The 274,927-nt window shown below is 45.2% G+C and overlaps 9 protein-coding genes and 1 long non-coding RNA gene across 21 annotated transcripts; 6 read left to right on the forward strand and 4 right to left on the reverse strand.

Annotated features, from left to right (window-relative positions):
• The first annotated feature begins 13,827 nt into the window (after positions 1 to 13,827).
• ABCB9 (ATP binding cassette subfamily B member 9) lies at positions 13,828 to 54,999 on the forward strand. Its single transcript, XM_035099079.3, has 12 exons — positions 13,828 to 13,957; positions 24,885 to 25,625; positions 27,953 to 28,067; positions 29,862 to 29,992; positions 39,087 to 39,292; positions 45,074 to 45,271; positions 48,358 to 48,486; positions 49,551 to 49,739; positions 49,992 to 50,165; positions 50,757 to 50,916; positions 52,266 to 52,402; positions 52,987 to 54,999. The coding sequence occupies exons 2-12, from the start codon at positions 25,004 to 25,006 to the stop codon at positions 53,278 to 53,280; spliced, it is 2,355 nt and encodes a 784-aa protein (XP_034954970.1). The 5' UTR covers positions 13,828 to 13,957; positions 24,885 to 25,003; the 3' UTR covers positions 53,281 to 54,999.
• Positions 55,000 to 60,362: 5,363 nt separating this feature from the next.
• On the forward strand, positions 60,363 to 90,251 carry VPS37B (VPS37B subunit of ESCRT-I). Its single transcript, XM_035098229.3, has 4 exons — positions 60,363 to 60,633; positions 78,892 to 79,063; positions 79,485 to 79,567; positions 83,126 to 90,251. The coding sequence occupies exons 1-4, from the start codon at positions 60,529 to 60,531 to the stop codon at positions 83,618 to 83,620; spliced, it is 855 nt and encodes a 284-aa protein (XP_034954120.1). The 5' UTR covers positions 60,363 to 60,528; the 3' UTR covers positions 83,621 to 90,251.
• Positions 90,252 to 90,799: 548 nt separating this feature from the next.
• Positions 90,800 to 162,049, reverse strand: HIP1R (huntingtin interacting protein 1 related). 2 transcript variants are annotated; one of them, XM_035097656.3, is made up of 32 exons: positions 161,737 to 162,049; positions 134,942 to 135,005; positions 134,066 to 134,208; positions 132,126 to 132,182; positions 131,421 to 131,501; positions 128,836 to 128,912; positions 127,590 to 127,651; positions 124,950 to 125,090; positions 122,916 to 122,973; positions 122,318 to 122,393; positions 121,385 to 121,525; positions 119,499 to 119,557; positions 118,271 to 118,343; positions 117,337 to 117,520; positions 116,048 to 116,136; positions 114,978 to 115,094; positions 114,343 to 114,444; positions 112,844 to 113,038; positions 111,099 to 111,246; positions 110,441 to 110,527; positions 106,037 to 106,144; positions 105,008 to 105,144; positions 103,910 to 104,020; positions 102,711 to 102,769; positions 101,115 to 101,145; positions 100,771 to 100,833; positions 99,562 to 99,662; positions 99,344 to 99,449; positions 97,682 to 97,805; positions 95,655 to 95,716; positions 94,406 to 94,606; positions 90,800 to 93,259 (listed from the first exon to the last, which is right to left on the reverse strand). In XM_035097656.3, exons 1-32 carry the CDS (start codon positions 161,827 to 161,829, stop codon positions 93,221 to 93,223), a joined length of 3,189 nt encoding a protein of 1,062 aa, XP_034953547.1. In that variant the 5' UTR covers positions 161,830 to 162,049; the 3' UTR covers positions 90,800 to 93,220. The 2 variants fall into 2 exon arrangements, with proteins under 2 accessions (XP_034953547.1, XP_034953546.1); XM_035097655.3 differs by having other exon boundaries at positions 119,499 to 119,560; positions 161,737 to 162,044.
• Positions 129,904 to 133,226, forward strand: LOC118075611 (uncharacterized). The gene is made up of 3 exons (XR_004691409.3): positions 129,904 to 131,145; positions 131,599 to 131,652; positions 133,092 to 133,226. It is a non-coding gene; the product is annotated as an uncharacterized LOC118075611 (long non-coding RNA).
• Positions 162,050 to 168,494: 6,445 nt separating the features above from the next.
• LOC148683069 (uncharacterized) lies at positions 168,495 to 171,294 on the reverse strand. Its single transcript, XM_088659888.1, has 8 exons — positions 170,542 to 171,294; positions 170,111 to 170,139; positions 169,871 to 169,987; positions 169,592 to 169,671; positions 169,397 to 169,496; positions 169,221 to 169,304; positions 168,896 to 169,000; positions 168,495 to 168,611 (listed from the first exon to the last, which is right to left on the reverse strand). Exons 1-8 carry the CDS (start codon positions 170,747 to 170,749, stop codon positions 168,495 to 168,497), a joined length of 840 nt encoding a protein of 279 aa, XP_088516014.1. The 5' UTR covers positions 170,750 to 171,294.
• A 9,267-nt stretch (positions 171,295 to 180,561) lies between these two features.
• Positions 180,562 to 199,296, reverse strand: CCDC62 (coiled-coil domain containing 62). Of its 7 annotated transcripts, XM_035098393.3 has the most exons (15): positions 199,165 to 199,253; positions 198,589 to 198,653; positions 197,746 to 197,922; positions 197,001 to 197,193; positions 195,744 to 195,910; positions 194,297 to 194,398; positions 193,166 to 193,337; positions 192,161 to 192,262; positions 191,432 to 191,520; positions 190,450 to 190,550; positions 189,451 to 189,534; positions 185,305 to 185,482; positions 184,039 to 184,167; positions 183,722 to 183,814; positions 180,562 to 181,872 (listed from the first exon to the last, which is right to left on the reverse strand). In XM_035098393.3, the coding sequence occupies exons 3-14, from the start codon at positions 197,779 to 197,781 to the stop codon at positions 183,728 to 183,730; spliced, it is 1,440 nt and encodes a 479-aa protein (XP_034954284.3). In that variant the 5' UTR covers positions 197,782 to 197,922; positions 198,589 to 198,653; positions 199,165 to 199,253; the 3' UTR covers positions 180,562 to 181,872; positions 183,722 to 183,727. The 7 variants fall into 7 exon arrangements, with proteins under 7 accessions (XP_034954284.3, XP_088515610.1, XP_088515611.1 ...); XM_088659484.1 differs by lacking the exon at positions 198,589 to 198,653 and having other exon boundaries at positions 199,165 to 199,296; XM_088659485.1 differs by lacking the exon at positions 189,451 to 189,534.
• A 4,445-nt stretch (positions 199,297 to 203,741) lies between these two features.
• Positions 203,742 to 220,505, reverse strand: DENR (density regulated re-initiation and release factor). Of its 4 annotated transcripts, none has more exons than XM_088659490.1 (9): positions 220,451 to 220,505; positions 215,731 to 215,818; positions 212,030 to 212,144; positions 210,976 to 210,995; positions 209,265 to 209,349; positions 207,115 to 207,198; positions 205,873 to 205,989; positions 205,365 to 205,504; positions 203,742 to 204,059 (listed from the first exon to the last, which is right to left on the reverse strand). In XM_088659490.1, exons 3-9 carry the CDS (start codon positions 212,133 to 212,135, stop codon positions 204,015 to 204,017), a joined length of 597 nt encoding a protein of 198 aa, XP_088515616.1. In that variant the 5' UTR covers positions 212,136 to 212,144; positions 215,731 to 215,818; positions 220,451 to 220,505; the 3' UTR covers positions 203,742 to 204,014. The 4 variants fall into 4 exon arrangements, with proteins under 4 accessions (XP_088515616.1, XP_088515617.1, XP_034954288.1 ...); XM_088659491.1 differs by lacking the exon at positions 220,451 to 220,505 and adding an exon at positions 220,395 to 220,438; XM_035098397.3 differs by lacking the exons at positions 215,731 to 215,818; positions 220,451 to 220,505 and adding an exon at positions 214,852 to 214,953.
• A 66-nt stretch (positions 220,506 to 220,571) lies between these two features.
• Positions 220,572 to 230,042, forward strand: GPN3 (GPN-loop GTPase 3). The gene is made up of 8 exons (XM_035098115.3): positions 220,572 to 220,638; positions 221,777 to 221,885; positions 223,080 to 223,247; positions 223,816 to 223,940; positions 225,442 to 225,557; positions 227,460 to 227,556; positions 228,626 to 228,754; positions 229,716 to 230,042. The coding sequence occupies exons 1-8, from the start codon at positions 220,591 to 220,593 to the stop codon at positions 229,776 to 229,778; spliced, it is 855 nt and encodes a 284-aa protein (XP_034954006.1). The 5' UTR covers positions 220,572 to 220,590; the 3' UTR covers positions 229,779 to 230,042.
• A 3,713-nt stretch (positions 230,043 to 233,755) lies between these two features.
• Positions 233,756 to 243,398, forward strand: ARPC3 (actin related protein 2/3 complex subunit 3). Its single transcript, XM_035098114.3, has 7 exons — positions 233,756 to 233,835; positions 236,619 to 236,718; positions 237,633 to 237,709; positions 238,870 to 238,938; positions 239,772 to 239,898; positions 241,066 to 241,160; positions 243,117 to 243,398. The coding sequence occupies exons 1-7, from the start codon at positions 233,830 to 233,832 to the stop codon at positions 243,177 to 243,179; spliced, it is 537 nt and encodes a 178-aa protein (XP_034954005.1). The 5' UTR covers positions 233,756 to 233,829; the 3' UTR covers positions 243,180 to 243,398.
• Positions 243,399 to 247,666: 4,268 nt separating this feature from the next.
• ANAPC7 (anaphase promoting complex subunit 7) lies at positions 247,667 to 259,314 on the forward strand. Of its 2 annotated transcripts, none has more exons than XM_035098113.3 (11): positions 247,667 to 247,885; positions 251,574 to 251,760; positions 252,199 to 252,318; positions 252,501 to 252,612; positions 253,512 to 253,665; positions 254,335 to 254,477; positions 255,237 to 255,354; positions 256,347 to 256,543; positions 256,761 to 256,985; positions 258,489 to 258,639; positions 258,825 to 259,314. In XM_035098113.3, the coding sequence occupies exons 1-11, from the start codon at positions 247,785 to 247,787 to the stop codon at positions 259,012 to 259,014; spliced, it is 1,698 nt and encodes a 565-aa protein (XP_034954004.1). In that variant the 5' UTR covers positions 247,667 to 247,784; the 3' UTR covers positions 259,015 to 259,314. The 2 variants fall into 2 exon arrangements, with proteins under 2 accessions (XP_034954004.1, XP_088515618.1); XM_088659492.1 differs by lacking the exon at positions 247,667 to 247,885 and adding an exon at positions 247,911 to 248,069.
• Positions 259,315 to 274,927: the final 15,613 nt, after the last annotated feature.

The raw sequence follows: 274,927 nt of genomic DNA on the forward strand, positions 1-274,927 counted from the left end.
GCATTTTGAATGAATAGGAAACAAGTGCCACTGGTACAGAATCTGTGTAATTTCTTTTGAACCAAGAATAACCAATTAGTGGCCTGCTGGAGTACAACTACCATCATCCCCAACCATTGGACATATTGGCAGAGGCTGTTGGGAGTTGTAGTCCAATGAAGTTTTGAGGGCACCATGTTGGGTATCCCTTCAAGCACTTAGCCTGTACAAGTATCTGGGCTCCTACGTTTTGCTGCATTTGAAACTCTTTAAAGGCAGCCCCAGGTGGAGCGCATTATAGTAGTCCAGCTGGTATGTAAGCAGAGCATGAATAATGGAGGCACGATCTGTTGCTTCCAGATAGGTTGTAGATTGTGTACCAGCCTAAGCTGACAAAAGACACACCCATGCTTTTACAGATATTGTAGAGCCAACAACCTATGAACTTGATCTCTCAAAGGGCGTTTGACCCCACCCAGAACCAATTGCATGACCCCATCTGAACTCATAGAATCATAGAGTTGGAAAAGACCACAAGGGTCATCCAGTCCAACCCCCTGCCAAGCAGGAAACACCATCAAAGCTTTCCTGACAGATGGCTGTCAAGCCTCCGCTTAAAGACCTCCAAAGAAGGAGACTCCACCACACTCCTTGGTAGCAAATTCCACTGCCGAACAGCTCCCACTGTCCAGAAGTTCTTCCTAATGCTTAGGTGGAATCTTCTTTCTTGTAGTTTGAATCCATTGCTCCGTGTCCGCTTCTCTGGAGCAGCAAAAAACAACCTTTCTCCCTCCTCTATATGACATCCTTTTATATATCACTCCTTAACCTTCTCTTCTCCAGGCTAAACATGCCCAGCTCCCTAAGCCGTTCCTCATAAAGCATCCTTTCCAGGCCTTTGACCATTTTGGTTGCCCTCCTCTGGACACGTTCCAGCTTGTCAGTATCCTTCTTGAACTGTGGTGCCCAGAACTGGACACAGTACTCCAGATGAGGTCTGGCCAGAGCAGAATACAGTGGTACTATTACTTCCCTTGATCTAGATGCCATTTCCCAATTGCTTCCATATTTACTTGTTTTAAGATTGTCTACCCCAGTTTTCTTAAGGGAAATTCACATTAGTATTTCACGCACAGTATACCTGAAGGAGCGTCTCCACCCCCATCGTTCTGCCCGGACACTGAGGTCCAGCACCAAGGGCCTACTGGCGGTTCCCTCGTTGCGAGAAGCCAAGTTGCAGGGAACCAGGCAGAGGGCCTTCTCGGTGGTGGCACCTGTCCTGTGGAACGCCCTCCCATCAGATGTCAAAGAGAAAAACAGCTACCAGCTTTTAAGAAGACATCTAAAGGCAGTCCTGTTTAGGGAGGCTTTTAATGTTTAATTGTCTTATTTCATTTTTCTGTTGTAAGCCGCCCAGAGTGGCTGGGGAAACCCAGCCAGATGGGCAGGGTATAAATATATTATTATTATTATTATTATTATTATTATTATTATTATTATTATTAGCTTTTGATAAAACCCTAATATAGGCAAGCAATCAGTAGTAGTAACTAAAACAACCCCAACTCCCAAGGATGCACACAGAATCAGCAATAAAAATAGACAACAGGTTTACTTAAATTTTGGAATTATTATTAGTAAAAGTAGTAAATGCAGATTCCATCTACATTGTACAATGTAGGAACTGGGCCTTTGGCCTTTGGCCCAGTGGCACCTAATCTTTGGAGCACCCTGCTGCTCCTATCAGGCAGGGCTTTTCAGTGCCAATTGAAGACCTTCCTTGTTCAACTAGTCTTTTAAATGGAAATCTTTACTGTAGTCAGCATCTGTATTGGAATGGAAATTGTTTTCATGTACAGAATTGGTTTTTTAAAAACTGCTTTAACACATGAAAAGTTGTTCATTGTTCTGTTCGTTAAAAAAAAAGATTTGTAAAACTGTAATTGTTTTTTATTGCTGATGTTATCATTGCAAAGTGACTTTAAGATAGCGTATGGGAAAGCAGTTCATAAATGGAATAAATTAACTAAAAACAGCAGTAGAGGTACTGTTCGTTTTGTAATGTGACTTGTATTTCTTATACTGTACTGATTCCTGTATGTTGCAATCTGTAAACAGCTTAGTAGAGGTTTCTGTCGAAACATGAAGTGGTATATGAATTAAACTAAATGTGGAAATGTTAATGCATTTCAGGGGGTTGGACTAGAGGACCTTCCAACCCTCCACTTCTACCGGTATGATTCTAAACCAGGCGTCCCCAGACTTCAGCCCTCCAGATGTTTTGGACTACAATTCCCATCATCCCCGACCACTGGTCCTGTGAGCTAGGGATCATGGGAGTTGTAGGCCAAAACATCTGGAGGGCTGCAGTTTGGGGATGCCTGTTCTGAACAAATAAAAGGGGAATGAATCAAGCACCAAGCAGATCAGGCAAAGCAGCTAACAGCCATCAGCCTACCCCACAATCTCAATAAAGATATATATAAGGAACACGGCAATAGAGATAGGAAGGCCTCCCTGGCAGGAACATTCTATCATGCTGGTGCCACCACCAAAGAAGGCCCCCCTGCCCGTCATACGCACCCACTGAACCTGTTAGCAGAACTGGATCAGGGAAAAGGCCCACCTATTCCAGCAACTTGCTCTCTCAGTGATCAATCATTATTAGGACATGAGTGCTTCACATGTTTTTGGTTTGCAACTCCCATCCTCCCTGACTACTGGCCAATACTCAGGGGTGATGAAAATCCACAACAGAAGGACTAAGGCAGGCATCCCCAAACTTCGGCCCTCCAGATGTTTTGGACTACAGTTCCCACCATCCCTGACCCCTGGTCCTGTTAGCTAGGGATCATGGGAGTTGTAGGCCAAAACATCTTTGTTTGGGGATGCCTAGACTAGGGTCAACTGACACAGATTTATTTGCCACTGGCTGCTTTCTTTCAAAGCACTCACAATCGTAGCCATATGAAGAGACACAAAATGATTTCTTAGGAGATCTCTAGGGTTCCCTTCAATTCACAGGATTCACTTTCCATCAAAAACAGGTACCCCCAAACTTCTAGGCTTTTCTGTCATCCTCCCACAGGGGGCTGTCTCTATTATGTGGGTCCAAAGAAAGAGGAAAAACGTGAAGTCGTGGTTGATCCAGAGAGGCGGCGGCAGGTCTTCCTTGAAAGCCACTTCTCCGAGATTGGGAACCATCTTGGGCAGAAGAAGACAGTGCACCGGATTCAGAGCAGATACTACTGGCTGGGCATCGTCAAGGACGTAGTGGACTGGGTAAATAATGGTCAGAAAACCTCCCAGAGTTTTCTGCAAGTAAAAGGAGCTGGGCTATATTTGTTTCCTTGTCAGATTTTACCTTCATTTACTGTTCTCGTGCCAGCAAAGTGGTTGGCATGGTCTGGCTGGGAACACCATTACCTCTCCAAAATCCTAGGCGCCTATTGATTTCTTTCCCTCTCTGTCCTCCTCCCCTGCCCCACCCCCAGATCAAGATGTGTGAAACCTGCCAAAACACAGAGCATAACAAGAGTCTGTCGAAAAAACCCCGGCCTGTCAAAGTGGAGTCGCCTTGGGAAGTTCTAGGACTTGATGTCTATGGTATGTGCTTGTGGTGGTGGTGGGGTCTGTATGCACATCTGCACTATGATAGGGTTGCCATATGTCTGGAATTTCCCGGACATATCCAGAATACTGCAGTTGGTAGCAGTGTCCGGGCAGAAATCAGTAAAAATGCCCGGGAAAATCTAGACATATGGCAACCCATGGGGGCAGCGTCATTTTTGTCGAATTGGCTTAAAAATAGCTCAACAACTTTGCCAAAAGAAAAGCTGTCCAGATTTGTCACTCTTTGAAATATGACAACCCTACACTACAGGGCTATGGAAATGCCAATCATGGGACCATATGAAGCTGCCTTTATGCCAGGGATGGAGAACCTGCAGGCCTTCAGACAGTGTTGGATGCCAACTCCCATTGGATGCCAGGCCCAGACAGCCAGGCCAGGGTCGGATGTGGGGCCCCGTCCTACCTAGCCTAGTGGTGGTTGTCCACTCCAACTGATGGCGTGTCTCCATGGTTTCTTCCAGCCTCATACCTGAGGTCCTTTTAGCTAGAGATGTCAGAGACTGAACCAGGGGCCTTCTCAATGCAACACGGCTGCAGCACTGCTCAGCTGTGCCCGTCGCCCTCATATCAGATTCTGGTCCCAGTTTCTCACTCTTAAGTGCCTTCACTGCTAAGTCATCTTTGTTAAAGGCTCTGCTCCTTCTTTCTCAACACTCCCCTGCTCCTGCCCAGCACTCTTATCCTGGATTTTCAGGAAAGAGGTGCAGCCCTGAGTTCTCCTGGATCCTTGGCTGGCTTTGATGGAGGATGTCTATTGAATATAGCATGAACCTTGGGCAAGTGGGGGGTCAGGCAATACGTCTCTCTACAGAGACACATTGCACCCTTCATGGCAGGGGTGGGCAAATGCTTTCAACCTGAGAGCTACATTCCCTCCAAGGCACATGCCAGTGGTGGGTGTGGCCAGAGGCAAGAAGTTGGTGGAGTAACAGATGTTAATTTTACCTTTGTCCAGTATAGGTCATATTCCAGCCATGCACAAGTCAGAGGTTTCTACATCTCTGCACCCTCTATCCAGGCAAGCAAGAGGCTTTAGCACACTTCAAGGACACATTCCAGCCACGCAAAAGAGAAAGATGTGGAGCATAGCCAAGGAAGATGTGGCCTAGGGGAGATTCCTGAGGGCCAGATAAGAGATTCCTAGAGGGCCTGACATTTCCCCACCCCTGAGTCATGGGACCCCTCTCAGCAGATGCCAGTTTATTCAGCATTGGGGCATATTTCCTTCACTGTGATGCTGAGATGTGGTTGCCATTCCAGCTGGCCTCTGTTATCATTCTTATTAGTTTGTGCACAGTCTCTTTGATTGATGCGGTATGTATCTGTGAACTTTATCTGAATGTACAAGGAAAGGAGAGGAGATTGCAACTGTTTGCACTACCTTTGAAGTTTCAGCAAAATGGTGCACATTATAAGCCAAAGGTCATAGCCTTAATTTTGAACCTAAGCCAAGAGTAGTGCAAAGGCGTGGCATAGGCGTGGGGCAAGGCGTGGCATACGTGCAGGGGGAGGAGGCTGGGCTTTTGTCATGGGACCTCCAAAATGATGGTTCCCCCCCTCAGCCACTAACCTCTCTGCAATAGCACCTGCCCTCTGTGATGCCATCATGACAACTGACTGACTGTTTTGGGTTTGATGTTCCTAGGACCTTTCCCAGAGTCTGTCCAGGGCAAGACGCACATCCTCGCCGTAACAGATTACTATACGAAGTGGGTTGAGGCCATCCCTCTGCAGAAGAGGGACGCTCTGTGTGTGGCCAAAGGCCTCGCCTCCTTATTCTACAGGTGTGCTCCATTTGTGCTGATTTTTAGTTTGATGTAGGTGATAAGTGGGTTTAATGGGAGAGTGTTGATCTAGCAAAATACTCACTCACTATTAAGACAGGTAGGAGAGGGCCAGGGTGTTGTAGGATCTCCCCAGGACGTGTGTGTGTGTGTGTGTGTGTGAGAGAGAGAGAGAGAGAGAGAGAGAGAGAGAGAGAGAGAGAAGGAGAGAGAGAAGAATCAGAATCAACCCATTTTCTGCACATGCCTGCTTCAGGCAGGTCAGGGACCCTGTTCTGGGGTTGCTATTTATTTATTATTTGTACAGTTCACACCTTAAAATGCACAGGCCTTTGCCAACTTGCTGCCTTCCAGGTTATTTGGGCTGCAACTCTCATCTTCCTTAGTTGGCATAGCCATGTGATGCCAGGACTGATGAGAATTGTAGTCCAAAACATCTGGAGGGCACCATGCTGGTGACGGCTGAGATATGCCACAAAAGTCAATCAGAAAGCTTAAAACCAGCATGACAAGATACCTTTATGGTCTGTTCAGTATTGTATTTGTGAGTGGTTTTTTATGTTGCTTATCTTCTTGTTATTATTTTCACCCCTTTGTGTGCAAAAGCAGCATCTTAAAGCCTGCTGGATTAGCACAAGAGCAGGGAGTGGGAGTCTGTGCCCCTTTAGATGTTGCTGGACTACAATTCCCATCATCCCTGACCATTGGCCATCCTGGCTGCATTGGCTGATGGAAGTTGTAGTCCAACAACATCTGGAAGACCACAGGTTCCCCATTCCTAGATGAGAGAGTTTCATGGGAAGCAAATGTTTCAATCCTATTTATAGAAACCCCACCCAAGCCTCTGTTGGCGAGTCCAGATTATGCCAATACAAAACTCTGTGTCTTGTATTACTGCTTGTTATTAATGTACTTTATATGCCTTTTATTAATTAGGTTCGGGGCATCCAAGAATATTTTCTGCAGCTTGAGCTGGGACTTCTGTGAAGAGGTAGGTCAGATGCCAGCAGCTGTGTTATGAAGCTGTGAATATGAAGCAGCTGTGAATATGAAGGCCATTCCTGTTTTCAGGAAACCCAAAGTAAAGAAAAAAGTTAAAGGGGATTAAACCCAACCATAAAAAGCTATGTAAGAGCAACTGCTCTCTGATGTTTTAATTTATGTTTTTTTTTAAAAAAAAATTGTATGCTGTTTAATTTTTACTAAGCCGCTCTGAGACATGTGAAAAGCAGGCTGCAATGTTTAAAAAGCAAATATTTGATATAATAATTAAATAAAGTATTTAACACGTTTTCAAGTTCTTATTTTAAAAAAGGATTGTAGCTGCAAAAATTAAAAACAAGCATCTTGATGCATCACTAGAATAAACAGGCATGGAGGGCTTTTGGCCACAATGGTTATTTGTCACCACTGCCAGTTTCACTTGTAACTATTTTGAAAATAAACACCCTGAGCCTCTCAGCCCAATATAGTAAAAAACAACTGTGGTATAACACCATGTCACCACTTCAAAACAATTCTCATACTCATAGCAAGAGCAAAAAATAGAAGCCTTAACACATCCACCTTTAAAGTTGCAAGAGGAGGCACTAGAGCAGGGATGGGAAACCTCTGGCTTTCCAGATGTTTGAGGCTCTTAATTACCATCATCTCCAGCCAGCATGGCAAATAATTAAGAATGAGCCATCAGTATATAGAAACTCAAGTTAAACATTTAAGTTAATCTTAAACCCTTCAAATGTCCAGATAGGCATCCACAGATGAAATACATTCAGCTGCAAGCCAGGACCATGAAGTTCTCCAATCATTGCATAGTGGGTGGTGAGCATTTATCCTTCCAGCTAGAAGTCTAAGTCTCTTAGCAACCAGAAGGGATGGTGGAAGTTGGAGACAAAAATATATGGAGAGCCACAGGTTCCCCACATCTTGACATTCATATGTTATGTCTTATATGTTATGACATTTATATGTTATGTTATATGTTATTTATCTGTTATGTCTCATACCCCCAACTTGGCTGGTGCTCTTTTTCAGGAAACCCACATTCACAGTTTATTTACGCCACTTATATACCACAGAATCATTGGCATTTCTAAGCAACGTCTTTATAATTTCTAAGTGATGAAACTTTTATTAAATTTGATTTGTTTGCAAGCCTCAGAGTGAATACAGGGTTCAAACCTGGGCTGAAATATTTTCTAGGTACAAAAAACTAAAGCAAACCCTGGGCATGTGCACCCAGCTTTTAAGTGGTTTTCATTCTGCCTGCAGGTGACCAGAATTTTATCAGAAAGATGGAACATCTCCCAGATTCTGACCCCAGTCAACTGCACTGTCCTGGACAGTCGGACCAATGAGCTTTTGAAATCCTCCCTCTGCAACGTTGTGAACGAGAAACCAAGCGAGTGGGATGAATCTCTTGACCCGATTCTGTTTGATTTCCGTACGTCTGTCAGCTCTGTGACCAAGTACACCCCCTTTTTCCTCCTGTATAACAGATACGTCTGCCTGTCCTCAGAGGTAACTCTCTGTTTGAAAGTAAAATCCAGAAAAATGCTTCAAAAGAGGTTTAACGGGGGGCAGGGGTCATGGAGGGAATTGGCATTCCTAGATAAGGACCCCTGCTTCATCAGATGTGTGAAATGTGTGCAACAGGATTGATTATTTAATTTCTATACCACTTAATATATTTAAAAATTCTCTTAAGTGGTGTACAGAAATCCTGAAGCAACAACAGAGAACTTACAAAAGTGAAATAATGTCTCTGAAGGAGCTCAGAGCAGCAAACACAAATTGAAGTAACACTTAAAACATCTGAAAACAATTCCAGTACAAATGCAGACTGGGAAAGATCTCCCCTTAAAAGGCTTATTGGAAAGGGAAGGTCTTCAGCAGATGCTGAAATGGTGATGCCAGGCTCGTATGTAATGGGGGGAAATTCCAAAGGGCAAATGCCATGACGCTAAAAGCCTGGTTCTTGTATTGTGCAGAACAAACCTCCTGATAAGGTGGAATTTGCAGAGGGCCTCTCTACTGCAGAACGCAGTGGTGTCAGGTGGGTGTAGCACAGCCAAAATGGATTCCTGGGTCAAATGGGGAGGCCAGGTTAGGCCCCCCACAGGCCAGCAGTTCCCCACCTCTGTGCAGTGAACTTAAGAACGAACCCTGCTGGATCAAGTCAAAGGTTCCTCCAGTCCAACATCCTGTCTTGCGCAGTGGCCAACCAGACTCAACAAATTCAAGTCTGTCCGTGGTTCTTACGTAAGCTGTTAAAACTCCAGGTTCAAAGGCAGCATGACTCTGGGCAAGGGATACCGGGAAGAGGGCTTTTGCCATCCTGTCCTGCTTGTGCATAGTAACCCCCGGATCAGAGTGGCCCTCAAGGCCTTTTTGGGTGGCCCTTGGCAACATTTAATACCCCCAAGCGCTGATGCTGCCTTCCTAAAGCTGGGTAAGCCAGGCACTGCTCTTTGGGAAGAAGGAGTGAGAGCTCTGACAGCAGCAAACAGCGGGTTTTCCCAGGGAAGACAACGAGACAAAAAACAACAACCCTTGCCTAGAAATCATGGGGCAAAGAAGTGTGGATGAGCCCTGTGTCTATAGGAGTCTTTTCAGCCCCTGCTGGAGATGCCAGTGACCTTTCCCAAATGCAGTATGTGTTCCATCATTGAGCACCTAACCAGCTCGTTCTGCTGCACCTCTTAAAGCCAGCCTGACTCTTGCCAACTGATTATAAAAACAATAAATTAGTGATACAAAGCATTCCAAATATTACAGCTCTTGGCCAAAAATCCTCACCGAAGGCCTTTGTTGGTGGGGGGGGGGGGGTTGTATTAGCAGGGGGCTGCCGGCCAGATGCCACAATGTTGAGTCATTTGCCAACTTGGGTTCCAAATCCCCCCTGCCCCCCACATCTCACCTTCGTTGTTCCTAGGCTGAATGCATCAAGGACTCCTCCAAAGAGCAAGGTGCTAGTCCTTTCCAAACCAGTGTCCTCCCGTCATTTACCGCTGCTGTTCAGGAGCAACAGAATGCAGTGAAAGAGATTGTAAGTGCCTTGGCTGCCAGATATTCATTGCATTTGCATGTAAGAGGGGTGCCTAACATTTTCTAGTTCAAATTCACACTAGGCTAATATCAACAGTGGGTGTGGCCGCCACGTAGTCTTGCACACACTTTTGTGCAGTGCATGTAGACACACACACACACACACGTCTTACAAAGCACACAGCCCCTCTCCCTCCTGATCTGTGCAATGATTGTCCCTTCCAACTCTATTATTCTATGATCTGGTGACAGAGGAGGGACAATTTGTATTCCTATCAGGGCACCTTGCTCCAATGTTTACTTTACTTTGCAAAACAAAAATAAAATGCCACCAAAATTGGGGAAGGGGGTGACTTAAGGGGGCAGAAAATTTGCTGGGGGGGCTGATCAGATGTGTTTGTCTCCAGCTCCCATCAACCCTAACCATTGGCTGTGTTAGCTGAAATTGATGGGGGTTGGAGTCCTACAACACCCAATGTGGCATGGTGAGTGGAGATAGTGATATTTTGTTCTGATTCCCACTGCTGGGAATATGAATGTCTATTTCTATTTAAAATACTCCCTTTTAAAATAATTGCAGTCAACATTTTTACGTTCCTGTCTACTCTGTTCTCCCATCCACCATCCCATCCAGCTCTTGGAACTGTTTACTTATCTGTCCTGCTTGAATCATGAACACTTTTTTCAGTGCACTGTCACAGATAATGGTGGGGTGATCTGGGTTCGAATTCCCCACTCAGCTGAATGGCAGTCCTTCAGCAAGTCCTTATTTCCCAGCCTAGCCTACCTCAAAGGATTGTTCTGAGGGTAAAATGTTATCCAGAGATCCATGGAAGAAGTATGTGATAAATGAAGGGGGGGAGTGAATAAAATGAATTTGAAGCTGCTGTTACAGGCCCTGAACCCTCTGGGTAGGGTGGGTTAGTTATCCAAATGAGCACATGAACACTAGGCCCATCCTGTCCTTCGCAGGTTATTGCCAACATGGCTGCCGCATATAAACAGGAACAGAAGAGCATGAAGAGGAAAACAAAAGGTCTCTCATCTCTCACTTACAAAATGGAGGATGGTGTTTTTGAGACTCATGAAGAACAGGCACTGAAAAAGCTGAAGAAGAACCAATTTGTGTCATTTCAAATTGAGACTGTCTTACCCCCGGAACAGAGTATACCCAGCATGAAGAAAACTGACTGAATGCTATTGTGTGACTTTAGTTTTTTATAGATGTATATACTGATATGCCATGAAATATATGCTTTAATCAAGACTTGGAGTCCAGCAGTTTCTTGAAAATGGCCACTCTGATACCAGAGGACACAGTGTCTTGAACTGAGCCATCCATGAGCATCTTCTGCACAGCTCCTGTATATTCTTGAGTGTCGGAAATTTCACTTCAAATTCCACATCACCAACAAAAACAGAATGGCCTTGGCCATCCCAATCCCTCAGCCCCAGTAGTTCCTTATGTACTAGATTCCCATTCGTCCCTGGGCAGGCACAGAAATTCAGATAAATCCAACATCCTGTGAGTTTTATTTTCTATTCAGCTTCTAGGTCCAAAGATTGTGAAGATGAACTTTAAAGTCTATCAGCAATCCTGGGTGTAATCTCAGAAACAGGAGGGGTAGGATTTATTGGGGACTATCCTTCAGTGCCCTGCTTGGCTCTTCACCCCTTTTTCAGAGGTCGGATGCCTCTGAACACCAGCTGCTGGGGACCTCCAGTGGCGCAAGGGGCTGTTACGCTTATGCACTGCTCATAGCTGCCAAGTACCCCGTGTTCTCCGGGAAAACCTCCAATTTTACTTACCTTTTCCCAGTGGTCCCCTGTATCACTTCGTCTCCCGTTTTTCTCCGTTATTTTCTCCTGCCGGCGGCCATTTTTTTTCTTTCCGATTTGCCCTTCTATGGGCACCAAAAATGGCCGCCGCCGGCTTCAAAAGTCGCATCTACGCATGTCCGGAAGTGCATAGACACGACTTCCGGTGTCGGCGGCAGCCATTTTTGGTGCCCATAGATGGGCGGAGCGACACCGGAAGTTGCGTCAACGCACTTCCTGACATGCGTACAAGCGGCTTTCAAAGCCGGCGGCGGCCATTTTTGGTGCCCATAGAAGGGCAAAGCAACACTGGAAGTTACGTCGACGCAACTTCCGGTATCACACGGCTGCCGGTCCCGGATTCTGCAGTCCGGGACTTGGAAGGTAAGGCACTGCTTGTGGTTTCCTGCTTGAGAACAGAATGCAGGGCTAGATGAGCCTTAGTTTAGACTGATCCAAGAGGACTCTTTATTTGATTTGGCACCAGTAAGCTGAATCATGCAAATATATACACACTTAATTTGCATAACATCAGTGTTACATATTTGTTTGTTTGTTTGTTTATCCTATGCTGACCTATACCGATAGATCTCAGGGTGGTTCACAACATAAAATCACAATATAGAAAATGGAAAACACAAGAAAAACAAAAGCAAAGGCAACCCAGTAATTCATCTTTACACAACATTTTTTTAAGGGCATCAGATGTCAAAGGGCTTGGCTCCAGTGGGCTCACTCGCTGGATCATCCCCTTGTTGTGGTGAATGGGCTTGCATGTTCCTATGACCCTTGTGGGTGAAGCCATCAGGAGTCTCATACTCTCAAAGCTAGGCACAGGATTATCTAAGAAGTCCTCAACAGCATAACAGGCAGAAAATAACAAGTGGTATGTTACAACGGCTGTGAGGGTGGGTGAAGGCTGCAGCAGATAAGAATCCATCAGATTAGAGCATGCACTGATCTACACACATAAATTCATGCACAGGCATCTTCCAAAAACCAATCCCAAACACACCCAAAAAGGTTTCATGGCAATTGGCAAATGGTAACGGGCAGTACTGTGAAATCTGGAAGCCCCTAGTTATGAACCGGCACATGGATGGTGGATACAGATTCAGTCATTCTGACTCAAGGAATGAGGCAGTTGAGTAGCTCAGCAGCTGTATCCACAACTGAGCAGTCCTGTTTAGGATCCACTTGGCTCGCCCCAACAAGGGGGAGGGGCTAGAAAAGGTGCCCTAAACATAGTCTGCCTCCCTTTTCCCCTGACTGGGTTACTGGGCCCAATAGGATCACCACCCAGTGGTCATAAAAGACAATAGAACTTTGGAACATGAAATATGCAGACTTTGTTGGATAACACAGATAATGAGCACCCCGAATGCAGGACTGCCACCATTGCAAGAGAGTTGTGACGTTTTAACATCAGTATTGCAGTGCTTCGAGAAACTTAAAAGAGCAGAAAAGGGACAACTGAAGGAAGAAAAAGGAGGCTACACATTCTTCTGGAATGTTTTTGGTCTACCTGAACAAGAACATTGAAGACATGGAGTAGGCTTTGCTATCAAAAACCAGTCTGTGTCAGAAGTCCCTACCACCATTAAAAACCCAACAGGCTACTAGTCTCTAAGCGCTTATGCACTGCATGTCGATGAAGACATTAAAGAAAAATGGTATTCTCAGCTGGATGCCATCCTATCAGAGACGCCTAAAGAGGATAAAATTACCCTCCTGGGTGATTCTAATGCAAGAGTTGGGTGAGATTTCGATTTGTAGCCTGCGACTATTGGGAAAGAAGAAATTGGCAACAACCAGAACAGAATCTTACTTTTTACTTTATGTGCAGCGCACAACCTTGTTATTACCAACACACACTTTCAACAAAAAAATACATTTAAAACATCATGGAGGCACTCTCGGTCAAACCACTGGCACCTCTTAGACTATGTAATTGTCTGAGCAGAGGATCGTGTGATGTGCTCCTTACCAGAGCTATGATGTCGATGACTGCTGGACAGATAACCGATTAATACGTTCCACAATGGCTATCAAGATTATACCTAGGAAGGAAACTAAGGCACAAAATGAACACTCAAGCCCTTCAAGATCCCATTAAGCGGGACTGCTTCCAAACGACTCTTAAGGACCATCTGCTTTCGGAGTTCCCTGCATTGAGGAACACTGGACCAACGTAAAAACTTCCATCATTGCAGCCTGTGAACAAACTATTGGATACCAAACCAAGAAACACCAGGAGTGGTTTGATGAGAATGACAGTGAGACTGAACACATTATTGACAAGAAAAAGGAAGGCCGTTCAGATCTGGAGGTTTTTAAGCAGATGTTGGATGGCCATCTGTCATGGATGCTTTAGCTGAGATTCCTGCATTGCAGGGGGTTGGACGGGATGGCCCTTGGGGTCCCTTCCAACTTTACAATTCTAAGATTCTATGAGATGGAGGCGACTGAAAACAGCTTCAGCATGGACTTGATGATCCTGGGGGATCCCTTCTATGAATTGACAAGATTACCAGCTGCAAAGGTGGGAGGAGGCGTGGCCTGATGATGCAGTCCCAGGAACGCCCCGCCCACTTCCGACCTTGTCCTGGAGAGTCTCGAAGCCGCCGCCGGCCGGTCCCGCTGCTTTCGCTCTCCTCCTTCGCAGCGAGGATCCTGCGCGCTGCTTTGGTCTGCAGGTAAGAGCCGCGCCTTCCTCTCGCTCCCTAGCTCGGCGTTGCAGGCAGGCGTGCAGCGGGTGGCCGGGTCCTTCCTCGCCTCCCTGGGGAGCTTCGGGAGGGGATGTGGCTCCTTTTCCTCCCGGTCCTGATCTCTCTCCCGCACCCAAAGCCCTGGGGTGGTCCCATCCCTGGAAACCTGCTTTCCATTTCATTCCACCCTCCTCTCCCCCTGACGCAAGTGCAAGGCAGCGCTTAATGCTACGCTGCCTTCGCAACCAGATACCAGAAACCGGCCTTTTCCTCCTCCGGGATTCGACTCCGAGCGTAGTCTGAGTAAGCAGAGCCGCAGCTGAGCCCTTCGAGCCCGGGGGCGAAGAGGACAGTTGGCCCAGGAGGACCAGGCAGGCTGGTCCGAGTTCAAGACATGCTGAAAGGTCTGGTGCTGCCTTGTTCCCCTTGTCGGACCATTGCTCCCAGTGATAGAGTTGAGAAATCTCACAGGGCAAGCAAGACCAGCCATGTCTACTCCGAGGAAAGCCCTATCTGAGTGTGTATTGCTTACCTTCCCAAAATGTGGCAAGTCAGCAGCCCGGCTGTGTTCCACGGAGCGGGACCCCAGACACTTGCCCTGAAGTCAGCAACACAGAATATTCCATAGCCTCTTACTCTCGCTGGCAGCAACTGACCCAGGCAGAAAGGGGCTTCTCCCAATGCTTGTTACCTGGGACCCTTAAACAAAATTAACACAGACGTTAGGGATTGAACCTGCCACGTATAGCAGACTCCTATTGTGCCATGGTTCCTTCCCTTAAATTGGATTTATATCTGCTTAAATTGAAGCTCTGTGGACATAATTGTTGTCTCTTGACCTCCCCTGACTTGCATGTTTATTGCGAGGATGAAGACGGGGATACTTTCATGCAGACTACAGTAAGCCCACAATTTAGGAGCATTTAACTCATGCACACCCAGCTTTATATGCATGACTTTTTTTTAAAAAAAGGGGGGAGCGGGGATATGGGGGAAATGACTTTGGCATTCCCACCTGCCATTGAACCCGGTGGGTTTTGACTATACCGGTATGTGATTTTGGCTTCAGGTGCAATCCCTGGAACATAAGTTGCAGGCTGTATGTTAGAGGTGAACATTTTGCTGTATTGCAAAGGTGGGAAAGAAACACCATTGATTTAGAGTCCAAAACTGGAACTTCCAGACGTGTGCAGAGTGATTTCACCTTTGCTGCTGGTACGTCACAGCTGCCCCCAGACATTTGGGAATAGGAATGCCAAAGTGCCTTTCATTTGCAAAATGACTGAGCGTTTGCAAAAAGACACAAGCAATATGAACTTTGGGGTCCCAGGTTTTAATAATCCTCCAGGGCAACCTACTTCACTGTTGGTCAGCTTCTGCCATCAGGAAGCTCTTTCTAATACTGAGTCTAAATCCCTTTTCTATATTTTGAATCCATTGGGTGCTGGTCTTGCCCTCTGCAGCACCAGAAACCAAAGTTGCTCCATCATCTATTCTATGGGACATCTGTGTGATTGAAGATGACCTCAAGTACCCAACCCCTTTCAGCCTTTTATCTGCAAGTCATTCACCACCTTTCTCCTCTAGAAAAGTATTTTTATTTTTCCATGGAGATGCTTACTCTGGCTGAGTTTCTCCCATCCTCTGTTATGTTTTGAATCCTTTTGCAAAGTGTTTGGCCCCTTAGCTGCCAGGGTGCTGCATAAAGGCCACAGGAAACTGCCTTATTAGCAACTCAGGGCAGGTTAATTTCCCATCTCCGCCATTTGACTGTCAGCTCCAATGACTCCCTCCTGGCACAGAGAGGGGTCTTCCACAATACCTGCTATTGGATCCTTTTATCTGGAGAAGCCAGGGATCGATTCTGGGAGTTTCTGCGTGAAAGGCAATGTGTTTTACTGAGCTAAGGACTGTCCCTAGCAGACTGTGGATAATCTTCTATATACGTACAGTATATAAAAATGTAAAGGGTCCATGTTTGGGACTTTCCACTTTTCTCGGAAACCGCTTGACCAATTGCATTCAAATTCGGACACAGTGTCCAGTACCAATACGCAAGTGCCAACATAACCTTAGATTCCACACGTGGCAAACTTTTGGCAGGTAAAAATGGAATTTTCTCAAAAAAACCAAACATAACGCCCTCCAGTGGACGTCAAAGGAACATACACCTCACCTGCTGCCATTGGCTGCATACTATCACAACAGAACATTCCAACCAACTGAATATGGGCGTTTAACAGAAAACAACACCAATGCGGGGGAACTGGCCAGGCCACAGGGGTTTGCGAGGGGGACAGGGTGGGGCCAATCACAGGGATGAGCCAGGGGGTGAGGGCAGGATAGGTCATGGGTTGGGACAGGGTGTGGCCAGTCACAGGGATGACCTGGGGGTGGGGGGGAGAGGGCAGAATAGGGCATAGGTCGGGACAGAGTTGAGGGAGTCACAGGGATGAGCCGGGGGGGAAGGGAACAGAATAGGTCATGGGTCGGGACAGGGTGGGGGGAGTCACAGGGATGAGCCACAGCAATGTGTGGCCGGGACAGCTAGTGCACATATATTTTCCAAACTGAGCAATGCCACAATAAAAATCAGACAACATTTAATTGCCTGTAAGGAGTATATTAAAAGGAGAGCAGCTCTAGCAGATGAGTGTTACCGGCAAATGGAGCTGGTAGAATCATTGGGCTTCATTAGGATTTTCTGCAGGAAGATCGTATTTGACTCTTTTCCCCCTGTAGATTTATCTTCAGTGGGATGACTTGGCAGATTCCTCTGGGTATTTAGCTGAGTTGATCAATGTTTATTATGCTGTTAACAAGCTTAATTGGTTGGACCAGAAGTTTGGTGAAAACATATTCTAGATCTAGTGAGCCTTTCCACCATAATTTGATGACAAACACATACACCCCAAATTTGTGTTTGTGTGTGTATAATCAAAGATTTTAAAACAGCTAAACCGTTTCCTGGTTTTGAAGCTGCAGTGATGGTAAAACATTGAGCAGATTAATAGTTGTCTGTTATGTAGATGTTAACAGCAAAGCAGCTCTGCTTTGGGGTGGGGGTGGCGCCATACTCATTCTTTTGTGTTTGAATAATTAGGATTTTATTCTTTTCAAGAAATTGGTGTAATTTTGATTATTTCATACGGTATGTTCCAAGATATGAGAGTCCAGATTCAGTCCTGGATTATATGATGGCAATAAGGTATTTCTGAGCATGTGTAGGGTTCTGCCCTTTACCACTAAGTAACTCATCCGGCCTTCAGACATTGAGGATAAGATGCTATCAAAGTGGTTATGGTAGGCTTCAAATTCTGAATAAGAGAATTTGCAAAACTGTAAACGTTTTGTGGATTGCACTATTTTTGTAAAATGATGGGTTTCAATAAGCCTTGTTTTTCTCTGTAAAAAGACTAAGGCCAGCAATAATAATAATAATAATAATAATAATAATAATAATAATAATATGCCTGAAATATGTGCCGTGTCATAAATAGCAGTCCTCAAGAGTTTACACTGCTGTGTGCATATGTGAGTGTGTTTTAGAATTCATTTTGTACCCCTTGAAGCATTACCCCCACCCTTCCTCATTTCTCCAGTCCTTGTATTTGACTAAAGAAGTTAAAATATATTGATGAGGGTTCTTGATTCTACAACCTGAGCAAAAAAATGGCAACATGACACCTCAAATATGCTGCCTAAAGGGCAACTGATCTGTTACGCTGAGAGAGACAAAGCTCAAGGGTGTGATGTTGGTAGGTTTTCTTCACTGCAGCTAAAATAAAAACGGATGTTTTTTGCAGGGGTGGAAGAGAGAAAGAAGCCCAGACATTCAGGAAACTTAATGGAGAGTCAAGAGATGGGTAATGGTCAGAGCAGCCTCCCCCAGCCTGGTACTCTCTCCAGGTGTTTTGCACTACAACCCTTATCAGCCTGAGCCAGCGCAGCTAATCAGGGATGGTGGGAGACATGGGCCAAAACATCTGGAGGGCACCAGCCAGGCAGGGGAAGGCTGGGATATAGTGCCAGGCAAATTCAGTCTAATCTCACAGGGGGGTTGTGAGGATAAAATTGGAAGGAGAGGATCATGTGTACCTTTGAATTCTGTGAAGGTAGGGTCAGATGCATATGTAATAAAAATATAACCCCTAGGTGATGCGGCCAACATCACACAGGGTGGGATCCTTCTGCTTACTAGCTGATAAGCAAGAAGAGTCCAATGTAGAAAAGCTGCCTGCAAAGCAGTCTCACACCCCACAGGACTGATCTCTCTGCTCGAAAGCTGTTCCGTGAAGACATTAGTCCTGGGGGGTATCAGGCGGGTGTCAGGAGTATGGGCAGGAGTCAGGCTCTGGGGCCTGTAGTGCTTTGCAGGACTGGGGCCTGCCTCAGCTTGTGCTGGAGAAGCAAGGAGTGGTCACTCAGGTGAGGCCACTTGATACCTCACTGCACCTGGTGGCAGGAGCTGGGAGGGATAAAAGCTCAGCATTTCCCTTCAGCTCTTTGCCACAGCAACGCTAACCCTGCCTGGTTGCCCCTGACCTCTTGCTCCTTGAACCCTTGCTGACGCCTTGCTCCTTGACTCCCAGACCTTCGCCTCTGCCTTGCTCCTTGACCCTGCGACTGCCTGCTGCTGGACCCTCAGCCCTGCACCTGTTCCTGCTTCTACATCACCATCTTGCCTCTGGTCCTGACATCCCCAGTCAGGGCTTCAACCGCCCGCCGACCGGACCGTGACAGTGGGAAGGTGAACCACGGCGCTGATCCTACCTTCACCTTGGAAGAGGCAGTGACCCCGCCTTTCTGCTTAGTTTTTCCACACTGCCTCTCTGTCCTGCCTGATGCCCTGATTGCCACAAGTTGCTCTGGCTCATTCAACCTGACTTGCAGTGACCTGTATCTGTGCATGCGCAAATCGCCTGAGACCTATTCGACTCAGGCCTTGGTCAAATCTGGTCCACAGCCCTAGTGTGTGCTAGTTAATTGATTGCTTAAATTTGCATATGGGTGAAAACAACCAGTCTGAAGTGAGAATCTTGCTCCTCCCCACTCCATTTTTGGATGATCTGTGCAGGTGGCATCTTAGAAGAGGCATTTGTTCCTAAGTGTGAGAGAAAAGAGGAAAGATCTGCTCTTTATTATTTATACCCCGCCCATCTGGCCGAGTTCCCCCAGCCACTCTGGGCTGCTTCCAACAAAATATCAAAATCCAGAAATCCATCAGACATTAAAAGCTTCCCTGAACAGGGCTGCCTTGAGATGCCTTCTAAAGGTCTGGTAGTTGTTGTTCTCTTTGACCTCTGGTGGGAGGGCATTCCACAGGGTGGGTGCCACTACCGAGAAGGCCCTCTGCGTCGTTCCCTGTAACTTGGCTTCTCGTAGCGAGGGAACCACCAGAAGACCCTCGGCGCTGGACCTCAGTGTCCGGGCAGAACGATGGGGGAGGAGATGCTCCTTCAGGTATACTGGACCGAGGCCATCCTTATTGATAAGGAGTTTGTCAACTAGAAAACTGGACAGTTTCATCTGTAATGTGAAGCTGCAAGGAGAGTGATTTGTGCATTTGGGTCATTCTCTTTTCATTGGAACAGCAACAGGCAGCAACATCTCTGTGGCCTGACTCACCCTAGAACATTTTTTAATTTATTGAATTCATTTGTAATTCACCTTTTCTCCAAGAAGTCTGGGTTGTGTGTGTCTAGAGCAGGCATCCCCAAACTTCGGCCTTCCAGATGTTTTGGACTACAATTCCCATCTCCCCTGACTACTGGTCTTGTTAGCTAGGGATCATGGAAGTTGTAGGCCAAAACATCTGGAGGGCCGCAGTTTGGGGGTGCCTGGTCTAGAGCAGTGGTTCTCAAAGAGTGTGGTGCGCCACACTGGTGTGGCAGGAGAGGGTGGCAAGTGTGGTGGGAATATTCAAGCACAATCAAAGAAACATTGAAACATTGCAATACAGTATAGTATAGCATAGCATAGCATTTTTTTTTAAAAAAAAGCAGAATATGGATAGATATCTTTTTCAAAATGAGAGCAAAAGCATCAAGTGGTGCTGAGGACACTCCTAGTTGTGATCCATAATTGCTCTCTGCATATGTGCCCAGAAACAGAGACCTGGAGAATAACTGGCTATTCTTCTAGAGTTCTCCATGACATATTGTTGTGAACAGGGATTTTCAACTCTGACAAATATGAAAGAACAGAAAAGAAAGAGGCTTCTTGGTGTTGATGAGGGGATGAGAGTTTCTTTATATCAAATTAGACCGTGTGTGTGTGTGTGTGTGTGTGTGTGTGTGTGTGTGTGCATGTATGAGAGAGAGATTACCCGGCAAAAACAAGTTCATACCTTTCATTATGTTTGTATACATAAAGTACATAGGTAAGAGGCTTGTTTATAATTGTATTTGGGGAATGATTCATGTTCTAATATAGCTACATTTTTCTATACTTTCTAGATGCCCCATGATCATATTATAAAGTTGATGTGTTCCACGTTATAAATCAAGTGCTTTTTGTTTTCCAGAGTATTTCTTATCAATAAAAAAATCGGTGCGGTGTGAGCTAATAGATTGGGCTGTGAAATGGTGCCTGGGCTAAGTCACCCAGAGATCCTGGATCTCCCCAGTCCTAGTCCAGCCCCCTAACCCAGAGATGGGGAGCCTATAGCCTTCCAGATGTTGTTGAACAACAACTTCCATCATACCTGATCATTGGCCACACTGGCTGGGACTGATGGGAGTTGGAGTCTAACAACATTCAGAGGGGCATCCTTGTTATGACCACTACAGCAGCATATCCCAGAATCCGGTGTGATGACACATATGGAGAGATTCTTCAGCACACTGGTCTTAAGTAGGAAGGAGTCCTTGAAGGTAGGATACTTGAGCGGGAAAGAATACTGCATCCATGTGTGCATTTTACCAGCAGGGGACACTGTTACATGCAGAAAATCCTCTGCCCACCCCCCTTTAGCACAACTGTGCTAAAATGTTGTGATTTAGGTGGGAGGAGGGTGTGTAGTGGCTGTTGTTTTGGAGACAAAAATGTCTAATTCAAAAGAGCTTAAGGAGGTTTTTTTGTGGGGTGAGTAGCATATTTTTTTGCAGGCCTTTAAAAAGGATGTTTAAAAAGGATGCAGCAAACACCAGGTGTATTATTGTTAGTATTATTGTTAGCCTCTTGGGCTTGCCAATCAGAAGGTCAGCGGTTCGAATCCATGCAACGGGGTGAGCTCCTGTTACTCTGTCTCGGCTTCTGATAATCTAGCAGTTTGAAACCACACTAGTGCAAGTAGATAAATAGGTACCACTGTGGCAGGAAGGTAAACGGCATTTCCATGCGCTCTGGCTTCTGTCATGGTGTCCCATTGCGCCAGAAGTGGTTTAGTCCTGCTGGCCACATGACCCGGAAAGCTGTCTATGGACAAACACTGGCTCCCTCAGCCTGAAAGTGAAATGAGTGCCGCAACCCCATAGTCAGGTTTGACTGGACTTAACCATCTAGGGGTCCTTTACCTTTACCTTACCTTAGCATGTATGTGGGTTTAGAGGAGGAGGGAGTGTAAAAGAGGGAGCCCCAATAAGCATGAATGAAAGAGAGAGGTGCAGTCTGACATTTCTGCTCTTATGATGCAGACTATACTTCTTTGTAGTCTTTTGGCCCCCTCCATACATAAAATCACATAATCCTTAAAAACACATAACCAATGACTAAAGAACAGCTGCCAATAGCTGCTGAAGAATATGTTGTTGTTTAGTCATTTAGTCGTGTCCGACTCTTCGTGACCCCATGGACCAGAGCACGCCAAGCACTCCTGTCTTCCACTGCCTCCCACAGTTTGGTCAAACTCATGTTGGTGGCTTCGAGAACACTGTCCAACCATCTCGTCCTCTGTCGTCCCCTTCTCCTTGTGCCCTCCATCTTTCCCAACATCAGGGTCTTTTCCAGGGAGTCTTAAGAATATACCGTACGTCTTAACCAGCTACCTAAAACTACAAAGAGATGGGGCCAGAGGCATGCCAGAGAAAAGGACCTTTCCTGCCCTCACCCCCTACTGTATATACTTTGTATACTTCTAAATACTTTGTTAAAACCACTTAGAAGCCTATTTGGGCATTCAGCAGCATGCAAATAAATATATACAGTAACTTAAATGCCTCTACCAGCTGAGGAGAACCTTTCATTAATCTGACAGAAGCATCCTGCTGTTTGTCCGCAAAAGCCCCTGCTGCCTTTTCAAAAATTGCCTTTTTCTGCAGCAGATTAGCACAGCTGCTCCCCCAAGAGTTATTCCAGCTGCCCACCGCCTCTCTCTTCTGTGCTCCTTCCTTCCATGCTGGAGTGTGGTTTCTAGTCTCTCTTATGCTAGTGATGAGGAGCCTGTGGCGGCCTTCCAGCAGGGCCAATGGGAGTTGTGAGTCCCAACAAGATCTGGAGGACCACTGGTTCCCTGTCGCTGTTGTATCGAAGGGGGACCCGTTTCAGGACAGGTGTTGCCACATTTTCCAGCAAAACGGCTCTCCATCTTGTTTAGTTTTTTAAATCTGCTCAGGAAGGAACCAACCCACTTTCCCGGTTCTATCTCCATGGCAACAGTCAGGAGGCCTGGAAGGGGAAAAGGTCTGTTATCCTGAGTTCTCCTCTCTTCAGTGTTCAAAAGTTTTAGGGTTTCTTGTAAGTAGATGGAAATGGCAGGACTTGGTCGCCAGGCAGGCATTTCAGCACATTTTGGCATTAAAAGTCTACCCAACTAGCACCCCCTGAAAGATAAGGGGAGCATCAGGTAACCTGGGTGAAGTGTTTGTTTCCGTTTAAAAAATTGAAAATGTTGACACCTAGCATTGATAAGAGAAGTTATTCACACCTGGTCTTTTACTGGCAGGTCCGGAGCAATGGCAGGGCCAGTGAGGGGTGGTCCCCTCCCCTGTTGATTTTCGCAATAGGTGGGAGCCTTGTCAAATCTCACCTGGCCAGAGTTGCTGCTTGCTTCTCTTCCACCGCTGGGGAAACGGCACCTGTGCCAGCCAAACTTAACAGAGCAGGATATTTTAGTGGGGTGGTGATGATTGGGATATTGAGTTATGCGGATATCTGCAATCCTTTTGAAAAAATGCTTATACAGTATGACTTTAAAAACCATAACTACCCCAGAGAGGAACTGTACCATTCCACATGTACTACTACTACTGATGATGATGATAATAATAATAATAATAAATAATAATAATAATAATAATAAAATTTTATTTATACCCTGCCCTTCCCAGTCAAAACCGGGCTCAGTGCGGCTGCCACAATAAAATTACAATAAGACATAAAAGAAAAAAAACTAATTAATTAAATACAGGTTAAGATACAATTTAAGATTTTCATTTTTTAAAATGCAGCCTCATTTTAAAATAGCCCAAATCAAAACCACAGGGAGGAAAACATAGGGGTCAGACTGGGTCCAGCCCAAAGGCCAGGCAGAACAGCTCCGTCTTGCAGGCCCTGCGGAAAGATGTCAAATCCCTCAGGGCCCTGGTTATTTTTATTGTGGACTGGAATGCTTTATCTGCTACAGAATTAATTGTTATTGGCAATAAAGGGGATGTTTATGATCTTTAATCCTTTTTTAAAATCTGTGCCCCTTCACTTATTACCGTAACATAGCCTGCTAACCATGAATTTATGCATCCCTGAAGAATTGTGAGGCAGCTGTACTAGGACAGGATAGTGAATCATGGGGAATGGGACGCAGGGGGTATTATTTTTGTGATTTGAAAACATTTACCTTGGTGTTTAAAAAACAACAACAACATTTAGCTTGGTAAGTCTCTGTTAGATGAAGAAGCACATAAACTACTTTCGGAAAAGCAACAAATTTTTATTTTACCTTTGAAAATGTCAGATAATGCTAAATAATAATAATAATAATAATAATAATAATAATAATAATAATAATAAGTAATATTAATAAATAATATAACTGCAAGTACTTGGCAATCATTTTTATGTAATTTTACACACACTTCACTTACCAAGCAAAACTAAATTATATTAATTTAACCAAAATATATTTCAAATTCCCAAGTCATGTAAAAACTTTTTAGAACCCCTCATTTTTGGAATTTGAAAGTTGAAAAATTCAGCATATCTTACTGTAACAGAACCTCTGCACACAGCCTGATCCCAAAGCATAACCTCTACTTCAGAGGATTGCAGAGATTGGTTTTCTGAGCCTCCCTTTTCTGGGAAGCCACTTTACTCTACCAGCAACTTGTGGAAAATGTGGACCTCCATCTGCTGTGTGTGTTGTGAGAAGAAACACAAAGCTCTTTTTCTTTTCTTTTTTCTTTTTAAATTCATCTTTATTCATTTTATACACATGAAAAAACAATACATTAACAAAATACAAAAAAGGGAAAAAAGAAAAAAACACAGGAAAAGAAAAAGACAAAAAAGAGGAATATATATATATATCTAATAATCTTGTAAAATCTTCATAACATTATAGACTTCCCCGGTTCCCCCCTCATTGACTCCCTATTTCAATTAATCATAAAGCAGTTTTCACATTAATTAAAATTTATTCTCTAATTATCACCATTCAATTTTATCTATAACCTCAATTTTTAAAAAAATATCCTTATATTCTATAAAACACGAAGCTCTTTTTCAGCCATGGAGTGGAATCCAAAGCATGTTTACTCAGATACAACTCATGTTGAGTCGATAAACTCACAGCGCAGTCCTAACCATGTCTCCTTAGAAATAAGGCCTATTGAACTCAAATAGGTTGTAGACATTTCCTAATCCACCACATTGCCATAAAGCAGTATCTTCTTCCCACAGTGGCTGGAGAGGGTGATACAGCCTGAAATCCCCCTGTGCCACCTTCCATTGTGCCTGCATGTTGTTTTCTCTCTTTCAGAAAGGGCTGGTCAAACATGTTTGCTTTGACCCTCGACTAGGAGGCTTTCTGTTCTTCCTTCCCCTTCCCAGCGGTCTCCAGCTGTTTCTCTGCCTCTACCTCACGCCAGGACCATCCGAATGATGCACGCCTGGAAAGCAGTGGTCGGCACTCTGGCCTTCACAGGCCTGGATGTGACGGTGACCACCTTGCTGTACAAACACAGCCGCAGTGGTGGCAGCCTCCTTCAGGATCTGAAGCACTTCAACATATTCAACTCCATGCTGGACATCTGGGGGGCCTGCCTGTACCGGAGTTGTGTGCTTTTGGGTGCTGCCATTGGGGTCGCGAGAAACACCAACTATGGTCCCAAGCGCTTGAAAGGATCCCGGATCTTTATCACACTTGTCTGCCTTGCGGTGGGGATTTACACCCTGGTCAAGCTGCTGCTCTACTCGGAGGTGAGGAAGACCATCAAAGACCCCTGGTTTTGGGGTTTGTTTGCCTGGACATACTTATCCCTTGCAGCCACCTTCTCCTTGTGGCAGATGCTTTCTTTGGTGAGACCTGCCAGGGAGACTCTGGGAGTAAATTCTGAATCTAGGACTGAAGCAGAAGAAATTGGGGATCCAAGTTTGCCTGGTGCCCAGGAAAAGAAAGAGGAGGCATCAGCAGCCACCATTTGTAAGCTGTTGTCTTACACCAAACCAGATGTTCACTTCCTTATAGTGGCCTTTTTCTTCCTCTTAGTGGCTGCTTTAGGTGAGTACATCCCTTGGTGAGACTATAGAAAGCTGTCTTATACGGAGTTGGATCATTGGCCCATCTACTTCATTGTTCAGGACACAGGTGGCGCTGTGGTTAAACCACATAGCCTAGGGCTCGCCAATCAGCAGGTCGGCGGTTCGAATCCCTGCGACAGGGTGAGCTCCCGTTGTTCAGTCCCAGCTCCTGCCAACCTAGCAGTTCAAAAGCACGTAGTGCCAGTAGAAAAATAGGTACCGCTTCGGCGGGAAGGTAAACGGTGTTTCCGTGCGCTGCTCTGGTTCGCCAGAAGCAGCTTAGTCATGCTGGGCACATGACCCGGAAGCTGTATGCCGGCTCCCTTGGCCAGTAAAGCGAGATGAGCGCCACGACCCCAGAGTCGTCCGCGACTGGACCTAATGGTCAAGGGTCCCTTTACCTTTACTTCATTGTTGTCTACACCATTGTTGTCTACATTGTTGTCTACATTCAGACTTCCACTTGTCCTGCCATTTTCCCCTCAGGAAACCCAATTTTACCGCTGAATTGTAGCAAATGCCAATTGGGTTTTCCATGGATTGAGGTTTACTCCGATTCAACCCGTTTGCTAAAGGGTGGGTTTTCCCAGGGAAAGTGGCGAAGCAAACAGAAGACTGCTTGTGCCCTTGCTTAGCAAGCGCAGGACAAGCGGAAAACCTCTCAGCCCCTTGCTTTCTAGGCATGGGACGAGCAGAAGTATGGATGAGCTCCAGGGGTGGGGAGCCTGAGGGCCGCATTCCCTCAGGGACAGACTTACAGAGGCAATGGACAGACTGCTAACTTTGTACAGTTGGCTATAGTTCAGCCACGTAAAAGTGAGAGATTCTGGTCCATACATTTTTCCAGTCCAGCAAGCAAGAGGCACTTTTGCAGTTCAAGAATAAATCCCAGCCAGGGAAAACAACCAGAGGAGGGAGTGTGGCCTGGGAGGAGTCCAAGGGCCAAATAGGGAGGTCTGGACTGGCAAAGGTTCTCCAGTGTTACTGACAGGGGACATGGCCATCTCTGCCTAGAGGTGCCAGGGATGCCAAGTGGTTTCTCTATCACTGAGTTATGGCCCTTCCCCTAATAATACTTTCCAGTTGTATATCCACTGCAGGCAGGTGGCTTCTTACTGTGTTTATATCCTCCTCCTCCAACGAGCTCAAGATACCGTGTGAAGCTGTTCCTGTTTTATCCTCCTAAGCCACACTGTGAGGATGAGGTTGGGCTGAGAGATTGTGACAGGCAGGCCCATGGGCACCCAGTGAGCTTCATGTCTTAGTTGAGGTCTGAACGCTTCTCTACCAGGTCCCCTGTCCAATGCTCTTGGCCAGGCATCCCCAAACTGCGGCCCTCCAGATGTTTTTGCCTACAGCTCCCATGATCCCTAGCAAACAGGACCAGTGGTCAGGGATGATGGGAACTGTAGTCCAAAACATCTGGAGGGCCGAAGTTTGGGGGTGCCTGCTCTTGGCCACAACATCACCCTGGCAGGTGCAAGTAAATGTCAGGGTTGTGGCAGCTCAGACCCAAAGCCCTTAGGGCTTTGCCCATCCTGTGTCCCTCTTGCAGGCCACATCCCTCACTGGCCTCATGATTGCATCCTCAAGTGTCGCTCTGTGTGGCTAGAAGGTGCCCTTGAACCACAATAATGCAATTTGCTTGCCTGGACAGTGGTTTGTGTGAACGTAAATCTCTGCTTTTTGTACAGTTGGAATTTTATATTTATAGTCTAAGGGTTTAATCATTATGTGTATACTGTTTAATTGCGAGCAAGACCCCTAAGCTGTTTACAAAGTAAACTTACAAAATAATCAGTACAAATAAAAGGGTGGGCTTCAACTGAATCCTGTTAGCGGAAGCACTGCTTCCACCTCTCCTCCCCCAGCACACCCTCTGTGCCCCCAAATTTGACTTTGGGGGGTTGGGAGAACCCCAACAAAAGCATGCAGGAGGAGGAGAGGGGGGGGGTTGCTCCGTCTTGCAAAGCGAAATGCTTGCCCTGATGGAATCACCTTAGCAAAACACTGAATTCCTCCCCAAGTTAAAACATTTTTTAAAAATATTAGCCTGCTATACAGAGGTAAGATTCAAATGTGCCACCCTTCCCACTTTTACCTTTGGTCGGACGCATCACAAGAATGCAGCCCCTCAAACGTTGCCTCTGTTTTAATGTGGCCCTTGGGCCCCTGCTGCTCTTCCTTTTCAGGGCTTGGGAAAGACAGCAAGGGGCCAAATGTGTTTGAAGATAACAACAGGGATTCTTGTCTTTAAATCCTTCTTGGGTTTTTGCCTTTAATCTGCCTTGTCATCCCCTCCAACAGGAGAGACATTCCTTCCATACTACACTGGCCGGGCCATTGATGGAATAGTTATCCAGAAGAGTATGGAGCAGTTCTCCACAGCGGTGGTCATCATGGCCCTTCTGGCCATAGGAAGGTAGCCTTACTTGAGTAGTTGGACCAAACTGGCATAACTGATCCACAGGCGGGCTGGGAAATCTTGCCATGTTTCAATGCTGCATAATGTGACGTAGTGGGGTTATCTTCCATATAGTTGGGGCCTGAGTATAGGAATCCATTCCCTGCTTCTTCTTCATCTTTTTAACTTGCAGAGAGGATCCTATTCCATTTAGTCCCATAATTCTTCTTCTTAAAAAGGAAATTCCTTTCTTAGCTGTGGTAACCATTTTGGTGCCCTGCAGATATTGTTGGGCTGCAACTTCCACCAACCCCAGTGGCAATGGCCAGTGGCCAAGGATGATGGAGGAAGTGACCCAATGGCACGTTGAGAGCATTGACTACGTTTGGTGTAGAGACTGAGGCACCCTGGGAAAGATGTTCACATAAGCCAGCAGCTCAGAAGACACTGATTTGCGTACCTTTAAAAATAAGGGTCCATATTCCACTTCCCTTTTCATTTTAACTCCTCTCACACACTCTGGATAGGAATCGCATGTTGCATGCATGTCTCTCAATGACTTTTTTTGCTGCCCATGGCTGCCATTTTGTGATCACACCCACAAAACATTTATCAATATATGAGTACCGGCACTTCATTTTTTAAAAAACCAAAATAATTCTACTGCACTGACCAGACTGGCTGGGGCTGAAGTCCAACAACATCTGTGAGCAAAATAAAAAAATTCCTTCAGTAGCACCTTAAAGCAGCGTTTCTCAACTGCTGTTCCGCGGCACACTAGTGTGCCGCGAGACGCTGGCTGACGTGCGGCGACGAGAAGGGCGATTTGCATTGTCACGTGCCTGGCGGCCGCCAATAACCAGCACTAACCCACCGGAAAGGAAGCCGGCCGGGTCACGACGCGGGGCGAGCGCAGCTCTCAACAGCCACCACCACGGGAGGGTGGTTAGACAAACTTAAAGAAGCTGGCTGGATGAGCTCAACCTGAAACTTGCTGAGCAAAGGATTGTGCTGGCAGAGAAATCAGCGGCTTGTGAAGCCTTATTACAGGAGATTGCAACCAACACAGCAATTGGCAAGTGTTTCTTACAGTCATAATTATATAGTCAATATAGGGCGGCACAGAGTTAAATTTTTTAACTTTTTTAATGGTGGTGTGCCTCGTGATTTTTTTCATGGAACAAGTGTGCCTTGGCCCAAAAAAGGTTGAGAAACACTGCCTTAAAGACCAACTAAGTTTTTATTTTGGTATGAGCTCATACCAAAATAAAAACTTAGTTGGTCTTTAAGGTGCTACTGAATGAATTTTTTTATTTTGCTTTGACTCAGACCAACATGGCTACCTACCGGTAACATCTGTAAGGACACAGCTGCCCTTCTCCTTCACAACTTGAAAGCTTTTATAACGAAACATCCACCATCTCTTGACCAAAATTTCATAGGGATTCCAGAAGGCAGAGGAAGCGGCTTCTAGGCCAGATCTAGACTGCTGGCTCACTCTAGATATTGAGCAAGTACAATGAAATGTTACTCTCGGGGTGGCCGTCAGAGTCTCTGAAGCACTTGGTGCTCCTGTGTCCCATGACAAGAGTGGCCAACGTGCCGCCCTCCAGATGTCGCTGGACCATGGCTGCCATCAGTCCCAGGTCAGGGTTGATGGGAATTGGAGCCAGCAACATCTGGAGGGCACCCACATTGGCTGGGCCTGTCCTCAGGTTCTGCCTTGGCTCCTTCCTCTTGCATGGTAGGACTGGGCTGAGGGTTCGTGTGTCGGTGTCTGTCTGTCCTATAACGTCTCTTATCTGCAATCAGTTCATTTGCCGCAGGTATCCGGGGCGGAGTCTTCACCCTCGTGTTTGCTAGGCTGAACATTCGGCTACGCAACAGTCTGTTCCGGTCGCTGGTCTCTCAGGAAATGAGTTTCTTTGATGAAAACCTTACCGGTGGGTTTCTTTTATCTGTGCTGTGAGATCTTTTCATGTCAGGAAATGGAGACATGTAGAATTACACAGCAGGGAATATCTCCAGTATAACTATTGGGGTGGGGGAGGCTTTAAACTGGGGGTCTGAAGGACGACCTCCCCCTGTGTCAGCTGTGAGGGAGATGGATGGAGGATTAAATCTGTAAATTTAAATTTAAACCTCCTGCCCCATGTATGTGGGAGAAATATGAGAGTAAACAGGCTATGGGAACCACTTGTGCACTTTTGCAGCTTATTGGAACTAGGAATTAGGCAATTACACATTTTATCCCTGTTTATTTGTAGTCTGCTGACCTCTCCTCTCCTTGTCCCCATTGCTGAGAATGAAAACACATATTTTAGTAAAAACAAAAAGGTTTACTTACATTTCAGTGCAGGCAGGAAATACACCACAGTAGTATGCAGGTTAAAACACTTCTTAGTTACAAAATACAAAATTACTTTTCTAAATGGAGTCTGGGTTCTGAGCAGAGCCAAGGCATGTATGTCTGCTCATATTGCTGGCTTGAAAGAAAGAGAGAGAGAGAGAGCGCACTCAGGCAAAAAAGACGTACGAAATATCTCCTTTGTTAGAAATTCCCACAAAAACATTAAGGAAGTGATCTCATACAGTCTTTTCTATATTGATTTAAGAACTCTATGACTGTCAGCCCCTCATGTGCCTGTCTGGTGGTAACAACAACAACAACAACAACAACAATTTATTATTTATACGCCGCCCGTCTGGCTGAGTTTCCCCAGCCACTCTGGGCGGCTTCCAACAGAACATTAAAATGCAATAATCTATTAAACATTGAAAGCTTCCCTAAACAGGGCTGCCTTCAGATGTCTTCTAAAAGTCTGGTAGTTGATTTTCTCTTTGACATCTGGTGGGAGGGTGTTCCACAGGGCATGTGCCACTACCGAGAAGGCCCTCTGTCTGGTTCCCTGTAGCTTGGCTTCTCGTAGTGAGATAATCATGCATTTGTGTTTTTTACTGGTAATCCCACAAGTTTGTGGGCATTATGCTCAGATGATCAAGCCTCCACTCCATATGGCCTCACTGGAGAGATTTTGACTGTGATAGCTGTGACTTAAAGGGAAGCAAGGCCTTTGTTTTGGAGTGACCAGAAACAAACACCTTCTCACTTCACTCTGAAACTATTTTAAGGCAGCAGCGCAAAACAGCATGGCCAGTGGTTAGGGATTATGGGAAATGTAGTTCAGCAACACCTGGAGGGCCACAAGCTCCACACCTTTCCCCTTTTACTTCAGCAGGCACTGGTTGAATTTAATAGGCTTTGGCATCTTTTAAAAATCATTCTTTTCTCTTTTGTACTGCAATTGTTTTTAAGTATTTTCCCCCCACACACACTTTGAACACCGGAAAAAAACAAATTATAAGTGTTTTATATAATCCACAAGGAAACAGCAATATTGATTGCTTATCAGTGCCACTTAATTGTGTCCAGAACAGACATTTAGTACTTGCAGCAACTCATTATTCCCATTTTACAGCCATCATTTTATCTGTACACCTCCTTTCCGTAGTTCAAACCATGCTCAGATTTACAACATGAAGGAAATGACATATTTGCAAACATCAAAAGTACCGGTAGTCATAATAAATGAATTAAAAAGCACACAAGCAAACTGAACAATTTTCACAGGAATCATTATAATAAGATCTAAAATAAAGATACAAAAATTAGAATCATAGAGTTGGAAGAGACCACAAGGGCCATCTAGTCCAACCCCCTGCCAAGCAGGAAACACCATCAAAGCATTCTTGGCATATGCCTGTCAAGCCTCTGCTTAAAGACCTCCAAAGAAGGAGACTCCAACACACTCCTTGGTAGCAATTAATTAATATTATTAATAACAACAACAACAAGACCTCCTATAAAATACCCCCAGCCCAAGAGTCTGTTTGGTGGCTCTGAGAATAGCAGCTACTTCCTGTTGATGTGAGGTTCCACAAATCTATACAATACCAGTGCAAAATTTTTGTTTCCCTCTCATCCTTGCAGAACTGTGGCTTAAGGAAGCTTCTCAGGCTGTTGAATAGAATTATAGAGTTGGAAGAGACCCTGAGGGTCATCTAGGCCAACAACCTGCAGTGCAGGAATCCTGCCCACAGCAGTCCCTAGGTGGCCTCAAACCACCAACCTTCTGGTTAACAGCCAGGCACACTGACTCATTGCATCACTGTTTCTCAATCAACCCCCTAGAGGAGGACCAGGGAACCTCAGCCCCTCTTGGAATCCACCCCCCCCCCCAAGGCTACTCCCCTCCCAGACCCCCGCTTTGTAATCTGAGTGTTTTTGCCTGGCTGGGATCTAACATTGAACTCTGAAAATGCTCCTTGCTTGCCTGCATGAAATTAATGTGTGCATGCATAAAAACTAGCCTGCCATAAAGGTAAAGTTTACATTCAGGGGGGGGGGGGACTTCCTTTTTTAGAGCTCCAGGAACAAGAAAAAAGGGAGGGTATCTATTTTTATGTACACATGTGTTCCTAGCTCTCCTACTCTATGGTAGTCCACAGCGTAAATAGAGCAGCTGGCCTCACTCTAAAAGTTAAGAAGATGCAAGGGAACTGAGGCTGATAGGAATGTGCTCAAAGACCCGTTGCTCAAGTGCTCAAGAATTTGAAATGCGTATTAATTTGAATGTTTTTCCAAAGAACCATAAGCCCCGCCCCCTCGCTGCGTTGAGAAGCTCATGATCTAAATCGAGGTGGTCCAACACGAGGCCTGACCCTGAGGCCTTTTCAGAAATCCTTGGCAACATTTGATGTCCACACACACCCTTGCACTGCCTTTCCAAAACCAGATAAGGCACTACTAGGCTTCTGGAAGGAGGCGCGAGGGCTCTGACAGGTCCTAGAGTTCTCTTTCCTCCTTCCCAAAGCCTATTTAGTGTTTTCCCAGCTTTGGGAAGGAGAGCTCCCAGACCCTGCCAGAGCTCGGTGCCTCCTTTCCCAAGCCTGCACCTTGCTTAGCCAGCTTAGGAAGGCAATGTGAGGGCTGGTGGGGATGTCAAATTTTGGGCTCGCTCACCCCTCCCAGTGCATAGGCAAGGCAGTGTGTGGCCCACGGATTCCGAGTCGAAGTATTCTTGCGGCCTACTTGGTATCAGAAGTTGAACCGCCCTGAACTAGGCGATGACGGTGTGAGAGAACAATGAAGAGAAGGAAGGAGCGGGATACGCATTGCTAATGGCACTGGCATGTGGAAATGCAGGTACACATGGCTAGGTTCCACTCTGGCTGAGGGTGGGGCCCAAGGGCTTCACGGCAGAACTGAGCTTCAAGTAGGATTTGATGGATGAAAGAAACATGACGCAACATGTAGGGATTGGGGAGAGGGCAGGTGGTAACAAGCGGGGTGAGCAGAGCCACTTAAGGAAGCCTGGAGAGCCCACTATGTATTTTTCCTGCTGCAGGCATCATGCTCTGCCGTATCTGGTGCTTTTTTCTGGGGGTACGCAGGGGTATGCATACCCCTAAACATTTTGTGAATCTTTGCAGTTTTGTCCATTTACTGTGTTTATTTTTCCTGATTTGAACTATAAAATGGTGATTTTCTTGAGTCACCCCTAAACAATTTTTTATGCATCACTTTTTTATGGATCAATTCCTTCATGGATCACTGCCTTGTTGTGGCGAAGGGGCTTGAATAACTAAGAGAAGCTATGAGCTATGCCGTGCAGGGCCACCCAAGACGGACAAGATCATAGCTGAGAGTTTAGACTAAATGTGATCCACCTGGAGAAGGAACTGGCAAGCCACTCCAGTATTTGGCCAAGAAAACTCCATGGACAAAGACAATAGGCATATAAAAGTTATGACGCTGGAAGATGAGCCCCTCAGGTCGGAAGGCGTCCAACATGCTACTGAGGAAGAGTGGAGGACGAGTACAAGTAGATTCAGAGCTGATGAAGCATCAGGGCCAAAGCCGAAAGGTCGCTCAGTTGTGGATATGCCTGGAAGCGAAAGGAAAGTCCAACGCTGTAAAGAAAAATATTGCATAGGAATCTGGAATGTAAGATCCATGTATAATGGTAAGCTGGATGTGGTCAAAAATGAGATGGCAAGAATAAATATTGACATCCTGGGCATCAGTGAACTAAAATGGACGGGAATAGGCGAATTCAGTTCGGATGACCATCATATCTACTACTGTGGGCAAGAATCCCATAGAAGAAATGGAGTGGCCCTCATAGTCAACAAAAGAGTGGCGAAAGCTGTACTGGGATGCAATCTCAAAAATGATAGAATGATCTTGATAACATCACAGTAATCCAAGTTTATGCACAAACTACCGGTGCTGAAGAAAGTGAAATTGATCAATTCTATGAAGACTTACAACACCTTCTGGAAATGACACCAAAGAACAGTGTTTCCCAACCAGTGTGCCTCCAGATGTTTTGGGACTACAACTCCCATCATCCCTAGCTAGCAAGACCAGTGGTCAGGAATGATGGGAGTTGTAGTCCCAAAACATCTGGAGGCACACTGGTTGGGAAACACTGCCAAAGAAGGATGTTCTTCTCATTATAGGGGATTGGAATGCTAAAGTAGGGAATCAAGAGATAGAAGGAAAGAACAACTGGCAAGTTTGGCCTTGGAGTTCAAAACGAAGCAGGGCAAAGGCTAATAGAGTTCTGTCAAGAGAACAAGCTGGTCATCACAAACACTCTTTTCCAACAACACAAGAGACGACTCTACACATGGACATCACCAGATGGGCAGCATCGAAATCAGATTGATTATATTCTCTGCAGCCAAAGATGGAGAAGCTCTATACAGTCAGCAAAAACAAGACCTGGAGCTGACTGTGGCTCAGATCACCAGCTTCTTATAGCAAAATTCCAGCTTAAACTGAAGAAAGTAGGAAAATCCACTGGGCTAGTAAGACACAATCTAAATCAAATCCCTTATGAATACACAGTGGAAGTGAGGAACAGGTTTAAGGATTTAGATTTGGTGGACAGAGTGCCTGAAGAACTATGGATGGAGGCTCGTAACATTATACAGGAGGCAACAACAAAAACCATCCAATGAAAAGGAAATCCGAGAAAGCAAAGTGGATGTCCAATGAGGCCTTACAAATAGCAGGGGAGAGAAGGCAAGCAAAATGTGAGGGAGATAGTGAAAGATACAGGAAATTGAATGCAGATTTCCAAAAAATAGCAAGGAGAGACAAGAGGGCCTTCTTAAATGAGCAATGCAAAGAAATAGAGGAAAACAACAGAATGGGAAAAACTAGAGATCTGTTCAAGAAAATTGGAGGTATGAAAGGAACATTTCGTACAAAGATTACCATAATAAAGGACAAAAGTGGAAAAGACCTAACAGAAGCAGGAGACAAAGAAGAGGTGGCAAGAATACACAGAGAAATTATACCAGAAAGATTTGGAGGTCTCGTACAACCCAGGTAGTGTGGTTGCTGACATTGAGCCAGACATCCTGGAGAGTGAAGTCAAATGGGCCTTAGAAAGCACTGCAAATAATAACGCCAGTGGAAGTGATGATATTCCAGCTGAACTATTTAAAATTTTAAAAGATGGTGCTGTTAAGGTGCTACACTCAATATGCCAGCAAGTTTGGAAAGCTCAGCTGTGGCCAGAGGATTGGAGAAGATCAGTCTACATCCCAATCCCAAAGAAGGGCAGTGTCAAAGAATGCTCCAACTACCACACAATTGTGCTCATTTCACACGCTAGCAAGGTTATGCTTAAAATTCTACAATGCAGACTTAAGCAGTATGTGGACCAAGAACTCCCAGAAGTGCAAGCTGGATTTCGAAGGGGCAGAGGAACCAGAGTCCAAATTGCAAACATGTGCTGGATTATGGAGAAAGCTAGAGAGTTCCAGAAAAACATCTACTTCTGCTTCATTGACTACGCAAAAGCATTTGACTGTGTCGACCACAGCAAACTATGGCAAGTTCTTAAAGAAATGGGAGTGCCTGATCATCTCATCTGTCTCCTGAGAAATCTCTATGTGGGACAAGAAGCTACCGTTAGAACTGGATATGAAATACCTGATTGGTTCAAAATTGGGAAAGGAGTATGAAAAGGCTGTATATTGTCTCCCTGCTTATTTAACTTATATGCAGAATTCATCATGCGAAAGGCTGGACTGGATGAATCCTAAGCCGGAATCAAGATTGCTGGAAGAAATATCAACAACTTTAGATATGCTGATGACACAACCTTGATAGCAGAAAGTGAGGAGGAATTAAATAACCTTTTAATGAGGGTGAAAGAAGAGAGAGCAAAATATGGTCTGAAGCTCAACATCAAAAAAAACCAAGATCATGGCCACTGGTCCCGTCACCTCCTGGCAAATATGAGAAGAAATGGAGGCAGTGAGAGATTTTACTTTCTTGGGTTCCATGATCACTGCAGATGGTGACAGCAGTCACGAAATTAAAAGATGCCTGCTTGTTGGGAGAAAAGCAATGACAAACCTAGACAGCATCTTAAAAAGCAGAGACATCACCTTGCCAACAAAGGTCCGTATAGTTAAAGCTATGGTTTTCCTAGTAGTGATGTATGGAAGTGAGATCATAAAGAAGGCCGATTGCTGAAGAATTGATGCTTTTGAATTATGGTGCTGGAGGAGACTCTTGAGAGTCCCATGGACTGCAAGAAGATCAAGCCTATCCATTCTGAAGGAAATCTGCCCTGAGTGCTCACTGGAAGGACAGATCCTGAAGCTGAGGCTCCAATACTTTGGCCACCTCATGAGAAGAGAAGACTCCCTGGAAAAGACCCTGATGCTGGGAAAGATTGAGGGCACAAGGAGAAGGGGACGACAGATGACGAGATGGTTGGACAATGTTCTCGAAGCTACAAACATGAGTTTGACCAAACTGTGGGAGGCAGTGCAAGACAGGAGTGCCTGGCGTGCTCTGGTCCATGTTGTCACGAAGAGTAAGACACGACTAAACAATAACAAACAATTTTTTAGAAGAAAAAAACACTGGCCGTATCAATGGATCAATGTATTGATCCAGCCAAATGCATCTTACAGCATTATAGCAGTCTGTAGAGGTACTCCAGTTGTGGTGGAGCACTTCCTTTGCATGCAAAAGGCTGCAGGTGGAATCCCCAGCAACTCCAGGTTAGGGCTGGAAGTCCCTGTCTGAAAACCTGGAGAGCCACTGCCAGTCTGTATTGACAATATATGCTGCATTGACAATAAACGAACTGATGTTCCTGCTTGAAGAGCTTCATATGTTCCTTGAAGCAATCTGAACATTGGCCTCTGGATGTAAATGCTCAAGGTGCAAATATGGGTTTGGAACAAACTCTTCTTTGCGATTTTGTCTAGGATCTAGCCACTCCCTCCTGCACACTATGCTGTATCAAAAACTACTTTTGGATCTCCTCTTGGTTTAAAAGGGATTTGCCTCATGACATAGAGGGGAGGTCACTGTTAAAGAAACACACACACTCACACACCACTTGCATAGATGCAACTAGCTGCACAGTTTTTTTGGATCCTGGCCTAAAGGGTTTTTGAGTTAAGGGTGTGTTTCAGCCTCTCTGTGGTCTGCCCTCTGTGTTGAGGGTTCTGGCAGCAAGCTTTTCTCTGACCAGACAGCACCACAATATTCTTGGCTCCTTGCCTTCCGGAGAAAGAGAGAGAGAGCGCTTGCTGAATTTCTCAGATCTGCAGCAGGAAGCAAATGATGAACTGGGGCTCAGTTAAAGGGCACAGAGGCCCTGTGTGTAACCATATTCATAGCACCTCTGCAAGTCAAAGAACCATTTAGGGAAGGGTTTATTGTAATCTTTGGTTGTACTTCTGTGTTGCAGATGCAGAAAAATGATTAGCACTTCCCAGTGAATCAGGGTATATTGAGAAACTGCACAATCACACACCTAGAATTATGCACTATGTCCCTTCCTCTTTGGTAGACACTCATCTCTCAACGGCGTAGGTTTCCTTCTTGGGAGTGGAGGTGGCCAGAACCTGACTTTAGCCCAATTAGTCAAGCACATCCCACTTTGGATGATCCATTTTTTTCCAAGTAAAGTAGGAATGCCCAGCCATTTTGGGGTCCAAGAGCCACATTCATCATTGGCCCGACTTCTGGGGGCCACATGCTAGAACCATACTCTTACACACACACACTCTTATATACTCACATGTACAGGACACACATGCGGGGTGTGAATGGGACAATTTGCATTCATACTGAATTCCCCCCCCCCACCTTTTTTGCTGCTGCCAAAATCAGTGTGAGAGCCAGAAATATTTCCTTGAGGGGCCAGATCAGTCAGCCTTTGTGAAAACAGTTTGGAGTGGGAGAAACCATTGGGTTTATTTTGTGAGAAACCCCCAGCTTGTAACTCTTGGTAGATTGCCTGAGAAGTGGTCCTATCCTAGCTAGACCACTGGCCCACTAGCTCAGTAATCTCCACTCTGACTGGCAGCAGCTCTCCAGAGTTTCAGACAAGGAAGTCTGTGCCTGGAGATGTCAGGGACTGAACTTGGGTCCTTCTGCATGCAAAGCAGATCCTCTAACACTGAACTACGGCCCCTTCCTCTGTGACCTTCATATGTGGCAATTTGTGGTCGTTGGCCCTGTACAAGGATGGCAGACCAGCTGGAACAGGCTCTGGTTTGGATTTCAGTCCAGACTGTAAGTGGGGTCAAGTTCTGTTTTCTGTTTCTTCTTTTAAAGAAAATGTAATTGATTGGCTGGGTTTTTATTGTTGTTGTTACAGCTATTGCTATTTGCTAATTTTATTGCTGTATTTCATAATTATTTATTGCATTTTGATTTGATCTTTTTTAAAAAAAAGAAAAGAAAATTGCTTTGCATGCTTGATACCCATAGAACATTTTTCAAATATTTCCCAGAATTGCACATTAGGACCTTAAACTGTAGCACTTTATTTTTTTTAATAATAATAATTAATAGAGAATGTGCATATTTCAACAAATAGGCAGAGTTCTCTCTGTGAGCAGAGAAACCCTATTTTGCCCCCTGCCCAGCACCCTCCAGCTCTACACACATTGCTTCTGTTCTCATTCTCTTTCTTTCTCTCTCAGGTGACATTATTTCCCGGCTGACGTCGGACACGACGATTGTGAGTGACCTGGTCTCGCAGAACATCAACATCTTCCTGCGCAATATGGTCAAGGCCACGGGGGTGATAGTTTTCATGTTCAGCCTCTCATGGCAGCTCTCCCTGGTAACCTTCATGGGATTCCCCATAATCATGCTCATGTCAGATCTTTACGGGAAGTACTACAAGGTTAGTGTTATCTGTAGCTTTTAAGCCTGACCCCAGAGCTCATTCTCAAAGCTTGTCTGTCTGTTTGCCTGTGGGAGTTCTGCTTTGGGGACACAGGCACATACTGTAGGAAGCTGCCCTTCTACCAAGTCAGGTCATTGCTCCGTCTACCTCAGGACACTGACTGGCATTGGCTCTCCAGGATTTCAGACAGGGGACATTGCCAGCCCCACCTAGAGATGCTAGGGATTGAACCTCAGACCTTTGGCATGCAAAGCAGATACTTTAACCACTGAGCTAACATCCTTTCCCACAGCAAATCTGGTGGGTCCTTAGCAATCTCCTGGCAGAGACTGTTCTGAGCAGTTTCTGAGAACTCTCCTACAGTGGTACCTCTACTTACGAATTTAATGCGTTCTGAATGCACATTCCTAAGTTGAAAAAACTTGTAAGTCGAATCCCATAGGAATGCATTGGGAGAAAAAATTCGTAAGTAGAAGCAACCCTATCTAAAAATTCGTAAGTAGGAAAAATCCTATCTAAACCACATCCAAGATGGCGGACGGAGCTCCATTCGTAAGTAGAAACATTCGTAAGTAGAGGTACCACTGTATTTTCACACACCATCTCTTGAGTGTCTCTCTCTCTCATATACTTTTTCTTCCATTTTTAACCACAAAAACTAATCATCAAAAGAAAAGAAAACATTAAAAAAAATAAATCTTCATGCTCATGCATTTTATCTTCTGAATTCAAAAAGGCTGATAGTGCACGGATTTCTGATTTTCTTCTCCAATATTGCACGTACAATTTCGGTCCTATATAGTCCAAGCCATGCACCTTGTTTTCATGGCTTCTGTAATACCAATGTAAAAAGGAGCTGCAGAGAAGCAACAGAGATGTACAGTGCTGCTGTTCATAAAATTCTGAAGGAGGAAGGCCTTGCAGAGGTCCCGTGGGGGTTTTTATTTTATTTCTTGGCCTTGGCAGTGCTGTTGTCCAGCTGCCTGCCTTGTCCTCGCTGTGGAACGGAATTGCAATCTCTCTTGCCAAAGCAAGTGGGGAAGAGGCATAAGGCAGCTGCAGGTCGTCTTACCTTCTCAGATGACTTGAAAAGAAATTAGAGCTGTCTCTAGAGAGGAAGTCCTAGGGCTGTGTCTTTGGGGCAGGGAGACTCACTTCCAAAGACTATACTGTACATACGTTATCTCTGTAGTAATGCTGTTGCATTTTCATGGCAGGCTCTCTCCCCCAGCCATCTCCTTTTAAAAGGAGGGCATAACAGCTAATACTTTGGCCACCTCATGAGAAGAGAAGAATCCTTGGAAAAGACCCTGATGTTGGGAAAGATTGAGGGCACTAGGAGAAGGGGATGACAGAGGACAAGATGGTTGGACAGTGTTCTTGAAGCTACGAACATGAGTTTGACCAAACTGCGGGAGGCAGTGCAAGACAGGAGTGCCTGGCGTGCTATGGTCCATGGGGTCACGAAGAGTCGGACACGACTAAACGACTAAACAACAACAACAACAGCTAAGTGTGTGTTGTAAGGTGATGATAACAATACTGGCCAACCCTCTCTAGGGTCCTCCATCCCCAATTCTCTGAGCTTCTCCCAGGACAGTAAGGATTCAAGAGACTGTGTATTGTTGTTGTTGTTGTTGTTGTTGTTGTTGTTGTTGTTGTTGTTGTTGTTGTTGTTGTTATATCCCAGCCACTCAGGGCAGCCTCCAGCACACATGCATGTGAAGTACTGTACACTGAACTTTAAATAAACAAACATTGCGTGAATCCTAAAGGTTGCTGTTTAAAGATAGATTGTAAGCTCTCTAGAAAGCCACCCAACTTTTGATGCTGCCATCATCACTATTACTATTTCCCGCAAAAGCACATTCCCTATTTGTGGAAAACCTTTTGTATGCTTTCTTTTAAATCCGGGGCCATCTGTTTCATGGCAAGTTTCCACCCCTCCCCTCCTGCCTTGCCTGCAGGAGCTAGGATTGAGGGGGATTGTTCCCTTTCTCTTTTTTGCCAATTTGTTTTTATTGATTTTTGAAATTTTACCAAATCAGCCACAACTTAGTTAAAACAATTTTATACATTTCCCCCCAAAACTTGGTTTATTGCCACTCCATTTTGATGTGTCCTCTTGTTGCTGCTTTATTTTCCTAGTTGTTTCTGGTATAGGGGGATTGTTCTCTTCTTGCGTGTGATTTGTTCATTCTGCCTCTCCTCTCGCTGCCATAACTTGTAATACCAGTTGGGACATCTGTGCACCTGGCTAATCTTTTGTCCTTTGTGAGCTGGCTGACCTTGCCTGCTTACCTCTGTGTGAAGCCTTTGCTGCCTGAGGTCATCGGCTGCTGGATGGAGTGCTTAAGTCTGCAAATGTGCGTTTCCTGTTCTGCCTTGTCCTTCATGCTTCCCCAGCTTGGCTCCCACTGCAAATGGCCTGTCCCATGGAGCGCTACACAATCTCAGTGAGGCTCTGCAACACTGGAATCACTGAATGCCTGGCTCCCAGCCAACAGAAGCTTCTTGGCTCTCGTGCTGCAATATTAATACTACTCAGCGCTGAGGGGAAGAGGGGAGGGAGGGTGTGTTTTTGCTATATCCTGGTCTGTGGGATATGCATAGTTTATTGGCCTTTTGTTTTGGGGGGGGCTGTTAGGGATGGGGGAGAAATTTGCTTGCGGTTCAAGGACCTGCCCCCCGCGAGAAATAAAGACACAGTGACACATGGTATTAGAGTTAATGGGTAGAATAAGGCCACAACTTTATTGGTTAGAGCAGGGGTTCCCAACAAAATTTTCTCGAGGACCCCTCATTGAGCCGCTATTGTGACAAGGACTCCCATTAATTCCTAATCCTAAAATTAAAAAGTGAGAGCCAAATTAAGAGTCTTTTTATATTTTATATTTATACGTTTTTTACAGTTCTTCCTCTTCATCTGTAGGCCTTTGTCGTTTTAACGAACCACTTTTTAACCAACGGTCCATTTTTAACTACGCGAACTGTAGCTTCCGCGAAAAACAACGCTTTGTTTACAAACACTACTGTTTTGCAAAGAGGCAGCGCGCGCCAGGGAGGAGGGAGGGGAATGGAGAAGACAGGGTACCTGCGCAGTAGCGCACAAATGAAGCCGACGCGCGCAAAGCATCTTGGGCAGGTGAGCGTTAGTGGAATGCGCGCGCTGCCTCTTTGCAAAACAGTAGTGTTTGTAAAGCGCCACCTAACGGCATACAGCAGAACTACTGCCTCTATCTAATTCTAGTTTTGCGCTAGACTCTGCTCATGCAGGAAGCGGCCAAAACAAAAAATCTGTTATCATACGAAATATATTTAATATATTTTTTATTCTAATAGCATCTTGCGGACCCCTCTGGCATAGCTCGCAGACCCCTGGGGGTCCCCGGACCACCTGTTGGGAACCACTGGGTTGGAGCAAGTGAGAGGTATTGGCTTAGGCATTGGACTCGCTAGCAAGTGTGACTCCACCCCGCTCAGCGGGGGGGTCATATCAGGTTAACACCCCGAGGAAGGAGCCTGTTGATGCAAATACAACTGAAAGCTCCCCCTGGTGTCACCGGGGGTCGTGCCATGGCCCTAGCTACCAGCCGGGCGTCGGACGGGATCCACGACCGCCGGATCCCTTAAGGGGATACCCCTATAAGAGGAGGGTTGGATGATGGCCACAGCCAGTCCTCGAACACACCAGACAACTCCATATTCCAATGCGCCTACCGCCAAATACCGAAGAAGTTGTGACGAATTGCTATGCTTCGATGAGGAGCAGCAGCGAAAAGGGGCGATCTGGAGGCTGCCGCGCTCATTTGAAGCAGGTAACCCCGCCCACAGGCTGGCCCTATTGGCCAGCCAGGGCTCTGAGTGCGGCAGCAGGTATAGGTAGAGCAGGTATAGGTAGAGCCCCCCTGCTTGGTGCGTAGAGCGGGTCCCGCCTGCAAATTCCCCCCTCCCTGAAGAGGAGGGATCTTGTCTTTGTATCTTAATGAGAAACTACCTAATCTGCACTTCTCAAACCAATTCTAGTACCAGAACACAGCTAGCCTTTGGAATTTGCAGTTTCCACAATTTGGAGGTGCCTTAGTCCAACCAAACAATGTGCACAGAGATGCCTATGCATGGGGAAAGGGTGCATAAAAGTAAAAATAACCTAGAAAAAAATTCATTATCTTTGGGGAAATTGCTTGCCAAAATGTGTTTATTAGTCAAAACTGTATACAAAAATGTGTTTGTTAGGAGAAATTAGCACTAATCTGTCAATTTTCATGAGATTTCCCCCCCCCCCAATATCTGCTCCAAAAACAATTGCCAAAGAAATGGGGAGAACTCAATTTAAGCCTAGAAAAAATATAATCAAAAATAGAATTCATCCATCCATTCTGTGTGTGTGAATACAGATATATCAACATGTATTCATTCTCTCTCTCTCTCTCTCTCTCTCTCTCTCTCTCTCTCTCTCTCTCTATATATATATATATATATATATACTTTTTGTTCCATTTTTAACCACAAAACTAATCATTAAAAATAAAATATTAAAAAATCTAAACACTTTATAGTGTCTTCATGCTCATGAATTTTATCATCTGAATTCAAAAAGGCAGGTGGTGTGTGGATTCCTGATTTTGTTCTCTAGCATTGCATGTGCAATACCAACCCAAAAAGGAGCTGCAGAGAAGCGACAGAGATGTACAGTGCTGCTGCTCATACAATTCTGAAGGAGGAAGGCCTTGCAGAGGTCCCGTGGGGATTTTTATTTTATTTCTCGGCCTTGGTTGATTTACCTGCTGAGCAGATAACAACAGGGATGGGAAACCTGTGGCCTTCCAGATGTTTCTGGACTATACAACCTCTCATCCCTAACCATTGGCTACACTTGCTGATGGGTGTTTAAAATCTGGAGAGTACAAGGTTAGGAAAGATTGTCTTAAGATATGCTCTGCAGGCCCTGCTCTGGGTGCCTCTTTGTGACCCCGTGGACCAGAGCACGCCAGATGCTCCTGTCTTCCACTGCCTCCCGCAGTTTCGTCAGACTCATGTTGGTGGCTTCGAGACCACTGTCCAACCATCTCATCCTCTGTTGTCCCCTTCTCCTTGTGCCCTCCATCTTTCCCAGCATCAGGGTCTTTTCCAGGGAGTCTTCTCTTCTCATGAGGTGGCCAAAATACTGTAGCCTCAGCTTCAGGATCTGTCCTTCCAGTGAGCACTCAGGGCTGATTTCCTTCAGAATGGATAGGTTTGATCTTCTTGCAGTCCATGGGACTCTCAAGAGTCTCCTGCAGCAGCATAATTCAAAAGCATCAATTCTTTGGTGATCAGCCTTCTTTATGGTCCAGCTCTCACTTCCATACATCACTACTGGGAAAACCATAGCTTTAACTATACGGACCTTTGCCGGCAAGGTGAATCCTAAACCAGGATATTAACCTGTATAATTTGGTGTGTTCTTGTTGTTATGCCTGAATTCACTAGCCATGACTATGGTTGGTGCCAAACCTCAATATGGATTTATTGGTTTTCATTCTGATATTGTATTACCGTAGTTTTTTACGGTTTATATTAATAGGGTTGTAAGCGTCCTTGGAGGTTTTTTTTAGTAACCTGATGATGATGATGATGAGAAGAAGAAGAAAAAGAAAAAGAAGTAGTTTAGTTGCTGGGACTTGTTGGGGTCTCCCAAATTCTGAAAGTCTGGGAAACCCTGAAGTATGATCGTTCCATTTCTTGGTTATGGGACAGCCTGCCTCTCTTCCCTCCTTCTCTGTGCCCACCATTTAGAAACTCTCCAAAGAGGTCCAGAATGCTTTGGCAAAAGCAAACAACACTGCTGAGGAAACCATATCAGCCATGAAGACCGTCCGCAGCTTTGCCAATGAGGAAGTGGAGGCGAACGTCTATTCAGACAAACTGCAGCAAGTCTACAAACTCAACAAGAAAGAAGCCATGGCTTACACCTACTATGTGTGGTCCAGTGGGGTAGGTGGAAACTCTTTCCCACTGCTGCTTTGTAGCTCACTGTCTTCACCTTCATTGTCGTCATGTTTACCTGTCCCCTTATCATGGGTAGGTTCTGAGCAAACACCAAGAGCCTTATGGCATCTTAAAGACTGACAAATGTATCATGGCAGAAACTTTCAGCCACATCAGCAGATGCATGGTGATGATAATTGTTTCTGTTAAAAGTGTGTGTGTGAAGTTGCATGAGTCCCTGTCAGGGACAAAGGTGGGGTGCATATATCTATATGTATATCTATATCTATATCTATATCTATAATGATTATACAGTAATTCAGGCACGTCCAACAGGTAGATCGTGATCTACCAGTAGATCACTGGATGTCTGTGGTAGATCACTGGTAGATCACTGGCTCCCTCCAAAGAAGCTCAACAACTTTGTTTCCCCTAAAAATACTCAACATTTTAGCCCTTCACCCCCCCCCCCAACAGGGCGTTCTTCCCACCTCAGAAAAGCTCAACAACTCTGACTTGAACCCCTAAAAAATGGGCCTTCCTCCTTCCTAAAAAATCTCAACAACTTTGACCTGAACCCCTAAAAACAGGGCTTTCCTCCTCCCTAAACAACTTTGACCTGAACACCCCAAAAGGGGGTAGATCACTGCCAGTGTTTAACTCTGTGAGTAGATCGCAGTCTCTTTGGAGTTGGCCACCCCTGCAGTAATTGTTTCATACAGAGAGAGTAGGGCTGGGCGATGTTAGATTTTCAACAGCGTGATGTATCACCAGCCAGACATTGCAGATTGGCAATATACCGTGATGTTGAAACAAGCTGCGTTGGCCCCAGCTGGCTAGACACAGGGTGAAGCTGTCGCAGCTCTCACCACCAGAACTGGAGCCCTTGAAGGCTAGGGCCAATGCAGCTGGCCCAGGCCACTGCTCAGCTGGGGGGGGGGCGGGAGGGCTCCCCCCACACCAGCTGAGCGATCCGATGCTGCTGAGGTGTCAGGGGTGCTCAGATGGGTGGGGCAGAGCCCCTACCTCACTGTTAGCTTGAGAAGCCAGCACTGGACTGGGGGCTCTGTTAAATGCTTGGCTGAAGGGAGTGGCAACCGGGCGCCCCCCCCCAGCCGAGCAGTTTAAAGATGCGGAGGGAGGAACAAGTCGTATCAGCACCTCGATGATGCAGGCTTGTTTCTCCTTCTGTGCCATATGGGGGCAGACCACGAAGTCGGTTTCACTCAGCGGTATATCGCTGGTGAAACTGCCGTGCTTGCAACTCCCTCTGCTAGCAGCACCCCCTGGATGAAGTTGCGCTGCTAGCAGAGGGACTCAGGCACGTGGCGGTTTCATCAGCGATGTACCACTGAGTGAAACCAACATTGTGGTCTTCTCCTCATACCAGTCCTGGGAAATATATCAATATATTGCCCAGGCCTAATATATATATAGAGAGAGAGTGTGTGTTACACGCCACCCCAATCCCCTTTCAGCAGTGCCAGAGGCTTCAGGGGTTCCAGGCCTGTGTTTCCTTTGGAAATAAGGCACAGCACAGTGTGTGGTATCTTCATGTTATTTGGTTTATTTACACACATATACAACCTGAAGCTAGATGAAGGGATTGTAGAGCATCCACACATTGTGTCCAGCCCGCCCTTCTCTGCTTGTCAAACCTCCCCAGAAATCCTAACTACTTTGGTCTCTGCCCACCAACACACAGCTGAGAAAGGGGCCCCTCTCCTTTTTGTCTGGCAGTCTTTGCTTTCTCTTTATGGTTTCCTTGATGGGCTGTCATGGGCACTGGTGGACAAAGGTGTGGGCGGGGGGCGGTTCGCCCCAGGTGCCATCCCGCGGGGTGACATTGCGGCTGCTCCTGCTCCCCGGGATGCTTGCCGCACACACGCGGGATGCTCAGCACTCACTGCGCACGCTGCTTGCCGCACCCCCTGACATGCGCCATGCCCCCGTGGACAGCGCACTACACCGCGCTCCCTGGGACATACGCCACTTGCTGCGTACTTCCCCCAACGCATGACATGCCCCCTGGGTCGCACGCCAGCCATGCCCCCGGATGTGGACAGCACCACTGGTCACGGCTGTTTGTATCTTAATGGCTTATTACACTCGGCTAGACCTGACAGGCTGGTTCATTAGCATAAACTACATCCAGCAGTGTTTGGCAGTTTAATCAAACTTAATTTTAACTTTTACTAAACCCAAGAATTATTGGTGCCTTACACCCACAAAACTCTGGCACAACACATAACAATATATATTTGTTGCATGATTATGACAATTAAGTGTTTATAAATATTTATATTTATGTTAGCAGATAATCTTGTGTGTGTGCATAAACGCCCCCTTGCTAACATAGGATAACATTTCATGCATCTGATAAGGTGGATTCTGGTCCATGAAATTTATTATTTTTATACTACTTCATTTATGAATCTCTTCTGATGAGGTGACTTACAATACAGTAAAATCATATACAGAACAGCTGCATATATAAAAGTGTGTGTGTGCGTGTGTATGAAAATTAGAACAATACCATACATAAAATCAATTCAAGTCCAGTGCAACTGAGAGTTAGGTATCAGTCTTGCTATATTTAAAAGGAAGACCAAACTCTGCTCTAGGGAGGAGGGAAATGCTGTTTTGTGATTTTGCAAGCACCAGGCTACAACTGCTGTGCGCAGCTGGTTCCTGCTACAAACTAGCCTGTCCCTGAGTTTGATCCTGGCCTGGATATTTATATATAGCACAGTGGATGTCTTCCTGCGATACTGTTGTACTCCCTGCATGTTTTGTTGCCAAAAGACCACTCATCCAGTCCCTATTCCTGCATTTAGCTGTTAATGAATCTGAATGTTTTACACGCTATCAGTTGTATACCAAACACATCACTAACTTCTCCTCTTCCTGGTACAGTGCATTTCTGCTCAGACCAATGCTGTGCCCACCGCCCTCTATCCCCTCACTGATTCAGTTTGTTCCTTGCCTTCATCTTCCCTACACCAGCCCAAACATGGTTGCCATTTAAGGTGAACCTCAGGAGATACTCTCTGTCTCCTGTTTTTGAATCTGGATTCTGTGCTCGGTTTCAGCTAACACTCCTCATTGTTCAAGTCAGCATTTTGTACTACGGAGGCCACCTGGTGATCACTGACCAGATGACCAGTGGGAACCTGATATCCTTCATTATTTATGAATTTGTCCTTGGAGACTGCATGGAGGTAAGTTTCACCCGTCTGAAAGCATCTGTGTCCCAGTCTTAAGAGAGCTAAAGTAACTGATCTCTGTGGAGTTTCTTTCTTATCAGGGTCTTCAGCAATCTCCCACAAACTGTGCTTGTTTTCCAGTCTTATGTGGGGCTCCAGCCTAGCCTGAGCTTCGGGTATATAGTTATATCTTCATAAATGTACTAGCAGATTTTCTATTCTACCACTGCTGTCAGAGGCAGTATGCCTCTCTGAATGCCAGTTGCTGCCAATTGAAAGTGGGGACAGTGCTGTTGAGATCAGGTCCTGCTTTCGAGCTTGCCGTAGGCATCTGGCTGGCTACTGTGAGAACAGGATGCTGAATTAGATGGGCCATATGTGCATTTGATGAAGAAGGATGCAACCAAATTTATTTATTTAATTTAAATTACAATTTAAAATGGATACTCTTGACCCACAACTCTTAGCATCCTCGACCATTGGCCATGGTGACTGGGGCTGATAAGATCTGAAGCCCAGCAACTACTTAGCTAGCTTCAAACATACACAAAATAATCATTTTTTAAAAGCACTATTGATTAAACATGACGGCTTAAGTACGTAAAAATAGCCCTGCTGAAGATCCTTAATAGTCCTGCTTCTCACAGTGGCTTCCATTGTGGAGGAGAGGGCGAGTGCCTCTCCATTGGTCTGCTAAAAGACCATCTCGTAAAACTTCCAAGTTAGATAAAAGGCGAAAGAAGGGAAGAAGGGTCCAGCACGAAAGTCCCAATGTTCAGGTGCCCTGAGCCACACATATCCTGGGCTGTCTTCACCCCCTAACAATGCCCATTAGTGAAGGCATGTCCAAAACTGAGTGAGGCAACTTGAGTAAATGCCAGCATTGGCCATGCCTTCCTGGCTTAACCACTTGGCACAGCTTTCTTTTAATTCTGAACGAACCTTCTTACAGCATGACGACTTATTTGCAAAACATATTTTCAAAAGCAGGAAATGTTCCCGATTTGTTCCTTCCTTGTTGTAAATTGAGAGGTTCTTAGAATTGTAATGTCCTCTACTTCTTTTATTTTTTATTTTAGTCTATTGGTTCAGTCTACAGTGGGCTGATGCAGGGTGTTGGAGCTGCCGAGAAAGTATTCGAGTTTATAGACCGCACGCCGACCATGGTACACGATGGCACTCTGGCCCCCGACCAGCTAGAAGGCAAAGTGGAGTTCAGGAATGTCACCTTTGCTTACCGCACTCGACCTGCAACCCAGGTCTTGCAGGTAAGCGTCTTGCGCCTGCCTTGTTGCTGCACATTTGGCTTTGGTGGCCATGGATAGCCAGTTTCTAATAGTTACTGTAAAGACTTTGGCAGTGGGAAGGGAAGATAAAATACACATATTATAAACAAATCAAAGAACTGCCATGGTCAGGGATGATGGGAGTTGTAGTCCAAAACATATGGCGAGCGGCAGGTTGGGGAAAGGCTGAAATAGCCCCTATTGGTCATGCAGAGACATCCTTTTGCTTTACAGAATGTCTCGTTCACGCTTCATCCTGGGAAAGTGACTGCGCTGGTGGGGCCCTCAGGCAGCGGGAAGAGTTCCTGTGTCAGCATCATGGAAAACTTCTACCCACTTGAAGATGGGGAGGTCCTGCTGGATGGACAGCCTATTAACATGTACGAGCACAAGTACCTGCACTCAGTGGTACGACTCGCTGGTAACCATATTCTAGCCCTTAAATGGCCCTGGGCAAGGCTGAGCCAATTCTGTTGAAGTGCAGGCTTGAGCTTCCTGAAAATATTACTTTGCTTTCAATAAGAGCAAGAAGGAGAGTTTCTAGTCCTTATGACTGTGAAAATAGGTTTGAAACCGCAGAAACCGAACAAGCTTTTGGAGGTAGTGTCCTTGCCTCTTCCCTACATTTTGCAAAACCGGAAGACATTATGAAAAATAAGATAATTTATATAGGTTGCAGAACTGATTAAATTGAATGAACCTGCTCAGAATCTCTCCCTCTTACCTTTCAAACATGAAAGGAATGTGTAGCTATTAGCCATTGAGCATCCCACTCTACAGTACCGTAGTGTTTGGTGAGAAAGTGCAGTGCAGGGGCTAATGACAGATATTTGCAAAAGGAAGTTATAAGAGGCTGTATTACTCACACAGGACAATGAAGCCATGTAATTAATGCTTGGAATTCACTCTGCTTAACAACGGATGCCTTCACAAGCAAGGATAGTCATTTAAGCTGACTCTCCTTCCTCCCTTCCCTCCCTCCTCCCTTTCTCTATGCAGATATCTCTGGTGAGCCAAGAGCCGGTCCTTTTCGCTCGATCTATTGCAGAAAATATCTCCTACGGCTTGGCCTCTGTCCCTTATGAGTCAGTCATTCATGCTGCCCAAAAGGCCAACGCCCACACGTTTATCACGGAATTACAGGATGGCTACCATACAGGTATTGAAATTCTGCTTATCTGTGTCTTCAAGAAATCAGCAGCTGAGCCCAGATTCATACTTACTTGGAAGTGGTGGTGATCTTGTGGGATGGAGGAGGAGATAAGTTCTCCTCTGCTTCTTGTGTGCACAGCTCCTAGACACCCTAAAACAAGTGTGTGCTCATGTATTTCCCCCCTCTCAAACTGTGTCATACACACATATACATATATTGGTCTTATATTTAAGCACTTGTTTAAAAACACTTACCTTTATTTAATCAAAAGCATAATTACATAGCATATTAATATAAAGAAACAATATAGTACAGTATAGAGGAAACAAGACATTCACACGAAAACTGAAATTACACACACAAAACAAATGAAAAAGGTTCAGGTTATATTTAAGCAGATTATATTTAAGCAAGGATATGCTGGAGAATCCTTGTGATTACTGACAAAGGGAATCAGTACTGATACAAGGCCTTCCCACTACCACAGTCATAAGAGTAGTGGGTAAGGGTTTGGTGTGTGTTTTTTTAATCCATCCCCTCACAGCAGATTAATATGTCCTGGTAAGGACAGAGATAGGGAAAGTCCAGCCCAATCTTGGCCCACCAGGGGTTCACGTTGACCTGTGAGGCCATTTCCCCTTAACCACACCACTTGTGACATCATGTGATAGGTGGGAGGACGAGGTTAAATCCTGCACTGGCTGTGCACCCTTGGTTTCAGCTGGAAACCGGCACACAGCCACAACAGTAGTATTTAGTGCACACGCATTGACGGATTAGTGGGGGTTAAACCCCACTCAAATTGGCAGGATTCCATGCAGACCCTTTTCTGAATGACTTGCCCTCACAATGATGTCAGATGCAAGGTGTTTTGAAATCCGAAAGTTGGAACTTTGAAGCACCTTGCAACAAAGAGTTTCCCCCTTCATTTAACAGGGGATTTGCAATGGAATCCCCTGTTAAATTAAGGGAAAAAACTTTATTTTAGCAATGCCTTGCAAGGTGCTTTGAAGTTCCAATTTTGGGACTTCAAACCTCTTGCACCTGATGTCACTGAGAGGGCAGCTGTACCCACCTGTCAAATTTGACCCACAAGGCTGATCCTGATAAGCATGTGGCTCATGAAGCAAAAAAAGTTCCCCACTCCTGCCTCACAGGAAGCCTATGAGGTCTGTCAGTTTTATTTTCACATTGCAGATGATGGAGGGGTGGGCTGAGAGTGAGAAAATGTGGCTTGCATAAGACCTCCCTGCTGACTTCTCAGCACATTTTAACCTAGGACTTCCTTGTCTGTCTTAGCCCTCCCTGCTACTTTAGATTTAATGCTGATTCCTCCCTTTCCTTTGAATCAACAGAAGCTGGTGAAAAGGGAACCCAGCTTTCTGGTGGTCAGAAGCAGAGAGTGGCTATTGCGAGAGCTTTAATCAGAAACCCACCAATCCTGATATTGGATGAAGCCACAAGTGCCCTGGATGCAGAGAGTGAACATGCGGTGAGCCTGATTGTTTGGAGGGAGTGTTCTTGTTCAGGCATAGCATTAGGGTGCCAATTATACAGTTGTAAGGGCTTGCCATACTGTGCTACCATGATGGACCCATGTTGCCCACTGTGGACTGGCAGCAGCTGTCCAGTAATTCAAGCTGAGGTCTTTCTCAGCCCTGCCTGATAATGCCAAGGACTGACCCTCAGGCCTTCTGTGCAACATCTGGTGGTTTGCTATTGAGCTATGGCCCCCCTCCTTAGAGGGAGGGAGGAATCAGGCTGCAAACATTGAGCCAGGGCAAATTCAAAGCAAAAAATACAGAGATATGGGAACCCGAGTATTGATGTGGTCTTCAGAGGCTTCAGTTTAAACTGGTTTTTTTAGATCGGCTTCCCTGCCTTGTCAACTGCAGGCTGCTGTTACTTGCCCCTGGCTGGCTATTTTCAAACCTGGTTTGTGTGTGTGTTGAGAGGGAGGAGTTTGGCGGTATTTTTGCTCTTTGTTTTAATTTACCTGTCATAAACCTCTGGGGCAGGTCTGTCTGGACATGTGCACAAGGAAATTGACACTTAAGAACCTCTTTCTATTGGCAGATCCAGCAAGCCATTTATGGGGATGTCCAGGGCCACACAGTGCTTGTCATAGCCCACAGACTGAGCACTGTGGAGAAGGCGCACAATATAATTGTTCTCGACAAGGGCTGTGTGGTACAGCAAGGGACACACAAGCAGCTCATGGAAGAAGGCGGCCTTTATTACAAGCTAGTGCAAAGACAGATTCTCGGCCATGAATCCGGCACGGGGGACAGCTGTCAGGATGGCAGCAGCTTGCCTGGCATCCGGAGAGAGTCTTCAAAGATGGGACTGGCTGAAGAGTTCAGAGTTTGATGTCATGTGTGCCGGGCTTGAAAATTTTGAACTGCACAGATGGGCTGTCACAGCTGAGCTCAGAGGTTGAAGCACTAAGGAATCCAATTGGCACCCCACTGGAAGATTCCACCTCTCCTCTTTAGCACAGCTTCACCAATGTTTTCTGTCCATTTACAGTGTTATGCACTAAATGTCCGGTGCACATGACTCCCAGCAGCCTGCTGATCTGAGAGGAGAACCAGTGGGCCAACAATTCCCACCACAGCCCCTGTATTTTCTTTCCCCACTGATACGCGTGCAAAATGTGCTGTTATTTATAAGCGGGTGTTTCTCTTAGGTGCATGTAATTGTATGGGAAGAAGGATGACCAGCGGAGGATCTCTGAGGGTGATTGTGTGGACTGGGAAGGGAAATGCTGCCTTGGGGCTAAGTCAGCAGTTGCTCTTTGGGATCACCCCAGTGCCTGTAGACACCCTTGCTAATGCCATGCCTCAAGTATGGCACCCTCATTAAAACAGACATTTTCTAGGGCCCTTGGCTCAGGTTTTGACCAGCTTACACCCAAAATTTGCAAACATGACTAGTGGTTCTAGATACCTCTGAGCTGAAGTGTGCAACTTAATATGGTGCCATATTCACATAGTGAATAATATGCATGGTGGCTTTTTAGAAGGAAGCATCCAGAATCATTCCTTTGAAAAGCCATGCTTTCAGTCCCCTAAGTGGCACTGCAGCAGGTGGGGATAAATGGTGAATTGTGTCCCTGGCCTATAAACAATTGCATATATGATAATAAACCCTGAGAGAGATTCTTCTTCCCTTGGTTAGCTTTTGATATTTGGAGGTGCACACTTTTAAAACACAAACAACTTAAATGGTTTAAATTTATGTTGGCACTTATCAGTTGTTGCATACTGTCAGTCTGTGCACCAACATTTGCAGCGAATAAGACAATCCTGTTTTCAAAACTTTGTTTTTGTGAGGGCAGTCAAGGCTTTTTCATTTGGTTTCAATGCATAAAGTCAGGCAGGAAACACACACAAAAAATTCCACTGGGAAAATTTCATATGTGAGTAAGAGCAGTGTACAATTCTTCTCCATTTGTTTCAGTGAGGTTTGCAGAAGAGACTTTCCCAATGGCTTGTCACCAGTTTTGTTTGGGGAATCCCAACAAGATCTTGTTCAAGGTGTGGGTTCTGCCAGCAATTCCAAATAACTGCTGGGGGCTGGGAACCATTTTTTACATTATTTAATTGTCAGTCATTGGCTGCCTGAATTATTCTGTTCACTTTGTTGTTTGGTGTTGTGTTTTGTTGTTGTTGTAGCAAAGCAAGGGGGCAAGGAGGAAATATGTTCTAGCTCCACTTTGCACTGCCTAATTTGACCAGGTCATTTTAAAGTTTCATAAATGATTTGGAAGAGCGCACAGGCATCCAAAAGTGTGCTTAAAGGGTCAGGTGGCAGGGTGGGAAATTACCAAAATAACTAGACTATGAATTGAGGATTGAGCAATTTTAAAAATCTTTCTCTTTCTCTCTCAAGTCTCTCCAGTTGCACTCAGTTGCAAAATAAGCTCAAGCACTTTAGCTCATTTAAATTCCTTTCTGATATTTTGATGCTGCTGTGTTTTTGGCAGGTTTTTTTGCTGTTGGCAAATTATATATAGTGATGTTTTACAAACACTTTACAAAATAAATAAAGACTACCTCTGACACTCAGCTTATTGAGAATCTTGAAGGATTGCTGTTTGCTGTGTTTTATTGGCATGGTTACCTCCACATGGGCAAGAGACTGGGCATTTGCCAAGCACACAAGACCAGCTATTCTCATTTTGCATGGAGCACTCACAAAGCTCAGTGAAACAGTGGGATAGAATTCCTGCATATTCTGCCTCAGGGAAAGGGAATCCCAGGGAGGGCCAGATGCTTGAGAGAACCCCTCTTCTCAATATATTAGAACCAGTATTCAGTGGCACACTTAGGTTATGCTAGTCTTTGGAATTAATCGTCTTATGGCAGACCTCCTTTTTCAATAGCAATTTGTATTTTACTTCAGAATGTGGTAAGCCTGCTATGATGCATTTGAGAGCCCTCCTCACTTTGCTTGGTGAGACCCTGGACCTCTGCCTCCAAAGTCCTGCAGTCTACCACTACCACTGATGGCAATTCTCACTCATGCTTTTCCAGTCACTCAAATAACAAAAGGGGACATTGTTCTTGATGGTGAAAAGTTCACCATATGTTTGGCTGCTTGGTGTGCATTTGGTCCATAGCTGCCAAGTCTCCCGTTTTTCGCGGGAAACCCCCGTATTTTAAACCGTTTCCCGCTGGCAGCCCGGATTGGAAAAAAATCCCATAAATCCCCCAGATTTCCTACCTGCCAGGGAGGCTCCATTTTGGGCGCTAGCGCCACCCAATTTCCGGTGCCCAGACCTGGGTAGCGCGGCACCGGAAGTCGCTTATATGCATGTCCGGACATGCGTAGAAGTTACTTCTGGTGCCACGCTACCCATGTCTGGGCACCAGAAATCGGGCGGCGCCGGCACCGGAAGTTGCTTCTATGCATGTCCTGGTTTAGGTTTTGCACATCTTGAGTTATGAGGGATGTTCTGTTTTTGTTTTTTGTACAGTAGCTTTCTTTTGCAAAGCAGAAAGCAAATGTACTCTAGGGCAACTTGAGCAGACTGTGTGGATTTAGCAACCCGCCTCAGGAGAGGGTTAAAAAGTTCCAAAGATTAGACTTGCAAATTAAATTCCCTCTGAATTTTCCAGTACAAACAGACTGTTGTGAAAGTGACTCATAGATCACAGATATACCCAACAAGTATGCTGAAGTCAACCTTGAAAGGATACCAGGTCAAGGGTGTGGGTGAGCATGCAGAGAGCACATTTACAAATAAATCAGGTCACATCACAGTTAAATACAAGTTGGCTGGATGCCAATTCTCCCTAATGAACAAATATCCTGTAATTATAATGGGTGGGGTATGTACTGCAAGGATGCTGTGTTTGCATACACGCAATGCACTTCTTGTAAGCGAAGATACGTATCAGCTTACGGATTCAACAGATAATGCCATAGGAATCCAAACTGCAAAAGGGAGAAAGATACAACTCAATTTTACTAAACAACAAATCAATCACAAGTTCCAGCTATATTTATCACCTTCAGTAAAGGAGGATGGTCAGTCCTTCTGATCTTCAGGTGGAAGAGAGACCTTCAGGTGGAAGGCTCCACTGATGAAACAGAAAGTCTGTCCTGAAATTGACCAATCAGGCAATATTTGTTGTAGGCCTTTGAGCCACATTGTCTTAATGAACACAAACAGAACTAACTGTGATAGTTCTTGCTTAGAAGTGTCCTTCTGCTAGCTGTGCCTCTTGTGCCATTTTCAGCAAACCCAGCAATCATTGTCCATGTGGTCCTGTAGTACTGAAGCCACATTGACCTAGTTTGCGTGCCACAGTATGTCACAGTAAATAGTTTGCCATGTTGAATGCACCCATTAGGGTTTTTCCACTTCTCCTCACTGATGCAGGAAAAAACCATAATGTCTGGCTTTAAATTACTTCTAAAACCAGAAGTCATGGTTTGTTTCATTTCCAACAAACCACAAGCTGTTCTTGGCTTACTGATTGTGTTTTACTGGGATGAAACAAACTATGATCCCTGGTTTTGGATGTAATGTGAAATCGGGATGTGATTTTGTTTCCTCAAGAAACGCAGGGAGAATGAAAGAGGTGAGATTGCATTAAACAATACACTTTGATTTACTGCGATGTGCAAATGGGGCTGCTCTGCACTTTAAGAGCTTTTGCTAAGCATTATGTGCAGTCAGACCCCATTTTCATGTTGTGTACATGCAGAGAGTGATGCCCAAACTAGACATGCAAAGTTTTACAAAGCAAGGGTTTGGAGATGACTGCTAAAGCAACAGAGGTGTGGGGAGCTAAACATTTATTCTCCCCATGCTCCTTTTCCACCCAAACCAATTTAAACTATTTCCCTCTCAATAGGACTCAATAACCAGAAAAAAGCACCCCATTAAAAATCAGCTACAAGAAAGCGGCATCAGAGGAAGAGTTGGTTAAAGAAGGGCTCAATTTTGGAGAAGGGCTGTAGCTCAGTGGGAGAGCATCTGATGCAGGAGGTCTCTGGTTTAATCCCAAGCATCTCCAGGTACAGCTAGGATATACTCCCTGTTTGAAACTCTGGAGAGCTGCTGCCAGACAGTAAAGAAAATACTGAGCTAGATGGACTGATGGGTCTCATTCTGTATAAGACAACTTCCTATGTTCCTTTCTTGTAGCTCTGCTGTGCTTTAAAGTTTATCCTCTCACCTATGCCCCAAATTATAACCAGTTTTCTGTGTCCCATAAACCTTAACTGGGGGAACTACTTGGAATCAAATCATATTTGCATGGATGCATCCTGGATTCTGTTTCTTGTTCACACTAAAGTGTTATATAGCATTTGGAAGTAGTTTCTATATTGGTATGAAGAACTTAGCATTTTTTTTGTCTGCTATGCATAGAATTTTTTTTAATTGAATAGCAATTCTCTTGTTTACCTTGTGTTGGTTTTTCCTCCGTCTCTAAATGCAACCCTCTTCCATGGTTTTTTTGTGTGTGTGTGTGAGCCAAGCATATTTAGTTATACAACTTATTTAGTTATACAACCAGGAAACCCTGGCTAAAATTGATCAGCTGTTCAATTGTTGACATATCTACAAGTGAATGCTCTCATAATCCTGTCCACACACAAATGATTCCCAGACAAACAAGAAACCACACCTTGCTTAAATAACACACAACATTTTCCACTCAAAGCCTGGTTCTTTAAGTTGTTCTGCAAACTGCTACTGGTAATATGAGATGAGAAATGTGTATGATACAGTTACGTTTCCTAAAGTAATAAATTTGAAGGCAAATATGCTCTTAGAAAGTCCATGTGTTTGCTGCAGCATGTACAATTTTACAAGCGCTATTCCCTCCTGTGTGAAGAGGGAATGCCTCTTCCAAGATGGCATCTGCTATATGCAGATTTCATTAGTTGCCTCCCCCTTACTGATGAATTTAAATTAACAAAATTAATGTGATGCCTTTTTAGTTCATTAAAAATGTTTAAAACCAATTCATCTGATAGATGGAAGTTTGCAGCCCTAAATTAGAATATAGCTGATCTAATAATCACTGGCCCCAATCCAACTAACGCTAGCTGTGACTACATCCTGTTGATTTTACCATGAAATTTACCGCTCCTGCTTTGCTCCTTTCTGCTAATGAGCAGGAGCAAAAATCTGCAACCTTTGGCTTAGGGTAGCATCCAAAACAGAGACTGTGATTTATTTTGTTCAAACAAGCCACAATTGGCAGGCTGAGAACAAACCTTGGCTTTGGATCCTAAAAGAAAAACAAATATTGCCTTCAGACTTGAATACATTGCATTGAATAATGTACAGAGGTCAAGGTGCAAGGCTGGCTTTACCACTAGGCAGGCAGTGTGAGCAAGCTGCTGGGCAAGGGGCAGGAAGGAGTGTTGGAGTATTGGAGAAAAGGTCCCGGTGTTCTCGTCCCTAAACTAGCCTGCTGCCTGCTCAGGTGCGCTGGAGGAAGCTGTTCCACCACCAGTACTGAAGTAAAATTAGATTGTGTACACACTATACATGTAAAGCACATTTGAAGCACATTCCCCCCCCCAAAGAACTCTTATCACAATAAAAGAAAGTCCACTATTATATTTTATTATAGAGGCACTTTAATTCTTCACATTGAGTTCCTTTGGTGTGATTAAAAGTAATTTTAATTTGGCTGCATTTCCATTCCTTTTTTTAACTAGAACTGGCACATGCAAGGGTGCTAAGTGATGCTCATGTTGTCATAGCAACAATGTGCTTTAAAAAAACCCATAATAAAGTCTGTGTGGTAGCAGCAGCAGCAGCGAAGATTTAATGCCAATCACTCATCAGCCCACACAAAGAAGGCGGGGGGGGGGGGGGAGAAAAGCTTTTGATGGAGTTTGCCACAGGAAGTTCAGTTTATGTCATTGAACAGGTGGTTTCCCAGAGTTATGTAACTAAAATTAATGGCATATATCCAGATTTTACCCCACCCCACACTGATCATATGTAACAAAAGGTAAAAGAAGGGAGGCAAATTCTTATTGGTTGCAAACAGCTCTTATAAAAATGGGAGACGCAACAGGTCCTCTTTTTAGAGCTAGTCCCTTCTGAGTCATGTCTGATGCCCCCAACCCCTAGTTTAAAACAGCAATGAAAGATCAGCACAAGGTGGGAATTTAAGCAGCTGATCAGCAAGAAGTTGAGAGAAATAGCTGAAACAGCTGATCAGTAAGGTGTTGAAAAGCCACTGAAAGAGAAACCTTCAAGTTGTATGAAAAACAGATATATTATAAAGCTAATGAGAAAAACAAGTTTTATTTCAGATGGCATTCTATATTTTTACACTTTTCCTGCACGTTTGATTTCATTGAGAGTATTCATATAATTCCCAACTTTTCCTCAGCCACAAATGCAGATTGACCCCATTTTGTACAGCATAATACAGTATAGGCCTACATACAGTAATATTCCCTACTATGATAAACTAACAAAAACGATTCTTTCCGGAAACTTTCATTTTTAAATTTCAATAACGTTGCGTTTATAATTTGTTTATTTTTCAATCTGTTTCTCACTTTCGTTAGTCACCTGAAGCATCTTCAGATGGAAAAGAGGTAACTAAGATATATATAAAGAGCGAGGGGTTATATTTATATGCATAAATATAACATAATAATAAAAAACAGAAACACTCATAAATTTAAATATTGAATTGCAAACAAGGTTAAAAGAAAAGCGGTGCTACGGTAAAAGTTCTCTTCAGAGTGAGCGCCCGCGCACTTTTCCCGCCTCTTTTCCCTTTCCCCTCCCCCCCGCCACTCACGTGCCGCAACTCTGGCGACCGAGGCGGTGGGGGAGAGGAAAGGAGAAGGGAGTGACAGGTGACGTCACACTCCTCCCCCTCCCTCTGGCGTTGAGAGAAACCCGGAGGGAGGAGAGGAGACGAGGGAAGAGCGGCTGCAGCACTTCCGGTGGAGCGCCAGGCGGCGGCGGGAGGGGCAGGAACAGCCTCCGCCGCAGGAGTCGGGCGGGCGGGCAAGCGGAGTGGAGCGGAGATTTGGACTGAGGGAGGCGAGCGGCGAGGAGCGGAGTCCGGGCGAGTGCTGGCTTCGTCGCCTTCCTCTGCCCTCTCCTTCTCTCCCGCCATGGCGGTGGACGTGAGGCGGCTGGAGGGCCTGAGCCTTCACCAGCTGAACGAGCTGCTGGACGATGAGGAGCAGCTCCAGAGCATGGCCAGAGAGATGGAAGAGGTAGGGTGGTTTGCGGGGGGGGAGAGGGGGTGCCAGCCTTGTCACGTTGCCTTGGAAACCGGGTTAGGGGTGTCTGTCTCCCTTCCCTCGCCAGTAGATTAATTTAATTTAATTTAAAATTTACTCCCCCCCCTTCAACACCGGCGTTAAAATCTTAGGTGTTTACTTTAAGGGTGCGGTTGGTTTTCATTTCTGCTGGATCCCTGTAACTTCAGGCTTTAAGGTTTTACTCTGAATAAGTTTTTTTTTAGTTCTTTTTTAATAATATAAAAAACACACAACTTAGTGCAAAGTCGTCCAGAAAACTTTGTGATAGCGGGGCGGTGTGTAAATTCTGTAAGCAAATAATATAAGTTTGCAATATTGACGCGGAATGCTTACTATATTAGCCACGAGTTTGTTGGCACTTTAATATTTAGTGCTGGCGGTTGCTGCTGTTTACTATCCTTGTGATGTAAAGGTCCTAGTTGCTTCTCTGCTCAGAAGCCACTTAGGAAGTTCATTAAACAAAACCATACCAAGCAATCCTTGATGTTCTTCTGGGCTGTAGGCGTTTTTCGTTTGCTTTTGTTAACAGGAGGGGGAAGAAGGTATGTTTAATGTCGATAAAGCATAAACCTGTTTACAAAGCGAACAACGGAGTCCAAATGCTATTTAATATGCTTGCAGTTTGATCATGTATGTGTTTACTTGGAAACATACATGTTGGCTATGGGATTGACTCCCAAGGAAGGATCCATAGGCTTGCTGCTATGCTAGGCTAAGGTCCCCCCAACAACATAATCCAACAATAAATATATTGAGTTGCTCAGTGTTCTGTTTGTATTGACTCTGGTTGAGTCGCATCAAATTAAGTGGGGCTTACTCCCCTGTGTGTATTGTTCATACTAGTTTAGCCCAATGAAAAATTGATGGGGAGAGAAGGAAGATTATGCATATATGGCATCTGCAGTCACCTGCTCTTCATGTAGGTGGTGAAGGGACCTTAGTCTTAATTGTCCCCATTTCATAGAATCATAGAATTGTATGAAATCCCTTGCAATCTTTTGCTCAACGTGGGGCTTGAACCCATGACTGAGATTAAGAGTTTTATGTTCTACAACTGAACTTTTTTGTCTTTGTTGAAATCAGTGCTTAGGTGTTCTTTTTCCTGTCCAGCCCCATTGTGTTGTATGGTTTTAAGGATTGAGGTTAGGGGCAGATTGGGTAGAGACAAAGACAGATTAGGGCACCCTTCTCCATTTTAGATCTGCCTTTTCCCCTCTCAAACTATTTGCTGTTTTGCCATTGGGATGTGGGGGTGGTCATGAAACGTACAGGTAGCTAGCCTTCCTCATTGTCTTTCTCCAACCTTTAATGCTGAATTAATACTCCTCCTTTCCTGTTATTGAAATGTTTGGGACTGTGTGTTAAGATCTGGGCAATTTTTCTTTTAGGGGTTTCTTCAACTGTGTTGAGCTTTTCTCCCACCCCATTGCAAGATACAGTACTGTACTGCAAACTGTAAGGGACAGGTGTGTCCCTGTTTAGTGAATTCCATTTTCAGAATGACCCTTCCGCTTTAAGTATGACTAATCTCCTCACATGAGTTGGATCAGGCCTTGGAGCTGTCTTGCTAGTGCAAGATTAGAATCTATGGTATGTTTGATGGGTGAGAGGTGTCTGTCTATGAGTGACTGGTAGTGTCTATGAGTGACCGTGTTGGTCTGACGTAGTCGAAACATAATAAAAAAATTCCTTCCAGTAGCACCTTAGAGACCAACTAAGTTTCAAACTTAGTTGGTCTCTAAGGTGCTACTGGAAGGATTTTTTAAAATTTTTGTCTTTGAGTGATTAGGGAGCAGAGGAGAGAGTGGTTTAGAATTATGTGGTGTTGTGGAGGTAGGTGAGAGAGAAGCTGAGACTTTGCAGCTGCCTAGGCAACTGACTTCTGATACACGGAAATAAAATGGGAATTAAAACATACATGGAAGCTTGCCCTCCTCCACTGCCTGACACTGCCTTTAAACTCCTCATTTAGCTAATGAATTGACAAAGAAGTGTTCTCTCCTTCCTTCCCCTTTGTGGGTCTAATAAAAACTTTATAATGAGAGCTACCCCCCCCCCCGTCTGTGTTTTCCCCGTCTGTGTTTTCTTGTCTTGTAGAACCTGATTGGTTCTGAAAAAATAAAAGCACCCATTATGGCCTTCTGGAGTTGTAATGTATTTGAGATAAAGGGCACTATCTGAAAAGGAAGTACATATGGTAATTTTACCCTATGGGGTAGGCTTGAATTCATTGTTAATGTCAGCTAGCTTCAGTGACAGATAATAGTTCTCTCTTCTCTGCCCCCTCTTCTCCAGGAAGATTGAGAGAAAGGTAGAGAGAAGGTAAGATTCACAAGCCTCTTCCTTTTGACTCTTTCAATTCTGGCTAAATCATACCACCACACTCCAGTAATAATTGTAACTAAGGGGAACATCATGAGCCCTCTTTGATTCTCTATGAATTGAGTGCTAGACCCTCCCCATTTTGTCTAGGAACAAAAGCAGTTGTTCTTCATTGCTTTTTGAGTTGACTACATAACCAGCGTCCTGGACTTCCAAATTCAAGGAAATGCATTGAAGACATTTCTTCAGTTTAAGTTAATCTAGCTATTTGTCCTTTGTAAAAGCAAACTCCCTCGGAGATTAGAAAAACAGTTTATCTCTTTTCTCTTCCTATTAAATTTAGCAAATATAAGCTTTGCTAATTAACCAGATTCCACACCTTTCAGACACAAGTCTTCTCACTTTCTTTCCATTTGTTTTGCAGTTTTGAGGCTCATAAATGTAGTGTCAACTTTTTCCTCCCTCCCACCCACCCATTCCTCACTTAATTTGGTTTCTGGGATCTGGGTAATGTAGTCATTTGTCAAATAAAGGGCTTTTGAATCCTCAGAAATCTTTGCTGCTTCTCTCTGTGCTCTTTTGTTGTCTGGAATTTATAAATGGAGGGAGGATCTCTAGTTTCCAGTCACTCCTTGGTAACCACTAGTACAGAACCCAAAAGCCAGCCTATTGGGGGGGGGGGTGAGTGGGGAGGCCACAGGTCTGAAAAGTCATTGTGCTAAGCTATAGAAGTGCTCACTGTAACTAAGATTGTATCCAGCTTTTTGATAATACTCCTCTTGTTTTCAAGGCTATAAGGGAACTTGCAGTGGAATGAAACTAAGATCTGTTCGTAGTTCTCAGTTAAGGCAAACATGAAAAAAGCAAAGTGCCCAAGTGTTAAGAAGGTCTGCATAAGTTATGTATAAATTTATTTATCTGCTACCTCTTTAGGAGTAGCCACTACAAGGAGGCTTACATTTCATAAAGTCAGTAAAATATAAATAAAACAGCCATGTAGATTTCAGGAACAAAGAACCCCCTATACATTGTAAAGTTTAGATCTCTGCAGAGACTGAACTGGGTGAAGCAAACCTAGTTTTCAGAGGGCTGTGCCTTTGTACTGTAGCTTGATTACTCTACAATATTTTTGCATGACTGTTTTTGCATTGGTGGCGGAAGAAAATGATGCTTACAAAGTGTGGCAGAGGTGTAAGGTCCACCTGCAAATCAAGGCATCACTTCCTGCTCTGCAGATGCAGAGACTCCTGGGGTTAATATCATTTATCAAAATGAGAACCAAAGAGCCCCAGAATAAATGAAGGGTTGTGAAGAAAGTTGACTGTCAAATCAGACCCAGATATGAATTTTGCATTAACTCTTTATTGCCTATTGCTTTTATTTTATAAAAGTCTGAAATAAAAGTGTCGTAATTGCAAACTTGCTCTTCCTTTTGCACGTTGTGTCTATTCCTCATAGAATAGATGTAAATTATCCTCCGTTGCATGAGCTGTCTTCTTTAGTGAATCTGCTTGGGCTAATCCTCTTCCGTGTGTAACTTGTAATGTAACTTGTATGTTACATGTAACTTGATGTTTCTATGTGTTCTGGTCAAAAGAACCTTCCAAAATAGGTCCAGCACCAGTGTGATGTTCCCTAACCATGCTTAAGTGATCAGGCATGTTCTGCAAGTTCCCACCTCCCTTCCCTGCTGATTTATCCACTGTCCTTTTCTGCTTTCTGCAGTGTGAAGGCATATATCTGCCACAATGGTTTATTGATGCTTGTTTTTAATTTATTTTTGTTTGTCACTTGCTTGTAACTTTTTATGATTTTAGTGGTTTTGTTTTTATATTATTGTAAATGCTGATATATTTTAATGATAGAGAGGTATATAAGTGGTTTTTAAATAAATAAATAAAAGCAAATCGTAATAGAAATGGGAGTGAAATGCCTTAAGAAGCAAGTAGTGAAAAATCATAAGGAAATGCAAGCACTCAGGTGCTTCTTGTCTTGTATTGTCTGACATCTTAAAAAGATAATTTATTTTTTGGGGGAAGCAGGTAGTAGCTTTAGACAGAGTGGGCTAAAGTTTATTCAATAACTTGTTTATTTTCAAAGGCTAGCTTAATATAAGCTTGACTGTGTTCGCTTAGAAGTGAGCCCTACTGAGTTCAAGTAGGACTCACTCTCAAGTAAGTGTGCCTTAGCTAAGTGAGAAGTCATATGTGTTGCCTGATGCTCTTGCTTTGTATTGTAAGCTGGTAATGGTATTCTTCGATATACTAATGGTAAGCTGGTATTCCTCTATATACAGCAAAAGCATTCATTCTCTGAGTGTGGATCTTTGTACAGCCAAAACAGCACCATCCATGCACAGACGGAAGGGATTGGCAGGCTTTGGGCTATCTCAAGGTTTTCAGAACCACAAAATTTATTTAAGGGGGGAACTTAAAAAGAATATAGTGAGCACGTTCAGTGGTTATAGAATGCAGATGCCTGTCAGAGGGAGGAGGGAAACTAGAGGGCATTGTTGAAACAATAAACCCCCCAAAAGGGCATGGCTAACGAGTCCTGAGTAGAGGTGCCCTGTTTCCCCTATTTTAAGACATAGTCATAAAATAAGCCATAGCAGTATTTTTAAGCATTCAAGGAATATAATAAGCCATACCCCGAAAATAAGATATAGTGATAGGAGCAGCAGCAATGCTGGCCGCGGCAGGAGGAAAAGGAAAAAAATAAGACATCCCCTGAAAATAAGCCATAGTGTGTGTTTTTTGAGGAAAAATAAATATAAGACGGTGTCTTATTTTTGGAGAAACATGGTACTCTACAGTGCAACCTTTTCTTGCAAATCTCATTGGTTGTAACTTTCTTAACAGTCATTTTATGAATACCATTCACTCAGTGTTTAAGACTGGGCATGGAAAATATTTGATTAGTTTGCCTAGGAACCAACTTGAAATATTATGAATGTCAACCTTGCCTAGGTAGAGTAAATATAGATATTCTGAATTCCTAGATGCTAGCATTAGATTTTTAGGGGCATGAAAAGTGAAGCATCTGAGAAATGTCCAGCCTTGGGCAATACATCAGATGAAGCACAACTTTAATTTCCAGACCTTCTAACTTCTGAGGGAAAGCATTTCTGCAACCAAAGATGATAGTCAATTGTCCTTTGCACCATTGTAGTGGGAAATGTCCAGAACTAGTTACCATGGTTATCGTGGAACGTCTTCAGTACATTCATACCTCGGTTTAAGTACGCCTCGGTTTGAGTGTTTTCAGTTTAAGTACTCCGGGGACCTGTCTGGAATGGATTAATCCACTTTCCATTACTTTCAATGGGAAAGTTCACTTCAGGTTAAGTAGGCTTCAGGTTAAGTACAGACTTCTGGAACCAATTACACTCATACCTCGGGTTAAGTACGCTTCAGGTTGAGTACTCCATGGACCCGTCTGGAACAGATTAATCCACTTTCCATTACTTTCAATGGGAAAGTTTGCTTCAGGTTAAGTACGCTTCAGGTGAAGTACAGAGTTCCGGAACCAATTGTGTTTGTAAACCAAGGTATCACTGTAATAATTTTGTGTTAAAACAGCTTGTACCTCTTTTGATTTGCTGTTCTAAAGTGTGTGTCCAAAATGTCTCCTATTATGTCTTTTGCATAATAGGGCTGTAATGTGGTTGCATCCTCAGGGAGGGCTGTGAAAGACTCTTGTCTGGAAGGTCGTTGCCTGTCTGCGTAGAAACTTTGGAGCTAGATGGACCAATTATTTGGCTCTGTATAAGGCAGGTTCCTTGTGGGGCACAGCTGAATATCTTTTTTAATTCTGTGAGCTGAATAAACTTGATGGGTTTTTTTGCTTTGTTGCTTAGCAAGCATCAGAGGTGCCATTTGGAGTGTTTGTGGGGTTGTGTGAGTTCTCAGCAAATGAATATGTGCATGTGAAATGAAATCAGTAGGTGTACTTCATGTGCAGCCTCTTTCTCAAGCTATACTAGTGGTAATGGAATTCAGAGTTTTGTGTGGAGGCGTTTGGATGATGTGGCTTTCTGTTGCTGAATTTTCCCTGTTCTCAGCAGCATCCAAGCTTTCCTCCGTTCCTTTGGTACAGTACTTCCACACTGATCTTGAGCTGTCATTCTTACTACTATCTTAAGATATTTAGACCTATGCTTAGCCGTTGAATCTGGAATGACTAGTCGTCCCCCCCACACGAGTACTCTGTGCTTACTAGTAGCTGTATTGTCACTATATTATTTTAGGTGACTAGTGAAAAAATGGATGCTTAAGAAGGTTTTTATCTGATGGGTGTTTTTTTTACTGGTATATCCTTGACTTAGTTTCATTGGATTTTGTTCTGGATTTTGTTAAGGGAGTTTGACTGTGGTCAATATTTGTTCATCATTCTTCCAATATTTTAATTATAATTGCTATATATTATTGTGTTCTTGACTGAATCCCTGAAAGATTTAGGGATGGTAAATTTGGTAGGGCACAAGGACAGTCCCTTGTATACTTGCAGACAGATGTCAAAAGAAGAAGAAACAAGTTAATGCCTGAAGTTCTTGACTCCATAGTACTGTTCCTCATCTCAACTATGAATGTGGTCATGTTCTCTTTTGCCAACATTAAATTAGGTTTTAAGGCTACTAATTAAACATGCCTATAACTACAGGCTTTCTCTTCTCTCTTGTGGTCACCAATTAGGAAAAGCCTATGTCTACAAGATATAAACTTATGTCACCCTGGCATAATAATACAGTCTCATTGCACAGTTTTAGTGAGATTATCCAGAATAGGACATTAGGGGCAGTTTGGGGTGATACTGCAAAGGCTTAGTTTTGTACCAGCACAAGGCAGTAATTGGGGGGGGGGAGCAATAAAACTGGGCATATGAAAGCATGCCCTTTGGCATCTTATTGTGGCGCAAGCTTTTGTGGTCTTGAACTAAATTTGCCAACTGATTTTTAAAATGTGTGCAGACGGGGTAATCTTTTGTGTATGTGTGTAATATCTCTTCAGGCATCAGAAGGAGTTGGCATTAGTCTATGAAAATTTAGGAAACAATCTGATGATCTTTGAGGGCACCACAAGGGTGGTAATAATAATAATTTTATTTATATCCCGCCCATCTGGCCGGGCCTCCCCAGCCAATCTGGGCGGCTTCCAACAGAAATATTAAAATATAATAATTATGTGTGTACCTGCAAACTTACGCAACAAACTCTCTGAAACGGGAGAGAATTCAGAGGAGGACCTGGGTAAAAAGTTTGCTAGGTGGCCCAAATGGAAGCTGCTGGATCTGTATTAAGCTTGAATGCTGGGAAAAGGGCAGAACAATTTGAAACCATATCCTGTTGTGGAGGGACGGGGGGGGGGGATGTTAATCTGCTGCATCTGATGAAGTGGACTGTACTCTGTGAAAGCTTATAACTTTCTAGGCTTAAAGGTTTCCAGAGGATTCTTTGCTGTATATCTAATGATCAGTTGCATAAGTGTGAAACATTAGTGTACTCAGTGAAAAAATCCACTTCTCTTCTGTTAGATATACAGTGCAATCCTATGCTTAACCTACTCAGAATCAAGACCCACATGAGTGTTGGATTGCAATGATGCAGATATATATTTTGCTTTCTACTTTATCCTGGATTTTTCCAGCCAAGTGTTCTGAATATTGCTTTGAATTTCAGTTTTTTGCTGGGTTTGCCACTAATTTGAAGCTGTGTAATACATGTAAAATTGATTCCACATTTAAGTTTATGATGCGCTATTTATTCCTCAAGGTGAATATTTGTGTCTCAGAATCTTGCAAATGGGTTGGACTTTTGACAAACAATAGTCATGGTATTGATTGGATTCCTGCAGTTACATGAACCTACTCCAAATGATTCAAGTTAGGGGACAGGTGGAATTCCTGTGGAAGAATTCCTACTCCATATTTCTAGGAAGCTTTCTGGACTGACAGAGTGCTGTTTCAAACGGGCTTTTAGATAAAAACATACACCACCTTAAAATAACTTGGTACAATAGAATCTGAGCCGCCTGTCTTACGTAATAGGGCTTCTCCCTCTGCACTTTGTAAACAGAGGTCCCTTCCGTGTTATATAGAGAACAAAAAAATGACTGGGTTAGGGAGGGAAGAGGGATACCAGGATGTGCTCTGTTTGCAGTCAAGGCAAGGACACTATGGGTCATTAAATAGCAGCATTGCAGAAAATTGTCTTTTGATTCTTATGCAGTCCTGTTAGATCTCCAACCTTTACTGACTAGAAAACCTTTCAATGCTTTACCCACTAATTTTTAATTATATTTGTCCTGTTGAGGGCTGCATTCCCCCTAGGTTGATCTGGATCACATGTAGGCAGTGGGAGGGACCACCCCTTTATCTCTCTAAGGTTGCACTGTGGGGACAGTAGATTCTTCTTTGACTTAATTTCATGCAGGTAGAAGAAACCAGGGGGGGGGAACTCCCCTTGCAAGTAATAATTTCAGAGATCTGAAATTATTACTTGCAAGGGGAGTCCCCCCCTGGTTTCTTCTACCTGCATGAAATTAGGTCAAAGACTGCAGGTTCCGCACTCCTCTTGTGTGACCAGATGAAAAGGAAATGTACTCATAAGTAGTTCTTATGCAGTCAAGGAACTGTACCTACTGAAATTCCATCTTCTACCCAACTCCTGGATGTACAAAAACAGAACATGAAATGTTATTGACCCACCTTAGGTCAGGCATACCAGCAGAAGGTAAATGCACATACTGCGCACATACAAGCCCATCTGCTGCTCTCTATATACGTACACACCCAAATATGAGAATGGAAATGGGATTAGTGTCAGTACCTCAGCTGGACTTTACACTCTGGCTCTCTAAGTGCTTTGCTCCCATCCACAGTGATACAGGCAGGGCATCAGCAACCATTGCAAAACAGTAAGAGCCAACTGGGGTTTTCATGGCCCATATGCACCTGCAGTTTGAGTCTCTGTTGTGCCTGTGTTAACCTGTCTTGTCCACTTCAGCCTTCTTTCTGAACCAGTAGTTCAGTTTAAAAATTGAGCTTGTTGGATTTTGCACACTGCACCTTCCTATCTTTGATCCAAAGTAGTGTTTATATAATTAGAATCCAGTCTGCTTTGAAATCTGGTCTTGTTCTTATCTCAGGAGTTTGTTCTGTTTTCCTGCCTTGTTGGCAGGTTACAAGGAACTATTATTAGTACAAGGCTAGTTTGTTTCTGTTGGGCTGGCTTGCTTCCTTGACAGAAAGGTGTGCTTTTGAAGAATTTTACCTTTCCACCAAATACAGTCAAACCTCGGTTCTCGAACGGCTCCGTTTTCGAACGTTTCGGCTCCTGAACGCCAAAAATCCGAAAGTAAATGCTCGGGTTTTCAAACGTTTTTTGGAACCCAAATGTCCGACACGGCTTCCGCTTGAGTACAAGAAGCTCTTCCAACCAATTGGAAGACGTTCCTCGGTTGTCGAACATTTCAGAAGTTGAATGGTTTTCCAGAACAGATTACATTTGATAACCGAGGTTTGACTGTATTCCCTTTCTTATTGAATTACCCCTTTTCTTGTGCATGTGATGTTGCCTGTAGTTAGTTTCCAATTTGGCTTGAATCCAGATTGTTGCTTCTGGTGTGCTTAATCTTTCCCTCAGCTGTGATGTTATATGAATACAGTTATCAGAGTTCCAGCATAAAATTAATGGGACCATAAATGAGGAGAGTGTTCCCTCTTCTGTCTGGAAAGGTCCAGAGGGAATTTGCTTATGATACCATTTGGAAGTTTGATTTTGAATCCGTTGCATTGCTAATATTCCAAGGAGTCTTATCGATTCCCTTAACTTTCACTTCCATTTGCAAAGCAGGTGGTAAGTATTCTTAGCTAATCTGTGTAAATTGAACAATGTCAGCCTCTTTTTAAAAAACTGAATTTGAAATAGTTCCATTTCATTCCTTTTTTTTTGTCTTCACATTTTTAGTTGAATGTAAAGAAGTCCCCAGCCAACATTTTGTTGTAATTCCTTGAATCTCATCTATATATATATATAAATGTAAAAATCGTGAAAGTGCGTGTTCCACTTTTCTCCGTAACCGCTTGACCGATCGTCCTGAAATTTTGACACAACGATCCAGGCCACTCCCCGAGCGTTGTTGGAAAAGAAAATCCCTTAAATCTCACACCTAGGCAGATATAAACCTGGTTTTCCACCAAGTCAAACAGTGCCCTCAAGTGGCGTTATTCCCTCAGCTCCTCCTCCTAATCCCCTCCCTCACCATGGAGTCTACGCCACACCCACAAAATAATGATGTCATCAACCAAGCAACTGGAACCACCAAGGCGGCCATTACCAGACAACCCACAGAGTCAGGCCAGGGCCAAGGAATGGAGAGACAGGGCAGAGGCCTCGGGTCACATTTAAATACTAGCCCAAGCCAAGGCCTCGCCTCTACTATCCCAAATGGAGCCCTGGGTGGGAGGTGGGGGGAGGAGGAGCCCAAATAGGTCATGGGCTGACATAGGGTGGGGGGAGCAACTTCCAACAACCACCAAAACGGCAGCTGCATTAATAAATGCCTGGCAGCATTAGGCAGTCGTTCATCATTTCTCCTAACATGCACTTGGGGGCACAGCGAGGGGTTTTCGCTTTATAATTTAGTGGATGTTGTGTCACATGCGAGGCTCCAGCTGCCATTTTAAGTAAGGGCTTTATATACTACAACTGATTGCAAGCCTCTGCGTCTTTTTTTAAAAAAACAACCATGCACTTTCTCTCCCCAGTTTAAGTCCTCAGATATTTGCAGTGCCCAACTCCCCCCCCCCAATTTACAACCCCCTACCTTCCCCATGCCACTTCCTGGGTTTTTTTATGGAACTGAACAACTCGGGTTCTTCAGGCCTTTTTGCAGGGCCAGACAGAGGCCCGGGCCAGGTAGATAATGTGGCCCTGTTTTTAACCTTTTTTTTACTTTTTTCATTTTACTGATTGTGAATATGCTGACCGAGGCCCCCTTTGGATTTGGAGGCCCACGCCAAGTGACCCATATGACTCCCTCTCCTTCTGTCTGGGCCTGTCTGTTGCTACGGGGCTGTGGGGCTTCGCTATTTGGACCCCCCCGGTCGGGATTTTTAAAGTAGTTCTCTGGGTCCCAGGGCACATCATCACCCCCGATCCTTAATCTAAATATATAGAAATGTTCACGATGCGTGCGTAGGGGCCAATGTATGGAGATACAGGGGGGAGGGGACAACAGAGGGCTCAGACAAAAGTAAATACTGGGAAATGGAACCCAGAAACTGACAGTTCCTTCTCCAAGGGTGGGGGCCAATGTAGGAAGATACCGGGGTAGGGGCCGACACTCCCCAGGGGACAACCAAAACACAGGGATGAGCCAGGGAGGAGGGGCAGGATACGTCATGGATCGGGACAGGGGGGGTGATCACAGGAAAGAACCACAGCAACGCGTGGCCGGGTCAGCTAGTTCTTTATAAAAATGGATTTTGCTTCCTTTTATATACCATGTTAGACAATGAAATAGTCAGGTTTCCTTCTGTTAACATCTGAGGATGTGGACAGGCTGCTTGGATGAGTGAAACTGACCACCTGTCTCTTTGATCCTTGCCCATCCTGGCTCATAAAAGTGAGCTGGGAATGGCTGGGCAATGGGCTCCGTGGGGTAGTGAATGCCTCCCTCTGTGTGGGAGTCTTCCCACACCTGCTGAAAGAGGCAGTTATTAAACCACTTCTTAAAAAACCATCTTTGGACCCAGTCAATATGGCCAACTATCGCCCAGTCTCAAATCTTAAATTCTTGGACACTGTGATTGAGCAGGTGGTCACTGAACAACTCCAGGCATACCAATTGTGATTCAGGCCTCATCATGGGACTGAAACTGCCTTGGTCGCACTGGTTGATGATTTCTGGCGGGCCACACACCGAGGTGAAAGCTGTTTCCTGGTCCTGCTGGATCTCTCAGTGGCCTTGACACAATTAATCATGGCATCCTTATGGACCGTCTAGAGCAGGGGTCCCCAAACCTACCTGGCTTTGGGCCGGATGCCCACTGTGCCGATTGTGTGGTGGGCCGGAGGGTGGGGAAGCGCGCGGCTCTGCCTGCGCATGTGCAAATGCTATTTCTGGCACACTCCCGACCTGGAAAGCATCAGAAGTAGCGTGTGCGCATGTGCAGAAGCCACCTCCGACCCAGAAGTACACCGGAAATGACGTGTCTGCACAAGCTATTTCTGTTGCTTTTCCGGGTCGGAAGTCTGCAGCCGTGCCGCGCTGGTAAGAGCGGGCAGCGGGCGACAGGGGTCCCCGGGGGCTGCATAAAAGAGCCTCAGAGGCCGTATGTGGCACCTGGGCCGTAGTCTGGGGACCCCTGGGAGGAATTGGGGGCACTGTTATTTAGTGGTTCCACTCCTTCCTCCTAGACAGCATCTTAAAAAGCAGAGACATCACGTTGCCCACAAAGGTCCGTATAGTTAAAGCTATGGTTTTCCCAGTAGTGATGTATGGAAGTGAGAGCTGGACCATCAAGAAGGCTGATCACCGAAGAATTGATGCTTTTGAATTATGGTGCTGGAGACTATTGAGTCCCATGGACTGCAAGAAGATCAAACCTATCCATTCTTAAGGAAATCAGCCCTGAGTGCTCACTGGAAGGACAAATCATGAAGCTGAGGCTCCAGTCCTTTGGCCACCTCATGAGAAGAGAAGACTCCCTGGAAAAGACCCTGATGTTGGGAAAGATTGAGGGTACAAGGAGAAGGGGACAGCAGAGGACGAGATGGTTGGACAGTGTTCTCGAAGCTACCAACATGAGTCTGACCAAACTGCGGGAGGCAGTGCAAGACAGGAGTGCCTGGCGTGCTCTGGTCCATGGGGTCACGAAGAGTCGGACATGACTAAACAATAACAGAACTGGAGGCCCCGCGATTGTCTTTGAGTCCAGTATTGAACCACTTTGATCGGATACTTCCTGCCGATGTAGACAGATTCCTTCGAGCTGGAAGGCCCACCACTTACTCCCTTGACCCGTGCCTGTCCTGGTTGATTAGAGCATGTCCAGATGAGGTACGGGCCCCCCTGGGTGAGATCATCAACTTGTCCCTTGGCACAGGGACTTTCCCAGAGGAGTTGACGGAAGCAGTGGTGCGCCCGCTCTTGAAGAAAGCATCTCTAGATCCTTTAGATCTATCCAATTTTTGCCCGGGTTCGAATCTTCCGTACCTGGGTAAGATAATTGAGAGAGTGGTTGCCGAACAGCTTGGTAGGTTTCTGGATGAAACATCAGCTCTAGATCCATTTCAGTCTGGCTTTCGCCCTGGTCATGGGACCGAGTCGGCTCTGGTCGCCTTAACAGATGATCTCCGTAGACAGCTAGATCAAGGTGGGTCGGGACTGCTAATTCTTTTAGATTTGTCAGCAGCCTTCGATATGGTCAATCACGAACTTTTAGACCACCGCCTTGCCGACATGGATAGGGCACAGTCCAACGATGGCTGCACTCCTTTATCTCAGGTCGGGGACAGAGGGTGGCGCTAGGGAGGGAGTTGTCGCTGCGGCACTCCTTGGTGTGTGGAGTCCCGCAAGGTGCAATCCTTTCCCCGATGCTTTTTAATATCTTTATGCGCCCCCTGCCGGCGTTTTGGGCTGGGTTGTCATCAATATGCTGATGACACCCAGATCTATCTGTTGATGGGCCTTAGGTTGCCTACCCCTGGTCTTGAGTTTTCCAGACAGCTTAAGGCAAACACTTTGTACTTACAGGTTGTTTAAAATAAAATAAGACACAGGCACATTCTGCTAAAACTGGCTACTTGCTAGCTAGCTGCCTCCTAAAATGGAGCTGAGGCACTGTAAAATGGCAGGTAATGTCTCATTAATCAGATTCATCACATAACTTACTTTGTGTCCTTAAGTTGTTAAGCTGAGCATTTTTTCCTGCAAGCAGCAGCTAGTGATGTTGACAGGAGCTGGAAACTGCATAAATATAACGAGATTGGCTGGGACATGCAGGGATTGGGGCTATAAATTGCTGGGTTGGAGAGGAGCAGAGCTGGCATGGGGCAGATCTGCTTTTTTGACATGCTGTTCCACCACACTGTGTCTGAACTTGTAGGACGTGCTTGAAGTTGAGGATACAAAAAGTCTTTTAACTAGTATGAATTGCTTCCCCTGTTGCAGGTAGGAAAGGCTCATGAACTAAGCAACCCAATTGCTTTTTCATAATTGACTCTTATTTAGAATCTAGTAATGTAATAAAAAGGACAATTACATAATTCCCCTCTCCTTGCCTAACATCAGTCATTAGCTTGGTGGAGCTTATGGTAGTCATTAATGCATCACCTCTTTTTGGGGAGTGTATTCCTTGCTCATCAGTTTGAGGTCCCATCTGCACCATACATTCAAAGCAATATTTCACCACTTTCAAACAGTCATGGCATCCCTTAAAGAATCCTGGGAACTGTAGTTTGTTAAGAGTGCTGAGAGTTACTAGGAGACCCCTGTTCCCCTCACAATACTACAGTTTACCGAATTCCCTGGAAAGAGGGATTGATTGCTAAACCACTCTGGAACTACCAGTATCTTATGAGGGGAACAGGGAATCTCATAGCAACTCTTCTTTGCAGGAAGTCATGAACTGCCCCGAGGGTGGTATATAAACCCAGTGCTTTTTTTCCCCTTAAAAAATGTTTAGGGGTATTCTTATTTTGACTCAAGAAAATCACTATTTTATAGTTCAAATCGGAAGAAATAAATACAGTAAATGGATAAAAGTACAAAGATTCACAAAATGTTTATGGGTATCCGTCCCCCTGTGTCCCCCCCCCCAGAAAAAAGCACTGTATAAATCTAATAAATGTGTGGCTGCCTCTCATGTGAGGCCCTCTGGTGTCCTTGATAATTTTTTTACTTTGGCTGTGAGCCACTGTTGGTGTATTTGACACTCAGTGCACACTAACTGTTTTATTGTCTTAATTATTTTAAAATAATTTTTTTATATTTAATTTAATTATTAATTTAATTATTCTTAAAAAATAATTTTGGGAAATGTTATTTTTACTGTCTTGGAAAGCATTTTCTACCCTTCTTGATGTAACTGTGTTGGAGAAACCTAGTAAGCTTTAGTTACTGCTCCCATGTGACAGGAACACTCAGCTTTGTTAATTTATGGGGTGGAAAAGTAGTCCTATATTTGCTACATTTGCAAACCCATGTGTGCTACCAGTTGGGAGCACAGAGTTATTTATTGCTTCTAACAGAAATATTTAAGGTGATAATGCTAAGTTATACACGGGCTTCTGAAAGCTAAATGTCCAGAGTCAGCAGACATTAGCTTGGGTTTTTTGTATAATATAAAAGTTTTAGTTGGGAGTGAGTGAGTTAGTGTGTATAATGTCCTCTAGATATAAAAATAGATGGGAGAGATAGTAGGCAGATGAATTGGAAAGAATTATTAAGAGCAAGCCACATAAGAAGACTTAGTGAAGGGAATTGTGCAGTGAGCCATGTGAGAATAAACAATTTATATAAAGAAGAAATCCACTCTCTAAATCATGCACTTTCCATTTTTTTCTTAGCTTAAGTCAGAGGTTGGCAACCTAAGGTCCATGGGCCAAAAGCGGCCCATGAGGGTCACTTAACCGGCCCATGAGCTGCCCCTGAACTGAGCCGCCCGCTCGGCGAGTCCCTGCGCGCTGCGCTAAACTGGCACAGCGTGGTGTGGGGGCTCTCTTCTGCACCTCCAGAAATCGCTTCTTCGCAGGCGCCATTTTCGGCATCTGGGCATGTGCAGAAGCGATTTCAGGTGCCACGGACATGCAGAGACGCGATTTCCGGCCCATGGAGGATCTCTGCGGGAGCGATCCGGCCCCTGGCTTAAGTGGATCTTAAACTTCGGGTTTAAGGGATGTTGGTGGACTAGGCTTAATTAAACTCGGAATATCCCCCCCAAAAAACCCATTCAGGAGTGTCATCCGAAGAGTCTGGCTTGATGAGACCAATGGCCCACCTGACTAAGCATCTATTTCCCACAGTGCCTAAATAGCTGCTGTCCAGGACTTCCCAAGTCACCATCATGTGTCTTTCAGCAGCTATTAGCCCTTTCCTCTAGGAGGCCTATTAACAGGATAGGATTAGAAGGGTGTTTGGTATGATTCATTATGTGATTTAACATCTTGGGTGGTGTTGCAATTTGGTGTGTGATTAAAGGAGGCATGATTCAGCAGAGCACTGAGTGTACTGTTGCCACACACCCACCCCAGTCCTGTTCATATTAGTGACACAATTTTTAAATATGCATCATTTTGTGACACAGTAATTCAGTTTTACTAGCAAACCTGAGGTTAAACTAACCGCTTTCCAGCCCAGGGAGGAGCGCGGGAGCTTTTGTGAGACACATTTACACACTGCAGCTGACACGCTTACATGTTGCGACACCATTTGAAAAGATCTGAGGTACAGTAGATCACCAGGACAAGAAAGTAAAATCTGTGTGTAACACTGGGTTGTATCCAATGCTGGTGATTGGAATTGATGGATGTGACTAGCAGGCCCCATTAATTCCAGTGAGTTTACTATGAGTAAACTTAATTGGATGCAGTCCATTTTGTGCAAGGCTTGGTGGTACCTGACTTACTTAATGTTCTCCTTCCCTTCCCATATTTGTGTTACCTATCAGATTGTAATTCGTTGTTGTTGTTGTTTAGTCGTTTAGTCGTGTTCGACTCTTCGTGACCCCATGGTCCAGAGCACGCCAGGCACTCCTGTCTTGCACTGCCTCCCGCAGTTTGGTCAAACTCATGTTCGTAGCTTCGAGAACACTGTCCAACCATCTCGTCATCAGTTGTCCCCTTCTTCTTGTGCCCTCAATCTTTCCCAGCATCAGGGTCTTTTCCAGGGAGTCTTCTCTTCTCATGAGGTGGCCAAAGTATTGGAGCCTCAGCTTCACGATCTGTCCTTCCAGTGAGCACCCAGGGTTGATTTCCTTCAGAATGGAGAGGTTTGATCTTCTTCCAGTTCATGGGACTCTCAAGAGTCTCCTCCAGCACCATAATTCAGATTGTAATACAGTTTTTTTTAATTTTATGCTGCCTTGAATGACTGACAGAAATTGTGTGGGTGTGAGTGTACATTAAAATGTAGGAAGCATATATAGGCATTAGGCAACAAATGAAGATATCCAGTCTTTTTTGAGAGTAGCTTATGTGCATGCTAACTCCTGAATGCAATAAAGAGCTCTTTATCAGATTTGTATAATCAAGGAAACAGGACTTTGTCCTCCCTATCCCATTAGAAGAAACAGTATCCTGCTGTTCACTTCTGCTGAATGACCAAGTTCAGATCTTACAATTTCCCCTTTGATCTACAAATCTTATTAGAGATCTCATGGGAGATTCTGCCAAGCCAACTTTCCATGTAATGTTTGGTTTTCCAAGCCCCTCTCTTGTAAACCTATCTTCTCTCTCTGCCCTCCCTCATCCACTAGATTGAAATGGCAGGTTTATTTTTAGAGAGTTAGCATTTCTTGCTAGTCTGATTTGAGGCTGTACATGCAGGCTTTTTCAAGTGAGGCAGAAAATCCGATAGCAACACATCCTTTCCTCCTGCTAATTAACACCAGTTCTGTGTGCTTGCACTGGGCCCCCTCATTTTAATGCCTAATGCTGCCTAGGTCATAACCGCCTTTTGTAGCATCCAAATCCTGCCATCTCTTCTCCCTCCTTCCCTCACCGGAAGGGGAGGAACCAATGTTAGCTGGTCCCATATTTTCCTTTGCTGCAACTAGATAGTATACCTGCTAGTAGACAACTAGCATGTGGTGTTGACTACTATGTTTAGTCAGTAATAGAATCCTTAGAAATGTTGCCCATTTAACACTTTCTCTCTTTTGCAGGCGCAAAATGTCCAGCTTAGCAAGGACATGACTCTCGCCAGCAACCGCAGCCTGGCAGAAGGCAATCTCTTATATCAGCCCAAGCTGGATGCCCTGAAGGCTGCATTGACACAAAAATATCAAGAACTGCAGGTTATCTTTGAAGCATATCAAATAAAGAAAACAAAGTTAGGTAATGAACCCTTCTTTCTGCATATTCCTGTTTGAAGTGTCTGGCAGAATGGGCATGCAGTAGAACTCTCTGTGGCAAATCATATTTATCATTTCTAAGTTGGTTGGTGTAAATGCATACAGGGTGTTGCTGTCTAAGGGCCAGTAGAAATGTAAGTAGCTAAAGCTGCCACATTTATTCAGTTAGATCCAGGATGGCTGACTGGTGATTTCCCAGATGTTTTTGAACTGCAACTCCCATTAGGCTCAGCCAGCATGGCCAACATCTGGAGAACGGCACAATAGCCACCCCTGAGTTAGAGCACCCATTATTAGGGATATTTTTTATTTTTAGAATTGCTTTACTAAAATGTCTGAAGTTCAATATTTCATTTAGCAATTTTGCTTTGATTAATATCTCTTATCTCTTTTGTTCTGTTTAGACCGACAATCCAGCAATGCTTCCTTGGAGACCCTTCTAGCACTGCTTCAAACAGAAGGGGCTAAAATTGAAGAAGACACTGAGGTAAGTGAAAAGAGCCTAGGAGATCAAGTTGCCAACATGCCTCTGGCATTGGAGGACCTCTTGTCCCCTCTGGGTTCTCAATGCAATCTTGCAAGTTTACCACTTCTCCTAAAAGAGCTTGCAGAAAAATACAGATTACTTTAACAGCCCACCGATTTAAAGATTTCCCTGAGTATGACTGTTTTCACAGGACCGCTTGAGCAGTGGCTCAACTGGGAAGCAGGATTGGTGTCTCCATGATAGAGAGTTTTGCTGGAGCCCTTCTGAACCCAGCATTCAGTGCTGCAGCTTGACCTTGTAGAACTGGGCATGTGACATTATTCCTTCTCAGATTAAACCAGGGAAATGGGCATGAAAATCTAGCTGGGAGGACAGAGCAGCTTGTCAGGGCACTCACAGAAATTGTGTTACTGGCTCTGTTGGTGAGTTGAATTTTGGGCCCTGCTGGACAGTTCCTTCCACCTTCTTGGTCCACCACCAGCCTGTGTCTCAACAGCCTGTGATCTTAATGTAGTTCAGGAGGCCACATGCACTGCAGATCAGTGGTGTGGGGCACAACATTTGCCCCCCAAAAAAATTCACAGAAGATTTTCTGTTCCATAAATTCATTACTTACTATAAGTGGGTACTAATTGAAAATACTGTATTAAGTGAGCTTGATAGTTTCAAAGTTTTTAGCTTTGTTTTATTAAATGATAGTTAAATCATTCTGTAGGGTAGCAAAATTTTACTGGAAAAAAATGAATTGGAAAAATTTCCAGAGCCTACAGAACTACCACAGATGGCAGCCTCCTTGCTTTAAACTCCATCCTTGCTTTAAGCTGCTTAGGGTTGAAAACAAGCAAATTCCTTGGTCACTGCACTACAGAGTTAGTGCAGAGAGCCTGGCTGTATCAGTCACATTGTGCAAAGAAATAGCTGCATGTTTTCAAGGCTCTGTGTGTGGTGCACGTAACACAATTATGTAAGTTGGTCTAAATGCCAGGTTCTTGGCAGAAAAACAGTGCGGAATTTCTTCAGCAAATCATCTTGAGAATCTTATATTAAAAACAAAAAAGTACCGTGCTCTGGTAGTCATGGTTGCAAACATATGGACAGTGTCTAGAGGTTCAGATCAGAGAGGGAGTGGAGGAGGTGAGGGGCAGAAGCTAATTACCTTGTTCAATCCCAGGCTGTTTCCAATGCCTCCAAGTGCATCAGAAACCTTAAGAAAAGCTAGTACAGTGGTACCTCGCAAGACTTAATTTAATTCGTTCCACAGGTCAGTTCGTTTTACGAAAAATTCGTCTTGCGAATCGCGGTTTCCCATAGGAATGCATTGAAAATTAATGCGTTCCTATGGTCAAAAAAGCACAAAAATGCTGCCGACTCACCTGCCACGGCCGCTCCGGAAGTTTTTAAGGCTCTGGCGCCGCCGCTTTTGCCACCAAGGGCCGCCTGGCAAGCCCCGCTGCTGCTCCTGCCGGATCGCCAATGACTCCGAACTGGTGAGATACGGCGGGCAGCAGGTACGGCGGGAGGCAGGGAGGGAGGGCGCTTTCCCGGGAGGCTTGGTGGCGGCGCTCGCCCTCGGGCCGACCCGGGATCGGCCCCCCTCAATGCCGCAGCCGCCGCACACTTTCTCCTGCTCGCCCCCATGCGCTGCACTCGTCCTCGGGCCGACCCGGGATTGGCTGTTTCAGCGCCGCCGCCGAGGCGAGTAGGAGAAAGCGGGGCTGCCGCCTGTCTTCCCCGAGCCAAGGAGAAGGCAGGTGGCGAAAAGCTCCAGCAAGCAGCGCCCGCCACGCTTCGGCACCGGGGGACAGAGCCAAAGCGTGGCGGTGCGGGGGCTGTTGCCTCCTGCCTTCCCCTTGGCTCGGGGAAGGCAGGCTGTGAAAAGCCCTGGCAAGCAGCGCCCGCCGCACTTCGGCTCCGGGGGACGCTGCTTGCCGGGGCTTGTCGCCGCCTGCTTGGCAAGCCCCGGGGAACCAGCTGTAGTGCGGAAAGAAGGCAAAGGAAGATCAGCTGTCAGCTTCCCGCGCTGAAAGCTGATCTTCCTTTGCCCCCTTCCCACACTACATTCTATGGCCGCGCTTCACAAGACGAAGCGGCGGTCATAGAAAAGCTTGTCGTCTTGCGAGTCCCTTGTGCAACGCAAAACGCTTTCATCTTGTGAGTTTTGTGTTGTGCGAGGCATTTGTCTTGCGAGGTACCACTGTAGTAACTTCTGCAGGAAAGAAAATCACCTGAACATGAAAGAGGAGTGGGAGGAAAATAGTCGGCTTCAGACTATGCACTGATAGTCCACTGTCACTCATGGCTGTTCTCCTTTCTTCTAGCTCTTCACTGGGGAAAACATTCTCCTTTATTACTTTTATCGTTATTTATTAAATTTATATAATAAATTTCCACCTGAGAATCACAGGGAGATTTACAGTATCAACAGTAAGCATATACTCTCACAATATTCACACCGTCTGTGTAACTTGTTTCATGTGTCCAGTTTGGAGTAGGGAAAAGACACACAGAGTATTCTCTGGCATAATTCAGTGGGAGAACACCTGCCTTGCATGAAGAAGGTCCTAGGTTCAATCTCCCTGGTACCTCCAGGTGAGGCTGGGAGTCAATGTAGGGAGTATTGAGCTAGGTGAACTATTTGGCCGGCTATAAAGCAGCTTCATATGTGCCTGTATGCTTAAAATATCCATATTCCTATTAATATGTTCCCAGTTAGCATACCCCATGGCCTTTGCACAACTTGGCTGGCCATTTGGAAAATTATGTCACGGTACATTCCTGTCTCTAACAGACAGGGAAACACCAACTTAACCCCCCTAGCAAAAGGAACAGGGAGGTGATTATTGGATTTATAATGCTGCTTGGATGCAGACCTGTACTTTACTGCCTCTTAGCCTAACCTACCTCACAGGGTGGTTGTGGAGATAAATGAGGAAGAGGAGAACCATGCACACCACCTTAAGCTCCATGGAGGAAAAATGCTGGGATATAAGTGCAGTAAATGTTTTTAAAAGAACTGCTCAATGTTTCAGAGGCCTTGCTGATCTGTGGCAGAGCATCATGTTTTGCAGGTAATTGGTAGCAAGTTCAGTCCTGGTATCTGCAGTTAAGAATCTGGTATAGTGGGGCTGAGAGCAATTTCTGTCTTGAGACCTTGGGAAGTTCCTGCCAGTTACTGTGTAACAGTAGACCCTATCGAGCCACTGTCTGGCTTCCCAGGTAAAGGATCGAGCCTTGGCAGCACAGCTCATTGGTTGTGCTGCTGCAAGCTGAGAAAATTATATTCTCTCTCACTTTACATAGGGATGGGTCACCCGTGGACCTCCATATGACTATGGACTACAATTTCCATCATCCTTGACATTGGCCATACTAGCTGCAGCTGATAGGAGTTGGAGTCCAACCACATCTGGAGGCCCACAGGTTCTCCTTTCCTGTTTAGCACAAAGAGATGCAGTGATGAATGGAGCCTGATGTTTTTTGATTAGGGAAAATATTTCCACAGTATGTGCCTCCCCTAATGGTTTGTTTGTTTGTTTGTTTGTTTGTTGTTTGCAACAGAACATGGCTGAGAAATTTCTGGATGGTGAAGTTCCATTGGACACCTTCATTGATGAATATCAGAGCCAAAGGAAACTGGCTCATTTGCGACGTGTAAAGATAGAAAAACTCCAAGAGATGGTGCTGAAGGGACCAAGACTTCCCCTGGTGCCACCACAGCCAAGAGCCACTGAAACACCACCAGCAATTCAGACTTCAGAGGCAAATGCTACTCCCTCTGTTGTGCCTCGCCGCAATCCTCCACCGCCACCCCTGGCGCCCGGAGTCCTGGCAGGACGCTTCCCGACTCCGTTTACAGCAGCAATGAATGCGGGACCAACCCTCCCCTATTCAGGTGTCCCATACCCTCCACTCCCCCCTCGAACAGGAATTCCATCTACTACTCAAATGCTCCCTCCAGGCTATTCAGCTCCGTTTACCGCACAGTACCCACCAGCGTTGCCCCAAAGACCACCGCCTCGCCTCCCACCAAACCCTGGCTTTATCCTACAGTGAAGATGCCATCGTGCCCTGACTCTTGTGTTTGGTGCTGGACTTTTTACTCTTTATCTCCCAACAACTAAACCTAAGTAGTGGAAATCTCCAGACTTTGCACACAAGAAATCATAGCTGACAACCTGTGCATCAGTGCATCCTGCAAAACATCACCATGTTTTGTTTTGTTTTGTTTTAAATCAACAACTGCATAAAACACTTGCTTAGAAGGGTGGTGGGGCAGCCAAGCTGTAAATTTGATTGTTTGCATATTAAGTGGGAACTTGCATAGCTCTTAAAAGAGATTTCAAGTCAGTGTGGAATGACTGTGACTTCCCAAGGGATCATGTTTCTTTCTCTACTTGATTTGCGCATGAAGAACTTCAATCTATTTCTGCAAAACAAGCAAAACAAAAAACTCTGTTCTGATAATTTGAATGGTAGCTGTTGCATATACATTCTGACTATGAAAACACAGTAAAATGGACCAGCCAGCACCCCTGGTGACTCGGTGCTTGTGCTACACAAACTCTTTCTGAAAATAATTTTGTAGTTTGATGTTTGCTAACTGGGGCTTTAGCACCTAATGCAGGACAAGGTGCTTCTCGTGCTGAACTAATCCCATTCATTTCAGTGAGCTGATGCCAGTGTAAGTAGGTCCCTAAATTGCCTTTTTAAAATGTGTGGTAGGGATCAACTTTTTTTAAACATGATGACCTCCAGAAAGTCTCAGGATTAAAAAATTAAAAATAAGTAGTGAATGGACACGTTTTTCCTCTTGTTGGATCTTTGGACCAGATCCAAAATTTTATTTTTTGTTCCATTGGATACCTTCTGCAACCTCCCCATTCTGCTTGCTGTAACCCTTCTCTCTTCATCAGTCTGTCTCCCAAATTCCTTCATTGTGGCATGTAGGGTAGGGGGTCATCTTTAAAAGGCTTTTGGGCCTGTATTGTCTTTTTGCATTGTGGAGAGCAAATTCTGTCAAACACACTTTTGTGTGTCATGACTTCTGACTAATCTGATGGGCAGTTAGTTCTATCAGTTTATATTTTCATCACATCTTGGTCTTAAGCTAAAACTCCCACCTCAGTGGAGAACCTTAAATCTGTTTCGTATTGAGCCAGGAGAGAATTTTCTCTTCCCTCCACGCCCCTCTACTCTTCCAAACCTTTTGTTTCTGAAAATTGAAGACCTGCTTCCATTTACAAACTTTTCTAGACTGACTGCTGCTCTTGAATGAATCTTGGCTGTTAGTTTTTTGTATTTAATTAACTTTTGCAGTCATGTGACAGCTTCAGTGTATTGGAATTTCAGTCTTGCTTTAGTCCTTCTGGGGGGCTCACTCTTGCTATTAGATGGGTCTGACAGAACTCTGAATAACAGCTAAATATGCTAAATGCAGAGGGTGAAAGATCATAGAGGGATTAGCACACCAATTTCACATCATTGCTCATTGGTGTGTTTGATTGATCTCTCATTTTAATAAGTGTGGGTAGCTCTAAAATGAATAATGTTTCAAGAGGGATTGGAGAGGGACAATTGTTGTTGAGTTCAGTAGGAAATGGTTCTGAGCCTTAATTTTTGCAGGGGAATCATCCACATTCCAGGTCAAGATAACCTTGTTGATGACTGTCTTTGTATGCTCTTGCATTCTTCAGCATAAAACTAGCAGAAGCTTAGTAAGAAGCTGATGGAGAGGAAAAAAGAAAAATCTTTTGAGGTGTGATAGAGGTATAGGGTTGAATACACAGACAGTAGTAGTTAAGGCACAATGTAGTTAGAGCAGAGTAGCTACTTCCACTCTCAAATGTTTCTGTTACCAGTTTCTTGCAGGAGTAGTTTGTTCTATACGAGGCTGTGAAATTAGTTGAAGCAAAATGCAGATTAAATTGCTGCTGCTCTTTCTTTGTAGTCAGCAGGATTGCCTTGTATGCTATTGAATGGTCTATCTCAAGGTAGTTGGAATAAGTGTGATTTTCATAAAGGAAGCTCCTCCTCCAGTCTTGCTGCAGGTGTCCTGCCATAAGCATGAGCCATGGTTGAGTTTGTGTTGCATTCAGACCTGGGCTTAGAGCTTGCCAGGAGCAAGATTTGTAGCCAAGGCTTGTTCTCTGGTTTACTGCTTGTGGTTTGTCTGGGCAAAATAAACCACGAGCCCAGATTCAGATGCAGTGCAAAGTCATAGCATTATACCATCTTCCTCCATTTCCTCCCTCTTAACCGAGCTAGGAAAATAGACCGTGAGAATACTAGCTATGAACGCTGTTGAAGTGGATGAGCAAGACCCCCAAACTTGTGTGTGCAGTGTCCATGCACTAAAGAAAATTATATAGGCTGTAGAAGTAAGAAGAAACTTGACATTTACAGCTACAGCTACTTTAATTCCAAATTAAGTAAAGTGTGTGTGTGTGTGTGTGTGTGAGAGAGAGAGAGAGAGAGAGAGAGAGAGAAAATCTGCATTGGACTTCAATAATTTGTGGCAGGAAAACATGCTTCAAACTAATTTGGGGCATTGTGCATCTTGACTGTGAAGAACATGGAAGCGAAACAGTTGCCTTCCTTAAAGCTACTGCAGCGACACTGTTCATTTCTATCAGCTTTTCACAAAGCATGTATTTCTCACAGCTCAAGAGTGCAAGGAGGAAAGTGTGCACATCAATTAGCAACCTGCCTTAACTGTTTTACTGTGGAAGTCTCAAGCAGGCCTGCTGCTATTGCGTAATGCCCTTTAAAACATACTTTAAAAAACCCAAACCAAGCTGCAGTTGCCAATCTAGACCTCCTTATGCACCCTCCAGCTTTCTTTCTGCCACTCCCCCCCCCCGGTATGTCATCCTAGTCTGCAACTGGTGCCCTTTTTGTTAGGACAGGAGCTAATTTTTTGTCAGCTTTGCAAAACATAAAATGGCCATAAGAAACTTTATATTGTATCATATTTACATTCTTCTGATCTCTGCCCCTTTTGGGTAAGCTGGCTAAAAGAGCAAAATGCAAAAACTTTTCAGCCTGGAAGCCTCTTTCTTCAAGCCATAATCTTCTGTTGGAAGATAAAAGATGAAACATGGGAAATCCGTGTGCATTTGTGCCCGTCCTTGAACTGCCATTTTTTCTGTTAGAGGCCATTCACACTTGCCTTGGAACAGGATATCCTCTTCCCATCTGGCTGTGGGACTCTGAGGCTAATTCTGCCAGGACCAAGATTTTGGTAAATCTTGGGGAATTGTGAAATTCTAGCTTGATGTAGTAAAAATGGTTTCTAGGGTCTAATCAGATATGGGCTTTTAGTATTCCATGGATGACACAAGATCTCTTTTTTAAAAAAATGGTGACAAAAGTATACCTGTATTTGCTGAATTCTGTATCTATTATAATTTTATTTGGGCATGGTAACTTGAGTTTTGCCTTTTTCATTTTCATTTTCTGTGCTGCTTATTGTGTGTGGAATATGAACCTTCAGAGGTTGGTGAATTTGAAAAGTTGGTTCCTTTAATCATCTGTTCATAATTTTTCTTGTAAAGGATGCTTCTTGTGCACTCAGAATGCGCATGGGGGACTCCTGTGAGTCACTTCTGTGTCCTAAAAAATTAAGGGGACTGAATGAGTAAGACGCATGACTTAATCCTAGACAGAGCCATGAACTGAAACTTCTGAAACAGCCTTTGAATAATTGGTCTGTGTTTCAAATAAGTTGTCTGTTACTTGTTCAGATGAGTAATTTGAATGCCTTTTGGGGTGCCAGAGTGGCTTGTGAAGGCCATTCCATGGTTGTAACGCTACTTAAATTTGAAGATCTGATTAAAAATTCTCCCAGAAGTTCAGTCTTGGGTGAGTCTTTGAGCCAATCGTGTTACTCATTCAGCATGATGATAAGTCGTCCTTTTTCCAGCAACCAGAATACAAACACTGGAGCTAATATAGCCATCTTTTTCCTGCTGCTTCTGAGCTCATATTCGAGTGCCTAAGTGACAGGCAGACCTCTGTTTGCTGCTATAACTCTGTCAGTTGCCCCTCGAATTAGACACAATGTAAGTACCAATTATGTCTGCCCACCCCTTCAAAAATAGGTTTTGTTTAACAATAGAAATTGGTTGTTGGTATACTGTTGGCTATCTTTATTCCACCACCATCCTCAGCATTACATACTCAAAAGAAAAAACTTGAGGCAAATGTCTAAATTGAGGTAGAGATGTTGATCAATTGAGGCAGAGGCATCTTACGTTTAGATAGCGTGTGCTGGGCTGGTGGTAGAATTACTGGCATTCTCACAGATTCTCCAGGGTTAAACTGGTTGGTGTGACCTTAGCTGATAGCTTCAAATGTGAGCCATCAGTTAATAGTCTGGATGCTGCAAGAGCATCCTTTGTGCGCAACAGAGGAGGCCACAAGCCCACGTACAAATTTCACAAAACATATTTATATACTTTTTGACGTGTTTTTAGACAATGATTGTCCCTATCAAGAAAGAACCCCAAAGCCTGTTACTAGTTTTTAAAGAAATTTTGCCTTTTAAAGCAGCAACAATGTATTTTGCAATTGCTGGGCCGTTCAGGGTTTCCTCATGGAGAAGACAACCACACTACCAGCAACAAAAGTGGACTCTCTCCGTCTCCAGCAGCAGTGCATCATGGCTGATGTGTGCCTTAGGATCACGGTTTGTGACTTGCTGATAGAAGATACCTGCATCTCTTTCAGTTCAGTGGCCATTCAATTGTCTTTTTCTAAGGGCTCCTTTTTATGATGCAGGACTTTGAAAGTAAACACAAGGCAGTATCTGCAGTTTGCTTGTGGCGAGAAGTGTAGATTTGTGGTTGGCAACCGTTGTTACTAAACTGCTGCAATCGAGGAAAAGGTGGGAAGGGCTGATCCAGTATGATGATTCAAGCCTGCCAGAAGAACTTCTGTTTGTCTTAGATGTGGCAGTTAAAGGAGGATGCTGCAGGCAGCAGCCACCTGGGGCTGTGCAGGGGGAGGAGGGTGTTGCAGTTGTGGCTTAGGGGTTATTGGTTGGCTGGTGCTACAGTGGAACACTTGTCATTGTGTTCAAAATGGTGGTAGCAGGAAATGCAGTTGTTTATTGTGCAAGACATACTTTCAAATGTTTGTATCTGCATGAATTCTGGAGCGCAATATCTCTCGTTCCCTCTTGCTTGGTGGAAGTCCAAATGTTGTTCAGCAAAATGTTGGGGGATGAGCACAGAAAGGAAGCTGTCCTGTGAGGTCCTGTGAATGCAGTGCCTCGTACCAGACAACACTGTTGGACATTTCTTCTGATTAAGTGGGACCTGAGTGGAGATGAAACCAAAGGAGTCGGGTGCAAATGGATGAATGGTTTCTTCCCCAATACTTCATGAACCTCCTGCTTGCACCCTGAACCTGCACCCCACTTCCTTCTACTCTGTATTCATACAGAAGGAAGTATTGCATGTGGGGCTTGGCCACCAGCAACCAGTTGTGGGGCGACAAAGGTGAGAATGGCATTTGAATGGGAGGCACCCCACTGTGGGTGGGGCTTGTTGATCTGCAGGCCACCTTGTGAACAAGTGTTAAGAAAGCATTCCCCCTTTATAGACTTGATTCCAGTACAGTAGTGGCAAAAGATTTAGGAGCAGTCTGGTTATAACCTTGTTCAAAACACTTCGACATATGACTTCAAAATGCCTGCAAGTGGCAAATGTTCCCTGAAAACTTTACAAGCTTTTTTTTTTATAAACAAAAGCATTTGAAGCTCAGAAGTTTAAATAGTGTTAGAATATAAACTGTTTTAGTGTTCCATTTCAGATATTATTTTGCTGACCTTTGTGTAAAAAATTGCAAATGTGTTTTTGTTCATTATACCTGTATTGTGCAGCTAGTGATGTTTTTAAAACAAAAACAAAAAACCACCCATTGAACATACACTTTTGTGAGCTGAAGAAAGCCATACTCCCTTGGCAGGGTTGTGTGTGTGTGTTTTGGAGAGGGGATAGCCACTTTTTTATACACAACTGTCTTAATTGCCCTTTCTATAAGAGTATACACATGGAGGGATGTCTGCTGTAAAGGGGAATTTCACAGTGTACTTGCTTGACATTAGCCCATCCCTATTTCGAAATTTGTATATATTGTGGGGAAAGTATAAGTGGATTTTGCTGGATTAGCTTCATACATACAGTGGTAGCAGAATGCAGAAGGGTTGGGGGGGGTTAGTACGTAAGAAGAGTCAAACTTAGGATAGGTAACTAGTTTTACTAAGGGAGGCTGGCAGTGTATTTAAGTCAAATAAAGAAGCAGATGTGTCAGATGCTGCCAATTTGGTAATCCTCTGTAGTAGGCTATATTCTTGTTGCTTGTGCTTCAGAGGGAGGCTACTTGACACTTCTCCCAGAGTAAGCTAGTGTTAGGAAGAAGTGCAGCGTGTTACCTCTAACCCCTAAAGAAGCTACTGGATACTTTTAACTAAGCCCCTAGCAGAATCTCACTTCTGGAAGTAGGACTGTTCCTAATGTAACAAGTCTGTAAAAGTTTCCTTTGTGCTATACAACTGATGAGGATGTGGTCTCAAAACGAGTTTCAGTGTTGAAAACCGTTTGTTTTTCTTGTAGAATTTGCTGTTAACAATTTCAGGATTGCAGTGATTACCGAATAAAAAAAATGCTAGATTTCGTACAAATGTGTGTCACTGGCTTATGGGTATGTGTGTTCTCAAAATTACCTTTTTCAACTCTTACAGTCACGGGGGGGGGGAGTACACCCTTTTTGAATTCTGTTGGTTTATATATGAGGACATAATAATTTTCCTTAGCAAGTTTTAATGGTAAAGGGACCCCTGACCATTAGGTCCAGTCGTGACCGACTCTGGGGTTGCGCGCTCATCTCGCGTTATTGGCTGAGGGAGCCGGCGTACAGCTTCCAGGTCATGTGGCCAGCATGACAAAGCTGCTTCTGGCAAACCAGACAGGCACAAGGAAACGCCGTTTACCTTCCCGCTGTAGCGGTACCTATTTATCTACTTGCACTTTGACGTGCTTTCAAACTGCTAGGTTGGCAGGAGCTGGGACCAAGCAACAGGAGCTCACCCCGTCGCAGGGATTAGAACCGCCAACCTTCTGATCGGCAAGCTCTAGGCTCTGCGGTTTAACCCACAGCGCCACCAGCATCCCTTAGCAAGTTTTAAGATTAAGTAAATACAATCTCAGATGAACAACAACACATGACACATTACACTGTTCCAATGATTTATTTAACAGAAATAAAGCCAAGTACACCTTAGGATTCAGTAGCTTGTAGAACCACCTTTAGCAGCAATAACCTGAACTAATCTTTTTCTGTATGACTTTTCAATCTCCCACATCATTGTGGAGTAATTTTGGCCCACTCTTCTTTACAATGTTGTTTCAGTTCTTTGAGGTTTGTTGGCATTTGTTTATGCACAGCTCTCTTAAGGTCCTGCCACAGCATTTCATTTGATTTGAGGTCTGGACTTCAACTGGGCCAATGCAACACCTTGATATGTAAAACCAGAGGATTCAAAGAGGGTGTACTTTCTTTTCCCCCATGAGTGTACATTGTGCAATTGCTGCTCAGTAAAGTACCACTTTGCTGCTTTGTTTTCCTCTCCCATTGACAAAGATTGAAAGAAGTGACTGAGCCACCTAGTTGACTGTCAAAAGGGAAATATATTACCTTGAAATATGTTAACTATGCAGATAACTGCTTCTGTGCTGAGGCTGGTTTGACTTTGTAAAAGAATACTGCACCACTTAATTTTGACAGCTACTACTGTTGGAACGTCAAGGCAAGAAATAACCCATTTGTTTTCTCAGACATTCACACAGCAATTTCAGTATCCTAACACACCACTTGTCTTATTTTATTGCTTATGTACAAGAATACCAGAAACCACTTGCTATTCAAAGTGTAAACAAATCAAGGCAGACTTCCAGCTATTTGCTTAAAATGTCGTTGTTTTTGCTAGTAGAAACAATTATTTTGTGGTACTAAAGTCATTTGCAGTTTGCATGTACAACGAGCACCCAAAATAATGGCCATGGTTCAGTTCCAATAGCAGAACTCTTGCTCTGGCTACAATTCTACTAGACATACTTGGCAAGAGCAATGTCCCAGTGAAGATACCTTTATATAGGGTCAGCCTGCAAGAACTGAACTTGGCAATTGTAAAGTACCTGCTCAGCAATATCATTATTGGTTTAAATGGAGAAGCCAAGCTGGACAACTTGGTAGAGAAGAGGCCGTATGTTGAAGCCACCCAGCTTCAAGGAGGTGGTACTGATTAATAGTTGTAAAAAAAAAAAAATGATCTAGAACAGGGGTCAGCAACCTTTTTCAGCCGTGGGCCGGTCCGCCGTCCCTCAGACCATGTGGTGGGCCGGAGTATATGGGGGAGGGGGGGGATGAACGAATTCCTATGCCCCACAAATAACCCAGAGATGCATTTTAAATAAAAGGACATATTCTGCTCATGTAAAAACACGCTGATTCACGGACTGTCTGCGGGCCGGATTGAGAAGGTGATTGGGCCACATCCGGCCCACGGCCTTAGGTTGCCTACCCCTGATCTAGAAAAATGTCAGGAAAAAGAACACTGAACAACGTTTCAGGCAATTAATCCATTTTAATAAGCTAAAGAGTCCTATTAAAATTTAGCATTTGGTTCAGTTCCCACCCCCTTAGCTTTCCTATAAGTTGCAAATCTTCCTGCTCCCCAACCCTATTAAATGTCAAACTCTACAACTGTTTCCATCAATAATTGTGAAAGGAGTTGGGTGGTTGTCATTTTTTACATTTTATTCCCTTAAACCAGTGTAGACTTTTTCTCTGCTTGTAGTGCCTATAGAAGTTGTACAGTAAATAAATCCTATTCCTTTTTAATACGTATACAAAAACTGACAGTCTAAAAAGATTATCCTTTTCAGAGTTTTCAACCTGGGGAGAACATTTTTCAGCCTGTAGCATAAACACTACAAAGAAATCCAAACAGCCGACTTAAAAGGGGGGGGGGATCACATTTCTTTAAAAAGGCTCCTGTAGTGCAGTTATAGGTACACCAACGTTTACTCAAAACAGCACAATATTCCTATTGCTTATAAATAACTGATGTCCACAAAGTAAACTTTCTCCCCTCGCCCTCCTCTTTCTTCCCATTTAGGATCTGTGTTCCACATAGGTAACTGGCAGCTTACCGTTGCTTTAAGAAAGCAGTCGTTCTAATACTACAGATCAGGTCAATCTATACAATTCAAAGGTACCTTTGCTTCTTTCTTAGTCAAGGAAGTAAGTTTTCAGTGTAAAGGCAATGCCAGACACAAGGCAACTGAGGATTTATCCAATCTGTATCTGTTTAAAACACAGACATTTTTAAATGGTGTTGGAATGTCTATAGTTCAGGGCCTTCCTGAGCAGCCCCCTCTCTGTTGAAAGGCAAACAGTCTTTGAGTCTTCCGCCCAGAAATCTGTTGCTTGGAGCCTGCAGGGAAACAGCAGGCAAGGCACAGTGCCTGAACCCCTCCAGGCAGCAGGAAGAAGAATCAAGCTGACTAGAAGCTGAATCCCACATGCCCTTTGCTCTGTTCCTGCTGTTGTTTTCTTCCTTCCCACGTTGAGTCGTTTGCCATTTACACCTTAGAAGTTGACAGCATGTGCATGGAACACACCATCCTCCTGAACCAGGTACAGAAAATGATAAAGATACGGATCATTACTACCTAACTAAAAGAAATTTTAATGCAATGAGATCTAATCAATACATTTGTGGCAACTGTTTTAAGACACACTCTGTTTTTAGATGATGCATGTCAGTTCTATGCTTGGGACTAGAGGGGATGCTTTTAAGATGGCATCTGCAAGATTATAAATGCTTTTAAGGCAAAATCTTGTGTCCAATTAAGTTAGGGATGTCTCAGTTAATAGAAAACAGTTCTGTTACCAGCCCTTAAGCTGATGCCCTCCAACAATCCAAAGGGCAGGAGTGATAGAGGTTGGAAAGGGTGTCCTATAAATGAAAACGAAGAAGCTCCCTCTAGCTTGTGACCCTTTCAGTAAGAGTAGCCCAGAGGATCATTCCAAAAGTCCAGCCTCTTGCCTCTTCCACCCCAGGAGGTTCACAGCCTTCTAATGCTTCTCTGTTGCCTCTAAACATGGAGGCACTATAGCCCAGGGGCATGAGGAATCTCTGGTGGTCTCCCAGCCTAAATGACTAGTGGAATGGCCAGGGATGGTGAGACCTGCAGTGCCACAAGTTGCCCACCCTTGCTGCAGCTTGTGAACGGCTGTGTTTTCTCATTCAGCAAATGGCAGTTATCTTGGGGCAGCAGATCGCAGAGATTAGGTGTGTGAAGAAATACTTTCCTGTATTGCTGATTTCGGTTTCACCGGAGTGACTCCAAATTTCTAGTATTACGGGAGAGGCAAGGCAGTTTTGTTTTAATCTACTACTGCAGCTTTGGTTGCCATTCTACAGACACTATTACGTGCTCCAGCATGTTCCTCAATGGGAAGATGCTCCAGTCTCCCATTAGCCACTGCAGTCCTCTTCTGCACCCTCCACAGTATTATGCCCACTGCCTGGGAATCACCATTTTTGTGGCAGGCAGAGTCTCCAAAGGATTCCTCAGAGGGGGAAGTCTCAATTTGGCTTCCCCATGTGAATCCCGTACAGCTGTGACAAACATGCACTTATCCTGGTAATGAATGATTCGCATAAGCTTGCTAGCCTCATAATGTTTTCTGGGCCTGACTGCTGTGAAAAGGCCATTGCTTTCTCCAACCATGCACACCCCTTGTTCTGCTGTTTAAAGTATACCGTACCTCACAGGCTGGCTTCAGGGACTGGAAAGGCTTCTGAGCAACTGGAGGCTTCTTTAAGGTACCTGGCTTGCGGGCAACTGTTGGTTTTCCCCCCTCTGCGGTCTCATAGTCAATACCAGCCAAGGCATAATGCTGCCTTCTCAGCTCGCCGAGACGAAGCCTCTCATTCTCCAGGGTCTTTTCCAATTCTAGCACTTTCACCTGCAACAAGCAACATTCTCTGTTGAGAAATATCAGAGACAACCCACTTCTTATGCAGCTGTTGAACATAGTCACTGTTGCTTAGTTCACATGTTATCCATGGATCACAGCTACTCCCATGGAACAGAGTGCGAGAATATTTCTAACTTGGCATCTCTACTCCCAGGTGGCCAAAGGGTCTCCCACTGCTGCCTTTTCTCCTCCTTATGCCTGGAAATGCATCCATGCAGCCCCACACCTCATTTTCTCAACTGCCTTGTCTTCCGTGGCATAACTGCTTAGGTTTGGAGAATAGGGCCTGGGGACCAAGTACCGTATTTTTCAGTCTATAAGATGCCCCCATGTATATTTTTGGGGTACTCAGATTTAAGAAAATGGGGGTATGCCCATGTATAAGACACCCCCTAATTTTTGACATTTTAAAGGAAAATTTTTAGTCTTATACACGGAAAAATATGGTATGTGTAGCCGATTGAAGACACACTGTTCTCATTTACCTCTACTGCTCCGTTGTCTGCCCTGTGATATTCACAGAGTCCACCCCTTGCTCAGCTTGTTCAACTGGTTTGGACCATGCGAAACTCTCATCACCCTCAGCCATGCTGGTTGCGGCTGATGGGAGTTGTAGTGCAAAACAGCTGGAGGACACCAGCTTTTGAAAGGCTAGTTGTGTCTCCAAGCTGTGCCAGCTGTAACTGACATGCTGAAGTCAAGCCACTGTGTTGTGGGGAAAGGTAAGGATTAGAGTAGACAGACAGACCCAAATAAGGGCTACTGGGCAAGGAGAGTCAGGTTCATTCTTAAAGGCTTGCTTTCAACTCACTCTCAGCCAACAAATCATGGCTTACATAACACCAGTATGAAACCTCAGTCTGCATGGCCTATTTAAAGACATCCCAATGACGACATCTCATCCCTCAGATGCTCAAGGGGCAGTTGGCTCTTGTGTGAGAGTCACTTTGGGAACTATTAACCCAGCTTCTATTTTATACTTCCCCAGGAATCTTCTCAACACTTCCCCTGTTTTTCCAAAGAACCCAAACAGCACCTGTGTCTCCATTTCCTCCATCTTAAGTTTGATTAAGGACATTCCAGAGAAGTCCATGGTCTCTGAAAGGAAGAGAAAAGCAAGTTTGTTGTAGAAACTACGTATGTTTTCAGCAGGGTGCATTTTTTAAAATTGAAAAGTTGCCACTTTCTGCTACCCTAAACCCAGCCCCTCACCAGTGTGTTTTTGCTGCAGTAGGAGTGTTGAGCAACTTAGTAAGTAGCAGGAAAGACTGGAAACATTCACCATTTTGAGCAATAAGAGCATTTGGGGGAAAGCCTTCTGCACTATTGCACCTTTTAGAAAAGCCTCTTTGCTGTTCAATAGAACATATTTGCCACCGACACTTCTAGTCCGATACATGAGGCAGTTCAATTAAGTTCTGCCTCCGGTCTTTTTACTAAGTATAACCTTTCAAAAAGATATTCCCATACAGGCAAAAGAACTCCTTCTATATTCATTAGCAGCGGCTCGTATTGTTATTGCCAAAGGATGGAAAGAAAAAGAAGCTCCAAAAATTATAGATTGGCAAAATAAACTTCAAGAGTTTGCCGAAATGGCACAGTTAACAAACAGTTTGAGAGGAAAGGTTAAAGAAGAATTTCTTTAAAAATGGGACAGGTACAAGAAATATGTTAGAAAATATACTGAGAACAAAATTTCTATGATAGCGTTTGAGTAAAAAAGGGAAAAAATCTGTCTGGATTTGCAGAAATTTGTTTCCTTAAGAAATAGGAGTGTCAAACGATATGTAAAAACAGAGATAGCATGGATTGAATATACACTCTGCGACAAAAAGAGGAGAGTATGCTGATGGAGATAACAGGAAGTCCAAAGATAAAATTTCTTTTCTTTTCTTTTCTTTTTCTCCTTTCCCTTTTTTTCTCTGGGAAAGGAGGATTAGAAATACGATACGAAAAATTGTAACAAACAAACATAAATGTATATGTATATGTATGTATATGTATACAAGCATGAAGAACAATGTTCAGGTTTGGTGGTGGGAAAAAATGAATAAATATCATTCAAAAAAACAACAACAATTAAGTTCTGCCTCCATCTCCCTGGAAGTTGCACATGGCACCGAGCATAAAACTTCACAGCTAGGCTAGGCAGGGGGGAACCCTCTCCTGATTAGCTTAGTACCGGTAGTTTCTTTTTGAGAACCACAGAAGACAAGATGGGCCACAGCAGAGGCCAACCAGATGCCTCTAGAGGAGAAGCCCACAAGCAGGTCAGGAGCACAGTCACCCTCTCCCACCTGTGTTCCCCAGGAACTCAAGAGGCACAAGGCCAGCCCCATATAGCCAGCATGACTAGTCTCTATGTACAGCCGCCTCCTCCTCCTTGGAATTGCCTAATCCCCTTTCGAAGCTACCTAGGTTGGTGGCCATCACCACATTTTGTAGAAGCAAATTCCACAGTTTGTTACACAAGTGTGCTGTGTAACATAACGCAACAAAAAACAAAGCCCCTATTAACTGCCCATGGAGTCAGTGTAGTTGAGCGATTAAAGCACTGGTCTCACTCCAGGGACACCCTCTTCTTACAGAGGTCATCCAGATACCTTTGGGAAGCCTGCAGGCAGGACCTGAAAGCTACAGCACCCTCCCCACTTGTGCTTCCCTGCTCCTATTTCTGAGAAGAGAGTCTCACTGTTCAATGGTGCCTTACTTCCTGGTAACTGCATTTTAAGACTGCAGCCTGAACGGGCCCAGGATAGTCAGTTGCTCAGCTTAACCTTAACAACTTAACAGAGTTGTTGTGTAGATAAATGAAGAGCAGCATGTACACCACCCTGAGTATGGGGTAATAATAATAGTAATAAATAATACAGTAATGGTGCTACTCTGTTAGCCTTTCATATTAGCCCTGTTCTCCTCATGTCACACTTTCCTTCTCATAATTTTGCAAGCACCAGAAAGGCTTTAAAAAAGCATTTTCAAGAACGCAAGCCTGCCGTTTTGCGCTTCGTTTCCCACCTCCATGCCCAGCTCCACTGCCATGCCCAGACCCCAGCAGCTCACCTTTGTCTTCAACCTGCTCTTGGCCCGACTTTGTGGAAGCCACGACGTTGGCGGCCATTTCATTGACTGTGCGCGAGCATTCCTGGAGCTTTCCCAGGTTTCTGCTGTGCTTCTCGGCTTTCACCTGCCATCATCAAGAATATTGCTTCTTTCAAATCTTTCGTCAAGTGTAGGGAAAACACGAGCAAAAAAAGTTCTGCTACTCCAACCTAAAGCTTTGAGCAGCAGCAGCTTGAAGCCAGTTCATTTCAAAACCAGGGCTGTGTACAGACTTGTTACAGTAAACCACTTGGAGGCAGAGCTCAGGATGCTGAAAAATCTCTGCTGTTTTATTTCCTAGTCTGCAGGTGAAGGACATAAGCCTTGTCCTGCTGCATCAGAGCAAAGGGCCATCTAGTCCCGCATCCTGGATGGAAATCCTTCAAGAGAAGTGAGCAAAGGCACTCCCTCAAAGTAGAGGTATTTAGCTGAGCACCGCCAGAGAGACAGGAAAGGAGCATGCCATTCCACAGTTGCTTTGAAATGGGGACGTCTCATAAGAAGAGTCTTGCTCAGGCGTTGGCAACGTTTTCCGGCCATGGGGCGGAGCATTCCCATGGACTATTGTCTGTGGGCCGGACATGCACAGAAGCAATTTCCGGCGCCATGCTTCCCATGTTCGGGGTGCCGGAAATGGCTTCTGTGCATGTCCGCAGCGTCGGAAATCACTTCTGTGGCTGCACAGACGCAATTTCCAGCATCCGCGCAGGCGCAGGCATTTCCGACGCCGCTCGGTGAGTCCCCACACCGTGCTGTGCCAGTTTAGCACAGCACACGGGGGACTTGCCGAGTGGGTGGCTCGGTGACCAGGCGGCTCGTGGGCCGCAGGTTGCCGATGTATGGTCTTGCTGGATCAGACCAAAGGCCCATTTTGTCCAGCATCTTATTCTCACAGCAGACAAGCAGGTGTCCATGGGAAGCCCACAGGACCTGAGTACAACAACTTTCCCCAGTTGCAATTCCTAGCACCTCAGATAGCCTTGTCCTCCTCTGTGAATCTGTTGAAACCAGTGAGGAGTGAAGGTGGGGGAGAGAACTCCCAGGGCCAACCTCTGATAACTGCAACCACTTTACAAAAGTAAAGAGGTGAAATAAGAGGATTGGCAGTGTGCTTTTCTCTGGGTTCAGGTTTGGGGCCTTGAGAATGAACCTAGGAAATGCAAAAAGCTTCAAATGAAGATGGTAGCAGAGGAAAATGGTCCCCTGAGGGAACCACGGTTGGGGAAGCTTGCAGCTTCCCACAGGCATCTGGCTGGCTGCTGTGAGAACAGGATGCGACATCAGATGGGCCATTGGCCTGATCCAGCAGGGGTCTTACGGTGTTCTTATGAGTTATAGCCGTTCAGCATATTTGTACCTGCAGCATGTAGTTGCTTCTGCAAGGGGCTCTGGAGCACACTAGAGCCTACTTTGGCAACAGAACCCTCACTCTACTCTCCTTTTCTCACTTGAGATTTCATTTGATGTTTTTGGTACAGTCCTAAGAGCAAAAAAGGTCTCCAGAATTCCCAGCCCAAGGCAAAGCATGTTGGTTCTGAGATGGGGCTGTAAGCATGTGAAATGCACCCAGTTCTGCAGAGTTAAGAGAGGAGTGCAGACTATTTTCCCTTCTGGGATGATTACCTTGGAGGCAGCTACAAGCTGAGCTGTGCTGGCTGCGATTTCGTGCGAACAGACAATCAGTTCCTCGTATTTGCCTGTGTGTAGGACAACTTTGTCCGCAGACTCTCTGAAGTGGGGAGCAAAAAGACACAGGATTAGCGAAGCTCTGCATTCCCTTGTGTTTCAATCAACAAAGCAAGTGGCTTGGAAAAGGAAACCCAAGCAGTTGAGATACGTACACAAGCTGTGTTGCTCCCCATCCCACGGCTTTAGAAGCAGAGATGAGTCCCTCGGTCCAACGGGAGTTCTTGGCATAAAACTCCTGCGTTGTTGCTGCCCCCTAGTGTTCAATGAGAGATAGGACACTGAGCTTTCACAACAAAGGCTGAGCTTCATTTGGTAAGCAAAACATGCTTCAAAATGGAAAAGGTGATGCAACTCTGCCTGGAAAACACACCCTCTGGTAGCTTCTGGGGTGGCAGGTGTGCTTACTGAAAGGACACAAATGGGTAAACAAAGCCACCTTATACTGGGGGCAAATGCAAGTGGTGGCAGGATGAAGTCCATCTAGCTCAGGGATTAGGAGGAACATGGTCTAGAACTCCCATCAGTCCCAGCCAGCACAGCCAATGGCCAGGGATGGTGGGAGTTGTAGTCCAGCAATGTCTGGAGAGCCACAGGCTCACAATTCCTGATGGAAATGGTTCCCCAAGCAGAGGCCCTGGTGGGATGCTTAATACAGGTCTGCAGCAAGAGTTGTTTTACTAACTCAAGAGAAGAGAAGGAAGACGTGGGGTCAGGGGAGTTTCTTCTCAGCATTCTTTATTCCAGAGCAGCCTTTTTCCAACCTTGGGTTCCCAAATGTTGTTGGACTACAATTCCCATCATCCCTGACCACTGGTGCTCCTAGTTAGGTATGATGGGAGTTGTAGTCCAACAACACCTGGGGACCCAAAGTTTGGGAAACCCTGCTCTACAGCAGGCATCCCCAAACTGCGGCCCTCCAGATGTTTTGGCCTGCAACTCCCATGATCCCTAGCTAACAGGACCAGTGGTTGGGGAAGATGGGAATTGTAGTCCAAAACATCTAGAGGGCCGAAGTTTGGGGATGCCTGCTCTAGAGCACGGATGGGGAACCTCTGGACCTCCAGGGATTGCTAGATTCCAACTTTTATCAGCCCCAGCCAACATAGCCAATGGTCAGGGATGCAATAAAAACAGGTTCTCTTTTAGAGAAGGAAGAGGCATTATCTGAATAGCATTTGATATAACTTTAAATGCTTCATAGAGGCCCCCCTTTACTTGGGAGTCTTCAATCTTAAGTAATGATGTGACACAAGGAGCTGGTACAGCCTACATTTCCAGGCTCCTCCCTGACAGATGTTCAGTGCTCCCCCCATACTTTTCATGCAAAGGAAGAATGTAAGGTTCGATTTGAACAGCCTCACCCTTCCACTTTCTACTATCTCCTTCTGTAAATGTGTAGATGTCATCACAAGAAGCCGGATTGCCTGAAAGAGACAAAAACAACAAACCACTCTGTTTAATAGAAGGATTTCCCTACGGCTTTAGGAATTCCAGTATAACAATAAAGACCCTCCCCTCCAGACACAGTACAATACTTCTGAAACGTCTCTTAGTGGCAATGCTAACCTGAAATAAAAGGTCATGCCGAATATCTAGAGATCTCGTTAACCATGCAGTGTTGAATACCCTCCCATGTATTCAGCTGGTAACAGCTGGGTTTTTCAACTACTTAACTGGGGCTTTAATTAATTACAAAGGCACTCACCTTCATCAAGTCTGTGCAAGAGTTCAAGATTCTGTGGGGATAAAAAGAAGATGCTTAACTCTCCCAAAGGATTAAGCCCGAAAATTTGAAAATAACATTTAAAATAATATTAAAAAATCTTTCAGTAGCACCTTAAAGACCAACTAAGTTTTTATTTTGGTATGAGCTTTCGTGTGCATGCACACTTCATCAGATGCAGTGTGCCTGCACACGAAAGCTCATGCCAAAATAAAAACTTAGTTGGTCTTTAAGGTGCTACTGAAGGAATTTTTTTATTTTGTTTCGACTCAGACCAACATGGCTACCTACCTGTAATTTTAAATAATGATAATTGCATTGTTGTTTGCATCTACACTACCAAGGGAAAACAGTTTTCCTTGTGTGGTTTCTCCCAAGAAACCTTGAAATTGATTCTCCGAGGGTGCACAATAAAAAGCATGGGGGTGGTTATTTCACTCTTCTCTTTGTTGGTGAATTGCTTCAATTCTTTCACCAGGCATCTTTACAATGCTGTTTGTGTTATTATATAAAAAGAGGTAAACAGCCAGTACTGCAGCACCATCTACTAGCAGAAGCTGGAACAGAGCAATGGCAGTTCACCCCATTACGCGGATTAGAACTGCTGACCTTACGATTGGCAAGCCCATGAGGCTCAGTGGTTTAGACCGCAGCACCACCTGCGTCCCTTTACCATCTAGTGACAAGAACACAACATTAGGACCCAAGAACACATTGAAGGGGAAAATAATCATGCACACCAACAGCGTCTCCTTCCTTAGTTATCTATGGCAAAGCCTCTTCAGTTCTCTGGAACTACACTATACTTATTACACACAAACAAAACAAAAGACAGGTGAGCTGAAGCATGGGAGAAGAGACCCTTCAGAAAAGTGGAATCGCCTCTACAGCACAGCAAGAGGATATTCAGTAGCAAAACAATCAGGAAAACTCATGCTTCAATTCAAACGCTGAGTGCTGGGGGTTCAGTCTGTGCCAACAATATTATGCAAATCCACATGCTCAAGGCAACAAACAGTGGATTATTGCTTTTTATCCTCACAACAACCCTGCAAGATTAGCAGCTTAGATCAGGAGAGATAACTACTTTCCCAAATATACCTTCCATATATACCTTCAGGGTGAGCTTCATGGCTGAAAAGTGATTTGAAATGTGATTGTATTGAAAACTCTTCGAAGAAATAAATACAGGTAGCAGATAAGAATGTAAGAACAGTCCTGCAGGATCAGGCCAAATGCCCATCATAGTCTTCCAGGCTTACAATATTGTTTTTGAGGCGAGATGACCATAACTGTATGTATGTATGTATGTATGTATGTATGTATGTATGTATGTATGTATGATGATTATTATTACACTTAATATTTTCAAAATCTCCAAGTGGTATTCCAAGTGTGCTCTCTCCAGGTCCCTAGCAAAAGTCCCTTGTGGTCTCTTCCAACTCTATGATTCTATGAAAAGTCTTTCCTGTCTGCGTTACCAGAAATTATTTTTTACCTTGAAGTGTTTCAAATGAATAAGAAACGTAGCCCAAGTATAAACTACATCCTTGTGGATCTTTGATCCTGCCGACTCACCTTTCATTTACTTCTAATTTCACACCAGAACTCTCTATTCTGGCCTGATTCATCATTTCCTGCAGAAAAATCAAACAGAGCTTCATTCAGTCGGGCATCACCACAGGTCCGTAGTGAGTGTCTAATTGACAGAGGTCCTCCTGGTCCTTATAGCAGCCAGCAAGATGCTTCAAAGAAGCCGTTAAGCAGGACAATGATTCCGCCCTCCCCACCCCCACCCCTGCTGCCCTCCATTTAGCTATTGGGACTAATAGCCACTGGCAAGCTTCTTTCTTCACAAACATGCCCAATCACCTTTTAAAGCCACCGACCAACCACTACATGTTGTGGCAGCGAAGTCCACCTATTAATCCTTTATCTGGGTAGTTTACATTTATTTGTTTCATTTAGGTAGATTATATACTGCTTGACATGTCAAAGAAAATTGCTAAGCAGTTTACAGCATCCTAAAAATATCACAAATAACAAGTCAAACAGTTGTGTATTGAGTGGAGTTGGACTCTCCTTTTGCCACTCAAGTACTTCTTCACCCATATGATACCTGCCCATTTGATTAAGTTCAACCAGTGCTATTTTTCTAGAAAAAGAGGTTCTGAACTGAGTTCCGTCTGAAAAAAAGCCCTGAGTTCAACTTAACAGAGAGAGGCTCTAACTTGACTGCCCACAAGTGTTGTCAATTAGGGTGGTGGGGAGAAAGGACAGGGTCTTCTTGGTGCAGCGGAACTCCCTTCGGATCTACAAAAGGCCTTGAAGACATATTTGTTCAGTCTGCCTTCCTTTAATGTTTTTGTGCCACTGATTCTTGAATCTTGGTAGCTGCTTACTACAGTGGAACCTCGGGTTGCGGGCGTAATCTGTGACGGAGGCATGTCCGCAACCCACAGCATTCGTAACCGGCAGCGCTGCGTCTGCGCACACACGTGACACGATTTGATACTTCTGCGCATAGTGTGATTTAGCGTGTCTGCGCATGCGTGAGTGGTGAAACCCGGAAGTAACCCGTTCCGGTACTTCCGGGTTTCCTGTGATCCGCAAGCTGAAAACACGTAACCCGAAGCGTTTGTAACCCAAGGTACCACTGTTTTCTCTCTTTTTTTTACTACTCAAATGTATTTCAAGTGGATCTGCTTTAGTTGCACACTGCCTTCCCTAAAAGGTTGACTATTAATAAAACAACCAACCAAACCGGTTCATCTCACCTCTATTCTCCTGACCGCGTCTTCGATTGCAGCAGAGGTGGAGGCCATCTCTTTGTCAACCATGTCGCCAAGTTCTTCTTGCCGGATGTCTATGCTTTGGGGCCTCAATTCCTGGTCAAAAGAGAAAGAGAGTCCAGGAAGAAGTGTCTGGGCTGAACGATGGGGGTGGAGACGTTCCTTCAGGCTTATAGGGCTGAAGCTGTGTAGGGCTTGAAAGGTCAACACCAACACTTTGAATTGTGAAGAACCTGCAGCCCTCCAAGTTTTTTTGGATTCCAACTCCCCTTAGCCCCAGCCAGTATGGCCTATGGCCAAGGACAATGTAGTTGAACAACATATGGAGCGCTGCAGTTTCCCCACCCCAAGATTACACAGTTAGCTGCTCTTTTACTGAAAGAAACCATTAGTCAATGGATACAAATGATAAGGAAGGAGGTTCCAACTAAACATTAGGAATAAGTTCCAGACAGTGAGAGTCATTCAACAATGGAATGGACTCCCTTGGAAGGTGGTGGACTCTCCTTCACTGCAGGTTTTAAAGAGAGGTTGGGTGGCAATCTGCCAGAGATTCTTGTGATTCCTGCATTGCATGGGGTTGGACTAGGTGATCCCTGGGGACCCTTCCAACTGCCATGGCCAAGTTAAAGGTAAAGGGACCCCTGACCATTAGGTCCAGTCGTGACTGACTCTGGGGTTGCGCGCTCATCTCGCATTATTGGCCGAGGGAGCCAGCGTACAGCTTCCAGGTCATGTGACCAGCATGACAAAGCCGCTTCTGGCAAACCAGAGCAGCACATGGAAACGCCGTTTACCTTCCCGCTATAGCGGTTCCTATTTATCTACTTGCATTTTGACGTGCTTTCGAACTGCTAGGTTGGCAGGAGCTGGGACCAAGCAACGGGAGCTCACCCCATCACAGGGATTCGAACCGCCGACCTTCTGATCAGCAAGCCCTAGGCTCAGTGGTTTAACCACAGCGCCACCTGGGTCCCTATATGGCCAAGTTAGGGAAGTGTAAAAGTACACTAATAAGCATAAACTGTGAGATTACAGTGTTCCCCAATGGATTTCCCCACTCCATTCCTCATCTTTGTCTACCTGTCCCAGCTGAAGAAGTCCCTGCAGTATCTTCCTCACATCTGCCAGATCTGCTTGTCGGAGAGACTGTTTGTCTTTCAGCTTGCTCAGATAGTCCAGACTCTGCTGTCCACAGTCCCTGCAGGTTTCAGTCAATTCTGGCAAGAAGAAGAAAACAAAATAAAAATTACACACACACACACACACACACACACACACACACACACACACACACGGGAAACTAGCAAAGACTGTGGGAAGCTCAGGAATAGGCTCATTTTTTAGCTTTCACTGGAGAAGCTACAAGAGAAGCATTTCAGAACAAATACGTGGAAGTCCTGAGGCTCAGGGAATGCTTTGGGAGTAACAGATATTGCAGGATTATGAGAGCTATGAGGATGTTGGCCTGATCTGTAATCTGGATAAGAGACCACTGCAAGCCCCAAGGAAGAGCAGAGTTCATTACACACATTTTTTAAGGGAATCCCTCAGAAATATGGATGTTATTCTTGCACAATGACCATGCTTGTGTCCCCTTATCCCCATAGTATTTCTAGGATTGTCACCCAATTACAGAAGCCTTCAGTGCTAAATTTATGAGTTTAGAGACTGATGAACATGCTCAAGTTTGCACACAGTAAACGCACCTCCTCTGTTTCCAGGGGCCACATGCCAGCAGTCGGCAAAAGTGGGCAAAGGAACAATGTGGGTTTTTTCCTTTGTATGGCAGGCTTGTTTCTACACATTCATGCCTCTCTTCATCCTCCCATCCAGGTATGCAAGAGGCATTCTCAAGGGCAAATTCCAGCCAAGCAAAAGTTGCCCCTCCCCTTTCAGAGGATTCATGAATGGATTGCAACATGTCTGGCTAACTCAAGAAGAAAAAGACCAGACAGCAAAGAGGCGCTTGAAGTCTCCTAGTCCTTACACACTGGGCTCCAACCATTTCTAAAAGCCTGGTTTCGCATTGAGGAAAATCGTGTGAAAAGAGTTGCATCGCTTCTGACTGCAGGGGTGAGGGGAAAAAGAACTTTTGCAAAATTTACTCACTGTCTGCATGATCTGTGGGCGCCAGGTGGGAAGTGGCACTGCCATTGACAATGGTGTCTGCAGTCAGGTGGGCAAACTGGGCCAGAGCACCAACCAATCCAGTGACATCTAAGGAACGAAGAGAAATAGCAGGGTGGAAATCCAGAAGTGGATCACAGGGATAACCCGTCTCATTTGAGATAAGCCAAGCAGTAAGTAAGTAAAACCTTTATTGGCATCAAACAAACTCGCATACAAAATAATAACAGATTAAAACTGTCACTGTGGCAAACGCTGTGCCAAGAGAGGGAAGGGAATAATCCGCCATCCGCTTTCACGACAATGGGGCTTCCGGCGACTCAGACGACTGCAGAGTACAACGCCGAGAAAATAGTAAATTAAGATATTGAGCCACCATCTCGGTGAGGACCGGGTCCTTCCCCAGCAAGAGGAACCGCAAGATTTCCCGCTCTGGTCTCCCTCTGGGAAGGCAGAGCCGGTCCAGGAACCGTTGACGAAGGTCGACGTAAAGGTTACAATGAAAAACCATATGTGGAAGGCTTTCCACCTGAGGGTCATGACACGGACAGATCCTCTCATCCTTCGCCCTGCCCGAGAATCTTCCCCACAGGAGGTTCGATGGATTTGCATTGAACCTGGCCAACGAAAATGCCCTTCTTTCTTGTGGGTTCAGTAGGAAGTCAAGATAGTTAGGTTTTGTTTCATGAGCCCACGGGAGGTGGAAAAGAAGGGGGGAACATGTTGTGCCTGCTGCCGCTATAAGATCCTGTCTCTCAATGTCCCACAACCTAGTAATGACTGTGGCTTTGGCAGATTGTAAGGACATTGAGCGGAGGAGTTCTATTGAAAGCCCCAGTTGCAGTACCTTCCTATTGAAGTGTTGCAGCCCTGGGGGGAGGAAGGTGTCCGAAAGCATTACCTGGAGGAAGGGATCTCTGTCAGAGTTGAGGCAGATTTTTAGCCAGAATATAAGGAATCTTGCCCAGGCGACAGATTCCACCTTGTGTTGAGCTCCCTCTAGACATAAAACTGCATATGGGACGCATCTTGGAACAGAGAAAATCTTGTAGAGAAAGGTTGATTGCACTTGCTCTACTGTCTGGGTGAACCCCGGGATCCAGATTGGAATGCCGTAGAGCAGTTGTGAAATGGTCTTGGCAATGAAGATCTTGAGCGCAGAAGGGATATGTGAGTTGCCCCTTGTTGTAAAAAATCGCGTAATTGCCTGCGTGGATATCTTACTGGCGTTCACCACCACGCCTCGATGTGGAGACCAGAGGAGCCTATGGTGATAGGTGATTCCTAGATAATTGAATTTAAAGACCTGCTGGATGGGTTTACCTCCAAAAACCCAGCTATAACTCGTGCGTGAGTTACCAAACACCAGGATTTTGCTTTTTTCAAAGTTCAAGCATAAGTTCATTTTGGCCATGTACTCAATGCAGGCAATTACCAGACGCTTTAGACCTATTCTGGTCCGCGAGAGCAAAACCATATCGTCCGCGTACAGGAGGATGGGAATGTTTATGGCCTGGAGTTTTGGAGTGTGGGCATCCACCTGCTTTAGTAATGGGGCTAGATCGTTGAGAAAAAGATTGAAAAGCGTAGGAGCAAGTACGCAGCCCTGTTTAACTCCTCTGTTGATACTGACTGGTGTTGTGATTTCATTCCCAGAATGGATTTTTATGCAGCAGGTGTTATTGGTATAAAGCTTTTTGATCAGGTAAAGAAGTCTGGGTTCTAAGCCCATAGCCTCCAATTTGGCCCAAAGCAACCTCCTGTCAATGGTATCAAATGCCGCTTGAATGTCCAGGAAGGCCACATGTAGATGTTCTTTATAGAATCGTGTGGATTTGGCGACTAGGTGAGACAGCACCATGCAGTTTCGTAGGGTCGATTTTCCTGGTCTGAACCCAGCCTGTTCAGGGCCTAAGATGTTATTGTCATCGAGCCAGGTAGTTAATCTGTTTAACAGATGCTTAGCATATAATTTCCCAATGTTAGAGAGAAGACTTATTGGCCGATAATTTGCTGGCAGCTTTTTGTCACCTTTTTTGAAAATAGGGATAATTATGGATTGTTGCCAGGAGCTGGGCATAATTCCTGAGCTATCGACCAACGTGAACAAATCAGCCAATATTGGAGCCCACCACTCCGGTTTAGTTTTAATCAGTTTAGATGGAATGGCGTCCGGGCCAGGGGCCTTCCCTACTTTCATCTGATCAATTAAATTTATGATTTCTGACATGGATACTGGAGGCCACTCATCTAGGAAAGAGAGAGTGTTCTGATCTTGCCTGTCCGGTGGGATGCAGTTGTCGAAAAATACTGACTTGAAATGATCTATCCATGTGCCCGATGGAATTGAGGTTAGCTGCTCATTCTGTGGCAGTGGGGGATCTGCTACGGCCTTCCAAAATTTTTTGTGATCTCTAGATTGTATGGCTGAGAGTAAAATTTCCCAGCTTTTCTGGATATGTCTTAACCGGCCGAGCTGGATGGACTCCCTTAGTTGTTGAGTTCTAGAAAAATAGATGTCAGGTAGGCGGGAACTGCCCGATTCTCTGGATTCTCTGTACAGTTTCCTGATTTCGGCTTTCATAGCTAAAGTCTCTTTGTCGGTCCAATCACCTGGGCTCCTTTTCTTAGGAGGCCTATGTGAGTGCGTGTGGGACAGTTCTGTTATTAAGATGTTAAGATGTCCCCAGAGTGACAGCATTCAACTAAGCACCACAAGAGGCGGCCAAGGAGCAGAGACCCTGAAGCTTTGTCCAGGTTAAATAAATGTAGGTTAACCTCAGTCCAGCTCTTCCCCCAGTTCTTCTTCTCCCTTCTAACCCCACTGTAGCTCTGAACTGTGGCCATCCCACAAGAACACCAGAAGAGTTCAGGGGCCAAAGTGCTCAAGATCACGATCTTTGTCAGTTGGTCCCATTTCATTTTATACACAAATACAGCAGCTCAGGAATATCAGGTTAAACAGGGCTATGCAAGTGTCTGGGTTCAATGTATTTTAATCTTCTGTTTTGAAATAACGATTTGTAATTGTTTCAATTCAGACCATGGGACCTGTAAGGGGGTGGGCTTACAGGGGACAGCCACCCCTCATCAAATCCAGCTCTTTGAATGGCTCTGACAACAGCGGAGGGACAGGAGACAGGAAGGAGGAAGTGAGCGGTGCGGGGCAGGGCTCAGGCAACACCCTGCCTACAGCAGGCATCCCCAAACTTTGGCCCTCCAGATGTTTTGGACTACAATTCCCATCTTCCCCGACCACTGGTCCTGTTAGCTAGGGATCATGGGAGTTGTAGGCCAAAACATCTGGAGGGCCGCAGTTTGGGGATGCCTGGCCTACAGCCTGTGATACCAGCAAGGAAGGAGGGGCCAGCAGAGAGTTCTAGCGGGAAAACAGCAGAGGGGCGTCCTTTCAAATTCACCCCGGAACTGAGGCGATCAGCGGCTCGCAAACGCAGGGGGAGGAGATTTGGGGTCCCCAAACTACTCTGCTGGGGGAGGAGCCGAAAAGCACCATTGGGAGAATCTGATAGTACTGAGTAGCCATGTTTTCATGAAGCTCTTGCACTGTAAACAACTTTCACAATAAAAGTATTAAAGACAAGATAGTTTGGAGTGTCATTGCTCCAGGGTAGCCAGCAACCTCCCTGACAGAACCCTTTGCAATTATAGACTACACATCCTCTTCCTCTTGATATGTTTTATTTTTTCACTCCGCAAATCACACAGCTGTTTCCTATACTTTACTGGCAATTGTGACAACTTAATGTTGTTGTTTTTAAAAAACTATTTTTCTCCCCTATGTAACTTGCTTGTTGTTATTAAAATTCAATGCAAAACATTTGAGAAGAAAAAAAGAATCAGAAGAACCTGGCAGCTAGTTCAGGCCAAAGGTCCAGCAACCTGGTTCTCACAGCGGCCAGCCAGGTGTCTCTGGGGAGCTCACCAAAAGGACTTGCGCACAACAGCACTTTCCCCACCTGCATTCCCCACCAACGGAATGCACAGGCTTAACACCTCCAAGACTGGATAACTCGTGAGCAGCAGGGCTTTGCAGCTGCAACTTTTGTTGACTCCATCCAAACCCATCCCACAGACCTACCCCACCACACACCCACAGGCTTCCTGCTGAGAACTTCTACCTAAAAGTGCAAGGATTAAAAATCAACCTGAAGCTTTACCACTTGGCAAAATGGTCCATGCAGTCACCAGGCATTTAGCTTTTCTTTTTTGATGAGGGGGTCAGTAGGGGGGGGGGGAGAGAAGCATTTGAAGAAAAAACATTTGTGATGGCAGGAGAGGCACAATCTGCCTTTCCCAGCAACACCAGGCACCTACACTCCCACCCTGCCCCGCAAGAACTGCAGCGGCAAACCCAGCAACGTTTACCTGCTGGGTTGGACAGGTAGCGCCCATGTCCACTTTCCACAGCGTTCGCTGACTCCAGTGCTGCTTGTGCGCGGCTGACGAGGTAATCTGCAGAGAGAAAAGCAAGGTCAGAGAAGGAGACCTATGGGAAAACAAGATAAAATGGAATCTCGTGCAGGTGCCTTTTGTGCCTTGGAAGCAGGGCCAGCTCCAGGCTGCAGAAGCCTCAGCTGCCCAGGTTTCCTCTGTTAGGCTCCCTCTTACATCTCTGGATGGGGTTGGGAGGCTCAGCCCTGGTGGGATTCCTTGGCAGCGGCAGTGCTCCAAGACAGGCAGACAACCACGTCTGGGGCAGCTGCCATTTAAATGTTTCACAATGGCCTCAATGCAGCATCACTTGGGACATTGTGGGACATTGAAAAGGCAGCTCTCTCAGGCCTGGTTGCTAATTGGAGCATGGGGTGGGGGATGGATTTGAGGGGAGGGGGCTAGGACAGGCATCCCTGGGAGGCCCCTGTCCACTGCCTCAGGATTCTGCTTGAGAGGTTTACTTGAGGATTCCTGGGCTGTTACAAGGGACAGGAACTTGCTCTTCTTAAAAAATAGGTTAAGAAAAACAAAACAAAGCCAAGCCAAGCCACTGTCAGATTCATCCATGCCCTTGGACCTTTAGACCTACCTGGCGAACTGGTGCATCGGATGTGCAAAGGATCGTCCAGCTTGCCAACGGCGTCCTGAATGATGCTCTCGGCCTCCTTCACTGTCCCTTGCAGGATGCTGAACTGCTCCTCCAGGAGTTTCTGCTGCAGGTTCTGTTCCTGACCTTTCTGTGGGATTGGCCCAAAGTGTTTAAGTTAACAGTGCCCTCCTGGGACCCACATACTCACTGTTCTGTCATGATCCAGACTGGGCAAAGGAGAGGCCTACAGTGCTGCTAACTGGCTCCCTCTCTCCATTGCTCAGCCCGCTGTTTCCCTTGTCTTCCCACCCCAACCAGACAAAAGCTTTCCAAGGCTCAGTTGTGCCCAGTGCCTCTTGGGGTCTGGCAAGGAGGCTGAGGGCAGGTAGAGCCAGAGCCAATGGCGAGCAGAGCCAACGCATTCTAGTGTTGCCCCCGTCCTCATATTGACTTCTGAAATGGCAGTACTGGCCCTTCCAGACATCCTTGTTGCGCATTCATGATGGTTTGTGCTCATGATAATATAAGGGTGGTTATACACGACCACCCCATTTTCAATACTGTTCACACCTACAAAAGTTTCAGGGCAGACATCCTGCTTCATTTCCAATCAGTGCATGTCTTGTAACCTTCTGCAGAAATTCCTGTAACTTTTCATGCCACAAATGTTCCAGGGGTCCTTTTGCCTCACTTTTGTTGCCCTACAGTGCAGGAGTGCCCCTCAAGACAACAGTAATGCAGCCCCAAAGTAAAAGACTTCTGGGATAAGATTTATAATGAATTGAAGAAAATGTTTAAAAATACTTTTATTAAAAAACCAGAGGCCTTTTTGCTGGGAATTGTGGGGGAAGAAATACCAAAGAAAGATGTTACTGTTTTTTTGTATGCCACAACAGCAGCGAGAATGTTGATAGCACAGAAATGGAAGACCCAGGATACACCATCAGTGGAAGAATGGCAGGCGAAAATGTTGGACTATATGGAACTGGCTGATCTGACTGGGAGACTCCGTGACCAGGGGGAGAAGGCGGCGGAAGAAGAATGGTCGAGTTTTAAAGTCTATTTGAAGAAATATAGTATATTGATTGATTAATAAGATATGGATTTTGAATCACAGAAGAAGTTGTAGCGTAGATTAGGAATAAGGGAGAAAAGATAAGATGATAAATGTAAATAATGAATTAAGAATCAAGAATTAAGAATTTGAGAAATTACAGAAATGGTTTATGAGATAGAATTGCTAAACAGGATTAATAGTGAATCGCAGAAAATAAGGAGTTGAGGAAGCCATAGCACAATGATTAGGACAAATGTTAGGAATTGTGAAAGTTTGTGCGATTTTTATTTGTGTGTTTTTATTTGCATCTTTGTTGTTATTGTTTTGATTGTGTTAAATGTGTTGGAAAAAGAATAAAAAAATTCGGGGGGAAAAAGAGACAACAGTAATGCAGGAACACTGGGGAAGCACCACAGAATGGCTAATAAAGTGGAATGAAGTGTGGATGGTCCGGTATAAATTCACCACTAATGCTCTATTATTGTGTCAATGACATGTTTCAGAATACACTAGCAAAAAGCACCATTCTGGAGGAGCCCGGGGAGGAGGAAGCTGATAGCCAGGATAATCTCTGGGCTGGTGGGAGGTAAGCAGGCAGGAGAGGTCTGGCCAAGCACAGACTGAGTTGTCAGGGCAGCGTCCCACACACCCGATGGACCAGCCTCCACTTCGTTTCTCCCTTGAGTACCTTTTCCAAGAGCTTCCCTTGCAGCTCCTGAACTTCCTTTACTCTCTTCTCTGCTTCTTGGCTCAAGAGCAGCTCCTTCTCTTGGATCAGGCCCTTTGTCGAGATGAGCTCACAGTCCTTCTCAGTGACCACTTTCCTCAGCGTCTCCTTCTCGGCCTGGAGGGCTTCCAGTTGGGTATTGAGGTCTGAACCGGCCTGCATGGAGGACAAGGGACCTTTCTGGCTCACAGCTTCATCACCCAGCTCTCCCACCTCAGCTTGGCCCACCCTCTCAATCACCTCCCCCTGCTAATGTGGTTTTTCACATGCTCATTGTCCTCTTCATGAGGTAATTTAACCTAAGAGGCTCAAATAACTTGGGTGGGAAGGCTTAAGAAGAGTGTCCTCCACCTAAACCACATGACACTGCCAAGAGGCTTCACAGGAGAAGGATTTGAGTTACAAACCTCAACTTTTGGCGAGTTTGGGACTGTTTTAATCCCAGCTGCTGGTTATTATAAGAACCTTCCAACAATCTGGTGCTCCAAACAAACACCAGTTTGAGTTCCTCTTCCATCCCCACCCCTTTTTCTTTCTACATCATGGCTTTTTAGATTGTAAGCTTGTGTTATTTCCAGTGATTTCTAAGCTGCTCCATGAGCCTTTGCAGCTAAAGAGCAGCATATAAATGCTGTGAATAAAATGGGGAAAAAAACAATGAGCAATAAACAGTCTAGTATATGGGCACATCCAAAGCATGAGATGAGCTTCTCCAGAGAGTAGTGGAGAGGCTTCTTAGGGGAGGCACAACCGAAGCACCCTTAACATTGGGACAGGGCAAGATGGGCCACCTAAGGCAAAGGACTGTGCACAGCAGGGCAGCCAAGTGGAGAAAGATGCCTCATCACTTTTTGCAAGACAACCCACAGGAATACTCCCACTGCTCTTTTATGAGAGCTCCCAACTATTTTTTTTTTAATGCTGGCTTTTATTTTGCGTGGATGCTGTTTTAATCCGATTTATTTCAGGATTGAAATCCTACTTGACTATACCTACATGTGCTCAAGGCGGCATACAAAGATACAAAAGATACATGCAGTTAAACAAGCTAAAATAGAACCTTGAAACAGCAACAAACAAAAGCAATACTGTACACACTATATATAATTAATTTAATATTGTTGTCAGCTGACTTCAAAGTTTTCTAAAATGAAAGGTGTCTTATACATAAATCTAACTCACAATGCATGGAGTTCTTTTGAACTAAATCATACTCGGAGAGCAGACCCACTGAAATTCATGGATCCAAGTTAGTCATGCCCATTAACACCAATGGATCTACTCTGAGTATAGCTAACATGGGGTATAACCAATAAGGAGCTGTCCTGTATTAAAAAAAAGGTACCTCTCAGTGGCTGATACATCAGAGAACTCCTCAGTAGAGCCAAGCATCATGTGGGAAGGGGGCCCCACTGCAAGATTTTAACCCCCAGCCCCACAAACAACCCCAGCCTGCATACCTGCTTGGAACGGCTGAGCGACTGCTGAAGCTGAGCCAATTCCTCTTTCTTAGATTCCAGTTCTCTCTTCACCTGCTCCATCTGCAACATGTGATCTTCTAACTACACAGAGGGAATCAAAGAGAAAGTGCATCCTTGTAAACATGTGCAAACTTTTCAGATGCCTCTGGGCAAATCAAGGTGGTGTGTGGCTGGGTTCTTAACACCACTGCATTTTGCAATGCACCTAACTATGCCCTCCAATATCTTTTTTTAATGTTAACAAGGGGGGAGGAGCAGGAATCAGGGGCCTGGCACTATAAACCTGGGACTCAAGCTTGCTGAGCCATCCCTCAACGATGTCCCGAGCTGCACCAAGGCACCATACCATTAAAGCACATTCAACACACCCTGCTTCTCCCCAAAGACTCCTGAGACCTGTAGTTTACCTCTCACAGGCCTACAATCTCAGCACCCTTAACAAACTACAGTTCCCAGGATTCTTTGGGGGAAAGTCAGGTGCTTTAGATGTTTACTACCAAACATTATCTCAGGGGACATCTCAGCCCACCCATAGATCAAAACAGCTACTCAACAGTTTCTGAAAAGGGAGAGCCCTGCCCTGTTACAGGAGAAGAGAGATCAAAGCAGCAAACCTTCATTTCTGACTCCCGTTTGACTTGGTCCATCTGGAAGGCCAGCTGCTCCTTGACTAGGGCAACCTCCTCTTGGCTTTGTTGGGTAACTGTCAGCTGCTTGGCCGTGTCTGCATTCTTGGTATTAAAAAAACATCAAACATAACTTAAGTATCATTTTGAGATTGCAGGGGTAGTCTGTATGGTGCCGCCTGGGTCCCTTCTAATTCCTAGGGCCCTGGATCCAGCGAGTACCATTGTTAGTACAGTCATACCTTGGGGTTAAGTACGCTTCAGGTTGAGTACTTTCAATTTAAGTACTCCGTGGACCCGTCTGGAACGGATTAATCCACTTTCCATTACTTTCAATGGGAAAGTTCACTTCAGGTTAAGTACGCTTCAGGTTAAGTACAGACTTCCAGAACCAATTAAGTATTTAACCTGAGGTACCACTGTATAGGGACCCAGGTGGCGCTGTGGGTTAAACCACTGAGCCTAGGGCTTGCTGATCAGAAGGTCGGCGGTTCGAATCCCTGTGACGGGGTGAGCTCCCGTTGCTCGGTCCCAGCTCCTGCTCACCTAGCAGTTCGAAAGCACGTCAAAATGCAAGTAGATAAATAGGAACCACTACAGCAGGAAGGTAAACGGCGTTTCCATGTGCTGCTCTGGTTTGCCAGAAGTGGCTTTGTCATGCTGGCCACATGACCTGGAAGCTATACACCGGCTCCCTTGGCCAATAACACGAGATGAGTGCCACAACCCCAGAGTCGGTCACGACTGGACCTAATGGTCAGAGGTCCCTTTACCTTTACCTTTACCACTGTATAGCAAAATAAGTTGCTCTGAGAACAAATGGGTGGGCCACAGGATGGTAGTGAGAAAGACAAAGTTGTGTGTGAGAGCTGGGCTAGAAGCAGGCAGAAGCCAGAGACTTAGAGCCGTGCTTGACTACTGCTAGAACTGAAGGCTGTGACTAAGAGAGAAGCCAGCCCTTGTGGGTTGTGAATGCGGAGGTGCCCCTCCCATCTTCTCTTGCATGGCAAATACCCAATGGAACAGTGTGGGAAGTCGGCAGCCAGCCCTGTCATTACCTTTCTCAGGAGCTCTGCATGTGTGTTGATCAACTCGTTGTGCTTCTCCTTCAGCTTGGTGTAGCGGGTTTCTGTGGCGCTGGCCTTCTCTGGGGGAAAAAGGAAGGAGATTGTCATGAGCTGCATTCTCAGTCCAGCTACTGAACCTTGGAAGCCATGGTGGGCAACTAGCTGCCTAGAAGAGACTGTTCCAAGGAACAAGCATGACAGCAAATGAGTTGTGGGTCCTGCCTTACAGATGACTGCCAACAGCCATTCTTGCTTCCACAGGCTGCAGGACCATGAAGAAGTAATTTGTGTCATCAAAAACTGCTTCCCGCTGGTGTTGTGCTCGGGGTGGGTGCTTTTTATGCAGATAAGCAGTCAGCAACATTTTCCAGTTAAAGGGACACATTCCCTTCTGGGCAGCCTTCCAGTGGTGGCTGGGGCCACAGACAGCAGCAGGCAGAGGAACATATGTGAATCGCTACTTCTGTACAGTAGGCTAGCTTCTGCACACACTTGGACACCCCTCTCTATCCTCCATCCAGAGAAGGAAGAGGCAACATCAGAGTACAAGGTCCCATTCCATAACCTGGTAGAAACACTCAGGGTTTGAAGCAGGGCCAGTGAGGGGCATGGCCTGGGAAGAGAGGGCATGTGTGGGCCTTGGGGTAGTTCCAGGGGCCAGGCAGAGAAAATTGGAAGGCCATATATGGACCCCAGGCTTGAGGCTCCCCATCCCTGAGGTCTTACCTTCCAAGCCCCGGACTGCAGAATCCGGGACCGGAAGCCGTGTGACACTGGAAGTTGCGTCGACGTAACTTCCAGTGTCGCTTCGCCCTTCTATGGGTACCAAAAATGGCCGCCGCCGGCTTCGAAAGTCGCTTGTACGCATGTCAGGAAATGCGTCGACGCAACTTCCGGTGTTGCTCCGCCCATCTATGGGCACCAAAAATGGCCGCCGCCTCACGTCTATGCACTTCCGGACATGCGTAGATGCGACTTTTGAAGCCGGTGGCGACCATTTTTGGTGCCCATAGAAGGGCAAATCGGAAAGAAAAAAAATGGCCGCCAGCAGGAGAAAATAGCAGAGAAAAAATGGGAGACGAAGTGATACGGGGGACCACCGGGAAAAGGTAAGTAAAATCGGGGTTTTCCCGGAGAAAACGGGGTACTTGGCAGCTATGCCCTGAGGGAGACAGTGCCAAGTTCACATTCCTTAGCAGAATATATAGGGTTTACTTATTATTGCTGTTTGAAAAGCACAGGTCAACACACACAACCTGCTTTCCAAAGGCACCACCTACTTTCTGCTTCCAGGTAGAGCCCTCGACTCTTGTCTCCCTCCATCTTTGCCTTCTGCAGTCTTTCCAGCTCATCCCGGAGCTGCTCGTTGTCCACCAGGGCCTTCTGCTTCTGCTTCCGCTGCTCTTCCACCTCTGCCTCCAGGCTGTTAATCTGGGCCTTCAGCTGAGTGATGTATCTCTGAGCCTGAGGATTGCAGCAAAACACATACAAAGCAATGGCTATAATTATGACAGCTCCTGCAGGATCAGAAGCAGGATGCTCTTGTGCTCTTTGCTTTTGGGCTTCCCACATAGGCACCTTGCTGACCACTGTGGGAAGCAGCAAGAGTCAATGGGGTGCAATGGTAAGAATGTCGGCCTGGGACCAAATCCTTACATGGCCATAAAGCTCACTGGGTGCCAGTCACCAACTCTCTGCCGTATTATTCAAGGCAAGCAATGCTCATTTAGCACTTGACACACAAAATCTCACAAGTGCCTCTCCCTACTCCCTAGCAGTAAAAATATAAATAACTAGGTGGTTTTGCCATGTGTTGCTGTGGCTCAGTCTGTTAAATGGAGTCTCAGAGTCCCCCTTCAGACTCCCCTCACCTGTACTCCCAGGATGCACTTTCCTATGATTTGTGAGTCCTGGAACACATGGTTTTGGGGTTTTTACCTGGCCCAGGTGCAACACCTGTCCACGCAAATGGTATGGGCTTGCTTTCGTAGTCACATCTGACTTTGTGTCCAAATTTGAACGCAATCGGTCAAGCGGTTTCGTTGATCATTGGAGACACATCCCCAGTTTACATTTTTTTATATATAGATTATCAGTTTACTTCCTTTTCGTAGCACCCAAAGTAAGACATCTCACTTTGCCTAAACACACACACAAACAAACAAACAAACACAAACACACACACAAACAAACACACAGAGTACCCCATGTTACCTCAAGCTTAATCCTCTCCAGCTCTGCTCGAAGAAGATCAACTTCTTTCTTCAGGTTTTCAATTTGGAGATCCCTGAGGGTTAAAAGGTTTTAAAAACACAAGAATGCTCTGAGTTGATGTTGTACAGTGATGAAAAGCTATGAGCTTGAGGCCTCCGGGGCAAATCTCTCCTCTGCTGCAAAGGCTTCAGGGTCACATCAGAGCCTCTCCTTTTCTTTGTCTCAGCCTCAAACCACCCACCTCCTGCCAGCAATACTGGGATAACGAGTCTGTAACCAAAAAGTTGCAGTATGTAGTACCCCCATACTACAGTGAGGGGGGAAAGTATTTGATCCCCTGCTAAATTTGCCCACTTGCCCTCTGACGAAGAAATGACCAGTCCATAATTTTAATGGTAGGTTTATTGTAGCTGTGAGAGACAGGATAACAACAGGAAAACACCCAGAAACCCACAAGACAAAAGTCAGAGAGGCATGGAACATGTGGGCCACTCATTGCCTTGTCACAAGGGGGACGAGTGGGTGGGTAAGGCCAAAATCTGATGCCCCCCACCCCCGCCATCCTTGTGCTGTCTTCCCAAAGCTGGCTAAGTGAGGCACTGGGCTTTGGGGTCCCTCCCACCTCCTTCCCAAAGCTGGGAAAGTGCCAACTAGGCTTTGGGAAGGAGGAGGAAGGACTCTAGGACCCTGTCGGAACCCTCGTGCCTCCTCCCCTAAGTCCAGAGCCTCACGAGGGCTGGGGCTGGGGGCATCCACTGTTGCCAAGCACTGCCAAAACAGGCCTTGAGGGCCAGCTGCACATTGGACCACCCTGTTCTGAGGTACTCCATTTCATCTCGCCACCAACCTCCAACAGTCATTTTGCACCCACTGGCCAGGTTCAGTGGACTGCTCTGCCCCACATGCTGCCTAAAATTCCACAAACGTCTGCAAACCTCGGGTGCAAACCATCAAGGAAATATCTCTTCCTTGGGCAATGGGTTTTACTCTTTCGCTACATAAACAACAGCGCTGAGAGATACTAGTATATATATGATAATACTGATCTACTTTACAGGACTGTTAATGCACATACAACTTTTTCTGTTAAATAGTCTGAATGCTGCATAAATGCTAAACCTCATTATTAAGATGCCAGCTTAAACACACACACACACAGAGAGAGAGAGAGAGAGAGAGAGAGAGAGAGAGAGAGAGAGAGAGAGATTTTGCTGATAAACACCCTTACCTATCATCTCTTATTCCATTGGGTGGTCCAAAAGTCTGTTCAAATATATCAGACACATTCTGCTGAAACAAATATTAAAGAAGAGAAGAAGAAGAGTTTGGATTTGATATCCCGCTTTATCACTACCCGAAGGAGTCTCAAAGCGGCTAACATTCTCCTTTCCCTTCCTCCCCCACAACAAACACTCTGTGAGGTGAGTGAGGCTGAGAGACTTCAGAGAAGTGTGACTAGCCCAAGGTCACCCAACAGCTGCATGTGGAGGAGCGGAGACGCGAACCCGGTTCCCCAGATTACGAGTCTACCGCTCTTAACCACTACACCACACTGGCTCTCAAAAGACTGACAATGAAGGGGATGCTTCATGTTTATGGCTATATGGTATAAATGCTTTGAATTCCTAGGGAGATACAGTATTACATCATTTTATTTATCATGTATCTACAACTAAATAAAATGCACTATTGCACTTGGAACTGTTTCTGCAGCATGCCTGAGATCAATTTTGCTTCTGAATGCTCCCCTGTGTGGACGTCCTGAGATGTACTCGGGGCTGTCATACTGGATTCCAGCTCCACAGCTCTTACTGGGAAGCCCACATGACTATGCATTGCCTTCCATGAAAAGATGGCAAGCTGAAACACTCCTGGCCCGTGCGCAGCCCTCTGGGTTCTGCAGGGTTCCCAGACCTGCACCTCCTAGACTGGCCCTGGCAGCCCTTCCGGTTTGGCCTCCACATGTCATCACATAGTGAGCAAACATCAGCAACCAGGAAACAACTTACGAAAGCAAAGCTCCATTTGGAATACATTGCAATCACTGCCAAGAGTTTTATGTGTCCAATTTTTACAGCTTTGTAAATGAATTGCCCAAGCACAGTGGCCAAGTCTGTTTCCTGGCTTTATTCTCTTTCTTTCTTCTTTTTAAGCTTAGCCATCCTTTCAGTTTTGTAAGGCATTTACAAGTCAGCTAAGAATAGCATCTTAAAACCATTTAAAAACAAAACAAAACGAATAACTGCTATTTATAGGGAAGGGATGCCGCATGGTGGGAGGTTGAGCATCTTTTTTTCCCTATGCCCACAACACTTCATCCAATTCCTACTCTTTTTCAGATAATTTTTTTCTTAAAGCAAAATGGTGTGCTCCCACCCAACAAATGCACTAAAGGGGGGGGGGAGAGAATGGTCTTTTTCAGTTCCTACGGCCACATTCCCTCATAAGCAACTTCTAGTGGGGGCAGGGGCATTCTTTGGTAATCCTATATAATAAAGTCCCTGTGACTCTATGTCCAGTCCCTGTGTCCGCGCTAATGCGCATGTGCCCCACGGACACAGGGACTGGACGAAGAGGCGGGACGTACGCACACACACGCTCTCTCTCCCCCCCTCAACCCTCTGCCTCCCATTCCCCTGCGGCGGCGGATCAAGATGGTGGCATCGGGCTCCGAGGCCGCCGCGGCGGGAGCCCGGTCCGGCTTCCCCCGCTGCCGTGGGCTGCAGCCCCGGAGCCCAATGCCGCCATCTTGGTCCGCCTCCTCCTCCTCCTGACAACCCTACCTGGCCCGTGGGAGGAGCGGCGGGGCCGCGGCCTTCCCTCCCTTTCTGCGCTCGGCCGCGGGACACGACGGGAGAGCGCTTTGTTTAATTGCCCCTAGCGCCCGTTTTCTTAATGGGCTGAATGAGACTAGTCTTTCATAATATGGCTTCCTTGTACAATGAAAATTGTAGCGCCCCCCCCCAATGGATCTTCTCAATGTTGTACTCCCTTAGCTCAGCACCTTGTGTGGGGGGACCACCTGCACAGCCCTAAATCCAGTGCTAGTGGGGGTGCACCTAAAAGTGGTGGGTAGAGCTCACCACTCCAGAGACCCCCCTTAGCATTTCTCACCTGTTGCTCCACAGTTGGGGCTGTGCTGATCTCAATCAGGTTCTCTGGCTCTTCGTCCTCGGGGGCTTCTTCTTCTGGGATCACCACAACAGGCTTCACGTGCTCGGCCAGGGCTGATGCCCGCAGAAAGTTAGGTGGATTCTAATGGGAGGAGGAACAAAAGGAGTCAAGGCACATTTACAGTGCAGGTGAAACTAGATGGCACTGCAGACTACTTACTGCGGCTAGACTGAATGCCCTTGATTCGGCGGTTTTGAGGGGAAGATTTGGAGGAGTCCCATACGGTCAGAGAATGTGCCATTGTGCCTTGGGTGAGGTAAAATCCACAGAACATATTCTACTGAGTTGTCCCTTTTATAATGATTTAAGGCAATATCTTATAGCCCCGTATTTATCTCAGTTTAGTTCCCGACCAAGAGAACGGCAGGCAGCATATTTGCTAAACAAGCCCACTGAGAAAATAACCTTCTCGGTGGCTAAATTCCTCTTCCTGGCGCTCAAGTGTCGGAAACGTATAATCGAATGTCTTGATGTGGGTTATCTGTAGGAGGTTTAGTAGCGCGGTCATACCCCATTTATGTACCGTATCCCTCTGATGCCTGCAGTTTTATATTTTTATCTTTGTATTGAGAAATGTTTTTTGTTTCTGACTATCGGTCGAATAAAGTATATTGAATTGAAAATTGATGGCACCCTCATAAATGCAGCCTCACAAATACACACCCAGGGATTGGATTAGGCAGACAAGTGCTTTCTCCCTCTCCCTTTCTCCCTCTCTGCCCCCCTCTCACACACAGTGTATTTCTAGGGAAAACTGGCCAAATTTCAGGAAAAGCTTTACAAACTGTAGCAGGCAGGGGCATTGGCAGTGGGTGGCCTAGCCCCAGATTGTCAGGGTTGGGGAGCGGGAGGAGAAGGCAGAAGAGAGACTACCTCAGGCAGCCGTGGGATCTGGATGAGGCGCTTGAAATACAGCATGTCCGATGCTCTTTTGAAAAAGCTTTTGAGGCTACAGAGAGGAGAAAGGAAACAGAATTGTCAATACTGAGACCAACAGCAAGGTGGTCTGACTCTTAAGAATGCAAGAGGAATCCTGGTGGATGACACAGGGGACCATCTACTCCAGCTTGGTGGTTTCCACGACGGCCAACCAGAAGCTGTGTGCCCAAAAAACCCACAAGTAGGGGCGATATTTTCTGAAAATCTCAATGATGAGCTTAACCACAAAGATTTCCATTCCATCATATGTGATGTAGTTCAGCCCAGGCACAGATTGAAAAGCAGGCCACAAGTCATTACCTGGTTTTCACCAGAGAAGGATGTATATACGCTTCTTTTAAACTTACTTTTCCCTCCTATCTCTAAAATACCGGTAATGTTTTACAGGGCAGTCCCATGCATATTTATTTGTTTTTTTTAATTATTGCTTTTAAAATATGCTTTTAGCTGTAAGCTGCCTTGAGTCCTGTCAGGGGAAAAGGCGGATTACAGCTAAATACAAAAATAAATATAATTCTAATTATTCTATTACCTGCGGAACTGCTCGTGGAAACGGTCACGATGCCCTTGCAGTGTATCAGCTGGGAGACCTGAGGAAGACAAAAGAAAGGAACTTTGGTGTATGTCCAAGACTTCAATGGATCATTTGCCAAGAAAGCACACACAGGGGTTTGAGACCGAGAAAAGCACACCTGGCACCCAAGCAAGGCTTTCACAATCTGCTAGGAACATAGACCTTATGCATTGGTCTATCTAGCTCAGTACTGTCCACACTGACTGGCAGCAGCTCTCCAGGGTTTCAGTCAATGAATGTTCCCAGTTCTATGTGGATGTGCTGGAGTTTGGTCAAACTCATGTCCGTAGCTTCAAGAACACTGTCCAACCATCTTGTCCTCCGTCGTCCCCTTCTCCTTGTGCCCTCCATCTTTCCCAACATCAGGGTCTTTTCCAGGGAGTCTTCTCTTCTCATGAGGGGGCCAAAGTATTGGAGCCTCAGCTTCAGGATCTGTCCTTCCAGTGAGCGCTCAGGGCTGATTTCCTTCAGAATGGATAGGTTTGATCTTCTTGCAGTCCATGGGACTCTCAAGAGTCTCCTCCAGCACCATAATTGGAGATACCAGGGATTGAATCTGGGACCTTTTGCATGCAAAGCAAGCAATACTACTAAGCTTTGGTCCTTCTGTTTTCATCTTTAAACACATACAGTGAGTTGGATTCTATGATTCCCAGAAAGGAATGTGACCTTCTGGCTGCAAATCTTTTATTGCCTTTACTTTTTTATCTTTTCTAAAATGCTTTGAGAGTATTTTTAAACAATCAAGCAGTGTATAAATTTTATGAAATAAATAATATGGCTGCCCCCACCTGACTCAGAATAAGGCAGCGTCATATAAGCACTTAATGTCTGGCTGTTGGAACTCTTAAGGATGCAAATCCTTCACACAATCAAAATAAGCAGGTCTTCCCAGGCTTCAGTTTCTCCCTTGCTTGCCCTCTCTCTCTATGGCTTCAGCAAAATGAATGCAAATCTGGCCAAGTGTACACAAATATGCTTAAGAATCCCCCGGCTTTCCTTAACATAGGACTTGTGCAAAACTTATGACTATAGCTGTCCCACCAAAAAACCCATTTACTGCATAGGTAAAGGTACCCCTGACTATCAGGTCCAGTCGCAGACGACTCTGGGGTTGCGGCACTCATCTTGCTTTGCTGGCCAAGGGAGCCGGCATACAGCTTCCGGGTCATGTGGCCAGCATGACTAAGCCGCTTCTGGTGAACCAGAGCTGCGCATGGAAACGCTGTTTACCTCCTGCTGGAGCGGTACCTATTTATCTACTTGCATTTGACGTGCTTTCTACATGGACAGGAGCTGGGATCGAGCAATGAGAGCTCACCCAGTCACGGGGATTCGAACCGCCGACATTCTGATCGGCAAGCCCTAGGATTGTTCTTCCATAAACACGATTTTAACAATGGGTCCGTAAGTGACTGTTATTACACCATATGCTTTCATGAACTAGAGTCTATCTCATCGAATGCATGAAGTGTAATCCTTGGTTGCATTCACACATGCACACACAGTGATAAGGGATGAGGAGAGTCGTAAGGAGGTAAGGTCAGAGAAAAAAAATACAAAAATTACAGCGAGTGAGAATTCAATGAGAGGTAGAATGCAGTGGCAAGTGATAAAACAATCAAACTGGCAATGGGGAGTTAATTAACATCTGTAATGGAAAATGAAACCACTGTCTCTACTCAGCCGCAAATGAGTAAGAGTTTAACTTCTTTACAAATTGCAGTTTACCAGTTTTCTTGTTCAAGTATGGCCACCTTAAGAGCAGTGGCAACATCTTCTGGTAGACTGACACCTCCTCTAACTGGCTGGTGAATTTCTGAAGTCAGCCTCTTTCCCATCACCTGAGATTCTTTCTTTAACTGGGAGACACCAGAGACAGAACCAGAGAGAACAAACCTACATGCAACTGAGCCATGAACCCTTCCCCAAATGTCCCAGAACTGCACCTGAACCATGGTATGCTTCCATGCCCACACAAGAGCGACTTACAGGAATGGAGCTTGAACATCAGTTTCACAGTGTAATGGTAGAGGTGGCTGCAGTCTTGGATCACTTGAATGAGAGGAGCCAGCCGGCACTGAACTGCTGACATCTGGGAGACAGCCATGGAGGTGTTCAGCTGTCTGAAAACTGAAAGGAGGAAAGGAAAGTTCAAATACAGTCATACCTCGGTTTAAGTACGCTTCGGTTTGAGTACTTTAAGTACTCCACGGACCCGTCTGGAACGGATTAATCCACTTTCCATTACTTTCAATGGGAAAGTACGCTTCAGGTTAAGTGCAGACTTCCGGAACCAATTGTGTACTTAAACCGAGGTAAGACTGAGACGGTGCCTTTAATAACAACAAATACAGCTGCTGCTGCTGCTGCTGCTGCTGCTGCTGCTGGATTATTGGAAGGTCTCTGGATACCCGAGCATCTATGTGCATGTTCTTAGAATCATAGAATTGTATGTGTGCATGCTTATTTGTAAGTAGGTTTAAAAATTAAAATAGAGATTTAAAATACTATTTAGATGAACATTTTGGTTTCGACCTTCCTCAGCTGAACATCTCTTCGTCTGCTGTTTGGCTGTGCTGTTCTGTATCTCCAATCAATTACAGTAGTCCTAAACACAACTAAACAGCACAACAAACAAGTTGATAGTATATATACCTCTGTATGTGTGTGCCTGTGCATATTTAAATAAAACCAATGGCACATACACATGCTTATGTGCATAATATATAAAAATCAAACGGTAAGCTTAACTGAACTTTGCAGCTTATATAAAATGGTGCATGCTTCCACAACTGCTGTAACCAAGTCTAGAAAAACAGAGATGTAAATCTTCTAAATAAATAACCCTCCTTGTTCTGGGGCCGTATGCCTCCAATCGCCAGATGCCAGGGACAAAATACAGCAGTTGGCATCCTCCTTCGCACCCTGCAGCATGGTTGGATAACGTATTTGGCCAGTGGAGGCTGGTCTGTTACGGCAAAAAGAGCCCTATCAACATCAATCTGCACTTAGTCAGTGCTCACCTGCCTGCCTTCTTAGTTGCAAGCAGCTCAGGGGGTGACCTTGATAATATCAGCTTCCTCTTTAGTCTCGGTATTGCCCATGTAGAACTTGGCAGGGAGAAGGGTGGGGACCAAACTAGAATTTGTTGGCTCTGGTTCCTCCTGCTCCTGGCCTTCTGCTCCATCAGTCCCAAAGAGCACCAGTCACCACTTTATTTGGCAGATGGGGAGGGAAATTCATTGGGGGCTTTTGTTTGGAATCCAGCAGGGAGATTCCTAGTTTCTGAAATTGTTAACATCTGAGGTTATAAAAGGCATAGGACAACTGGCCTGTTAAAGGAACCAGTGTGCACCAGAGGACTGTGACTTCCCCGTGACTGAACTGGCAGCTTCAGCTCCTATCACCTTTGTTTACTCAGGTTGCTGCTGGGTAGGACCAAGCACAATCTTCCTAGAAAGCTTTATCATTAACTAGGAGCACACACAGCCTTGCCTGGCAACAGAAATAATATCAAACGACTGAGAGCAGCACAGTCATGACCTGCAACACCCCAAGGTAAGGCCCATTCAATGCTCTGCATTGAAACTCTGTGCTCAGAAATGCCACATGTGGAAGTCTGGAATGAGAGCATCAATGAGAACATCACTGACTTGGTTCCTGCGGAAGAAAGGCTTCATTATCATAGCTAATAGGTAGAAATAATGTGCCCTGATGGCTAGGAGGAGAGTAGTTTCTGAACCTGTGTGAACATAAATACTGTAGCTTCTGGGCCAACAGAGGGCACATCCACTCTTACCTTTGCTCTTTCCAGGCATGGTTCATTATTTAAAACTCCATGTCCAGGCACCTCCCCCCCCCCCCGAGCTTTCCCTATGAAAACCCACTTTTTAAAACTCAATTGGAGCAAACGTTAAGCTGCGAAAACCTGAATTGACATTTGCTCCAATTCAACTTTAAAGAATGTTTTTTTGTGGGCAAAAAGAACATACACACACTTGGACACAAAGCGCTAAAGTCCAGACCTCTATCTAGAAAGAGCAAAGCAAAATGTTAGTGTGGGTAAGTCCTAAGTTGTACTTTGAGTGATAATAAATAATAATAATAATTTCTAAAGGAGTATTAACACGTTTGTTGGCTGGTCGCCACAAAGCAGCAAAGCCAAGGTGGGGCAGAGACCAGCGCTCTGCCTTTGTTTATTGAATAATTGAAGCGAAGCTGACAATGAAAGACGTCTGAGGGGTTTTGTAGGAGAGGGAGGGCTCCAAGAGTATGCATAATTTACACAGATTGCTGAATTCAGACTTTCTTTGTGCAGAATATGTAACTTTGGAATTACCTTGGCATCCACTAAAATATGCTAAGGGCTGCCAACCTATCAAAACAAAAATTACTAGTCTGTCTTGCTCCTCTACTTTTAGCAGCAGTTTGATCCACAAATAACACCTATGGCTGTGTTGTGGAAAGCTCTGACTCCCACTTTCTGCAGCTGCTGCTGCTGTTACAATCATAGGAGTAAGCCAGAACTTTTGAGTGGGGCCATTGTTGACAATCCTGGAGCACATGCAATTCTTTGAGCAGAGAGAGAAAGAAAGATGTAAACAAAGGAAGGAACTGAAGTCAGCTTACCTGATTCTGCCAGTTTGAGTTCGCAATCCATGTAATCAAACATCTCAACTGTGAGCTGAAAGCTACAAAGATTTTTTTTTAATAAGAGACATAAAACAAGGACCATCAACTGTCAAAATATCCTGCCATTAGCCTGCCTTTTCAGAAATTTTGTCTCCTCCAGGTGATTATAGAATCATAGTTGGAAGAGACCACAAGGGCCATCCAGTCCAAGCCCCTGCCAAGCAGGAAACACCATCAAAGCATTCCTGACAGATGGCTGTCAAGCCTCTGCTTAAAGACCTCCAAAGAAGGAGACTCCACCACACTCCTTGGGAGCAAATTCCACTGCAGAACAGCTCTTACTGTCAGGAAGTTCTTCCTAATGTTTAGGTGGAATCTTCTTTCTTGTAGTTTGAATCCATTGCTCCGTGTCCGCTTCTCTGGAGCAGCAGAAAACAACCTTTCACCCTCCTCTATATGACATCCTTTAATATATTTGAACATGGCTATCATATCACCCCTTAACCTTCTCATCTCCAGGCTAAACATACCCAGTTCCCTAAGCTGTTCCTCATAAGGCATTGTTTCCTCATAAGGCATTGTTTCCATAAGGCATTGTTTGATGATGGACTCCCATCAGCCTCAGCCAGCATGGCTGAGACACACAAACCTGACAATCCATGGTTTGCCTGTGCATTGGGGAAGACACAAAGTCACAGCTTGGAGTCTACACAATGGATAGAGCAAGCCATGGTTTGGCATTACATCTGAATCAACCCAGAGTGATCCCTGGATGTTGCCTACATTTCAGCTGGTAGGCATGGGGGAATCTCTGAAGCATCCCATGGCCAAGAAAACACAGTCCCATTCCTGGGCACCTAGACTAAAAGGGGAGTGTGAAATTCCAAGAGATAATATTAACTGGGCTGTCCCACAGCTGCAAGAAAGAGGCTTGCTCAACATTCTGGAAGCTGATTGAGAACATAGACAGATCTTGTTGAGTGCAAGACCAAAACTGTGCCTCTAGTTTTAATCCAGAAGAATGAGAATAACACAAAATTGTAATCTAGGTTTTGGAAGTTTAGGGAACACTGCTCTGGCAGGATCAGTTAATATCAGAACTAGGCAGCCAAGGAACTACTTGGGCTCCTATCCAAAGCATCTCTAATGAGGTACATTCACACTTGGGACACTCCATTTGTAACAAAGGCAGCCATTATGCTTTGTGGGAAGGTGGGGGACTGGGTGGGCCGGGGAAACTTACATGTTATTCACATCTGTTCCTGCAGCCTTTTCTAGCACTTCATCAGTCACTTCCAGGCCTGGGGGGAATTCGGGGTGCTTTGGGGGAGAAAAATAAGAATTGGCATTCATTCACTAGGAGATGGCTGCCTTGCCATAACCAAACCCAAAGAGAGACAGAGAGACACAGAAAGAGTGGTAGAGCATCTGCCTTGCATGCAGAGAGTCCCAGATTTAATCCCCGGCATCTCCAGGTGGGCCTGGAAGACGACACTGTCTGAAACCTTCAAGAGTCACAGCCAGTCGCTGTAGACCACGGGTGTCAAACACAAGGCCCGGGGGCCTAATCCGGCCCGCCAGACCTCGTCATGTGGCCTGCGTAGCCGCCGCCGACATTAACCGCTGACAGTAGTTCTGGAGCCTGCAATTGGCCGAGGGTCAAAACCGGGGGCGGGGCTGCAGGCGGAGGCCGGGGCGCTGGAGCCGCGCTGACGGCCTTGGCCAGGGAATTTCAATTTCGAATGAGGCTGAGGGAGACGGTGGCACAGCGGCCAGACGGGGAAGTGAGATGCAGGAGGAGGAGGAGGAAGCCCGCTGAGGAGGTAGGAAAGCCCTACAGGCGCCGCCAGCAAAGTTGGTGCCGGGACGGAGCAGGGCTGGATTTTTTTTTGGCAGGCTTTGCTGTTGTCTCCGAGAGCGAGTGACCAAACTTTGAGGGTGACCAAACTGCTGATGCGGCCCCCGATGAATTTGAGTTTGACACCCCTGCTGTAGACAATACTGTGCTAGATGAACCAAATGGTATGACTCACACACTTCTCTTTTATCCTGTTCTTTCCAGGCACGTTAGTGCCTTAAAGCGCCGTGTCTGAGCACCCTTTTCTCTTTTTCCGGAGCTTTCCCTTCAAAAGCCCATTCTTTAAAGCTGAGGTGCAACAAACAGCAATTCAAGTTTTCCCCAGATTGCCATTTGCTTCAATTCAATTTAAAGAGCAGGTTACTGCGCGGAAACCTCCAGAGTAAACGAAAAAGGCACTCAGACACAGCGCTTTAAAACGCACAGAGGAAAGGTAAGTGTAGACTATAAACCCTTAGTATAAGGCAGCTTTCCTTGTTTTGCCCACATGTCCCCAGTGCATTCACACGTTAGATTAATTCTCATGCCCAGAAAAATATTTTTTCTTGGCTATCTTAGATAGGATGAGGTTGTAAGAGTGGATAGTTCAGGGCTACATATTTAATTAAATTTTAAAAAATTATATACCACTTGATTGTAGTAAAACATCTATGCAGTTTACAATAAATATTTAAATTATAAATAAAAAGATGTTGAAATCAATTAAGAACATTTTACATTTTAAATTAATTACGGTAACATTAAAATAGATTAAAGCATGTTGACATCTACATGTCTGGATAGGATTAGGATAGGGTTCCTAAGCAAAAATAGTGAAAAAAATACAGCAAAGGCACCTGCCTGGTGTCAACAGGCAGGGAGTTCCAAAGTGCAGGTGCAGTCTTACTAAAATATTTTCTTACAACTGTGGAATATTATGTAGTTACCTGTAACATGAACTAAACAATGTGATTCAGCCAAAACTTTGAAAACACTGCATCTCTCCAGAAAGGTAATGGGATGGAGGCCAGAGCTAAGGTGCCATCTGGCAGGGCAATGGCTAGAAACTTTAAGTGGAATGCTGAGCAGAGCTAGGCTGCAGGATCTCAAGTTTACCAGATTTTCCGTACAGTCATACCTCGGGTTACAGACGCTTCAGGTTGCGTCTTTTCAGGTTGCGTCCCGTGCCGAACCCGGAAGTATGCAAACGGGTTACTTCCAGGTTTTGGTGCTCGCGCATGCGCAGAAGTGCTAAATCGCACTTTGGGCATGCGCAGAAGCGCTGAATTGCGACCCGCGTGTGTGCAGACGCGGCGCTGCGGGTTGTGAACACTGGGTTGCGAACGTGCCTCCTGCACGGATCACGTTTGCAACCTGAGCATCCACTGTACTAGTTACCTAACCCAACACAGTTTAGAGCCTCTCCAGACATCCTTTTCATTGAGCATTCAAGATGCACCTGAAGAAAAGATGCTTCATTTCTAAAGAACCGCATATCCTGTAATTTCCTGCTAAAGTTGTGCTACAGCCCCTCTGAACAGCAATAATGTGGTAGCATTGGGGAAGCATCACAGAACTACTAACAAAGCAAAATAAATCTGCTACTAATGCACTATTGTTCTGTCAATAACATGTTTGCCGAGTATGTCCACAATGAAACACCAGTCTGGAGGGACCCTAAGCACAATCCCAGCTGGGAGACAACCACAGTTTAAGGTAGGTTGGCATGCCTTTCAACCCTCGTAAGTCATTTCCTTGTGGAGGTCCACTGCAGACAGCTACAATAATCTTTCCTGCTTGACGAGAAGGAAAAACAGGCAGTGGGAGGGAACTCTCATAAGGCCCATGCTGGGATGCAGCTCTCGGGGTTGAAACTACAGTAGATGAGCCCCTACCCCTAAGTTGTCTTCCCACAAACTGGAGAGTAGCAACCCTACAGAAAAGACCACTGAGAAGAGAAGGTGTGCAGGAGCTGCATAAACAGAAATTACCTTTAGATGGAAGGAGATTTTGGTGAGCAAAAGTTTGGTATAAATGTTTACGAGCTGGCCGTATCGATCATGTAGGTGGCCCTAACAAAGAAAAATATATGTTTCATTAAAAGGGTGGGGGGCGGGGTTCCAGGTTTATTTGTTTATTTTTACATTTATATCCCATCTTTTCTCCAAGGTGCTCAAGGTTACTGCTGTCACAGTTCTCCCCACCCAACAACCACCTTGTGAGGTAGGTGAAGCTGAAAGATGGTGACTGGCCAAAGGTGACCCAGTGAGCTTTGTTGCTGTGTGACAACTTTGAACCCTGGTCTCCCAAGTTCTAATTCCAGCAATCCTAACCAAAACACCACATTGGCTCTCTAACTCCACTGGCTTAGATCAGCAATTGATAGCCTCAAGACAAAATCTTGGGATATGACATTTACCCCGCTCCCCTTGGAAACTTTAAAAGCCATGATAAGACTATAGATCAGCAGCATCTGGTCTTTGGAGAAAGATGGAAGGTAGCCTTGTGCCGCCCCACCCCCGCCAATTTCACACTTCCAGCTCAATATGACCCCCAACAGGGCAGACCAGGCATAGTTAGTTGCTGACCAGGGACCTTTGTTCTATATCCAGGATGACATTTGAAGAAAGTGTTCTCAATCCATTATAAAATTCAAAGTTGGAGCATCCAGCTGGAAGCACATTTCTGGAACTCACCCAGAGGTCTCCAGTTTCTCGGATGTTACTTCGATATCGCTGACAATCTTGAAGAACCTACAGAAGACAGTATGTGAAGAAAACTTAGGAGCACAAGAAAATTGGGCCACATCAGAAATTCAGGACTTGTTTTCCAAAGGGTATTATACTGACCCCTGTCTGTCCTTCCGCAGAAGGTCAACCAGGCTTAGTTAATTTATTTTTATTTTCTACAAGATTTATAGGACACTTAATAAAAAAATCTAAGCAGTTTACATGAAATGGAATATTCATTAAAAAAAATAGCAAAACAGTCTTTAAAATGGTAGATTTAATATTATCATCAAAATATAGGTAAAAATAAACAGATTTTGAAAATGAATGTACATGATAAAATTACATGTCTGAGTAGGCTAAACAAAAGCAAAAAGGTTTTAGCAGGCATTGGAAACACTACAGCAAAGGCACCTGCCTAATACCAATAGCCAACTGATAGGGTTAGAAAGATGTGGAATAGGAATTAGACTGTATAATACAACCTGGAGCAGGCATCCCCAAACTTCGGCCCTCCAGATGTTTTGGACTACAATTCCCATCATCCCTGACCACTGGTCCTGTTAGCTAGGGATCATGGGAGTTGTAGGCCAAAACATCTGGAGGGCCACAGTTTGGGGATGCCTGACCTAGAGGATGGAAAACTGCTTTAGGAACCACAAAGAATGTTTCTTTAGGTTTGAAACTGAGATTGACGCAGCAAAAATTAATGTTTCATGTATACTGAACTCTACAATCTCTTTGTAAGAAGGCAACACCTCATACAGATAGATGTTGGAGGTATAATGCAGAAAAGGTCTAACTGAGGCACATGATATGGACTTCTCCAATGACCTAGTCTTTAGCATCTAAAGTTGTTGTGTGTATCTATTTAGTGCTGGCAATATTCTTGATATTTGCAGATGCAAGTACTTTTAAATTATATTCCCAAAGTACAGGGACTAACAGCAGAACAACAAAAGAGGATTTTGTGAGCCTTTATGGACTTAAACTTTGAGCCTGAAGGATAAACACCCACTGTCTATTATGCATTGGTCTGGCTGCATCTGAACATATTGCCTAAAAGCACCCGCCTCATGTGGAATCCTGTTTGGACATCTGGAGGGCTGATCGTGACATACACAACTAAAGGTATATGTACTGATGGCTTGTGTGTGTGTGTGTGTGTGTGTGTGTGTGTGTGTGTGTGTGTGTGTGTTGTACTTTTCTCCCCTTCTCTTATTCTTTTGGCTTTTTTAAAACCTTTTTTGTTAAACTCGCTAAAAAAATTATTTAAACTAATTGCAATAAGGAACACATGATTAAATCTAGAAGCCAACAGGGGTGCAAGAGCTGCATAGTTTGATCAAAGCAACATATGAAAATATTTGCCACTGACATCTAGGCCTTTGACAACTTTAAGGGCAGTGACAAGTCAAAATAATTGACAGAGGTTGCAAAATCCAGCTTTGCTTGTCACACCATTGAGCTATTGGGGTGAATAATTTCTGGACATAGTTTCTGTTGTTTTCTCAATCACAGTGTACACACTGTCCCACCTAGAATGTCAGCTACATGTGCAGTTTCAAGAACAGTGGTACCTCGACTTACGAACAACTCGACAACCGAATTTTTCGACTTACGAATGGGGCAAATGGCCACACACTTAAGAATTTCTCAACATCCGAACGGAAACCACAGGTTTTTAGATGGGGTTGCTTCGACTTACGAATTTTTCCATTTCCAATGCATTCCTATGGGAAATCGCGTTTCCAATGGCGCTTTTCGACTTACGAATTTTCCGACCAACGAAGGTGCCTTCGGAACGGATTAAATTCGTAAGTCGAGGCACCACTGTACATTGCCTCTTCTCTTCTGTCAAAGGTCTTTTTCACACTGGCTGAATTGAAGGAGGCCAGCAAACTTACATTTGGATGCCCATCGCGGAGGACTTTGTGGAGAACGTGGCAAAACTTCCAACTGAGGATGGCGCTGCTGGGCAAAGGGAGACCAATTGCGTATGACCAAAAAGTAAATGCTCCTTTCTCATGATGAGTCCCCAGAATAATTCCTTCATGGGAGTCAAGGGCAGTTTGAAATTCAAGGTGTTTAAGGGGGCAGGGAGGAAGGACAACGAAACATGGCCTAAGAGACTTTCCCATCACCAACAATGGAAAAACAGCCGCAGAAGCACTTAGAAACATTTAAGCGTTGAAGGAAAGGTGGGGTATAAATGTAATAAATAAGTAGTATTTATCTTAATTTCTACCACAGCTTTTGAGTCACTGCTCTGAACATCACCAAATCAACAAAGGATTGTCTTCTAAATAAAGAACATCATAAGTAATCCTGTATGAAGCATATCACCAGTATTCACCAAACTTGTGATAGAAATGTGTTTGTTTTCAACACTTTTTATGGCGTAAAAAGGATAAAGGATTTGATTTTTAGCATTGTTGAGTTTTCCTCTTGCGATACACTCTTTGGTTTACCTTATCTTCTGATAAGTAAGTGGGGGGAAACTCACAGCAAATGGCAGCCAGAACACGAGGCATGACATATTATAGAGGAAGAGGAGGAAATGAGACACTGGTCTATTGTTTTTGGAAGTTACTCTGTAAACCACCAGACAGTATATTTGTTACTGAATGTGTACTTTATTAAATGTCTGCTTTAGTAAATTTGTACTTAAGTGTACTTAATGAAATTTAATACTTTATTAGTGTTATTATTAAATAGCACTAATAAAAAATTTAACTTAAGGAAGCCAAGCGAACAGGTGACATGGTAGGACAAAAGGATACTGCGGGCATGTTTCTCTTTGACTGGCGCTTCCAGAGTGTTGATTGCTTTGCTGATGCTCATAGCCTGGGAAGGGGAGAGAAAGCCAGTATTAAGAATAGCATTGATGTTTACATTTCTAGCTAATACAATAATAAGTTATATGGAATCTAATTATCAACTAGTAACAATGACAACAACATTATGACTAAGTGCACAACCCCACAGGATTCCTACATTTAAAATAGGTAAAGGTAAAGGGACCCCTGACCATTAGGTCCAGTCGTGACCGACTCTGGGGTTGCGCACTCATCTCGCATTATTGGCCGAGGGAGCCGGCGTATAGCTTCCAGGTCATGTGGCCAGCATGACAAAGACGCTTCTGGCAAACCAGAGCAGCACATGGAAATGCCGTTTACCTTCCCGCTGTAGCGGTTCCTATTTATCTACTTGCATTTTGATGTGCTTTCGAACTGCTAGGTTGGCAGGAGCTGGGACCGAGCAACGGGAGCTCACCCCGTCACAGGGATTCGAACCGCTGACCAGCAAGCCCTAGGCTCAGTGGTTTAACCACAGCGCCACCTGGGTCCCTTACATTTAAAATACAAATGTATAAATGGCTTTTTGGTGACTGTACTCACTGGTACAGAGTCCTGGCACCTTTCTTCGGCTGCGCATGCCAGCCATTTTGTGCTAGTACACAAGCCTCTTATCGATATACAAGTACAGTGGTACCTCTACTTACGAATTTAATGCGTTCCGAACACACATTTGTAAGTCGAAAAAAAATGTAAGTCGAATCCCATAGGAATGCATTGGGAGAAAAAATTCGTAAGTAGAAGCAACCCTATCTAAAAATTCGTAAGTAGAAAAAATCCTATCTAAACCGCATCCAAGATGGCGGACGGAGCTCCATTCATAAGTAGAGTTATTCGTAAGTAGAGGTACCACTGTACCGGGAGCTCATTTTTTACCACAAAAAGCACTGAATATATCAAAATTGTCAGTAAGCCACCCCAATAAATCAGGGGTGGGAAATGTAAGGTGTTTCCTGACTCCAACTCCTGTCAGCTCCAGGATAGCCAATATGCAAGGATGATGGGAGAGGTAGTCCAACAACATCAGAAATGAATTTTATGGCAATACTGTCACAGCTAGATGGGTAGGGATGGCCAATCTTCGAGTGAGGCTTATCTGCTGTTACTGATCATCCACCTGAGGTACGCCCAAGAATGTTCTGGGGAACCGAGTATTCCCCAAATGAGAGTGTGAAGCCCACTGACCTTGATAATCACACCACACTTCCCAGCATCCTGTTTCCAGCACTAGGCAGCAACTTATTGTACTTCTGTAAGCCCCTGAGCAAGGTTTGGAGACCAAAAGGTCCTTCTCCAGCTCTTGGATGACAACTTTCAACTGTAGCCCACTGATGAAAGAGAACACCCATACACACTATTTTCTGCTCTTCACTCTCACACTGTACCAATCTTAGTTTCTCATGTCAATGTTTCAAACAGTGCATTTTGAATCGAAATATTTATCCCGGCTGAACTGGAAAATCAGGCAACAGGCATGTTTGAGAAATCAACCCAAGGAATTACAAGAACAGATGGAGCTTTTTGATAAGACTTGGGGTGGGGGGGAGGCAGCACCATTCAGAATAGTTAAGCATGAATTCAATGGTCCTGTGCTCAAAATATTCCCATTTCTGAATTAGAAGGAAAAAATACACCCAAGCATATTTGCCATTCTGTCATAATGGTTAGCATGTTGGACTTGGACCCAAATTCAAATCTTAGCTCCATCACAAATCTCAATTTAAGTGACATTAGAGCCACTCACTCTCCTCCTTCTAAATTAATCCCACAGGGTTGCCAAAATAAAATGAGATATTCCCACATACATTGGTTATATCTCCCTGGGGGAAAGGGCAGGATACACAGGGCACACAAAAATAATTCTTCACACTGCAAAGGTTAACATAGGACTTTTTAAAAAAAAAACCTTATTTCAGTAAATTACATCCAGGGAAAATACCTCAGAGAAGAACAAATGTAATTCTTCCCTCTATTTTTTAAAAAAATAACCTTCTAGGCCTCATGCTTGCAGAGAAAAGTGTAATGCTCAAATTATACATGGACACAGAATCAAGGAGATGCATTGACTCTCAAAGGGTTGCAGTCTATATGAAACATTTGCATTTACAAGAATGAAAGCTGGCATCTACTCCTGGGTACTATTCACCCCCCAGCCTAAGATGCCTTTTGAGGGGGGAAAGGCAGGCAAGCTCATGTCCTGCTTGGCCACAGTAGAAAATGGGGTGCTGGACTCTAGATGCGCCTTTACGTCTGATCCAGCAGAGCTCCTTCTGTATTCTATTGTTGAGCAACACCAGAACATCTCTTTTAAAAATAAAAAAGGTTCTACTAGTCTCAAAACCCAGGGATCCAGGTGGCGCTGTGGGTTAAACCACTGAGCCTAGGGCTTGCTGATCAGAAGGTCGGCGGTTTGAATCCCTGTGACGGGGTGAGCTCCCATTGCTTGGTCCCAGCTCCTGCCAACCTAGCAGTTCGAAAGCACGTCAAAATGCAAGTAGATAAATAGGAACCGCTACAGTGGGAAGGTAAACGGCATTTCCGTGTGCTGCTCTGGTTTGCCAGAAGCGGCTTTGTCATGCTGGCCACATGACCTGGAAGCTATACGCCGGCTCCCTCGGCCAATAATGCGAGATGAGTGCGCAACCCCAGAGTCGGTCACGACTGGACCTAATGGTCAGGGGTCCCTTTACCTTTACCTTAGTCTCAAAACCACACACTTGGTGACAAGAGATGTGGCCACAATTCAGGAAACATTTCTAACAAAAGTCTGTGTACCAAAAATAATATTTCAAGCTGGTCTCATGGGGTGCATCCCCCAGTGAGACAGAATTAACACCCTAGCCATGTTCATCAGGGCAGATTTTTTTACCTAAACTGTCATTAAAACATCTACAGAAATCCCCTGCCTCTGGGAGTGGGGTGGGGATAAAACACTGAAAGGTAGCGCAAGCTATGTTCTCACAGCAAAATGAGATCTATGCCTGCACATTTTGCTTCTACATCTCTGGTTCTACAAATGCTATAAACTTTGGTTAAATGAAAGCAGAGGATTTTGAGATTATGTTCATCTGACATGTGGGACTGCTGCCCCCCCCCCACACCCGGACACACAAAATGTCTCACTCCATTCTAAGCACCACTCCAATTGACATTTTATTTATTCATGAAAACACTGAGATGAATTGAGAGATCATCCACAGGTGCCCTTTCTTTCTACCCCTTCAGGTATTAACAGGGTGACAATGAGCCAGGAAGCCTTTTCTGGGCTGGCACCCTCCACCTAAGGAACTCCCTACCTGAGAGATTCATATGGCTCTATCACCGCTTGAGTTTAGACCAAGAGAAGGTGACTGTTCCAACGTCACCCAGAAAGATAGCTAGCTGGGTGAGGATTTAAACCCAGATTTCTATGGACCACGTCCAAAACATTATCCCTGCATTAGGATAGTTTCCTATTAAGCTCTTTTTATTAAAAAAAAATGCAAAATCCTATTTTCTGCCTTAAGGACAGGACTCTGACAATGTTGTTGCAAAAACTCGAAGCAGCTGCAGCAGCCATCTTAAAACATTCATGAACCAATAACAAGACTGGAGTAACTGATACTACGGTAGAATATTCCTCCCCAGGGTCACTGTAACCTTAAAATTCAGTGTCAACAGTAGGACTACAGGAAAGACTAAAATGTTTGCAGTGGTGGTGTTAGTTTCGAAAAATGGTGCTAAGTAACAATGGGCCATGAAAGAGGTTTATACAGTAGAATTTATGCATGCTTTGGGTGGAAAGAATTTATTCTTTTTCTCTCTCATTACACTACAACTTGAGGTCATCTAAAGAAGCTGAATGGCATGGGATTTGGGGCAGCCATCTTCACGCAGCACGTGATTAATTTACAGAATTCACTGTCGGCACACATCCTTAGATATTTAAAAGGTGCAATTCAGCCATCAGATTTTGGATGAGCATTTATCTGAAAGCTCTCCAAAAACGATTGCCTTCTGTGGACGTTTCTCCGTCACTGGCAGGACTAGGCAGAGGGGCTCCCTTTCAATCGCTCCAGGCCTGACCTCGTTTCATACAGAAGTCCATTGTCGCACCAATTCATTTAGATTCCAAGAACTAGCCCTGCAGCTGAACTGTATAAATGAATGAAGATGTCTCTTTGGAGAGCTATATATGATTAATTGTCCTGTCTTCTTAACCTGCAACATTTCCACAGGTCAGTAGCAAAAAAAGCATTTATATATCCAATTCCTGACAGTCATCTTAGACATGGTCTTACACATTGTTAGTGCAAACTGCTATTCGTTGCTCTGGTTGTCAAGGCAGAGCGAGGGAGAGTGAATTCTTGGCTTGACTTGACATAAACTTCTGTCATGGCGCTCATTATTAATATCTTGTCTCTTAAGCAGAGTTAGAACAAGGTTTATGGGAAAACTTCTAGAACACTCTGTTTCCACATTCAGATGGAATTTGAATTCTTAGAAGTTTTACATACAATTATTTCCTGCGCCCGGGACCCAGGTGGCGCTGTGGGTTAAACCACTGAGCATAGGGCTTGCTGATCAGAAGGTCGGCGGTTCGAATCCCTGTGCCAGGGTGAGCTCCCGTTGCTCGGTCCCAGCTCCTGCCAACCTAGCAGTTCGAAAGCACGTCAAAATGCAAGTAGATAAATAGGAACTGCTACAGCGGGAAGGTAAACGGTGTTTACGTGTGCTGCTCTGGTTCGCCAGAAGTGGCTTTGTCATGCTGGCCACATGACCTGGAAGCTATACGCCGGCTCCCTCGGCCAATAATGCGAGATGAGCTCCGCAACCCCAGAGTCAGTCACGACTGGACCTAATGGTCAGGGGTCCCTTTACCCTTTTTATTTCCTGCGCCAGGTTGGTACTTCAACATTATTTATTGCCTTATGCCAGGGGTCCCCAGACTTACCGGCGTTTGGGCCGGTTCCCACCGCGCCGATCGCGCGGCGGGCCGGAGGACGGGGGAGCGCGCGCCTGTGCGGGCCGGCGGGCGGGGGAGTGCGGCACGCTTCCAGGGTGGAAAAAGCGCCGAAAATCCGTTGTGCGCATGCGTATGGGCCTCCCCCGACCAGGAAGTGCACCAGAAATGACCTCTTCCGGGTCGGGAGAGGCCCATACGCATGCGCACAAAGGATTTTCGGCGCTTTTTTCCCGACCCGGAAGAGTGCTGCCGCGCTGCGCGCCGTAAGAGCAGGCGGCGGGGGTCGTCGCGGGCCGGATTGGCAGGCCAATTGGGCCGCATCCGGCCCCCGGGCCGTAGTTTGGGACCCCTGCCTTATGCATCAATAATGATGAAAAGGTAAACAACTGTGAAGTGCAAATATTTAAATGTATATGCACCAACAACCTTTACATATACAGAGAGATTCAAAAATGTGTACAAAATGTGTACAAAATCTCATGCTTGAAGTCTTAAAAGTCCAGTATAAGAACGCATGGGAAGAGATAAGAACGCATGATACATCGTAGCACTTTATTATCGGACTTTATTATTGGACTTTATACTGTACTTTTAAGACTTCAAGCATGAGCTTTTGTACACATTTTTGAATCTCTTTGTATATGTGAAGGTTGTTGGTGCATATACATTTAAATATTTGCACTTCACGGTTGTTTACCTTTTCATTGTTTTGCTAACATTACCGTGTTGTCTGTTTGTTGCAGCTACTTTATGCATCAATAAGGCTGAACGCCAATGTTCACCCTTTCATACATTCAATAAATGTGATAGGGGACTTGTAGCAGCACCCCAACCGCCGCCACCTCTCTGCACCCATCTTTATCGTAAGGCTCTCCACATGATCAGAAATCCTGGAAAGGGAGGTTCCCCAATTGTGTGGAGAAAGCCCTGCAGTACACTCCTTCTCACAGGAATCCTGTTCATACCAGGCATGGGGAACCAGAACCAACTGTAGCCCCCAAAGTATCTTTATCTGGCCCCTTGGACTCTTCCCCCACTTCTCTGGCCATGCCTCTCACCAGCCCTGCTTCACACCCTCCATGACTGTTTCTGCCTGACTGGAATGTGTCCTTGAACAACAATAATGTCTCTTGCTTGCTTGGGTGGGTGGAGGACAAAGGGCGAGGAGGTCTTGTGTATGAACTGGCTGACTGAACAAAAGGCAAAATTCACACGGGCTGCTCTGCTCACTTTCGCCTCTGCCCCTCCCATCACTGGCAGGTGGCCCCTCAGAAGGTTGTCTAGAAGGGAATGTGGCCCTCAGGCTGAAAATATTGTCCCCCAATAGTTGCAAACCCAGACGTGTTCACCAAATGTAAGAATGGGGCAATGGGTGTAACATCAGCAGAGCCATCTGCGACATCAGCCTTTGCCCCAGCTGGGCCAGAATCCCTCTTCCACCATCTTAGGCCTAGAAAGGGCCAGCTACTTACGGAAATTTAAAAGGTAAAAGGACCCCTGACAGTTAAGTCCAGTCGCGAACAACTCTGGGGTTGTGGCGCTCATCTCGCTTTACTGGCCGAGGGAGCCGACCGTTTGTCCGCAAACAGTTTTTCCAGGTCATGTGGCCAGCATGACTAAGCTGCTCCTGGAAAAACCAGAGTAGCGCACAGAAACGCTGTTTACCTTCCCACCGGAGCGGTCCCTATTTATCTACTTGCAATTTGATGTGCTTTCAAACTGCTAGGTGGGCAGGAGCTGGGACCGAGCAACGGAAGCTCACCCCGTCGTGGGGATTCGAACTGCCGACCTTCTGATTGGCAAGCCCTAGGCTCAGTGGTTTAACCCACAGCACCACCCACGCCCCTGGGGAATTATAGTGACTGCGTATTTGTTTTATAAGGTACCCTTCTAGATTTGAGGTAGAAAATATGTAGAAAGCATTGCAAAACTTTGAACAATACTTGGAAAAGTTAACCATTTGTTTTCAAAACTTATATCATGCTTCCTTAATAATAAAAAATGCAAATAATAATAATAATAGTAAAACTCAGAAGAAAATCAAAGGCATGTAACACTGTAAAAACAAGAAGCAATTCATAAGCCAAACTACTGGCATAAAAATAAAGACCAACAATGGTTACAGGCATCTGAATTAAAACATCAACATACCAGGAATATTAAATCAATAAACTGGAATCTCCTCAAAGATTTGTGCAAGAGCGGGGAGGTAGAGATTAGTTTGACCATGTTAAATGACAGTGTTTTAACTGAGCCTCTTTAAAAAAAAAAATTATGCAAATTGAAGATAGGTTAGTCTCAGCCAACACAATGAAAAACCGAAACAGTATTTACACAGCCTATGATAAAAAAACACCTACAAGGGCAACTCCCCACCTCCAGATTTAGGGCAAAGTTATGATGGTTAATTTAAGCAAGCTCCTTCCGCCTTTGATCTCTGGCACCTTCTCATTAAGCTGTCATTTTACCAGGAACCCGATTCCAGAATCCAAAGTATTTCCTCAGCTAACCACTCCTCTACAATGTCACCACCACATCCTGCCTGTGACAGAGTTTTACCTAAGCAAGGTGGGCCTAGCACACATAAAACTCTCTCTCTCTCTCATTTCTATGTGATATTAAATTCTTAACAAGGCACTCTGCTAAGAAATTACGCTTTAAAGAGGCTAGCGAGGTTGCCATCTTTGTGCAACTCAAAGCAGTTGGCACAACCTCTTAAGCAGGGTCAACTTCAATGGGCCCTTAAAAAAATAACAACAGAGTAACAGAATTTAATAGGACATGGTAACCACCTGCCAATCTCAAGGGCTCATCCACACTTCCACATGTCCCGTGAGTGATTTTCTGCTTGTCCCATTCTTTCTTGGCATGGGTCCCCTGGGGAAACACACTCTGCAACACTGAATCTTCAGTAAACCTGGTTGGCCTTTGCTCTGAGAGGTAAGGAGCGGGGCAAGTGGAAGTCTGGATGAGCCCTCAAGCACTGGCAGAGAAATCTGCTGGTCTACCAACAACCATCCCAACCCAGGCAAGTCTAGAGGAAGCAAGCAATGGGTGCCAGTCCCTTGAAGATTGCACACTCTGCCAAATTGGCATCTTCTGGGTTGAAGCGCCACACCTGTGTGTTATGGTCCTCACAAGGTGCCCAGTATTCAAGCAGCTGGACAATATTTTTAAAATATTGTTTCAGTTGTTCTGAAGCATGGGTGAACCTTTTTGGCATGGAAAGCCAGGTCATTATCTGGCCCCACCCCACACAGGTAAACTCTGACAGGTGGGTGAATCGACCCACCTTCAATCACCTGGCATCATTAAGCTGCCAGATGGTTGGCAGGTAGGTTATCCTGCCCACCTATCAAAGTCCCTTAGTTGGGTCTTTCCAAGCAGAGCACTGGGCCATAACTGTCAAGTTCTCCCTTTTTTTAAGGTAAATTCCCTTATGCTGAATAGGCTTCCTTGCGAGAAAAGGGAAAACTTGACAGCTATGCACTGGGCACAGGGCTAGCAAAACTGCTTTCTTCAGGGATCAGCTACATGATGAAGTTCCCCATGCAGAACTGGGTCACGCAGGCAACCCGGTAGGGTTAGCTCACTGCCTATCAGCCAATAAATAAAACATAAACTCTGCTGTGGCTGAGTTTCTTCTGCTCCTCTCTTTCAAAATTGTATATTCATATTCTTTCATATCCTGTTACACTGATTATAAATTGGGTTTGTTTGTTTTTAAAATATTACCCACCCTGGACTTTGCGGTGAAGAGCATGTCAGAAATACCTTAAATAAAATTTTATCCATTTATTTTTGGAGCTTTTTATAAGGTTAGGTTTTTCATTTTAATACTCTGGTGAGCCACTCTGGGAATGGTCGCACTCTGGGAAAGGTGGGATATAAATCTTTAAAATAAATAAAACAAAACAGGGATAACATTGCTGATAGGATAGGGCAGCTGTAAATGTTTGCAGAGCACTTTGAAGAATGAGAGAGTGCTGTAGAAATGCTATTTTTAAAATGAATTTTCAGTATCAAGTTCTCTTTCATGGACTTCCCAGTTCACCCAGGCAGGACACCTGACCTTCACTCCTTTTCAGCAATATATGTAAATATGTCACTCACAGATACCAGCAGAGTGAAATTGGGTGACTGAAGGAGATGACCCAAGATGGTGTTAATTAGCATTCACCGCCCACAGAAACTGAAATTATAGAACACTGAAATTCAATCCAGGACAAATCCACCAGACCATTTAGTCATTAGTCACTTTCCTCATAAATGTGACCCAAAGCAACTTACACAATAAAGCATGAAAACCAGCTGCAACAAACACAACCAATAAAACTTTAAAGATCTATACAAGCTACAGCAACTAACAAAAACCCCGAAATTCAGGGTCAGTTCACCCCTGTTGCAATGCAGCCATAAAACTCACTGGGGGGACTAGTCATGGTCTCTCAGCCATGTGGGGGCTGAGTGGGGAGAACCATGCACACAATCTTGAGCAGGCATTCCCAAACTGCGGCCCTCCAGATGTTTTGGCCTACAACTCCCATGATCCCTAGCTAAGAGGACAAGTGGTCAGGGATGATGGGAATTGTAGTCCAAAACATCTGGAGGGCCAAAGTTTGGGGATGCCCAATCTTGAGAGAAAGGTAGGATATAAATGTAGGAATTATAACAGGAAACTATCACAGTCTGCCTTCATAAAGATTCTGGAGACATCAAGATGGCCGACATCTGGACACAGAAGTTCTGGATTCAACAAATATTTGGAACCCTTTTAGCAGCATATACTGTGTGTGGAAGAGTGACCTGGTTAATTTTGGGGGAGGAACCACACAGCTCATTTGTAGGACACATGCAGTGACAACCCTGCCCTGTGGAACTCCCTGCCAATAGAGGTTCAATAGGAACTGTTTCTGCCTTCTTTCAGGCGCCTTCTGAAAACTGCACTGTTTAGGCAGGCCTTCACAATGTGAATTTTTCTTTAAATCAAGCAGTATCTATTGGTATTTTTATGTTTTATATTTACCGTACAGTATTTAATCGTATTTTATATACGTATTGTAAGCCATCTTGTAATACAAGTATTTTATGAAAGAGAGAATTATAAATTTTCAAATAAGTACATAATTCAATCAATCTCTTTGTTACAGTCAATTATCAGTGTTAAAAATAAATATAATAAATATAATAAAAAATACTGTATAATAAATAAAAAATAAATACTGTATATAAGTACCATGCTTGGCACTGGAGGAAGTAAATGCTAATTTATTTATTTTTTAACAGCCCACTAAAAATCTATATAAAATAGGAAGCAAAGAATCCTATGCATTGCAGTTTTGTCATTCTGTTAGGGACCTCTCAATACCTTCAGAATCCTACAGTTGGCAGTGCTCTGCATTGTGATCCAAGCTGCAAGTCAGTTATAGGGCACACAAATGCAAGCAGATAGCCTTGGAAAAATAAGAACCGTCCACACCTGTGATCTTTTCCCACCTCGGAGAAAGATGTACCAGATTTGTTGCCTAGTGAGTGGCAGCTGTTGAACCACACAGCAGCAGGTGACATAATGCAAGCCAGGGGAAGTAGATGACCCAAAAACACAAGGCGAGTCTGGACCGCACTCCCTCTTAATTGATCCAGCAGCATGCTTGCCATTCCACCACTTGCAAACCTATGGACCTATATACTATATTCTATATTCTCAGGTCAATCTTCAGCATTTCCAGGTAGGGATGGAAATCTCCATGGCCTCTCTACTGCATCAGTTGGGGAACCGCAGCACAGACCCTCCAAGTGCCCCTATTTTCCAGGGGTGTCCCTGACTCAGAGAATCTGTCCTGGTTTCTGATTTGATCCCAGAATGTCCCACTTTTTCTTAGTGTGTCGCTATTTTCATTGGATAGGATAGATCAAACCTATCCATTCTAAAGGAAATCAGCCCTGAGTGCTCACTGGAAGGACAGATCGTGAAGCTGAGGCTCCAATACTTTGGCCACCTCATGAGAAGAGAAGACTCCCTGGAAAGGACCCTGATGTTGGGAAAGATTGAGGGCACAAGGAGAAGGGGACGACAGAGGATGAGATGGTTGGACAGTGTTCTCGAAGCTACGAACATGAGTTTGACCAAACTGCGGGAGGCAGTGCAAGACAGGAGTGCCTGGCGTGCTATGGTCCATGGGGTCACGAAGAGTCGGACACGACTAAACAACAACAACATTTTCATTGGAGAAATGTTGGAGGGGATAACAGCATAAACAAGTACTGAACTAGATGGACCAGTGGGCAAAAGGCAGCTTTCTCTGCTCCTGTGCATCTATGCTCCCAAAATACAGCTGCATTGCCTGCCCTCCATAGCACTTGACTCTGTCTGTTCATAGAAGGCCATAAGCTAAGGCTTACTGTGCAGAAATGAATTGCACCCACTTCATTCCTCCCTGCTTGTGTTGGGACAAAACCAACCATAATCACTGGCCTTGTGTTCCCTTGAAATCAGGGGTTGTGGTTTGTTTTACTCCCCCCAAAACATTATCTATAGCCACCTGCTGTTTGTTTGAGAACAAGCAAACAGGTTCAAGGTTCTTGTGATATCCATCTTGTGGCCCACATTCTTCCAGTGAAGATTCAGGAGGCAAAGCCTGCTTTTGACTTTCAGCTGCTCTTGAAGACCTCTTTACACCAACAGGTCTTTGTAGCCATTTAATTTTCAATTTATTAAATTAGCTACTCAGTTTATTGTCTGCATTGTTTTTAATGGTGTCTTATGTTTTAATGTTGCACACCACTCTACTTTATGGTATGGTTGCAGTACAAAAATACTTTTATAAATAAAAGGACACTCCCTGGTTGGGACAGAACACAACACCAGGGATAAGGATTTCAGTTTGCAATGTAAAGTGCGATCCAATGCAATTTGCATTTTTCAAAACAAATGAGAGAACTGGAACACAACCATGCTTCAAAATTTTCAAACTTCAGCAAGGCTATTCCTCAGCCAAGCGATGTGCACAGAAGTGCATATTACTGAGGCGAAGTGTGGAAAAAAAATGCATATATTTGTTTAAAAAGCATACAAAACTGCATTACATTGGGGAAATTTGCTCTGCAAAAATGTGATTTTAGGAGAAATTCACCCTAAAACGCTGGTGAATACTTCTTTCTCTTTTTTTATGGCAAACTGACGTGGAAATGTGGAGAACTGAACTTAATATTGGAAAAATGACGAAGCGAAAGAAGCCAAAATAGAGAGATTTGCCCATCCTAGCAGGCATCATCACGGCTTGTTTCCTCCCAGTGTGAGTGCAGAAAAGACACAGTCCACTTTAGGTGTGTTCACAGCAAACCATTAATGTGTGAACTGGGCCATTAAGAAGGCAACACCCTAGGTATATAGGCTATGCAGAGACACACCAGTAAACTTCCTCGCTGAGTGGGTAATTCTTAAAAAAACACTCCCAGCACAGAGACTAGATAGACTAATGTAGATGCTTCTGTGGAAGGTCCTGCAGTCAGCTGAGGGGGTGTAAGGCAACGTCCCTCTGCAAAGACACACACATGCATGATCCATCATGTTCTCTGTGTAATAAGCAGCATCTGGCAAGCATTTATATTGACCCCTTAAGCTATAGGAGTGAACAGTTTGAAGCTTGATTTAGCACCAAAGAAAAACAGCCCACCCCACCCACATCTTTCCAGACAGATTACAGCATCAGTTTAAAAACCCCACCACCATGTGGCTGGTGACTCAGTTAAAACTAGGCCCTCAGCCACTAACTACCAAGATAGGTCATCGGCCCAGAACAAGGATCTTGAATGGAGATGCTGTCCCCTTATGCACGCACCGTCACCTTTAAAATTGGACCCCACATGCATCTCTACTTTCGTTCACGATTGTTAAAGCGCACACACAAACTGCCTTGCGCATTACAGTGGAACCTCGGTTTATGAAAACCTCGGTTTACGAATTTTCGGTTTACGAACGCCGCGGACCCATCTGGAACGGATTAATTCACTTTCCATTACTTTCAATGGGAAAGTTCGCTTAAGTTTATGAACGCTTCAGTTTATGAACAGACTTCCGGAACCAATTACACCCATGCTTCGGGTTAAGTACGCTTCAGGTTGAGTACTCCGCGGACCCGTCTGGAACAGATTAATCCACTTTCCATTACTTTCAATGGGAAAGTTTGCTTCAGTTTATGAACGCTTCAGTTTATGAACAGACTTCCGGAACCAATTGTGTTCATAAACCGAGGTACCACTGTATTTTCTTTGACCCTTCCCTTCTTCACATCTATCTTGTCCAGACAATAAATATTCCTGGAGGAGTTTGATCTGCAGCTATTCTGTAGTAAATTTTGAAATTAAACTTACACCAGTGTTTTGCTTTTTTTAAAAAAGTAAACTTAAGATCCGTTAACAAACACGTCCTGCTTCAACAACTAGGCCAGGATAGGCTCCCACAAAGTAAATATGAAAGTATCAAGAGCACCTCACCCCATAGACACCTACTAATATGAGGTAGACACAGAGAAAACTGAAAATCAAGGACATTTTTAGCCTCTCGCTCTGTCCATCAGCAGGAGCATGTGACTCCTCCATAGACCCCCCCTCCCTGGATTGTGGCCTCTAAGAGGGGGGGAAAGGTGCCAGACCCCTTTTACAATATGGTGTGATCCTGAAAAGGCCTCAGTTTTGTGTTAAATTCCATTACATTGAGTAAATGTGCCAGGAGTGTAACTAAGGTGGTTCAACTGCGACACAACCTAGACTGGGCACAAATTGTGCACAGAGTATGCAAATACACTGATCGTTATTACAATAAAGTTACGCTTTGTTTGCTGCTTAGTATCTTTAATGACACAGGTGGCGCTGCGGGTTAAACCACTGAGCCTAGGACTTGCTGATCAGAAGGTCGGCGGCTCGAATCCCTGTGACAGGGTGAGCTCCCGTTGCTCGGTCCCAGCTCCTGCCAACCTAGCAGTTCGAAAGCACGTCAAAATGCAAGTAGATAAATAGGAACCGCTACAGCGGGAAGGTAAACGGCGTTTCCATGTACTGCTCTGGTTTGCCAGAAGCGGCTTTGTCATGCTGGCCACATGACCTGGAAGCTATACGTCGGCTCCCTCGGCCAATAATGCGAGATGAGCGCGCAACCCCAGAGTCGGTCACGACTGGACCTAATGGTCAGGGGTCCCTTTACCTTTACCTTTATCTTTAATGAACAGGTTTCCATGACAGCTAGACCAGAGGCTCAGCAAGGGCAGCATGCAAGGCAGAGTAGCATTGTGCTTATTGTCCCTGCCACCTAACACAGCCAGGCCTTTCCAGCCTTTGAAATACTATTTGGAGAAGCGATGAAAATTAGAGGCACACACCTCTGGATAGTAGGAGGTAATGGTTTTTCATTTGTACAACATCTGAAAAGGAGCACCCTCAAATTTTTAAACTGGCTCCGCATGCTAGGTTTCTCAGTGAGGGAGGAGTGGAAGGAATACAGTAGGGAAAGATATACAAAGAGCCCTGGTGGATCAGATCACAATTAAGCACTTCTTCACGCAGCACATAGTTAATCTACGGAACTACCTCCCACAGGAGGTAGTAGTGGCCACCACCCTAGATGGCTTTAAAAGAATAAGGGACACAGTTACAGCTATGGTTTTCTATTCTTCTTTTATTTATCTGTACATCTTTTTACAGCTGTATTTTCAAAAACCAATAAAAAAATATATTATAAAAGAAGATTAGGCAAATTCAGGGCTATTGATTGCTAACAGCCAAGGTGGCTATGTTCCGCAATTGGAGGCTGAACTGCTTCTGAAAACCAGTTGCTCAAAATCACAGGAGGATTCTTATGCTTGAATCCTGCTTACAGGTTTCCTACAGGCATCTGGTGGGCCACTGGCCTGATCCAGCAGGCTCTCCTTATGTAGGTTTAGCTAGCTCCATCCCTGTTTTCCTACAGTCACCAATCAGATGCTGCCTGGGAGCCCGTAAGCAGGGCACAAAATCACAGCCCTCTCCTGCTGTGGCTTCTTGGCAACTGGCATTCCCTGGCATACAGCCTCCAAAAACAAACAGAGCAGGCAACCCTTCCCTGTGTAGACAAATTGCTCCTTACAGCACCGCAGGTCACCCCAAAAGCTCACTTCGAAAGCCCCCGGCTGAAGGCATACAAGGCAAGTAGAAAACACAAAAGGGGCACTTATATCCAACTCAAATAAAATCCAAATGAAGGGAGCCAGCATGGTGCAGTGGAGGAGTGTTGGATTAGGACAGGCATGCCCAAACTTTGGTCCTCCAGATGTTTTGGACTACAATTCCCATCTTCCCCGACTACTAGTCCTGTTAGCTAGGGATCATGGGAGTTGTAGGCCAAAACATCTGGAGGGCCACAGTTTGGGGATGTCTGGATTAGGACCTGGGGGGGCCAGGGTTCAAATTGCCACTCAGACAAGCCATGGAGCTCACAGGGTGACACTCTCCCTCTCTCCCTCTCTCTCTCCCTCTCACGCGCTCTCTCTGTGTGTGTGTGTATATATATACACCTAAATTACCTTTCAGTGTTGTTGTGAGAATACAATGCTGAGGGGAAGAACCATGTACCGTATATAGCTCCTTGGAGGAGAGGTGGGATATAAATGTGAAACCAAAAAAAGTATTTGCTGGAGAATGTAAATATGACATCGAATCTAATGTGCACCTTAATTTTCGCAACGTAATTTGGCAAAAAAGAAAGAAAGAAAGAAAGAAAGGTGAGCATTAGATTCAAGTAAATACGGTAAATAGGATCTGGGCATTAGCTTCCTCATTTGGATAACGATTTGTCCCTTCTTAAGCTTTGCATTATCAAAGCTAACAGACGCTTCTTCCTCCAAGAACACAATCCAGACCAGGGGTCAGCAACCTTTTTCAGCCGTCCCTGACGTGGTGGGCTGGAATATATTTTGAAAAATATATACGGTATGAACGAATTCCTATGCCCCACAGAGATGCATTTTAATAAAATAAAAGGACACATTCTACTCATGTAAAAACATGCTGATTCCCGGACCGTTTGTGGGCCGGATTGAGAAGGCGATTGGGCCGCATCCGGCCCACGGGCCTTAGGTTGCCTACCCCTGATCCAGACGCTTGGCCAGTTCTTTAGCAATGTGTTACCCAGGTCTCAGCATCTTGTGCCAGCCCCACTCTCCTTGCCAACCGGCAACAGCTTCCGGGATGCCAATGTGTCCACCCACCCTGCTCTCCCAAGCCAACCCAGGGAAAGGAAGTGACTCAGAAACAGCTCGGAACCACAGTGGTGATGCAGTCACGAAGCAAGGATGTAATTGCTTTGTTTTCAAAACTAAACTGGTATTTCTGGTTCGCAGGTGGCAAACGCATTTAGCCTTCCTGATTGCAAATAAAAGAAAACGATACTTCCTTCAACGTGACCTCATTTCCCTTCTGATCACCAACTCAAAGTTCAACAGAAAGAATGAGGGTGTAATAATAAGTCTGTTTTGGTTTGCTGTTTTAAAAAATTTTCCCCAAGTGCCATTCAAACTTTTCCAAGCAGATCCACACCATACCTTTAAAGCCTGGACAGCTCAGTTGGTTAGAGCACAGTGCCAATAATGCCAAGATTGCAGGTTCGATCCCCGTCTGGGACAGCTGTATATTCCTGCATTGCAGGGGGTTGGACTAGAATCAGGCATAGGCAACCTTGGCTCTCCAGATGTTTTGGAACCACAACTCCCATGATCCCTAGCTAACAGGGTCAGTGGTCATGGATCATGGGAGTTGTAGTTCCTCAGGGTCCTTTCCAACTCTACAATTCTATGATTCTAACTCTATAATCCTGGGATCTGTCATTTGCTAAGGGTGCTGAGAACTGTATCTGTGAGGTGGTAAACTATAGTTCCCATATCTTGGGGTGTGCTGCCTTTAAATGTATGGTGTGGATCTGCCCAAAGCCAGACCAGGCCTCATCACAGCTATCTGCCAGCCTGAGCTTCTACAAGTTGCCTAATGCTAGTTCTGGTCGCTTGTCCATCTAGTTGCCTGCTGTCTAATTCTCATGCCAATGGCTCTCCCAAGAGGGACCCTTTCTCAGAACTGGATATCCTTTTACCTAGAGACAGCAGGGATGGAACAGGGACCTTTCCATGCAATGCTTGTCCTCAGCAGCTGAGCTGCAGCCCCAAACGCAGGAGGGGGAACGCGAGACACTCCAGCTCTTGTTGAACTTAAACTTGGCTCAGCAATCTTGCAAGGCTACCCACAAGAGTTGGCAAGGCTCTCCCTGGTGCTCCCTTTTGCGAATCTATCTGCTGAAGAGAAATCTGATTGTTGTAGTTCTCACTTTCATCAGCTTTATGGCTACTGGGGGGTGTATTAACTGGCCTGTTGGTGTGTTTAAGGTTTCATTTTTCTGGATGCATTTTAACTGAATCAACAATAATTGGTCATTACTGAACTGTTCATTTGGTGTTGTAAATTGTATTATAATTTTAATTGTGTGTATTGTGGTTGTTGTGGCATTCTTTTGTTCTGTTATTCCATTGTAAACTGCTCCGAGTGTAAACTTGTAGAAAATGTGGTCAACTTTAGCCAGCATGGCCAATGGTCAGCATCTGGATCCCCACTTCTGGTTTAAAAAGTCAATTTGTGTCTCCCCCCCACCCACCGAACACTTAGCCTTCCTGCCCTTAAAACAGGTGCAATTAAGACCGACTCGACCTGCAATTATGGAAAACCTAGTTGTGTATGCACACTAAGCGACAGGGGCCGGGGGTTAGGGGAACCAATGAGCAATGCTTAGCTCATACCGTAGGTACCATTTCCAAATAACAAAACATTGCGCAACGTTTGCGGAGTGAGGAGCTTGCAAAGAGTACAGAGGTTAACTCACGTGCTGAGTTACATTCTTCAGCAGCTGCGAGTTCTAGTCTTCAGCAGGTTGTACTAGTTACAAGCACCGGAAGCTGCCTCAAACTGAGTCAGACCATTAGTCCATTGGGGCCCAATACTGTCTGCTGTGACTGGCAGAGTCTCCACGGTGACTCTGGCACACAGCAGCCACCCCATCTAGGCTGAATTTGTGGTTTTTTAAATTATTATTATAACTTTTCTGCAGGTTTGCCATTCCAACACTAAACCAGCTAACGTAAAAACCACGAGAATCCCAGATTTCAGTATGAATCAATGAAAGGCTATAGTCCTCATGGTCACAAAGGGGAGAAACAGCAACAGAGATGCATAAGGGAGCAAACAGGTTTGTTTCTAGCTTAGGCTTTCCAAATAATGTTACTGGTGTGACAAAAATAATTGCTTGGGCCAGTTTTGGTTTGAGTTGAAAGCTATGGAACCAGCCAGAGGACCTTCTTGGTCGTGGTGCCCTCCCTGTGGAACGCCCTCACACTAGATGTCGAGGAGATAAGTAACTATACAACTTTTAGAAGACATCTGAAGGCAACCCTTTATCCGGAAATTTTTAATGTTTGATGTTTTATTATGTTTTTATATGTGTTGGAAGCTGTGTTGGGAAACCCAGCCAGGTGGGCAGGGTAGTATTAGTATTATTACAGACCCAACAGGCTCCCCCAAAATGGGTGCACCCACAGCAGCCACAGTAATTATTGAAAGGTTGTCAGTGGCCAACAAGAGGAAATGCAGCTTCACGATGTGCTTGGTCACCATTTCCTGCGCTTGCTGCAGTTCACCTCTGAATTTGGCATAAAGATATAAGGAGAGAGTTCCTCCACCTGTCTAGAATACACTCCTGTCATCAAAATGGCAGCTTTCAAATGGGAATAGGAAGTGAGAGCTGTCCCTCTCTACTCACTTGTCCGCTGTCTGCTGAAGAGGCAGTGGATCATAGAATGTCAGATTAGGACCCGGCAGACCAGGGTTCAAATCCCTGCTTAAGACGTGACACAAACTAGGTAAAATTGTGCCAGACACTAGCTCTCAGCCTAACCCACCTCACAGGGTTGTTGTGAGGATGACATTGGGAGAGGAGGATGAAATGTACACCACCTTGAGCTTGGGAAAAAGGTAGGATATAAATGGAATGAAAAATGGGCCACATACCAAAACAATGTATTAAACGTGTTTCTGTGCGACTGACCACAGCAAAGACTTGTGGGGGTGTTCTTAAGAATTTAAACTAGGACTGTTTAATTTGACTTTGTGCCATATGCCAACCTACCTATTTTGGAAAGATTTCCTTTATCTTTTGGAGCAGAAAAAAATGGATTCTATGAATTATTTAAAACATTTTTAAAAACCAAACTTTTACAAGGGTGAGAATAGAATGATTCAGTCATGGACTTAGAAATGAGTATTGGTCAGAGAGCTGACAAATCCCTTTTGTTCACAAGATACACTATGCTGGTGGTGGTTGACTGGAGGAGGGCAAATGTTGTCCCTATTTTCAAAAAGGGGGAAAGAGAGGACCCAAACAATTACCGCCCAGTCAGCCTGACATCAATACCAGGAAAGATTCTAGAGCAGATCATTAAGCAAACGGTCATGGTCTGTGACCACCTAGAAAGGAACGCTGTGATCACTAAAAGTCAGCATGGGTTTCTGAAAAATAAGTCATGTCAGACTAATCTGATCTCATTTTTTGACAGAATTACAAGCCTGGTAGATGAAGGGAACGCTGTGGATGTAGCCTATCTTGATTTCAGCAAGACCTTTGACAAGGTGCCCCATGATATTCTTGTAAAGAAGATGGTAAAATGCGGGCTGGACAATGCTACCATTCAGTGGATTTGTAACTGGCTTACTGACCGAACCCAAAGGGTGCTCATCAATGGCTCCTCCTCATCCTGGAGAGTAGTGACTAGTGGGGTGCCACAGGGTTCTGTCTTGGGCCCAGTCTTATTCAACATCTTTATAAACGACTTGGATGATGGGCTTGAGGGCATCCTGAGCAAGTTTGCAGACGACACCAAATTGGGAGGGGTGGCTAATACCCCAGAGGACAGGATCACACTTCAAAATGACCTTAATAGATTAGACAACTGGGCCAAAGCAAACAAGATGAATTTTAACAAGGAGAAATGTAAGGTAATACACTTGGGCAAAAAAAATGAAAGGCACAAATACAGGATGGGTGACACCTGGCTTGAGAGCAGTACATGTGAAAAGGACCTAGGAGTCTTGGTAGACCACAGACTTGACATGAGTCAGCAGTGTGATGCAGCAGCTAAAAAAGCCAATGCAATTCTGGGCTGCATCAATAGGAGTATAGCATCTAGATCTAGGGAAGTAATAGTACCACTGTATTCTGCTCTGGTCAGACCTCACCTGGAGTACTGTGTCCAGTTCTGGGCACCACAGTTCAAGAAGGATACTGACAAGCTGGAACGTGTCCAGAAGAGGGCAACCAAAATGGTCAAAGGCCTGGAAACGATGCCTTATGAGGAATGGCTTAGGGAGCTGGGTATGTTTAGCCTGGAGAAGAGAAGGTTAAGGGGTGATATGATAGCCCTGTTCAAATATATGAAAGGATGTCATATGGAGGAGGAAGAAAGATTGTTTTCTGCTGCTCCAGAGAAGCGGACACGGAGCAATGGATTCAAACTTCAAGAAAGAAGATTCCACCTAAACATTAGGAAGAACTTCCTGACAGTAAGAGCTGTTCGGCAGTGGAATTTGCTACCAAGGAGTGTGGTGGAGTCTCCTTCTTTGGAGGTCTTTAAGCAGAGGCTTGACAGGCATATGTCAAGAATGCTTTGATGGTGTTTCCTGCTTGGCAGGGGGTTGGACTGGATGGCCCTTGTGGTCTCTTCCAACTCTATGATTCTATGATTCTATGGTTAGACCACGTCCCCTCAAATTTGCCAGTAACTTGTGCTCCACCTCTGATGTTGCCACCAGCTTCTCCTCTCTCAGGAACTAAGAGACTGGCAAGCTGTCCCTGTTCCATGGCAGGTATTTTGCTAGCCATGGAGGATGAGCTCACAGGTAAGGGATCTTACATGTAAACCCTACTAGCCAAAGCAGCCTACCAGTTCAGTCATCAGTTTTCTCCACACTTCTTCTGGCCCTGGAATGAGAGGCAGCAGCACTCATAGGAACAAATCTGCTCCTGGGATTCCCAGTGCTTGCATGCTCCGTTTTAAGTTATTTGCTCAGTTTATATCCTGCTCCATCTCAAAAGCTGGAGTGCATTTAAGAAATTGTGCATTTTGCCGGGGAGGCCAAGGTCAGCAGCAGAGTACATACTCTGCATGCAAAAGACCCAGGTTCAACCTGTGGCATCTCTAAATATGGCCGGGAAAGATTCTCCTCTTATGACCTAGAGAACGGATCAGATCTTTATCTCCTCCCCTCTCAGGCTAACTTTGACAGGTGTACAGGACCAATCATCTATCAGTCTTCTGATCTCATAAAGGCATCAAATGACTATCCTGTTACCCAAGGTGGCCCATGGAGAGTAGGGGGGATAGTGACCGAGAAGGATTGACCTCTCTGCCCATAAGATGACAATGAGCAGAAAGTTCAATCCTGCTTTCTGCTCAGTTTGAGTACACAGGAAACTTCAAACAGGATTGAAATACAGTGGTACCTCGGGTTACAAACGCTTCAGGTTACAGACTCTGCTAACCCAGAAATAGTACCTCGGGTTAAGAACTTTGCTTCAGGATGAGAACAGAAATCATGCTCCAGCGGCGTGGCGGCAGCAGGAGGCCCCATTAGCTAAAGTGGTGCTTCAGGTTAAGAACAGTTTCAGGTTAAGAACGGACCTCCAGAATGAATTAAGTTCTTAACCTGAGGTGACACTGTACCTGTGCATTGGCTGGTGCACAGGGAGCTGTTGTTATTATACTGTACATTTATTTATACTCTAGCTTTTTCAACATGGCTTATGGATAAAAGTCCATCAGGAAGCCACCATTCATTTTAATAGGACCTTATCCAGGAATGCTTCCAGCCAGATTGTGCCTGAAGCTTATAAACTGCCGATTACTCTTACATCCATAAAATCCACACAACATCTTTTAATATGCTGCTGGGACAAAAGCAGCTGAGACTTCCTCATCTCTAGCCAGGGTTATGAACTGCAATAGCAGTCAGGTCAGTGGGAGGGCTGGGATTTGCCTGAGTTGTGCTTTGGGTGTGTGGCAAACAAACCGCCATCTCAGCATTCTTTGCAGCCAGGGCTGCTGTTTCTGTAACCTTCAGAGAGGGCTTTCTCTGCCGGGAGAGATTCCACTTCTTTTCTCCCTTCTTAGCACATTGCCATAAAACTTTCTAATCCCTTCTCCGCAAACACTGGAGGCATGTTTGTAGTAGGAGATAAACTGGGTTGGGATGAAAGAGATTGTCCACTCTATCACAACTCCCAAATCTTCTCCTCTCTTCAAAACTGGAGGGGATCAGGCAGACAAGGCTGGGTAGTTATTCCAAGGGAGACAAGGAGGGTGGGACAATCTCTCCATTTAGATTTCTCTAAATTTCTCATGCTTCCTGTCTTGAGATTCAGTTCTCCACATTTTTACATCAGTTTGCAAACATACATATTTTTAAATCCTCAGGAGAAAATTGCTGATGAATTTTCATAACATGCACGTTTTGGTATGCCTTTTCTCCTAATACAGTATACTGCATGCTTGTACAGTAAGTTATTATCAGTGATTTATGTTTGTTGGTGAAATTGTGTCCTAGTATATGCATTTTGGTACACATTCTTTGGGTGCAGAGCAGCACTGAAAAATTCAGAGAAGAGCAGATTTTGAAAGGTGCCTGCATTTCAGCTCCGGTATCGTTTTGAAAACAGCATATAAGGTAGGTTCACGTTTAAATGAGAAGTGAATCAGATCCCTCTTCCCTACTTCCAAGTGAAGGTATTTAAGGAAACAGTTATCAATTGGCAACACATATCCCCCTCTGCCCACTGCTTCCATTACTCAAATCTAGCAACTACCTTGGACCTCAGTTAATAAACCCCACAGGCAGAAGATCTTCCTAGAGGACCCTAACCTTCCACACTCACAAGGGTATTTTAAAATGCTAATTGTAACAGATGAATAAATCCAGATTTGCTCAGCAGGGATGGATTTGTTTTAAGAAGCAATTAAGCACAGAATACTTGATCCTCATGACCAGGCGTCCCCAAACTGCGGCCCTCCAGATGTTTTGGCCTACAACTCCCATCATCCCTAGCTAACAGGACCAGTGGTCGGGGAAGATGGAAATTGTAGTCCAAAACATCTGGAGGGCTGCAGTTTGGGGATGCCTGGTGTACCTACTTGTGCAAAATGCACAATTTCTTAAATGCACTTGAGCAGGCATCCCCAAACTGCGGCCCTCCAGATGTTTTGGCCTACAACTCCCATGATCCCTAGCTAACAGGACCAGTGGTCGGGAAAGATGGGAATTGTAGTCCAAAACATCTGGAGGGGCGAAGTTTGGGGATGCCTGCTCATGACCCTCTGCAGGCCGTTCCCCTTGCACAGCCCCCTATATTCATTTTTGACAACTAAAGATGGGAGTTTCAAGGAAGATTTCACACACACACACTTCCTGACATTTGCCCACACTATTTCTCCTCGAGACCCAGAAACACACACTGAATTCCCCCCCTCCCACAAACACACACATGTACAGGCACAGAGTCAACACAGGCTGTTCACGGAGTACCTGTGGCGTACAGGTGCGCTGCAGTGAAAAATTGCTGGGCTGTCAAAGCACCCTCCCCGTCCTTCCCAGGTTTTCCAAAATACCTTGAGGCAAAAAACACAGCATATTTCACACCCAGAAAGCACTGGTTTTCCCTGCCTGGAAATGGACGTAAATTACTTTCCTCGAAGGTCAGTCGCTGTAAGTTTAAGAAGACACATTGGAGCATCACAGAAAGCTGCAGAATGGCTCTGGAGACCCTATAACCCTCCAGACATTGTTAGACTCCAGTTCCCATCAGCCTCTGCCAGGCCCAGCAGGGCCAATATAGCAAGGAATGATGGGAGTTGGAGTCCCTACCTCCTGCTTCCAAAAGTTTCTAAGGAGGAAATAAAAGTGTTTCGACTCTGCTGTGAGAAAAGGTGGGGCAGAGCTCAACAGCCCCTCAGCCTTTGCTTTCTGCACCCTCAAAACTGCTTCCAGTCCCAGATGCTTGTCCTGCTGCCAGGGCTGAAACAACGGTCCATTTCTGTACATGGAACTGAGAGTTCAAGAGGGGGAGAGAGAAAGTATCGCCATCTTGCCTAGTGCCTTGAGCCTGTTGCTTTGAGATGTGTGCCGTCCGCCTCAAAGGGTCCCTCCTTCATTCTACGTGTTTGGGGAAAGGCTGTCTTGGGTGAAGGCAAGGGACTCTGCACATGATCAGAGGCACTCCACTGTACTTTTATTTCACACCTGTTTCCTTAAAGTTGGGGCATGGGGAAAGATCTAGACCAGCAGAAAAGGCTCCAGATGGGTAAGCAGGCTCATTGTGGCATGGTAATACGGAAAAGATATGGCATGTTGGAAGCTTTTGTGGAGTACGGGTCATTTCATCAGGCTGCACAAACTTCTGCCTCAATAAATACATTCCTCTTCAAGACTGCACAGCTAACTAATGAAACATTATTGATTTGTTTGTTTTTCAAAAAAACTAAGCAACTTCTGCCTGTGATAGAAACAGGACCAGATGTTTGTCTCTGGGAAAAGCCACACACACAAAAGTGTACACAGGATAAGCACAGGATCAGCCCTACAAACCCTGAAACAATAGACAAATTCTCGTTACCCAAACCATATATAAATGCATATTATTTATCCCGGTAGGATATATGTAAGAACATACACACGTCCACAAACACATGCAAAATTCAGTTACAGGGTAAAAGAGAGAGTGCACATTTCGGATCTATACATGCACAGAACATCAAAACGGCCATACAGGGCAATGGAAGAAGCCACACAGACAGGGATTCAGGCCCCAGATATTATTTTCATTGTCAGGCTCTGTCAGAAGAAACACCAGCATTTCTGAACATGTGCAGAGTGCCTTGTTTCCCACTGAAACAAACACTAGTCACACACCCAGTCAGAATCAGGTGAAGGGAATTCTGGTTCACGGGGTGTAGCTTGTAGGAACCCCAGAACGTCCCCTAAAGTTGAGAAGCTACAGTCCGGCCTCAAACATGATAGCCCAGGAATGTCAAAGACAAATGTACAGGCTGAAGCTATTGGCAATATCCCCAGACACACACAAAAACAGGCCAGGCCAGAGGCAAAGTACTACAAATGGAGGGAAAGTCACAACTCAAGTTTGTGTTTGTTCCACTCACCATCCCCCTTTAAAAAAGAAAAAGTGTCGTTCTTGGAAATTATAAATCTAGCCTCCCACCTCAAACCATCAGGGTTGCATGTCCTGGATGATACACACACAGATAAGACAAACGCAGAACCGATTAACACATTTCTGCGCAAGGGGACACCCCAGTCCTCAGCAGAGGAAGACACACACCAGTGCTTTTCTGCCACAAGAGACTCAATCTCAGGGTCATGGGTTCAAGCCCCACGTTGGGCAAAAGACTCCTGCATCGCAACGGGTTGGACTAGATGACCCTTGTGGTTCCTTCCAACTCCAAGGTTCTACGATTGAACTATTCTATGTTTCAAAAAGCAGGCGCGCTGAGGTGGATGACAATCACAAACCTACATTTGGGGATCATGATAGACAGCCTCTTGCTCCCTCTCCGAAACTCCTGTCTGCAAATATCATTCAATCCCCAATACATTCTTTAGAGAGCACCCTTTATGTATACCCAAAACACATGCTGTTCCAACTATTACCTCCTCAGTCTTTTTTTAATGTGTGTGTTTGTTAATTTTAAAGTTTCAAAAACTCACAGTCATGCAGAACAACAATGAATGCCCCTCAATTTTTATTTTGCCTCCTCAGAAGCACATCAAAGACATGTGAAAATTGCTCTCCTTTCTCCTCCTTGTAACCATGAGGGCTACAGCATTATTGTTATTAATTATCTTTGTATGTTTCAATGAATAGCCTCTCAATTTTCCTTTTGCCACATCAGAAGAAAAAATAATTTTCTTGCCATCCTCCCAGGATGTGGGACAGTTGTTTCTCTTTCCTCTATCACGAGAACCGCAACCTTATTAATAATTTTAAATGAAATCTGGGATTCTGGTAATTCTTAGGATTACCTCCCTGCTCCCTTCCTTCTCTCTTACCGAGTTCTGATCAAGGTGATTCCCCCCACCCCCACCCCGCACGCGATGCCTTTCTCTTGCCCCCTCCCTTCCCAGCTTCTGTGCATGTTTCAAATCCTGGACATAGTCGTATCAAATCGACCTCAAATTCTATAGAGACACCCTCCGCAGTGCACTGATCTTCTCCACTCTCCCCCCCACACACACACACAACCATACAGGGTCTGTTCAATATTTGAGAAGCAGGGGTGTTTCCTATTGACAAGACCCCACCCCACCCCCGCTAAGGAAGAAGTCGTGTGTGTCAAGTGAAAGGATTCATTTCACTGGGTGGCGGCGGGAGGGGGGCAGCCGCGCAGGAACCAGGATCCTACACAGGGTCAAGTGGGGGAGGGGAGAGAGAGAGATGCATGCAGCGGGGGGTGTCTCTCGCTCTTTTCTCGCCCCCCACTAAAATAGCATGCATGCGCTGTCTCTCTCACACACAAACACACGCTCCAGCACCTCGTTTTCAATGCAACCTCCAGGTCTGCCATGCAGTTACACCCCCCCAGTACATAAACACGACCCCCACCCGGCCACCCACCCACCCAAAAAACAGCCCCCGGAAATCCCTTGCCTGGTTCTTGTCAAACTGCTCCCTCTCCGCCTCCAGGCTGTGCCCCCCTCGGCGGCTGAGCACCCGCGCGGGCACGTTCTTGATGGTGTTCATGTTGCAAGGCGGACGCGCCCGGCAGGAAGCGCGACCCTCGTCGGCCCGGGGCTGGCAGCTGCTCTCCGCGGCTCCGCTCCGCTTCCTTCCTTCCTTGCTTGCTCGCTTCGCCCGCGAGAGCAGCAGCAGCAGCAGCAGCAACCCCGGATCCGCCTGCGAGACTCAGCAGGATTATTCCCGGGGTCGGGAATGCCAAGGCGCACTCGCACCAGGGCGCCCCCAGCGGGCGTGCCGGAGAACTGCCGCCGCCGCTGCTCCGCCTCTTCCCTTCCTCCCTCCTCTAGGCGCTCCTTCTGGCCCAAGAGCAGCAGCTGGCCATTCACAAGGCGAAGCGGGCCACGCCCCCGTGCCAAGCGGCAGCCAATCCGCGCCCTCCCCTCGCTTCCGCGCCCCCCTGGGTTGCGATGCGTGCAGGAGGCTCGTTCGTCCCTGGGCCGGCGCAGCAGCGCCTCGTAGGAAGCTGCCTCATTGCAAAGGAAGCTGGCCAAACCTGGTTCGCAGGTTTCTTCGTTGAGGCAAGGTGGGGCGGCTGCCTCTGGCGGCAGGATCCTGGGGCAATAGATCCGGCCCGGGCTGCAAGGAACGCGGTGCATGTAGATCTTTATACCCACCCGCTCCTGTTCTCGTGGTTTTTGAAAGTTTATATACCGGTATATATACAGTATATTCATTAAAGTTTATGTATATATTCATTAAAGTTGTGACCATTTCTAACCCAGATCATTGTCTGCTTGAGATTAGTTACAGGTAGGTAGCCGTGTTGGTCTGAGTCGAAACAAAATTAAAAAAATTCCTTCAGTAGCATTTTGGTATGAGCTTTCGTGTGCATGCACACTTCATCAGATTCAGTATCTGATGAAGTGTGTATGCACACGAAAGCTCATACCAAAATAAAAACTTAGTTGGTCTTTAAGGTGCTACTGAAGGAATTTTTTTTTATTTTGATGAGCAGAGTTCTGGAGATTATTAATACATTTTACATTTAGCCACTGCCTGGGTCAGGATGGGAGGGGGGTGCATAGCTGCCAAGTTTTCCCTTTTCTCGCGAGGAAGCCTATTCAGCATAATGGAATTTCCCTTGAAAAAAGGGAGAACTTGGCAGCTATGGGGGTGGCGGCACTGCAACTGGGCCTGCAATAAACTACCTACGGTAACTAACTAACTTTGTGCTGAGTTCCCCCAGCTTTTTTTTCCAGGGGGGAAAAACACCGCCTGTTCCCAATGTAGATCCTCAATCCCCCTACTTTTCAGGTGGGGTAGGGTGGAGGTGTCATGTTGTGGTTTGCCTCAGGTGTCAAAATTCTAGCCCTTATGGATCTGAGTAAAGGCAATAAGCAAACACGGAAGTAGGAACATGCCTTCTACCAAAAATCTTAACTTTGAACCTTTTGGTCCACACTGACTGGCAACAAGGTTCTAGATGCAACTCAAATAAAATATACATTTGCAATGAGTTTTAACTGTAAGCCACAGCTTTGGTCCACAGTTGAGCTACAACATTGTTACATTTTGGCTTTTTTCTTTGAGGGGCCAACCTCTTTGAGGGGCCAACCTTTTTTCTTTGAGGGGAGGTGAAGTGTGTGCATGTGTGCTTTGTTTGGTCTGAATCACCCTCAAGTCAGTTTAATGGGGTGATCTGAGGAAAGGGGGATTTTCTCCATTCACTTTCAATATCTCTCCCTCTCCCCCCTCCCCCATCTCTAATATATATGCCAATAAGTATAATTAACACAAAGAAAAAAGTTCTACAGTAGTTACAAGTAGGTAGCCGTGTTGGTCTGCCGTAGTCGAAACAAAATAAAAAAAATCCTTCCATTAGCACCTTAGAGACCAACTAAGTTTGTCATTGGTATGAGCTTTCGTGTGCATGCACACTTGGTATCTGAAGAAGTGTGCATGCACACGAAAGCTCATACCAGTGACAAACTTAGTTGGTCTCTAAGGTGCTACTGGAAGGAATATTTTGTTTTGACAAAGAAAGAGTGGATCAAATGAATGAAAAACCAAATACAACTCAAATTTTCCATACCATTCATGGGCGTAGGCAGGGGGGCAGGAGGGGGCAGCTGCCCCCCCCCCGAAGCAAAAAATAATAATGTATTTTACAGACCATAACCAGCACTTTTCCCCTCCAAAAACTGAAGTGGAAAGGGCTTTGCTTTAGCAAGAACAGCTCAGTCTCCGCTTGCTGGGGGACGGGACGAGAACACAGCTGTAACAAAAACACATCAAATAAATAAAGCAAAGTGGCTGCCGGTAGTTAAGCAGTTAAGACAATGGAGAGGATGTCCCCAGGCAAGATGTGATAGCTCACCACTTCACCCTATTGTTCTTCAGTGGGAGTTGTTAATGAGCATTCAGGGATCGCATTAAGAGTTCTATTGGCAATTTAATGAGGGTGCAGAGGTTTCAATTTGACTAAGGTGGCTCTGCAAGGCTAAAAGGAAGTGAATAAGAAAAGGGGGGCTGTAGCTTTGATAGACACAGTGATGTTTATAAAAGCAGTGGTGTTCCAGTCTGCCCCTCCTCCTGCATCTGTATACTGTAAATCAGGGGTGGCCACCTCCCAAGAGACTCTGATCTACTCACAGAGTTAAAAACTGGGAGTGATCTACCCCCTTTGGGGGGGTTCAGGTCAAAGCTGTTGAGTTTTTTTTAAGGAAGGGAAGCCCTGTTTTGGGGGGTTTATGTCAAACTTGTTGAGCTTCTTTTAGGAGGGAGGGAGGCCCATTTTTGTTTAGGGCTTCAGGTCATACTTCAGCTTTTTTTAGGGAGGAGGAAAATTTTGGGTGAGGTTTTTTTAGGGGTGCCAGTGACCTACCAGTGATCTACCACAGACATCTAGTGATCTACTGGTAGATCACAATCTACCTGTTGGACGTGCCTGCTGTAAATCAAGCAGAGAGAAAGCTGCTTACAAGGCTCCTGTACAGGCGTACCGGTGTCTTCCTCTTGCTGCAGAGTTCCAGCGTCACCCAGAGGCACCCACAAATATGAGTTATCCCTCTCTCTACTTCTTCCTTCCTTCCCCCCCTCTTCCATCCTCAATAAAATACGGGGGGGGCAGATAAGCCCCACATAGAAAGCCCATCAACATGGGGGGGTGACTCTTTCAAATACTGTACGGTATTTACCAGTAATTTTTTTTGGGGGGGGAGAGAGGCACCTAGGCCTCTAGGAGTTGGCTGCTATGCCTAGGAGTAGGACAATTCAAGAAAGCAGAATGATGCATATGCTATGGTAATATATCAATAGAATCATAGAATTGTAGTCGGAAGGGACTACAACCCCCTGCAATGCAGGAATTTTTTCCTAAGGTGGGGCTTGAACCCACGACATGGTTGAAATATTATCCTGATATGCAGCAACGCCTCGGAGCCATCGTGACTGCGGCCGTGCCTTGCCTCGCCCTCGCCCGCCCTGCCACCCCCTCTCGCCTGCCCGACCCTCTCGTCCTCTCCAGCCAAGCAGGGTAGCCGCCGGCGCTGCCAGTCCCAGAAGCACAAGGTGGCCGCCGCCACCGCTGCCACGATGTGGCCGGCCCGCTGGCCCTGTAGCCCCGCCCACATTCCCACTTCGTGGCCCCTCCCCTCCCATGCCTTGGCCCCGCCCCTGAACGACCATGGCTCCCCCCCCCCAGTTTTGATCCTGGGTATGGATATGGCCCTTAGGGATTCTTATTCTGAACAATCTTTGCCAGATGAGAGGGAAAATCCAGCCAAGGGGGAAATGTATCACACACACACACACACACACACACACACACACACACACACACACACGCCTATACAAGTGGTGGTTGTTACGGTTCTTCTTCTCCGGCCATCGCTTGTAGCTCACATCATGTTTACATGTTCGATGTTCCAAGTAGCACGTTGAAATGATTGTTAATGATGAAGGCTTGATGTTGTTGGAGTTTGCTAAGGCCAGTGCTAGCTTGGAAGATTTTATTTCTACCCTTACAGAATTTAGGCTTGCATGGGGAATCTTACGAAGCCAAAAGGGATATATTCTCTGGTAGTTCTGATATAGAATCTGGTAAGGATTCTAAAGTTACTTCTGTAGTGCTGGGATGTGGAATCTGTGCCCTCTGCATCTTGTTCTACTCCCAATCCATTATGCTTCATAGAAAGCGATTCACAAATGAAATGAATTAATACAGGGGTCAGCAAACATTTGCAGCTGGGGGCCGGTCCACTGTCCCTCAGACCTTGTGGGGGGGCCGGACTATATTTTGAAAAAAATTATATGAATGAATTCCTATGCCCCACAAATAACCCAGAGATGCATTGTAAATAAAAGGACACATTCTACTCATGTAAAAACATGCTGATTCCCGAACTGTCCACGGGCCGGATTTAGAAGGCGATTGGGCCGCATCCGGCCCCCGGGCCTTAGTTTGGGGACCCCTGAATTAATAAATAATAGCACCCACCCCTGGAATCTGACCTGGAAAGGATCAGGGGAAGATTGGGTCAGGTAGGACCAAGGAAGGAAGGAAGGGACTCCTCCCCATGGGGTCAAGAGCTTCAAAGCAGACCAGCCCCCTTCAGAAAGAAAGGCTCTCAGGGATTATTCTGCATCCCTTCCCTTTTTATAGGAAGAGACCCTACTGGGTCCCCACATTTAAATTCTTGTCTGGTCTCCTTGCTGGCCTAACTTGGCCAGTTAGAACTGGCGTTGCTACATGTATGTTGTATTTTATGCTGTTTTTAAGTCGTTTTTAATCAATGTTTTACATTTGTTGTTAGCCACCCTGAGTCCAGTTTCTAAATCCAGAAGGGTGGAGTACATAGCTGCCAAGTTATCCCTTTTTTACAGGGATTTTCCCTTATGCTGAATAGGCTTCCTCGCGAGAAAAGTGAAAACTTGGCAGCTATGGTGGAGTATAAATGAATATTATTATTATTATTATTATTATTATTATTATTATTATTATTATTATTATCCTTGTGGGCAGTGTTTTATTTCTAAAAATAAGTAGAGGGGTACTCTCATTTTCCTACTCATATTGAAATATGGCCCCTCAATGAGGCCAAACCTAGATTCACAAAATGCTTAGGGGTATATGTGTCCCGCCCAGGGAAAGAAAAAAAAAACACTGCTTGTTGAACAATGACAGTATTCCCCTTCACTTTTTCCTGGCAAATCGGACTGAACTGGGGAGACAGGCTACCTTTTCAAAGAAAAATGAGAAATTCCTGGCTAGAGAGAAAGGGGTGGGTGGTGGGTGGGAATGCTTGTGCCCCTTCCTTTGCCTTCTCCCACCAACCCTGTGATCACTGTGTGTTTGTGTGTGTGCACGCACACACACACTCATGCACAACCTCAATAAAGCCAGGCAGTCCCCAATCAATAAAGTGCATTTATTGTGCATTTATTCAAAATCCATTTAAAAATATTTGTTTTTATTCCATGCTATTCCAGTTCTCTTTCTTCTTTTCACCAATCGGCGAAATCCTGCCTCTGCCTTCAATCAGCTCGAGACCGAGGCACGTGGAGTTACACAGGAGTAGATCATATATCCTAAGGAACGGGAAAACCCAAAATTCCATGAGATCCCTTGAGGCAAAATAATGTTAACAATTTTCAGATCTCTCTCTGTCCCCTGCCCTGCCCTGTCTTTTGCCAAAACAAAGGTAGCCACCCTGTGCCCAGACAGCAAGACCCCCCTCTCTCTCGGCCTCCCTGAGGTGGTCCAAAGGAAACAAGAGCAAGGCATAAGGCCCCAGCTTGGCTGCAGAAGGAGGTCTACAAAATGCCATCCAACCATCTTAGGGACTCCACTCTGCATCTGTGTAGAGTTTACTCTGGAGCCTTTTCTTCTCCTGAAGCCATCCCATGAGGCAGCAGAGGTTTAGAATCAGAGTTCTCCTCCATGGGCTCCCATCTGGGGGGATGAGCCCCATCACGCCCTCACTTCCCTCTACAGCTTCCTCTGGATCTCATCCGCTCAATCTGCCGGAGTCTGTCTTCTGACACAGGGGAAAGTCCCTCACTCACTGAGGGTTTGAGACCCATTGGTTACCCTCCCCTGGTCCCCTGGCCTCTTCTCCCTCTGACTGCTCATCCTTCTGCCCCCACTGCTCCCTGGGCTCTGAGACGTCTTCCCTTCCTGGTTCTCCAACTGCTTCCTCCCACCATTCCTCTGTGCCCAACCAGTCCATGACATCGTTCCACCCATTGACCTCTGTCCCCAGAAGGCAGCTTCCCCCTACCTGATCTGGTCCCACAGCCACTGCTTCCCTTCTGCCCCCATGAAAGTATGGAAAAGGAGGTCCTGCCGCCATCTTTCTGTCACCTGCAAGAGAAAAAAGGTAAGCAGGATGCCAGGAGTGCCTGCTTCTCTCACAGATGAAACAGGGCATCTCTAACTACAGGTGGGCTTTTGAGAAAGTCTTACCTGCTGAGTTCATTTGTATGTTGGCCTCTCTCTGGTGTCCGCACTGCCTATAAATCTTCAATTATTATATCATCTGGATGGAAGAGAATGAAAATGAAAATGAGATTTTCCCACAGGCCTTTCCCCCCCCCCCCCCATCCTTCAGTCAGGGGCCCAGGTTGGAAAAGTAGCTGGAGTCAGTCCGGACGCTGTCCTCCCAGGCCAGGTGGGAAAGACCTGCCAGGCAGGGAGCAGGTCCTGCCAGACTCCCAGCAGGAAGACCTCAGAGGTGGGTCTTGGGCAAATAAGGGACAAGGTAGTTTGCTGTCTCCAAGGTGTGGGGCTCACCTTCTTCCGGCTTCTGTCGGAAACAGGCCAGGTCCGGCCGAACTACCGTCATCTGCAGAGGAAAGAAAAATCAGGATCAGTTGGGAGCAAGAGAGCACAGAAGCAGCGCCAAGCCAGGAAGGACGGGTCTCCCTCTGTCTTGGGCCCAATCCCTTGTTCCAGAGGACCTCCCTGGGCCCTGCAGCCTCCTGGGCAGAGGTGGAAGGGCAGCCTCTGGCCTCACCCTGGCCCCCAGGGACACACACCACATCATCTGCATTAAAGGTCACTCAGGGATGTGCTATTGGAGAGATGGAAGCAAACACAGGAAGGAATAGAAGAAGGCGAGCTACTTACTCGGAGGTGGGGAAATTTTCGGGCAACGGCCAGCAGCAATGAAATGCTGCTGGCCGCTAGTTTTTGAGCCTCCCCACTTTCCCCCAGGGCGTATCCTCGCAGGTCCTGCAGGAGGGAAGAGCGTCTCAGAGTCAGGGGCCAGTCTGGGCCAAAGCGGCCCTCACTGCCCCCACCACAGAGTCCCTGGCACTTCTGGACCATGAGAGTTTGCCAGCTTTGGTCTTGGACCAAATTGAGGGCCAAACAGGCTCTGTGCCCCAGAAATGGGTAAGGGATGGGGGGGGGACAACCCTAAAACCACCCCTGATGCCATCGGGACACTTACGCTTAAAAGTTGCAGGAGGGTGCCCGCATTGGGGGCTTCCATTAGGAGACTTCCTAGGAGGAGACGGAAGTGGCGCTTCAGCTCCTGCGGGAAAAGAGAGAAGAGAGTTTGAATTTTGGTGAAATATGATGAAGAAGAAAGAGCCATGCAAAGGGAATTTGAGACAAAGGACATACCTCTCTTTCCTCCTCCTTTTCTGGGCCCTGAATAACTGCCTCCATGGTCCTATGGAGGATCGCACTGATCATGTCACAGCTGAATTTGGGCCTCATGGTACTGCAGAGATGAAAGCGAGAGGGTTAGACGCTTCCTCTGAGTCTCCCTTGGAGTTCTGCCCCCCACCCACCCTCCATCCCAAAGACCCCACTCACCTGAGCTGGAGGAGGGCCTCCAAGGCAAGGGCCAGGGTCAGGGGGCGATCCCTGAAGTGCTCCAAGGGCCCCAAGATGTCCTGGAAGAGAACAGAGGAGGAAAATCAGCTCTTTCCGGGGCCTCCAGAGGACAGCTCCCACCCCAAACACCAGGCTTGGCTTTCCAGCGGACCCTAAGCCGGCAGGGTCCTCCTCTCCGCAGATGCACAACCCCTTCCCTAAAGGCCCTCCTTCCCCCCCACCTCCCCGCGGGGGTCCCTCACACCACCCCTCACTCACCAAAATGGCTTTGGCCGTCTCCTGCTTGGAGCACTTCAGGGTTCGCAGCCCCCTGAGCTCAGCTGCCTGGCAGCTCTGGATGACCCCGAGGATGTAGAATTGCTCATCCTCGAGCAGCTGAAATGCAAAAGTCAGACTGTCAGTTCCTTGTGAGGGGAGGGCTTCTCTGCATCTGAAAGTGCAGAGTGGGGGGCAGGTCTGAGGGATCCAGTCCCTGTACTTCTTTTCTGCAATACTCACCCCTGGGGAAGGGATGTGGAACCGCAGAACTGCAAAAAGAAGGACATGCGAACAGGTGAGTCTGTCCCTCAGCCCCTGGCAGGGCTATTCCAAGAGTTTTCTCCTGGATTCCAAGTCCTACTACAGAGGTGGGACATCCCCAGGCCTTGGGGGCCAATCCTGGCCTCTTTTCCCCAGAATGTGGCTCCCCAGGGAAGGTGCCCCTCCTGCTGGCAATTGCCCCCCAGCCATGCCCCCCAGCCCAGCCCCCTGCTTCATTCATTGGACTCCACAAAATGGGTTGGCCTCTGGCGGGAGGGGGTTCCAGCCACTGGCCCAATGGACCTTGGGTCGGATTCAGCCACCTGGCTCTTTCCATCTTTTGACTAGCTCCCCCCCCCAATGCCGATTCCTGCCCTCCTCTGTCCAAAAAAGGAGGGCCACTTGCTCACCTGGCGCCACGGGCTGCTCTGGGCCTTGCTGGGGGGCCACCCTGCGGCAGCGCCGAAACAGGCGCCTTAAGCACCTGATCCTAGAAGAGATGAGCAGAGAGAGAGACTCAGACGCCGGCAGCCCTAATTCTTGGGGGGTGTTTGTGTGTGAGGAGGGGTGTCTGGAGAAGACAGGGAACCACCACCGAATGGGCAGAACAGGCACCATATCCCCCTCCAACTGCAGCCCAAATCAACACCTTCACTTCTGCAAATGTCCCCACAAAACACATCATCCTGACACAGTCCTTTCCTTTTTCCATTCCAAAGGCTCCCGTAAATAAGGGTAGAGCATTTGCCCTAACGAAGGCTGAGCCTTTTGCTCACAAGGCGCTCAACCAATCTGCTCAGCCTATCCAAGTAACTGTCCAATAGCGACCAAGGAGCGCCGCCAAACAGCGCCCCCAGCACAAAGCACACAGGCACTGCAACTGCCGACCAGCCGTGGCCTCTGCTCTACAAATAGGAATTCCCACTGGGAAAAGGGAAAAGCCAGAACCAGCCATGAAAACCGTTCTTGGTCCATTGAAACTAGTCTTTGGCGTTTCAGTCTAGGCTCTTGTACTACCAATCCAGCTGTAGGCTTCTGAAACATGAACCACTTATAAACGCCATCTCCAACGCCTTGAAAGATTCCATCAATGGTGTCTCTGAAAAATGTGACATATCTCTTGGGAAGGCAGGCAAACTAATACTAGTTTCCTGGAAGAAGCAAAGATCCCCAGTATTGAAGCAATGTTTCTTCAACACCAACTTCGTTGGACTGGTCATGTGGTTCAGATGCCTGATTATCATCTTCCCAAGCAACTACTCTATTCCAAACTTAAAAATGGAAAGCGTAATGCTGGTGGTCAACAAAAGAGGTTCAAAGACACTCTCAAGGCCAATCTAAAAAATGTTGCATAAACACCAATGGCTGTGAAACACTGGCCTGCGAGGGCTCCAGTAGGAGAACAGCTTTTACCAAAGGTGTTATGGGCTTTGAAGACGCATGAACTCAGAATGCAAGGGAGAAACGAGCGAAGAGGAAGGCACGCTTGGCAAACCCTCACTGTGATCAACTCCCGCCCAGAAAACTATGTCCCCACTGTGGAAGGACATGTGGATCCAGAATTGGCCTCCACAGTCACTTACAGACTCACGGTTCAAACTCACTGTTCATGGAAGTCAATCTTACCCAGCTATGAGTGACAAGAAGAAGAAGAAGAAGAAGAAGAAGAAGAAGAAGAAGAAGAAGAAGAAGAAGAAGAAGAAGAAGAAGAAGAAGAAGAAGAAGAAGAAGAAGAAGAAGAAGAAGAAGAAGAAGAAGAAGAAATCTTGCCTACTCTTGCAGCGGGAAAACCTTCAAATATTCATATAAAAGCAATCACACATCGGATTGACACTGTTCCAATGCTGTTCTGCTCAGAAGGAAGATGGCTACCAGAGGAGGCACTTGGGATATGGCTAGGAGCAGCCACCATCCCTGAAGCATGAGACCACGTACACAGCAACCCTTCTGCCTGGGTGATAATCACTGCCCTCCTGGTCTCTGAGTGCCAGACAGGTAGCCATCTGAAAGACAAGAGTGGATCCAACCTCCATGGAATGGGGACTTGGCCAGGACAATAGTGGGTATTCAACTTGTCTAGGAAACAGGAACATATCTATATCTATCTATCTATCTATCTATCTATCTATCTATCTATCTATCTATCTTCCTTTGTTTTACTTAATGGGTGTAAGGTAGAGGTCAAGGGAGGGACAGGGACAAAACTGATACCCAGGTATCCGCCAGAAAAAATGTGATGTATGTAGGATGTTTTATTAAAAGGTGGTGTGGGTAAAATGGGCTTCTTTCTGCTTCTTCCATGTTGAAAGTCCTGTTGCAACAGTTCATTGAATAAAGACCAGGCCTCACCAGAGAGCCAAGGCTGTGCAGGGGACCCCACGACACATCCCCACCCCCCGGAGATTAAGAGAAAGGAAAGGAATGCTACTTACAGCCTGCCCATTTCGTCGACGAAAAGATCCCACCCTCCTCACTAAAGTAACTAACTATCTAAAATGCCCACCCAAGCCTAAATCTGACCCCTACCCCAACCCCTGCCCTAAGTCTACACCTAACCCCCGTCCTAACCCTACACTTAGCCCTAACTACTCTATGTACAAAATATATACAAACTCTGCACAGATGTGCAGAAAAGACAAAAAACAAAGAACAAAAATAATATAATAAAGAACAAAATAAAATAAAATAAAATAAAAGTGTTAAAAGAAAAGAAAAGAAAAATAAATGAAATAAAAGTAAGAAATAAAATAACAGTAAAAAATAAAATCAAAATTAAAATAAGAAACCGGAAAAATAACAACAAACCAAACTCCTCTCCTCTCCTATTCGCCACCAATCACCACCAACTGCCACTAACTCCTCTCTCTCTACTCGCCTCACTACAAACCCACAATGGCCGCCTGCAAGTCAGTGGCTTTTAAAGGAGAAGCAAGAGAGTCACAAAGGAGGGCGGGTCCTTGTCACCATGGCAACCCCCCCCCCAGGAACTGGCCCCTCCTGAGTGGTGATGCTCCTCTGTCAGAATTCGGAGGCACCTGCTGTTCCGCCTGAGCTGGGCTGCATCTTCATTTCACATCCAGAGGGCCTTCTCGGTGGTGGCGCCTGCCCTGTGGAACGCCCTCCCATCAGATGTCAAAGAGAAAAACAGCTACCAGATTTTTAGAAGACATCTGAAGGCAACCCTGTTTAGGGAGGCTTTTAATGTTTAATTGCTTTATTTCATTTTTTTGTTGTAAGCCGCCCAAAGTGGCTGGGGAAACCCAGCCAGGTGGGCGGGGTATAAATAATAAATTATTATTATTATTGTTATTATTATTATTATTATCCTTCTTCCTGCAGCCCCATTCCCCAAGGGAATGGCCCCTCCCCTCCCATGCCTTGGCCCCACCCCTGAACGACCATGGCTTGCCCCCCCCCCAGTTTTGATCCTGGCTACGCCCCTGATACCATTTAACTTTTTTTAAACGTTTGCTTTTCAGTCATCAATGGTTTTAAAATATTTTTGATTAATAGCTTTTTTAAAATTTCTTTTCTTTTTTTACTTTCTTTTTTTAATAGTTTACAGGTGTTTTATTTCTTTCTTGTTAACATTAATGAGGCTCCACCAAATACATTCAATGCAAATAGAAAGAACAGGGGGATGAAACATCTCTGCCAAAAGAGACAACACAGAGACTTGAGGCATCTTAAAGCCTCAGCAGCCGACCATGATGGTTAAAAGGAAATTTCAAACTGAGGCAGTGTCCTTTCCTCTCTTTCCATTAAAGAGGCTCTGCATACCAATGCTTCTTTCTTTTTCTTATATCCAAACTTTTCCTCCAAGGAGCTCAAGGTGGCATATATAGTTTTCCCTGTCCCCATCTTATCTGCACAGAAACGTGAGGTGTGTTAGGCTGAGAGACAGTAACAGGCCTCCTGAGCTTCATGGCTCCCAGGTCCCATGTCCAACACTCTAACCACTACACCCTACTGCTTCTCATCGGCAACAGCACCAATGCACAAAAGGGAGGTATCAGTAGACTTGGAAGACCCCCAATATTTGCAGTAGCCACCTGCAAAATGGAAACATTACTTGAGCAAGAAAAATTGGGTATGTATAATTTTTCTTATCTATTTTATTTCATATTGCTGTGGGTGCTGATGTTCTGGTTCTTATATTTAATTTTTAAGGGTTGTATCTGATGGAGTCTTTGCCTATACACAGGGGTGGAAAATCCATGACGCTTTATATCAGTGATGGCGAACCTATGACACACGTGTCAGACGTGACACGCAGAGCCCTCACTGCTGGCACGCATTCACGCTGTTGTTGTTGTTTCACACACACACCCATTTGTTCTCCCACTCTTCCTCACACTACAGCTTGTCTCCGCTGTTAAAACCCGGATCCTTTGTTGTTGTTGCTGGTAGCCAGAGATTGGTTTTTTAACCCTTTCTGTGCTGTTTTTCTGGTGCTTTGGCAGACTATGATTGGGTGTAACAGCCTTCTTTTTTAACCCGCTCTGTGCTGGGTTAGTTCCAGCGAAGGTATTATTCATCATTTATTCCTGTTCTCTTTCCCCCCAAAAAGTGCAGCAGCTTTGGGGCATCCCCCCCCCAAAAGCAACTTTTGCACCCCCCAAAAAACCTCCAAAACTTTGGTCAGCAGCTCCCCCAAAAAAGCTCAACAACTTTGTGATAAATAAGGGTTTTTTGGTTAGGTTAGGTTAAATAATTAGTTTTTGGTTTATTAAATACAGTTATATATTACAATTATACATTTTTATTATTTAAACTATAAATATCACAAAATTATGGGTTTTTTCTCTCTCGAAGTGACACACCACCCGGGTTATGCTCGGTTTTTTGGCGAATTTTGACACACCAAGCACAAAAGGTTGCCCATCACTCCTTTATATGCTGAACTATATCTCTCATAATCCCAGAATGTTGGTCATTGGGGCCAGGACTTGGAATGAAGAGTTTGGCTGAACCAAAGTTCTCTAAACTAGTTCAAACATCTCTGAACTACACCTGAAATTAGTTCCCATAATTTCCAAGTAAACTAATGGTAAATTAAGTTCAGTCTGGGGTAGAACTTGGAACATTTTTTAATTCATCTTCAGGGGACCTGGACTCTTGGCTTTCATTTAAGAAAAAGTAAAGTAAACTGGACATCTATAAAGAAAGTAACACAGCAAAACAAGGATGCAATGTCTTACAATCTGCATAAAATAGGTATCTCAATGGCTATTTGCTAGAATGACAAACCCAAACCTCCATGTTCAGGGGTAATATATCTCTGAATATCTGGTGCTGGGGGCAAACAAGCGAAGACTGTTGTCTTTATCTGTGGACTTCCACCATGGGGAACAAGGTGCTGGACAAAATGAAACTTTATAGGAACCGCTACAGCGGGAAGGTAAACGGCATTTCCATGTGCTGCTCTGGTTTGCCAGAAGCGGCTTTGTCATGCTGGCCACATGACCTGGAAGCTATATGCCGGCTCCCTCGGCCAATAATGCGAGATGAGCGCGCAACCCGAGTCGGTCACGACTGGACCTAATGGTCAGGGGTCCCTTTACCTTTACCTTTAAAGTAAACTGGACATCTATAAAGAAAGTAACACAGCAAAACAAGGATGCAATGTCTTACAATCTGCATAAAATAGGTATCTCAATGGCTATTTGCTAGAATGACAAACCCAAACCTCCATGTTCAGGGGTAATATATCTCTGAATATCTGGTGCTGGGGGCAAACAAGCGAAGACTGTTGTCTTTATCTGTGGACTTCCACCATGGGGAACAAGGTGCTGGACAAAATGAAACTTTAATCATTTGATAGTATCTGCTTATGTTAAAGACTGGTACAACTCTGTGGGTGTATTAATTTTAGAAAACCAGTTTACATGCCTACAGGTGTCAGTTTAATTTACCGTAATTGAATGTAGTTAATGACCTAAAGTTTTTTTTTTCCATTCCAGTTGAAGAAGAGCCTAGTGATATTCAGAAGCTTGCAATGTGCATGCACTAAGAAGATATTATTTGATTTAATGGCTCTATCAGACCTCCAGCGCATGAGGCCAGAAGGCAAAATTAATAGCCTGCATTGTTATTTTAAAAGTTAGTCTGCCTGCCACCCGTTAATGGCACTAAAAAACCGCTTAAGTGACTTTTTAAATACAGCCAAATTCTCTTACTTGGACCTTACTGGTTAAGCTCCTTGACCATTTTAATGTGGGGCTTGCAAACTGTAGCTTGACAGTCACAGTCAAAATATTAATTAATTAAACAATGTTAAAAACCACCTAGAACTTAAATCATTACCAAATCAAACAAGTTTAGGATTTGGCTGCAAATAGATATCACATAATTTACCTGCCTGGCCCTGCCCTTCCTAAAGGTGGGTTGCACACACACAAATGTTGGTTGCTCGACAATATTAGAGGCAGAACTTTATTATCCAATCAAGCTCAATGGACTCTCATTCAACACATTCATAGAATCATAGAGTTGGAAGAGACCACAAGGGCCATCCAGTCCAACCCCATGCGAAGCAGGAAACACCATCAAAGCATTCCTGACATATGGCTGTCAAGCATCTGCTTAAAGACCTCCAAAGAAGGAGACTCTATCAACTCTTTGGCAGCAAATTCCACTGTCAAACAGCTCTTACTGTCAGGAAGTTCTTCCTAATGTTTAGGTGGAATCTTCTTTCTTGTAGCTTGAATCCATTGCTCCGTGTCCGCTTCTCTGGAGCAGCAGAAAACAACATTTCACCCCTCTTCCATATGACATCCTTTTATATATTTGAACATAGCTATCATATCACCCCTTAACCTTCTCTTCTCCAGACTAAACATACCCAGCTCCCTAAGCCGTTCCTCATAAGGCATTGTTTCCAGGCCTTTGACCATTTTGATTGCCCTCCTCTGGACACGTTCCAGCTTGTCAGTATCCTTCTTGAACTGTGGTGCCCAGAACTGGACACAGTACTCCAGGTGAGGTCTGACCAGAGCAGAATACAGTGGTATTTTTTTTTAATACCATTCAGCTGCAGCTGCCAATTAATGAGAGTGTGTACACTTGTGAAGGTGAAGTTTGCCTTTGTCAGAATACCCATGTAGAACCTTTGTGCCTTGTGTGTTTTCGCCTGCTGTAAATGTGTCCTTGAATTCTGATAATGACTCTCATTTGTCTGCACGGGAGGCTGGAGAAGGGTGTAGGACTGTGCAGACACTAGCCTAGTGTACAAAGGTAAAAAAAATTGCATTTGTTGCCCCACCCACTTTTACCTCTGGCCCCACCCATCACTGGAATGCAACTCCTTCTGGATGGAAGCCAAGGGGACGGGTGTCCTCAAGGATTTTTATGGGGGTGGGGAAGAGCAGGCAAATTTCTGACAACAATGTCACACAGAACATGGACGCAAGGTTGTTTTCCGCTGCTCCAGAGGGCAGGACTTGAACCAATCAGGCCCGGCCCACTCATGAGACAAGGTGGGGCAATTGCCTCGGGCAGCAGGATCCACCTGGGATCCCAATCTCAATCTCCCCCCGCCCCTTGTTCCTGATGCAGACCTTTCTTCACCCTTTCTTCCCTAGCAGCGAGTGGGTACCCAAATGCCTTGGGCTGCTGGCCCTGAAACCAATGGATTCCAATTGTAAAAAAAGGATATTCCAACTAAACATTAGGAATCACTTTCTGAGCGCAGGAGCTGTTTGACCATGGAACACATAACTTCAGGTGGTGGACTCTCCTTTCTTTGAGGCAGGGGTCAGCAAACGTTTTCAGCAGGGGGCCAGTCCACTATCCCTCAGACCTTGTGGGGGGCCGGACTATATTTTGAAAAAAATATATGAATGAATTCCTATGCCCCACAAATAACCCAGAGATGCATTTTAAATAAAAGGACACATTCTACTCATGTAAAAACACGCTGATTCCTGGACCGTCCACAGGCCGGATTTAGAAAGTGACTGGGCCTGATCCGGCTCCTGGGCCATAGTTTGCCTACCCATGCTTTGAGGTTTCCACACACTAGAATGTGGCTGCCTCAATAAAAGAAAAAAGCAGCAAATCTGGGGGTTGTGGTTCATTTGGGGTAGGGGCGGCTCCCCCCCCCCCATGAACGCCTACAGGCCTAAGAGCTACCGGTAGTACTGGCACTATCGCTCCTTTCTTGTTCTCTCCTCTGCTCCCTGCACCACACTGCCAATTTAAAGAAAATTAATAAGAGATACAAACACACACAACTTGATGGTATGTTTGTGAACTTTAACAGATGCCATAGGATGAAATGCAAATGAAAAATTCACCTGCTGCTGAAGGTGTTCCCTTGTTGATCTCCATTTGTAGATGGGGAGGGTGCAGCTTTTAAGATTTCATTAATTACATTCTCACCTCACTTTTGTGACCTGTAAGAGGTCCTGAAATCATTATAATAAACTGTTAAAAGTGTTTGATCATGTCACTGCCCAGCTATTTCTGGCCAAAAGAACAGCAGTAATTCCAGACATAATCCCACCTACGGTAACTACACTTTCTCCATCAAGCTTTCCAAGATGGGGGTGGGAAACCAGTCCCAAATATTCCAGCAAAGTACTGTATTTCTCATCGAGAATGAATGCTAGAATGGTAGTTAGTGGCCTTTCAAGTTTGAATTTACCTTGTAAGACTGTCTGCCCCTACAGAGATCTGTAGGATCACTTAGCTAATCCAGTGAAATTGTACTCATGGCACTGCAAACCTACAGAATACTATAGGGCGGTGTTATGGAAATCACTGGGGGGGGGGCACATCTTTATTATAAATATTATGCATAAATGTATCCTTTCGACTTGACAGCTCAGGGAAGTTACCTAGTTTTAAAAATCATATAAAATCAACTCCAGTTTTCCCCATTCCAACACTATTTTGTCCTTGAAAAGGGACTCCAGGAAGTGCCCAGAGGCACTTTGCTGAGCTGATTTTTGGCCTTACCTAATCCATAATCAGGTCCACCCAGGTGATAAACAATGCAAAGCCAGGACCTTATTGTTCTTTTTCTCTGGATACTCAAGAAGTTCCTCCTGGTACATATCACACATTTACTTTTGCCCTGAACCATTGTTGTTGTTTAGTCGTTTAGTCGTGTCCGACTCTTCGTGACCCCATGGACCATAGCATGGTGCTGGATAAATAGTAGCAGTGACAGCAAAGCCCATTTCAACAGGCTGTACATTTTGCCCAAATCTTGATATTATGACTGTTTATTACTTTTTGCTTAGCTGTTAAAAGAAAAGGCTATTCTGCTTTTCCTTACAGGTAGGTAGCCGTGTTGGTCTGAGTCGAAGCAAAATAAAAAATTCCTTCAGTAGCACCTTAGTTGGTCTTTAAGGTGCTACTGAAGCAATTTTTTTATTCTGCTTTTCCTTGCTTCCCTTTGCTAATGCAATTGCTAACACTGGAGCTTTAATCACCAGCTTCGGTCTGCTGCAGAAACGATTGAATATATTTGATCCAGCTCTGTTCTACCACTCTATTCCACCGCCTTCTTGTGTCTTGACCCTCTAATTAAACACAAGACAGGGAGCAGAGGAAGCCTACACACCCAAGCTGAAGGCAGGCAGGAATTAATGGGAGCTTTGTTTTCCTCGAATAACAGTAGAGAATGTGAACACAAGGCAGGCAGTCTTACCCTCATTTACTGCCTTTCCCAAAACCCGCCCTCATTCTAAGCCAGCTGAAGCCATCGCAGGACACATTTGAGACACCTCTGACAAATGTTTGAAAGCAAACTCACGCAAAGTCCACACAAAAATGACAGTGTGAGCCGCAGGTAGGGACGAAGTCGAAGAGTTTTTGTTTTTCTCAGTCTCTTAATTCTCCAGTCTTTTCAGTACTCAACATTTCTATTATCAGTTTGCAAAAAAAAGAGGCCCTCTTGAAAATTTACCAGCCTTTCAGTGCATATTTTTTTCTAATATACACATTTCTGCAAGCAGTTTCCCCTAATAAAATGTTCTTTTGTGTTCTTTTCGTGAATGTAGACATTCCCCTACCATAAATGTGATTCACAGATGGTATTTAACTCCGAGTAGGCTTGCTAAGATTTACAAGACAGAATCAGATAAGTGCTGGAAGTATAAAGAGGTGGAGGGAACATTCATTCATATGTGGTGGACATGTAAAAAGGTAAGAGTATTGGGAAATGATTATTAATTGAAAAAAATGTTTAAAACTACTTCCCCCAAAAAATCAAGTCCTTTCTGTTGGGGATAATTCAGTCTGAAATTCCCAAGTGTCAGAAAAGGTTATTTATGTATGCAACAACTGCGGCCCATGTTTTATTAGCCCAAAAATGGAAAATGAGCAAGGTCCCAACCAAAGAAGATTGGCAACTTAAGTTGACAGAATATGCACAACTTGCAGACTTAACATATAGAACAAGAGAACAAGAAGAACATATGTTTAAAGAAGACTGGAAAACGTTTATTGAATACTGTATATGGAAAATAATTGTGTACAGCTGAAAGCGCTGGCAGCATTAAGATAAATTCAACAGTGTAAATAATTTTGATGGATGTAATAATGGAAAACCAATTGGTATAGTTTTTGTAAAATATGCAGGGATATAAGATATGCAAAGTGAACCATGGAAAGAGAAGAAGGGAAGTCACTAATATCGTATGTAAAATGTTTATCTGAAATAGTAATACAGGAAATTTAATAAAAATCATATTAAAAGAAGCAGCAGCAAACATGCATAATCCGGCAAGAGGTTCCCTTGAGCAAAACCCATTGAAGTCTACAGGTCAGTCATGTCGGTTTCAGTGGAGCTTTGTGTAGGGTTGCCATATTTCAAAAAGCTTTTTTTTTTAGGAAACCCCCTAAATTGCTGTTGAACCTTTTACAAAAACACAATTTTTTCAATTGACTTGCCTAAGATCCAGGACAAAGTACTGCCTTTTGGAAATTCCCCCCAGACGTCAATGCCGCCTTTGAAATCCCAGCAATGTCCAGGAAAATCTGGATATACGGCAGCCCTAGCTTTGTGTCAGAGAACTTCCTCCTGGATTGTGGCTAAAATATTTCCTCCACATTGTGGATGACATACTGTACATATAAAATGTATTCCAACAACTTTATAAAGCGTTCCTTTGTTACTATTTAATTGTTACACCCACACCAAACACTTAAAACACAACGAAGGACCTGTAGTTTCACATTCCCTGAGCTATAATTCCAGGCACCCTCAACATACTATAGTTCCTGGGATTCTTTGAGAGAAGCTATGTGTGTTAAATGTCCTTTAAATGTATGATGTGGATGTGACCTTAGTTAGAAATACTTCATATAAGGGAGGAAAGATTTTGGCGTTAAAAACACTGAGCATAAATGAACGCTTTAGTCATACGGTAAATGGAAAATTTCTGTACAAAAACAAGGAAAAGCCACAAACACATATTTATTTCTTTTCTTAAAATCACCTATTAATGACCAGTTACATATTTAAATAACCTTCCAAAAATATACTAGCAGTTAATCTGAGCATATGAAGTCGTTTTTATTCATTCAGCATAATTCTAGTTTTTTAAAATAAAAATTAGGGAATGAATCCCAGCGTTTTGTCACAGGTCTTTGGCACTTGAGAGGTTTTCAGAGATTTAAATGAACTGAGGTGTAGTGACTGTCCACTGAGTTTAACACACCATGATTATCTTTGTCTTCGAAAGAAAGGGTGCCTTTCTTTGCTCTTGTGGACAAAACATGGGAGACACCTGCTTTGAAAAGAGAAGGAAAATTTTGAAGAAGCAAAACACGCTGAAACTCCACACTGTAATTCAGTTGCAGGTTATGCAGTTTTATGACAGCAAATGGAAAAACACAGCTAGTTAGACCCTCAGTGATGCCTGGAGGTTTTTGTTGTTTGCTTTAAAGGTGTATTTACTTCGTGGCATGAACTCTGTGCCACAAAGCTGCCTTTGTGTCACTGCCGGAAACTTTCATTTCCAGTGCTCCGCAAACAGCTGGCAGATCAGGAGTTTCCATGTTGACAAAGATATTTTTCCTTCACGGCCGACATCAGGTTCATCTGCATTTACAAGCCATGAGGCATGCCAGGGATGCCAAGGGCTCCAATGTAACATATTTCTAATTTCTTTCACATTTGTCTAAACTCCTTTCCAACACATTTACATTTGCACATTTATAAAATGGTTCACAACCAAAAGCTGCTTAAACAGTGTACGATAAGAATAAATAAAATAAAAAGACAAAAGATTACTGACTCAATAAACTAAAAGCAATAGAACCATTGGCAGACCTACTTGCAGTGACCGCTCCTCAGGGAGCAAGGCCAAACCTAAGAACAGTGAACAAACTGGACAAGACAATGTTCAGGGGTTTTTAAAAACTGGCCACATCTTTATTGATTCCCAATGTAGGTAGGATTTGGCTTAGGCATTGGGTGTATAGCGCTCTCAGACCCTGGTGGAGAACTGAGGAATGACAGGGTCGAGCCTAAGATTAATGAGTCAACTGCAAGACTCTACGGGTGGCACTCCCAAGCCGCTGAAGGCCCATCAGCTGTACGCCTCGGCTTTTCGACAGAGACTTCCAACTAGACCCCTCTAACAGGGTACCCAGTGAACACACCTCTTTTGAGGTTGGAGTGACGCACCACCCGCTGCCTGATGTTAGACTAAAGGATTCCACCCAATGCCTTATCTGGTCTTCAACTGACTACAGTCCCGAGGTCAGGTGCAGTAGACATTTATCAGCTGGGGGCAGACCAGACCAAAGCCTGCTCCACACTAGTCTGCTCTTAAGCTCGGCCCACCTGTCCTGGCCAGATTTTAGTCGGTAAGTGATTCCAGAGGGCTGCAACTGCATCACTAAAAGTCTGTTTTCTAGTGCACACTAGGTGGACCCTGGAGGCATGCAGTACTCTTGGTAGTGCTCCATTGGAGAAGTGCAGTTAGGTTAATATGGCTAAAATTACTTAAATCTTGGGCGCAAGTGCTGTATGCACACTGGAACCTGATTCCCAATCTCTGCTGAAAGGAAATCCTGCCACTGTCATGACATTTAAGTGCCCACAGATCACACTAATAAAATTCAGAGGGTTTGGCAGCCCAGGAGCAACATAATACTGCTGCTGCTGTGGTTTTGGGCAACCTAAGGGCAAACTCCCACAACATACATTGAAAGCACACCTAATGCACATGACTTTCCCCAAAGCATCCTGGGGTTGTTAATGGTGCAGAAAATTGTGGCTCTGTGCAGAGGAGACTTCAGTTCAGGAACTCTTAGTGCTTTAGATGTGTGCTAGATGTGCCCTAAATGTATGCTGTGGCAACCAACACGCATTACTCTCTGCATATCACATCTTCACCTGCAAATACTCAAAAAACAAATAACTTGTTATGAGTAGGGAACGTATGTATAAAACATAAAAGGCAATTTAGAGATAACTTTGACACAACAGTTTTTCACACAAAATGTGCTGCTTTGCAATTGCACTTGGAACTTTATACCAGCAGGTGTTCATATACATTTTTACTGTGCTCTTCAGCTCTGTGTTGCGCAAAGTCAACAAATATGGAGAGGAAATGCAGAACGACTGACCTGAGGTCATAAAGAAAAAAGGGAGAGCTTCATCTCGCTTTCCTCTGCGGTTGGCAATCGCCCTTTGCAAAGGGATTCGCTATACTCCCCCGCCTGTCAAAGGACATTAACAGATCTGTATTACATCCTTAAGAAAATAACTATGAAAAAGAAATGTGTGGTTGCAGGGCATAAGGAAGGTTAGAAACTACTCATAAATACCTTTGTTTTGCAATGTGCAATTGGAGAGAGAGAGAGAGAGAGAGAGAGAGAGAGAGAGAGAGAGAGAGAGAGAGATCTGTTCTAAGTTAATTCTCTTGTGGAAAGCCAGAAATTACCATATGAAGGCTGTTGTTGGGACTGCAGCCAGGGCTGGCACCAAGCAGGTTGCTGAGCTCCAGGTCTGCTACCATCTGGCGGGACTCTGCCAGCAGCCGCTGCAACTTGCTGGTGGGTGAGCAAGAATCCTAGGATGAACCAGAACAAAATGTGTTAAGGAAGACCTGGAACCAGAGACACAAGGTGGGTTTGAACACAGATCATTGGGAAGGAATGCACTGAGACAGCCTAACTTTGGAATATCTCTACATGCCTCCAGGGCTGCCGGCAGATACTCTGGAAGCAGGCAGCAATGGGAAGCAGCATTAAGATGATCAAGAACCTTGTGGCAGGCTTGGACCTTCCTTTTCTTTGGCAATCACTCATAGCCGAGCAAGATTGTCTTATTCTACCTTTGCTCCTGACGTAGATCTTCACTCACCTCTTATTCCCTGGTTGAGGAGGTGCTGTTTTGTGGTTCACCTCAGGTGCCCAGATGACTTGGGCCAGCCCTGGACCAAGCTTAGCAATGCAGCGGCGTAGCCTGGCTGCCCAGGGTGGCAAATGCGAAGGCACCCGCATTTGTGAAGATCTACGCACAGGAGGCATGCGCCGTGGCGGCACGGCAAACCCCACGAGGAAGCCGCAGAGTGAGGCAGTCTCGCTTGCATCGGGGCTTCTTCTCCATGGCGGCGGCCGCATCACGTGGCAGCGGCGGCCGTCGAAGGTGGTCAGCCCCGCCCAGCCTGCTGCCCCCCCCCAGCCTGCTGCCTGGGGCGGCCCCCCCTCCACTCACTCCTATTACTATGCCACTGTAGCAATGAAACCTAAGGTTCCGAGTTCCAGATTCAGGGCAAGATGGGGACTGTAACCCAAAAATTATTAATTGCATTGTAGATGGTGTAGCTCAGGCATCCCCAAACTGCGGCCCTCCAGATGTTATGGCCTACAACTCCCATGATCCCTAGCTAACAGGACCAGTGGTTGGGGAAGATGGGAATTGTAGTCCAAAACATCTGGAGGGCTGCAGTTTGGGGATGCCTGGTGTAGCTACTTAGTAGTCACATGCCCACATCCTTGTGCCCCAGACCCAGGAAAATGCCCGAGGATGGAGCTCTGGCAAAGGTTAGTGAGGAGCTAGAGGTGGGAATGGGCAGCTGTGAGACTTCTGCACATGTGATAAATGGGATAATTGTGGCCACCAACAGATGGCTGCAGATCAAGAGTGCTACAATAGCCAGGGATGACGCAACAAAATATGCTGCCTTACAAAACCAGACACTCACTTTGTGGATGGTGAGATGGCAGCATCCGTTGGCTGCCTGGATGTCTGTTAAGCTCATGAACTCCGAAGGCAGCTCTCCTTCTAACAACTTATTGTCTCCCTTGCTCCCGCTTGTCCTTTGGGTGGATGTCAGACAGGGAGCACCCAAGTCCGAAAAATGCAGGTCCACATCATGGTCACTGTGAATATTAAAAATAATACTTTTAAAAAGTCATCTTCAGCACACAATGTAAGGAAAATGTATAAATATGAGAGTTTAAAAGGCCACAGATTGTGTAGTTAGCCAAAGGCCTGGGAGCAAATAAATGTAACAGAGCCTTCGTCTTGCCAGGATTCAAGCTCAGCTTATTTTCCTTCATCCCTCCCAGCACTGTGTCCTGGTCCCACACAGCCTCTCCTGATTCAGATGTTATGCAGAAACAAAGCTGAGTGTCATCAGCATACTGATAGCACCTTGTCCCAAATTCCCAGTGACTGCCCCTGGCAGTTTCATACAGTCCAGGCACATCCAACTCCCAAGAGACTGTGATCTACTCCCAATATTTTAAAAAATGGCAATGATCTACCCATTGTCATTGGAGAGTGTGGGGGGCGGGGCGGGTGGATTGCCCAGAGTTATTGAGCTTTTTTGGGGGTAGGATTGTCCAGGGCTCTTCAGCTTTTGTTAATTTTCGGTAAATTTTATTTAATCCTACAATCGATAAGGGTCCCACGATATACCAGGATCAGCCGAGGATCTACCAGGAGATCACAATCTACTGGTTGGACATGCCTGATATAGTCTAATTCAGGTGTCGGCAAGGTTATCTGGCCATGGGCCGGATTATTCCCACAGACTGGGCCGGCAGGGCGCAGAGAGACGCCGGAAATGGCGTCTGCGCATGTCCGCAGCGCCGGAAATCGCTTCTGCAGCTGTGCAAAGACCAGAAATCACGCCTGCGCAGAAGCGAGTTCCGGCGTCTGGGCATGCGCAGACGTGATTTCCGGCATCTGCGCAGGCGCAATTTCCGGCACCGCTCTGCAAGTCCCCGCGCCACGCTGTGCTGGTTTAGCGCAACGCAGGGGGGACTTGCCGAGCAGGCGGCTCGGTTCACGGGTGGCCCGTGGGCCGGATAAACAGCCGAGTACCAGAACAGCTTGGCCACAATAAGGAAATTTTGCCCATGGTATGACTATTCTCCAGTTTCCCATTTTGGCGCTCTGGCACCCTATCTGCATAACCTAGCAATTCTAAAACATAGACGTGCTTTTACTCTCGCAAGATTGAATGTATTGCCCTCGGTTGTACTTGAGGGACGATTCCAACAGATTCCACAGGAAAAACAATTATGTCCCTGTGGAGATGGCAGTACCGAATTGATGACGCATGTCTTTCTGGCTTGCACTCTTTATAAGTACATGAGGAATTAGATTATCACCCCTCTTTTATTGTCCATTCCAGGTTGCCAAGCCACTGCCACACTGTCCTTTCTCTTGGCAGTTCAAGATGAGCAGGTGACAGCAAAGGTTGCAAGGTTTTTAGCTGGGGCAATTAGAATAAGACCCACTACTTGACTATTGATTCAAAACCCTAAAATATATTTTATATAATTGACTTTTTATTTGTATTTCTATTCTTTGTATACCGTATTGTTGTTTGATTGCTATGGCCGATGGCTGACGGAAATAAACATTCATTCATTCAGCTTCATATAGACATTGAATAGCACTGAGGATAAAACAGTGCCCTGTGGCACCCCATTGCATAACCCTGAGGGGGCCAGAAAGGGACAAGATGCCTGCTTCTCTCTCTCTCTCTCTCTCTCTCTCTCTCTCTCTCTCTCTCTCTCTCTCTCTCTCTCACACACACACACACACACACACTTGGTGAGCGAGCTGAAACATGAAGAATGGCAGTAGTTGCAGGATATGGGTGCTATTCAACTAAGTTTTACTCAGAGCAGATCCACTGAAATAAAGGAACCTAACTCAGGCATGCTGATTTAATTCACAACATTTATATACCGCTTGACTGTAATAAAACCTTGAAGCAGTTTACAAAAAGAACAAAATCAGTAAAAAACAACAACAGTTCATTATTTCAATGGGCCTACTCTGAGTAACACTTAGTGGACCTTGTTTCAAATAATGGCCAATGGGGTCCCTGCCCCCAAGATGTTGCTTGACTGCAACTTCCAGTCCCTGACCTTTATCCATGCTGGTGGAGCTGCTGGGTGCTGGGGCCTAACAGCATTCAGTGGGACCCAGGTCTGCCCCTGCAACTGTGCAAGGGGAATGGCCAGACTCACCCATGTGTACAAACCAGTTCTGCTGTTGGGTCATGTGGTGAAAGGCGATTACAAGCAATGTGAAGTCTCAGGTCTTTTTATGGGCTTTGGGAGAAAGTGAAGAGATTTATTTACAGCTGGTGTACTAAGCTAGAGGGGACTGTGTACAAATTCCAAGGTGAGCTAGATGGGGCTGCTCCAGATCCACATTCCATTTTTTAAGGCATGCGCCCTTGAAAGCAGCTGTGTGGCTGATGCTGCTCTGGCCAGCCCCAGGCCCTTTGCACAGCCTGATTCTCTCCCCCACCCCCGCAAAAAGGTAGCCAGCAGAAGCTCACACATATCAAAAGTGCAAACTGAACTGTGTGAAGGTTAAAATTACAGGCCATGTTTGCAATGGGTTTGTTATAAGATTGCTCAAATCACAGGGTGGTGATTTTGCCCCTTTAGTTTCTGGTCAAGGGTGGCAGGAGTTGAGTAAAACAGGGGGAGGGGGGGAGGTCCCAGAATGAGGCTTGTGGATTTCATCTAGGACTCTCTCCCCTCCACCCAGTCCCCCAGTAATTAGAGTAACGCTTTATAACAGAGAGGACCAGAGGAGCTGGGGACTTTAGCTGGAGGCACTATTCTGCTGAGCAAGCAGGGACAAAGACTCAGGCAGCTCAGATACAGACCAAGATTGGCTGAACGGAAGCTTTGTGCTGCCTGTCAAGTTTAATATGATTAAAACAGCCTTTGTCCATGTCTAGCAGACTAGCCAGGTAGCCACCTGCCTGCCTGTTTGTTTCCTTTTCTTTTTTGCTCTAAGACATGGGTAGGCAAACTAAGGCCCGGGGGCCAGATCCGGCGCAATCGCCTTCTCAATCCGGCCCACGGACAGTCCGGGAATCAGTGTGTTTTTACATGAGTAGAATGTGCCCTTCTATTTAAAATGCATCTCTGGGTTATTTGTGGGGCCTGCCTGGTGTTCTTACATGAGTAGAATGTGTGGTTTTATTTAAAATGCATCTCTGGGTTATTTGTGGGCATAGGAATTTGTTCACCCCCCCAATATAGTCTGCCCCCCCACCATAGTCTGAGGGACAGTGGACCGGCCCCCTGCTGGAAAAGTTTGCTGACCCCCTGCTCTAAACAGTCTGATGAAGACTAGCGGGCTGGTTTATTAAAAGATTGTTCATAGGTTTTTCATTTAGAGTAGGGACAATCATAGCTAACAAGAGAATGGACTAATTTTGTAGGCAATTAGCAAAATACTGAACCTTTTCGACTTGCCGCTTCTAATCGCAGCCTGAGGACCGTTGGGAAAAGCTCCATGCCATGAACCTGCTTCTCCCTTCACAGGCTTGAAAATCTGCATCCACCGCTGGTCACTTACAGGCTGGTACAGTGTGACTTTGTTTATGGAGCTGCGGGAGCAGTACCCTGATTCCAGTCCTTTAAATGGACTAGGAGACTTGCTAGGACTCAGCCCACCTGTGCCCATCTCCTTATCCTTACAATCCTCACTGGATTTGTCTGACAGCTTCAACACATGACTCTGGCAGTTTGCGGGATCGGTGTGGCAATTTAGTTCAAGCCAATGCTCATGAATTGGTAAAGATGACACATAGCTTTGCTCTGGTGCCCGGGCCACTTCCCTGCCTTCTGCCTTCCACATGCTGTCTGACTGGGAGGTAGGTCTGCTGTCTGTCTCCCCAGAACTCAAGGAACCACTCTGATCCAGCTCTTCCCTATGCATAGTTCTTTGCCCATAAAACAGCCCTTCCTGAAACTGATCCAAGCTTGCTGGCTGTCTCTCCTCAGGGCCCTTTTGCTGCCTATTCTCGGCTCTGTGTGCTTCGCAGATATTTTTTGAACTACAGCTGGGAGAATGCACGAACCGGGTGTGTATCTTCTGATGGGCTTCGCTACACACTGTGTCTTTGTTGCCGCTGCTTCCAGGATCTGACAAAACTATCTCTGTGCTATAAAGGGCACAATAAGGAACTCGCATTATCAAGACTGCATTTAGCAACTCAAGCCTATACATTATCTGATCTGTACACACTACGTCCACCCAAGGGTGTGTCATTCCTGTTTCAGACATCCAGGATCTTCCAGCCCTTTAGGATTTGCCCCATTTGGCTTCTACTGTTGCTTTACAATCAATTTAAAGGGAACTGGGAGTTGCGGTTACTGCTAAATACATAATCAAATAACTGCTTTATTTTGGATCTGTAAAGGGACAACCTCTATCTGTTTCTCTGCTGTGGCATGCCTATTTAGCCTGCAAGAGTTTCCTCTTCAGATTGACATCAACTCTACAGGACTTAGCAGAAACATCTGTCCCCATCTTTTAGTTTAAACTGAGCCCAAGGGAAAATCCTTGTAATGTCATCAGTTAGCCCTAATTAAAGTTGTTATTTTACTGTCCTGAACTACATGCTGTGAGACAGCTTAGCAACCTGGTGGCTCTCAATACAGGCAATTTAGGAGAACAGAGTCTTTCTAACATGGCACAGCTGGGGAACCCCGATTTAGACTTTTGGCTGTGCAGCTTCCATTGCTGGTCTTTTCAAGGCTGCTCCAAGTTGTGTGTCGAACCAAGAGCAGGAGCATAGTCAGCTGTCAAGTGATCACGCTCCAAGAATGGAGCAGAAGGCAGCATTTCAACAAATACTCCCACCCCTGTTAGCTGTACAGTACTATGGTTGGTATGGTGCATTTCTAGGGGTTTCCTCTTAACGAGTGTCGATGAATTAGTGTTTAAATAGGCTCTATGCAGGGCTGGAAGAACCAGGGTTGGGATTTTGAAATGTTTTCCTAACCCTGCCTCTGTGCAACATGCAAGTCCCCTTTAAAAGCAACCTTCTCTCCAGAAAGCCATTTGCCACTTTTACCTGGCCTCGTGTGCCTGTGTCTTATGTTTCTGCTTTGTTTCCTGGGAACTCTCCAAGTTGAAATTCAGAAACTGCAGATCTCGTTGCTGCTTCACATAGATCTGAAGGCAGACAACCAAACAACCAACAAACCTCAGAAGAGCAAGCAGTTCACTTTGATACATTATTTTTGCCCTGTTTTTCTCTTCACAGACACCCAAAGCAAGAAATTTAAAATAAAAACAATAATAATGAGGGCGTTCCAGATAGCGTTCGTAGAAATTTTAAATGGTTTGTTTTTAAGATTTCAGAGAACTGTATCGGAAATACCTCCCACTCCAATTTTTCCATATTCAGTACATGCTCCTATAACAATAGTAAAGATTTGTGTAAAAAATAAAAGAGAAATTTCTTTTTGTTTTCATAGAGAATACAAGACTAAAAGAAAAGAAAACAAAATTCCTCTGTACATGTAAAAAGTAGTGCTCCAATTTTAGTTATTTAAGTATCCCACTCTGTTTCGAGGATCTCCGGAATGGTTCTGGCCATTCTTAGCCTCCATCAGGTCAGGCTGAAGCATGGTGACTGGACCACAGTTTCCCAATAAGATTCATAGCTATACCATGGCCTGGACTATCTAGCTACTTTATTGTTCTCTCAGAGCAGCATACAGATCATTAACACCATGTACAAATTAACTATACCAAGCTGTCTCTCTCCATTTTTATTTAACCACAAGCATTTGGAAATATCCTCCAGTGCATTTGAATTTAAAATATTTTAATATATTTCACTGGAGATGCTTTAGAGACATTCATAATCTCTGTTTAGTTCACATATTCCAAGACTGAGCCCCAGTATCAAAAACAGGTTCTTCAAACAAGTTATTGCAACAGCCAATTCTGTTCACCTTTGATTTTGTTATGTTCCTCGTTGCGACATAAAAGGACAAAAACAAGTGCAATCCCCTCCCCCACCCACCACCCAGAAACTGGAGTCAAACCTGTCGCAAACTGCTAAGTTCTGTATCAGTTCGCAGTTGTTTAGATTTAGCAGAATGAAGCAGCTGGTCTTTTCTGTTTGCTCTCTCAGCTGTTAGGAGAGAGGGGTTGAAGGGTTGGTTATTTTCCACAACAAAGAATTGCACAGAGAAACTATAAATAAGCAATAGTCATAAAGAAAATGAACGCTAATTTAGCTAACATTCTCATTTTTTATATACAGGGATTGCTTTAGAATCAGTTACTTAGGGCAGTGTTTCCCAACCTTGTGCCTCCAGATGTTTTGGGACTACAACTCCCATCATCCCTAGCTAGCAAGACCAGTGGTCAGGAATGATGGGAATTGTAGTCCAAAAACAGCTGGAGGCACAAGGTTGGGAAATACTGACTTAGGGGAGTGATTTCCCCTCTTGTGAAGCAGGGATGGGGACTCTGTGGCTCTCCAGATGTTGTTGTACTACAACTCCCATCATTCCTGACCCCTGGTCATGCAGGTTGAAGGGAGTTGGAGTCCACCCGCATCCGATCAAAGGTTGGAGGGAATGGTTCCACTCCATATGGGAACAAAGCAACTAGTCCTGATTTCTGGATGGGTAATTTTGATCAACAGCTGATACCTAAAAAAAGAATACAGGCAAAGTATCCAACACCATAATTGCTAAATCAGAGGCAGATGGACTGTAGGCTCTCTTCAAAAGCTAAGGTCCAAACATTAATTTTTGTCTACTCACCAATAAGCATCAATTCATTGTTCAAATAACTGTTTTCTTGTTTGAGGCGTATGATTTCCTCCCTCTGCTCATTGTTTTCTTTTGTTTTCTCACTGAGGTCACCTATAAACCAAAAAGAGAGAGTGTTGCTGAGATGAAATATCTTCTAAAGACAGTTCACATCTATTTAAATTATCATAAGCATGAGGTGATAAACACTAAAATTTTGTACATTATTACCACCAAAATTGTACATTAACTATAACTGGCTCATTCATTGCAGGGTATCTGAAGGACAGCAGGCTACCATAATAGCTTGTACACACATTAAGGTTTTCTGCTCTGGCTACCCCACCGTCAGAAGTGAGGGGGTCGTGACCAGACTCTGGGCCTTTTCTGTGGTCAAACACTCATTGGGAACATCTGTCAAGAACCCATGATATTATCATTCAGGACACCAAAATAATAATAATAAATGCCTGAACTTTGGATGGCACTCAAATTTCCAGCTAATCTGCTGTCTTATTTTGCTTCTACATCTATTGTTTCTTTTGTTGTGATGGATTGTATGTATACAATTAGCTATTTGCAAAAGGCTTGTTGAAAGCTGCCCTGGGGACAACATTGGTGGAAAGATGGGGTACAAATTTTAAATAAAATAAATGTATGTTAACTTGCAGTCTGATTATAGAAAATAGCATATACTTTTTTTGGAGGGGGTCTTTTGCTTCTGATGCATTCCAACAAGAAGGAATGGGGGAAAGTTATTAAATGCTTCCCTTTCCTTTTCTGCTCTTTAAATTCTAAGTTCCCATATATTCAATATCTGAAAAAGGCACCTACATATTGAGTTTAGGGGAAAACTGCAAATTTACTTAAATCTGAAGGCAGGCGATAAATGAACAGAAAATTCTCTGATTGATGGATAGCCTGCTTCATTTGGCTGGAGCAAATGCAAACGGGAACACTGTCCTTCTCCAACTCAAGATTTTAGATTATGAATATCAAATTCTAACCATGGTTTACCTTTTAATTTGCTTGTTTCCAACATAAGTTCCTTCAGCCTGAGTTTAAAATCCTGCTTTTCCCTATTGACGCTTGACTCCTCCATCTTTGCTGCACGCAGAGCATTTTCTAATTTTTTAAATTTACATGTAAATTCAGTAATATGATTCGTTGCTTCAAGTATGTCATTATCCTAACCAAAACAAAAACAAAAACAATTTGGTCCATTGTTTTGCCTTGTTTGCTGCCATCTGTGCCTCTTTCATTTTATATGTTGAATGCTGAAAGTCATTAGTCTCATTTCAAAAACTAGCTCAGAGCTTGGTAGTGTTCATCTGATTGAATGAACTCTATCACATTTTATTTATTTAACAGATTTGTAACCTGCTTTTTGGCCAGAGTCCCCAAAATTGGCTCATAACCTTCACAAAACAGAACTGTTCCATTAAAAATCTTTTGCTTCTAAAATTAAAACAATGGAAGAAATAGATCTATGAATGAAGATATTAGGGGAGGAATGGGGAGACCAGAAGAGAACAGGTTGGGGGGGGGGGGACACAATTTAAAATACTGGACTCAAAAACAAAACAAAGAATTAAAAAAACTCCCAAAGGAGAACATTTACAGCACAAATTGCTGGTTTCCCCCCAAGCTCAGTGGAAGAACATTGCTTTGCATGCCGAAGGTCCCAGGTTGGAACCCCAGCATTTGCATGTAGGGCCAGGAGAGACTTCCGTCTGAAATCCCCGAAGATAGCAGACCTGTGAGCAGAACCAAGCCTTTCACCAAATCCCTACAAAGAAACTTAAAATCTTGTATTGGGAGTGGGGATTTCATGTCGTTCCGCTGAACACCTCCCTCTCCTCCAGGGTGTTCTTACCTCCCTTTTCTCCATGTAGAGCCCCATAATTGAAAGTAACCTCCTACTAGCAGGGGTGGGAAACCAGCTTAAAAATCAGTTTGGATAGAGAACTGCAGACAGTGGGTGGCGATGGGACAGGTTCTACTCCCTGCTACTGGTGCTGCATTTTAAATCCCAGTCGTCTTCCCCTGCTCTATAAGGAAATCAGCAGCATCTGGTTTGGGCCCTGTCCTTGTCTTATTTAAGTGTACCCAGAAACAGGGGTGCTCCTAACATACAGGTAAAATTACCTTTAACTTTAACATAGTAAGCAGTTCCTGCTCTCTGGCTTGCAGCTGTCCTACTTTATTGGACAGCTCCATCACTGAGCAATTGAGGGTTTGATTTTTCTCCTAGGAAACAGAAAAGAAAGGGGAAAGTGTTGACAGTGAAATCTAAACCCTGTGCCCTGTGTGGCCTTCCCAGCCCTATTGCACCACAAGCAGAAAGCTACCCTAGCAGTCCACATCCTTGATCAGCCCGTGTATGGATGACTTAAGAAGAGCCACCTTACTGCAAATTCAGCACACTGGTGTGAGCACAGCATCTTGGCTCACAACATCTGATGGGAGAAAAACAAATACATTTCCTTCTTTTGAGTTTGTACCATAGTTAATGCATGTGTTACTTTAGACCACACAAGGGCACTCTTTGTCTAGTGATCTAGCCACCACGTTTGTAGCTTCTTTGTCAAAGATCACTCCTAAAAGTTAAGCCATTTTGTTCTCCCTCCCAACCTGTTTAGATGACGCCTGCTGTTTCTCTCTCTCATCATTATTCATCCTGCAAATAGTTTCTGCATAAATAAAGCCTTTGAACTCCAGAAACTGTAAGTGATTATTACAATCAAATTCACCCAAGCTGCAAGGTCTGCTAACAACAACTCCAAACTGTTCAATGTGAACTAGTTCTTAATTCTCCCCCTCACTTCCCATTCTTCCTATCCACCTACTGTAACCTGTATCTGCTCTTCCCATTTCACCTTATTAGCACACTAACCTAGAACTGAAATGGAATATCCTTGGCCAGATCTCCCAAAGTATTGTCCTTTAGCTAAAAGCAGCCGCAGGGCCCGAGAGTTTGGAAATCTACTCCCCTCCTCCCTAAAGCTGGCATGAGCCACAAAGGAGAAAACATCTGTCTTCAGCCAAATATATAAACTGAGATATGTCAGCCATAGAAAATGTCAGGCCTAGTCAGGGCCAGCAGTGGGAACTTCTGGACACCTTCCAAGGCCTAAGATCATGTATGGGGTGCACTGCTGATCTCTGGAGCCTCCTGGTCCTCCTCCTCCTCCTATCTGCTGATCTACCTTCTTCAAACATCTTGAGCAAGAAGGAACAGTACCACTATAGACTTTATCCCAGACATCCCCAAACTCGGCCCTCCAGATGTTTAGGACTACAATTCCCATCATCCCTGACCACTGACCTGCTAGCTAGGGATGATGGGAGTTGTAGTCCCAAAACATCTGGAGGGCCAAGTTTGGGGGTGCCTGCTTTATCCTCTCCTATGGGAGCTGGGGTGGTGCAATGATAGTGAGGGTGAGGAAGGGAGGCATGCTGAGATCATCTTGCTGAATGAAGGGACCACCCACAAAACACCTGGGAGCAGCACTAGGCCAAGTTTGTCCCTTACTCAGAGTTACATTCAAATGTACCCAAAGCATTCAGAATCTAGCCACAAACTAAAGCTTACCTCAAGGGCCTGGCATTGAAGTGATGTGTCAGAGGCTTTCCGAGAGAGTTCCTGGAGCTTCTGCTGAGTATTCTCAAGTGTTATCTTGCGGTCGTTTTGCTGGGATTCAAGGTACTTTAGCCTTCTAGTAAGTGTGCTAATCATCTCATTTCTCTTGTGCAGCTCATCTGAGGAATAAATGACAGGTACTGTTTCTGGGAAAGCAACTGAGGGCAACAATGCAAACACAAACCTTCCTTAAACTAAGCTGAGGTTTAAAATGTTAAAAAAAGGCAGAGAGAGGTACAGATATTTTAATTCAATAAAGAAATGTCTACCTAGGAGTCATCCTAAAACGTTTTTCGTTCTCCTAGATCTTTTTACCTGCCATGTTTTTCCCCTTTTAAATTCCACAATTTGGGAGTTTGGATGGAATTCTTAGCACATCTTTGGGATTTTATTTGAAGGTTTTACATACAGGTGTTAGGCATATAAAAATTAATACAACACAAAAACATGAAGCTCTTTTTGAACAGCATCCATCTTATGTGATCTCGGTCCTTTTAGGAAACTACTGGCATTTTGCTATTGTTACAGCATCACTTACGAAAGGTTCTACATGTTTCCTGCCATTCACAACATTCTAGCATTTCCATGGTGCTTCAGTTCAAATAAAATCTCCATTCTGTAGCCAGCCAGCACCTGTGGGGCCAGCCAAATAGATTCTCCAAGCTCCTGGCCTGCAGCATCTTTAAAGTTCCAACAAACATCTTAGGGCGTATATGAGAAGAGGTGCGCATCATATGCTTTAATTGGGTTATTACCTTTTATTTACAGTAATGTCTTTTGTCTTTAACCTAGAGCACAATCATAATGTAACAGCTAAGGGACTGAATTTATCAAGCTGCCTTATAGAGATCCAGGCAATTAATCCCATCTTCTCTACTGCTTTCTACTTTGGACCGGCAGTGGCCAAGCAGATGATCAGGTACAGGCAGACATTTCCCCTCTTCTGGGATATTATTTGATCCTTTCAACTGGAGATGCCAGTGACTGAACCTGGGGATTTCTACGTGTGAAATGTGCTCTGCCACTGAGCCATGCCCACTGCCATGAAGCTGAGGACAGAGCTGTAAACCAGGAAATCACAGTTCAAAAAAACCTAACCAGTGCCCTCAAGTTGCTGTCAGGCTCAGTTCTCCCATCTGCAAAATGGGCACAATACTCTTACTACTGCACAGGCTGAATTCCTCAGCCTGTGGTCTGCATGGCACTCACTCTCCAATTTGCTGCACCGTTCTGCCAGCGTCAGTATTTTTTGACGATCATCATCCCAAGCCAGCAGCTGCCTCTGGTGCACTGCAACCATATCATTGAGCTCCTTATCACGATCTTTCAGCTCCACAATTAGCAGCTGAAGTTCTTTCCTCTGCTTCTGAATGGTACTGCTCTCCAGCTCAGAGGTTGTATTCTACAAGAGGAAGGGGGGAGGAAACAGTCCCACCTACATCACATCACAAATTAGGTAGCTGTTACAGAAGTATGCAGTCCGAAATACGAAGCATTTATTAAGAGTGCTGAGGCTTTTTTCTATTCCATTAAAAGCTTGCCACTGTTTCATTGAAAACTCAGACATGTGCACTCCGATGAGATGCCTATCAAATTGAGTGTTTTTAAAAAGGATTTAAAGTAGTTCATGGAAAATAAATCTATCAATAGTGACTAACCACAGTAGCTACGTTCTACGTCTACTGGAAGCTGCAGGAGGGGAGAGTTATGTTGCACTCAGGTCCTGCTTGTGGTCTTCTCACAAGCACCTGTTTGGTCACTGCAAAAACAGGATGCTGACCAGATGGGCCAGTGGCCTAATACAGCAAGCAGTTACGAACATATAAGCACCACAGACCTTTCCTAAACTCTAGAAACAAAAAAAGATAATACACATCTAGGTCCATCAGTCTTTGGTGCTTAGTGAAATGTGAGGTATTAAATACTGCTTTCAGATTTAACTTGGTTTTGTTACCTGCTGTGGAGTGGAGAGAGGCAAAGATGATTCCATAAGGACTGTGCTGGGGTCAGGACTGTAACAGGTACAATTGTTGCAGAAGTGGTGTGGACAATTTCTAACTGTAGTTCAGCTCTCCCAGAACAATGAAGAACCCTATTCTTGTGCACTGCAATTCAGCAATTCAGAGCGTAACTGCCATAACAGAGATTGAGTGGGGATACATCAAAAAGTGTTGTTGAAACAACTTATAGTAAGTTTATAGTAAGAGGCCACCTCACATTACGGAAAATTTAAATTACTCAGGAGGAAGGAGACACTGAATTGTATTGAATGTTTGCTGAAATTGTTTGTTGTTGCCTTATTATACACTAATTTGTTTTAATATAGTTATATCAATTTTAACATTTGCTCATTTTAATGTGTGTTTTTTTGTTATAGGCCACATCCAAAATTCAGACATGAAACACCTAATTAGCATTCTAAAACACAGTTAAAAGTGTATAAAAGCAGGTTACAGTGAAAGACATTCTGAATGCAGTGTGTGTGTATGTATAACCAAATTCATGCACATAATACATATATTCCCACCTAAACAGTGTGCACCACCCTGAGTTTTTATCTGAAGGGGCATAGCAGAAATTTTCAAGTAAATCGATTATATACAGGGACATGTGAGATGAAAAGTGGGAGGTGGCTTAAAAAGATAGACAGGCACACCACTCAACTACTCTGTAAAGAATGAAAGCATACTCTCTCTCTCACTCTCCTCCTTCTTTCTTTCTTTCTTTCTTCTTTCCTCCTCCCACTCCCCCACATTGCCTACAACAACAAAATGTCTCAAATGGGACTGTAACTGACCTGTATGGAAGATTCTACGATTTGAAAGCAGAGACACTGAATGTACTTTTGTTACTTATGGAAATCTTTTGATAAAAAGACGTATTTTAAAAAGACAGGCAGGAGCAGAGGAAATATTAAGTACACGCTTTTGTCTCCTGAGGATTTCAGGAAGGCCCCGGGAGATTTAAAGTATCCCCCCCCCAGCCAACGAATCCTGGGCAATGCGGTTTGCTGAGGGTGCTGGGAATTGCAGCACCGTGAGGGGGATGAATTACCGATCCCAGGATACGGGGGGGGGGAGAGAGAGAGAGGAGGAGGAAGGAATAACGTGCTCTAAAGGTGCGCGCGAAACAGTGCGCGGCCTCTGGATACCGGGGGGGGGGGCGCAGAGAGTTCAGAGCACCCAAGGGAGTCGGGGTCATCCCAGAAAGTGGGTGCGGAGCGGGGGAGGGAGTCAGGCCGGGGTGGGGTTGCGGGAGACCGACCCCACCCCCACCCCAACTTTAGAAAACTAAGGGGGCGAGCGTGGGGGGGGCGTCTCTCTCTCTCTCATTGAGGGAAAGGGAAATGGCGGCGGGCGAAGTTGCCGCTTACCCGCCTCCGGCGTCCCCCGCCAGGGGGGAAAGAAAGGGGGACGGAGCTGCCTCGGAGCTTCCCTTTCTCCTCCTCGCTCCGCCTCCAACGGCTGCTTTGCCCACAGACCCGCAACAGCCGCACTTTAATCCGCCTTCCAGGGTGGCTTTTTGCTGCTTTTTTTCTTTTTAAATAATATTTATTCATTTTATAAAACTGGAAAAATGCACAGTACAAAAACATAAAACACAGAATATAACACACATAAAACACATAACACATAAAACACAGAAACATAACACAGAATACAAAATATCAAAAAAGAAAAAAAGAATTCATATTCATCATTCCTCTATTTTAACATTTTTTACTTCCTCGTATCCCCCCTGGGATTCCTTGTATCTCATCCTTAGTAATTTCTATATCATAATTCCAATCATTTTATCTTAACAATCATTTCGTTTCTTACTTAACGCTACTTAAATTCCATTATACAATAATATCTTAACCCATCCTTCCTCTACAACCTCTATATACTTCTAAAACTATATTAAACATTTCCAATATTACAATTATTTCTTATATACGCTTTAATTTTCTTCTACCGACTCTTCTCCCTGATCACAGTGTCTCCCGGTCAGCTCGGCCAGTTCCATAAATTCAATCATCTTCATTTGCCATCCATCCACTGTTGGTAGGGTCTTCTCTCTTCCAGTTTTTAGCTAGTAAAATTCTTGCTGCTGTTGTGGCATACAGAAAAAATGTAGTATCCTTTTTGGGGATTTCCTCTCTGACTATTCCAAGTAAAAAGGCTTCTAGTTTTTTTAACAAAAGTGTTTTTCAGCCCTTTTTTCATTTCATTATAAATCTTATCCCAGTGCTTTGCTTCTGTTTCCTTACTCCGGTTTCTTTAATGCTGAGTGGTCACCGCCGCACAGACGATTATTATCATTACGATTATCGTCGATAAAAATTGTGTGCTGCCCTGTATCCAAAGATCACAGGGCGGTCCGCAACATCAAGATACCAAAATAGAAGAAAAACAAACCCACAACCCCCTTCCAGCAAACACATTCCTTCATAAGCCTGAGACCTGGTGGGAGAGAAACATGCCACCAACGGGGAGCCACCACAGGAAAGGATGGCTCACCCTCCAGACCCCTCATAGAGGAGGCACAGCAAGAAAAGCCCCATTGTAGGGTTTCCCAAACTTGGGTTCCCAGCTGTTCTTGGACTACAACTCCCATCATCCCTAGCTAGCAGGAGCCATGGGCAGCGATGATGGGAATTGTAGTCCAACAGCAGCTGGAGACCCCAAGTTTGGGAAATGATTGCAGGGTCTACGTTGGATCATATGGGGAGAGACAGTCCTGGAGACCCAGATCTTCTTATTTGCCACTGAATGCCAGGTGCTGAGCCACATAGCTTGGGATAGTCATGCCCTGCTTGCTGACTTCTTGTAACTGGTCGGCCACTATAACAACAGGATGGCCTGGCCTGATCCAGCTGCAGAGCTCTTATTATGTTTGTTTCCCACAGTTTTATCCTGGACTAGAATCTCCTCTTCCGCCACAGCTGTTTTAGCACCAGAGCACATTGGATTGCATTGTACTCCTGTTTAATTAGTACGGTAAGAACAAAACAAAGCCCTGGCGGATGCAGTCAAGAGCCCATCTAGGCCAGCAGACTGTTCTTGCAGTGGCCAACCACAGGCCCATGGGAAGCCCACTTTGGAGTCCCAGTAACTAGTATTCAGAGCATGCTTATGAATACCAGTTGCTGTAAAACACAGAAGTGGAGCATCCTGTCACACTCAGGCCCTGCTTCCCATGGGCATCTAGTTGGGCACTGTGAGGAAAGGATGCTGGCATAGATGGGCTCTTGGCTGCATCTGCCAGGGCTCTTGTTTTCAGAGGCAGGCTGCCTCCGCAAGCAGAGGTAGAACATAATCTGGAGTGACTATTGCAAACTAGAATTTTGCTTCCTCCTCCCCCAAAATATGCTTTAGCTGTTTACAGAGAATCAGATTTTATCCCTAACAGCCAAGCCCTTGAATGTTAAAACATGCATTTATTCCATATTTTTTCTCCAAATTAAATCAAAATGACTGCTACAGGTCAGAATCCACACTTTGTCCATAAGCACAAATACAAATTCACACCAGATTCTACATATTTTTAAACAGGAGTGGGAAACCTGTGGCCCATCAGATGATGCTAGAATCAAACTTCCATCAGGCTTGGCTAACATGGCCAACGGTCAAGAATGATTGGAACTGTAGCCTAACATCCAGAGGACCACAGTTTTCCTATCCCTGTGTTAAAATCATCCCAGGTAGAGCACACCCCTTTCCACTATACAGGCCTACTTCTTTCCTAACAAACATGTCTTAACCAAACGGATTTATCCCACTTTTGTTTAGAACTGCATTCTTTAAACAGGTAATGGTAGCATAGCAGCTCTCTTCCCAAATAGCTCAAGACAGAGAGCAAATAGCTACATTTTTCACCAGACTGGTGGAAAGTGTGATAATAGAACTGATCTGTGAATTGTGCTTGTCCAAGGCAATACACAGTTCAGGTATTACTGTACTATTATGAGAATGAAATGAAACATAAGAGATTAACAACATCTATATATTAAAATGTTGTTTCCAACATAATCCTTTGTTTGACCAGCTTTTGGTCACAGCGTAGGATACGAACTTTCAGTTCATACACAACTCTTTATCAGACCAAATGTACGGAGAATTCTCTGCAGGGTGGGTAAATATGGCATACTGAAAGACTGCAGCTGTACGCTTTAAGCAGCTGTAAACACAATCATTAAGCACATCCATGTATTATAGTAAACAACAACACCAGAAAGCACCCAAAAGTTCCACTGCAAGAAAAATCCAAAATGAAAGACACCAAAAACATATAGTGTGGTACCTCAGTTTTCAGACATCTCCTTTGCCAAATGTTTCGGTTTTGGACTGCCGAAAACCCGGAAGTAAATGCTTCCGTTTTCGACAGTGCCTCAGAAGTCAAAGGGTTTCCCAGGGGGGGCTTCTGGGGTGGGGGGGACGGGGAGGGGGGAGGGATCAAATTGGAAAAAGAATCACTTCCCTGCCTCTTTCCATCCTCTGGGACTCTTCTTGGCAGGAGGGGTTCTGGGGGACGGGGGAGGGAGGGGGTGAGAAATGGGAATAAAGGAGAAATTATTAAAGAATATGGATAGTATATTAATATAAGATTGGAAAGATTAAAAATAGAATGAGGAATATGATAAGAAAACTGTTAAATATGATTCAAAAATGAAAATCAGATAGAGGGGAGATCGGGGAAGCCCACATAAAAACAATGTTTATGAAAAATGATTAGCTAATAATATTTTTTTTTCCTTTTTCCTTTTTCTTCCTATTTTTTCCTTTTTCTTTTTTTCTCTCGTTTTTTTTCTTTTTTGCTCTTCTTTTTTGAGTGCGTATTAAGATTGGATAGATGGTTGGATGGATACCCACTTGCGTCTCTCCTGCAAACCTGGAGCCTCTTTGTGGCGGGGTGGGGGGGTTCCTGGGGTGGGAGGGAGGAGTGGGGAGAAATTTAATCATAAAATGAACTACTGTCGACTGCCCGTTTTTCAGGGGATCCTCTTGTGGGAGGAGAGGGCTCTTGGAGGGTGGACAAAAGTAGGTGGAAAATATGTTATGTTTGCTTATGTATGTTCTTTTTACTATGCAAAAATCAATAAAATATTATTTAAAAAAAGAAGTCAAAGGGTTTCCATTGCGTGTATCTGTTGTTTTTCACAATTTTCTCTATTGAATTGGCAGGCTGCCCTTTGCATCTCGGTTTTTGAATGTTTCAGAAGTTGAACTGTCTTCCGGAATGGATTACAGTACGTTCGAAAACCAAGAACAGGGATGCAATAGTGCTTATTTGGCATAATTCATTTTCCTTCTACTAGCTGTGGACAGAAATGAAGGGGTAAGCATGGTTGTTGTGGTTGTTGTTGTTGTTTAGTCATTTAGTCGTGTCCGACTCTTCGTGACCCCATGGACCAGCATGGTACGAAACCCCAATTCATATACTGCTGGAAGCCCTCCTCAGGTCTGCAAACCTCTCAAAATTACCTATTTTCAAAAGCCATGGGATGTCAATAGTTATGGAGAACTCCAAATCTTGCTCAATATCCTGTGGCAGGATAGATGGTCTAAAGGTATTACCCTACTGTGGCATGGATTTTTGATTTGCTAGCCAATGTAGTAAGTCCTCACCACTACCCATTCCCTAAACCAACACAGATCTGTCAAGATGATTTTTGAACCTATGTTCAAAAGTTCCTCTCCATAGCCATGAAGGCCAGAATGTTTCTGGTGACGGTGCAGATGCAAAACGCCAAGGACCTTGAAGGCAAACTCTGCACCTACAAATCCCAGAAGGAACTGGGTTAGCCTCTTGCAGCACAGACACAAAAAGAGAGTGCTTTGCAGCATCTCAAAGACAAAAACCAGATTTAAAATCTACTTTAAATACCTAGTAGATTGAGCCTTGAGAGAATACGTCAGTATTTCTGAGGGACTGAGAATTGTGTTAGGGAAAAAAGGAAACGCTTACTTGGTGAGGAACAATAACTTCTTTATTTAAGTCTCTACTTCATGCGGAGGCATGAGTGTCTCACTTCCCCCAGGTTTAAACTTTGGCAAAAATCACAAACAGAAAATAAGCAGCCAATACAGAACAGTGAAAATGCCAACAGTAATAAGGGTGCCCCTTTAACAGTTCTGCTGTCAGGCGAACACACGTAGAAGCCTTGCTTTGGCTACGTTGACTAGAACTCGGTGTTTGTTAGAAGGCAGTGTTTTTTTTTATTCTTTTAAAAAAACAGCATCACTTCTTTACTTCTCCTAGATCTTCAATGCTATCATCATCAACCTGCAAGATACAAAATTCTGTTATCAAAAACACAAAAAGCAACTAAAATCAGTATAAAAAAGGTAAAGGGGACCCCTGACCATTAGGTCCAGTCGTGACCGACTCTGGGGCTGCGCGCTTAGCTCGCATTATTGGCCGAGGGAGCCAGCGTATAGCTTCCAGGTCATGTGGCCAGCCTGACAAAGCTGCTTCTGGCAAACCAGAGCAGCACATGGAAAAGCCATTTACCTTCCCGCTGTAGCGGATCCTATTTATCTACTTGCATTTTGACGTGCTTTCGCACTGCTAGGTTGGCAGGAGCTGGGACCAAGCAACGGGAGCTCACCCCGTTGCGGGGATTCGAACCGCCGACCTTCTGATCAGGAAGCCCTAGGCTCTGTGGTTTAACCCACAGTGCCACCCGTGTCCCTATAAAATCAGTATAAAACCCAACAAATGAGAAATTGGTGCAAATGCTAAAGCACCCAATGGATTGTAATTAAAAAGGCCTAAGGTAAGAAGGTCAGCTGGTGCTCAAAAGACCACAGTGGAGGCACCTGGCAAGCCTCTCTGGGGCCATACACAAAGAAGTTGCAGCACCTTGCTTTTGAGCCGGGGTGGGAAGCCTCTTCAGCCCAGCAGGCTGGAAACAGAGCTCCCTCACCATTGCTTTATCCCCTGTCGTCATTTTCCCATTGCGGCACAGCTTGAGTTCCAAGCACCACTGACTGGAAGTGACTTCCAAGCCCTGCTTGGATTGGCTACACAGCAGAGCTTCCTGTCAGAAACTCTGGAGTGTTGCCCATCTAGGAACATGCATGGCCACAACTATGCTGCAAAAAATTATGGTGGTTCCACACCCAAAGAATCCTGAAAGTAGGATTTCCATATGTCTGGAATTTCCCGGACATAGCCAGAATACTGCAGTCAGAAGCCGTGCCTGGGCGAAAACCGCTTAAAATGTTTGGGGAAATCTGGTCGTATGGCAACCCATGTCAGCAGCGCTGTTTTTGGTGATTTCCCTTTAAACAAGCTCAAAAACGTGAACCTTTTTTTTTGCAACTTTTTGTGTCTGGATTTTCACTTTTTGAAATATGGCAACCCTGCTGAAAGTGTCATGCATAGTTATTAGTCCTCATGAGCTCTAAATCTGTAGTTAGCCACCAACTCCTCTCACCAACTCTTACTCTTTTTCCTCTCACAGATACCTGACAATGTTGCCTGAAGTGTCAAGGTGGTGCAAAACTTAAAAGTTCACAACAACCAGAAGTTCAATAGGATGCAACTGGATAAGGAAGGAAATACATGGGGAGAGAAATTATTTACCTCAGGCCACTTTTCCTGGATGACATCAATGATGTCGTCTGTAAAGTCCCCCTGAATGATTATTTCATCCTCTCCTGTTACTGAGGCACCGCAGGAGAATTTCTGAGCAAAGAACCTTTGTGCTTCCTTAAGGTCTATTTCTGTTTGGAGTAGAAAAGAACACAAATAAAACAATGCTGATTTCATCTTTGTTTCTTCTAAGAACAGAAAAACAGTCTGCTGTATCAGGACAGTGGTCCATCTAGTCCAGCATCCTGTCCTCCCAGTGGCCAAACAAACAAATCCCTCTTCTGGGAAACCCACAAGCAAGACCACCTCTCTGCTCCTGCTGTTGCCAGCAACATAGCTCACTGACTGCGTTATCCTCCATTATTTTGTCTAATCCTCTTCTAAAGCCATCACTACCTCCTGGGGTAGCAAGTTCCATTGTTTAACTATGCTCTGCATGAAAAAAGTTGTTTAAATGTCACAGATACCTCCATGCGAACAAGGCCCTTTCTTGACTCACCAAAGGTTGCAAGACCACACACTCTTGTGACGTATTTCTTCTTTGCTCTAGGAATTTTCGCTATCGTAACTTTTTGTGGTACCGTCTTCTTCTTCTGTTTTATCTGACCTCTTCCACCTAGGAACAGAATTGAACATCATTGATAATCACCGCAGAACTCACACTTTGCTCTTCAGACTACAGAAACACAAGCGTCAGGGATTGGTTGGGTTTTTTAGTTTCCTATCCCTCCACCAGCACTGCTGTTCACCACCCCAACACAAAATAGCCGAGACCCAGCTACTCTTTTAATAAATCATCACCTAGTTAGACCAAGAATTCCTAAGATGAACCTCAGGCCTTTGGGGTGGGGGGAGGTGAATGCAGCCCTCCAGATCTCTTCATCTGACCCTCGGAAATATCACAGAATTGGAGAGATGGAAGGGACCCCAAGGGTCCAAACCCCTGAAATGCAGGAATCTCAATTACCAAATCCTTGACAGATGGGCATCCAAGAGCTGTTTAAAAATCTCCATTGATGGAGAGTCCCACCACCTTCCCAGGTAGACTGTTCCACTGCTGAACAGCCCTTACCATCAGGAAGTTCTTCAGAATGCTTGGTCAGAATCTCTTTGCTTGTAACCTGGTCACTGGTTCGTGTCCTACCCTCCAGAGCAGCAGAAAACAAACTTGCTCTATTTCCCATGTGACAGCCCTTCAGACATTTGAAGGCAGCTATCTTCTCCAGGCTAAACACACCAAAACTTATTTTCCCCCAGGCCACTCACTCTTTCCCCAGGCATGTCTCTTTAAAGTTGTGATAATTTGACTTTCATGTGGCTTGAATGTAGCCTACCCTAAGGAGGTTAAGAGCCACACCTTTTGCACGACCCCCACTTGCCTCTAGCCCCACCCATTTCTGCCCCCCCTCCACCCTGCCCACTATTAGCATGCAGACCCTGGAAGGTTATTTATTTATTGTATTTATATCCCACCTTTCCCCCCCAAGGAGTTGAAGGTGGTGTACATAGGTCTCCTCCCCCACATTTTATTCTCACAACAACCCTGTGAGGTAGGTTAGGCCAGGAGTGATTGACTACCCCAAGGTCACCCGATGAGTTTCTTAGCCAAGTGGATATTCAAACCCTGGTCTCACAGGTGCTAGTCTGACACTCTTAACAACTACACCACCCTGGCTGTGTCCATGAGGGAAATGATGCTCTCAGGCTGAAAAATATTCCCTGCCCCTGGTTTAGACCTTGCCTCTCTTTTGCTTTTTTTTCTCTTCCTCTTCACCCACTGTTCCTTGTCCTTCTCCAACACCAGATTCTTGTCTAGGAGAATTTTCTGTATTAAGATAAAATGGCATTATTAATTAATTGAGCTTGGGGGAGAAAAGAAACTGAGTGCAAAGTGACTTTGCAAATAATGGTTACTTCAGCAAAACACACACACACACATACACATTCCCACAACAGTGGAACATCAACAGTGACCATCTTGGCTGTGAGTCCTGGACGACCTGCTCCTTCCCTTACAGGCCTTTTCCCGCCTGGCCTGGGAAGGCAGGTCCCTGACTGACTCCAGCTATAAAAGCTGAGGTGGCTGAACAGAATCTTGGGCTGGGGTGTTGTTTAGTGGGGGAAGAGTTGCTGCCGTTAATTTTTTGTAACTTTATCTTGTATCTTATTATTTATGTGAACATTCTTCAGTTTGATCATGTTCTTTTTGATGACTTGTTTATTGCTTATGACTACTTTTGTTATGTTTGTAGCTATGAAGTTTTTACATACAGGCAACTCCCATTCTGTGTGTGTTCAAAGAATGTGCAACTGTGCACATGCACACTGTCGCAAACCCAGAAGTTGCAGGAAAAGTGGGTATAATGGGGTGGAATGGGTTACGCACGCTCTGCAGACACAACTGTGACCCGGAATGTAACCCCCATGTAAAACGGGGGTTGCCTATATGTTGTAAACTGCCTTCCATTTTAACTTTGGAAAGGTGGCATACAAATAAAATGATGAATTTACTCCCCAGTAAGCATCTGCCATAATAATAATAATAATAATTTATTATTTATACCCCGCCCATCTGGCCGGGTTCCCCCAGCCACTCTGGGCGGCTTCCAACAAAACAGAAATTCTAAAATACAGAAATCCATCAAACATTAAAATACAGAAATCCATCAAACATTAAAAGCTTCCCTAAACAGGGCTGCCTTGAGATGCCTTCTAAAGGTCTGGTAATTGTTGTTCTCTTTGACCTCTAGTGGGAGGGCATTCCACAGGGTGGGTGCCACTACCGAGAAGGCCCTCTGCCTGGTTCCCTGTAACTTGGCTTCTCGTAGTGAGGGAACCGCCAGAAGGCCCTCGGAGCTGGACCTCAGTGTCCGGGCAGAACGATGGGGGTGGAGACGCTCCTTCAGGTATACCGGACCATAGAGAGGAAGACTACCTCTTCTCGAGAAATTGAAGAGAAATTTGGGATAGTGTAACACAGCTTTCATGGAACACATTCCAGATTCATGCTGACCTGTTGTAGCAAAAACAAGAGTCCTGGGCTACCTTCAAAACTAAATAATTAAGTAAGACACGAGCTCTTGTAGATAATCTGTTTAAGCCTTGGTCCAGGTTAGTTGTGCTTAGCAGACCTTCTGTGTCTGCCGCTAATCCAGGCAGAGGGTTGTATCAGCAAATCCAGGAGTAATAACAGTTATGTCCAGAGTGAAAGGGAATATGAAGTTTGGGAATAAGCTGTTAGTTACTACTAATGAGATGTAGCCCACTGAGGGTTTCTGACTCCCAATGTTGTATCAATAGCCAAAATAAAATAGCCATCCTACTGGTGGGTGGGGGTGGAATCATACCATGAAATGTGGAATGCTGGAAGGGAAGTGGGGCAAGCCTTGACCAACCTGGCACCCTTCAGATATTGTTGGACTACAACTCCCATCAGCCTTGCTCAGCATGCAGTAGTCCACCAACATCCGAAGAGCACCTGGTTGGCAAAGGTTCCATCACTGAATGATTGTGTGGAAGGGCTGGATTCAGCTCAGTTCTGGTATTCAGAACATATTCCTGTGGTCATAATTCTTCAGCCCCAAGTATACATATTTTCCACCTGGTTCTGCTTGGCGGATCCTCAGAGTTCTAGTAAAAGAAAGCATAGACCCCACAAGCCCCCCCCCACACACACACACTAGGGATACTATCCTGGAAGAATTTTGTGCAGTTATGCTCAGTTCTAATTACAGGTAGTATAATTACAGAGAGTTTACACGTAAAGACGCAAATCCTGCTCCTTTTTATAGCTCTAGCAAAATTTCCCTTGATTTTATCCTCTCTTGAGCATCTGAACCTTTTTCATTGCCCTATAATATCACACTGAAAACAGTACAGAGATCTTCTTACCTACAGTAAGTTTTGCAAACTCATTTGGAAAATTTTTCTCTAGCCATTGCCTACATTTTGCCACATCTGGCATGTATTCGCAATACTGGGGGAAAAGCACAGAGAATAAGTTTGTTAGTTGAGGGAACCCCTCCACAGACACACACACACATTTTCACAAGGTATAATAGTAGTGTTCATGACAGTGTCCCTGTACAATAAGGGCTGACCAATACCCTGGGTCCAGCATATATTAATAATAATAATAAAATTATAATAAATTTTTATTTATACCCCACCCTCCCCAATCAGGGCGGCTCACACCAATAAAATTACAATAAAACATAAAAAGCAATTAATTAAACTACAGATTAAAATACACTATTAAAATTTAAAATGCAGCCTCATTTTGAGTAGTCAAATTCAAGCCATGAGGGAGGAAAAACGCAGGGGTCAGACTAAGTCCAATCCTGAGGCCAAGCGGAACAGCTCTGTCTTGCAGGCCCTGCAGAAAGATGACAAATCCCGCAGGGCCCTGGTCTCCTGTGAAAGAGCGTTCCACCAAGTTGAGGCCAATACTGAAAAGGCCCTGGCCCTAGTGGAGGCCAATCTAGCCACCTTATGGCTCGGGATCTCCAGAGTATTGTTGTTTGTGGACCTTAAGGTCCTCCGCGGGGCATACCAGGAGAGGCGGTCCCGTAGGTACAAGGAATTAAGGAATGCCTCTCCCCCTCCTGAGCACCATCAAAGAAGTTCTGCTCCTGATGCCAATTCCCCACCCCACCAGCAGGGGTAAGAGCCTTTACAGCATGCGTGGTGAACCTTTGGTCCTCCAGATGTTGCTGAACTACAACTCCCATGGACCATAGCAAGCATGGCCAATGGCCAGGGATGGTAAGGGTTGTAGTTAGACTACATCTGGGGGACTAGAAGGTTCCCCACACCTGCTTTACAGTAATGCCCGCAGCTCTGTGGAATTCCCTACCTGGCATAACTCAAACTCGCTCAACCTTGATATATGATATGTTATCCTTGTAAAATTCAATATATATATATAGTTAAAAGGCTTTCGTGCAGGGAGGGAAAGATAAAAAACAGGGGTGGGGAACCTCCAGGAGCAGGTCTAATTAAGTCCAGCAAAACATGCCCACCTCTCCTTGCACCTGACATCACTGACAGCACTGTGTCTACAGTCATACCTTGGGTTGTGTCCGCGGCGGGTTGCGTTTTTCCATGTTACAAACGTCATGGACCCAGAAGTGTTTACTTCTGGGTTTCACCGCGCGCGCATGCACAGAAACGTTCTGAGTGCTTCACATGGACTTTTGGGGGGGGGGCGAATGGCACCCCGGAACGGATGAGGTCTGCAACCCAAGGTACCACTGTATTGTAATTATTCCCTTTCTTTTTGCCACTGCTTACTACCAAAATCAGTAAAGTCTTGGACCGCCCAGAATATCTAAAGGGGGGTGGGGAAGCTGTGGCCCACTACATATTTGTTAGACTCCAACTCCCATCAGCCACAGCAAGCATGGCCAGTGGTCAAGGATGATAGGAGTTGTATTCCAGCAACCACTTAAGGGTGTCATGTTGAAGAATGCTGAAAGACGCAAGGGGCTGATATACTGTCAAGAACATCAGACGAGCCTGGCACATACTGCAGGCAATTGCCTCATTCCACTGCTCGCATAGGTAGACCAGGCCTAAATTAATCAAAAACAAGGCAACTCACCTCTGTTGGCAATGAGCAGACTGTGGAAAGAAAAGAGAAGGGAGTTTTTTTCTCTTCATTTTCTCTGCAGTTTTCATATTTAAAAAAATAACATTTAAGACAAACACTTCTAAATACTATTGATTCCTACTAAGAGGAATTATCCAATGAAAAATGGAGGAGGGGCTGCAGCTTAGCAGAAGAACACCTGCTATGCATGTAGAAGGTCCCAAGTTCAATCCACAGCATCTGCAGGTAGGGCTAGCAGGGTCTCCTCTTGTCTGAATGCCTAGAGAGCTGCTTCCAGGAAGTGTAAACTAGATGGGCCAATGGACTGACTTGGTATATTACAGCTTCCTATGTTACTCATTTTACACTGCAGGTTAAGTTGACAAAATGATGCCACGGACTTCTTCCAAAGCTACAGCAAAGGACCAAAGAAATAAGAGAGTCCAGGGCAGCAAACAACAAAGCAGTAAAAACAATAACCATTAAAATAAAATAGATACTTGTTTAAAACAATCAGCAGCATACCCACCCTCACACAACTACTAACTTCAAGGTTGCAGGGAAGAGGATATTTCAGTGATCAAATGCCTGGGTGAACAGGAATGTTTTAAAATTCCTCTTGAAAGTTCATAATGAGGAAGATAGAAGCACCTCATTCCACAAATTCTATTCTTTTATCTCCCCCCCCCCTTGTTGGTTTGTGTTTTTACGTAATTCGTTTATTGGGTATTTGATATTAATCTTTGTAGATCTTTTCTCATGCTTTAATAAAATATATATTTTGGGGGGGGGGAGAGAGATGGGAGAGGATAATCCCAAGGCTTTGGTGCAGCCAGTCCTCACTATGCTAAATCACAATTTTGTCAAATGTGCAAAGTTCATAATTGAGTACAAATCAGGGAGTACAAATCGCTGATCAAATGTACAGAAGCCACAGTGAAAAAATAGCTAGGCTCTCAAGTGTCAAAAGACTCCTTTCTGTTTTTTAAATAAACAACAACTTGCCCTCTTTTGTAAACTATCCTGGGCTGTTATTATTTACAGTAACAATTTGGTTAGCACTTGCCTCCACAGTAGAGAACTCGGAGAGGATAGTCTGCGTCTGGCCTTGCGTTGCACCTTTGGTCTCCTTTACAATCAAGAAGTGCAGACTCGGGTGCATCCATTGCCATATCACAAGTCTAGGAATCACACAAGCAGAGGAGCTCAGCACATATTTCAACCTTAGAAACCAACGCAAAGCATGGCCAGCAACTGGCATGGCACTGCCATCCTGGCCTCCCTCGAGAGGAAGGGCAGGATATAAATTTAATTAATGTAATAGCCAACAACAGGCTGCTCAAAACCAAAGGTGTGGTAAGAGACGGCTGCTTTACTCTGCAATCCTATATACAGGATTTGGGCCTGAAAAGAGAAGGTGAAGGGAGAAGGTATTGAGCAATGACAGCATAGATGTAAGTGTGTGAGACAAAGTGACTGCTACTACCATAGATCACCAGGAAGCAAAGCACAGATGTGGGAATGGGGAGATGGATCTGAATTTTTGGGGGCAGATACAGTAGAGAAAGCCAAAGGACTCACATTTGTGTCTAAGGCAGGGGTCAGCAACCTTTTTCAGCTGTGGGCCAGTCCACTGTCCCTCAGACCTTGTGGTGGGCCAGACTATATTGGGGGGGGGGGAATGAATGAATTCCTATGCCTCATAAATAACCCAGAGATGCATTTTAAATAAAATTACACATTCTACTCATGTAAAAACACGCTGATTCCCGGACCGTCTGTGGGCCACGGGTGTGGGGTTGTTACAGTATGAGGGAGCTCGGGCCAGGATCTAGGTCAGGAGCCAGCAAACTTTTTCAGCAGGGGGCCGATCCACTGTCCCTCAGACCTTGTGGAGGTCCGGACTATATTTTTTTGGGGGGAGGAGAATGAACGAATTCCTATGCCCCACAAATAACCCAGAGGTGCATTTTAAATAAAAAACACATTCTACTCATGTAAAAACATGCTGATTCTCGGACCGTCCGCGGACCAGATTTAGAAGGCAATTGGGCTGGATCTGGCCTCTGGGCTTAGTTTGCCTACCCATGATCTGGGGTGTGTGTTTGCTAGGTTTTTAATTTGTTTATTTATAAAAAGTTTTATATACCACTTTTCACAGCGTACTAAAGCAGAATAGAGTATGATAACAATTTTCCAAACTGCATTACAACAAATCAAGTCATAGAAGAAAGAAATCACACAATAAACACAGTGAACAGAGCAAATGTGCCACAATGGGGCGCAGGAGGGAGAATTAGCAGTATATAAACTTTCTATAAGTAAATACATATGATACAACTATGATACTTTTCCTCTTTCCTCTCCATTCCTTTTTCTTTTTGCATTATGTCTTTTAGGGATTCCCTCAGAAAGGAAAAGCAGGATATCTGTATAAGCAAGCAATGAACACTGTGGGCCTGCAAACAGGGACTGTTTTGTCTTTTACTATCCCTACAGGAAGCTTACGACTCTTAAATTAAAGTCTAAATCTAGGCAAACAACTGGCTGAGCCAGAGTAAGGCTGCAGTCCTAAATCCTTACCTGGGAGTAAGCCCCATTGAATTCAACAGGATTCACTTCTGAGCAGATGCCACAAGGCTTACAGCATTAAGTCGTTCTGTAAGGTCATTTGTTTGTTTGTTTGTTTGTTTGTTTGTTTGTTTGTTTGTTTAATAAAATTTATACAGGGTCACAAAGAGTCGGACACGACTAAATGACTAAACAACAACAACAATACATGGCTTGATTGTTAAACACCACAAAGTGGTTTACAGAAAGATGAAACAACAAAAATGTGAAAATTTCACAACCATATTTTAAAACATACGAAGGTTAAAAATACAGACCAAAATCACCTCAACTTTCTATAAATCTGGGTAAAGGTAAAGGTAAAGGGACCCCTGACCATTAGGTCCAGTCGTGACCGACTCTGGGGTTGCGGCGCTCATCTCGTGTTATTGGCCGAGGGAGCCAGCGTACAGCTTCCAGGTCATGTGGCCAGCATGACAAAGCCACTTCTGGCAAACCAGAGCAGCACATGGAAACGCCATTTACCTTCCCACTGTAGTGGTACCTATTTATCTACTTGCACTTTGACATGCTTTTGAACTGCTAGGTTGGCAGGAGCAGGGACTGAGCAATGGGAGCTCACCCTGTTGCGGGGATTCAAACCGCCGACCTTCTGATCGGCAAGCCCTAGGCTCTGTGGTTTAACCCACAGCGCCACCCGCATCCCACATCTGGGTAGGCTTGTCTAAAGAAGAATTTTTTCAGCAGATACCAAAAAGAGTACACTGAGCACCTGCTTGATCTCAATAGGCATGGAGTTCCAAAGTTCTTACAAAAGTGGAAGAGGTATTATTGGCACCTTCAGTGATGCCAATTCCACCAAGCAAAGCGGTTTTAATTTAAGATTCTTGTTGACTGGTGTTTTTTTTATGCTAGGTTCCATTTCATTCCTCTATCGCTTCTGCCCACCTCCCCTCTCTCACACTGAGCTCATCAGGAATTGATTGGGGTTGGGGCCAATTCTCAACAGCCACCTGCTGGGGTTTGGGAGGCTGGCACTGGAACAGTTGGCCAGGGTGGGTGGGGGGGCGCACCCAGCACCCAGCCCTGAATGCTAGGCACCAGCAGAACCATTTTTGCGGGTGGGGGGTCACGATTCAGGCAGGGCTGCAAGTGCCAACTTTTGGGGGGGGGGTGGAGAAGAGGAAGGAAGATGCCAGGGAGGGGCTGGGCAGGGCATGGTGGGAAGGAGCCGTGCCAGCCTCAGGGCTGGGCAGCAGCAGAAGTTTGCCCACCAAGTGCCAAGGAGGAGCCAGCGGGGTGGGGTGCGTCTCTTACCCGAGGGGGGATCCTCAGCCGGGGTCTGGGGGGAGGAAGGGGGCGGTGGTTCCTCCTCCTGCCGTTCCCACCCTCCTGAGTGGCACATGCAGCAGCAACAGCAGCAAGCAGCAGAATCAGGTAGGGGCAGGGAGATATCGCGAGAGCCGCCCGCTTCTCGCGAGGTTCCTTCCGGAGAGTCGCCCGGGCTGGCGATGACTCTCGTTCTAGGAGCGGCTCCGCCTTCGCTGCGACTGCGCGAAATGGGCCGACCCGACCGCCGTACTCACGCGGAGCCTTCCCTCCCCCCGCCCACCTTCGGCGGCGCTGCGGTGGTTCAAACCTCGCATTGTCTTAATGGGCTTTATTTTATCTATTGTGGGTAAAATGTTCTCTGTTGAAAGGAACTTTAACTTTGGTTAAAATGTTTTATGTTGCAGGGAACGATATTATTGGTTTATGATATTTCATGTTGAAAGGAACTTTAAGTTTGGTTTAAAATGTTATACAGTATGTTGAAATTAACTTCTATTATTTTTGGTTAGTATTATATTATTATTATTTAATGAATTTATATACCGCCCTATACCCGCAGGTTTCAGGGCGGTTCAAAATCAGTGTATAAAAACCACAAAATACATACAAAATAAAAACAACCCAACATCCACCCCCCCATTTTAAAAGGGTATAGGATGTCAGTCAAATCAACCAAAGGCCTGGTTGAAAAGGAACGTTTAACATGTTACATGGTTAACACGTTTTATGTTGAAATGAACCTTAATTATTATTATTTATTAAATTTCTTTATGACCCTCCATCTGAAAACTGTGGAGCAGTTTACAATATAAAAACAAAAACACAACAAACAAAAACAGTAACAGACACACACCCCATTAATACCTTTTCCTGGCCTTATCTTCTTTGTCTCCCACTTGTAGCTAAGAGTTTTGCTGAAAATGTTCTGGAGGATGCACTGTTGGGTAGGTTGCTAACAAACAAAACAAAAAAATATTTTATCTTTTGTTGGGCGCTAAAATATTATTTGTTCCATTGCTTACTTGATGTACTGCTTTCCTATTACTGACTCAAAAATGACAAATATCTGCACTGCTGCAGACATTTTTTTATTCTGCACCTACATATTATTTATATATATATATATATATATATATTCAAATAATCTTTAATTTTATAGGGTTTCTTTTAATTATGCTAAAGGTTTTAACCCGTTTTTTTTAACCAATAATGTTATATTTATTGAAAGCCGCTTGCAAGGTTTTATCACACTCAGGAAAATACGTAAAATAAATAATTTAGTTTTTTAATATATACATATAATTGTGGGCAGATCGTGAAGCTGAGGCTCCAATACTTTGGCCACCTCATGAGAAGAGAAGAATCCTTGGAAAAGACCCTGATGTTGGGAAAGATTGAGGGCACTAGGAGAAGGGGACGACAGAGGACGAGATGGTTGGACAGTGTTCTCGAAGCTACGAACATGAGTTTGACCAAACTGCAGGAGGCAGTGCAAGACAGGAGTGCCTGGCGTGCTATGGTCCATGGGGTCACGAAGAGTCGGACACGACTAAACGACTAAACAACAACAATAATTGTGGGCACCTTAAAAAGCCTATGGATTCATTTGAGGTTGAATCCTGACAATACAGAAGTAGTGCTTTTGGGGGATAGGAGGCGGGTTGGTGTGGAGGATTCCCTGGTCCTGAATGGGGTAAAAGTGCCCCCGAAGGACCAGGTGCGCAGCCTGGGAGTCATTTTGGACTCACAGATGTCCATGGAGACACAGGTCAATTCTGTGTCCAGGGCAGCTGTCTACCAGCTCCATCTGGTGTGCCAACTGAGACCCTACCTGCCTGCAGACTGTCGCCCCATGCTCTAGTTATCTCTTGCTTGGATTACTGCAATGCACTCTATGTGGGGCTACCTTTGAAGGTGACCCAGAAACTACAACTAATCCAGAATGCGGCAGCTAGGCTGGTGAGTGGGAGCGGCCGCCGAGACCACATAACACTGCTCTTGAAAGACCTACATTGGCTCCCAGTACGTTTCCGAGCACAATTCAAAGTGTTGGTGCTGACCTTTAAAGCCCTAAATGGCCTCAATCCAGTATATCTGAAGGAACGTCCCACCTCCATCATTCTACCCAGACACTGAGGTCCAGCGCCAAGGGCCTTCTGGCGGTTCCCTCGTTGCGAGAAGCCAAGTTGCAGGGAACTAGGCAGAGGGCCTTCTCGGTGGTGGCGCCTGCCCTGTGGAACGCCCTCCCATCAGATGTCAAAGAGAAAAACATCTACCAGACTTTTACAAGACATCTGAAGGCAGCTCTGTTTAGAAAAGCTTTTAATGTTTAACAGACCATTGTATTTTAATATTTTGTTGGAAGCCGCCCAGAGTGGCTGGGGAACATAGCTGCCAAGTTATCCCTTTTTTTAAAGGGATTTTCCCTTATGCTGAATAGGCTTCCTCGCAAGAAAAGGGAAAACTTGGCAGCTATGCTGGGGAAACCCAGCCAAATGGGCGGGGGGAAAGAATTTTTTTTTAACCCTGTGGCATTTGGATTTCTGTGCTCTGTATATGCCCTGCTGAACACGTTCATACATATGTATCTAATTCAACTCTAAATATGTGTCAAGTTCGATGAAACTTAGTTCCAGGTAAGTGGATGCAGGATTGCAGCCCAATATAGCAATCCTATACAGTCAGCAAAAACAAGACCTGGAGCTGACTGTAACTCAGATCATCAGCTTCTTATAGCAAAATTCCAGCTTAAACTGAAGAAAGTAGGAAAAACCACTGGGCCAGTAAGATACAATCTGAATCAAATCCCTTATGAATACACAGTGGAAGTGAGGAACAGGTTTAAGGATTTAGATTTGGTGGACAGAGTGCCTGAAGAACTATGGATGGAGGCTCGTAACATTATACAGGAGGCAGCAATGAAAACCATCCCAAGGAAAAGGAAATGCAAGAAAGCAAAATGGCTGTCCAACGAGGCCTTACAAATAGCGGAGGAGAGGAGGCAAGCAAAATGCAAGGGAGATAGGGAAAGATACAGGAAACTGAATGCAGATTTCCAAAAAACAGCAAGGAGAGACAAGAGGGTCTTCTTAAATGAGCAATGCAAAGAAATAGAGGAAAACAATAGAATGGGGAAAACCAGAGATCTGTTCAAGAAAATTGGAGATATGAAAGGAACATTTCGTACAAAGATTACCATAATCAAGGACAAAAGTGGTAAGGACCTAACAGAAGCAGAAGACATCAAGAAGAGGTGGCAAGAATACACAGAGGAATTATACCAGAAAGACATGGAGGTTTCGTACACCCCAGGTAGTGTGGTTGCTGACCTTGAGCCAGACATCTTGGAGAGTGAAGTCAAATGGGCCTTAGAAAGCACTGCTAATAACAAGGCCAGTGGAAGTGATGATATTCCAGCTGAACTATTTAAAATTTTAAAAGATGATGCTGTTAAGGTGCTACACCCAATATGCCAACAAGTTTGGAAAACTCAGCAATGGCCAGAGGATTGGAGAAGATCAGTCTACATCCCAATTCCAAAGAAGGGCAGTGCCAAAGAATGCTCCAACTACCGCACAATTGCGCTCATTTCACACGCTAGCAAGGTTATGCTTAAAATTCTACAAGGCAGGCTTAGGCAGTATGTGGACCGAGAACTCCCAGAAGTGCAAGCTGGATTTCGAAAGGGCAGAGGAACCAGAGACCAAATAGCAAACATGCGCTGGATTATGTAGAAAGCTAGAGAGTTCCAGAAAAACGTCTACTTCTGCTTCATTGACTATGCAAAAGCCTTTGACTGTGTCGACCACAGCAAACTATGGCAAGTTCTTAATGAAATGGGAGTGCCTGATCACCTCATCTGTCTCCTGAGAAATCTCTATGTGGGACAAGAAGCTACAGTTAGAACTGGATATGGAACAACTGAGTGGTTCAAAATTGGGAAAGGAGTACGACAAGGTTGTATATTGTCTCCCTGCTTATTTAACTTATATGCAGAATTCATCATGCGAAAGGCTGGACTAGATGAATCCCAAGCCGGAATTAAGATTGCCGGAAGAAATATCAACAACCTCAGATATGCAGATGACACAACCTTGATGGCAGAAAGCGAGGAGGAATTAAAGAACCTTTTAATGAGGGTGAAAGAGGAGAGCGCAAATTATGGTCTGAAGCTCAACATCAAAAAAACCAAGATCATGGCCACTGGTCCCATCACCTCCTGGCAAATAGAAGGGGAAGAAATGGAGGCAGTGAGAGATTTTACCTTCTTGGGCTCCTTGATCACTGCAGATGGTGACAGCAGTCACGAAATTAAAAGACGCCTGCTTCTTGGGAGAAAAGCAATGACAAACCTAGACAGCATCTTAAAAAGCAGAGACATCACCTTGCCGACAAAGGTCCGTATAGTTAAATCTATGGTTTTCCCAGTAGTGATGTATGGAAGTGAGAGCTGGACCATAAAGAAGGCTGATCGCCGAAGAATTGATGCTTTTGAATTATGGTGCTGGAGGAGACTCTTGAGAGTCCCATGGACTGCAAGAAGATCAAACCTATCCATTCTTAGGGAAATCAGCCCTGAGTGCTCCCTGGAAGGACAGATCGTGAAGCTGAGGCTCCAATACTTTGGCCACCTCATGAGAAGAGAAGAATCCTTGGAAAAGACCCTGATGTTGGGAAAGATTGAGGGCACTAGGAGAAGGGGACGTCAGAGGACAAGATGGTTGGACAGTGTTCTCGAAGCTACCAACATGAGTTTGACCAAACTGCGGGAGGCAGTGGAAGACAGGAGTGCCTGGCGTGCTATGGTCCATGGGGTCACGAAGAGTCGGACACGACTAAACAACAACATAGCAATCCTATGATGTACCCTATGAGGGACACGGGTGGTGCTGTGGGTTAAACCACAGAGCCCTAGGACTTGCCAATCAGAGGGTCGGCGGTTCGAATCCCCGAGACAGGGTGAGTTCCTGTTGCTTGGTCCCTGCTCCTGCCAACCTAGCAGTTCGAAAGCACGAAAGCGGGGAAGGTAAACGGCGTTTCCATGTGCTTTGGTTCGCCAGAAGCGGCTTTGTCACGCTGGCCACATGACCTGGAAGCTGTACGTCGGCTCCCTCAGCCAATAATGCGAGATGAGCGCCGCAACCCCTGAGTTGGTCATGACTGGACCTAATGGTCAGGGGTCCCTTTACCCTTTACCTTTATGATGTGCCCTGACCCTAGGAGTAAGTGCAGATGAACTCTGTGGGGCTTTACAGGACTTTTTTTTTAAAAAAAAAAGTTAAGATACACGTGTGTGTGTGTATTTCTAAAACCATCATGAGTTTGGTTTTATCACAGAAAGTAAAAAAATATATTTTACTTAATCAGAAAGCCCTATTAAGGACTGGAGCCTCATTTGCCCACAAAAAACAATAACCCCAAAAAAACCACCACATTTCCAACCCTCCGGGGCCAAGGCATGGAAATAAAACCCAGCCCCGTCCCCTCTTCAACACTCCAGAAGAGTGGCGGCTCTTCAGTTACTAAACCTGCCGAAAGGCTCCAAGTTTGACTTGCTGCGGTTGGGCCTTGGGGCCTGCCGTACCTGCGGAAGTGACGTTGGGACCATAGAGCCGGGTGACGCGAGGATAGGACGTTGAAGTGCGTGCGCGCTACGGATGGCCCGTTGGGACAAAGTAGTGGCGCTCGGTCTTTTCCTGGAGCTGAGCTCGGAAGGAGGCAGAGATGCCTCGCTATGCGCAGCTGGTTATGGGTCCTGCGGGGAGTGGGAAGGTGAGTGCGGGCGGAGGCGTTGTGAATACTCTGGCCTTGACTCGAGCGCTGCAAAGGGGCTTCTGAAAGAGATGCTGCAGCATTAAATTATTCTCTCCAGCTACCAAAAATTGCCGTCCTAACTATGCACACCAACGCAGTTTATAACTGATGTCTTCCTTCTTAAAAGCTTATTCTTCTTTTTCTGCTCGTTTTACCCCTCGTTAATCGATTTTTGAATTGTTAATTAAATAACAATATTGAAGCTAACGAGAAGCTAACAAAACAGCCGCCGAAAAGGGAATACAGAGCTTGGCAAATAAAGTCTGTGTTGGCTCACCCAATCTAATAAAGTCACCGTTCCAAAAAGTTGCATGTACAATATTGATGGCAGACAAATACTACTTTCAATCGATTTTACCAAAGTAAAAGCTTCTTAGTATACTTTAGTTTTTAAGTGCTGCTTATTCCGGAGCCTGCTGCTGCTCTTAAGATGTTTTGGACCACAACTCCCATTGGCTGGGGTTGGCAGTAAAAATACAAAAAGCAACAGTGCAGTGAAAAGAGCAGCAAAAAAAAGGGATAAAACTGAATGAAAGGGGGGGGGGAACACAGTGATATCATTGCCTATAAAAAAATAATGCCTAGAATCTTTTCTTTTAAAGTCCAAACTTGGTGTTAAAAAGATAGCCAAAGGCAATCCAAACTGGTGGAAAGAATTCCATAAATGGCGTGGCAGCACTGAGGAGGTCTTCTCCACAGTTCGCACCCACCTGGCCTCACATGGCAGAGACACACAGATGAGGCCTTGGATGATCTTGTCACATGGACAGGCTGTTCCTTCAGAGCTTTTCAGAATACCTATTTTCTCTGTAAAAATTAATAAGCATGGTGGTTTTCATAAAATTTAAACAAAATCCCTGTAAAACCACCTGATCATGCCTATTAGGGACCCAGACAGATTGTGCTCAATGTTATTTGATGGAAAGCAAATGACTAATGGGTCATAATTTGTTGCCCCATGTTCCAAAGGAGACTGTCGGCAGAGATGTCTCAATTATCTCCTCTCCTCAGATGTTGGATTCCTGCCCACTGATAGAAACTCTCCTGGTGGCTTTTGCTAGTTTGTTAATGCTCTGATTTTTTAAAAAAATTCCAGAGCACTTACTGTTCCACCATGGTCCAGCACTGCGAAGAACTGAATCGCTCGGTCCAGGTAGTGAACCTTGATCCCGCTGCGGAACACTTTGACTATGATGTCATGGCAGGTAAGGCCAAGGCTTGAAGCATTTGGGGATGCAGCAGGTCATGGATGCTTTAGTTGAGATTCCTGCATTGCAGGGGGTTGAACTAGATGGCCCTTGGGGCCCCTTCCAACTCCATGGTTCTATGATAAGAAGAGGCTTGCTGAATTCTGTTCTCACAGGATGAGTACAACAACAGCCTCCCACTTAAGTTCCCCAACAACTGGTATTTTCTGCAATGCCCTTCCCTGCACACAGACCACACACATGGGAATGTCCTGCATCTTCCACCTCCCACATGTTGCAACTACTCAGCACCCTTTTCACTTTTTCTGCCCAATTATGAAGCCACCATCCCCCTCTTATTCTACAGTCCTTCTAATACTCTCGCTTTCATCTTCACCTCCTTGCCTCCTTTTTTCACAACTCCCTTTTGCACACATCCCCATTTTCACCTTCAGCCCCTTTTTCCTCCCTCCTGCTGCTTCCTTATCTGAATTCCCACTTGTACACAGACCACTACCATTTCCATGCTGCCAACTCTCTCCTATTCTGCAGCCCCTTTTGCAAACAACTATCTGACTTTTAGAAGACATCTGAAGGCAGCCCTCTTTAGGGAAGTTTTTAAGGATTGATGTTTTTATTATATTTTAGATCTGTTGTAAGCTGTGTATAAATAATAAAAATTTTAAGGGACGGACACTGACATATTCCTCTTCATTTCTCCTAATGCCCCCTTGTTGCTCCTTCACAGCACTCCAAATGCCCCCTTAACCCCATCCACTCCAACATGCCTCCTCCCCAATTCCTTCTCTTCAGCTTTCTTCCCCGTCTACAGAGCCCTAAAACACACTCTCTAACACACACACACACACACACACACCTTCCTCCCTACCTCCCACATGCCCCTTATTCTGCCAAATGCCACATTTTCCTTCACCCACTTCCACCTTCCCTTTCCCCCATTCCTCCTTTCTCTTCACCAGCTGACTAAAACTGTCATGCACAGAGAAACCCTTCTCCCAAGTCATTTACTACAGACATGAGGCGGCTCCTCCTCCTTTTCCTGCCCCTTTGTATTTTTATTTGTAAGAAGCCTTGAGTTCTGGTCCAGGGAAAAGGCAGGATGTAAAAATATATAATGCACACACGAGAGACAGAGAGAGTGTGTGTAATCAAGCAAAACTGTTCCCCCCCCTTTTTTTGTTTTTGTTTCAGATATCCGGGAATTAATTGAAGTGGACGATGTCATGGAAGATGATTCTCTAAGATTTGGCCCCAATGGTGGCTTAGTATTTTGCATGGAATACTTTGCAAGCAACTTTGACTGGCTGGAAGGATGTCTTGGCCATGTGGAAGACGATTATATACTCTTTGATTGCCCAGGTGAGCAAAGAATTTTAAAATAACAAAGGGAAACCAAAGCTTAGTACAGTTGTGGGGGGAGCCTTAGTACACACACTGTGGGGAGGGAACCACTGCTTTGCAGTAGAGCCTTTGGGACCCCCTCCAGGCCCTGCTTCCTTTCACTAGCACAACCCCTCCCTCAGCTCTGTTCTGCACCCTCCTTAGCTGGAATCTGGCCTTGAATTGTTATCATTCCGCTTGCTTGCCTGAACGAAAAAAGATCTGGTGTGGGGCCAGGTGTAGGGGCTTTAGAAACCCAGTTTGGCTTTTTTGTGGTTAAAATGTCACCTGCTCTATAAGGGTAAAAGTCATGCCTTTTGCTCTGACTCTGGGACCCACTTGCTTTCACCTTTCTCTTTAAACCACTGTCATTTTTGTCTATTTCTGTTTTCAGTTCTTAATTATATATTGTTGTTTTATTGGTCTCAAATAGGTTGGCTGTTAAAAAAAAGGAAGAAGCTTAGCTACCTTGAACCTTTTATGGAAGGGCAGGGTGCAAGTCCATGAAAACAAATGCATTTCTTAAAAGTTGTGACCCCTTCCTCAGGTCAGATTGAGCTCTACACGCACCTGCCAGTGATGAAGCAACTTGTCGAACAGCTTCAGCAGTGGGAGTTCCGCGTCTGTGGCGTTTTTCTCGTTGATTCTCAGTTTATGGTAGAATCCTTTAAGGTAACTTATAATTCTGCCCACCCCCAACAAGTGACAAATCGTGCTCCCCCCTTTTTTCTTTTTCTTTTTAGGGTCTTAACACAATTTGGCATCTAAATATGAGGCAAATTAAGCTGCTGTATTAACCACCTGGCTGCTTGCTTTTTTTGTATTGCTGTAGCAACTGGATTTATGGACAATGGCAGGCTTAAGACCGTGCGCTAGTTAAAGTAGAGCCCCAATCTCCATGCCCCCCCTCCCACCACTGGGCCAGTGCTACAAAAAGTCTCGCTGCACCATTCGGACACCAGTTGATGAGAACATAAATAAGAGCAATGCAACTGGTTTTGCCCCAAGGCCTATCCTTTTCCCACAGTAGCTCACCGGGTGCCTATGGGAAGCAAGCCTGCGAGCAGAACCTGAGTGCAGTAGCCCTCTTCTCCATATGTGATTCCCAGCAACTAGAATCATAGAGTTGGAAGAGGGGACCCTGAGAATCATCTAGCCCAACACCCTGGAATATGCAGCTGCCCAAATGGGGATCGAACCTGCAACCTTGGTGTTATCAGCACCACACTCTAACCAACTGAGCTATCCCGCCTCTGGTGGACATAGTACATAGCCTTATCTTCCGTGAATTTGCCTAACCCCATTTTAAAGCTGATAGCCATCCCTTCCACTTTTGGGGAGTGAATGCCATAGTGTAACTGTGTGAACAATTACCTTATTTTGTATCTCCTAAATATTCCAGCATTGAGCTTCATTTGGTTCTGGTGTTATGGGAAAGTGTGGAACTTTTCTCTATCAGCTTTCTCCACATCATGTATAAGTCAGATGGGCAGGGAACAAATAATAACACCATTATTATTATTATTATTATTATTATTATTATTATTATTATCATTATTATTATTATCATTATTATTATTACTCACAGGGGAGTTGCTCCATCCCCTTGATCAGGGGTCAGCAAACTTTTTCAGCAGGGGGCACCGCGGTCCACTGTCCCTCAGACCTTGTGGGGGCCAGACTATATTTTTTTGGGGGAAAATATGAACGAATTCCTATGCCCCACAAATAACCCAGAGATGCTTTTTAAATAAAAGGACACATTCTAGTCATGTAAAAACATCAGGCAGGCCCCACAAATAACCCAGAGGTGCATTTTAAATAAAAGGACATGTTCTACTCATGTAAAAACAAGCTGATTCCCGGACCGTCCGTCGGCCAGATTTAGAAGGCGATTGGGCCGCATCTGGCCCCCGGGCCTTAGTTTGGGGACCCCTGCCCTTGATCATTTTGTTTGCCCTCTTCTTCACCCTTTCCAGCTCTACAATATCCCTGCCTTCATCTATCCCTTGCGACCTCCAGGTGCCACCTAAAGACGGCCACTTCACCCTGCTGAATGGCTGGCCTGAGACACCCCTGCAAGCAGCAGTTAGACAGGTGGCATTTTGGGAATAGGCCACCTTCACATCTCTTCTCAAATTCCGTTCGTTTTTGTGTGTTTCCCTCTTGCTAGTTTATTTCCGGAGCCATGGCTGCCCTGAGTGCAATGATATCGTTAGAGATTCCCCAAGTCAATGTCATGACAAAGATGGACTTGCTGAGCAAGAAGGCCAAAGCAGAAATTGAAAAGTAAGCATGTGGAAATGAAGGCTTTTTGCTTCAACGTTGTGGGGCTGGATCTCATGTATAATTATTTAGGTAAATTACACACTGCCTCATATTTCAAAGAAAATCTCTCAGTGGTTTGTAACATCCTAAAAATGTCAGAAATAAAAGTCAAATACCAAAATACAGGGTAAAAATGAAATTTTGCAGCAGCATAGATATCAGTTATATAAAATAGCAATATAAAATGAAACAAATAAGATATGGGGAACACAGAAACAACTAACAGATCCAGAATACCACAGAGACAACCACCCCTCAAATACAGAAAACTCTTGTTTGTAGGTAGCAGCAGCAGCACATTCAATTCTGCCACAATCTCAAAGCCTGCTTTCAGGTCTTCACTGGGGTCTCGCTCTGGATCCCTTGTCATGCTCTGGACGAAATCCTGGCATGAGGCTCAGGCTGCCCTATTTACCACATGTTTGGCAGAAAAGCTAAGTGTTTAAGGTGACTCTTAAGTGGAAAAAAATAATGGTTAAGTGAAGCAATAATAAAAAGGCAAAAGGAATGAGATGAGCAGGAGAGAAAAAAAGTACTGCATTTTTCCATGTATTAGACTAGGTTTCCCCCCTAAAAATAATGTCCAAAATTTGGGGGTGTCTTATAAAGGGGGGGCCATCCCCCCTTTTCTGTAAAACGGAGTCCCCAAAAATAGGGGTCGTCTTATGCATGGGCGCGTCTTATAGATGGCAAAATACAGCAATTCCCATCCTTCTTTGTATATAGCGACGTTTGTATAATTGAGACCTATCTGGGAAGGAAGGGACTGAGTGGCAGTTTCCAGCCCTGAGCAAGTTCAATTCTTGGCATCTCCCAGTCAGGCTGGGAATGGTCCGTGCCTGAAACCCTAGATAGACACTGCCAGTCAGTGTAGACAGTGCTAAGGTAGATGTACCAATGAGCCTGTCTTAGCATATGACAGCATATTCCTAACCTGTCACTACCAACTCCCATCAGCTCCACCTTCCAGAACTGTCCAGGAGAAAGTCAGCCACACTAAAAGACTTGAGTTCAGCTTTCAATGAAGGAAGGAAAATGCAATAATGGAAGGGAGGGGTGAAGATGTTCACCACCCCTAAAATAAAAATGAATTTTTAAAAAAGTCTATTGTGGTTTGGAAGAGCAGAAAGGGCTAATTTCTTGCCCTTCAGATGTAGTTGGACTAACTCCAGCTAACATAGCCGGTGGTTGGGAATGATGGGAGTTGGAGTCCAACGGCATCCAGAGGGCAACACGTTAGCCCCCTGGAGATATAGAACATATTTGTACATGTGGTGGAGATCTGACATCTGGTGCCACTAACAAAACCTCCAGGGTTGGGTTCTTAGCCCTGTGACAGCTTGCAGTGGTTTGTGTACCTGATTCTTGTGCACAATTATTTGTGAGGGGAAACAGCCCTGGATTGCCGCTTAGGGCAGGGACGAACTTCTGGCATCTACTTACATGTTTGTTTGTTTACTAGAATGCCAAGATCTGCTGAAGCAGAGCCATTTGTCAAAGATGTACAGTTGGAATTCAAGCAGATTGCTTGTGGTATCAGAACCGAGCTGAGCTCGCAGCCCCATCTCACACCCATTCACACCAATCCACACTTGACTAGCACTCTTCATTTCAGCTGCCTGATTTAGGTGGTGAAAGTTGTTCTGTTAGCTGCTGGGAGTTGTAAACGCTTTCTGATTAACTGCTGATTATCACCCAGAGATCTACCAATAGCTCTCCATCTACTTCTTCCCCTGTGTCAGGGAACACACACTGAAATTTTGGGGTGCGGAGTAACTAGTATAAGGTGCAGCTAATGGACAGTTAGTACGAAGATCTTCTCAAACTGCTGTGTTTTTTAACTTTTCAACCAACACCTTCCAGGTATCTGGACCCTGACATGTATTCTACACTGGAAGATTCTACAGATTTGTTCAAAAGCAAACGGTTTAAGAAGCTAACTCAGGCTATCTGTGGTTTGGTAAGTTGTTGTGTTTTAAGATCCAGCAGTGGAGTTTAGTACAGTTATAGCTCTGCAGTTGATACCTTAAAATTGCCACCTGCAATAACCCAATGCAGTGGCTTCTAGATGTTTTTTCTAGTTCTTCCTTTGCAGCTCTGGCTTTAATTTAAGCCACAGCTACAATGGAAGATTCCTTTTCCACAATTTTCCTGTTTCATCCACACCAAGAAACTGTGGTTAACTCCCAGCTTCAGAACAAGCCAGGATCATAAACTGTGGTTTGAAATTGGTTTGAGATCCGGTCTTGTTGCATAGCCAATAACCACAGTGTCCTGGTTTTGGTAAAACAGGAAACCGTGGCTAATTGGAGACTTCTGCAACAGATGCAGGTGCGGTGCAAAGGGAGGAGAGAAGAAGGTGGACATGCAAACACTGTTCGGGTTTTTGCTAAATTAGTAGCGTGAGAAACCATCAGATTGCTTCTTCACACAATCAACTCCAGGACAAGCAATTAACACTGGGCAGAAAGCCAAGGTCTACTTCTGCCTTAGTAACTGCCTCTCATTGGTTGATATCAGCACTGAGACCTGTTATCAGAGAAAGCTAGCACAGTACGTGGTGTGGTGAGTGTGGTCAGTGTAGGAGGAGAGGTGCTGTATCGGTTGAGAGAGAGACAGAGAGGAAAGGATTTATTTTTCTTTGTTTTGAATTCTAAAGCTGTACATAGAAACTCTTGATTTTCTTTATTTTAATAAATCCTGTATATAGTTTTACTCTGCATCCAGACATCTAGTCATTTAAGTTACCGCCAGAAGCTTCCGGAAAAACCTGCGCAAACTCTGCTGTGTTCAGGCTGAAGTTACACCTGACACTTAAAAACACTAAGAAACACAAAGGTCATTCACAACCTGGCTTGATTCACAATACAGTTGTCAGGCCATTGCCTATCAAAGCAGACTGTATCAGCATTAGTTGCCTCTCCCACTTGTAAAACACTCTAAGGGCTAAGTGTTTTGCTTGTTAACTGTTGCTGTTTGAAGCCGTTGCCACTCACTCTCTTTACATCTGTTTATTACCTCTTTTTTAGATTGACGACTACAGCATGGTCCGTTTTTTGCCATTTGATCGCTCCGATGAGGAAAGCATTAATATTGTACTGCAGCACATAGACTTCTCCATTCAATATGGGGAGGATCTGGAGTTCAAAGAGCCAAAGGTAAAAAGTTCCAAGGTCCTCCTGCAACATTAGTTAGGCTTCAGCCAGTCTTGAACATTAAGGCCACAAATTTGCCCTTAACCATTGTGACTAGCAGCCATTGATATGATCGCTCTCCAGTACAGTGGTACCTCGGGTTACAGATGCTTCAGGTTACAGACTCCACCAACCCAGAAATAGTACCTCGGGTTAAGAACTTTGCTTCAGGATGAGAACAGAACAACAGCGGGAGGCCCCATTAGCTGCAGTGGTACCTCAGGTTAAGAACTGTTTCAGGTTAAGAACGGACCTCTAGAACTAATTAAGTTCTTAACCCGAGGTACCACTGGCCATTTTCATCTTCATAAAGGGGCTGCTGGAGGGGTGAACTTGTGTCAGCCTGAAAAGGGTTAGCTGCTGTTCGGTTGGGGGGGGGTTAACCTGAATAATGTTTGCCCCCTAAAAAGCACAGTCCCATGCATGAAATGCCGTTTTGTTCAGTGGAGTTTATTCCCAGGTATGCATGTATAGCAGGGGTCGGCAAGCTTTTCTTGCCTTGGGTCGGTGTCTCCAGCGACGATCGCTATTTCTAGTGCTCCTCCAACCTGGAAGTGGGTCACTGCACCAGTAAGAGCGGGCAGGGGTTGCTGCGGGCCGGATAAACAAGGATCTTGGGTCTTATCCGGCCCCCGGGCCATACATGGTGACCCCTGATGTATAGGGTTGCCATGAAAGAAAGCTGACCCAAATTGTGGGTGTTGCATCTTATTTTGGGGCCCCTTCAGGATGTTCTCCATCTTCTTTAAATCTTGTCAAAGGGTGAGAGAGACAAAAGAAGAGACAACCTATCACCATTTTCAGGTAGAAATGGTGTCCTCACTGTGGATTATGGACCATAAGAATTTGTGTGTGTGTGTGTGTTGGGGTTGTTATTTTCATAAGGAAAAATAAAGATTTGTGTGTGTGTTTTTCCCCCCAACAGGAAAATGAGGAAGATAAATCATCTGCTTTTGATGAATACTTCCAAGATCAAGTGGACGAATGAAGATTTAAGGATTTGTTTTGTAAAAAGAAAAAGGACTCTTCAGATATTTTCTATGAATTGTATTTTGAAAACCACAAACTGCTTGATAAATCCTGGGCAGCAATTGAAGTAGGGGCATTTCCCCCCACTGCAAAGTGTTTTAATATGTGTATGTGTGTGTAATACATTAAGTGTATATAATGCCACTTCACACAGTTGTATTATTTGTAGAAATTACTAGGCAAAGAAGGGGCATCATGAGAAATAAATTATTGACACTCTGCATTTCATGTTTGCTTTCTGAGCTACAAAAAAGATGGAGCATTTTCATTTTAGCCTTGTAACCATTGATGGTGGTATTTACTTAAGCAACCGGAGCAAATATGTACAAATAAATTGGGAGTGTGTTTAATCTGAACTGAACTGCGGTGTTGTGGTCCTGCTGCTCAGCACATCTTTCTGTGCTTTGTGAAGGACAGCAGCTTTAACAAAAGAATTCTCATGTATTTTCAGGTCATTTCCTCCTCAAAAAAAAGACAGAACTTTCCCTCTCCTTAAAGGTAAAGGTAAAGGGACCCCTGACCATTAGGTCCAGTTGTGACGGACTCTAGGGTTGCAGCGCTCATCTCACATTATTGGCCGAGGGAGCCAATGTACAGCTTCCAGGTAATGTGGCCAGCATAAAGCCGCTTCTGGCGAACCAGAACAGCACACAGAAACGCTGTTTACCTTCCTGCTGTAACTACCTATTTATCTACTTGCACTTTGATGTGCTTTTGAACTGCTAGGTTGGCAGGAGCTGGGACTGAGCAACGGGAGCTCACCCTGTCGCAGGAATTCGAACCGCTGACCTTCTGATTGGCAAGCCCTAGACTCTGTGGTTTTAACCCACAGCACCACCTGTGTCTCTGTTTAGTCTCGAGTAAAACAGGGGTGGAGGAAACTTGTTGCCCTACAAATGATGTTGGACTCCAACTCCCATCATCTCCTGCCCTTTGGTCATCCTGGCTGGGGTTCATGGGGGTGGAATCCAGCAACATCTGGGGGACCACAGATTTTCCATGCCTGCACTAAAAGTTATTTCCCACAATTCAGCAGCATTAACTATCTTTTTGCTTCTTCTGCATGCCTGGAAAGCAGGAATATGTTGTTGCATCCTAAGCTATCTGGTGCATGCCTAACTAGGCATAAATTCCATTGCACTCCATGGGGCTTCCTTTTGAGTAGACCCAGCGGGCTGCATTCTTAAAATCAATAAAGAGGTCAGTGTAAAGTAGTATCTTAGGCTGGACTCTGGAACAGGAAGGGCTGGGCTCAGATACGTCAGAAATGCTTCAGTGGCCTTCAATAAGCCCCACTTTGCTAACCTCAAGGCACCTCCTTCCCCACTTATTGATGGGTGGGGAATAATAACAGTGCCCTACAATGTCAGGGTGGCCATGCTATAACGTCATGATGTTGCATGGTGTCAATCTGCTTCAGATTCAGGGTCACTGGATATATGGAGAGACCTTCCCCAGTTCAGGTGATGGTGGGTCTCAAAGATGCTTTCAGATCTTAATGAGGAGACAGGTTCATGTGAGAGGAGCTGGTCCTTTGGAAGGGGAGCCTGTGACCCTCTCTATCCTACTGTTGGCCATGCTGGCTGGGGCTGACGCAAGCCCAACAACATCTGGAAGACCACAGCCTCCTTGACCTTGCTTTAGATATCATGGGTCTAAGCTACGGTTACCAGACGTCCCTGTTTCCCCGGGACAGTGCCCAGATTCGCGAATAAGTCCCCGAAAAAATTCCATCCCCATAATGTCCCCCTGGGTTTCATCTAATGCCCCCGGGAAACACAGCAATGGCAGGCTCAGTAGCCCTGAGCAGTTGGCTCTGGCTGGCATCAGGAGCTGCTCGGAAGTCACCATATGATGGTGGTGCAAGGCTCAAAGATTCAGCTTCCGGGCTGCCTCCGCCTTCCCTGACCCCAGCAACTAAGCTGTGAAAGGAGGCTTCACGCTGCCTATCTGAGCAGCCTCCCAACTCAAACTTGCCTGCAAGCAGGATGGGGCAGTGATCTCTCAGGCAAAGGGAAGCCTTGCTTGCCAGCTGAAGGATCCCTGCCCCCTCCTGCTTGCACACAAGTAGGAATGGGATTGGGGCTGCTCCGATGGGAAGGGAGACATCATGCTGCCTGAGCCTCACCACCACTGCCGCTCTCGGCCCTCCGCCTTCCATGCCTGACCCACCACGCACCGCTTCCCCACCACCACCGAAGAACCAACAACTCAGGCACTGCCCAGGCTCATGGAGATAGAAGCCCCAGAGGAAGGGGAAATGTGGCGGTTGAGGTCAAGGCAGCGGCCGCCCCTCTGCCACCACCATCGCTGCATGAACGTGTAGTATTTATTTATTTAAAGCAGGGGTCAGCACTCGGCAACCTTTTTCAGTCGTGGGCCGGTCCACCGTCCCTCAGTCCATGTGGTGGGCCGGACTATATTTTTTTTGGGGGGGGGGGGGATGAACGAATTTCTATGCCCCACAAATAACCCAGAGATGCATTTTAAATAAAAGCACACATTCTACTCATGTAAAAGCAAGCTGATTCCCGGACTGTCCGTGGGCTGGATTGAGAAGGTGATTGGGCCGCATCCGGCCCACGAGCCTTAGGTTGCCTATCCCTGATTTAAAGTATCCCCAGATTCATTGAAAAAAAAATCTGGTAATCTTAGTCTCAGCAAGCAACCCCTTGTATGCAAGCTTCATTCAACTTGGTGGGACTTCCTTCTGAGTAGACCTGCACTGCCAGACCCCCATTCACACATCCTCTTGCTCTCCACCACCAGCCCACATTCTCTGCTAGATTCCTTGCTCCTTCCCTCCTGATGGACAAGATCCGTGCATGTTTAATTCAAATACAGTAAATATGAAGAGAGCCAGCCCTACCATTAGACAAGAGTGAGCTGGCAGGTGTTGGGAGTCACCCCAAACTTGTACAGCCTCAGGTGTGATGAAGGATGCTATCCTTTCAAAATCATTGAAATAACATCCAGCCACCAGTCTAGTTGGCTTCTGTACAAGGAATGGGGAGGACCAGCCCTGGCTATAAGAAGTGTTTTGGTGTCAAGCATGGTGTGTAGAGCAGGGGTATCTGGTTTAGGGTCCCTACTCAGCAGTGAAGCTCAGGAGGTAGTGTCAACCTGGCCTACCTTGCAGGGGTCTTGTGAGGAGAAAATTAAGTAATATCACATACACTCCCCAAAATTACTTAGAAAAAAGGGTATGATGCCAATATGAGAGATCAGGCGTCAATCGTGGGCTGTCCCTGGTTGATTCTGGTTGATTACATGATCGCCAGCAATTGCCCCCCCCCCAAAAAAAACTGGCTCACCCCTCTCAAATAAAGAACAGCTCTGGTCAATCCAATGGGTAGATCACTGCCAGTTTATTTATAGTGGGTGTAAATCGCAGTCTCTTGGAAGTTGGGACACTCCTGTGATACGGTAGATAAAGAGGGACTAAGACCTGCTTCCTCATGCTCTGGCTCTCTATGCCTCCTCAGAACTGTACGCATTAAATCCTATTTGCATTGTTGTAATGTACAGTTTTCTGTGTTGTTAAAGAAGAAGAAGAAGAAAGAAAGAAACAGCAAATATAGATGGAAGCTTCTGTGGGAAAAGCAAATGTGGAGCCTGACCTGCATGCACATTTACTCAGAAGTAAGCACCAGAAGACTTACACATTACTTAGTCCTGAAGCTTCAGTCCTAAACTGGGTTTTTTCAGAAGCAAGCTTAATTTAGTTCAATGAGATTCAAATGAGGTGGTTGCATTTTTTAATTCTTGTATTATTGTCAATCATTAACAACCGGAGTAAGCTGCTTGTAATTCAATAGGAATTAACTGCTGCTGCCCCCTGCTGGCTCTCCGAGTCCACTGGCGCTGTCTTTGCATTGCCTGCCTCTCACTTCCTGCCTGGGTGGAGCAGGAAGGGCTTTGCATTTTGCAAGATTTCGCAGCCTTGCTCGCTGGAAGGGCCCCTCACACCTCTCCTCCCTGGGTCGCTTTGCATCGCTGCGCCCCCAACTATGCCGGTAAGGGGAAAAGATCCGCGTCCCTTTTAGAACTGCAGCTGCTCCACTTGCCTAAAACAGCATTTATTTATTCTTTTAAATGTTAGTTCATAGGAATTAAAAAAAAAACAGGAACTATGGGCGTAAGATGCTGGGCCCGGGGAGAGATGGAAGGCGGTTTGTTGATTTATTCCTGTGATCCAGAACGTGCGCAAGGAAGCTGGGGTGTATTTTTTAGCACCCTCCCCTTCCCACCCAGGGTATAGATCCATTTGGGTATCTAATTTCTGGGTCTCTGCGCCCGGATTAGCCTTGTGTTGTGAATTGCTAGCGATGTCAGGGGAAAGAAGAACTTCCTTATATGGCCAGCGGGTTTTTCTTTTCTATATAAAAAAAAAGCATCCTCTCTGCGGTGGATGATTTGCACTGCAACTGCAAACATCCTTGTTGAAAAATAAGGGATGTGTTTTTGATGTGCACCAAATAATTACACTTGGCAGCAGTAAATTCGCAGGGCAAAGGAAACGTCAGTTGCACTTCCTTTTTTAAAAAAAGTTGCTATTTGAAAAACATTGACCCAAATACAACTTTTGATTTGATACCTGTAGTCCTGTGTGCTGGAGGTTACTAAAAGGACGCTAGGCTGATTCCATGATCCAACCCTGGTTTGCTGGGTCCCCTGTGAATCAATACCGTTTATCACATTTCTTGGGGTTTAAAAGACTGGCGTTTAGAAGACATCTGTAGGCAGCCCTGTATCTGGAAGTTTTTGTTTGATGTTTTATTATGTTTTTATATATGTTGTAAGCTGCCCATAGTGGCTTCTTCTCATTATTATTTATTTAAACTGTGCTCATTTGCCCCAAATGACCTACATCAACCAGAACAGCAGGTACTTTGAACACCTTACGTTTCACTCAAGACCAGGTGTGGGGACAACCTTTGGGTCCTCCAGATGTTGCTGAGCTACAACTCCCATCAGACCCAGAAAGTGTGGCATATTGCCAAGGATGATGGGAGTTGTAGCTCAGCAACATCTGGAGGACCCAAAGGTTGTCCCCACATGCTTTATAGACACATTGACTTCTTTATTATGTGGGTTGGTCCTGCCTAGCAGCAGAGGTTGGACTTGTTGACCTTCTCACCCAGGGGTGGGAAACCTGACTCTGGGCCTCCAGATGTTGTAAGACTCCAACTTCCATCATCCCCAATTATTAGTTTTGTAGACTGTGGCGCTGTGGGCTAAACCACTGAGCCTAGGGCTTGCTGATAAATGAGGAAGCATCTTTTTCAGGTCTCTGAGTGCAATACACTTTTTCTATATTGTACACTTCAACCAGGGATGCTGTGGGCTAAACCACTGAGCCTAGGGCTTGCCGATCAGAAGGTCGGCGGTTCGAATCCCCACGACGGGGTGAGCTCCCGTTGCTTGGTCCCAGCTCCTGCCAACCTAGCAGTTCGAAAGCACATCAAAATGCAAGTAGATAAATAGGAACCGCTATAGCGGGAAGGTAAACGGCGTTTCCATGTGCTGCTCTGGTTTGCCAGAAGCGGCTTTGTCATGCTGGCCACATGACCTGGAAGCTATACGCCGGCTCCCTCGGCCAATAATGCAAGATGAGCGTGCAACCCCAGAGTCGGTCACGACTGGACCTAATGGTCAGGGGTCCCTTTACCTTTACCTTTAGACTGACACTAAACCTCTGCTGCTGGCTTTGCGGGATATCTTTGGGGGAAGCAAAGGCTAAGGAGTAAGTAAACCCTACATGAATCCTGAGTGGAGTCCCAAAGTGGAGCCAAGCTGGTGCCAAATGTCTTGCTCTGCTTTCCTTTGGACCACATCAGTGAGGCTGAGAGAGTCTTGTTGTCTGGGCAGCCCAATAACTCCATGCACACTGCCCAGGCTTGCGCCCCAGGGAGGTCACATTGGTGCTGCTAATGTAGCAATTTGACTTCACCCCCTGGAGGGGCACTCCGTTGTCTCGAGATGCCGGCAAGAAGGCTGAGACTAATCAGAGTTGGAGCCCAAGGATGTCTGGAGAGCCATGGTTTATCTATTCCACTAAGCAACTGAGCAATTTGAGGGAGTGAAGCCCATCCCAGAACAGGGGTAGCCCTTGGAATATTTTGGACTAGCAGGCCCGTTAGCATCAGCTGGTTTAGCCAATGCCGATGGGAGTTGTAGGCTACAACATTGAGGGTCCCACACTGGCTACCCACTGGCATGGAGCAAGAATAATATAATAATTCCAATTGTAGAGTTGGAAGGCACCCCGAGGGTCATCTAGACCAACCCCCTGCAATGCAGGAATTTCGGCACATGGTCTCCTATCCAATTTGAAACCATAGCGGACCCTGCTTAGCTTTGCAAACATGCTAGCAGTTTTATTGCTGCACCACAAGGAGGAGAATGCTTAGGTGGTTGTTACTTAAAAAGTTGCTTTATATTGAGTCAGATCATTGGTCCATCTGTATTGTCTACACTGGGGAGAGACAGTCCTCAGGCCCCTCTCCATAGCCCTCAGGATTATTCTCAGGCCACACCCCTCACTGGACCTCCTTCATCCTCTCCTTGCGTGCATTTCCTTGGCTGAAAAGTGCCTGACTTTAACGGAGGATGGAGAAACGTGTGGGTGGGTAGAAGAACTCTCTGACTTATGTGTGGCTAAAATGAAGCCTGCCACACACAGGAAGGAGTGTGTGACTCTGACTCTTCTGTACATTTTTGGGACAGCATAGAAACAGCTTTTTCTGTGTGCCTGTGGCTTTTTGTTACTGATGATCCCTTCTCTTCCCTCTTACAGGCTTACCATTCTACTCTTATGGACCCAGACACCAAACTGATTGGGAACATGGCGTTGTTGCCTATCAAGAGTCAGTTCAAAGGACCGGCACCCAGGGAAAGTAAGTTCACAGCAGGCCTCAAAAGAGTGTTTTCTGCAACACAGAAGGGCTGTCCCTCAGTGGTAGAGCATCTGCCTTGTACACAGAAGGTCCCAGGTTCAATCCTTCAGTAGGACTGGAAGGGTTTCCCTGCCTGAAACTCTGGAGAGCTGTTGCCAGTCAGTACAGAAAATACTAAGCTAGATGGACCTTTGTATAAGGCAGCTTTCTATGTTGGGATCCTGAAGCAGTTTATTATTTGTACCCTGCCCATCTGACAGAGTTACCCCAGCCACTCTGGGTTGTTGGGGAACTACACTTCCCAGGATTCTTGGGGGGAAGCCATGACTGCTTAAAGTGGCATGGTACTGCTTTAAATGTACACTGCAAATTGGGTCTAGGGGGAAAAAAGCCTACCGTATATTCTGGCGTATAAGACGACTTTTGAACCCAGGAAAATCTTATATGCCAGGTATAAGATCTGCCATCGCTGCATACGGTGGGGGGAGCTCAAAAACGGCCACGGCCGCATCCCCACCGTATGCGGCGACCGTGTAAGCGGCTGCCGCTTTCTTTCCTTGCAGGAAGAGGGGAGGTGCGGGGCTTTTTATGTCAAGCAACATATTTGGAAAAGCAGCACCATTAATGAGGTTTAGGGTGTGTGTCAAAGTGTTCTGTGTAGGCATGCATTTCACATGGGTAGTTCCTGAGCTCTGTATTCTACCTAACCTTATGTGTGTTATTTAAAGCACTAGACACTGAAGCTGCAATCCTTTAAGATGCACCCTTAGCTGGGAGTAAGTCCAATTGAACTTGGTGGGGCTTACTTTTGCATTGTCAATCAGATATCTTCAGGAGTCAGCTTGCATTTCTTGGGATGCCTTGTTTTCTATAATATTCCAAGTAACATCTGTCTTCTTTCTCTTTCTTGGTAGCAAAAGATACAGACATCATAGATGAAGCCATTTACTACTTCAAAGCAAATGTCTTCTTTAAAAATTATGAAATCAAGGTAAGGAGGGTGGAAAAACCTGCTTTAAAATGCTTGCTGTGCATTCCAGAGGGCAAGGGACTTGTTTTCAGAAACATTGGATTGTGTCTACTTGGAGTTGACCCATTGAAATTAATGGACATGGCTAACTTAAAGGTAAAGGGACCCCTGACCATTAGGTCCAGTCGTGACCGACTCTGGGGTTGCGACGCTCATCTCGCGTTATTGCCCGAGGGAGCCGATGTACAGCTTCCAGGTCATGTGGCCAGCATGACAAAGCCGCTTCTGGAGAACCAAAGCAGCGCACGGAAACGCCATTTACTTTCCCGATGGAGCGGTACCTATTTATCTACTTGCACTTTGACGTGCTTTTGAACTGCTAACTTAGATCCATCAATTTCAGTGATTCTACTCTGAGTAGAACTTAAATGGACACAACCCACAGAAAATAAATACAGACATAAGAGCGACTTAGGTACCCAAAAACAAAACAAAAGGGATCAGTTGCTCCTGCTATTAGAACAGCCCTGCTGGACGGTTCCCCTTATCTAGGGCCTCTTTTCTCAAAATCGGTCAGCCAGAAGGTTCCAGCAAGCCCCCAATAAGGGATGAAGGCAGTTCCCCCTGTTGACTGCAAAGGTTGACTGCTTCTGGATAGGGAGGCTCCATTTTGCATCCTGGCTAATAGTTGCTAATAAACCTGTCCCCCGTTGTCCGATCCCCTTTTAAAGTCTTTTAAAATATTGATGCATTGATCATGTATTGAACAAAGACATTCCCAATGATTTTCAATCAGCTCTAGTATTATAGAAGAGGAACAGGGTGTGTGTGTGTCGAATACTCCCCATGTATGACGTTCACACAATGAGTGGCAATGCTTACAAGGCCAAATGCTTATGGTCTACTTGTTTGCATCCCCTTACTCCCACTTTATCTGTTTCATCTGCTTTCATATTGCTGTTTTATTGGCTCTAGGCTGCATTTTTAGTAACTAATTTTTTATATTAAAAAAGGTTGTATGCTGCTTACAGATTTTAAATAAACAAATAGAGACTACGGCGCCCTCTTAACACAACCAGGAGGTGCCAGTTGGTTTGGGAAAACTAAGAGTGCAGAAAGAGATTAAGAGAAGAGATATTAAGTATTCCCAGGAAATGACTTGGATTTATTTTTATTTTTAGAATGAGGCCGACAGAACTTTGATCTACATAACACTCTACATTACGGAGTGCTTGAAAAAGCTGCAGAAGGTAACAGCATTGAAAAGGGCACTGGCCTTGTCTGCCTCCATGAACTTTGTGTCTGGGTAATGAGTCAGGATGTTGCTCTCATTCCCGGGAAGCACCGGTGGGGAGAATGCCTCTGGGCCCCCAGCCTGCTTGTGAGCTTCCCAGGAGTAAATGGTTGGCCACAGTGAGAACAGAATACTGCTTTCAGACCCAGCCAGGGGGGTGTTCCTTTTGTGCTGAGAGCTGGTTGTTGCTTTCAAGCCAAAGGGAATAAAACTTTTAAAAACAAGAAAATATAAATGTATTATTTTCCCATGTCTGCCCTTTTTGGGGGTGGGGTTGAAAATCAAAATAAATTTGTAACCATTCTTAGGGATCACACACACACACACACACACACACACACACACACACACACACACACAGAGAGAGAGAGAGAGAGAGAGAGAGAGAGTCTGTATGTATAATTATTTATTATGTAGAAATCCTAGCCACAAGAAATGCTGATCACCACAGTAGAGCAGGCATCCCCAAACTCAGCCCTTCAGATGTTTTCAGACTACAACTTCCATCATCCCTGACTACTGGTCCTGTTAGCTAGGGATGATGGGAGTTGTAGTCCCAAAACATCTGGAGGGCTGAGTTTGGGGATGCCTGCTGTAGAGTTTTAGCTCTTAAGGCTGTGACCCCAATGCAGATACTGCAGAGCAAGTCCCTTTGAACACAGCAGGACTTGCTTCTGAGTAAAGACACATAGGATCCTGCTGTAATACTGCCAGTTGTGTGTTGCTTGTACATTACGTTTTGTGTTGTCTTAAGTGGCTCGTGCTTCCTTGTGCTCTCTTTTCCTCCAGTGTAATTCCAAAGGCCAGGGTGAAAAAGAAATGTATACATTAGGAATAACAAATTTCCCCATGCCTGGAGAGCCAGGATTTCCACTGAACGCTCTCTATGCCAGACCTAGCAGCAAACAGGAAGAAGGTAAGGGCAAGGTAACAATGTGGATTTCAGGCTTGAATTGGTGGATTTAATCCATTTACAGCTCAATCTTAAACATGCTCATTCATCAGCATTACTCAATTAAAGGGCGCTTAACTCTGGATTTAAGGGTGTACAGTATAGGATTGGATCCTTCCTCTCACTGCATTTAGAGTAGGGTGCAAAGCAGCCTCTGCCCCCATTTCTCCACAACTTCATTTTCAGTGTAGCATTTCCCCAAGCTTCTACTCTTTCAATCTTGCGAACCTACAACTTGATTTAGAGGTCTGGATGTGCCTGTGCCCCATGCCGTCTGATGGAAAGAGCAGCTCTGCCTGGGCAACAGAATGTGCAGGTGGGCTTTCTCCATCAGATCGGGCAGACATTTCATGGCGGCTTGCTGCATGTGAACAGGCATCACTTTCCTAGTAACCAGAGGCTTCAGGTGTTAACTTAGTCCAGCCGAGAACATCCCAGCTTGTTTTGTAGGGAGATTTCAAAGAGAGGGGCAAAGCCAGCTTCAGCTGCAGGCTGACTGCCGAAACCACCTTTTGGGAGGTGGCGTAGCAAAACTAGTTGCAGGGTAAAAAATTTCCTTCAGTAGCACCTTAAAGACCAACTAAGTTTTTATTTTGGTATGAGCTTTCGTGTGCATGCACACTTCTTCAGATACATTTGAAACAGAAGGTTCAGACCCTTATGTATATACAGAGGGTGGTGGGGGTGGGAATGGGTGATGGGCTGATGGGAGTGGTAAACCTGTAGATGGCTGTTAACGACTGCTGCTGACTGCAATTGGTCCTGCGGGGAAAAAGCAAGGGCTGAGGCACTAAAGAAAGCTTGATCATGCATAATGAGATAAGAATCCAATGTCTTTGTTCATCCCAGGTGGCTCCATGGTTGTAACTAGTTTCAGGGTGTTGAAAGTATTAGTTGGGAAAGCAGGAGACCATGAGGCTGTTTAGTATGAGAATGGGAGAAAATCATTTATTGTTTTTATTGTACTCGTTGTGCGTATATACGGTATTTAATGTGTTTATATCTACTCTAAACTTTTGAGAGATAAATGGAAATATTAAATTTTTTTTTTAATTCATCGAAACTGTGTGACTGAATGGGAGCTATAATATGATCTGGCCTTGGTTGTGAAGTGTATGTCTTTCTTTTCAGAGATTATGAGGGCCTACTTGCAGCAGCTGAGGCAAGAAACCGGCCTGAGGCTTTGTGAAAAGGTCTTTGATCCTCAGAGTGACAAACCAAGCAAGGTCAGATATTGATCTCCTCTATGACCTGGCTCTATTTAAGCTAGGAGTGGATCACCTGTGGTGGTGGTGGGGGACTCCCTTCAGTCCCAGCCTAGTTAGCCATCCTTGGTTTAAGTCTCAGTACACTACTGACAGGGACCCAGGTGGCGCTGTGGGATAAACCACAGAGTCTAGGGCTTGCTGATCAGAAGGTCGGCAGTTCGAATCCCTGCAACGGGGTGAGATCCCGTTGCTCGGTCCCAGCTCCTGCCCACCTAGCAGTTCGAAAGCACATCAAAGTGCAAGTTTGGGGACCGCTCCGGCGGGAAGGTAAACGGCGTTTCCGTGCGCTGCTCTGGTTCACCAGAAGCAGCTTTGTCATGCTGGCCACATGACCCGGAAGCTGTCTGCGGACAAACGCCGGCTCCCTCGGCCTATAGAGCGAGATGAGCGCCGCAACCCCAGAGTCGGACACGACTGGACCTGATGGTCAGGGGCCCCTTTACCTTTACCTTTACACTACTGACAGAGCAGAAGTGCTTCCTTTCTGTCAGGCCTGTCAACCAATGGCCTTCCAGATGTTGGACTAGAGCCCATCATCCCTGATCACTGGCCACCACACTGGCTCAGGCTGATGGGAGATAAAGTCCAATACCTTCTGAGTGCCACAGGTTCCCCACCTCTGCCTTATTTTTGGGGGGTATTTTTAGAAGGACCAGCAGGGTTTGGCAAATAATGCATATATTTAAACAAAAATCTACATATCAGTTGTGTACATCCATGGCAATGCCCTCAAGGTATTGGATTCCCAACTCCCCTGCCTCAGCAAGCGTTGTCACTGGTCAGGGATGATAGTTGCAATGCAAGGACATCTGGAGAGCCCCAGGCTGGGGCAGGCTGTTTTGTGGCATTTTACCTTAAGCCAATTGGGTAGGGTGTGGTATATTACAAAATAAATACAGAGAGTCTATCGGCAATCAGGGTTTTGTTTTGTATGACTATCTTTTTACCTTAGCTAGAGCAGAACCATACTTGATTGCAGACCCAGGATGGCTGCCAAACAGAAGCCACAAAAGTCTCTTGTGGGAGATCAGAGGGGAATGTGGCACACAGCTTCAGTTTTTTGCAGCAGCCTCATGCCTGCCATCAAGTCTAGTTGTACATGGGGCTGCTTCAGTTCAGAAAGCAGCCAGGTTGCTGATCGGTACAAGGCAGTTTGAGCGTATCTTGGTCCAACTGTACTGGCTGCCAATTAGTTTCTGGGCCCAATTCCAAGTGCTGGTTTTGACCTATAAAGCCTTAAGTGGCTCAAGACCACAACACCTCAAGGACTGCCTCTCCCCACCTGAACAACCTTGGACCCTGTGATCAGCATCTGAGGCCCTTCTTTGTGTGCCTCCTCCAGGAGAGGTCTGGAAGGTAGCAAAATCAGAACGGGCCTTTTCTGTGGTGGCTCCCTGTTTATGGGACGCTTGCCTGGCACCTTCATCACATATCTTTAGGTGTCAGGCAAAAACATTCCTTTTCTCCCAGGCCTTTGGCTTATTAAACAATCTATGGCCTTTTAAACTATGGAGGGGGTTATTATTCTGTATATTATTATGTTAAGTATGCCTGTGTTTTAAAACTAAACTGCCCTGTGATCCTCAGGTGAAGGGCAGTATAGAAATTTATTATTATTATTATTATTATTTATTTTGTGAAGTAATTTACAAAACATTGTGAAGTAAAAGCACAGATAATACGAACCCACAGTATGATGTGATATCATCTCACTGAGATGTTTCACCAGCCAATCCTGGTGTGATGATGTCATGTCACATCATGAATTTTGTTAGACGTTAATGAGAGATCGGGGAGTGCAGGGATGTACCACTGCGATATCTTTGAAGACAAGTTGCAGGGTGGAAACTTGAGTGTATTTCCACTTCTTCGCTCCATTTTCACACCTCTTCTTCTTTTCCCTTTGTCTCCTAGTGGTGGATGTGTTTTGTGAAAAGGCAGTTCATGAACAAGAGCCTGTCAGGACCAGGGCAGTGAAGAGAGGCCCGCGGCTGTCTCGCCAAAGCACTTTGCTGCCAGATGTATAAAATTTTGCCTCTGTTTTAATATATGTTTTCTACTGGGAGAGAGAATAAGCCCTTCTGTGGGAGAAAGATACCCGCCGGTGGATGAAAAGGTGGAGCTAAAATCATGTGCAAACCTTGCTGAGCTTGGAGCTTGATGACGATGAGGAATAAAATGTCGTTTCCAGCATCATTTTGGCTGTTCTTGTGTCTTTGACAAAAATGGGTGAGGAACCTTTAGGCCACGGGTCAACTGTGGCCCTCTAAGCCTTTTTGTCTGGCCCTTAAGATTCTCCTCACTGGTCTGCTCTGTATTTTTTATTACTTTTGCGTGGCTGGAGTATGGCCATCAACTATGATACACCTCTGGCTTTTATGTAGCTACTTTACAAAAGTAAAAGCCACGTCCTCTGCTTTGTCCTGCCTGCTGCTTTCATATTGTTCCCTTAAGGTAAAGGTCAAGGGACCCCTGACCATTAGGTTCAGTCGTGACCGACTCTGGGGTTGCGCGCTCATCTCACATTATTGGCCGAGGGAGCTGGCGTATAGCTTCCAGGTCATGTGGCCAGCATGACAAAGCCACTTCTGGCGAACCAGAGCAGCACACGGAAACGCCGTTTACCTTCCCGCTGTAGCGGTTCCTATTTATCTACTTGCATTTTGACGTGCTTTCGAACTGCTAGGTTGGCAGGAGCTGGGACCAAGCAACGGGAGCTCACCCCGTCACAGGGATTCGAACCGCTGACCTTCTGATCAGCAAGCCCTAGGCTCAGTGGTTTAACCAGCGCCACCTGGGTCCCTATTGTTCCCTTTAAGGTTCCCTAAAAGAGAATGCGACTCTCGGGCTGCAAAAGGTTCTCCACCCCTACCCCTTTCAGACTGTTCTGGAGTACCTTGGAGACCGAAGCTTATTGGGGAGGTTCTCAGTTGGAAGATCAGCAGCAACAAACAGGTTTCCTTGAAAGACAGTTTCTTTCCCAGCACTATGGATCTCCCAGCACAGCTGGAGCACATGCTCAGTTTGGCTGTGAGCTTGGCTGCAAAGACCACACACCAGTGAACTGTATGACCAAGAATACATCCCAGGATCTTTTGGGTTCTATGGGAGACAGGCTGGCCCATCCCAGATGCTTATCTCAGTTGGCAGATTGGGAGGAGCAGCAAATTCAGGACACCCCCCCCAGTGCACACCACCTGTGTGTCAGAATGAGTGTGGCTGCTTGTTTGTTGCTGTCACGCTGCTTGGACTTCCATTGCTGGCAGTTTTGTGGCCAGGCGAAGCCACACAAGCCGTGTGACAGCTTCTCCGCAATGCCTGCAGTAAGTTGCAGCAGGGTACAGAGGATCCCTTATCCCTTGGGTGGTAAAATGGCTTGGGGCAGCCCTGGAGACAGGCTGGGGGTTATTAAACATACCAGCAAGTGCGGGCAAAGGATTCTCTTCTTGCTTAGGAAGAGCAAGCTAAATTTACTTCAGGGGTTGCCTAACTTCAGCAAGCGGGCATTTTTAGAAATCCATGAGAGTGAATGCCAGTCCCATAATGGCTGTTATAGGGGGGGGGGGATATGGCATAACACAATGGCAGCTGCAGGGTGTGTGGCATAATGCAAGATGGCTGCCATATCTAAAAGAGCAGAAAAAGAAAAAGAAAAATCTGCTGTGGGCATCCTCTGTCCTCTCACGCACCACAGATTTTTTAGGGGATATTTATGGAAACATGCTGTGGCTGCCCAGCTAGTAACCCCTGACTTAACTCATAACAACATAAAATTTGGAATAAGTCGAATAGCTTTTCAGACCAGTTTGTTGTTAGACAAGACAATAAATCGGCTAGAGCCAGCAAGGTGCAGTGACTAGTGTCTGACTAGGACCCGGGAGAGACCAAGGTTTAATTCCCCACTAGGCAGTGAAGTTCACAGAGTGACCTTGGGCCAGTTACAGACCCTCAGCCTGGCCTGCCTCCCAGAGTTGTTGTGAGGATAAAATGGGAAAAGAGAAGTATGCGTGCCAGCTTGAGCTCTTTGGGTATAAATATAATGAAATCCTGCAACAAAGCTAAGCAATGCAGGACACATTTCTACCCCAGAAATGTGCCTCCATAATCAAATATATTTAAATGATGCTAGACTAGATGGGACCTTTGGTCTGATCCAGCAGGGCTCTGATGTTTACTCTTGAGGAACCCACCTCACAAGAGGCTTTGTCTGAGGCAATTTTTAACTTTTCAACACTTAAATTTGTGCAGCTTTTTACCTTACTGTTCATTGTTTTATATTAACATCTCCCCTTATTAATGTTCTGCAGTTCTATTTTAGCAGTGACAGTCCTATTGTTGTATCAAAATCAAATTAAAGGTGAGCAGGGTTTGACCTCCACCAATGGCATTCCTATTTTATATTGAAATGTGGGTAAAATCTGCCAAAGAGGTTTGTGCCAAGCTGAGGCATAGATTGGGGTACCTAACGCGCATGCTGGAGAGACCTCCTGGAGAGTGAAGTCAAATGGGCCTTAGAAAGCACTGCTAATAACAAGGTCAGTGGAAGTGATATTCCAGCTGAACTATTTAAAATTTAAAAAGATGATGCTGTTAAGGTGCTACACTCAATATGCCAGCAAGTTTGGAAAACTCAGCAGTGGCCAGAGGATTGGAGAAGATCAGTCTACATCCCAACCCCAAAGAAGGGCAGTGCCAAAGAATGCTCCAATTACCACACAATTGTGCTCATTTCACACGCAAGCAAGGTTATGCTTAAAATTCTACAAGGCAGGCTTAAGCAGTATGTGGACCGAGAACTCCCAGAAGTGCAAGCTGGATTTTGAAGAGGCAGAGGAACCAGAGACCAAATTGCAAACATGCGCTGGATTATGGAGAAAGCTAGAGAGCTCCAGAAAAACATATACTTCTGCTTCATTGACTACGCAAAAGCATTTGACTGTGTCGACCACAGCAAACTATGGCAAGTTCGTAAAGAAATGGGAGTGCCTGATCATCTCATCTGTCTCCTGAGAAATCTCTATGTGGGACAAGAAGCTACAGTTAGAACTGGGCATGGAATAACTGATTGGTTCAAAATTGGGGAAGGAGTATGACAAGGCTGTATATTGTCTCCTTGCTTATTTGACTTATATGCAGAATTCATCATGCGAAAGGCTGGACTAGATGAATCCCAAACTGGAATTAAGATTGCCGGAAGAAATATCAACAACTTCAGATATGCTGATGACACAACCTTGATGGAAGAAAGTGAGGAGGAATTAAAGAACCTTTTAATGAGGGTGAAAGAGGAGAGCGCAAAATATGGTCTGAAGCTCAACATCAAAAAAACTAAGATCATGGCCACTGGTCCCATCACCTCCTGGCAAATAGAAGGGGAAGAAATGGAGGCAGTGAGAGATTTTACTTTCCTGGGTTCCATGATCTCTGCAGATGGTGACAGTAGTCCCGAAATTAAAAGACGCCTGCTTATTGGGAGAAAAGCAATGACAAACCTAGACAGCATCTTAAAAAGCAGAGACATCACCTTGCCGACAAAGGTCCGTATAGTTAAAGCTATGGTTTTCCCAGTAGTGATGTATGGAAGTGAGAGCTGGACCATAAAGAAGGCTGATCGCCGAAGAATTGATGCTTTTGAGTTATGGTGCTGGACTGCAAGAAGATCAAACCTATCCATTCTGAAGGAAATCAGCCTTGAGTGCTCACTGGAAGGACAGATCCTGAAGTTGAGGCTCCAATACTTTGGCCACCTCATGAGAAGAGAAGACTCCCTGGAAAAGACTCCATAGCTGCCAAGTTTTCCCTTTTCTCGCGAGGAAGCCTATTCAGCATAAGGGAAAATCCCTTTAAAAAAGGGATAACTTGGCAGCTATGGCTCAGACTCTGATGTTGGGAAAGATGGAGGGCACTAGGAGAAGGGGACGACAGAGGACGAGATGGTTGGACAGTGTTCTCGAAGCTACAAACATGAGTCTGACCAAACTGCGGCAGTAAGTAGAAGACAGGAGTGCCTGGCGTGCTCTGCTCCATGGGCTCACGAAGAGTCGGACACGACTAAACAACAACGCGCATGCTCAGATATTTTCTCGCTCGCTCCCTCCCTGGGCTGCCTGTGGCTTTGGAGGTATAGCAGTGGCGCCTAACGCGCATGTTCAGGCCTATCTTTCGCCGCCCGCTCCCTAGTCTAATGGTCTTAGTTAGAGGAGGGTGCCTACACTAATGCCTCATTTCTTTATGTTTCTTATCGCGCTTTTCTGCGTTAACAAGAATATACAACATATCTTTTTTAAAAAAGCGCATATGGAGACCAGAGGCAGGGCTGCGGCTCTTGTGGTGAATAACTGGGTAATATCCTACGCAGGCGAACGTCCCGGGCAGCCCTTACCCCCACCGCGGTCGGGCTGGCGCTTTGTGCAATGGCGTTTTCTGCGCGGCTGTCATGGCTGCCTTTTCCGCGAGGACCCCTCGCAGAGGCGCCATTTTAGAGTTCCTGAGGCGGCCCGCATCTTTCCCTGTAGCCGAGTTCGTAGCTGCCTCAGCCTCCTCCTCCTCCTCTTTCGCCCTTCTCTCGGCTCGCCCGCGGCGATGAGCGTGGTAGATCATGTGCGGGAGATGGCGGCCGCCGGGCTCCACTCCAACGTGCGGCTCCTCAGTGGGCTTCTGCTCACCATGAGCGGCAACAACCCGTGAGTTGGGGGCGGCCCGAGGAGGGAGGGAGGCGGCGGCGGCGCCGCGACTGCAGCCTCCACAAAGGGCTCGTTTCCCTCGCGCGTCCCCGTCCTCGAACTCCCCTCCCCCCCGACCGAGCAGCGCCATCCTGCTCCTCCTTTGTTCCTTCGCTTCCCTCCGCCATCACGACAACCCTGCGAGGTTGGGCGAAAGCTCGCATGACTTGAGATTTCGACAAGGAAGGGCCGGAGCCTCCTGTCGCCTTTTAAATGTGACATTCAAGGCCACCCTCGTCTCAAACCCGGGACTCTGCTTTCTTTTGTAAACCGCCCTTCCTTCACCTGTAGATCTCAGGGCAGTTCGCCACATAAAAATACGAGATAAAAGAAAAACACAAAATACATAACAAGAACAAAAACCAACCACGCTGACTTCGTTGTTTTTAACCCATGTGCAGTTGCACCCATTCTGTGCCCCTGCCTTAGAGTTTCGCTTTCCCCCCTTCTTTTGTTATAATTGTTAACAATAGATTGTTGGTTGGCAATGGGATCCATCTTCCTGTGAGACAATGGAAGAGTTTTCCTTCGGGAGTGAAGTCAAATCCTTAATAATAATAATAATAATAAAGCAGCCCAGTGAGGTAAGCTGGGGCTGTGCTGAGAGTGTGATGTGGGGAACCTGTGGCTCCCCAAATGTCGACTGGGCCCCCAACTCCCAACATTTTGACGTGATGAAGTGAAGAAAAAGAGAGGGGGGAGCCTTGCAGCATCTTCATCACCGTTCTTTTTGCATGCTGCCCTTCCCATAGTTAAAACCGCGCTCAAGATTTACATAACTGCAAAAATATAACAGGAAAGTAGGCATGAGCAGTAAATTAAAACCATCTTGGTAAGTACGCAGCAAAATTTAAGCAGCCCCCACATAAGTCACAATGAGATCTTTATGGTAAACACACACAAACACAAACACACCAGTGTTAGCAAAAAAAGCACATTGGAAATTAAATTGCAAAGTCTCAAGGGCTACAGGCTCTCTGGCCCTGGCCTGAGGTCACCCAGTGAGCGGCATGACCAAGTGGGATTTGAACCCAGGTCTCCCTAGCCCTGGAGTCTGTGTAATGAATGGCAGCAATCAGTGCCACATGTTTTGCAGGAAATACGATCTGCCTGCAGACACTGTGTTTCTGCTTTTAGTAGTGATGGTTTTGTTTGCCTAGTAGGCAAAACAACCACTCTGAAAAGGAGAGTTCAGCTCCATCCTACTAACCCTGTTTACTTGGGAGTAAGCCCTATTGAATTCCATAGGATTGCACTCTTAAAAGGACTCCATAGAATCTTCATGGATGGTAGCTTTTTCTTTTCTTTTTCAGTTGTTTGGCCCCATTTTCCCTCTTCCATCTTTTTTTATAGTGTTTATTTATTTCATAAAAATTATGACGTCATTGTAAAAAAAAACCTCAAAGTGGCTTACAGAAGACAAAACAATAAAATCAAGAAAAATTCACAACCAGACTTAAAAGCATACAAGGGTTAAAATACTAAAACAGATTAAAATTGCCGCAACTTTCTAAGCATCTGGGTAGGCTTGTCTAAACAGGAATAATAGCAGGCGCCACAAAGCGAACAGTGAAGGCTCCTGCTTGATTTCAATAGGCAGGGAGTTCCAAAGTGCAGGTGCTGCCATACTAAACAACCACAGTTGGAAGAATAGGTATTATGTGGCACCTGCAGTAGTGCCAATTCTGATACCTGATGACTGCTGATAATACTTCATGCAGCTAATTAAGAGGACTACGCTAAATCTGTTCAGGCTGCAGTTTGTTGCACACTTCCGGAACACAGTAGTAAATCCCAGTAAACATCCATAGGCCTGCGCTGCATGTATTTAAACAGGTTTTTTTTTCATCTTTACATTAACTAAGCACAAATGAATGTGTATTCTCAAAAGATAAAACTCATTTAATCAACCTGCTTAGAATTTAAGGTGCTTACAAGACTTTTTGGCTTTTGTTGAAATAACTGACATGCTTGCTACACCTACCCATACTGATTTAAAAGCCTAGAGGGCGCTGGTACTTTGGGTTAAGAATTAGACCATCAAAAACATAATTTCCCTACTGTGGGTTATTGGTAGTTCCAATACATTTGAACGCCTGTGGCGTGTGTGAAATGGCAAGCTGTGCACTGCATGGTGTCTCAATGTACATGTGCTTCACCCTTCTCTCCAGGATTTACCCTTCACCCTTCTCTCCTCTCCAGGATTTAAGTACAAGAGACCTTGGAAATTAGTTGAACCCTATAGAATACTAGTACAGTGGTACCTTGCAAGATGAATGCCTCACGCGACAAAAAACTCGCAAGATGAAAGTGTTTTGCGATGTTTTTGGTGACTCGCAAGACGAAGTTTTCTATGGCTGCAGTGTTTTTTTGGTTGGTTCGTTGGTTGGCTTTTGCCGCGGCAAAGCGCGCTTCGCAAGACGAAATTATCGCAAGACGAAGCAACTCACGGAATGAATTACTTTCGTCTTGAGAGGCACCACTGTATATTTTAAAAAGGCATCTTCAGCATCAGTGCAAAAGGCACCAACAGGGACACTTGGCTAAGGGACACACATCTCCTTTCCATTTATCTTCACAAGAATTCTGTAGAGTACGTTAGGCTCAGAGAGCGGAGAGGGTGTGGCTGGTTTACCCATGGTCATCCAATGAACTTCACAGTAGACAGGCAGTCAATTTGGGTATCCATAGCAGTGGCCAGAGGAGAAATGGCCGCTCGGAGGAGTGCAAAGAAAAGAAATGCCATGGTGCATTTGCGGCATCACAACTGAATGCTAATGCTAGTACTACTAATAAACTATCTGCCCCAACTGCCAACAAAACATCTCTCCCGCATCTGTCTCTACAGCCACAGCAGGCACTGCAACCTTCCAGCAGCTTGACTTCACCCCCAAAGGCTCACTCCTGCATTGTCTCCTGAGACAGATGGATGCCAACTAAGCATGATAGCATTTATGTGATGCTTTATCAAAGCTCTTTATAGTCATTATCTCAGTAAATTTTTAAAAAGTTTTATAAGTACAGTGGTACCTTGGTTTAAGAACAGCTTAGTTTATGAACAACTTGGCGTAATTCTGCAAACCCAGAAGTAGGACCCAGAAGTTTGTGAACTTTGCCTTGGAATAAGAACATGTTTCTCTTCCTGTTGAGTGTGTTCCGTTTGTAAATTGAGTCCCCTGCTGCTATGGGAAAGCATGCCTTGGTTTAAGAACGCTTTGGTTTAAGAATGGACTTCAGAACGGATTAAGTTCGTAAACCAAGGTGCCACTGTAGTTCCCTCACTATTTGTAATACTAATAGTACTACTAATAAACTACCCTGTTGCCTTCAGATGAAGGGTGGTATAGAAATTTAATAAATGTTGGAAGAGGTGTCTTGAAATAATAGTTTGCTTAAGATCACTTGGTAAGTTCATAGTTTCCTGAATGGCAGATAAAGTTTATCAACTCCTTCAAAAATAGATTTTGGGGATGCTTAATGCTGTCATTGTAGGATAGCATTGCATAGTCAGAAAATGGAATTGACTGGTGGTTTCTAAATACAGACACGTTTCTGTTTATTGTTTTCACCTTTCAATAGTTCAGGGATGTTTGATCCAGGATTTCCTCATGTGGTCAGCTAACACTGGTTTGTCTTGTGTTTCTTACAGTGAGTTATTTTCTCCATCGCAGAAGTATCAGCTCCTTGTATATCACGCAGATTCTCTCTTCCATGACAAGGAATATAGAAATGCTGTCAGCAAGTATACAATGGCTTTGCAGCAGAAGAAAGCACTGAGTAAAACTTCAAAAGTGAGACCCTCAACTGGAAATGCTGCATCTGCTCCTCAGAGCCAGGTGTTCATAGCTTAAATTCTGATTATAGCTTGGTGCCTCAGTGCAAGATTCTTGCATTCAGTGTTTGTTATACATGGCAAAAGATTGTTATCTGAATTCATTTATATCTGAAAAGTTTTTTCTTATGTGAGTTCTGGGAGAAATTAAATATAAAATTGAATGTGGTTTAACACTTGCCTTGAATAGACAGAATAGGGGTGGCAGAGACTTGGAAGCCTAAGAAATATGTTATGGCCTTGTAGTTTTCCTTCATAATGTATGTGGAAAGTATCCCAGCCTTGGAGTAAACTCCTGAAAAGTAAAGATTACCTCTGACAACCCCTAGCACGTAGGGTTTTTCCTAGATATTGACTATCCTCTCCATATATCGGGGCAGGGAACTTGTGGCCCTATATATGTTACTGGACCACTGTTGTATTTTGTATGTTGTCTTTTTAGTGCCTGCCTTCTGAAATTGAAGTGAAGTACAAAATGGCGGAATGCTATACAATGCTGAAGCAAGACAAAGATGCTATTGCTATACTTGATGGAATCCCTTCAAGACAGAGAACCCCAAAGGTAGTACTTTCCTAGCTAAGTTATGCTGCTTGGGAGCCTTTGGCTGAGATATGGATACAATTTATAGGGTTGTAACCAGTGCTGTTCCTACTCAATAAATCCATTGACATCAATGTGCAAAATGTTATGTCTTATGTCAACATTAAAACATTATCTCATCATTGGATTTCTGTGGGTTGCAGATTAACATGATGCTGGCAAATTTGTACAAGAAGGCAGGTCAGGAACGCTCTTCTGTGACAAGTTACAAAGAAGTGCTGAGGCAGTGCCCACTAGCCCTTGATGCCATCCTAGGTAGCCACTTTTCTTCCCATCAATTATTATTGTTGAAAATTGTGATTGAGACATGTTGGTATATCTGAACAGACTTAGCATGGGCAGCTGAACAAAATATGAATTAGTGCAGTCCGCCATTGGCCTCCTCATGAGTTATGACATTAAAGGGGTGCTTGTTATGGCTGCATGTATTGTGTCTTAGAAGACGTAAGGGCTGGGAGAGGCAGTAACAATAGCATCTTTCTGATCTGAGGGAAGAGTGGCACTAGAGATGGCAAGACCGTTGGTGTGGATAAGTTTTACAAAATGCACCTGTCTGCAGGACTTGATCACTAGTCCAGCAGTAGGGAACCTATGACTCTTCAAATGTTGTTGGTCTTCAGTTCTCCTCATCGCTTACCAATGGCCATGTTGGATGGGACTTATAGGAGTTCTAGTCCAGCACTGCTCGAAACTCCCATTGTTCTAGGTGCTTTTTGCAACATGGAATTTCATTAGCCTGAGCAGTTTCTGAGCTCTGGGTGCAGTACTGCCGTAAGATTTGAAATTAAAACTGCAGAGTGGAAGGAAAGGAGGACCTTTTTCTGCCTCCCCACTTCCAGCTACTCTCTGAAGACTGGAGAAGAGATCCTCTTAAGAATATTAGGGGGGTGGGCAAGGGAAGGACTAGATCTTGTGAAAAATGAACAAAATATTTTAGTTTTAGTTCATTCACTTTCAGATTTGTATTCTTGTTATTAAAAAAGCTTGCCTAGGCATTCCGTTGCTGCACCCATAGCCTCGGTTTAAGGTGCCGTTCAGCTCCTAGCTTTCGTATCTCAGTTTCTAACACTGATCCAGCAACTTTTGGAGGATCACTGGTTCTCCAGTCTTGGGTCAATTATTGGTGGTCACAACAGCTGTTGCTTCTCATTTAGGCTTGCTGTCGCTCTCAGTGAAAGGTGCAGAAGTCGCTTCCATGACAATGAATGTGATCCAGAGTGTCCCAAACCTGGACTGGCTCTCAGTATGGATCAAGGCATATGCATTTGTGCACACAGGTGATAATACCAGAGCAATCAACACCATCTGGTAAGAATCTAGAACAAACGCAAACGAGCTTTCTCAAAGAACCTCTAGCCTGGTATCTTCTAAGATGTACTACTTGGGTATTGAGGGCTACTTGCCCTTTGCAGCAAGACAATTACAATGCTAAGTGTTTTGAATGCTTAACAGCTTGTGGAATTTAAATCCCACATATATGTGTCTTTTAAAACAGGGATGGGGAACCTGTGGTCAACTATTAGTCATGCTGTTGAGGTGCCACAGCCGCTGATCCTGCCCTGCCCCCCTCCCTGAAGCCAGAATTGCACGGCTGCTGCAGCCCCTCCCCTCCCACCATGGGCGAAGAAGTCTATACCCCTTGGGCACCAAGCTGACCTAGAAACAAGTTGATTGTGGTTGCATTCTTAATATTGTTAGAGGAGTGTGTGCGGCCCAAGTATTATTTGGAGATGTTCCACTGTGAAAGAAAGCAAAGCTTTCTCTTACTGACTTTATTTGTATCATGTCCTTCCTTTTAATCCTCTCTGGGTGGAAGATGCTCTGATTCTAGACATGCTGTAGGGGAGAAAGATATATTGTGACATGTAGATATGTTTGTCTTAAGGAAATGTACCTTTTTCAATAAAATAGAATAAAAATGCTCCAAGAGGTTCCAATATATTGATCTTATCTTTCAATTTGTTCTTCCCACAAAAGCTCGCTGGAGAAAAAGTCACTACTGAGGGACAATGTGGATATACTAGGGAGCCTAGCTGATCTTTATTTCAGAGCGGGTGACAATAAGAATGCAATTCTAAAATTTGAGCAGGCGCAAATGTTGGATCCTTATTTGATAAAAGGTAAGTCTCTAGAAAATATGGAGAGCTTGTTAGAATAATTTGTATTCTGTATTCAACTTTTATAGTGCAATCCTATGCATGTCTATTCAGAAAAACATCCTACTGAATTCCCATGTAGGTATTTGTAGTACTGCAACCTTTACTATATTTTTAATGGAGCAAAAAATTCTCACTAGTTTATTTTTTGTTGGTAAGGTTGAAAGAAAAACTAGTGCTAATGAGGCACTTCCTTCTGTCCTTACATTTGCTGTAACTAAAATCAGAAATTGTTAAACCTCAAAAACACTTGTATTTGGTTGAAGACACATTTATATTGTTTACAGCTGATGCAACAACAGCATTATGTCAACAAAATACATTTGTGGTTAATGGTACAAAAATAAAAGATGTTATATTTCAAATTTGTGTTGAGCAAATTCCCAGCCAGTGGGATCCCTTTGAATGGCAGGTCTTCTGTTTGTTTCCCCCACAAATTGTACATGTGGATCACCATGGAGCTCCAAATAATGTGGAAAATACGTAACAACTGATTAAAACTGGAGCAACCAGTTTTATGGGAAATATTTTTGAATCTTCATTTTGAATTTATGCTAGTGGATACGTGTATAGAATAGAAGTTGAGAAAACATTTGGATCTAAGCACTGTTCCTGCCTTTTAGGTGAAAGATGTGAACAGTCTTGTCCTCTAGGTTTTCTTGATCTTTTTTCCTTCATAGCTTTTGTGTGTATGTGTCCAACTCTTTCATGCTTTGTCTTTAGGGATGGATGTCTATGGCTACTTGTTAGCCCGCGAGGGTCGCCTGGAGGATGTGGAGAATCTTGGCTGCCGGCTCTTCAATATTTCTGACCAGCATGCTGAGCCGTGGGTGGTATCGGGGTAATGGGCTGATTCTTGCTCCTGTTTGGCTTTTATGTTGAACTTTCTGAAGGCAGAATCTACCCTATTAATGAGGAGAGTCAGATGGTCTCCCAAGTAATCTCGGGTTTATTGCTAATGGCTTAGTGTCAGGCAGCAAAATCTTGACTGACTTGGAGTTGGGAGTCTGTGGGAGTTTGACCAAATCTTTGTGTAAGATATCCTGGAGTCTCCCTTACTGTCGTAATATTGAAATGCCACTGTCAAAGCACCTCTTGCTATTCTTGAAATTCTAAGAGGTGTTGGATCCAAAAATATCCAAGGCCACTCTGCTGAAATAAAATTCTCCTTCAGGGAGCTAATAGCCTTTGATATATTTTGTAAACTGCCTTCTCAGTAACACTGCTAAAGGCAGATTACAAAAATTACAAAACGTACTTAAGATCTTCCCTTTAAAAAACATTTTATTGTGGTTGTCTAGAGTAGAAATTTATTGTCTACAGTAGAAATTTATTAATGTGTTTCATTACTTTGGAGGCATCACTAAAAAGTAGGTAACATTTCAGAATGCTGAAGCTAAAATTACATTTCCTGAACACATTTGTGTGTGTGTGTGTGTGTGTGAGAGAGAGAGAGAGAGAGAGAGAGACTGAGACTATATTCCACCCCCCCCCCATCATCAAAAGTAATTGAAATAGAAGGTTGTAGGTGTTGGGGATGCTGTGGGTCTATAACAGAATAGCCCAGTGTTTCTCAACCAGTGTGCCTCCAGATGTTTTGGGACTACAACTCCCATCATTCCTGACCACTGGTCTTGCTAGCTAGGGATGATGGGAGTTGTAGTCCCAAAACATCTGGAGGCACACTGGTTGAGAAACACTGGAATAGCCCATCCTACTTTGGCAAGATGTCCTGCCCACATGCTTTAATACAATGGCAATGCTGCTGTGGCTGAAAAACTATCTGCTCGTCCTCCCGAGCATGTTAACCACAATTCCCTCTTCTTTCTGCAGGTGTCATAGCTTCTACAGCAAGCGCTATTCCCGTGCCCTGTATTTAGGAGCCAAAGCCATTCAGCTTAATAGCAATAGTGTGCAGGCTTTGCTGCTGAAAGGCGCTGCTCTTCGGAACATGGGGAGAGTGCAAGAGGCAATCATCCACTTCCGTGAAGCGATACGGCTTGCCCCTTGCAGGCTGGACTGCTACGAAGGCAAGTAAAAAGGACATGCTTCTCCAAACAGGAGTTGTTAAAACCCTGTAGGCCCACATATGACTGTCACCACTGAGATGTCATTCTGACATGCCAAGACCCCACCTTAAAGTTGTGAACTGTCAGCCTACTGAATTCTGTGACCATTGTTTAGATGAGCGCTGGTTTTGGGAAAAGCCAAATCTTCTCTCAAATGACTTTTACCTCTAACCCTCAGGCCTCATTGAATGCTACTTAGCATCCAATGGTCTTCGTGAAGCCACAGTCATGGCTAACAATGTCTACAAAACCCTGGGAGCCAACGCACAGACACTTACCCTCCTGGCAACTGTTTGTCTGGAAGATCCTGTTGCACAGGAGAAAGCAAAGACATTGCTGGACAAAGCACTGACACAGCGCCCTGATTACATCAAAGCGGTGGTAAAGAAGGCAGAACTTCTCAGTAAGTCTTTGCCCCTCCTCTTTTCTTGTGTGCAATTCTTATTCAGCATGAATAGAGATGTATGCAGATGCAACTCCCACCAAGTCTTGAAGGTGGTGGAAGGCAGCAATTTTCACCCAAATCTCTCTATAGCCATATTCTGACTTACAGCACCCTCTCACTCCTGTTGTGGACTACCAACTGAAAATGCCCATGTTGAATTACTCATTACATTTTGAGCTTTCCATTTTGGCACGAAGTCATGTGAATTGGGATGCAGGGTTTTGTCATTTTCTATAAATTGGTATTTTTTAGCGTGTCTCTTTAAAATTCAAAGTGTTTGCAAATCCATAGGTCATTAGGTGGTGTCAGGGAGGTTGCTGGCTGCCCTCGAGCAACGACACTCCAAACCATCTTGTCTTTAAGACTTTTATTGTGAATGCTATTTACAGTGCAAGAGCTTCAAGAAAACATGTCTACTCAGTATCATCAGATTCTCCCCATGGCGCTTTTCGGCTCCTCCCCCAGCAGAGTAGTTTGGGGACCCCAAATCTCCGCCCCCTGCATTTGCGAGCCGCTGATCGCCTCAGTTCCGGGGTGAATTTGAAAGGATGCCCCTCTGCTAGAACTCTCTGCTGGCCCCTCCTCCCTTGCTGGTATCATAGGCTGTAGACAGTGCTCTTGGATACTGCCTGAGCCCTGCCCTGCCCTGCCCTGCTCCGCTCACTTCCTCCTTGTCTCCTGCCCCTCTGCTGTTGTCAGAGCCATTCAAAGAACTGGATTTGATGAGGGGTGGCTGTTCCCTGTAAGCCCACCCCCTTACAGGTGGTTTGTAAAATTTCTTAAATGCAACTACAGTGGTGCTTCGCTTAACAAATGCCCTGCTTAACGAAATTTCCGCTTAACGAAAGGTTTTTTCTAGTGGTTGCTTCGCTAGACGAATTCGTTTTACAAAAAATTCGTCTAGCGAATCGCGGTTTCCCATAGGAATGCATTGAAATTCAATAAATGCGTTCCTATGGGCAATTTTTTAAAAATAAAATAAAATAATCAATGCATTCCTATGGGATTTGCTAGACGAATTTTTCGTTATAAGAAAAGACCCGTGGAACGAATTAAATTCGTCTAGCGAGGCACCACTGTACCTTCTAAGAATAGCCATTCTTCCTTCTCTGTCACAGAAGAAAGGTGATGGCGATGGCAACTTCTTGTATATGTCACAGGAAAACACAATCTCCACATCCTCTGAAAGACACTGTTACCCCTCTGAAAACCTTACTGCGAAAAATGTGTATATGCATGCATAACTGTAGAAATTGTTTTAGTTTGCTGGGTGCATAGGCTTTTGTGTTTTTTCTTATTTTTATCTTGTTGTGCAAGATAAAAAAGCAAGATCAGCTTTTGGCTGTGAGGCAATCTATGAATCTGCAAATTAAAATAAAGCCTCATACACTTAGTTATTATTTCTTTTTTTGGATGATAGCCTCAACATAAATAGCTTGAAATAAGCCTTCTTATTGACAGGCCGAGAACAGAAATATGAAGACGGAATAGCTTTGTTGAGGAATGCCCTTGCCAACCAGAGTGATTGCATTCTCCATCGAATGTTAGGGGACTTCCTTGTGGCTGTCAATGAGTATCAGGAAGCCATGGACCAGTACAGTATTGCTCTAAGGTAAGTTTCTGGAAAATCTTGTTGTGATGGCCATGAGTTGAAAGAGGGTTGTAGGCGTTTTATCTGTGGGTTGCTGGTAGATGTCACTGAGCTAAAGAGAGATGTGCATGAGCTAGCTGCCTGCCCTGCTCTTGCTACTGCTCCCTGACTCCAGGATGTCTTTCTCTTACTTTCTGTTCCCCCAGTTTGGATCCCAATGATCAAAAGTCACTGGAGGGAATGCAGAAAATGGAAAAAGAGGAAAGTCCAACGGATGCCACCCAGGAGGAAGATGTGGATGACATGGAAGGGAGTGGAGAGGAAGGGGACCTAGAAGGCAGTGACAGTGAGGCAGCCCAGTGGGCGGATCAAGAACAGTGGTTTGGTATGCAGTGAAATCGCCTTCCTGGGACCATAGCCCTTGATGATTGACGCCCAATAAGACATTCTTCTCCCTGGAATGAAGAATTGTGTGCTGCTGCAAGAACTGGACTGAGGCAAGATCCAAGCAGCCCCTTCTGTCCCTTTTTTGTTTCTGTGTTATGCTCTCAGTGCTCCTTATTTCATGGTGAAGTCTGAGCAACTTGAGTGCTGGAGAGGCATTCGTGCCAAGCAGCAATTTTGAGTTCTTATTTCTAAAATTAGAAGCTTTCAAATGATATAAAGCATTTCTCAAACATTTGTTAATGACTAAAACGATGTCAGAATCATGTTGTAAACTAATTATGCTTGATCCCCAGTGGTGCATAAATGTAGGCTGCTTTTATATCCTTTCACAAAAGAGGCTTTATTCGCAAAGCCTGTACAGTGTCTTTAGATACACAAACTCCTCCAGAAAGCTGCTGGAGTCTCACACACGGGCAGTAAATTTCTTTCCAGCCTCCCCAGTGTTTTTTGTGGAGGCTATTTAGCATGCACACTCTAAAATAGAAGCATGCTGCTTCATGCTCCTAACTGATGAGCAATTCTATAGCTGATGAATCTATATACACAAGAAATTGTGGCCTGTGAAATAGTTGGTTATTTTCACATTCTGTGCTAACGTGCCACCCCTTTTAAGCCTCTGTAAGGATATTAGAGAAAGTGAAATGGAGCAGCGTTGAGGAAATTACAGCCAGTGAAAGGTTCTTAAGGTTACTTCTTACTGGGTAATACCAATTAGCAATATCTAAACCACATAATCCTTTCCTGCATTTGTTGTTGTTGTTTAGTCGTTTAGTCGTGTCCGACTCTTCGTGACCCCATGGACCATAGCACGCCAGGCACTCCTGTCTTGCACTGCCTCCCGCAGTTTGGTCAAACTCATGTTCGTAGCTTCGAGAACACTGTCCAACCATCTTGTCCTCTGACGTCCCCTTCTCCTAGTGCCCTCCATCTTTCCCAACATCAGGGTCTTTTCCAAGGATTCTTCTCTTCTCATGAGGTGGCCAAAGTATTGGAGCCTCAGCTTCACGATCTGTCCTTCCAGGGAGCACTCAGGGCTGATTTCCTTAAGAATGGATAGGTTTGATCTTCTTGCAGTCCATGGGACTCTCAAGAGTCTCCTCCAGCACCATAATTCAAAAGCATCAATTCTTCGGCGATCAGCCTTCTTTATGGTCCAGCTCTCACTTCCATACATCACTACTGGGAAAACCATAGCTTTAACTATACGGACCTTTGTCGGCAAGGTGATGTCTCTGCTTTTTAAGATGCTGTCTAGGTTTGTCATTGCTTTTCTCCCAAGAAGCAGGCGTCTTTTAATTTCGTGACTGCTGTCACCATCTGCAGTAATCAAGGAGCCCAAGAAAGTAAAATCTCTCACTGCCTCCATTTCTTCCCCTTCTATTTGCCAGGAGGTGATGGGACCAGTGGCCATGATCTTGGTTTTTTTGATGTTGAGCTTCAGACCATATTTTGCGCTCTCCTCTTTCACCCTCATTAAAAGGTTCTTTAATTCCTCCTCGCTTTCTGCCATCAAGGTTGTGTCATCTGCATATCTGAGGTTGTTGATATTTCTTCCGGCAATCTTAATTCCGGCTTGGGATTCATCTAGTCCAGCCTTTCGCATGATGAATTCTGCATATAAGTTAAATAAGCAGGGAGACAATATACAACCTTGTCGTACTCCTTTCCCAATTTTGAACCAATCAGTTGTTCCATATCCAGTTCTAACTGTAGCTTCTTGTCCCACATAGAGATTTCTCAGGAGACAGATGAGGTGATCAGGCACTCCCATTTCTTTAAGAACTTGCCATAGTTTGCTGTGGTCGACACAGTCAAAGGCTTTTGCATAGTCAATGAAGCAGAAGTAGATGTTTTTCTGGAACTCTCTAGCTTTCTCCATAATCCAGCGCATGTTTGCTATTTGGTCTCTGGTTCCTCTGCCCTTTCGAAATCCAGCTTGCACTTCTGGGAGTTCTCGGTCCACATACTGCCTAAGCCTGCCTTGTAGAATTTTAAGCATAACCTTGCTAGCGTGTGAAATGAGCGCAATAGTGCGGTAGTTGGAGCATTCTTTGGCACTGCCCTTCTTTGGAATTGGGATGTAGACTGATCTTCTCCAATCCTCTGGCCATTGCTGAGTTTTCCAAACTTGCTGGCATATTGGGTGTAGCACCTTAACAGCATCATCTTTTAAAATTTTAAATAGTTCAGCTGGAATATCATCACTTCCACTGGCCTTGTTATTAGCAGTGCTTTCTAAGGCCCATTTGACTTCACGCTCCAAGATGTCTGGCTCAAGGTCAGCAACCACACTACCTGGGGTGTACGAAACCTCCATGTCTTTCTGGTATAATTCCTCTGTGTATTCTTGCCACCTCTTCTTGATGTCTTCTGCTTCTGTTAGGTCCTTACCAGTTTTGTCCTTGATTATGGTAATCTTTGTACGATTGTACCTTTGTACCTTTCCTGCATACATGACTATTAAAAGCAGCCTTTTAATACATGACTATTAATACATGACTATTAAAAGCAGCCTTGCTAACATACTGTGCTTCTGAATTTGATTTGGCTGCATTAAATAACTTCCTCAAAGCACAGTCCAGCAGCAGCTTCTATTGGGTGCCCCATCTGCACAAGACCACAGTGCTGTGTTCTCTGTTAAGTAATTTTTTAAAATGATGTGGCCTTCCCTTTCACAAGGGTGGCTAGCCTGCAGCCCTCCAGATGTTGCACTCTCAACTCCTATCTGTAATTGACTCCATTAGCTTGAAGCAGATGAAAGAGCCATAGTTCCCCACCCTCCTCTTTTGAATCACAGAAGAATTTAAAAGGCCCAATGTAGCTAGATGTGTCTTGATCATCTGCTGAAAACTCTACTAATACTACCAAAGATCAGGATGGAACAGTAAGTTGCCTTCAAGGAAACATGAAGGTAATGAATTAGTGGCTGTTGATACTGTTATATGGTTCTTGTGAATGGAGACAACATTACCTGTACAGAAACATTCTTAAACTCAGGATGACAGAGGCGCAGTGATACAAAGAGATACTTGAGTTCAGATAAGGGGATAGTGCTGGTACAATGGAATTGTATTGTTTTCTCTTTAAACAGAAGAAGCACCACTCTCCCCCCTTTCCACAAACTGTTTTGGAAATTGGAGGACAATGTCTAAAATCACCCTTTGGTTCACACAGTTGGTTCATGAGTCCAGGCCCAGTAGATAAATGAAAGGGAACAATGGCTTGTCAAAATCAATTTGTGGCTAAGATGAGATTTGAATTAGGGCCTTTCCCTGTTTGTGATGCCACTCCAGCTCTTGTAATCACCCACCACCAGTAAAACCAGGCACACAATTTGCTAGACAAGCTGCTGATTTTCAATGTTTGGACATTCTTATTTTCTGGGGGGGGGGAACTATCTTAATTGGAACATGTAAATTAGTTCTCCATTGTTATTTATATAGTACCATTACATTACAGTGGTTCATAAAACTCATAAACAAGGAAGAAGAGTACCCTATTCCCTGGCCTGTGATTTTAAAAATGGTTTCACTTATGAACTACTTCCAATGAGGCATCGCACAGTAAAACAAAAAACATACTTTAAAACAGTTGCACATGTAAAAACTGTTCTTTAAAATTAACTGTATATAATATGAAATGAAAACAGTTTAAAACAAGAATAGCACATAATTCAAATCAATTCGGATCCAATGCTGATGAAGAGCTCCAGCTAGACATTTTGCTGGTTGAAATTTTGCTAGTGGTGTAATGAATATACATGCAAATGCAGTAAGTTCTGTGCCACCCTTTACACATCTCATAATGTCAATCTTTATAAAAGGGAAAGGAGAATGAGGAAGACAGCCTTTTGGAAGGAGACATTTAAGAAAAATGGTGCATAAAAGGGACTGCTGAGAGGTCCTGGGGAGAGTGGAATTCAGCTAGTGGGACTGCTGCTAGTGAAGAATGACCAGGGTAGGGTTCCTGCTCCCATCATAGTCGTGTAGAAGAGGGAATATGCACTTCCTGCCTTGTACTCTGGCCTCTTTCATCTCACCTGCAGGAGACCATGCCTGTGGCCTGACTAGGTGACACCAGATGATTGTCAGGCAGACTAAGCCCACTCACATGAAAGAAGGCCTTCCAGTACTGATCTTTAAGTGCCTTGACAGCCAGCCTAGGAACCACACTGCAAAGTCATAGGTCGGTGTCAGGCCGCCTAAGCTGCTGTCTGTGCAACTTGAGTTCCCACTGCCGGTGTTTGAAGCGGAGTACACAAGGCATTAGCCACAATTCATCTGTATCCCATGGTTTCGTGAGAACTGCTGCTGATGTGTTTTCCTTCAAACCAGCCTCCCTCTGGTCTGAAAACACAAGCTGTAGTTAAGCTGGCGTGTGCATTTTATACAACCACTGCACAGTGCAATGGTAGTGTGGCATAGTGGTTAGAGTGTCAGGCTAGGACCTGGAGCCCAGGCTTTGAATCCTCACTCAAACTCACTTGAGTGACCTTGGGCCAGATGCTGCCTCTCAGCCTAACCTACCTCACAGGGTAGTGGTTGTGGGTGAGAACTACGTAAGCAACATTGAGCTCCTTAGAGAAAATGGTGGGATATAAATGCAATAAATAAATACATTTAATTGGCGTTCAGGGCTAGAGGTTGCTGGCATGGAAAAACACAGCACAGGTCATGTGCACCACCCCTGACTTCCTCTCAGGTGCACAACACTGCTAAAAAGAGACCTGAAATGCTGCTGGAGGGGCAATGGTTAATGTGTCTTGCGCCTGCTCTTAGAACAAATGATATTAATTGAATTGCAGGCAGCTGGGCTTTCTCCATGGAGCTGGGTTTGGATCTTTGATTTCTGCAAGCCTTTTAGAACTAACAGGTGAGGCTAAAAGGCTAAAAGAAGTCTCCCTTGTGGCTAATATTCCTGAAAAACAATACAATACTGGTGTGTGGTTTGCACCGTTGATAATGTCTCTAGACTAGCTGCCTCCAGAGCTGCTAATGATGGATTTAATAGCTTTTTAATGCTCTACACGGAAGGAGCATTGGAAATTTCACTGCAGCTGGTGACGGATGTTTATATCATGAAATCCATCATTAAAATTACTGCCAGCCTTCCCCGCTCCCTCCAGCATAGCAGCAGAAAGGGCCTTAATGGACTTGCAAAGGCACTTTCCCTTGTTGCAGAATCAGTGGCTTTCTAAATCTTTCCTTAAGGCTCCAAGGTGGACATCTGCCCCAGGACTGTATGAGCACTGCCACGTCAAAAGAAGCAACAGCTTCCCAAAACCAAAGCCAGATAGCTGATAAAAAAACCAAAATCAAACACCTACTGATGACAAATGTATATATTCCCTCAGCAAGGAATTGTGAATCCTTGGGTGTGTTTATTGGAACCTTAAAGATAAACCCCCTTATATAAGATAGGGGCGGAAAACCTGTCTAGGACCAAATGCTCCCCTACAAGTTCTCTCCCAAGGCCCACACCTTCTCTCTTGGGGCCCCGCTGCTAACCTTCACCGGGTGCCTTTGCCTGTAATGTTATTGTCCTGTTTTCATTTTATTGCTTGAGCTCAGAGAAGCAGCGGGTAGAATGATGGGACTTAATTTCAACAGATTTTGGTGTCGCACAGGGTGCCACTGGAGTTGGAGATGACAAGCTGGAACGTGTCCAGAAGAGGGCAACCAAAATGGTCAAAGGCCTGAAAACGATGCCTTATGAGGAACGGCTTAGGGAACTGGGTATGTTTAGCCTGGAGAAGAGAAGGTTAAGGGGTGATATGATAGCCATGTTCAAATATATAAAAGGATGTCATATAGAGGAGGGAGAAAGGTTGTTTTCTGCTGCTCCAGAGAAGCGGACACAGAGCAATGGATTCAAACTACAAGAAAGAAGATTCCACCTAAGCATTAGGAAGAACTTCCTGACAGTAAGAGATGTTCGGCAGTGGAATTTGCTACCAAGGAGTGTGGTGGAGTCTCCTTCTTTGGAGGTCTTTAAGCAGAGGCTTGAGAGACATATGTCAATAATGCTTTGATGGTGTTTCCTGCTTGACAGGGGGTTGGACTGGATGGCCCTCGTGGTCTCTTCCAACTCTATGATTCTAAGGTTCGCCACTGAACCTGGGACAGGTAAATGGAACAAATTGTGAATGTACACAACTGCGGTCACTTTAAATCTAAATAATAAATGAATCAGGTACAAGGAGTTATTCAAAAGGATTAATGTTTGAAAAATGCATTTATACCCAGCATTTCTGTTATACAAATCACCAGGAAATAAGGCGTGTAGCTCGGTAACAGAGCACAGGCTTTATTTGTACAAGGTCCCAGGTTCAATCTCTGGCTGATAGGGCAGCTGCCCTTACTAAACTCCTGCCTGAAACCCTGGAGAGCTGCTGTTGGCATTCTCTTAAAAAAAAGCTCCACCCCAGGGGCCGGCAGGGGTTGCAATGCCGCTGTCTCACAGGGTTGTTGTGAAGATAAAACAGGGATGGGGATAACAGCATATGCTGCCTTATGCTCCTTGGTGGAAAGTTGGGATATAAATGTGATGAATAATTATGATGGGATGATGTTGGGACTTGCAGTTTGCTGAATAAATAGAAAAGCTAAGATGCGGTTCACAACAATTAGGCATTATATTATTCTAGCACTCTGGTTTTGTTTTATTTTTTAAGTGATAGCATGCGTGCGAGTGTGCGTGTGCACGCACACGCTTTAAAGAGTGAAAAACCACTGAAATGCTTGAAATGACATTAATGAAAAAATATAGCCACTTCTGTTATGTAATTTGATGTTTAATTACAGGTAGGTAGCCGTGTTGGTCTGACACAGTCAAAACAAAAATTTAAAAAATCCTTCCAGTAGCACCTTAGTTGGTCTCTTAAGGTGCTACTGGAAGGATTTTTTTGTGATGTTTAATTGTTATGTTATTTACATGTATTGAATTGTTATAATATAAAATAGATAGGGGGAAAACATTCCCCAACTTCAAAATTCTTTCTGCCACCTACAATTACAGGTAAGTACGCATCTTCTTTCCTATTACTTCCTGATTAACAGCTGGTAAACTGTGGGCCAGACTCCGGAAAAATTGAATAGAAAGTAAGAGAGGAGGAGGAGGGAGGAGGAGAACCGGTTAGATTTCTAAGAGTTTACCAGAGAACAGAAAGTACTATTGCATCAAAGCCAGCTTGGCTAGCAGACAGAGGCAAGCAACCCACAGTTTGCTTTCAGGAGTTTGGAACATTTCCCAGCTGGGATCCCAGGCTTAGGAAGAGTTTAGCAGCTGGCAGGAATTGGATGATTCTATTGGCAGCCAATCCAGAAACCTGGCACTGATAGAGGCTGTGCAAAAGCCCGGATCAGGTTGAGGATTTAGTTTCATGGAGTTTTTAAAAATGCTATCGCCTCAATGAGCTATTTATTTTCATCCCGACATAACCAACCGCCCCATTTGTCAATCAACAGACAGAACTTTCTTGACTATACTGTCCATGTGCCCAGTTTCATAATAAAGAACTTACATGCAGCTGTTCTTGCTCCACATTTGTGGTACTCCCTTACTTTCTAAAGGACTGTCCAAGTCAAATAAAAAATAAAAAATGGAGAGGCATACAATTTACTTTTCAGACCGGCATTTAGAACTCTAAAGTCGATTCTGAGCATAAAAACAGTATAACCAGGTGTTTATAGGATACAATGTGTGTGTTTTACCTGTTATTTAAAAAGCCCTGGGGAATGGGCCACCTAGAAATTGACCTAAGTAATTTATTAGGTTCTTATGTACAGAGATTGGCTGGGAATATCCACTGAGGATGTTGTGCTGGAAACAGCGGTAGCTGGTGTATGTTAGAATCAAGAGGGCAGAAGGCAGGCAACCCAAATGTTGGTGGAGCCAGAGCCGAACTATTTACAGGACAAGTGACAGGCCAGGCCCACTGGTGAGGCAAGGTGAGGCGCCCGCCTTGAGCAGAGGAAGCAAGGTGAGGTGCCTCCCACTGCCATGCTCCCCACTGCCTGTAGTGGCACCAGTTTCTGGACAGATCTTTCAATATCTAGCTGCCACTGCAACCTTTAGTGCTTCGCAACTGATTCCGCGCAGCACAGTTAAGACAGGTATGGTGGCAGTGAAGGGTGATGATAGCGGAGGGCATCAGCATGTTCCCATTTCACTTCAAGTGGTGAAACAGAATGTGCTGCCCCTGCTAAGTGAAGACAAGAGAAAGAATATAGTAGAAGAGAACAATACACAAAATGGCTCAGCCTTTTAGGGGTGGAGTTAATTTAGAGAGGCTACAAGCAAGTGCTGGCTAAAATCCAGGAGAGCCATCATAAACATTCTGGCTGTAAAAGTCTAGGATCCAATATTAGGCCTTGCCTGAGGCAGGAGCCTGTTCCGCTACTGTGATGACCATTTCAATTTATTCACACAAGGTGTGAAGTATCTAGATTGGGAGCCTATATATTAAATAATTCCTGCTGTGTGGTTTCTTCTAAGCATACTGTCCAAAAGGTTGCCATGGTATTCTCTCTGAAATAAAAATTTAAATCCAAGGAAGAGGAGAGAGAGATGAAGCTATTTGCAATTAAGAATTAGCATCATCCCAATGACATCTAAAATTGATCCCTTTCCATGGAACAACAATACCATAATAAGGAAAACTGCAAGTCAAGGTGGTGTGGGGGACAGTGTTAAACATTTCTATACCTCTCTGGCTACTGAATTGCAAAACACCAACTTAACTTTGCAGTATGTTTAGAGGAGGGAATGTTTTGGGAACGCTTTATTCCTACTCCATATCCATTTGCTGCTCTCTCTGCCAAGGATTATCCTTGACAATGCCAACAATGGTGAAAATCACCTCGGTTTTATTTAGCTTACTTCTTAACTGCAAGGGCCAGGAAGATTTGATCCTTTAACCCCTAACTGTCATAATTGGCAGCAATTAAAAGGACAATAAAATTACAAAATGCAGTTGGCTGTATGTGCAAAACTATGCACATTGAGGCAAAAATAAAAATGACGTATATGTCAATGGGGGTCTGAGCAGGCAGGTTCTCATTGAGCACAAAAGGGATTGTGGGGTCAGGGTAGGCAGGTCAATAAAAATGTTGAGTCAGTGTGTGGCAGCTGTGGAAAAAGGCAAATTCCTTGCCATGGATCATTAGGAAAGGGATAAAAAACGCAGCTGCCAATGTTGCGATGCCACAACAAATGCAATCACCTTTGAAATACTATACTGTATACAGATCTGGTCGCTGCACCTCAAAAAGGATATTTCAGAACTGGGGAAGGTAGAAAAGGGTATATAAAATGGCTGAAGGTCTGAAGCAAATATCCTATGGTGAAACAGTGTGGAGATAAAATCACTAGGAAGCTGATTGCAAGGATTAGACCAGGGATGTCAAACTCAAATTCATCGGGGGCCGCATCAGCAGTTTGGTCACCCTCAAAGGGCCGGTTGTGTCTGTAGGACTATGCGTCCACTCTTTATTATCATAAATTATTGTCACTGCATTCAATTATTACTGTTTTTTGTAATAATGTAAGCTCATTCCCGCCCCCACGCGGATCACATTCCTGCGTCGTGGCGCGTGTGTGGGAGGGGATGTAAACGAGGGAAATTTGAACAAAAGGTGGGGATCGACGGCTCAACTAAACCTTCGGCAGGAAGGAGAAAGCCACTGCTGGGATTAAAAACCTGCAGATGGAAAGAGGGCTTCCCTCTCCCGCCCTGCGCACACCCAAACCACACGCAGGATGCCACACGCTGCAACCCACCCCATGCTTTGGAGAGGGGCAGGAACATGCGGTGCAGCGCCAACTCCCTGCTTTGCTTTTACATCCTCCCTCCTCAGCGCCAGAGTCCCTTCCCCTCGCGCTGAGGGAGGGCAGCGGATTTCCCGAGGAGGAAGGCGGCGGCAGCCCCAGCGGACGTGCATCTCCGCCTCAGAGCTGCTCTTCCCCCCACCCGCACTGTTGTCGTCTTCGCCGCCGCCTCTCCCTACTGGGACTGCAGGCAGAGGAGGCTTGAAAACCTCCCCCCCCCCAAAAAAAAATTCCCCTCCCACCTACTCAAACCGCGAGGCGACTCCATCTGGAGCCCTACATCACGAGGGGCTGAGAGGAGGCGGCGGCAGAGCAGGAAGAGCAGGAACCCGTGCCGTCGCCGTCGCCTCCCTCCCGGCCGCCCCCCGGGGAGCAGCTCCGCCGGAACTGAGAAGCCAAAGGGTGGCTCGGGGGTGGGGGGCAGAGCAAAAGCCAGGCACCCTCCCGAGTGTCTATGAGGAGAAAACGGGGGAAGAGGGAAGAGAAACCCGGCTCCATCAAGAGAGCGGCTGTTGCGCTTCGCCTACTTCCCCCTCAGGCTCACTCCGCGTCCCTTTCGCCTGCTCGCTCGCCCACCTCCCGGATGCAGCCGAGGAGAGGAAGGGAAGCGGCGGGCGGCGGCTCCCCAGTGCCGCCTCACTCGCTCTTGGAGACAACAGCAAAGCCCGCCAAAAAAAAATCCAGCGCTGCTCCGTCCCGGCACCAACTTTGCCGGTGGCGCCTGTAGGGCTTTCCTACCTCCTCGGCGGGCTTCCTCCTCCTCCTCCTGCATCTCACTTCCCCGTCTGGCCGCTGTGCCACCGCCTCCCTCAGCCTCATTCGAAATTGAAATTCACTGGCCAAGGCCGTCAGCGCGGCTCCAGCGCCCCGGCCTCCGCCTGCAGCCCCGCCCCCGGTTTTGACCCTCGGCCAATCGCAGGCTCCAGAACTACTGTCAGTGGCTAATGGTGGCGGCGGCTACGCGGGCCACATGACGAGGTCTGGCGGGCCGGATTAGGCCCCCGGGCCTTGTGTTTGACACCCGTGGATTAGACAATATATGTGTGAATTGCTTTGAATAGTCTGGTATGCCTTATATATTCTACGTGGGGGTTATTGCTTTTGTTTGTTAGTGTGTTATGTATTTTTGTGTTTAATATTGTAAACTGCCCTGTGAACCTTGGGTGAAGGAGGGTATAGAACAGTGATGGACAACCTTTTGAGCTTGGTGTGTCAAAATTCACCAAAAAACCGAGCATAACTCGGATGGTGTGTCACTTCGAGAAAAAAACCATAATTTCGTGATATTTATAGTTTGAATAACAAAAATGTGTAATTGTAATATATAACTGTAATTAATAAACCAAAAACTAATTATTTAACCAAACCAAACCAAAAAACCTTATTTACCACAAAGTGCCCAGAGTTGTTGAGCTTTTTTGGGGGGGCTGCTAACCAAAGTTTTGGAGGTTTTTTGGGGGGGTGCAAAAGTTGCTTTGCATTTTGGGGGGGATGCCCCAAAGCTGCTGCGCTTTTTTGGGGGGAAAGAGAACAGAAATAAATGACGAATAATACCTTCGCTGGAACTAACACGCAGCACCGACATAGTCTGCCAAAGCACCAGAAAAAAAACAGCACAGAAAGGGTTAAAAACAATCTCTGGCTACCAGCAACAACAGCAGCAAAAAAAGGATCCGGGTTTTAACAGCGGAGACAAACTGTAGGAGGAGCGGGAGAACAAATGGGGGGAGGACCAACAACAGTGTGAATGGGCCGATGGGGAGCGTGCCAGCAGTGAGGGCTCTGCGTGTCACGTCTGACATGCGTATCATAGGTTCGCCATGACTGGTATAGAAAGTTAATAAAGAAGCATAATACAACTTGTGCAAGGAAGCCAGTAAAATGTGGGTTTAACAAGGTAACTGCTAGGTGGATTTGCAGCTGGTTGACTGGACCCAAAGAGTGCCTGTCTTTATCCTGCTCTTCCCCTCCTTGAAATGCTGCATTTTTCCTCCCTACTGTCCAGAGCCTTGGCCTGTGGGACTACCAGCTGATCCATTAGGGGCATATTCGCTTGCACACCACCCAGAGGAAGACTGTGTGTCAGTGACTGGCCAAAGCTAGCTCTCTTGGTGGGAAGGGGGATGGGTTTGCCCTTTGAAGAGGAATCAAAGTGGGGAGGGGCTGTGGCTTAATGGAGAGTTGACGAGAGGGAGCTAGGTGGACCAAGGGAAGGGAAGCCAGGAAACAATGCCATACTATCTATCTTAGGCCAGTGTGTGCTGCTCTTCACGGACCTGGTGCTGCTTCTGAAGCAGAAGGGGGGAGCGCCTGCTTCTGGAATGCCACAGGGAAGGGGCACAGAGCTCCTCCTTCAGCCCCATCCTCCCTCTGAATTAGGTCCTCATCTGTCCCACGGCCACAGGCTAGAAGGGAAGCCACACAACCATGTTCCTCATTTTTTAAAGGTGCAAAGCTGCACAGGCCAAACCTGCTGTGTGGATGTTTATTCAATCTTGTCTCTCTTCTCTGCTCATTGCCATACCTGGGCCCACACTGTGTGTGTGTGTGTGTGTGTGTGTGTGTGTGTGTGTGCGCGCGCGCGCGCGTGTCATTATTAACTACCTGTCTTGCACTCGCAGCGGTCCCAGCCTAGGTCAGGTTACAGCAATGAAATTAGTTTGAAACAATCTACTGGCACAGAAATGGGATGCATAGTTTATGAAACACCTTAAGGGTCAAGAGTATCTCAGAGTAGTGTTGGAACCCCCTGGAGAAAGATGGAGAGCCACTCAACTCCTCTCTTTTAGAACGTCTCTCTGTCTCTCTGTCTCCCCCCCCCCATTTCCTGGCAAGTGGCTGGAGGATCTGGAGAGAGTCACAAAGAACACCTGCAGGCACATCGAACAGCTCTTACTGTCAGGAAGTTCTTCCTAATGTTTAGGTGGAATCTTCTTTCTTGTAGTTTGAATCCATTGCTCCGTGTCCGCTTCTCTGGAGCAGCAGAAAACAACATTTCTCCCTCCTCTATATGGCATCCTTTAATATATTTGAACATGGCTATCATATCACCCCTTAACCTTCTCTTCTTCAGGCTAAACATACCCAGCTCCCTAAGCCATTCCTCATAAGGCATCGTTTCCAGGCCTTTGACCATTCTGGTTGCCCTCTTCTGGACATGTTCCAGCTTGTCAGTATCCTTCTTGAACTGTGGTGCCCAGAACTGGACACAGTACTCCAGGTGACGTCTGACCAGAGCGGAATACAGTGGTACTATTACTTCCCTTGATCTAGATGCTATACTCCTATTGATGCAGCCCAGAATTGCATTGGCTTTTTTAGCTGCTGCATCACACTGTTGACTCCTATGTAGTTATAAGAGGAAAAAGTGTTGCCTTGGCATTGCTAGGGAATTGTGCGCAAATAAGGCCACAAACTTAAAAGTGTGGAGAGCTAGGAAGGAAATCCCACTGGAACTGATGTTACAGATCCAAAGCAGCAGCACCCAAGATCTTGGGCCTGTGTTAAGTGGCATTCTCTTTCCTTTGAATGACATGTGCCCAGGCCATATCACAAATGTGTTTTGAAGTACTCTTCAACTTCAGAGGGCGTTTCCTGTGCAACGTGCCGTTCTAATAAGCCCTATTCAAAAGCTTCCTCCTTTGGTTCTTTGGATCCCAGCCAGTGCAATGTGCTTTTATTCCTGAGAGCCAGCCAATCCACACATTAATGCAAACATAGAATGAAAAGCAGAATGCTGGACTCTCCCACCTGAGCCTGTGGTTGGCATTTCATAGCTCTGAATATTATCCCGTGTAAAAAAAAAGTTCCCTAAAATGGGAACTGGGCTTGACTTAAGAAGAAAAGCACCCTCTCATAGAACAGTGATGGCCAAACTTGGCCCTCTAACTGTTTGGGGACTACAACTCTCATCATCCCTAGCTAACAGGACCAGTGGTCAAGAATGATGGGAAATGTAGTCCCAAAGCAGCTGTAGGGCCAAGTTTGGCCATCACTGTCATCAGGCACGGTGCTAGGGCTTTTTGCGCCCTAGGCTAAATCACCTTCTGGCGCTGCGTCCCCTTCATAGGCGGGAGGGCGCTGAGCTCTCATTTCGGCTCTCGCGCCTCCCGCCTATGGAGGGGACGCTGTGACCTTCTCAGCGGCCGCGGCAGCAACAGCACCCATAGCTGAAGGCTTCAGCTATGGGTGCTGCCGCCGCCACCGCTCGCTCATTGCTCCCGGCGCTGGCGGCAGTGCGGCCGGCCGGCGGGCAGGCTCGACAGCGCCCCTCCATTTCGGCGCCCTAGGCCAAGGCCTAGTTTGCCTAAATGGAGGTGCCGGCCCTGACTGTCATAGAGGATAGAGCTCTCAGTGCCTCCCAGCCACAATGGCTACATGCCACCTACAGGATCAGAGGCAGACTGGCTCCAAAGGGTGGGAATCTCAGGTGGGGAGAGTCCTGTTCCACTCAGGCCCTGCTGGCCGGTTTCCCACTGTGGAACCTGGTTGGCCACTGAGAGAACAAGCTGGTGGAATGGATGGGTCACTGGCCTGATCCAACAGGCTGGTCTTACGTTCTCTGTCTCTCTCTTTCTGAGGTGCTACCGTGTTTCCCCTTTTTTAAGACACCGTCTTATAACATTTTTTTCTCAAAAAAACACAGGGTGGCTTACTTTTGGTGGGATGTCTTATTTTTTTTTATTACCGATACAGTTTTTACGGTACACACACATCCCCATGCGTGGGGAGGGAGGGAGGAAGGAGAAAGCCAGCCATCTGCCACCGACAAGAGATGGCAAACAAGCTGCCATCTGTGGGCAAACACTCCCCCATATCGGACCCCAGTGGCTGTCAAGGAAAGGGGGCTTTCCTCTCCCTCACCCCTGGAGATGGCGAGGAAGGAGCAACACCACGCTTCTCCCAGGATGCAGCGACTGGTGGCTCCTTTCGAGGGTGCTTGTGCAGGGGAACTTCACAGGAGTTTTTGCTTCCCGCGCCTCATAGCGCCCATCTCTCAACATGTCGCCTTTAACGGCACCCAAAATCAGTGCCGCTTTCCCTCGCAGCCAAGCCAGAAATTAAGGAGAGGGTTTTTGCAGTTGCCTTTGCAGCTGCAGGCATCTTCTCTAATGTGTCTTAGACCTCGGGAAACTTTGTTGCCAAGGGAGCGCCCCAACCAAACTCCATGCAACCTTTCCCCTCCCCGCCCCCTGACGCCCCTTTCTCTCCAGATCCGTGATCTGAGCACCCCTGACCCCTTCCCCCTCCCCAGGGGAGCGCGCGCCGGGGGTAGGGAGGGAGAAGGGGAAGCGCGAGCCCTTCCTTAGTGCTTCAGCCTTGAGGACTCTCGCTGGGCGCCTCCGTCAGCAGCGGGCTGTGCTCGGGTCTGCCGGGAGATGGCCCGCCAGGCCGGGACTCATCGAGGCCGCCCTCCGGTGTCGCCCCTTCGCTCCGTGCCTGGCCCCTCCCGCAGGGCTGGAGCTCGCCCTGGGCTCGCCGGGCGGCGCGTTCGCAGTGCCTCTGCAGCAGCGGCAGTAGCGGCTCTTCCTCGTGCTCTTTCCCCAAGGCTCCCGCAGGCAGGATGGTTGCCATAGCCCGGCAGCCCTCGGCGGGCCGCGGGGCAGGTCCGTAGCTGGTGCGGGGTGGTGCCCTTTGCTGCGATCGGGAGCTGGAGGCGCCGGGCGCTGCGCTGCGCCGCGCCATGTGCCCACGCGCCCCTCTTCCTCTCACTCTCTATGGACGGGGGAGCGGGGGGGCGGCCCCGGGGTGCCCGGCTCGGAGAGCCCCAACCGGGCCGTGGAGAGCTCAAGAACATAGAGAACAAGCAGAAAATGCTGGAGACGCAGCGGCGCCGAAACGAGGAGCTGGGCTCACTGCTTCTTCCAGGGAGACTTTACAGTGTCTTCCTGCGGCAGAGGGGCTGCCCGCCACCGGGACCGCTGCCCTCAGGGAGACAAGAAACAGGGTCCTCTTAAATGGCGTTTTAAAACGCCATTTTCTTCCCCGTGCTTGCCGCCTCCGCTGCGTCGGAGTGCTGCAGAACAGCTGACTG

The sequence above is a fragment of the Zootoca vivipara genome, chromosome 16 (genome assembly GCF_965207765.1).
Source record: "Zootoca vivipara chromosome 16, rZooViv2.hap1.1, whole genome shotgun sequence".
Classification (NCBI taxonomy): Eukaryota; Metazoa; Chordata; class Lepidosauria; order Squamata; family Lacertidae; genus Zootoca; species Zootoca vivipara.

Excerpts from the sequence above, each read along its gene's own strand:
- ABCB9 (XM_035099079.3), top strand. The coding sequence starts at position 25,004 with ATGATGCACGCCTGGAAAGCAGTGGTCGGCACTCTGGCCTTCACAGGC. Across the intron at positions 39,293-45,073 it reads TTTACGGGAAGTACTACAAG|AAACTCTCCAAAGAGGTCCA; the intron begins GTTAGTGTTATC and ends CCCACCATTTAG. Across the intron at positions 50,917-52,265 it reads ACAGGATGGCTACCATACAG|AAGCTGGTGAAAAGGGAACC; the intron begins GTATTGAAATTC and ends TTGAATCAACAG.
- VPS37B (XM_035098229.3), top strand. The coding sequence starts at position 60,529 with ATGGCGGTGGACGTGAGGCGGCTGGAGGGCCTGAGCCTTCACCAGCTG. Across the intron at positions 60,634-78,891 it reads TGGCCAGAGAGATGGAAGAG|GCGCAAAATGTCCAGCTTAG; the intron begins GTAGGGTGGTTT and ends TCTCTTTTGCAG. Across the intron at positions 79,064-79,484 it reads AATAAAGAAAACAAAGTTAG|ACCGACAATCCAGCAATGCT; the intron begins GTAATGAACCCT and ends TGTTCTGTTTAG.
- HIP1R (XM_035097655.3), bottom strand. The coding sequence starts at position 161,829 with ATGAACACCATCAAGAACGTGCCCGCGCGGGTGCTCAGCCGCCGAGGG. Across the intron at positions 122,394-122,915 it reads TTCCACGAGCAGTTCCGCAG|CCTCAAAAGCTTTTTCAAAA; the intron begins GTAATAGAATAA and ends TCCTCTCTGTAG. Across the intron at positions 121,526-122,317 it reads AGATCCCACGGCTGCCTGAG|AATCCACCTAACTTTCTGCG; the intron begins GTAGTCTCTCTT and ends TCCTCCCATTAG.
- LOC148683069 (XM_088659888.1), bottom strand. The coding sequence starts at position 170,749 with ATGGTGCCTGTTCTGCCCATTCGGTGGTGGTTCCCTGTCTTCTCCAGA. Across the intron at positions 169,001-169,220 it reads CCCTCCTGCAACTTTTAAGC|GACCTGCGAGGATACGCCCT; the intron begins GTAAGTGTCCCG and ends TCCCTCCTGCAG. Across the intron at positions 168,612-168,895 it reads GAAAATTTCCCCACCTCCGA|ATGACGGTAGTTCGGCCGGA; the intron begins GTAAGTAGCTCG and ends TTTCCTCTGCAG.
- CCDC62 (XM_088659484.1), bottom strand. The coding sequence starts at position 197,781 with ATGGAATCATCTTTGCCTCTCTCCACTCCACAGCAG. Across the intron at positions 195,911-197,000 it reads ACGGTGCAGCAAATTGGAGA|ATGAGCTGCACAAGAGAAAT; the intron begins GTGAGTGCCATG and ends TTTATTCCTCAG. Across the intron at positions 193,338-194,296 it reads TTACTATGTTAAAGTTAAAG|GATAATGACATACTTGAAGC; the intron begins GTAATTTTACCT and ends TGTTTTGGTTAG.
- DENR (XM_088659490.1), bottom strand. The coding sequence starts at position 212,135 with ATGGCAATGGATGCACCCGAGTCTGCACTTCTTGATTGTAAAGGAGAC. Across the intron at positions 210,996-212,029 it reads CCGAGTTCTCTACTGTGGAG|TCTGCTCATTGCCAACAGAG; the intron begins GCAAGTGCTAAC and ends TTCTTTCCACAG. Across the intron at positions 205,505-205,872 it reads GTGTGGTCTTGCAACCTTTG|AAATAGACCTTAAGGAAGCA; the intron begins GTGAGTCAAGAA and ends TACTCCAAACAG.
- GPN3 (XM_035098115.3), top strand. The coding sequence starts at position 220,591 with ATGCCTCGCTATGCGCAGCTGGTTATGGGTCCTGCGGGGAGTGGGAAG. Across the intron at positions 223,248-223,815 it reads TATACTCTTTGATTGCCCAG|GTCAGATTGAGCTCTACACG; the intron begins GTGAGCAAAGAA and ends CCCCTTCCTCAG. Across the intron at positions 227,557-228,625 it reads CTCAGGCTATCTGTGGTTTG|ATTGACGACTACAGCATGGT; the intron begins GTAAGTTGTTGT and ends CCTCTTTTTTAG.
- ARPC3 (XM_035098114.3), top strand. Across the intron at positions 236,719-237,632 it reads AGGACCGGCACCCAGGGAAA|CAAAAGATACAGACATCATA; the intron begins GTAAGTTCACAG and ends CTTTCTTGGTAG. Across the intron at positions 239,899-241,065 it reads TAGCAGCAAACAGGAAGAAG|AGATTATGAGGGCCTACTTG; the intron begins GTAAGGGCAAGG and ends CTTTCTTTTCAG.
- ANAPC7 (XM_035098113.3), top strand. The coding sequence starts at position 247,785 with ATGAGCGTGGTAGATCATGTGCGGGAGATGGCGGCCGCCGGGCTCCAC. Across the intron at positions 252,319-252,500 it reads CAAGACAGAGAACCCCAAAG|ATTAACATGATGCTGGCAAA; the intron begins GTAGTACTTTCC and ends TGTGGGTTGCAG. Across the intron at positions 254,478-255,236 it reads GGATCCTTATTTGATAAAAG|GGATGGATGTCTATGGCTAC; the intron begins GTAAGTCTCTAG and ends CTTTGTCTTTAG.